Source organism: Megascapheus bottae, chromosome 16 (assembly GCF_031878675.1).
Source record: "Megascapheus bottae isolate mThoBot1 chromosome 16, mThoBot2.hap1, whole genome shotgun sequence".
In the NCBI taxonomy this organism is placed as follows: Eukaryota; Metazoa; Chordata; class Mammalia; order Rodentia; family Geomyidae; genus Megascapheus; species Megascapheus bottae.
This window is the reverse complement of record NC_143524.1, coordinates 43233566-43438434: the sequence shown is the minus strand read 5'-3', so window position 1 is coordinate 43438434 and position 204869 is coordinate 43233566. Positions and strand designations below refer to the sequence as shown.

The window sequence follows — 204869 nt, the reverse complement described above, 5'->3', positions numbered from 1 at the left end:
GACCTGGGCACTGTCTCAGCTTCTTTTGCTCAAGGCTAGCACCCTACCACTTGAGCCATGCCACCTGTTTTTTTTCTGTTTATGTGGTACTGAGGAATTGAACCCAGGACTTCATGCATGTTAGGCAAACACTCTACCACTAAGCCACATTCCCAACCCAGTAGGGGGTCATTTTGTGGCCCAACACTAACAGGAAATGGCTGTTCTGATGGTGCCATATTGGTGCTAGGATCTATGGCTGCTGACAATCTACCTTTCTGTGCATGTCCCCAACTGCATGCTCACGTGTCCCTCCTCCGTATTTGAACAAAGGGGAACACCACCCCAATACAAACACTAGGGCCTGTGCTGCCTCAACTCTGAGTCTGCTGTCTGTCCCCAGCCAGCCTAGCACTCCCTTGAGTCCTGGAGGCACGCACATCTTGCTGGAGGAGAGGAATCCAGACTCAGACACTGGCTGTGATGAGCTCCTAGATGCCAGGCCCCAGGGCTCCAGGCAGAATCATAACTGAGAGAGAAAATCACAGCGAGGGTGGAGAGGTGAGCAGGTGCTGTCTTCCTGCAGGCAAAGGAGATGGACACTCGTGGTAGAAGCAGCTGTGCAGGGGAAAGCACAGAGAAGGGCGAGGTGACCGTGGAAAGGTGGAGCAGTGGAGGGGGTAGGAGCGCCAGCCTGCAGAGCTGCCTTCACTCTCGACCAGCTTGTCAGCAAAAGAGTGACTCAGACATGCATTCTAGAAAGTTCTGTTGGACAGCAGAGCAGGGACTACGAGCATACTCTGTCAGATAATACTGTCTGTAGGATAAGGAGGAGAGGACTCAGCAGTGGAGGTGTAGAGAGAAGACTGGGATGGCCCCTGAAAGTTGGGGCCCCTCTGGTGGCTTGCCAGTCCCACTCTCTACCACACCTGGGTGCTGGGAGAAGAAAGATAAATGCTGCCCACCCATTATGCAGCTAAGAGGCTCAGAGAACTTAAGTAATCAACGTTAGGGTCTGAGTCCTGCCTGCCTGCCTCCCTCTAGAGGCCCTTCTTCTGGGCCAGAAGGGAACTCAATTTCTACAGGACCATCATGGGGTGTCCAGGTGACAAGCAGATTGGCTGCACCCTGGAGAAGGTGTGTGTGTGTGTGTGTGTTGGGGGGCAGGGAAGAAAGGGGAAATGCCTTTTAGCTTGTGCTTCAGTGCATGGCCACCAGGTGGCACTCCACACTTGCAATCCTCCCCTCCCCTGAGGTCAGAGAAGGGCTCCTGGGGGAGTGTGGTCCACCCATATGTCACCCTGTCATACTCACACGGTGGCATGCCCACACCGACACACGGCCTCCCATGCTCACACAGATTCTTCTCCGCAGACGCTGCAGCCCACACGGTGCCAGCAGCTCCCACCTCTGAGCAGGACCAAGGTCTCTGAGGTCTACCTGAGGAGATCCCATGGTCCTTGCAAGTGTCTTCCCGCTAGGTGGCCTTCCCTGTGGAAAGCAGGGCCAGCCTGTGGTCAGGTGTGGTATGAGAGGGCACAGCAAGCCCTGCTCACATGCTCGAGTTGCGGGAGAAGCAGAGCAGGAACAGGGGAATACAGGAGTGTTTTTAGGTTTTAGGAGGGAGGACAGGTGGGACAGGCGATGAAGACATGGTAAACAGACCAGGAAAACAGTCTGGAGGAGGGAAGGATGGAGAGCTGTGCTTGAGTCAGGGTAAGCAGGGCTTGAGGTGAAGGTGGGGTATGGATATAAAGAGGAGACGTGAGCTCAGGAGAACAGGTGGCCATGAGTCAGAGCAAGCTGAGAGATGCTATTTTCACAGCCTCTTGTCAGAGCGCAGGTCTGGGGAACTGATGGCGGGAGGGGCACTGAGCAGGAGCTGGATCCCTTGGGGAAGCAGCACAGCCATTGCTCTCAAGGTCGGGCTCTAGGCAGCACCTGGGGAGAACAGTGGAGGGGGAGGCAGCTTTGTGACAGGTGTGGGGAGGACTGGGGATGTCGGGGAGGCCTTGCCTGACAGAAGTTCACACTTCGTCATTCATTCCTGAAACAGAGCAAGAGTTGTCACTGCACATTGGCACCCACACTTCTCGGATCTCTTCACAATCCTTCCAGGGCTTTTCTGTCTCTTCTAGTAGCATGAGCTTTAGGATTCCTCACCGATCTTCATTTTCCTGTTCTGGAAATGAGGAACCCCACTGAAGGCCTTTAGGATATAGAAGGGTGTTGGGAGGGAGGGTGCCCCATTCCGGGGAGCTGTGTATCTGCATATGAACAGCATAGCCAGGTTGTTTTAGGAGGTAATACCCGGATGAATACATACAGGAAACAGAATTCGCTGATGTTAGAGGTAGATGGGTCAGGAAAAAGAACAGGTGGGTGATGGCCAAGATGGCTGCCTCTTTTAGTCCCTATATCATCCCAGCAGAACCTATAGATCTCTGGGATTCTAGGTAGCATCATGGTGGGAAGTAAAGTGAAACACTGGGTTGGAAAGAGAACACTTGAATCACCCATGAGATTAAACAATCATAGTCTGCCCCTTGAAGGTCTGCTTTTCCAGCCTTCTGTTGAGTCTGCCTCCCTCTGGAGGGCCTGAGTCACAGTGTGGCACAGTGGCTGTTATGGTGCCTAGAACTCTGCTCCTCATCTTAAAGTCAGGACCCCAATAAAGATCAGGGCCTCCCTTGAAACACAGCATCCCTAAGGGAAACACAGCCACAGGTCAAAAGCATACGGACTAGGGCTGGGAGTCTGGCCTAGTGGTAGAGAGCTTGACTAGCATGCACAAAGCTCTGGGTTTGAGTCCTCGGTACCACACACACAGAAAAGGCCAGAACTGGCCATGTGGCTCATGTGGTAGAGCCTTGAGAAGCCCAAGGACCGCACTCAGGCCCAGTCCAGTTCTAGCCCCAGGACTGGCAGAAAGAAGGAAAGAAAGAAAGGAAGGAAGAAGGAAAGAAAGGAAGGAAAGCAAGCAAGCAAGCAAGCAAGCAAGCAAGCAAGAAAGAAAGAAAGAAAGAAAGAAAGAAAGAAAGAAAGAAAGAAAGAAAGAAAGAGAAAGAAAGAAAGGAAAGAAAGGAAAGAAAGAAAGGAAAGGAAGAAAGAGGAAAAAAAGTGCCAGGTGCGGTGTTCACACTTCTAAGGTAGCTCACACCTCTAATCCTAGCTGCTCGGGAGGCTGAAATCTGAGAATGTTCAAAGCCAACCCAGGCACTAGAGAACATGAAATCACTAGAAAATGGGAATGATAATCCACACCATCTAAGGCGGACTTGCTAGAACAGATGGGCTCTGAATTTAAAATAAATGCTTTAAGTTTATTTAAGGAGGTAAGACAAAATAATGGCAACATGAGGTAAGAACAACAAATCACTTTTTTTTTTTTAAAGAAACAAGCAGAATCATCAGGTATGAAAAAATAGTTGGAGTAAAGAAGGAGCAAAGCTGAGATGAGCAAGGTGGGTTCTGTGGGGAAAGAGGGTAGGTAGTAAACGTGGACAATCAGATTGACAAAGGCAGTAAGAAAGGAATCAAGAAACAGAACATACAAAACCAGGCTTGGTGGGACAGGCCTATAATCAGAGCCCTTAGGAGGCAGAGGCTGGAAGATAATGAAGTTCATCTAGACCAGACTATGCAGCAAATTCTAGGCCAGCCTAGACTACATAGTGAGACCAGGTTTCAAAATGAGAATGAGAGAAATCAAAAGTGTAAGGCGAAACATATTATGAAAGATAGAAATAGAGATGATAACATTTGCATCATAAACACCCCAGACGAGGAAGGGGGGAATAGAGCTATCTATTCCAATAGACAACCTTGACTGAAAAAACTGAAGGAGGAAGTAAGACTGAGTTTAAGCCCTTGTACTCAAAAACATAAAAGTTTTCAAAGTGGACATGAATATACAGATAAAACATTTAAGATTAAAAGGATCAGAGGGGCTGGGAATGTGGCTTAATGGTAGAGTGCTTGACTAGCATGCATAAGCCCTGGGTTCAGTACAAAAAAAAAAAAGCTGAAAGTGGCACTGTGGCTCAAGTAATAGAGTGCTAGCCTTGCGCAAAAGAAGTTCAGAGACAGTGCCCAGGCCCTGAGTTCAAGCCCCAGGACTGGCAAAAATAAAACAAATAAATAAATGGATTCAGCAAATGTCCATTTGGAGACAGATATATTATTTCACAAATTTAAGAAGCCCCTTCACTGAAACATCTGAAACCATGTACTGAAATTAATCTTCCCTCCTTTAAATTGTTCCTTTTTTCCTTTGCTTTACCATTTGAGCCACAGTGCCATTTCTGGATTTTTTTTTTTTTTGAGTAGTTTATTGCAGATAAGAGTCTCATGGTGTTTTCTTCCCAGCTTGGCTTTGAACTGTGATCCTCAAATCTCAGACTCCTGAATAGCTAGGATTATAAGTGTGAAACACCAGGGCCTAGATTTAAATTATTTCTATCAGGTAATTGGCACAGTGACAGAATAGTCTGATACCACATACAGAATGTTTGAAGATTCGACCAGGATGAGACCACACAAGGACTAAAAGTTCAAAAGAATTGATATGCCACAATGTTTACTGATCACAAGATAATCCCTATGGATATTAGCAAACATTGATAAGAAATCAATTGTTATATTTTCATATATTTGAAAGTTAAAATTATATAATATTAAATTGTCCATGAGTTACAAAGAAAAGTATAAAAAATGAAATGCTTAAGTCTAGATATTTTTGAAATCTTTACTATATATCAACATTTGTAAGAAAAAAACAAATAAAATAAATGAATAAGGAGAAAAGGTGCAAGCATATTCAATACAAAACAAAAATTAGAAGTTAGAAAGTATAATAGAGGTAAAAATGTAAGTAAAATGTAATAAAAACAATAAAGAATTGCAATAGAAAATCTGGATGAAGTGAATACATTTACAGAAAATATAAATTTCTTTTTTTTTTTTTGCCAGTCCTGGGCTTGAGCTCAGGGCCTGAGCCCTGTCCTTGGACTTTCTCAAGGCTAGAGCTACCACTTGAGCCTCAGCACCACTTCTGGTTTTTTTCTAATGTGGTACTGAGGAATCAAACCCGGGTCTTCATGCATGCTAGGCAAGCACTTTAACCACTAGGCCAAACTCCCCACCAGAAAATATAAATTTCACAGAACATAAAATTTGCATAAATAGGTGTCATTTTTTTTGCCAGTCCTGGGCTTGAGCTCTGGGCCTTAGCACTGTCCTTGGACTTTCTACCACTTGAGCCATAGCACCACTTCTGGCTTTCTTTTTCTATGTATGTAGTACAGAGGAATCGAACCCGGGTCTTCATGCATGCTAGGCAAGCACTCTACCTCTAGGCCAAATTCTCGGCCCCAATAGGCATCATTTTTGTGCTGGTACTGAGACTTGCTTTCTCTTGGCTTTGTTGCTTGAAGCTGGCACTCTACCACTTGAGCCACACCTTCACTTCCAAGTTTTTGGAGATTTTTTTTTTTTTTACTTTTTTGCCTTGGCTTGCCATTCTCAAATCTCAGTCTTGTGAATATCTGGGATTACAGGTGTGAGCCATCCACTCCTGACTCACAAATATATATTAAAGGAACGACATTATAAAAACTTACTCTTCTTAGGGCTGGGAGTTTGGCCTAGTGGTAGAGTGCTTGCCTAGCATGCATGAGGACCAGGGCTCGATTCCTCGGTACCACATACATAGAAAAAAACCAGAAATGGTGCTGTGGTTCAAGTGGTAGAGTTCTAGCCCTGAGAAAGCCCAAGGAAAGTGTCCAGGCCCTTAGTTCAAGACCCAGGACTGGCAAAAAAAAAAAAAGTTACTCTTCTCCATAAACTCCTTTTCCACACAGTGAACAAATGAGTTCACTAACTTTTAAAAGTGATTAGTTTCTAATCCATATAGATTATTCCAGACAGAAGTAAAGCTGGCAACTCATTTTATGGAACTAATCTGCTCTTGATTAAAAAAATAGAATGCAAGATTAGCTCAGTTTCACCTATGAACTTTGGTTCAAACTCATGTATGAAATACTAGTTCAATCAGATCCAGCTGAGTGTTTTAAAATGAATCATATCAGATGGAAATTTCCCCCAAGGAAATGCAGTATTTCTTTTTCCTCAGAAAACCTATCAATGTAACTCACCATATTGATAGACTTGCTGAACAAAATCGTATGATTATTTCAATTGATGTGGAAATAGCACTTGATACAGTTGATAGCTATGGATAAAGATTTCAGCAAATTGGGATTAGATGGTGAATTAATTTAGAAAACATAATATTCCAAACATCTTTAGCAAGCGTTTTAGTTAGTGTATTCCCCTTGTGAACGAAAACAAAAGCTATCATCACCACTGTTTAGCCTATGAAGAGGACCTGGCCAATGTTCAACATGAAATGAAAAGAAATAAGAAACATTTTGAAAGAAACATATGAGACTGAATTTTTCATGGATGATGTAATCATCTAAATAGAAAGCAAAAAGAATCAGCAGACCAGCTGTTAGAAATAAAGAAGTGTATTGATACTACTGGAAATGTGATAAAAAATTAATAGTGTTTTTCTTTGGCAGTAAGAATGAATTTTTTTTTTTTGCCAGTCCTGGACTTCAGCTCAGGGCATGAGCACTGTCCTTGGGCTTTCTCAAAGTCAGAGCTCTACCACTTGAGCCACAGCACCACTGCTGGCTTTTTTCTATGTATGTGGGACTGACGAACTGAACCTGGGTCATCGTGCATACTAGGCAAGCACTTTACAGCTAGACCAAACTCCCGGTCCCAGTAAGAATGAATTTTAAAAGTATAACTTAAAAATGGGGGTTAGGATTATAACTTGGTGGTAGAGCAGTTGCCTAGTATAAGTGAGCTTCCAGAGTCCCTCCCCACCTTTTTTTTTTTAAACGGAAGTATGCTGTTCATAATAGCAACAGACACCTGAAGCAGCTGGGCATGGGAGGCTTACATCTGTAATTCTAGCTACTGAGAAGACAGAGATCTGAAGATCATGGTTCAAAGCCAGCCCGGGCAAGAAAGTCCATGAGATTCTTTTTTTTCTTTTTTCTTTTTTGTCTGTCATGGGGCTTGAACTCTGGGCCTAGGCACTGTTCCTGAGCTCTTCAGTGCAAAGCTAGCGCTCTACCACTTGAGCCACAGTGCCACTTCTGGTTTCCTGGTGGTTAATTGAAGATAAGAGTCTCGCGGACTTTCATGCCTGGGTTGGCTTTATACTGAAATCCTCAGATCTCAGCCCCCTGAATAGCTAGGATTACAGGCGTGAGCCACCGGTGCCTAGCTCCTGTGAGATTCTTATGTCCAATTAACCACAGAAAACATGACGTAATGCTGTGGCTCAAGTGGTAGAGCACTAGCTTTAAGATACAGCTCAGAGACAGCTCCCAGACCCTGAGTTCAAGCTCTATAACCATTTTTTAAGGCAAAAACTATAAAACCTTTCAGAAATTAACATGCCAGAGTCCACATGCTATCTTCAGGTAAAAATCTGAAACTCTAGTAAGAAACATAGAGATTAAATGAATAATGGAGACTTATGCTGTGCTCTGGATGGAATAAATTAATATTATTAAAAGTTCATTTTCAGCCGGGTGTTGGTGGCTCATGCCTGTAATCCTAGCTGAAGCTCACAAAGGCAACCCAGGCAGGAAAATCAGTGTGACTACTATATCCATCAAACTTAAAAAAAAATAAAATAAAAGTGGAGCTGAGATTCAAGTGATAGAGCATTAGCCTTGAGCACAAAAGCTCAGGGACAGTGCCCACGTCCAGAATTCAAGTCCCAAGATAAGAAGAAGAAGAAAAAAAAAGCTAATCTCCAAATCATCTAGCTATTTCACATAATTGTGGAATCACTCAATCCCTTTAGCCATTCAATACATTTCTATGAAATATACTTAGAAAAAGAGTAAGTCTGTCAATAGCAAAATAAAAAGCAGAAGAGGGATATACTTTGTAATGGTTCTCTTCAAATAATTATGCCAAAGGCTTTAAGTTTCACATGCATGTTATGTATACGATGCATCTTGATCATCGCAGCTTCCGTCTACCCCACCTCATCTATCTCTTCATATTTCCCGGTTCAGTGTTCAAGTGTGCACATTGAATAGTAAGGTGGTGCCCACACCATTCCTCTTTCTTTCTTTCCTTCTTTTTTTTTTTTTTTGCCAGTTCCAGGGCTTGAACTCAGGGCCTGAGCACTGTCCTTGGGCTTTCTCAAGGCTAGAGCTCTACCACCTGAGCCACAGCACCATTCCCAGCTTTTTTCTATGTATGTGGTACCGAGGGATTGAACCTGGGTCTTTGTGCATGCTAGGCAAGCACTCTACCACTAGGCCAAACTCCCTGCCTCCCCACCATTCTGCTTTCTATTCACCACCCCCAACACACACCTTTTAGGCTCACCTTGTAGTCATGCTTCAGTTTCCTGCTATTCATTTTGTTGAACTACTTATTACTTATTCAAAGGGGCTACACTGGGGCCTCTTACTCTTATGTAATACAAGATAAATTACCCAACCAATGAACCGAATAAACAGCTCAGCGATGAGGATACACAGAAATTAAAAGTTCACAATACAAGTCAGATCACAGGAAGAGGAGGTGTGGCTCAAGTGATAGAGTACCAGATTTGAACAACAACAACAACAACAAAAGAAAGCCATGTGAGTACCAGCACCATAAAAAAAAATTAAACAAATAAATAAATAGTTGGAACACAATCTAGGGGAAAAATTTTTAAAATCTCACTTATGATAAGAATAAAAAGAAAACTGGGGTCTGGGAGTGTGGCCTAGTGGTGGAGTGCTTGCCTCCCATGCATGAAGCCCTAGATTCGATTTCTTCGTACCACATGGACAGAAAAAGCCAGAAGTGGTGCTGTGGCTCAAGTGGTAGATTTCTAGTCTTGAGAAAGCTCAAGAACAGTACCTAGGCCCTGAGTTCAAGCCCCATGACTGGCAAAAAGAAAAAGAGAAAAGAATACTGGAGTTGACATCATATATATACAGGTAGAAGCCAGGTGAACGATAAAAATATAAGAACAACAGAAAGATAGTAGACTGACTTGGAATGCATGGAAGACAAGCCATAAGAAAAACAATCTGCAAATTCAATTACACTGAAATTGTGGGTATTTGTTGAGTGATATCTACCATGGATACAGTTACTAGAGAGATAATAGAATGGAAGTAGTTATTTGTAATGTTTAAAGCTGACAGGTGCTAATATCTGGAGTCCATAAGAAATCCTTGCTAACTGACAAGAAAACAGCAACCTCAATAGGAAAAAAAGTAGGAGAAATCTTTAGACTAAGCTATTTATAGAAAAGGAAACTGAAAGGCTTTGGAAAAGCTGCTCAAACTCATTAGTTTCTAGAGAAACAGAAGTAGGGATGAATGTGTATCAAACTGTAGAAACTAACATGGAAAATGATGTCAACTGTTGGCTAGAATGTGAGAAACCGGAATTTTGACACTGTTCATGGGAATGTGGGAAGCCTCATTGGACATCAAAGTGTGTTGTGTGTGTGTGTGTGTGTGTGTGTGTGTGTGTGTGTGTGTGTACTCCATGGTCCATAGAACCACTGTTGGGTGTTTATAAATGCAGCCCTGTGGAGCACGCCAATTATTCTAGCTACTCAGGAGGCTGAGATCTGGGGATGACAGTTTGAAATAATCCCAAGCACACAAATCCAGGAGACTATTATCTCCGATTAACCAGCTTTTGCTTTTTGCTTCTGGCTTTTTAGCTAGAAGTGGAGGTATGGCTAAGTGGTAGAGCATCAGCCTTAAGCAAGATAGCTAAGGAACAGTATCTACGCCCTGAGTTCAAGTTCCCGTATCAGCAGCAAAATCATCATCATCATTCTCCTCAGGAAACTGAGATGTAAGAATTGCAGTTCAAAGCCAGCCCAGGCAGGAGATTCATCTCCAATAAACCACCAGAAAACCAGAAGTAGTGCTGTGGCTCAAGCGATAGAGCACTAGCCTTGAGCTGAAACACTCAGGGACAGCACCCAGACCAAGAGTTCAAGCCCCATGACTGACAAAAAAAAAAACCAATAACAACAACAACAAAAACCAGGCTGAGTGGAGCTTGGAGGTGCCAAAGCCAAAGTAGATATATAAGGAGAAATGTGAAGACTCCCTTAGCCCAGATTGCTGCCCAAACCCCTTCCCCTGAAGCAGCTTCAGGTCTGGCTCAAGTAGAAGAGAAATGCTGGGCCTTGAAGAAACCATGCCTCAAGCAGAGCTCTTGAGAGCTACTGCCCAAGTCTTGGCTCAGCTCCAAGTGTGGTATGAGTTGATGAGGGCCATTATGGAAATTAGAAGTTAGGTTGGGCCAGGGTAGATGGACTGGAGCTTTTGGAGAAAGAGCTTTCAGAAAGAAAAGGCAGGACGGGGGAGAAGCATGTAAGTTTCTCAGTGTGCTCCCAACAGCCTCAGCCAGCTTCCAGAACTCTCACCACCCACCTAGGCATCACCAAAGATGTCTGGAGCCAGGATCATGACAACGGTTTCAGGGAGGAAGGAAGGAGTGGCTGGAACTGCGCCAAGCAAAAAAAAAAAAAAATATATATATATATATATATATATATATATATATATGCCAACTTAGGGCACTTTCCTGTGTTTATCCCATTTATTACCAGCAATTCCTTTATATAGATATGGAAACAGTAGCTCTGAGAGGTCATGTGACCTACCTAGGGCCACATAGCTAGGGATTGGTAGAGCCTGCATTCAAACTCCAGAGCTGAGTCTCTCCTCTACCCCAAAGTCCATGCCCAGTTCCATGCCCACTCTTTAACAACTCCTAAGACCAGAGAGGTTAGCTGGTCCTTGGGCTGGGGAACATGTTCAAGTGAGGGTATCTGTAGCGGCTGCATACAAGTGTGAACCAGACAAGAGACACACAAACTGCCAGGCACTTCCTTGTTTCCCCCCTCCTCCTCCCCCTCTCCTTCCCCCTCCCCTTCCCCCTCCCCTCCCCCTCCCCTCCCCTTCTCCTCTTCTTCTTCTTCTTCTTCTTCTTCTTCTTCTTCTTCTTCTTCTTCTTCTTCTTCTTCTTCTTCTTCTTCTTCTTCTTTTCTTTTTCCCAGTCATGGGGCTTGAACTCTGGGCCTGGGCGCTGTCCTTGAGCTTTTCAGCTCAAGGATAGTGCTTGTCTACATTGAGCCACAGCCCCACTTCTGGTTTTCTGGTGTTTTATTGGAGATAAGAGACACAGACTTCCATGCGCTGGCTGGCTTTGAACCATGATCCTCAGATCTCAGCCTCCTGAGTAGCTAGAATTACAGGTGTGCACCACCAGCGCTTGGCTTCCTTGTTTATTCTTAATATTGCTTGGAGTAAAAGATTTTTAAAACTGCTTAGATGAAAGGGCAGGTCAGATTGTCCTGTTATTAGCAAGGGAAATTGAGGCCCAGCTGTACTCCAGAGTCTTCCTCAGAGCAACTGGAGCTAAAGGAACATCTTCAGGGTCAAGGTTGGTTGGGGAAATTGAGGCCCAGGAAGAAGCAGGAACTTCCAAAACCATACAAAGATCCAGACAGAGCAAAAGTGGGTGCCAGCCTGACTCACAATTCCTGTTCTCTGTCCCATACTGGCAGTTTTTGTTCTCTGAAGTCACCACTCAGGAATGGAAAACTAAAATGACATTTCCCCAATTCCCCTACAGCTTGGGTTTCACGTGTAACTGAAGATCTGTAAGAAGGTGCCCTGATCAGGTATGGATGGAAAAAAAAAAAAAACACTGGTGACTGCCTGCAGGGAGAATCATCCAGAAGAATTAAAGTGTTTGGTAATTCACACCTGTAGTCCTACTTACTCTGGAGGCTGAGATCTGAGGATTATGGTTCCAAGCCAGCCCAGGCAGAAATGTCCTTGAGACTCTTATCTCTAGCTACCTAACAAAAGGCCTAAGTAGAGGTGTGGCTTAAGGTAGATCACTAGCCTTGAGAAAAAAAAGCTAGAAGACAGCACTCAGGCCCTGAGTTCAAGCCCAGTACTCACATACCAAAAATGTCTGAATGTTTCAGAGATATCCATGGAGGAGTTTCTAATACTTAACACTTCATATAGGTGCCAAATTACAGTTGGCAGGATTGTGATGTCATTTCTACTGAATAATTTCTATGGTCTGACTGGCCACAGCATCCCTATTTGTTTGTTTTGGCTATGTAGCTATACTAAGCCCGGATTCTTTTACTTAAACTTGTACGCCTAGATGACTAAGAATCCTGAGGGATGTGATTCTCTCAAAGCAGACCCCATTGGTGGTAAATGCTTGCCTTCTTCCATACAACCATACAACCTGAGTGCCTTGACGGGGAGACTGTCTTGTTTATTTCTATATCCTCACAAACCCATACAGAATATAAGAATCATATTTATCAAAACGAATTCCAGGAAATGAAAATAAGAGGCTTTTTCTTTCTTGTTGCTTTTGTTTTCTTTTTGTCTGGCTTGTTTATCTGTCTTTGGGAGGGTAGGGAGAGTACAGAAATGTAGGAACAAAAGGTAAGCAAATGCAGCAGTGGTACTCATTAGAACACTGTGTTGAAAATGAACTATATGACTTGTGGGTGGGGACAGGAGGGACAAACTGGGAGAGAGGGAAGGAAGGAGTGACATTGTCCACAAAGAAATGTATTCATTATCTGACTTATAAAACTGCAACCCCCGTACATCACCTTTACAATAAACTAAAAAGAAGAATATAAGACAGTATGCAATCAGCAAAAAACAACACTGAATGCTTAAATGAAATCTTAGTCTGTGTTATTAAAAATTCAATGAGAGTGATTGTATCTCCTGTGAAAGCCGAGCTGACCTACATATCTGCAGGAATATCTCAGTGGTAATTGTGGTCACGCAAGACTCACCTCACTCAACAGAAGGTAATAGTCTGCTCCTCAGAGCCATGTCTGCCTGATGAACTGTCAGCCTCCCATCAAAAGATATCACGTTCACAGTAGACTCATGCCAGCATGACCTGCCTTGAGATCCGGTCATCATAAACTAGCTTCCCACATGCCAACAGAATTCCAGTGCCAAATGATTTTCACCATGATTAGGGAACATAGAAGCGAGACAGAGGAAACTGATCACATTACATTACAATGTCGTCAAATTCATTCTTGAAATATCACCCATGGAAAATTCCACCTTCACTGCTCCTGCCCTTTGTGAACCTGTGATTTCATATCCCTGAGTTTTCCTAGTGACCCACAAATGCCCTATTTTTTATTCATTCTTGTTCAGAGAATAGTTTTCCATGACAGTCTTCTCAATCGTTGACGTGCTTCAAACAGGCCCTCTTGAGGGCTGGCCCAGAGGCCTCCCAAGAAAGTATGTGGGTGTAGCTAGGCGCTGCTACTCAGGAGGCTGAGATCTGAGAATCATGGTTCAAAGCCAGCCTGGAGAGTAAAGTTGGTGAGGTTCTTATCGACGCTAAACTACAAAAAGGAACTGGAAGTGGAGCTGTGGCTTAAGTGGCGGTGTGCTAGCTTTGAGCATAAAAGCTCATGGACAGAGTTCAAGCCTCAGGACCAGCAGAAAGAAATGAAAAGGAAAATAAGGAAGGGAGAAGGGGACGGAGGGAAGGAAGGAGGGAGGGAAGGAAGGAAGGAGGGAGGAAGGGAGGGAAAGACAAAGAGAATGGTTGGACTGGGCAGCCTCGTGCTTTATTCCTTCCATTACCACCTGCTTGCCCAGAACCCTTCAGTTTTAGACAACTGGGAGGACTGCTCACCTTATTAGGCCCTGGGGCCCGCGCAGACTTCAGCAGATACATGTGTGCGAAGGGCATCTGCAAAGTGTTTTTCTCCCTACAAATAAATGGTATGAGCCTAGTGAGAGGAAATGCCTTTCCCCTAGGTTTCTCCGTTTCTGTGTGTTATGCTCGGGGCTGTAGTAGCCATTCTGTGACTTTGAGGAGAGAGAAAAAAAAAAAAAAAACACGCCGAAGATAGTAGAAAATAGAGAAAAAGTAGATTCTCTAGGGGCAACTCTATCCTGAAAACACTTGCCTCGGAAGCTATGGTTATGAGAGTAATAAAATACAACACCTGCTCATAACTTCCACTCCCAGGCAAGGGTACCCGCTAGAAAGAAGCAGAGCTGGGCAGAAGCCAATGTCCATCCTGGCATTTTTACCTCACTACTAAATGGCAGGACAGAGGCAAGTATAAACTCTGGAGCAAGCCACTCATCTAGGACAGTACTTCTCAAAGTGTGTTTTGTCTTCTCTGAGAGCCTCTTTGCACAAAGGAATCCATGCACTGAGGGCTTTGGGAGACAGGTCCTGCAATCCTCCTGCCAGTACTTATTCAACTTGGGAGGCCTTGTGCGAAGGAAATCTTACTTATCTTGGATTAACTCCAAGTTTCTCTAAATCATTTCAGTGTAGCATGTGGGGGGTCATTTTTGGGTGCCTGAACCTCTTAAGGTCTTCTTGATGTTCCATGGAACCCAGTTTAGGCGCTGAGCTAAAACGGTGATCTAAAAGGGAGCTCTCTGCTCTCAACACATTGTCTGCATAGGAGACCCCTGTCTTGATTTGCTGTTATCTGATGTGGTGATTAAGAGCCCTTCCCCCACCCCTTACAATGTCCAGTTGGGGGTAATCAGCTGTGTTAGCAGCTCGGTTTGGAGAAAGGAAGAGAAAGAGAAGATGGAGAAATGAGGAAGAGGAAGAGGAAAAAGGAAGGGGGAGGAGGAAAAGGAAGAGGAAGAGGAAGACTTCCGAAGGGGAGAGGGAAGAAAAGGGTCCCTTTGAATACAGGAGCGAATGCTTGCTTTGGAAACAGAGCAGAATTCTGGGGCCAGAGTGTCTGAGTAAGGGAGATAGGACATGGGGAAGAAGGAAGCCAGCATGGGATGGAACGGTTGCACTCACTGTGGGGCACTGAGAAAAGGAGAGGGCACCACAGGAGGCAAAGGCTGCTCAGCCTAAGGCCGGGGACACACGGGGCCAGGCGGCCTGGGGTACAGCTCGTGTCCTCCCCAGGCAGCAGTGTTCTAGGCAGTGAGGAAGCAGGGTTGCCTAGTGAGTGGCTTGGGGCAACAAGAACTAGGCAGGGCGTGAAATGGATGGGAAGCAGAGCCCTGAAGGCAGGGCAGGCAGCTGCTCCGAGCAGGCAGACTTCACCAGCCCAGCTCCCAGCTGTAGACTCTGGTTGATTTATCTCCTGTCTTCCTATTGGCAGGACCTTCTTGAGGTCAGGTCTGAGCACATTCTGTCCATGAGCTTATCCATAAGCTTCCAAAGCAGATCCTCATCCTCCGCAAAGGCCTGTTGAGTATTGTGGAACAAATGAATCAGAGAGAGAGAGAGAGAGAGAGAGAGAGAGACAGACAGACAGACAGACAGACAGACAGACAGACAGGGAGAGAGAGCGCCTCTCTAGCGTCTGCAGGGGATCTGAAGGGCATGCATGCTTCCCAAGCCTCCATTGTACACTCTAGGGGTTTGCCAGGCAGTTCACTTCCTCCAGCTCACTTACCTTTTTTACCTGTCTTTTGAAGCCTGTTTAGAAGGTTCCCACAGAGCCCTTCTGAGCAGGGCCCCATCTCCCAATTCTGCCTCCCACCTGGCATTAAGTACCCACAGAGAGGCTGAATGGCTGGCTCTAAGTCTCCCTCAGGGCACCAAGAGCCAATCTGATCCTTTGTAGCCACACAAGGGTAGGTTTATTAACACCAGTTCTAGCCTGGCCTCCACTTGGAATTCTCACCCTGGTGGCTACTCCCTGCCTCCTGTGTGTTCTCATTCAAGAACATTTCCTTCCCCACAATGAATCACTCAGCAAGCATGGCTCACATTTAGTGACTTCATGAAAGGAGAGGTATGGAGGCACGCCATACGAGACGGGCCAGTGCATTGACATCCCATCCAAGGCTTCGATTCATGTGGTTTTCTGTTCTCTTAAGTCTACATTCCCTGCTCAGCTCTCTTGTGTGTATAGACATAAAATGAAAGCTTTTCCCACCTGACAACTATTATCGAGGTTCTGGTTCTACAAAGTTGCAAATCTAAGCTCAGGAATGAATGTCACCCTTAACAACATAAAGGACATCGGGATGTGCTGATTCTAGGCACTACTTTCACCTGCATGCCTGCCTGCACAGATGGTCAAGTTCAGGTGAGAAGATCGGGACAGTCTTCCCCATTCTTATGCCCAGGGAAGAACTTTTATTGGACTAGATTGACCTAGCCTCTGGATCTTGGCTTTCAGTCATATGCAATTTTAATTCATATTAGGAAGGAAAACTAAGCACAGCTTGTGGGTAGATAGGAAGACTAGCAGTCCTTCGCAGTGGTACCCCAAGACTATAGTACCTCTCTCACTCTCTGTCACCACATTATTTGTCCAGATCTCAGTGATTTTTGACTTTCTGCAACTCACTCAGATCTGCAGACATCATATCAACTGCCCTAGATTACAGCATTACTCCAAACGTCCTCATGACACACATAGGTGTCAGAAGGATTGTGAGCCCTTCAGTAACTCAGGAACCTGCTACATATGGGAAGGTTTGGGGGGTTTTCGTTTTCGTTTTTGCCATTGCTGGGGCTTGAACTCAGGGTGTGGGCATTGTCCCTGATCTTCTTTTGCTCAAGACTCGCACTCTACCATTTGAGCCACAGCTCCTCTTCTGGCTTTTTCTGTGTCTGTGGTACTGTGGAATCAAAGCCAGAGCTTTGTGCATGCTAGGCAAGCACTCTACCACTAAGCCATGTTCCCAGCCCCCTATGTGAAAGCTTTAGGGAAGTCCGGGACTGAAACATACCATGACATCCCTTTCTAAGGTAAAGAACAAAATTATTTCACTTTATTGTGAAATATGTGTGTCAGATTTTGGAAACAGCATATGCTATCTGGAGAATATTACCCTTCATGCATTTACTGAGTAGTCTGAAGTCTGATGATTTCAAGGACCTGGCGGAGGAGAGGGCTCTGTATCCGGACCAGGTTGCAAGACAAGCTGCTCCATCACTCTGCTACTGTGTTGGCAGTAGCCATGGAGATCGTGATGCTCTGCAGAGGCTGTGGCAAGTCCGGGTGGAGACACACCACACAGACATCCAGCTTGGCCAGGCCTTCTGCATCTGAGTAATATGCATTCAGAGAGCAACTTCTGATGTACTCCTGGGCCCTTGCACCATCTGACTGCTGGGTAGGCAATAAGTAATTATGACACCTGTGCTGCCCACCATGAGCTGGGTATTGTTAGAGCCATCAAATTGTGATAAGGTCCAGGAGGCCCAGTGGCAGTCTATCACATGAGCGAAACAACATTTCCAGACCCGAAGCTTAAATGTATTGTTACACAAGCAGGTGGCTCAGATCTCCTCTTGTGTTAATCTGTCACACTGATGCCTCTCCTAGGGCTCACACGTAAAGCCAATGGAGTCTCTGAGAATGTTCCAGAAATATCTAGGCCCAGGTCATGGATGGATGGACACCACAGTAAGCTGGGGAGGGAAGAAAATGAACTGTGGCCATACTATAGACCCAGGCAAGATAGAAGTAGAAGTAAAAGCTCCCAACGTGCCCGGCTAGAAGACCAGGGAAGAAATATGTGGGTGACCTGTGTGGATACTGAGCCTGGTGGATGCGAGGACTTCTCTGTGGATGTCAGCTAGCCCTGGTCCTTAGCTACTCCAGTGCTTGAGCAGTGGGCCATGAGTGTGGAGGGTACAATATCAGAAATGGGAATTAGGCACTGGCCCCATAGCATGGCTTATATTCACTCTGAATATTCAGATTATTAATAGAGCTCTCATGTAGCTCTCTCTCTCTCTCTCTCTCTCTCTCTCTCTCTCTCTCTCTCTCTCTCTCTCTCTCACATACACACACACACACACACACACACACACACACACACATGCATATGCACATGTGCATACCTGCACTATCTGGTTTTTGTGCCTCTCCTGGGACTTGAACTCAGGGCTTCATGCTGGTTCTCTACTACTTGAGCTATGTCTCCAGTCCAGCATTTTGCTGATTAATTGGAGATGGAGTCTCATGAACTTTTCTGCATGGGCTGTTGTTGTTTTTAAATTTAGGTTGTTGAGATGTACATAAGTCAGGCAATGAGTACATTTCTTTTTGAACGATGTCACCCCTTCCCTCGCTCTCTCCCACCTCCACGCACAAGTTGCATAGTTCATTTTCCACATAGTGTGCAGGAACATGTTCTGCATGGCTGGTCCAGCTTCTGCGTAGCTAGGATTACAGGCATGAGCCACCAGACCACTTCTAACTTGGAAGAAAGAGCTGATTCTTCTTTGCAGAAACTTCTGCTGGCCATGGATATGGCTGGCCTTCTTTGTCTGAAGCACCTCTGCCTGCCAGCATCCACAAAGAGCTGTGGGTGCTTCTGGTGTCCTGGGGCAGAATGCTAGCCTCTGAGGACTGTGTTTTATGAAGAGGCTGTGACAGTGGGCTCATTCCCCACCAGATCCACTGGTTCTACTGTGGAATGTCATCAGAAAGATCTAGGGAAGGGGCTAGCCTGGAGGTGACAGGTTGTGGGGGCAAGGTGCTATCCCACAATCCTGGTGGATATGGAGCCAATGGCTGTATGGAAGACTCGAGCAGCAATCGAGAGGCTCAGGAACCATAAAGTCTAAGGACTGGATGCTCCAACCCTCATCTCAGTGACCCGCTTGCACAATTGGTGCTTTATGTTTCGTTCACTACAGGTTCAGATAGGGGGAGAGGTCCTCATTCTCAGGAAGAGGGGAGCTTTTCTTCTGAGGGTTCCTCTGGACTTGAGCTACAGATCAGTGGTTCAGCGGCCATCATGGACTTACACTGCTGGCAAGGACTACGCAGCTCTGATTTAAGGTCAATGCTGATACTTCCTGGGGGCAGGAAGGAAGAAGTGGACAATTTCAGGGATTCTTGATGCTTCTGTGCTCCTAATGACATGAATGGGCCACTAAGGCACCCATGGCCTTCAGAGGAAGGCGCTAAGGGCTCAGGGTAAAGGGCAAGGAGTTAGACGAGCTGAAGTGCTAGCCAAGGGTGAAGGAAGCTCAAGTAAGCAGTGGCTAGGAAAATGCTAGGGTGTCGGTGTCAGAAACAAATCAACATGCACTGAAAGACCAGTTCTGGCCTCCAGATGTAGCTCAGTGGCGGATGGGCCTAGCACACCAAACGTTGATACCTGTTGGGTACATCATAGCACACCAAATGTTGCCTGGTGCCCTGGATTCCACCCCTAGCACAACAACAAAACTGAAGAAGAATAAAGATAAAGAGGAGTGCCAGGCACTGGTAGCTCACACCTGGAACCCTACCTAAGAAGGAGGCTGAGATCTTCAAATAACCACCGAAAAGCCGGAGGTGGAGCTGTGGCTCAAATGGTAGAACACTAGTGCCTTGAGGAAAAAAGCTCAGGGTTGGAACTTGGGCCCTGAGTGCAAGTCCCAGGACTGGCACAAAAATAAGAGGGGGAGGTGAGTGTTCTCCAGCACATCTTACCCTTGTCCATGGTTAGATGAGAGTGGGTCTTGGTGGGGAAATGCATGTTTTACACAGCTGGCAGGGGTGGGGATGTGGGGGGAAGGGGGAAGGAGAGGGAATGGGAAATGGTGCCTTCTTTATGGGAGGGAATCGGCGACTGGTAGCAGAATTACACATACGTTTACCCACTGGTAAGACTCTGTCCCACATAAACACTGCCAAAAATCTGGATCGACACTGTGTTTGTGAAAGACCCAGAAGACCGTCCCTGTGGCTGAGAGAGCGGCCCTTCTTTGTGGCAGCCCTGGGGACAGGCTTGGAATCTGGACAAAACACTGAATGATAAATATATTTCTCACTAATGTGTGTCGAGCGCCTGCTGTGGGCCTGGTAGCTCACACGCATCAGTCCCTTTAAACTCTCCTATTTGTATCCACGATCTTGAATACAGAAACTCTCAGAATGGACCAGAAAAATATAACCTCAAATGGCAACCATTCTTTATGCAAGAAAGTCTTTATGTGCCACAGAGTTGCTTTTCAGAATTAAATATATATATATATAGTCAAAATTATGTAGGCACATGGTTAGAAAAGAAAGAAAAAGCACCAAGCCAGCAGAGGAAAGCATGTGATGTATAATTTTATCAACAATCCCTAGTTTTGCACCTCCCTGCTCTCAGTCTAGTCTCCAAGGGCAACCAGCCCTGTTATGTCTTTAAGGCTTTGCTTCTACATGGTAAAATAATGTCTGTGTGACTGTGGATTCATCAAGTTTAGATATTATGTATTAGCTTCCAGCTATAGGTTAGACCAAGACCTCTTCCAAAGCAAAAACTACTTCTTACTTCTCTTTAGAGACCTAGGACCTAGCCTTAGGACTGGTGGGAGAGATTGTTAAACAAATATTTGTTAAGGAGGGAATACCCAGCAGAAAGAAAAGCAGGAACAAAAAGCTAAAGGCTCCTTTTGTCAAGACAGGACTCTGACTTTATTCAGGGAGGCTGGGTCCTCAACTAAAATGATTTACCTCCCACAGTCCTGCAGCAAATACAGACCAGGTGATCAGGCTCTAGCCAGAGACACAGTCGCTGGGTGTAGCCCCAGGGAAAGCCTTTTAAAGGAAGTCAGAGGCAGTTGGCAAATAATTTGGTCTTTTTAGTTCCTCAGCATTCTTCCTGACTGGATCAACGTTGTGATTTCTGGAGGCTTAGCAGCCATTTTGTAATCATATTCTAAAGAAGGAAAGCAACACAATAGAGAACTCAATTTCTCAAGACATTATTCAATTCTATACCAGCTCTGGACTGCATATCTCTTGACATGCTGAGACCAATTATGTCTTTGTTTCAGGGGTTTAAAAACAAGCTTTCACCGAGGTACACCTTCCTAACAGAGCGACAGAAAAAGAATGGCCAAAAGTTGTTCGTTGTTGATGTACAAAGGAGGATTTATGATGTCATTCTCTCTCTGCTTTACTTCTAAAATTTTCCATGACTAAAATTTTCCATAATAAAAAGTATAAAAAGAGCTTTCATTATACCATTCTATTTTTATTTATTTCTAAAAAATTTCCACAATAAAAGGTTTGAAAGAATGATGGAAATAAACAATACAAGCCAGGCAACCGTGGCTCATGCCTTTAATCCTAACGACTCAGGTAGCTGAGATCTGAGGATTTCAGTTCCAAACCAACCATGGTAAGGAAAACCATGAGGCTTTATATCTCCAAATAATCACACACAAAAAAGCTGGGAATAAAGCCATGATTCAAGAGGTAGAGTGCTAGCCTTAAGCACAAAAGATTAGCACACTCACACACATACAAAGGAAAGAAAGAAAAAAAAATAGAAAAAAGGGGGAGGGGAAATTTAATTAATTGGAATCTAAGAGCAGAGGCTTGATTCTCTGCTGAGGTCAAATCTAAGCTCTTCTTGGCCGCGCCTCACACCCTGTCAGCCCAATTCTGACTGCCAACCAGATCTGCTGTAAGTGAAAATCACAGCACTGAGAATGCTAGAGGTGTGCCCCGCCCCCATTTTCCTGGGCTTCTCTGAAGCTCCAGTGGGATATGCCCATGGCAGTTCTCAAGCACGCGTGCATGAGCCCTGACTGTGGAAGGAAAGTGGAGCTGTGGCTCCAGGGGTAGAGTGCCACACTGCAGGAGACAACACTTCATCAGGAATGGAAACCAGCAGACAAACTGCCCCCATTTCCATCCTGCAGGTAAAGAATTCTACGGTGCACTCATTGCCACAGAACCAAACTTAGGGGCCTGCCACAGTGGCTTAAACTTGCAAACTACTCAGAAAGCTGGGTTGGGAGGTCACTACTGTTCAAATCCATCACAGGCAAGAAGTTCCTGAGACTCCCCTGCAACTCAACCAGTTAAAAAGCACGAGATGAGTGGGAATGTGACTTAGTGGTAGAGTGCTTGCCTAGCATGCATGAAGTCTCAGTACCACGTAAAAAGAAAAGGTCAAAAGTGGCACTTAGGCTCAAGTGATAGAGTGCTAGCCTTGAGTAGAAGAAGCTCGGGGACAGTACCCAGGCCCTAGGACTGGCAAAAAAAAAAAGAAAGGAAAAAGAAAAGTACTGTCTCCAAAAAGAGCTGGATGGGAGGTACTGGTGGTTCATGCTTGTAATCCTAGCTGTTCAGGAGACTAGAAATCACTGAAGCCAGCTCAGGCAGCAACAACTATGAGAATCTTATCTCCAGTTAACCAAGAAAATCCAGAAGTGGAGCTGTGGCTCAAAGTGGCAGAGCACTAACCCTGTACACAAAAGCTCAGGGATGGCACCCCACCCAGGCTAAGTTCAAGCACCAGGACTAGTGCATGCACCTACACGCAGACACACACACACACACACACACACACACACACACACACACACACTCACTCACTGGACGTTGTGGCACACAGCTATCATCCTAGTTACTTGTGAAACAGAAATATGAAGATCACAGTCCAGGCTGGCATGGACAAAAAGTGAGAACTTATTAGAAAAACAAAAGCAAGAAAGGATTGGGACATGGATCAAATGTTAGAGCACCTGCCTAGGCAAACCCCAGATCACCAAAACAAAAAACCAGCTCAAGATCCCTATCCTGTGCTGATTTCCCCTTCTTCTCTGGGTCCAAGAAATCCAGTTTCTGGTTGGGAGTTTGGCCTAGTGGTAGAATGCTTGCCTCGCATGCACAAAGACCTGGGTACGACATACATAGAAAAAGCCGGAAGTGGTGCTGTGGCTCAAGTGGTAGAGTTCTAGTCTTGAAAAAGCCCAAGGACAAAGCACAGGCCCTGAGTTCAAGCCTGAGGACTAGCAAAAAAAAAAAAAAAATCTAGTTTCTGCAGTGACGAATGAACGAATCCTAGCTTACTTAGAACATTTTCAATTTAACTCTCAAAGTCCTAGGAACTCCTCCATCCCTCAGCAGTGAGCCGATCATCCCACCAGTCCCCCTGGCACTCTGAAATCATCCCTCAAGTCAACTTCTTGTCTCAGGCTAGTTTTGAAAGAGAACTTGAGCAAGTACTATCTTTTTAGGCTTCAACAGATTACCTGCTGGTCTGAGATGTGTCTCTAATCAGCTGACAAAGAGCAGCAGGCTACCAGCATCCATACTGCCTCAGACAGTGAAAAGCACAGTTGCTAGTCATGGCTATCCGGTGGTTTTGGCTTGTGTGATGACTGTACGGGAGGAGACATGTTTGTGAGCTCACTCATAGACAGACAGTGGAGCTTCGCACCACTGTCTCTTGGAATGAATGCTTATAGTCTGGGTTAATATATTATCTGATTTGAATCTAGAGTGATTTCTTTTTATTTGAATTAAGGCCCAGCTAAGCCAATTTTCCCTAGAGGCTCCAAGAGACATTTCTGGACCAGTGATTTTTTTTTTTTTCTCCTTTAATAGCGAACTCATGCCCCCTACAGGATAAATAATGTATATGCCAGAGCTGGGACCCTTTGGGTAACTTTTCCTGAATCTATGCAACATTTCTTCTTCCTTTTTCTAGGAGAAAAAAAAAATTAATTTTCAGATTGTCCACTACCGTAACAATTTCTTTTGTTTGTGTTAAAGCCCAGCCTACTGAGGTTAATGTGGTATGAACTGGAAGATTGGGAGTAGGAAATGTAAGAAGGTTCTGGAACTCAATGGCTACTTCCACTTGTTTGTTTCTAGAAGACTGATCTATATATAGCATGGAAGACAAATGAGTTTGATGTTGAAGATTCTTTGGAATTAATTACACCTCCTCTGTGAAGTTGTAGAAAATATAACTGTAATGTCTCAACCTCTGTGGATTTTCTATTTTGATTGGTTTCAAGAGACCACTGAGAGCTTATATAAGTCTAAGATAAAGGAACTCCATATCTCCCCAGAGGAAAAAATGAACATATCAAGACTCACCACCAATCTTGAAACATGTCAGCACTTTATGAAAAGCCTTTCAGGTCGTGAGAACAATAAAAGACAACCTTCTAAGTAACAGAAAACCATGTTTACAAAGAGTCTTGAGCTGTAAATTACACTCTGTCTTTGTTAGTAATTAAATAGATTAAAAAATTAAACTGAAAAATGATGACTCTTACAACAGTTTTCCACCTTAGAAATAACTTCTGAGGGAGAAAAAGCCACTAAAATTGATTGTGAAACTTTGGGTAAGAGGTAAATTTCACATTTTTATAAAAATAAAACTAAATAGTGTATATATATATATATAAGAAACCTAGAAAAAATAAACTAGGTTAATACAAATTTAAACATTATTTTTGCTTTCAAATCTAAGCCCTTTTTTCAAAATGTTTTTGGCTGTGATAAGAAATAAATCTAATCTTAGCTTAATGGCTTCAAGGTTCCTGCTGAGTTTGAAAATAAATATGCAGATCAGACCCAGGAATATACAAATTCATATCAGGTCAAAAATTGGTAGTCATAAAGATTTTAAGAGATCTTCTAATCAAGGTCTAAAGAACTCTATTCCAGCTATCCCTCGGTACATGTTGTTGGTTTCAGAATCCACCTTGGATACCAAATACCATGAATGCTCACATCTGGAATAGTAGTATTTGCATGCACTTCTTGCTTCAAGTCACCTCTAAATGACTTACACAACCTAACACAACCAGGCACCAGAGGCTCACTCCTATAATCCTATTCAGGAGGCTGAGATCTGAGGATCCCATTCCAATCCAGCATGGGCAGAAAAGTCCCTGTGAGACTCTTCTCTCTAATTGACCTCTCAAAAACTAGAAGTGGTGCTGTGGCTCAAAGTAGTAGAGTGTTAGCCTTGAGTAAAAGAACTCAAGGACAGAGGCCAGATTCTAAGTTCAAGCCCTACTACAGAAGAAGAAGAAGAAGAAGAAGAAGAAGAAGAAGAAGAAGAAGAAGAAGAAGAAGAAGAAGAAGAAAAAGAAGAAGGAGGAGGAGGAGGAGGAAGAAGACCTAGTACAATGTAAATGTTGTATAAATAACAATACTCTGTATTGCTTAATGATACAAGAAAACAGTCTATGCATGTTCAGCATAGACACAACCCCTCCCCATATTGTGTGTGTGTATGTGTGTGTGTGTCTGTCTGTCTATGTTCAGTCTCTCCCTTTTTCCTTTTCTTCTAAATGTTTTTATGCTGCTACTTGCTAGATCTGCAGATTCAGATGGCCAACTATGTTCTGCAAAGCAAATATAAGAAGCCCTTGAGCAGCCAGACACCTGTGATCCACATCTACAATCCTCTACTCAGAAGGCTGAGATCTGAGGACCATGGGTCAAAGTCTACCTACTCCATGAGATTCTCATCTCCAATTAACTACCAAAAAGCCAGACATAGAGCTGTGACTCAAGTGATAGAGTAGTAGCCTTGAACAAGTAAGTGTCAAGGACAGCACCTAGGCCCCCAGTTCAAGTCCCAATACTGGCACCAAAAAAAAAAAAAAGAAAGAAAGAAAAGGAAGGAAGGAAGAGAGGGGGGAAAGGAGGGAGGGAGGAAAGAAGGAGCCCTTGCACCAGGCTGTCAGGTGCCCTGTGCTCTGTCTCAGCCAGGTTGTTTCCTCTCAAATCCGTGGATCTGTGGATTCTGGGACTTCCTTCCGCTGCGCTGGCACAGGACACCCTTACTCTGCTTATAAATGATCAAACACAAAGAGATTCAGTATAGTTTTCCTTTGTATTCTCCTAATTGTAACCAAGTTCTCGCTTTTCTTTTCCAAAATCCTCTTTTTCTAAAGCAGTTTGTCCTTGGTTTCATTATCTGGAGGTTCTATGGGTAAATGACCACAGCACTTGTGTTGCTCTACAACTTCATCTTAGTCAGCTCAGTGGTGCTCTTCCCTTAGCTTAATGATCACCTCTGTCACAGGTCTCAGGAAAGAAGGTAATGGCCTGCATGAAATACACATCCACAGTGGAGGACTTTTAGGTCTCTGTTCAGGAAGGCCAGGGTAAAAATGCACAGTGCTCCCCCTGGTGGCACTATTGGCTTACTGCAGAAATGCCAATGAGCAAACCCAGGGCTGGGTACATTCCGGTGAAGATACCAAGCTTTCAAGACTCCAGACAAGGGCTGAGAACTTCACTCTCTTGACTCAGAAGAACATTTTTTTTGTCAGTTGTGGGGCTTGAACTCAGGGCCTGAGTGCTGTCTCTGAGTCTCGTTGTGCTCAGTAGCACTCTACACTTGAGCCACTTCTTGGTTTTGAAGAGTTAATTGGAGATAGGATAGACTTTTCTGCCCTGGCTGGCTTTGAACTGCCATCTTCAGATCTCAGCCTCCCAAGTAGCTAGGATTACAGGCATGAGCCAACAGTGCCTGGCTTCAGAAGAACATTTTTTAACTTGCATATGAAGCATCTCTGTGAGTAGCTCTGTTACTCTCTACCATAGTCAAGCATATCCCTGAATATTTATCATTTTCTATGGAAATACTCGCAACAAATTAGTTGGCTTAATTCCAAGAGAGAAAATGTTGGCTTCTGCTGAGTTAGCATCTGGTACTGTAATTAACTCAGCCTTCCCCGTGGCACAGGCTGAGGTGTGGCTTCTGCTCTGCGGGTGTACTTACTAGGGTTTGATTCAAGCAACTTTTACCCTGGTACACTACTGTCCTCTAAATGGTGGTTTTATTGGACAACAACCTTACTCAAATCCTGACTCTATGTGTGTGCCCTGAGAATGCTCGTGCTGAGGAAGAGAGGATTTGGGGTATGAATGTTTATCATGTTTTAATTGGGGATCTGCCCGCTCACAGGCAAGAAGTAATTGTGGTTTGCATTCAAAAGAATGCAAAAACATTTCTTCTAGACAAAGGACAGTGAACAATCTACAGGGTGCTCACAAAAACATCGGATTATAAGGATTAAACATTGTGAGGTGACTGTCCTAGATATTAATAGCCTATACATCTGGCATTTATGCTGGCAGAATAAGAGTGCTAGAAGGTGACTGACAAAGCTGGATCAAGTTATACATTACATTTTTCTAAGTATGGGTTGGATTCCCTCAAGTCCCCCCCACACACTACAAAGAGCATTGCTGTAATTGCAGAGTTGGTATGCCACCTTACTTGATTTATAAGTGAGGCTTCTCATTGATGTTGTTTGTGTTGGTACTGGGACTTTGACTGGGGCTTGGGTACTATCCTTATGCCTTTTTTTGGCCAGTCCTGAGGTTTGAACTCAGGGTCTGAGCACTGTCCTTGTGCTTTCTGCAGGCTAGCTCCACCACTTGAGCCACAGTACCACTTCCAGCTTTTCCTGGGTATGTGGTACCGAGGAATTAAACCCAGGGCTTCATACATGCTAGGGAGATACTCTACCACTAGGCCAAACTCCCAGGCCTCCTTGTGCCCTTTTCTTTTCTTTTTTTTTTTTTTAATAGGTCATGGGGCTTGAACTCCGGGCCTGAGCTCTTCAGCTCAAGGCTGCTGCCCTACCTCTGAGCCTGGGCATTGTCCCTGAGCATTTCAACTCAAGGCTACCACCCTACCCCTTGAGCACAGCCCCACTTCCCAATTCCTAGTGGTTAATTGGAGATAAGAGTCTCATGGACTTTAGTGCTAGGGTTGGCTTGAACAGTGATCCTCAGATCTCAGCCTCTTGAGTGCTAGGATTACAGGTGTGAGCCACTACTCCCAGCTGCCTTGTGCCTTTTTGATCAAGGCTAGCTCTCTGCCACTTGAACCACAGCTCCATTTCTAGCTTCTTGGTGGTTACTTGGAGAAAATAGGGTCCTGCCCTGCTGGCTGGCTTTAAGTTATGATCCTCAGATCTTCATCTCCTGAGTAGCTAAGATTACAAGTTTGAGCCACCAACACTTGGCTAAGTGAGGCATTTTTAGCTTTGACTGGGATCCCATTGTTTCACACTGCCTGGTTCATAGGCTGATAGACTTCAGGCAGGCAGTGACTCACCTTTTGGTGACTTCTCTGGGATCAACATCAGCGGAAGATAAAGTACCTGTTCAGGCCATTCTTGCCTGCATTTGCTGCTTTCCTAGGGAAAAGATTACTTGAGCATTCAGTTTGCATAGCAAATCAGCATGGTGGCTCACAACTCATTCTAACTACTCGGAAGGTTAAGATCTGAGGATTGCTGTTAGAAGCCAGAAAAGTTCATGAAACTCTTATCCCCATTTAACCAAGAAAAAAAATAAGGCAGAAGTAGAACTGTGGCTCAAGTAGTATCATCCTTGAGCAAAAAAGCTGCTTAGAGCATTCAGGCCCTGAGTTCAAGCCCCTGTACTGAATTACATACACGAAAAGAGATCATTTGCTTTGTTTTGTTTCACAAGTAAACAAACTTCAATCTTTTTCTTCACCTTTTGCTCTTGTGAACTTCATTCTTCAAGAAACCTGGCTATGGGCTGAGAAGGGGTCTTGAGACCATTGTGCCCAGGTTGGCTGACCATGGGCCTACCCATCACAGCTACAGAGTAGCTAGGGCTACAGATGCATGCCACCAACGCTCAGCTTGCTTCTGGTTTTGCTTGTGGTGTCTTTTGACACTGAGAAGTTTGAATGTTGAATTCTCACTTAATTTGTTCACATTATAAAAGGAAAACTTTTGGCTTATAAAAGCACCTGCCTATGGCATATCAAACCTGAATGTTTGCCAAGCGCTGGTGGCTCACACCTATAGTCCTCGCTACTTAGGAGACTGGAATTTGACGATCATGGTTCAAAGCCAACCTAGGCAGGAAAGTCTGTGAGACTCTTACCTCCAATCTGGAAGAAGAGCTGTGGCTCAAGTGGTAGAGGGTTTTAGACTTCAGCACAGAAGCTCAGGGACAGTGTCTAGGCCTGGAGTTTAAGCCCCAGGACTAGCAAAAGCAAAAACCGAATGTTTAAGCTGAACCTGATGTCACCAGTCTGTAAATAGCAGCTATGTAGAAGACTTAAGTATGAGGATCAAAATTTGTGGGCAGCTCAAAGAAAAACTTGAGACCCTATCTGAAAAGTAACTGAAAGGTTAGAGGGACTAGGCCTTAGCTTGAGACACAGAAGTCCTGACTAGCAAGGCAAGATTTCAAACCCTCATATAGCCTCCCCAAAATCTTTGATTTCATCACAACTGTTCCTTTTCTGCTAAAGTGGATAAATATTCATAAACGTTTAATCACCTCTGCATGCTAGATGGTACATCACCCTGACAATTTAAAAGAAAAAGAACTATTTCCCGAGCCAGGCACTAGTAGCTCACACCTGTAATCCTAGCTGCTCAGGAGGTTGAAATCTGAGGATCAAGGTTGAAAGTTAGCCTAGGTAGGAAACTCCATGAGACTGTAACCTCCAATTAACCACCAAGAAGCTGGAAGTAAAAGTGTAGGTCAGGTAGTAGAATGCCAACCTTGAGTGGGAAAGTAAAGAGACAGTGCCTGGGTCCTACATTCAAGTACTAATATCTGCACAAAAATAAAGACTTCTCAATCCACAGGGTATTTTTTTAAACACATTTCTTCCTTCAGGCACCTGGGAAGGTTCCTTTGAAGTTGGAGACAGCCTCATGACCTGCTTTGATCAATGAAATGTGTCCAAAGCAATAGTGTCACCTCTGAGCAGAGTGATAAGATTCAGTGATCTGAGCAGTTTTTTACATTCCCAGTCCCTGCTGGGTAACTGTCTTGCAGCCTCCAGCATCCTGAGTCCCTGATCGGAGATTTAGAGAGATCAAAATTAGTCATGGTGAAGGAATAAACTTTATTTTTCATTTTCCTACTCTGATGTTAAATATTCTCCTGCATTTACATAATAGTTTCAGAGGTTTCTTTTTTATGTTTAGGTCTTTCATTCCTTTGATATTACTTTTGTGTATAATGCACTGAAAGCAGAATGATAACAGGGCTGGGATTGTGGCTTAGGGAATGAAGCCCTGGATTTGATTCCTCAGTTCCACATAAACAGAAAAAGCTGGAAGTGGTATTGTGCCTCAGGTGGTAGTGTGCTAGCCTTGAGCAAAAAGAAGCCCAGGAACAGTGCCCAGTTCCTGCTTTCAAGACCCAGGACTGGAAAAGAAAAAGAAAAGAGAATGATAACAAATTTAAATGTCTACTTGGCTATTTATTTAGTGATTCTAGAATCAGGTAACATTCTATTATATGAAACAGAATAGGTGTTCTAATCTCAGCAGAAGGATTTGTCTTTTAGGCAAGAAAGAACTGAAGAAAGCAGTAATTAAAAAGAAAATGGTTGCTTCAAAGTTACTTTTTTTTATTATTACTATTTATTTGCTTGTTTGTTTTTGTGTGTGCCCGTCTTGGGGCTTGAACCCAGGGCTTGGGAGCTGTCCCTGAGCTTTTTTGCTCAAAGCTAGCACTCTGCCACTTGGACCACAGCTCTACTTATAGCTTTTGGGTGGTTATTTGGATATGAGTCTCCCAGACTTTTCTGTCCAGGTAGGCTTTGAACTATAATCCTCAGATCTCAGCCTCCTGAGTTAGCTAGGATTACAGGCATAAGTCACTGGCTCTCAACAATTGCTTGCAGTAGTGTATGGAGAGGAATTTATCTAGGACCTTGCATTTATGGCTCAATCAGTCCTACAAGGATGCCTGTGAGAAATGTACATCATGAACCTTCTTGGCTGTAAAAATGGATGCACGGCATTGGATCTAATGCCTTAGGAACATTTCTTGAGCAAGTAAAACAACTTACCTTGGTATTTAGTCACATAAAAGCAATGTATGATGATAAATGGTTCATTTCTTCATATTATAAAATTCATCACAAATTGCAGTTTTAAGACTTCTACGACTGACAGTACACGCAAATATTGCTTTTTAATCAGAGCAAAGTATCAAGAGATCAAGAACTTAGTTCACATGGTAAATTTTCGGGCATGCTGAAAACTTTGCAGTCAAAAGCTGTAGTTTCCTCCTGTGAGAACAGCAGAACTAAAATAACACCCCCCATACACACACCCTGACATCCCTCCCCAACACCCCAAGACACAAACTCCACATGAGGGATCCCAGCTCAGAAGCAGGAAAAGGACACCAGCCAGCAGCAGAAATTCAGGACCATTTTGCCTTCCTGCAGATCAAGAGGAGAAGGAATTTCCACACAAGGTGTCTCAAGATATGGCCTCCCAAACTTTCAGAGCTTTCATGGTTAGGAAAGCAGATTCTAGGGGCTCAGTACAACTAGTTATCATCTGCTCTTGTGTTCCCAGCATTCCAGAAACACCAGGGAGGGAGGCTGGTGAGGGTACTCATCCTCTGTTCCCCTGCTCCCCAGTTCTGGGGCTTGAACTCTCAGGGCCTGGGCACTGTCCCTGAGCTTCTTTTGCTCAAGGCTAGCACTCTACCACTTGAGCCACAGCACCATTTTTGGCTTTTTGTGTTTATGTGGTACTGAGGAATTGAACCCAGGGCTTCACGCATGCTAGGCGAGCACCCTACCACTAAGCCACATTCCCAGCCAGATATTTACTTTCGATTCTTGAACTTAAGATCACTTTGAGTTGAGTGAGATAAAGAATCCCTCAGCCCCTCTTCCAGTTCTTCTTCTTTTTTTTTTTTTTTTTTTTTTGCCAGTCCCAGTGCTTGAACTCAGGGCCTAGACACTGTCCTTGAGCTTTCTCAAAGCTAGCACTCTACCACTTAAGCCACAACACCAGACTGGCTTTTCTGTCTATGTGGCACCAAGGAATCAAACCCAGGGCTTCATGCATGCTAGGTGAGCACTCTACCACTAGGTCAAACTCCAGGCCCTGAAGTTTATCTTTTATAGTAACATCTATATTATCTAGAGCTGGGAGGATCTGGCTGCCCTACCTGGGGTTCTCAGCTTGCTGGAAGTTGGACCATTTGGCCCATCTGATTGTCAGCATCTTTCTGCTGGACTATCTTTCAGAGTACCAACTTTTTATTACGCTTGGTCCAAAGTCCTAATTCCTCTATGTAAAGACTCAAAGTTGCTCTGTAATCACTCTCTGCTGTTCCATTTCTATCCTCAAAAGATTTTTTCATGTTTCCAAGCATGAAATTCATTTGGTCTAAATTTACTGAATACTAAGTCCTTTTGCAGAGCCATTTCTGGTTAGTCCCCTAGTCTTTTAATAAAACTTAATTCACTTCAGCAACATAGATGGAATCCTGATTTAGGCTAGGCATATGCAGACCCTGAGTACAGGCAAGTGGAAAGACAAATCGAGCCATATAATGTACAAGTGTGTGATCAGATAGATGACTAAGTTGTGGACAAGATTCTCCATGAAAAAAAATTTAATGAAAAAAAAAATGTTTTCAGGAGCTATGGGTTCATGCCTGAAATCCTAGCTGCTCAGGAAGTGGAGATCCGAGAATAGTGATTCAAATTAAGCCCAGGCAGAAAAGTCATTGAGATTCTTATTTCCAATTAACCAGAAAAAAAAAAGCCAGAATTGGTTCAAGTGGTAGCACAACAGCTCTGAGGAAAAAGCTAAGGGACAGCACCCAGACACACCCAGCCCTGATACAGGCACACGCAAATGTGTGTGTGTGTGTGTGTGTGTGTGTGTGTGTGTGTGTGTGTGTGTGTGCGTAAAGAGAGACAGATAGACAGACAGACAGACAGAGAGTTTGCTGTCACTCAAATGAGAAAACTGAGACGCAGATTGCTCAGGTAAGTTGTTCAAAGTCATCAAGCTAGAGATGCTTGAACTGATTGCCCCTGAGTTGGTCTGACTCCAAAGCTATGGCCTGGCGCATGGTACAGTGTGTACTTTCCCCTAAAATTATTAAGGACAGCTTTACCTTTGGAAGTGATACTTAAACTAGATCCCAAAAGACAATTACAGGGCCATGCAGGAAGCCCTGAGTTCAATTCCTTGGTACCACATACATAGAAAAAGCCAGAAGTGGTGTTGTGGCTCAGGTGGTAAAGTGCTAGCCTTGAGAAATTCAAGGACAGTGCTCAGGCCCTGAGTTCAAGCCCACAGACAGGCAAAAAAATTACAAGTCAGGTGTCAGTGGCTCATACCTGTAATCCTAGCTTCTCAGAAGGCTAAGATATAAGGATTGAAGTTTGAAGCCAGCCCAAGCAGGAAAGCCTGTGAGACTCTTTGATTAACCAGCAAAAACCAGAGTGAAGATATGGTTCAAAAGGTAGAGCAGGCCGGGAGTTTGGCCTAGTGATACAGTGCTTGCCTAGCATGCACGAAGACCCGGGTTCGATTCCTCGGTACCACATGCATAGGAAAAAAGCCAGAAATGGCAGAAATGGTGCTGAGGCTTAAGTGGTAGAGTTCTAACCTTGAGAAAGTCCAAGGACATTGCTCAGGCCCTGAGCTCAAGCCCAGGACTGGCAAAAAAAAAAAAAAAGGTAGAGCACTAGCTTTGAGCAATAAAAGCTCAAGGACAAAATCCAGGCACTGAGTTCAGGTACACACACACACCCACACACAATATTTAAAGTACTGAAATTGATGGTATACTAGCTTAAATGAAATATATTATGTGGTCATAGTAGGAGAGATACCTCTATCCACAAGGAATGATGGGCATAAAGGCAGGAGAGCTGAAAATCAGGTCAAGAGATCTTATTCCTGGTGGCACTTCTTATCCATCACCTTACCTGATGTTCTGGACTATTCCTGATATGCCTCCTCCGAGGTGTGTATACATACTCTGCTTTCATAAACTTCGCCCTCACCCTCCTCCATTCTCCATGATGACCTCACTGTGCATATAGCCTACCATGTGGCTTTGAGTAGGAAATGTCTCCTCTTCTTTATCTTCTTCTATATTTGTACATCTTCCAGATGCCTACTCTGAGATTGGAGATGGGTCTCCAATTCTGGCCCAGACTTAGCCAAGCTGTTGAAATGGCTGTCTTGTTTGCTGAGAGTTTCAGTAGCACTACCATGGAAACAACTGAGATTATTGTTCATTCTTTGGGGATCTTCAAGAATAATTCTATTGTAATTTTTATTAGTGGATTTTTTTTTTGCCAGTCCTGGGCTTGAGCTCAGGGTCTGAGCATTGTCCTTGGACTTTATTTTGCTCAAGGCTAGCACTCTACCACTTGAGCCTCAGCGCCACTTCCGGCTTTTTTTCTATGTATGTGGTACTGAGGAATCGAACCCCGGTCTTCATGCATGCTAGGCAAGCCCTCTACCACTAGGCCAAACTCCCAGCCCTATTAGTGGATTTTTATAGTGACTTTGTGTTATACCTCCTATCTGGGAATAAACACTTCCTCTTCACAAGAATATTTGGAGAATGCTCTGATGTCAACATCCAAACAGGTTTTAATGACAGAATTCCACCACCAGGAATAAATGTAATAACTATATTTTTCTTCACAGATGGCTAAGTAAATTGGCCAAAGTGTACACTACCCCACCAGCTGTAATAAAATCTGATGAGAGTGTCTCTATAAACTGACAACCTCCAGTGTTGAGAAACTGAAGCACTCTTTTCAGGTGATAATGGGAGGCCTTGTGATGCAAGGTGTGTGAATTTTGGTAGAATTCTTAAGCTCTGTTACGGTAATCCCTGGGATAGGCCACTAGAGCTGTTCTATGGAAATTGTTGAAATTTTCTGGGTATTTTACTTCATTCTTTGTTTCCATTGAGCCTCTGCCTTTTCCCATTCAGTTTTGGTGTGTGTGTGTGTGTGTGTAGCTTAAACTCAGGTCTCTGAGCTTCTTTTACCACTTGAATCAGAGCTCCACTTCTAGCCTTTTTTTGAGGGGGTAGTTTCTTGGAGAGAAGAGTCTCACAGACGTTTCTGTCTGGGCTGGTTTTGAATCATAAACCTTAGCTCTCTGCCTACTGAATAGTTAGGATTACAGATATGAGCCACAGGCACCCAGCCCACTCAATTTGTAATTGTGTGTCTGGGTTCAGTTCTTCTGTTAACTGCTGGCGCCTCTCTATCCATTTTGATACAGTTTTCATAGTGATCATCAAACACATCTCAAGCCGCCGTCCAGCAGAATTTACCACCTGGAGGAAAGGAAGAGAGTCCTTTGTTTGCTGAGGAGCCAGCACTTGCTGGAGGCTGTCTGGGGCCCACAGCATGGACTTGTTGCTCAGCGTGAGATTTCACATACATCAACCCCAGGGCTCACCTCACCTACTACACACTGAGAAACAGTCTCATTACACTTTGCATATTGGAAAAAGGAGCTAAGCTTTGTGACTCTGTGTGTGTGTGTGTGTGTGTGTGTGTGTATGTATGCCAGTACTGGGACTTGTATTCAGGGCATGGTCCTGTCCCTTAGCTTTTTCACTCAAGGCCGACACTCTACTGCTTGAGCTATACCTCTACTTCTGGTTTTTGAGTGATTACTCAGAGATGAGAATCTCATGGGCTTTCTACCTGGGCTGGCTTTGAACATCAATCCTCTTAACTTCCTAACTAGCTAGAATTATAAGCATGGGCTACTGGGGCCAACGACCAGCAGACTTGTAGCTCCAATTAGCCAGCAGAAAGCAGAAAGACCCTGAGTTCAAGGCTCAGTACTGGTAAAAGGAGAGAGGGAGAAGGAGAGGGAGAGGGAGCGGGAAAGAGAGAGGGAGAGGGAGGGAGGGAAAGAGAGGGAGGGAGGGAGAGAGAGAGAGAGAAAGAGAGAGGGGGGGAGGGAGGAGAAGGAAGAGTAGAGAGAAGAGAGGAAAGGAGAGGACAGGAGAGGAGAGGAGAAGAGAAGAGAAGAGAAGAGAAGAGAAGAGAAGAGAAGAGAAGAGAAGAGAGAAGAGGAGCTAGAAGTGTAGCTCCAGTGATAGAGCACCTGCCTAGCTAGCAAGGGCAATGCCCTGAGTTCAACCTGACTAAAATACATACATACATACATACATACATACATACATACATACATACATACATACGTACATACATGAGTAGAAAGAAGCTGGGTGCCTGTGGCTCGTGCCTGTAAACCTAGTTACTCAGGAGGCTGAGATCTGAGGATTGTGGCTCAAAGCCAGCCAGGGTAGGAAAGCCCTTGAGATTCATCTCCAATTAAGCATCTAAAAAAAACTGGAAGTAGAGGTATGTACGGCTCAAGTGGTAGAGCATTAGCCTTTAGCAAAAAAGCTCAAAGAAAGCACCCAAGGCCCTGAGGACCAGTAGAATAAACAAACAAACAAATAAATAAATAAATAAATAAATTTACCTCGAATAGTGTAGGCAAGTTGGAAATAGCAATCAAAATAAGGCAGGAATACTATATTAATATTAGATAAAGTCAACTTCAGAGCAAAGAAAATTACTAAACACATAGTAAAACACTCTATAATACAGCTAGCTAATATTCTTTAACAATCACAACAGTGGCAATAAGAAAAACACAACAGGGGCCGGGAGTTTGGCCTAGTGGTTAAAGTGCTTGCTTAGCATGCATGAAGACCCGGGTTCGATTCCTCGGTACCACATACATAGAAAAAAGCCGGAAGTGGTGCTGAGGCTCAAGTGGTAGAGCTCTAGCCTTGAGAAAGTCCAAGGACAGTGCTCAGGCCCTGTGCTCAAGCCCAGGACTGGCAAAAAAAAAAAAAAGAAAAAAAGAAAAACACAACAACAACAACAAAAAAAACCAGTCTGACAAAGTGCAACAGCCCAGAGGATGCTCAGGAGTCAAAGCAATTAAATGGGTACATTATCTTAATCCTTCCAGATCAGATGAATTTAGGAACTGAATCAACTGTGGATTTCAGTCTACAACATTATATCAATAGAGGCTTATTCCATATGAATACATGGCCATAACTGAAGGTGCTCATAATGGAAAAATTTTCCAGAGAATCCATGGCTTCCTTCACTATTCAGTTGTTTTTTTTTTTTTTCTATAAATCAAAAACTAGTCTAAGCCAGGCACTGGTGGCTCACACCTGTAATCCTAGCTGCTCAGGAGGCTGAGATATGAGGATCATTGTTTTTCAGCCTTGGTAGGAAAGTCCATGAAATTTTTTCTTTCTTATTTATTTATTGTGATTATGGGGCTTGAATTCAGACGCCTGGGCACTGTTTGCTGAGCTTTTTTTTTTTTTTTTTGCCAGTCCTGGGCTATGAACTCAGGGCCTAAGCATTGTCCTTGGGCTTTCTCAAGCTCTACCACTTGAGCCACGGCACCGCTTCCGGCTTTTCTCTATGTATGTGGTACCAAGGAATTGAACCTGAGTCCTCATGCATGCTAGGCAAGCACTCTACCACTAGGCCAAACTCTTGGCCCTCCTGAGCTCTTTTTGCTCGAGGCTAGTGCTCTACTACTTTGAGCCACAGCTCTAATTCTGGAGCTAAGAGTCTCACAGGGACTTTTCTGCCTGAGCTAGCTTCAAATCATGGTCCTTAGATCCCAGTCTCCGAGTAGCTAGGATTACAGGCATGAGCCACCTGTGCTCAGCCCATGTGATTCTTATCTCCAATTAACCACCAAAAAGCCAGAAGTAGAGCTGTGGCTCAAATGGTAGAGTACCTGCCTTGAGCAAAAAACTTGGGGACAACACCTAGGCCCCAGTTCAAGCCTCTGGATGGTGCACACACATACACAAAACTGACTAGTTTAGAAATTAAATTAGTGAATTTTAAAAACCAAATGGTATCTCAGGAACATTAAAGAACATTTTTAATTTTCTTGATTCTTAGGCTTCAGTTTCAGCCCGGAACTAAACCACTAGTTCTCTGGGGTTTCCAGTTCTCTGCCTCACTCAAAAGTAATGGGGAAAAAAGATAAGGAAACAAACTCTTTATTATCTACTCATTTATCCACTCATGCACCTGCCTTCCCTTTTACTGACACTTTTAGAAACCCTGATTAATACAGTCATGATATATCAAATCAAAGATATTTCAGAAAAGGAAAATCATAGGTCTACTCCATTTAGGAATATGAATACATCTAACTGCTTGATATGTTATCAAATCTCACTCAAAAGTATGCAAGAAAGCAATCACTTCATTGCTTGATTGAATTTAATCCAGATATGGAAAACTAGCTTAATATTAGAAAACTCACAAATGTAAGTCATTATAATAAGAGGTTAATAGAGAAAAATACAATGTCCCTTAGGCAGAACAATCCTTCATAAAAATACAACTCTAAATCATGGTAAGTATTTATGGGTAAATAAGAATAGAAAAATATGCAAACAAAGAGTAGATATTTTTTTTAAACACCCAGAGAAGCTTCATTCTAAATGGAGACATGAAGGAAGCATTTTCTCTGGAATCAGGAAAGGCAGACAAGAAAGCCCACGTTACTCTTTTATTAATATGATATTGGATATTGTATCCAGTCCAATATAACAAAGAGAAAGGATATTAAGGTCAAGGTATTGGAACAGAGGACATAAAATATCATTGCTTCTGAATAACAAACCCAAACAAATAGACTGATATATTATTAAAAGTATTATGCTGTTCAGAGTCAGAAGATTATAAAAGTCAGATATATTTCTATATATCACAGCAACCAGCTAGAAAATTAATTTTTTAAGCACAGGTATATCAGAGAATATCAAGTCCCCAGGATCTGATAAACCTACCAGCAGATTTTTTTAAGACCTCTGAGAAAAAAATTATAAACATGCAATTCTCCATAAGCTGATCTACAAGTTTGATGTGATGCCAATATATACCCCAACAGTTTCCATAGAACCTGATAAGACACTGGTTAAAATATATCTGGATGCCAGGCCCAGAGGTTCATGCCTGTAATCCTAGCTACTCAGGAGGCTAAGATCTGGGTATTGTAGTTTGAATCCAGCAAAGACAGGAAAGTCCATGAGACTCTGTTTTCGTTTTGTTAGTCATGGGGCTTGAACTTAGTCCCTGGGCACTGTTCCTGAACTTTTTTGCTCAAGGCTAATGCTCTACCACTTTGAGCCACAGAACTACTTTCAGTTTCTGGTGGTTCATTGTAGGTAAGAGTCTCATGGACTTTTCTGGCTGGGCTGGCTTTGAACTGTGATCCTCAGATCCCAGTCTCCTCAACTAGGATTGCAGGTGTGAGCCACCAGCCCCCAGCCCCCATGAAACTCGTCTCCAATTAACCACCCCCAAAAAAGCTGGGAGTGGAGCTGTGGCTCAAGTGGTAGAGCACTTGAGCACAAAAGCTCAGGGAAAGAACCCAGACCCAAGTTCAAGCTCCAGGACCAACACACACACACACACACACACACACACACACACACACACACACACACACACACACACACACACACACACAATGTTATGTGGAAGAATAAAGGATCAGGATTAGCTAGGACATTCCCGAAGCTGAAAGAAGGGAAAGATGATGCAGATTCCCAGAGGATTTTCTAACCCTCCCCTCAGCTCACCTCCTAGGACCCCCTTGGGTAGCCTAAAAGATTGTAGACAATTCCCCAAAATTGTTGGAAATGTCTTGGGATATTGAAGTGCCACATAACATAGGAAGGACACCAACTCAAAAGGAACTCAGCGAGGCAAAGTTCACTTCGGTAGAAGGATGTGCTACTAGCAGGCAGCCAAGTAAGCAAGTGCACTGGGTAGGCAGGTCACCTAGGTTTTACTCCTATTGCCCTTTCTTCTGACTGGTGAGAATATGGGTTCACAGTCTTACACAATTGGCTAGTTTGAAAGGGTTAAAAGTTTGCTCAAGCAATCAACCCAAACCAGGAAAACTGCCCAAAACAGAAACCCAGAAAAACAGTTCTTACTCAGCTGAGCCACACCTACAGCCCTAGGGGGGGAAAAATTTGTTGGCTTGAACTCAGGGCCTGAACACAATCCTTGAGCTTCTGAATCACAGGCACCACTTCCAGCTTTTCAGTTTATGTGGTACTAAGGAATCAAACTCAAGGCTTCAGGCTCTCTAGGCAAGCACTATACCACAAAGCTACATTCTCAGCCCAACCCTAGAAAAATTTTATGATAATATGCAGCTTAACTAAAATGCCTTCTTATCAGAGAGAGCTACCTTTGGAATGGTGATGCTTATGTCAACCAATCACTTTGACAGAAAAAAAAAAAGATCTTAATCCCTACACATTGAAGCCAGGATGCAGATAAGACTGAGGTCTTCACTTATCACATGACTCCCATAAGCTCCCATTGTCACCAACAGACTAGGGTGGCATTATGTTCACCCTGTGAATAATGTCAGCCCCAAACGAGTATCCAATAGCCTTGTGCCACATCCCCAGTGTTGTATGTTTTCTCTTCAAGGGCATAGTCACTTAGCAAGAGACTAAAAGCTTTCCAGGAGGAGACTTGAAGGGAAGTTTGTAGTACATACTTATGGTCACATGGCAGGGTCCTCCCTTAAGTGAATCCAGCCTTCCTCTCCATCAACATGCTGAAGGCCTATGAATTGGCTTAGTTTTGTAACTAGACATGACACAATAAACTCTCACTGTGGTGACCTGAGTCAGGATTCTGATTTCAAAGTATGTAGACAAAGCCACACCTTTGCAGATTGCCCATCTGCTCACTCTCAAGAATCTCATCACCAATTAGTTCTTCCCACAGATCTCTGAAAGCGAAACATGTTAACTAGCCCTTCTGTGCCCGAAACTTATTATGGTAATTTTTCACTCATCTTGGTGGCCAAAGTTGAGCAAGCACCTGGCATCTCTAACCCTAGAATTCAGTTATTTTCACTGAAATCAGAAGGCCCAGGTCTCATCCCATGACCATCTGTGGCATTGCTTTTCAGGGGCACCCATTACCTGGTTATAGCTTAATGTGAGTAAAGCCTCTTTTCTATCAAAGTGGGTTGCTAAAAAGGTTCTTGTATTGACCTTGTGGCTTGGCATTTGTTGATTATTCTGCTAAGACAATACCAACAAGTATAGAAGGGTAAATTCTTTGGCATAAACAAAGGATTTTTGAGGGCTGGGAATGTGGCTTAGTGGTAGAGTGCTTTCCTAGCATGCATTCTGAAGCCCTGGGTTCAATTCCTCAGTACCGCATAAGCAGGGAAAGCTGGAGATGGTACTGTGGCTCCAGTGGTAAAGTGCACACCTTGAGCAAGAGAGGCTCAGGGACAGTGCCCAAGCCCTGAGTTCAAGCCCCAGGTCTAGGGAAAAAAAAAAAGAGGATTTGAAATGCAAGGGTTTTTTTTTGTCTTAACTGGATCTTCCAAAAATGGAGGAGGAAGACACACCTCAGATTGCTCAAGAAAGTAGCAGAGGATGTGAGCTTTCAGATTACTTATGTACTGTTAATTTTTATCACAAGGTTGGTTTTGTTTTGTTTTTGCAGGTCCTGCGGCTTAAACTTGGGGCCTGGGTGCTGTCCCTGAACCTTTGTATGTTTTTATAGACAAGGAGTCCACTCTGTTGTCTGGTACTTTTTTTATTCAAAGATTTTATTAACACTGATTTTTTTACATCATAGTTCAAATGTCATGTTTAACAAACAAGGGAATCTCTATATGCAATCACTGGCACATAGATTTTTGAACATAATTAAAATTAAGCTGAGAGTTTATATGTCATAAATACATATCGATCTATATAACATTATGTCTATAGAGTATTCATCCCATCATAGGTTTTTACATCTATATAGTTTTGTTTATATGTCCAAGACCATGTCAATAACCTTGGGTACATGAATATTGAGTCATCGCTCTTGTACTGTTTGGATCTAATGTCCACATATCAAGGAGACCATGGTCCTTTTGTTCATTTGGTCATTGCTTATCTTGCTCAACATGATTTGCTTTAGTTCCTAGCACGTGCCATTATTTTACCTTTTCTCTTGTTTGGTACTTTTGAGGCTTTAATTGGCTTGTAAGGTTGTTGATTCTCTGTGTGTCTCTCTCTGTCTCTGTCTCTCTCTCTGTCTCTCCCTGTCTCTGTCTCTCCCTGTCCCTCTCCCTGTCCCTCTCTCTCTCTCTCTCTTTCTCTCTCTCTCTCTCTCTCTCTCTCTCTCTCTCTCTCTCTCTCTCTCTCTCTCTCTCTCTCTCTCTCTCCCTCTCTTTCTCTCGCTCTCTCGCTCTCTCTCTCTCTCTCGTAAGTCCTAGGGCTTGAACTCAGGGCCTGAGCACTGTCCTTGGGCTTTCTCAAGTCTAGAGCTCCAACACTTGAACCACAGCACCACGTCTGGCTTTTTCTGTGTATGTGATACCAAGGAATCGAACCTGGGTCTTCATGCATGCTAGGCAAGCACTCTACCACTAGGCCAAACTCTGGGGTCCCTGAACCTCTTTGTGCTTAAGACTAGCACCCCACCATTGAACCATAGTGCTACTAGTGTTTTTTTTTTTCTGCATAGTTTATTGGAGAGAAGAATCTCACAGACTTTTCAGCCTAGGCTGGCTTCAAACCGTGAACCTCAGATCTCAGCCTCCTGAGTAGCTAGGATTACAGGCATGTGCTACCCGCACCAGGCTATCCATGGGACTCTTATCTCCAATTAGCCACCATGGCCAATCATGGATCCATGGAGCTGTGACTCAAGTGGTAGAGTGCTAGCTGTGAACCCAAATGATCAGACTCAGTGCCGAGCTTCTGAGTTCAAACCGCAAGACCAATGCATATGCACACGCACATGCAAACAGGATCTCATGGACTTTCCTACCTGAACTGGCTTCAAATGATCCTCGGATGGCAGTCTTCTGCATAGCTAGGATTACAGGTATGAGCCTGTATTCTAGCAGGTGGTGGCTGGCTACCATCTTTAGCAGGCTGGATATCACTGAATGAGTCTATAATCCAAAGGGAACAGTGACTGTGCCAGGGTCTGTTAATGGTTGCTTTATGTAAATGCATTCTACCCTCTTTAACCTAGCCAATTATGAGCAGATTGGGAACCCGAGCTCAGCCAATTGGAGCATGGAGGCAGGGCCTGCTGTGTTAGGGATAAAAAGGAACCAACTAGCTTACTCTGTGTGCTTGTCAGTCAGATTTTTGGCTTGTGGCACACCCGTCTGCAGAAGTAAAGATTGCCTTTCTGAGGGTTTTTTGAGTTGATGTTCTTATTCCTAATATCCCAAGCCATTTCTGACATTAAGGTTTTAATAAATAAAACACCCTTTGAGCCTTCCCCCAAGCAAGCCCTGGCAGGAAAGTCTATGATCCTCTTACCTCCAATTTACCTGCAAGAAGACCTAAAAGAGGAGCTGTTGCTCAAGCAGTAGAGTGCTAGCCTTGAACACAAAAACTTTTGGACAGTACCCAGGCCCTGAGTTCAAGCCCCATTCCCATCAGATGTCTTAGGAATAAGGTGGGAAAGTCATCTTCATGTGGCCTGAAACCATTAACTGCGCAGATCATCCAGTCCCTTTTGTTCTAAATTCATATGCACCAGATAAACTTCTGATTATAATGTGGTTGCTTGGTATCCTGTCTCAGGGTAAAAGTGCTCTGATCAGAGAACACGTGTGTTCCAGTGAGAATTAATAAGCTAGCACCTATTGGTAGTTTTTGTTGTTTGGTTTTGAAACAGAAACTCACCCTTACAGCCCAGGCTGGCCTTGAACTCCTGAGTGCTCTTTGTGGGCTCCACAGGGCCTGGCCACTGGTCTATAATTACAACATTCTCTGCGAGATCGGTGAACAAGGGAGTGTTTGCATAGGAAAGATGATTCTGGATTTCTGAACTTCCCTGGCAGAGGGAAATGACCTCTATCAAAAACTGAACTGTGTTTCTAAGCTTGCAAGTCAAGAGCAAGGTGTTCATATATTTGCCAAATTTCTAATTTAAATCTCTCAAGTGTTTTGTCTTGGAACAAAGCGTCTGCCAGAGTTACTGGCTTCATTAGTTTTATTTGAGGGCTAAATGAGAAGAATCGTGTATAGAATTTTCAGACTGTTGTGCAGAATAAAAGGACTTAAGTTATTTATATACATTAGGGAGTTGCAGATACTAGGTATAGTCATGTCGTTTCCCATGACAACCAATTAGTATGCAGTACTTTGGTATGCAAGTTCCTAGCATAGGAAATAATGCTAAATTTTTGATGGCCTATGATATTTTTAAGGAGTCTTTGCACACAACCTTATAAAGTCACTCTTTTCTTTTTATGACATGAAATCTTGAACATGATGACTCCAAATAGAAATCCTCTATGGCTGTAGTCTTGCGAATATTCTTAATTTCTCTAACCAGGTCTTCAAAATGGTCTCATGTATGTTGATTCTGGGGTCTGAACTCAAGCCTAGGTGCTGTCCCTGAACATTTATTTTACTCAAGGCTATAACTCTACCACTTGAGCCATGGCTCTACTTATAGATTTTTTGGTAGTTTAGTGGAGATAAGAGTCTCACAGACTTTCCTGCCCTGGCTGGCTTCAAAGGACCATCCTCAGAACTCAGCTTTTTGTCTAGCTAGATTACAGGCATGAGCCCCAGTGCCTAGCTAACAATTTTCCTAGCATCTGGGATATACAGAATCTTAAATAAGTCTTTATTTTTAAATAAGATACTATTAGCCAGAACTTACTGGATAATACATGTAGAATCTAGGAATTAATAACTTGAATACAAGGGCCAGGAGTTTGGTCTACTGGAAGAGTGCTTGCCTAACATGCATGAAAACCTGAGTTCCTTGGTCCCATCCATAGGAAATGCCGGAAGTGCTCAAGTGGTAGAGTGCTAGCCCAAGGACAGTGCTCAGGCCCTGAGCTCAAAGCCCAGGACTGGCAAAAAATAAAAAGAAAAAAAGAAAAGGGAACTCAAGAAACTAATCCCCGCCAAACCCAGTAAACCATTCACTAAATGGGCAAGGGAACTAAAGAGAGACTTATCAGAAGAAGAGATTAAAATGGAGAAAAGCATATGAGAAAATGTTCATCATCTATGGTCATAAAGGAAATGCAAATAAAAACAACCCTAAGATACCACTTTACCCCAACAAGAATGGCCAAGATTTTGAACTCAGACAATGACAGTTGCTGGAGGGGTTGTGGAGAAAAAGGAACTCTACTACACTGCTGGTGGGAATGCAGACTAGTTCAGCCACTCTGGAAAGCAGTGTGGAGGTTTCTTAAAGAACTGAAAATAGACCTTCCCTGTGATCCCGCCATACCACTTCTGGGCATCTATCCTAAACATCATGACCCAAGATATGATAAGGACACCTGCTCAGCTATGTTCATCTCTGCACTATTCACAATAGCCAGGCAATGGAAACAATCCAGATGCCCTACTGCAGATGAATAGATAAAGAAAATGTGGTATATATACACAATGGAATTCTACATAGCCAATAGACAAGATAAAATAATGGCATTCACAGGGAAATGGATGAATCTAGAGCAAATCATGTTGAATGAGACAAGTCAAGACCTAAGGAACAAAAGGCACATGGTATCCTTAATATGTGGCTATTAAATCCAAAGAGTACAAGAGCAAGGACTCAATAAATACATACCCAAAGCTATGGACATGGTAATGGAAATATAAACATAACTATATAGACAAAAAAACCTATGACTCTATAATCATAATGTTTTATTTCATAAATTGATATGTTTCTATGACATACAAACCGTTAGCCTAATTTTGATTAAGTTCTAAAGACTAAGACCCAGAGAATGTAATTAGAGATTCCCTCCTTGAACAATTGTTTGTTAAACTTGTCATTTAAAATATGATATAAACATAAGCCATATAATTAATGATTGTTGTTCTTAAGGTACTATGTTATCTCTCATCACTTTTACTGTCCCTTGGTTATCTCATATTGTTATACTATCTCACTTTGTTACCTGATATATTGGACATATTTGAACTTGGTTATCTGAAATTGGATAGGGAACCAGGGAAAACAAGATGAGGGGTGGGGGAGGGGGGAAGGGAAATGGGGACCATGACATGTGAAAGGGTATCAATGTGTGGGAATGAATGCACCATTTATCTGGCAAATATCATGTAACCCTTCTATTAATTACAATAAAAATATATTTTAAAAAAAACCTATGACTCTATAGACATAATGTTTTATTTCATAAATTAATATGTTTCTATGACATACAAACCCTTAGCCTAATTTTGATTAAGTTCTAAATACTAAGTCCCAGGGCCAGGAGTTTGGCCTAGTGGTTAAAGTGCTTGCCTAGCATACATGAAGACCCGGGTTCGATTCCTTGGTACCACATATATAGAAAAATCTGGAAGTGGTGCTGAGGCTCAAGTGGTAGAGCTCTAGCCTTGAGAAAGTCCAAGGAAAGTGCTAAGACCCTGAGCTCAAGCCCAGAACTGGCAAAAAAAAAAAAGTTTCAGATAAATACTAAGTCCCAGTGATTGTAAATAGAGATTCCCTCCTTGAACACTTGTTTGTTAAACTTGTCATTTAAAATATGATGTAAATATCAACATTAATAAATTCTTTAATAAAAAAAGAAAAGGAAGGAAGGAGAAAGAGAAAGAACTTGAATATGAAATATTGGAAGAAAATATGTCACTTCTATATTATTTAGCATATTAACTATCACCTAAATTCTGTTGTTTTTTTTTTAATCTTTCCTGAAATTTCCTGCAAACCCATGTAGTCCTTTTGCCCTCAATCCCAGCATAGGCAAAAAACATTGTTATTCTGGGACTTCTTTCAGAAGCAGACTACAAAGCTCAAGTGCAAGTAGTTAATTTAGCTATGGGTTTCTCTTTTTGTTTTGTTGCCCAGGCTGCCTTCAAATGCACAATTCTCCTTCCTCAGCCACCTGAGCTACTAGGATTATAAGTATACACCACCATGCCTGGCTTGTAAATTGGGAGATATAGGATCCACCTCCCAGAGAGATAGGAAAGAGACATACAGGAGGAGAGATGGCCAATAAAATGTTTGTTTTTAAGTCAACTGCCAAGAGAGCAACTAAATTCTAATCCCACAGGAAAATTCTGGTAAAAAATACAAAACAGACTTAGGTATTGGTGGCTCATACCTGTAATCCTATCTATTCAAGAGTTTGAGATCTGAACATTGTGGTTCAAAGGCAGCTGGAAACTCCACGACACTTATCTACAATTAACCAGCAAAAACTATAAGTTGCCAGGCATTGTTGTCTCATGCCTATAATCCTAGCTACTCAGAAGGCTGAGCTCTGAGGATCATGGTTCAAAACCATGGAAGAAGGACTGGAAGAAGTCCAGTCCTTGAGACTCTATCTCCAATAAACTGCACTGAAAAAGCCAGATGTGGCTCAAGTGGTAGAGTGCTATCCTTGAGCACAGATAAGCTCTGTCCCTGAGCCTAGGCCCTGATAAAAACAACAGGCATGCCCTTTCTTTTCCAGCCTCCACCTCAGACCCTGAAGCCGACATGATGTTGATGCCCAAGAAGAACCGGATTGCCATTTATGAACTCCTTTTTAGGGAGCGGGTTATGGTGGCCAAGAAGGATGTCCACATGCCCAAGCACCCAGAGCTAGCAGACAAGAATGTGCCCAACATTCAAGTCATGAAGGCCATGCAGTCTCTCAAGCCTCGAGGCAATGTGAAGGAACTTGTTTGCCTGGAGGCACTTTTATTGGTACCTAACCAATGAAAGCATTCAGTATCTCTGCAATTACCTCCACCTGCCTCCTGAGATTGTGCCTGCTATCTTGTGTGCAGCCGACCTGCGACTGGCAGGCCTTGGCCCAGAGGTCTGGAGCGTGAGTGGCCTGCAAGAGGTGAAGCTGACAGAGACACCTACAGATGGAGTGTTGTACTCACTGGAGCTGACAAGAAAGCCGAGGTTGGGGCTGGGTTAGCAACTGAATTCCAGTTTAGAGATAGATTTGGTCGTGGATGTGGACAGCCCCCCCAGTAAAGATGGAGAGGATTATTTTGTGTTGAATAAACTTGTAGCCAGAAACAACAACAACAAAAGTAGAGCTGTGGCTCAAGTGATAGAGCTTCAGCCTTGAGTGAAAAAATTAAGGGACAGTGCCCAGACTCTAACTGACTTTTTAAATGTTAATAAGGGATAAAAAGTATCATGAACTTTCCTATGCAGGCTGACTTTGAACCAAAACCCTCAGATCTCTGTCTCCTGAGTAGCAAAGGCTATAGGTATCAGTTTCTAGTTAATGGTTTGCTATTGGTTAAATGTGGCCTGTATCATAGTTCACTATCTCTTTTTCCTCTCTCTTTTGTTTTTGTTTTTTAAACTAAGTGAATGTTTCTAGTCATAATACTAGGTATTGTCCAAGTTGGTATTTCTAGCTGATATGAAGTAGTGCCTTGAGTGAATTTCTCATAACTTACCTTGTCTACCCAGCTAAGCAGACTGCCTCAGATTAAGCACCTGCTCATAAACACTTTGCAGTGCACTGTGTGCATCTTTTTTTTTTTTTTGCAGTCCTGGGGCCTGCACTCAGGGCCTGGGCACTGTCCCGGAGCTTCTTTTGCTCAAGGTTAGCTCTCTATCACTTGAATCACAGCATCACTTCCAGACTTTTCTGTTTATGTGGTAATGAGGACTTGAACTCAGGGCTTCATGCATGCTAGCTAGGCAAGCACTCTACCACTAAGCCACATTCCCAGTCCTGTGACTTGAATCAGGGCCGAGGCACAGTCCCTGGGCTTTCTCAAAGCTAGTGCTCTACTACTTGAGCCATAGCACCACTTCTGGCTTTTTCTGTGTATATGGTACCGAAGAAACGGACCGAGGGTTTTCTAGGCAAGCAATCCACCACTAGGCCACATGTCTCGATGCCCTGCATCTTCTCTTTTGACAGAGGTGAGCGTTTTCCTTGGATCCAAGCCCAGGAGGAAAGCAGTGGGCAATAGAGGACATGAGATCTTTGTTTCAAGGCATGCTGCCAGACTGTCATTCAGAACAGCAGTACCAGTGTGCTTTGCAACTGCAGTGTATGAGTGCCCCCGTGCTGCTGTGTTCCCACCAACACTGAGCTATCTAAAAGCTGTCAAATTTTTGCCAATTTCTAGGGCAAGAATGATCTCTTACTTAATTTCACCCACACAGTTACACACAGCCATGCTGCAGCTGGAGTTCTGGGCTCTCAACCTCTTCCTGTCTCAGCTGTTTAATTCCATTCATGTATTGCTGGCATTTCAAAGGCATTCCCTCTTCTTCACTTTTGCCAGGATCTAGAGGCAAAAAAACTTGCCCTTTCACCACTGTAACCACTTCCTTGGTTATTTCTTGCTGTCCAGATTCCACCCCATCCAATATATTCTGTCTGTACCAAACAAATAACACAGAAGCCCAGCCTCAGAAGCAAAATGAATAATGGTGGAAATTTCTAACCTAAAACTCTAGTTCAGGGATGAGATTCCCTCTCTATGAGAGATCTTTTCATGTAAGAAAATGTCCCTCAATTAAGGCAATCAGGAATCTCTTCACCAGATGATGAAATGTTATCATTCTTGGGAGGCACATTGGCTCACACATGCAATCACAGCTAGTTGGGAGACAGAGGTATGAGGATCACAGTTCTAGGCCAGCCTGGACAAACATTATCAAGATCCCATTTCAACGAGTAAGGGAGAGTGTTATGTACCTTGAATCCTAGTACTTAGGAGGCATAGGTAGAAGGATTGGGATTTCCGGCTAGTTCCAGACAAAAAAACAGAGAGCTTAAGAAAATAATAATAACAACAACTAAAGCAAAAGAAGTCTGGGGACCAGGGGTATGTCCTAGTGGAAGAGTACATGCCAAGCATGCATGTAGCCCTGGTTTCAATTCCAGAAGTGGTGCTGTAGCTCAAGTGGTAGAGCACTTGCCTTGAGAAGCTCAAGGACAATACCCAGGCCTTAAGTTCAAGCTCTAAGACTGGCAAAAAAAGACTGGGGACATGGTTTAGCTGTTAAAATGCTTGCTTAGCAAGCATAAGACCTTGAATTCATACCTCACTACCACCAAAATAACTGATAATTTATATATGAGTCTTCACAGAGAATTTTTTGTCAGTCCTAGGGCTTAAACTCATGGCCTGGACACTGTCCCTGAGCTTCTTTTTTACTCAAGGCTATTGTTCTACCCCTTGAACCACAGTACCCCTTCTGACTTTTTCTGCTTATGTGGTACTGAGGAATCAAACCCAAGGCTTCATACATGCTAGGCAAGCACTAAGCCACATTCCCAGACACACAGGGGAATTTCTAAAATGTGATTATCACATTCTGAGAAAAAGAAAACCAGAAGTTATGAAAGAATTGAGAATAAATTGGTTTGAAATCCACTCTAATTTATTAATTTATTTGTTGGAGTTTACTCTTAAATCGAGGGCATAAAAATCATTAACAGATGCCTGCTTCTCTTGAGTTTTCAAACTTGCATTGTATTACTTAGCACTCTTAAATTAAGTGTTATGAAAACCAACTCAGGCTAATTAAGCTTTAAAGAAAAGAATTGGGGGGGGGGAATACATTACAAAACTTCCAAGATACAGCCAAGCACCTGTGGCTCACACCTGTAATCCTAGATACTCAGAAGGCTAAGATCTGAGGATTGAGGTTCAAAGCCAGCCCGGGCACTAAAGACTGTGAGACTCTTATCTCCAATTAACCAGAAAACTGGAAGTGGTGCTGTGGCTCAAGTGGTAGAGCACTAGCCTTGAGCTGAAGAGCTCAAGGACAATGCATAGGTCCAGAGTTTAAGCCCTGTGACTGACAAAAATAAAAATATAATATTATATATATATATATATGGAAACTTGATGCCGATGCCTTAGCTCTATAATCCTAAACCACTTAGGAGGTTGAGATACGAAGACTAAAGTTCAAAGTCAGCCAAAGCCAAAAAGCAAAAAGCTGTAAATGGAACTATGTCTCAAGTGGTAGAGTGCTAGCCTTGAGAAAGAAAAATTGCTCAGGAATAGTTTCTAGGTCCTGAGTTGAAGCACTAGGACCAGCACACAGACACACAGACACACACACACACACACACACACACACACACACATACACACAGAGTGATCTTTTCTAATAAGGAATTTAAAATTGGCTCACTAATTGCATCAAATGTACCACTATAGTGTTATTCATAGTAAGGGTAAACTGAGTGTGAGATTTATAGAAATTTTGTACTAACCTCTCCATTTTTTTATAAATCTAAAACTATTCTTAAAAAACAACCTATTTTTAAAAGACTGCATTATTATTCCCTTCAGCATTAGCATGTTTTTCTAGCATTAGGCATTAGTGCTGTTTCTAGTTTTCCATGGTTAAAAATAACATTCCATGACTATCCATTACAGAGACCTTTTGAGTAAATTCAGAACCAGAGTCAGCTTCAGATAGAACCAAAAAGCAGATAACATTTCGATGTAGTCAAAAAGTCATCAAGTGGGGCCAGGAGTTTGGCCTAGTGGTAGAGTGCCTGCCTAGCATGCACAAAGACCCGGGTTCGATTCCTCAGTACCACATACATAGAAAAAGCCAGAAGTGGTGTGGTGGCTTAGGGTAGAACACTAGCCTTGAGGAAAGCCCAAGGACAGTGCTCAGGCCCTGAGCTCAAGCCCAGGACTGGCAAAAAAAATAAAAAAGTCATCGAGTTTGTATCTCTCCTAAACCCTGAACAAGTTTTCTTCCTTCTCAGTCTTTTTTTTTTCCTCATTATTTCAAGATACTTTATTTTCAAAACAGGTCCCTCAGCAGTGAGGGGCACTCTTTATAACATGTTGAAAAAGTGAGTAAAAATCCATAGAAAACAAATACGAAAATAGTTTCCATAGGAACACAGAAAACTGGCCCCATCGCCTAGTCTTTTGCTATTGCTGCATCTGTGCAAGCCTTATTCTTACAAAGACGTTCCCGTCTCACTCTTTAACCTATCTCCCTGGGGCTGCCAGCACTTAATGCTACCAGTGCCATTCCAGTCTCTGTCTCTAGTCTCAAGATTAAATCCTGACCTGAGCAAAGTACTCCTTGAGCCTGTGAACATTCAACATGCATCTATGATGTGACAAGTAGCAGAGTCCAAGAACAAGAGCTCCCTTGCTGGGCTTAGTGACATACCGCTCGAATCCCAGCCCTTAAGAGGCTGAGGCAGTAGGGTCTCATTTCAAGGAGAACCTGATCTACATAGTAAGGTCCTGTCTCAAAGATCAAGGGAGGAAGAAAATAATAGGAGCTATCTGTGCAAATATCCAGTCATAGTCATACACACGTATCTATTTGTGGATATTTGAATGTAAAGGTTGATATTCTAAAAAGCAAAATCAGCTTGATGTTGGCGTCTCACATCTGTAATCCTAGCCACTCAGGATGATTGCAGTTCAAAGCCAGCCCAAGTAGGAAAGTCCATGAGATTCTTATCCCCAATTAACCAACCAAAAAGCTGGAAATGGGGCTGTAGCTCAAGTGGTTGAGAGCTAGCCTTGAGCACGAAAGCTCAGGGATAGCACCCAGTTCCTGAATGCAAGTCCCAGTATTGGCACACAAAAAAAGAAAAGTGAAGTCAATTTTATCCTGTGTGTGAGACTCTTTTCTTCAGATAGTTTTACTCTTCCTTAGTATCAAGGCAATGTCTAGAATCTAAATAAACCAGCATGTTTTGGCTCAGAAGTTATCAAAAAGGGAAGTCATGTTCACTAATCAACACCATACAGCCAGAGACTATGCTAATTTATTAAAGTTGTGTTAAGCAAAATTAAATCAATGTGTCCAGCGAGTATCAGAACATGACTAAATCTTAAGAGGTATCAGCAAATGATGTTTCCCTCTTTTTCTAAATGAAGTGCTTTGGGAAAGATGCCAGTGGTAGGCATATTCTATTTTCTGTTCTGGAATATGAGAGTAGATGGAAAAAAAGATAGATTATTTCAGCCTGGCTGGTGTGGTTTAGACTGCATCAATCTTTTTTTTTTTTTTTTTTTTTGCCAGTCCTGGGCTTGAGCTCAGGGCCTGAGCACTGTCCTTGGACTTTTTCTCAAGGCTAGAGCTCTACCACTTGAGCCTCAGCACCACTTCCGGCTTTTTTCTATGTATGTGGTACCGAGGAATCGAACCCGGGTCTTCATGCATGCTAGGCAAGCACTTTAACCACTAGGCCAAACTCCCGGCCCCATGTATCAATCTCTTATTTCCAATTAATCACTCAACAAACAGACGTGGAGCTGTGGCTCAAGTGGTAGAGAGCTAGCCTTGAACAAAAAAGCTCAGGGTCAGCACCCAGGCCCTGAGTTCAAGCCCTACCACGGAGGAAAGAAAGAAAGAAAGAAGGAAAGAAAGAAAGAAAGAAAGAAAGAAAGAAAGAAAGAAAGAAAGAAAGAAAGAAAGAAAGAAAGAAAGAAAGAGACAATGCAATAATATAAAGCTCAAAACCCACAGTAAAGAAACCCACACTGGGGGTGTGGCCTAATGATAGTGTCCTCGCCTAGCATGCACAGAGCTCTGGGTTTGATTCCCTGGAACAACATACACAGAAAAAGCCAGAAGTTGTGCTGTGGTTCATGTGGTAGAGCACTAGCCTTGAGCAAAAAGCGTCCAAGGTCAGTGCCCAGGCCCTGAGTTCAAGCCTCCAAACCAGCAAAGTTAAAAAAGAAGAGGAAGAGGAAAAAGAAAAAGAGGAAGAAGGAGGAAGAAGAAAGAAGAAAGAAAAAGAAATGGAAGGTCTGCCCATAGCATACTGCCTCTCCTGCCCCACCGGACCATGTTAGTGGATCCGTCTAGAATGACACCTTACTATGGAGAAGCCCAAAATAAACTCAGAGTCCCAGACAGATCTGTGTGGCTCATTCCTAAAAATAAACAAGTAATTATTACCAGACATCTGATAGATAGACAAGAGTGACAGACAAGATACTGTGAAAAGAACAGCCAGCTCCTAGGAACTAAATCTCTAATTCATAAAGTAACAAGTCAATAGGAGAAGGATAAATAGAAAATACAAGAAAAAGATTAGCAACATGAGGGAAATAGAAACTATAAATGGAAGCAGGATGCTGTGGCTCACGCCTGCAATCCCAGTTGTTCACGAGGTATGGGTAGGAGGATTTCAGTCTGACACTGGGTGAACAAAAATGCAAGATCCTATCTAAAAAGTAAACAAACGTGAAAAGGCCTAGACACCTGGCTGAAGTGGTAGAATGCCTGCCTATCAAGTGAAAGGCCCTAGGTCAAATCCTAGTATTGCAAAGAATCTTAGTAAGGGTAGAGAAAACTTGGACCAGGGATATGATACACTCTTGACTCCTCCCCTAGGCAGCAGGGAAGTGCTCAGTTCTCAAAGGGACCTGAGAGGATCCTAGAAATGACCTGCTTTCTATTGGTTGATGAGTGACCCCCTAGCAGTCAGAGGAACTTCTAGGTCCCAGGATCTGACTCTGATACTTCTCTGCTGGAAGAAGAGCTAAGATTACACCTCTTGAAGTTAAAAAAAATTCATACTGATCCTGGAACAGCTTGTCATTCAAGAAAGGACCCAGGCGGGGGTGGGGGGGTAGGGGGCAGGAGTTTGGCCTAGTGGTAGAGTGCTTGCCTAGCATGCATGAAGACCTGGGTTTGATTCCTCGGTACCACATTCAGAGAAAAAAGCCGGAATTGGTGCTGTGGCTCAAGTGGTGAAGCTCTACCCTTGAGAAAGCCCAAGGACTGTGTTCAGGCTCTGAGTTCAAGGCCCAGGACTGGCAAAAAAAAAAAAAAAAAAAAAAAAGGACCCGGAGCAAAGCTAACAGTCACTAAGGCCAGCCAAAAATAAGAGCTATGAGTGACCAGATGAATGCCAGAGAGAGGAACCATGGCCACAGTGCATCAGAACTAGGCAAGTGCATTAAAACCATGACTTCAGAGAGATACTAAATAGGATAAAGGCTTCACTGCAGGATCTTACAAGGTGGTGACAAAGTGCCCAGTAGCTTTCTCTTGGTCAGTCTCCTGCATATAAATTTTAGAAGTAGGCTTGAGAAGGAAAAACACAATTTTAGAAAGCTACGTATCACACATGGAAAATATGTATAAAATTAAGAGGCTGCTTATAGAAGGAAGAGGGGCTTTACAACTTTATAGATAAGGATGGCACTGCAGAAGATGGGAAAATGTTCATACAAGAAGAAAAGTTGAGTGCTAGTCGTTTAAATCTGTAAGCTTAGCTATTCACAAGGCTGAGATCTGAGGATTGAGGTTTGGATTTTGTTTTGGTTTGTTTGTCAGTTGTAGGGCTTGAACTCAGAGCCTAGCTACTGTCCCTAAGCCTCTCTGTGCTTAAGGCTAATACTCTACAACTTGTGCCACAGCACCTTTCCGCTTTTTTTGAGTAGTTTATTGGAGATAAGAGTCTCACAGACTTTCCTGCCTGGGCTAGCTTTGAACTGCAGTCCTCAGATCTCAGCCTTCTGAGTAGCTAGAATTACAGCACCCAGCTGAAGATTAAAAACAAAACCCACAGAGCATGAGCACCTAAAATCAAGCCCTGGAACCAGCACACACACAGGCACACACATGTGCATGCACACCCACACACACACACACACCCCACAGGAAAAGGAAAAATATTAGTAGATTCTACCAAGTAGGAAGGAAATCTACTGCATTAGAAGAAGAGAATGGTCCAATCTTAATAGTGGAAACAAAATGCCCCAACCCAGTTAATTTGTATTTTTTATCCTCCCAAAGAATGGGCCACAGAGAGGAGGGAGCCCTACATTGTCTGAGAAACTGAGAGACAGTCTGTACCAGGGTAGCTAGGCCCAGTGAGCCAAGAAAGAGCAAAGTCAGTTAAGGTAAAAGAGGCAGACAGCATTATCAGAGAACTGTAGATTATGATAGAAATGTCACGAAGGTAAAAATAGACTCTTCTTCACAAGCAGATAAAGAATTAAAGAGTTATGTAAAACTGGTGAGGGAAGGAAAAGAAAAAGTAAAGGATGTGAAAGTTTATCTAAGTTTAATGGTGTCAGGAGTTTGTTGGCCATATCTGACTCTGAAGGATCTCTGATGATTCCTGCTTGTTTCACTACAAACTATGTTATAACAATAATGCTGTCCTCACCAGTCAGATGGGATCTGCAGAGGTGGGAGGAAGAGAAGACCTAGGGAAGGAAGAGGGAAATAAAAAAGTAACAGGTCATCAGAGATGCAAACAATAAATTCTATAAGCAGACAGCTCTGGTTCTCACTAAAACAGTAACTGGTATATATCTATAACAATGGATGAAAGGAAAGGACTTTGGAAGTATTTTGTTTTGTCTTGTAGATTTGTGGTGGGGGGGTAGGTCTTGGGACTTGAACTCAGGGCCTGGGTGCTGTTCCTGAGCTTTTGTGTTCAAGGCTAGTGCTCTACCACTTGAGTCACAGCTTTATTTTCAAGTTTTTGTTGCTTAACTGGAGATAAGAATTTCATGGATTTTCCTGCCCAGTCTGGCTTTAAACCACGATCCTCAGATCTCAGCCTCCTTAGTAGCTAGGATTGTAGGCATGAGCGAGCACCTGGCTCTTGTGGGTTTTTTGTTTTAGTTTGGTTTGGTTTTTTGTTTTTTGTTTTTTTTGCCAGTCCTGGGCTTAAGCTCAGGGCCTGAGCACTGCCCTTGGACTTTCTGAAGGCTAGAGCTCTACCACTTGAGCCTCAGCACCACTTCCAGCTTTTTTTCTATGTATGTGGTACCGAGGAATCGAACCCGGGTCTTCATGCAGGCTAGGCAAGCACTCTGCCACTAGGCCAAACTCCTGGCCCGCTCTTGTGTTTTTTAAGGATCAAAGTACAGGGACAAAATAGCCCAGTTATTTGAGAAATGAGTAATTTGAGATCTCACAGAGAAAAGAATACCTGGTACAAGTATGATGGTGACAGGTTGGGGCTAGTGTGCCTGCTCAGGATAACAAGAGGGCACTTCTGATAGCCTGTTGGCCAACTTTTCTACACAGGTTCAAAGAAGCACTTTGGCTGGGTACTCCACTGAAGACATCTCTGCCCAGCTCCCCAGGTGATCAGGATTTTAGCTCCTGGAGCCTTTTCTCCAAAATTCCAAATCCATCATTCCTGAAGCTTTTCCCATTGCTCCTCTATGATTATTCCCATGACCTGCATTCTTAAGTTCCTTGATATTCTTTTCTCTAATGAAATCATCATCCATTCTACCCCCAAATGTTCCTTTCCATGGGATTCTTCTATCCTAGACTTCATAGTAACCTCAGTCCCATCACAAATCCATTGTAAGCATCCCATTCTCTCTCATTACAGAGTCAGCCTGAGGAAAGCAAATGTACAAATGCTTTACTGGGGTAGAAGCAAGAGTGCAGGCAGGCAAGAGGAGCTGGAACAGCGACACCTCGTGTGCCTTACTGTGCATGCAGTGTCTTCATGACAACAGCCAGCTAGGCTACTCCCAGAACCCGGCCTGAGAGGCAGATGGAACCACTGTGTCCAAACACAACCCAGCAGGGAGAGGAAAGAGGCCATCTATCTGGTTCCCCTGCCAGCTCCCATTTCTTCTAGCATTGATCAGAAGCATTCTCATGGAGCTTATATAATTTACAGGGCATGCACTTGACCACTCTGGAAAGTCACTGGGGAATTCAGAGCTCCATGGCTCCCATCAGATCAGAGTTGGTTCTAGATCATGACAGACATTGAACCTCTTCCTCAACCCCAAAGCCAAGTTGAGACAACCAGACAGCATAATGAAACCACTTCAGAAGACAACCTAGCCAGAAAATGGAGCAAGTGTCTCTGGCTCCAAGAGAAGGGAGTATGGGTGGATCAGGCACATCTGGAACTTGGCTCATAATCCTAAATATCCAGGAGGCTGAAATCCGAGGGCCACCATTTGAAGCCATCCCAGACAGACAAATTTGGAAGATTCTTGTCTCCAATTAGCCAGCAAAAAGCTGAAAGAAAGGCTGTTGCTCAAGTGGTAGAGCACTACTTTTGAGTGGATACTGGGTTTAGGCCCTGAGTTCTAGCCCCCATACCAGCATACACAAAAAAGAAGGAGGATGGGCTGGGAATGTGGCTTAGTGGTAGAGTGCTTGCCTGGCATGCACAAAGCCCTGAGTTCGATTCCTCAGCAAGTACTACATGAACAGAAAAGGCTGGAAGTGGTGCTGTGTCTCTAGTGGTAGAGCACTAGCCTTGAGCAAAGAAAGGCTCAAAGACAGAGCCCAGGACGGATCAAGCCACAGGACCATTTAAAAAAAAGAGAAGGAGGAGGTGGTAGAGAAGGAAGAAGAGGAGGAGAAGGAAAAGGAGGAAGAGGAAAAAAAGAAACTTGATGTGGGGGAAGGCTACTGGAAACAGGAAAACTATAAGTAGGTCATTGAGAGACATATTAGGGACAGTTTTTCTACCATTTTGGAGCTATCCAGAGCTACTTATTCTGGCTCCTTAGGAGTGAAAATCCATCCCATCCCATCCAGTACCACAGTAGTCATGTGTGCCTAGGGGAACTGCAAAGATCAGCATGTCACCAAAGCTTGAAAGACAATAGGTCATGCTAGTCATTAAACCATTCTTGTTTAACCTTTTGACAGATGTAAAATCGTAATAGTGCTTGAAAAAGGACTGTAGATTATCACAAATATAATCGGGTAGGGCAGTGAATGCAATTATAACTGTAACTGTGGATATGGTATCCTTATTGGGGCTAATCAATATAGCCCCTGGCGTCTGGAAAATGTTTTCTTTTCAACTCAAAAGCAAACTGCCTCTGTGTGGTGTGACAGCTGTATTTCTTCACCAATTTATATCTAAACTACGTCAATCTCCTGCTTTCTGGCATAATGTAGCCAGAAGGATCCTCGATTATTTTGAGAGCCCACAGAACATCATGCTGGCTCATTATATTGATGAGATTATGCTAATTGGTAAACAGGAAATATCAAGTAGCCTAGATGCTTTGTGGATATTTGTATTCACAAGGATGGAAGATCTAGTGAAAAACCAGGAACCTGACACATAGGTAAGTGACTAGGGATTCAAGGACTGGAGTTTGTTGAAATATAGCTTTTAAACTGGGAATGAGCCAGGCACCAGTGGCTCACACCTGTAATCCTAGCTACTCAGGAGGCTGAGATGTGAGGATAATGGTTCGAAGCCAGCCCAGGCAGGAAAGTCTATGAGACTCTTATTTCCAATAAACCACTCAGAAAAGGCCAGAAGTGGTGCTGTGGCTCAAGTGGTAGAGTGCTAACCTTGAGCACAAAAAGGCTTAGGGACAATACCCAGGGCCCTGAGCTCAAGTCCCAGGACTAGACAAAAAAAAAAAGACTCTGCATAATGGCTCATGCCTATAGTCCCAGTTATTCAGGAGGCAGAGATCAGAAAGATATGAGATTCAAAGCCAACGTGGAACGAAAAGTTAGCAAAATTTTATCTCAATAAATTCGGTGTGGTTGAGTATCTGTGCTCCCAGCTGTGAGGTAGGCCATAGGTATGAGGTTAGCAGGCTGAGGTGAAATACCCTGAGTTCAAACACCAATTCCACAGAAGGGGTCGAGGGGGGGGAGGAGAGGTGACGAGGAAGGGAGAGCTTTTAAAATGAGATATAGAACCGGATGCGGTTGCTCACGCCTGTAATCCTAGATACTCAGGAGGCTAAGATCTGAGGATTGCAGTTCAAAGCTAGCCCAGGCACTAAAGTCTGTGAGACTCTTATCTCCAATTTACCACTAGAAAACTTGAAGTGGCTAATGGTGAAGGACGGTAGCCTTGAGTTGAAGAGCTTAGGGACAGTGCCCAGGCCCAGAGTTCAAGCCCCACAACCAACCAAAAAAAGAAAGAGAGAGAGAGAAATGAAAAAACAGGCTGGGCACTGATGGCTGAGACCTATAATTCAAACCATTCAAGAGGTTGAGATATGAGGCTTGTGGTTCAAAGCGTAGCCTGGACAGAAAAGTCTGGAGACTCATTTCCAATTAACAAGCAACAAGCCAGAAGTGGAGCTGTGGTTCAAGTGGTAGAATGCCATCCATGAGCAAAAAATTCTAACACTCAGACCCTGAACTCAAGCCCCAGTATCAACACACAACACACACACACACACACACACTAAAATCAAATAAGACCCAAAATGAAATATGCCTTGCCTGACCTTGAATGGTCTACTATGAAGAAAGTACTAGGCCCACTTGGTTTTGGGAATTCACATTACATTTGAACATAATGAACCAAACCTATTTACTAAGCAAACTATAAGGCTTGCCATTTTGAGTGGGGGCACAAAGCAAGAAAAGATCACATCAGGTCTAAGTTGTTCAAGTTTCCCGGCCAACTTAGTTCTTTACACCCTGCAAACCTCATTGTATGGGAAGTATCTGGAGCAGACAGACATTGTATGAGGGCCTTACCTAGTGCCAAGTACAGAATCACTGTGTAGACCCTTAGTGGCCTGGAGTGAAACCATGTCCACTTCTGCTGGCCATCTTCATTTAAAGGGAATAGAACATGCTGTGTTTATAGAGTTTCCATAGCAAAACAAGTAGTGATGAGGGGCTGGGAGTTTGGCCTAGTGGTTAAAGTGCTTACCTAGCATGCACGAAGGCCCGGGTTCGATTCCTTGGTACCACATACATAGAAAATAAGCCAGAAGTGGTGCTGAGGCTCAAGTGGTAGAGCTCTAACCTTGAGAAAGTCCAAGGACAGTGCTCAGGCCCTGAGCTCAAGCCCAGGACTGGCAAAAAAAAAAAAAAAAAAAAGTAGTGATGAAGCAATTAGACTTGAGCCTGGTCCAGGATGATTTTGCAATCACAAAAAAGGGACAGCCACATGGCTAAAATCATACCAAAGCTGAGATGTGATGCCAGACACCACCGACTCTGGCACAGTCACTTCTCACACAAGGAGATCCCTTTGGATTTTAGACTCATTCTGTGTTATCCAGCCTGTTAAAGATGGTAACCCGCCACCTCCTGCTAGAATACTGGGATTAGCCAGTGCTGGTGGCTCACACCTGTAATCCTAGTTATTCAGAGGGCTGAGATCTGAGGATCATGATCTGAAATTCAGTCCAGGCAGAAGGTCTATGAATTCTGTGTGTCTGTGTGTGGGTACGCGAGTGTGTGCGTGCATGTGCACACGCACATGCGTGCTCGAGTGCTAATCCTGGGGCTTGAACTCAGGGCCTGGGCACTGAGTCTAATTTGTGCTCACAGCTAGTCTCTACCACATGAGCCACAGTTATACAGCTCCACTTTTGGCTTTTTTGTTAGCTAATTGGAGAAGAGTCCCATTAGCTGGGCACCTGGTGACTCATGCCTATAATCTTAGCTACTCAGGAGGCTGAGATCTGAGGATTGAAGTTCAAAGCCAGTCCAGGCACAAGAGTCGGTGAGATTCTTATCCCCAATTAACCACCAGAAAACCTGAAGTGGCACTGTGGCTTAAGGGCTAGGGTGGTTATCTTGAGCTGAAGAGGTCAGGGTCAGTACCCAGGCCCAGAGTTCAAGTTCTACAACCGACAAAAAAGAAGAAAGAAAGAAAGAAAGAAAGAAAGAAAGAAAGAAAGAAAGAAAGAAAGAAAGAAAGAAAGAAAGAAAGAGGAAAGGAAAGGAAAGAAAAGAAAAGAAAAAGAGAGAAATACTCAGATTTCAGCCTTTTGAGTAGCTTGGATTACAGGCATGAGCCAATGGTGCCTGACTTCCATGAGGCTCAGGGCCTGAGCACTGTCCTCAGGCTTTCTCAAGGGTAGAGCTCTACCACTTGAGTCATAGTACCACTTGCAGCTTTTTCTATGTATGGGGTACCAAGGAATCAAACCCGAGTTTTCATGCATGCTAGGCAAACACTCTACACTCTCCCGATCCTCCATGAGACCTTAATCCCCAGTTAACCACCAAAAAGCCAGCCTTGAGCGAAGAAGTTAAGAGACATTACCCAGGCTGTGAATTTAAGTCATCACTGGCAGGCGGACATGCACGCAGGCATGCAGGCAAGCGCACACACACACACACACACACACACACACACACACACACACACACACACACACGCACACACATACGGCATGTGCACACAAGAGAATATTACTGAAGCAAGTTACAACCCTACTGGTTGTAAGGAATCCCCAAATGAGCACTGCTATTATCTTTCTCCTCTCCCATATTTCATCTCATCTAGTTTCCTGCCTGATAGGGTGACTTAGACCTCCATCCCCCAGAGGTCTGGGCTTTTCCTGGTCATCTTGCCCTTGTCAGGAGGTGGCTGCTGCACCCTCATCCACACTTATTAGGTGTGGAAGCACCATGAGATACAAAGAGGCCCAGATTCCAGGCCGCCCCCTCACTGTACTCACTGTGGCAGCAACCCTAGATCATTACAATAATTATGGTCAGTCACCCCTGACAGTGTAGTTGTCTGTGCCTGCAGCTTCCCAAGTATTAGGAGCTCAGTGAACAGACTGCTGCTGCAGATTCAGATTGTAGAGGCTTATTGTGCCCCCTAGTGGAACGTTTTCTTCCTGGAACCAGGACCCCCAAATCCCACAGTCTAAGGCTAAGAAGATGAGTTCTTATTTGATAGTTATGGGGGGATTGTAAGAGGGACCATATCCTTCCTTTCTTCCTACCCTTCTTTCCTTCTTCCCTCCTTCCTGCCTTCCTACCCTCTCCCTCCCACACTCCCCACTGCAGATGAAATCTAGGCTATGATACAAGTTCTTTATCACTATGCTACATTCACAACAGAGGAAATGTATGTGTGCATGCATGAGTGCATGCATGAGTGAGGCCATGAGGTCCTAAGTTCAAGAGTAACAACTCTTACTCCAAAATTGGATAGCATAAAACAACAATAATTATTTTGCTTGTGACTCTACAATCAGGTGATATTTGATGGTGATAGTTCACAGAGTAGAGCTGGTGGCCTTACCAGGATGGTAGGTGACTCATTCAGGAGGCAAGTGCGAGCTGAGTGCCACCTAGGAGTTCAACTGGGGCTGTGAGCCAAGGATCTCAGCCCTTCTCCCTGTGGGCCTTCCAATGGACCTGCGTCCACGTCCTCATGGTATAGTGCCTAGATTCGTTGAAAAGCATTTCCACATACAGAAAGTGGAAGCTACCAATCTTTTCAGACTTAGCCCTGGACATTGGCAAGTGTTAGATCCTAAGAGATGGCTTTTTGTTGGCTATTTTGGAAATGGATTCTCCCAGACTTTATTGCCCAGGCTGGCATGACCAGATCTCTCTCTCTCTCTCTCTCTCTCTCTCTCTCTCTCTCTCTCTCTCTCTCTCTCTCTCTCTCCCTCCCTCCCTCCCTCCCTCCCTCCCTCCCCCCCCCCCTCTCTCTCTTCTCTCTCTCTCTCTCTCTCTCTCTCTCTCTCTCTCTCTCTCTCTCTCTCTCTCTCTCTCTCTCTCTCTCTCTCTCGGTTTGAACTCGGGGAATGGGGGACTGCCCCTGAGCTCTTTTGCTCAAGGTTAGTGTTCTACTACTTTAAGCCACAGCTCTACTTCTGATTTTTGAGTGGTTAATTGGAGATAAGCGTCTCATGGGGATTTTTCTGCCCAGGGTGGCTTCAAATCACCATCCTCAGTTCTCAGCCTCCTAAGTAAGTAGGATTACAGGCATGAGCCACCAGTGCCCAGCTCTAGTCATAATTTCAAGAACTAGGATCTCACAAATATTCAATAAATGAGGCTGAATATTATTGAAAGTTAGTAAGCTTTAAAGCTGGGTAATCCAAGCACTGAAGGCTCATGCCTATAATCCTAGCTACTCAGGAGGATCAGATCTGAAGGTCAAAGTTTGAAGCCAGATCAGACAGAAAACTGTCCCTGAGACTCTTGCCTCTAATTAATCAGGAAAAAGCCAGAAGTGGAACTGTGGTTCAAGTGGTAGAGAGCCAGCCTTCAGTGAAAAAGCTAAGGAAAGCATCCAGGCCCTGAATTAAATCCCCAGGATCCCCAGGATCACAAAAGAAAATCTATAAAAGACAATGCCTGCATAAAAACCCAGAACAGAAACTGTAGTGAAATTTTTGATTTTTTTTTCTTGATATTTGAGCAGCAGGTGTCAGTGTTTCTACTTGAGAGAAAAAGAATGTCCCAGTCTGGTCCGGGAGTTTGGCCTAGTGGTAGAGTGCTTGCCTAGCATGCACAAAGACCAGGGTTCAATTCCTCAGTACTACCTACCCAGAAAAAAGCAAGAAGTGGTGCTGTCCTAAAGCTCTAACCTTGACAAAGCCCAAGGACAGTGCTCAGGCCCTGAGTTCGAGCTCCAGGATTGGCAAAAATAACGATAAAAAATAAAAGTCTTTCTGCCTCCGATGCCATATAATTCATATAGAAATTATAAAGATTGGGGCCGGGAGTTTGGCCTAGTGGTAGAGTGCTTGCCTAGCATGCACGAAGACCTGGGTTCGATTCCTCGGTACCACATACATAGCAAAAAGCTGGAAGTGGTTCTGAGTCTCAAGTGGTGGAGTGCTAGCCTTGAGAAAGTCCAAGGACAGTGCTCAGGCCCTGAGCCCAAGCCAAGGACTGGCAAAAAAAGAGAAATTATAAAGATTGCTTGCTTCTGCAATGAATTGAGAGGTAATGTATGCATATGGAATAAACTTCAAGTACACCTGTGCAATTATAGGTACTCAGGAGTCTGAGATCTGAAGATTGCTGTTTGAAGCCACGAGGGGTAAAAGTCTGTGGGAAGCTGTGGCTCAAGTGGTATAGCACTAGCCTTAAGCAAAAAAAAGCTAAGCAACAGTGCTCAGGCCCTGAGTTCGGCATATGACCCCTTATACTCTCCCCTCACGTGCCAAACGTGGAGGAGTGGCTCAAGTAGTAAAGGGCCAGCCTTGAGTGAAAAAGCCGAGTGAGATCATGAAGCCTGAGTTCAAACCCCAATACCAGCAATCAATCAATCTACTTCATTGTTTAGCTGTCCCCTAATGAATTTAACAACCTCCTACTAATGGACACTTAGTCTCCCGATGAGGGTATTCTACATTAGACTTCCACATACATTGCCAGTGTATTTTCCTTCATAAACTTGTCATAAAGTGTTTTAGATAGACAGAGAGATAGATAGATACCAATACATAAATATAATATATACAGTGTATTTTTCCCGATATAAGAGGTCGATGATATTACATAGAGAATTATGGATACTTGGTCTAAGTAACACCATCTTGTCCTTATCGCCATCTTGGCATCTTAATAAAGAGAGACTTTTAGACGTGATATACTTTGAATCGCAAATGTGTCATATGTTGTTTAGCTCCAAGAAAGTCTCACTCCAGAGAATTCTTGCCCCGAGCCCCCATTTTTTCCACCTAGCTTGCTTTTCTTCTGCAAACACCTTTTGTTTTGGTCAGTTGTGGGACTTGAACTCTGGGCCTGGGTACTGTCCCTGAGCTCTTTGGCTCAAGACTACCGCTCTACACCTTGATCCACAGCACCACTTCTAGTGGTTTAGTTTTCTAGTAGTTAATTGGTGATAAGGACTGGCTTTGAACTGGGATCCTCAGATCTCAGCCTCCTAAGTAGCTAAGATTACAGTGCAAGCCACCAGCTTTTTTTTTCAATAAACAAAAGCAAATATTATACTCAGATCCAGCTCTGCCTGAAAGCCAAAGCTCACATCCCTTCTCCTAGATAATAAAGTACAATAATAATTGAATAGCAATTTACTGAAGAAATATTAAGAATATCCTTTTGTTCAAGACATGCTTCTAGGTGCTACTGATATGAAAGTGAAAACAGAGTCTCGTCTCATAAGTCACCTCGTCCTGAGGAAAGACAACACATAAATACTGAGTAATTCGGGTGGTCCTAAGTGCTGTAAAGAAAAATTTAGATTCTTCAACCAAAAGACAGTTGTGTGGGACAAGAAAAAGTGTTCCTATTTCAGATGTATTTTAGAAATCTTTCAGAAAAGTCATTCCAGGTGATATGAGAAATGGACTTACAGAAATAAGCATATTTCCTAACAGGCCACTTATGAAAATCTGGTTCAACTTACTCAAGCCAGAATGTTATGTGTAGGACTGAGAACTTCTGTATATCAATTGAACTGCAGTGCAAATGTGGGAATTAAAACTTTTGCTGTTGAAAAACAATTTAGTATCTTATTCTTTTTTTAGTGGGGGCCAGTTATAGGGTTTGAACTCTGGGCGTGGGTGCTGTCCCTGAGCTCTTCAGCTCTACCACTCTGAGTCAGAGCACCACTAGTATCTTTTTGGTTTTTTTTTGATCAAAACAGTGTGTACTAAATCTGCCAAGAAGGCGTGGCAGGGATTAATTTTGCGTCTTTACGGAATAGGGCTGAGAATGTGGCTTAGTGGTAGAGTGCTTGCCTAATATCCATGAAGCCCTGGGTTCAATTCCTCAGTATCACATAAACAAAAAGGCCAGAAATGGTGCTGCGACTCAAAGTGGTAGAGTGCTGGCCTTGAGGAAAAGCAGCTCAGGAACAGTACCCAGGCCCTGAGTTCAAGCCCGAGGACTGGCTAAATAAATAGATGGATGGATAGATGGATGGATAGATGGATGGATAGATAGATAGATAGATAGATAGATGATAGATAGATAGATAGAAAAGCAAACTAACTAAGGAAGCAGGTTCTAGTACTTGAATGTAAATCAGCACGTTCCGGCTGAGCCTTTTCCTTCTTGCCACGCCCCTCCTTCTGAACTCTATTTCCCAACATACCCCGGGCTCCCCTCAGGTCGTGGTCATTATGATGCAGTCCCTCTGTTTGCTGGGAAATGTAGTTCATTTGTTCTCCAGCTGCGGGAAGATCTAGGGTTGCGGACTACCACTCCCGTGAGGTAGTGCGCAGTCCCACCCTATTCGCGGCGTCTTCGAACGCGCCGCGGCAGCCATGTTAGTCGTGGCCAGCACAGGGGCCGGCACCAGGGGGTAATCGAGGCTGCTGTCAGGATGCTGGCATCCCAGGTGTTGAGGAGGACGGCGCCGGCGCCGCGGCTCCTCCTCCGGCTCTTTAGGTCCCCGTCGCTCCATAGCCTTGGCGCTGCCTCCTGCCGGAGCGTAACCACCGGAGACTGCGGGGAGCCCCGGTGGCTGAGAGCGGCCGCGGGGGGGCGCCCTTTCACGGTGTCAGCTTTGCTCCCCGGACTCGAGGCACCCTCCGCGGGGCCCCTGGGAGGACGCTCGGAGACCCAGTGTCTGGCTGCCGCCACGTGGGGACGCCTTCCTAACTCCGAAGAAACACGCACGGGACAGGACAGCTCGAATGGGGTCCCTTGCAGAGCTACATTGGGCTTGTGGGCCCTGGCCATGGCACTGGTGGTTGATTGCTACACCAAGAATCCAACCAACAAGGGTGAATATGGGGCCAGTCTGGGTTCAGGGAGGGGTGTGGTGGCAAGAATTGCCCTGACAGCTCTTCGGAGGGCGAACGGGGGCGTATAAATTTAGGCTCGCAGGAACTCAGCCTTGGAGCCGAGACTCAGGCACCAGTTGGCAGGGCCCAGGTTGTTGCACCTGAGCGTTCTCGACTGCGTTGAATAACTGCTCATTCTAGGTCAGTCTCTCTTCTTTGGAAATCAGTTTGTCCAACTGAACAATAGCGACTTTGGGCTGCATGTCTAATTGCAGTCGGGTCCTATTATACCTGGCCTGTTCATCTTTAAAGAGGTCTTCAGAAAGTTACAGATGACTTTCAAGGGTAGCCACTACAAACTTTCAGATGACTTCTGTAGGTACAGAGAAGGCTTCCAGTGGCCTGAGAAAGGAGTAGACTTGCTTCATGCTTTGGCTTGATCTCTTCCTCCTCTCTTGGCTTCAGTTTCTCCACTTAGTGAAATTTCTCAATAGTCTTACAAAACTGTTATTTTGCCCACCAGGGTCTGTTTAACAGTCTCTTAAGGTTTTTGCTGTTACTGATCTAGTTTCAGGCTTAAGCTGAAACTTATGCCATTTGGAAAAGTTGGCAAGAGAAGGAAGTTGAATGCCAGGAGGCCTGGAGCAACGGGATAGGAGTGTACTGTAGGTAGCACACCCAGGTGGGCACCTCAGCTGAGTAGGAGCTGGGAAAAGTGAGCCGGAAGGCCAGCTTTGTGGCCCTCATGAGCCCAGCCACTCGGGTCCTCCGTTGTTCTTAAGGAACATACTAAGGCATTGTGTCCAGGAATTTCGTGTGCCTTAAGCTCCCAGACTTTTGAGCAAGATTGTTTTATACAGCAGGATGTGGCCAGCTGTAAAGGAAGAGCTTGAGTTGGGGAGTGAGGATGCTGGGGCTCTAGTTTTAGTCTTAACTCCTCATTGGTCCTCACTTTCCTTTCTATACTTTTTAATTTATTTTTGTGTCAATGCTGGACTTGAACTCAGGCTTCTTGTGTGCTCAGATTTTTCACACCTTTGTGTTGGTTAATTCGAGATAAGAATCTTGAGAAGGGGCTGGGAAGGTGGTTTAGTGGTACAGTATTTGCCTAGCATGCATGAAGCCCCTGGGTTCGATTCTTCAGTACCACATAAACAGAAAAAGCCAAAAATGGTGCTGTGGCTCAAGTGGTAGAGTGCTCAGGGACAGTGCCCAGGCCCTGAGTTCAAGCCCCAGTACTGGCAAAAAAAAAAAAAAAAAGATCATTTCATGTTGTTGTTTTGCCAAGCTGGCCTCAAACCCTAGTCTTCAGATCTCAACCTCCTGAGTAAGTAGGGTTATAGGCGTGAGCCACCAGTGCCTAACTGAAGTGAGAATATTGAAATGGACTCTGTGGATGCTTCTAGCTTATGCTTTCTGGGATTCTACAATTCTCAGCATTTTGGAGATACCCTTGGTATGCTTAGTTTGGGACCAGGTATGTGAGAAGTCTTCACTTAACACAAAGTCAGCCAAGGAAAGGTTCAGGCTGTTAGGCATGCAGAGCTAGGAACTAGTGCCAAGTGTAGTTGGAGTATCAGTGAGTCAACTGGATCAAGAAAGCCTGCCTAGGGTATTGGAGGCCTTTGGAGAATGAGGAAATGAATTTGAAGTGTTGGTGTGTGTGTATGTGTGTGTGTGTTTATGTTTATGTGTGTATGTGAGTGAGTGCATATTATGTGCCAGTACTGAGGCTTGAACTTAAGCCCTGGTCACTTTCCCTTAGCTTTTCCACTCAATGCTGACGCTCTGTCACTTGTTTTTTGAGTTGTTAAATGAAGATAGGAGCCGCAAGGACTTTCCTGTCCAGGCTGGCTCTGAACTGACATCCTCAGATCTCAGCCTGCCAAGTAGCTAGAATTACAGACATTAGCCACTGATACCAGCCTGAACTTGACTTCTGAAGGATGAAAAGACACAATTGTGAGTCCCATGACAGCAGATTATGTGTTTTACTCATATTACCAGAAAGTTACCTATGATACCAAGAAGTTTTCCCTCAGAGCTACACATCATTTGCTCACCAGGGTCTAGAACTTAGTAAGTATTTAGAAATGTTAGATTGTATTCCTATGAATTCAGTCTTGTGTGTGTAGCAGAGTGACCTGCTTGGGTGGAGGAGGAAGTCTGTGGAACAGATTGCGATGGGCCTTTTGGCATTCTGGAGGCAATAGAGTTGCCACAGATTTATAAGCAAGGATTGTCCAGAGGCTGGTGAGTTTGGGGGAATTGGACAAGGGTGTCCAGAGTGTTATCTAAGGAGTTCCTAAGGCTCCAGACTGGATATTTTGTAGCTTGTGAATTTCAGCAAGGCCCACTTACTAAAATAGTAATGACCCAAATCATGATCATAACCTACTCCTCTGACTTGCCCTTGCTTCTACCCATTGACCAGGGTTTCGAACTGAGTACCTTAAAGTGGTGGTGGAACTGGACCCTTTAGCAGTCAGGAGGCCTTGGTTTTAACCTCAACTCTTTCCTTACCCTGTGTCCTTATAGAAGCTGCTTTTCCCCCCCCTCATAGTGAGAGAATGGATAAAGCCATCTTAAAGGAGGTCGTTCTGCCATCTGGAGGCTGGCTGAGCATAATCAGGTGTGTTCTTGGAGGATGAGCAGGTTTGATAAGCAGGTAGGGCTTAACACTGAAGCCTAGCCAGGAGTTGAAGGCACCAATGTTGTAAAGAACTGCTTTATAGGCATAAGACAGGTGTTCAGATATGGAAACAGGGGTTCTGCAGCTTAAATGACTCCTCCGCTCCCTCCTCCTTTTCCCCCTCCTCTTCACCCCCCCCACTTCCTTCTTTTCCAGTTCTAGTGCTTGAATTCAGGGCCTGGAGCATTTTCCTTGAGCTTCTTTTGCTCAAGGTTAGCACTCTACCACTTGAGCCACAGTGCCTCTTCTGGGTTTTTCTGTTTATGCGGTACATGAGGAATCAAGCATGCTAGGCAAGCACTCTACCACTAAGCCACAGTCCCAGCCTTACATGAGTTTCTGAGCTTTGTTAGTGTTGGGATTGGAGGTTGGGTCTCCTCTCCAGTGCCTCCTCTCATTTTCCTGGGTGAGTATGAAGAAGGAGGAAGAATTATCTAGGCAGGGCACTATAAGAGTCAGATCAGTGTTCCACACTAATCAGAACTAGATTGAGCACAGTGGGGTGTGTTGGTGTTTGAAAGAATCTTGCCTCTATTTTTTCTGATAGGCAGTTTGTTTCTCATGGCCACAAGGTGGTGCCAGTGACCACTGCGTTTCTTTGGGTCTGTGTTGTGTTTGTTTGTTTGCTAGTCTTGGGGCTTGAACTCTGACTTGAACTCCCCAAGCTTCTTTTGCTCCAGGCTAGCACTCTACCACTTGAACCACAGAACCACTTCTATCTTTTTCTCTTGATGTGGTAGTAAGGAATTGAACCCAAGGCTTTGTGCATGCTAGGCAAGCATTGTACCACTAAGCCACATCCCAGTGAGGTCTGTGATTCTTCACACCTAGGAGTTTGCAGACTTTTCAACCATTGTTTTATCACCTTGGCATCCTTGTGAGACCAGTAGGACAAGAGCTTATCTTCTCTGCTTTATAGTGTAGAGTTGTGGTTGAGCAGGAGGGACTGCTACTCCTTTGTGGTGAGGATTTGAAAGAGTGGGTTGGAGCTGGATCTCCATGTTGCCTAGTTGAGGCTCTGTCTCCATTCTTGAGACCCACAATACCATCTTCCCTTGTGACCTGTGACCTCAGATTTAGTACTAGGCCAGGCACTAGTGGCTCACACCTATATAAGCATAGCTACTCAGGAGGCTGAGATATAAGAATCCCAGTCAGGAGATTCCCAAAGACTCATCTCTAATTAATGGACCAAAAGGCCAGAAGTGGAGTTGTGGCACAAGTGGTAGAGCTTTGAGCATATTTGTGCTGTAGAGAATGGCGATTTGGTACTGATTAGGAAGGGCTGGACATGGACACTCATTGGGAAGAGCTGGTTAGCCTTCTGTGGCATGATTTTGCTTGTTAAAGCCCCTATTTTTAAAGTGCTTCCACCTACAGAGAGCAGTCCCTGTCTTGGTGGGCCCATCAAGCAGCTCTGAGGATTGGGTCCTGACAGGGGTCTGACCAGTGCCCACTCTCTCTTCAGATGCAGCCCTGATGGAAGCTGCCCGAGCCAACAATGTACAAGAAGTTACCAGGTGAGTGTCAGTGACCTTGTTCTTCCCCCCCCCCACCCCACCCCACCCTGCGCCCCAAGAAGGGCTAAGCCAGGTAAGCCCCCTTTTCTTCTGTGGTGACTCTATCTAGAGGAAATCATCACCTAGTACTGAAACAGTCCCCTTTGCCTTTCCTGTTGTCACAGAGTCACCTGGGCTTCTTTGGCCCAGGTCACCTTTGGAAGCAGCCTCCAAATATCCAAGGGATACCAGCTAAGTGTTCTGGAGACCCCTTCCATATTCTCTGGGTCCTCTGAGTCTTCCAATTTGTTCTTAACCTTTGTGGAAGTGACCCTGTGTTATTCTTACTGTCTGAGTGGGGTTGCAGGTAGGCTCTGCTGGAGGCGCTTTGGGAGTTAAGAAGAACTAGAAGAGACCTTTGGGCCAGAAGGGTATTTGTGCTAGATAGGCCTGCCTCCAGGGCTGAGGCACTCCTGCTGAGCCTATAGAGGGCAGACTTACTTCTCTAAAATCATTGGCTCATCCATTCCCCTTGGACTTCTGGAGGATGAGTTTGAGACTGGTTATTGAGTAGAGACAGGATTTATCTGGGCTTAGCCTTGTGCCAGGGCCAGGGCAGAGGCTGTCTAGGATCGATACTAATACTAGGACCAGCACACGATTAGTTAGAGGTTGTTGGTTAGAGAAACTGTTGACTCACTCTGGGCTTCACCATGGCCTTTTTGGTCCCTTTCAGTAAGTCTAGGTAGCCATAGAACACCCTCCTACTCTGCTCTGCCTACACTTCCACACTTCTCATCCTTCTCTCTTCTGTGCCCTCCCCCTCCCTCTCCATCTCCCTCCCTCCCTCCATACCCACGCCCGGGCTTGAACTCAGGCCCTTGTGCTCTTACTGAGGATTTTTGCTCAAAGCCAGAACTCTAGCGCTTGAGACATGCCTCCAGTTGCATTTTTCTATTGGATAATTAGAGATAAGAGTCTCAAATTTGTCCGCCTGGGCTGATTTTGAACCTCAGTCCTCAGAACTCTGGCTTCTGAGTATCTAAGGATAACAGGGATGAGCCACTAATGCTGTGCTTGCAGTGTTTTGTTTTGAGACAATGTTTCATTTTGTAGCTAAGGCTGTCCTCAAACTCATATATGTAATTCCTTCTTAGCTCAAAGTCACAAGCTTTGCTTGAGGCTGAGTGCTGGGGTTTCAGGTATGCACTACCACATAGCATCACATGCACATTTTATTTATTTTTTTTTTCAGCTAGCCACATTTAATTTTAAGGAAAAAAAAGAAGAAATTGCAACAGCCAGATATGTTTCTGAGAACATCCTTTGGGAGATAATTCTTCTCACCTTTCCTATAAACATCATTCTCCTTCACTTCTTCCCTCTCTCTCCATCCATCGAAAAAGGCCTTTCCATATATTTCACATGCACATTTTAGACAGGAAGTCAGATCTGGAGTGGTTATCTGTGTACTTTGTGCCACAGACCCTTGGTGCTCTTTCTTATTCCAGCTGCCTGAACATACAAGAAAAGTGTTGAAAGACATCCGCAGCTCCACCAAGACTTACTGCTTTGATTCCCTTTCATTTTATCTGCAACATTATTATTGATTCTCAAGGGTGCTTTTGAGTATTAATGTTCAAGGCTTAGTTTTTAATAAACCACTTTTGGAAGTATGGGCTGGGAGTTATTTTGTAGCCAAATAAATAAGATGGAGCAATAGTTTAATAAACATGCGATGATGCATCTTAAAAACCAAGCACAGATGTCATCTTCTTTTTATAAGAGCCATTCATAACTGCAGGCTGTGTGTGGCATCTTCATCCCCCAGAAACAGATGAGCCTCTCTTTATTTCATTAAAGGAGCATTGGGGCAGGAGTATGGGGTTAGAAACTGGCCCATGCTAATGTTAGAATCACCTGTCAGAACTGCCAAGGGCTGCCCTCACCACCTAGGCCATTGCCTCTGCCATGTAGATGGCATGCTTTCAGGAAAGTACTGTGAATCAACCTTGCCAACATCTGGAGAGATGATCTTTAACCCTAATCCACTGAAATATTCCCCACCCACCCCCATGTGGCGCACGCGCGCATATGTGTGCGTGTGTGTGTGTGTGTGTGTGTGTGTGTGTGTGTGTGTGTTTTAATTTTAGCTCTTTCAAATATAGAGTTGGAGCCAGGCCTGTGGCCTAGTGGTAGAGTGCTTGCCTAGCATGCATGTAGCCCTGGGTTCTATTCCTCAATACCATGTACACAAAAAAGCAGGAAGTGGTGCAGTGGCTCAAGTAGAGCTCTATCCTTGAGAAAGCCCAAGGAGAGGGTCCAGGCCCTGAGTTCAAGCCCCAGTACTGGAGAGAGGGAGGAGGGAGGGAAGGAAGGAGAGAGAGAGAGAGAGAGAGAGGAGGGGGAAAGGAGGAGGGTAAACAAATGTAGAGTTTTTACATTTTGTTTTGTGTTTAAGATGAATGGTGGCCAGGAGTTTGATCTGGTGGTAGAGTGCTTGCCTAGTGTGCACAAAGATCCAGGTTCGATTCCTTGGTACCACATCCACAGAATAAAACAGAAGTGGTGCTGTTGCTCAAGTGGTAGAGCTCTAGCTTTGAAAAAGCCCAAGGACAGTGCTCAGGCCCTGATTTGAAGCCCCAGGAGTGGGGGGGAGGGAGGAAGATGGATGCTCATTATGTCTGGCCTTAAACTTGCCATGTGGCCAAGGCTGGACTTGAATTTGAGATCCTCCCAAGTGCTGGTATTAGAGACATGTGCCACCGTGCGCATCAAATTCATGTTTTTCTAGTGGCCATTAAACACACACACACACACACACACACACACACACACATATGACTCAAAGAATTGCTGCAAGCATTTCACTCTTGCTGGTGTGGGTAATGTCTGTGGGAGCTTTTCGTGTGTGCTTCCAGTCTCAAGCCTACTTTTTTCCTGCCTCCTCTGGTCCCCCAATCCTTTAGTCAAGATGACTCCATCAGAATTGCCCAGTGGAGTAGCACAGATCCTGTTTTCAATCCCTCTCAGAGCAAGGGACAAGCAAAGCAGAGATAGTATTGTAGGCTGGCTGCTAGACCTGGGGAACATGTTGAGGTTGCTGCAGTGATATGTGTGCAGGCTGTGGAGAAAGAGCCAAGCCAGCAACACAGGCTCATTCTACCCTGGTTAAGGGGTTTTGGAAACTTCCTGTAAGCAGTGGGGAGATGGGCTTTTGAGCAGGGGAATAACCCAGCTAGGTATGAAGGATGGACTAAATGGAGAAAGAGCCCAAGGCAGGTCTGCCAAGAGATGCAAAGTGAGGAAGGACTTATCTAAATCATTTCATGCTTATGAAAGAATGAGTGGTCTCTTCTGGGCATTGCAGATGTTGTGTCTGTGTTGGGGGATAGCTGCAGGAAGTAACCTGGGCTCTAGTCACAAGGAAACAGACATATAATCCACTAGTTACAGTTCTTGTTCCTGAGTTCAAGCCCTAGTTCCAGCACCAAAATGAAAACAAACAAAAAGTTCTGTGGACAGAATGAGGTTCTGAAGGAGGGTGATGGAGAGCCTAACTATCCTCACTAGAGGGACTTTCTGTTCCTTACACTGCACAGTGTCGTTCATGCTGTTTTCCTCTGTCCTGCCCAATAGTAAGGTAGAATCCTGATTTTAATTTTTATTTATTCATTTTGCAAGCCATGGGGCTTGAACTTGGCCTGGGCATTGTTCCTGAGCTCTTCAGCTCAAGGCTACCAACCTACCCCTTGAGCCACAGCCCTGTTTCCCATTTTCTAGTGGTTAATTGGAGATGAGAATCTCATAAACTTTATTGCCCCGGCTGGCTTTGAACTGAGATCCTCAGATCTCAGCCTCCTGAGTAGCTAGGACTACAGGTGTGAGCCACCATGCCCAGCTAATTTCTTTTTCTTTTTTTGTGTGAGCTGGTCCTGGAGCTTGAACTATAGACCTCAGTACTTTCTCATCTCAAAGCTAGTGCTCTATCACAGCTCTCCATCCAGCTTTTTTGGTGATTAATTGGAGATAAGTGTCTCAGGACTTTTCTGTCCAAACTGGCTTCAAGCCATGATCCTCAGATCTTGGCCTCCTTAGTAGTGGGGATTACAGGTGTGAGCCATGGGTATCTGGGTAGTCTTAATTTTTTTCTTCTTCTCGGTTTACACAGTATTTACATGGTTGGTTTGCCATGTATATGGTCAATGATGATAGCATTTGGAATAAAATTCAAACCTAGTGAATAATGTATTCAACCCTTGCCATTTTGAGCTTTTTGCTGGTTTGTCTCTTCCCCAACTTCTGTCCCCAGCCCCAGAGCCTTAGGAGAACTCAGAACAGGAAAGGTCAAATGTGTGTCAGGCTCTTGTGCTTAGAGAGAACTGCTTCATCCTCCTCTTTGGGGATGTCCTGGAATCTGCAGGCTCTGGATATAGAAACACCTGACTACACACCCACGCACACATAAACATGTGCCCTTGGTACTCTGCTCATCACTCTTTACTTAAATCCTGTAGCCTTCAAAGTTCAGCCCAGTGCTGCCTCTCAGGAAGGACTTTCTTGATTTCTTCCAGCTGGATATGATCTCTTCTTTTGCTGCCTCTGACTCCAGTCCTCCCTTCTGGTGTGAGAAGGTGGGAGGGTTGCCTAGGAGCCATGGCATATCAGCTGTAGCAAGATAAAAGGCTTCTGGAAAAGGAATTGCAGGTTAGAAAGACAGGGCAAGGGTAGGATACAGTTAGTTCATACAGGAGAACCAGTTATCAGCCCGCTCACCCATTCAGGATGAGATTGAGAATCATTGCAGAGCAGGAGAGCATCAAGCCAGCAGCTTTGTATAGTGGCCTGATGGTGGACTCTGTTTACTTACAATATGCTCTGGCTAACTGGGAGGTGAGGTGACCAAAAGGCAAGGGCAGGGTCTGCCACTTGCCACACATTATTTATATTAAGAAGTCTTTGGAGCCAGTTGCTGGTAGCTAATACCTGTAATCCTGTAACAAAGAGGCTGGGCTGAAATCAGAGGATCCGGGTTTGAAGTAAGCTGGGGCAGGAAAGTCTGTGAGAACACTCTTATCTTCAATAAACTACTCAGAAAAAGCCAGAAGTAGCACTCTGGCTCTTGAGCTCTAGCCTTGAGTACAAAATGGCTCAGAGACAGTGCCCAGGCTCTGAGTTCAAGCTCCAGGACAGACCAGAACAAACAAACAACCCTCCCCCCTCCCCCCCCCCCCCCCCGCCGCAAAAAAGAGAAGTCTTTAGCCAAGTATAGTGGTTCAAACCTCTCCTCCCGGCTACAGTCAAAGCACTAAAGGTACTGTGGCATATGTGCCTGCCATAGGAAAGTTGTCAGGAAGTATAAACAGGATCACAGCTCAGGCTAACTTGAGCATAAATCTAGATCCTATCCCAAAAAGGGCTGGTGGAATGGCCCAAGTGGTAGCATGCCTGCCTCAAAAGTGTGAGACCCTCAATTCAAACCCTAGTACTGAGCCAAAAAAATAAAAGAGCTTAAATCATTGCATCGGTGTCTCCCTCTCCAAGGTAGAGAGAAAATGTGATTTTATCTGATCTTATCCTGTTCTCCATCACAACATAAAACCATTACATGTACTAAAGGGAGCAGTGCAGTCTTTGTTTCCATGCTCTTCCTGGCTTTACCCGTGGAGGCTCCAACTCTTTCCTCCCTTTCCCTGTGTGACAGTCATTTCCTCCTCCTCCCTGAGGCAATTACACCTTGTAAGCTTATCCAGCTCTGGCGTTTCAGAAGTGGGAGTACCCCCCCACACCTGTTGGCAATGTGAGCAGGTGGCCCTAGGTTTAACCCAAACCTGAGCCTGGCTTTTTGGACTGTGAAACTGCTCACCTGAAACAGAGGGCATGGGGAAGACTGAAACACATCTGCCTAGGAGCAGGTTGAGCCATGACTGTCAGATGGGAGAGTGAGGCCTCCTGTTCTCCAGTGAAGATCACGTTCCCTGAAGGTTCAGCTACTGAAAGTATACACTTCTGCCATTTCCCTTTTCTTTCGGAGGTGGGCCCAGTTTAGTCATTCATCAGTCCAAGGGGGCTCTTAAGTGATGGTGGTTTCAGTCTTGGACCTGTACCAACTGCCTTTCTTTCCACAGATGTTCATTTGACCAACATTTACTTGCCATAGGCTGGGTACCATGATTGATTCAGGGGATATCTGATCAGGAGTGATTCTTGCCTTCATGAGTCTGGGTAGCCTGTGGCAGCAATGTGATATTTGCTGAATACAGGAGTTCAGGGGCTACAAGAACTCAGAAGCAGTTTTTTAGTAGTATAGGGAATGTTTCCAAGGAAATGACTCCTGGTCAGAGTCTTAAAATATCAGTGGGCTCAGCAAATAGGGGGAGGGCTTCCCAGGCAGAAGGGATAGCATGATGACTGTGGAGGAAGAAATGCTGTGTTTGATGTGTCTGGACCACAGTCTGAGGTAGGTAGGGTCATAAGGGCATTGACAGGCTATCCCTCAGTTGCCCAACTCTGTTCTCTGTACATATTCTTAACGTGAATTCAAGGATAGGAGGGTGGTTAGCAATGAGGAAGGCAACTGCTGCTTTAGAGGAACTTTAGAGTAGCTAGGATTACAGATATGAGCCACCGTGCCCTGCTTTTTTTTTTTTTTTTGGTGCTAGTCCTAAGGCTTGATTAGTTCAGCTCATAGAGTTTTCTGCCCAAACTGGATTGCAGGCATGAGCCACTGCTTTTTTTCCCGCCTGACAGTGTTAGATCAAACCCAGGGCCTTGCACATGTTAGCAAGCATTCTGAGATCCTCAGATCTCAGCCTCCTGAGTAGCTAGTATTGCAGGCATGAGCCACCACGCCTGACTCCAAATCTTTTTTTTTGAGGCATGCTATCCCAGGATGGCCTCCTACCTCAGCTTTCCAGGTGGAAATATTATACTCATGCAACACCTTACCTGGATTGTGAAATCAATATTTTTTGTGTGTGAAATCAATTTTAAACATGCTTAAGTTAACATGATGGGAGATACTCAAGTTGACACTAGGCAGTTGAAAATACAGATCTTTTATTCTTCCTACTGTATGTACCATGCTGCCTCCCCCAAAACAGTCTTGATTATCAATTAGATTCTTTTGGGTTTTAGTTCAGTTTTTAGAAAATAACTTTATACCAGCTCAAACTGGTTTAGAAAAAAATCTAATTTGGTTTACAGTTCAGGAAAGAAGAATAGGTTGGACTTCGTTGAGGACTAAACATATTTATTCTACTTTTGCATTGATGGCTTGCTTAGTTCTTGTCCCCAGATGCCCCAGCTTGAGGCATTTGCTGTTCATGTGCCAAGATTGAGGTGTCCAGAATGTGCTTAGCTCCAGCATAGGTGAATGTTCTACACATTGATCCAGGGATTTTATCTAATTAACAAAAGCCCTGCCTGGTAAATACATTTGGCTGTCTCCAGGCCTCAAGAGAGGCTGTCTGTTTATCGATTGTTGTATCATTTTGGCTGGATGGGAAGATATTAATGGTGGCATCAGAGCAACCAAAACATGGTTTCCTTAATCAGTATGTATGTAAATGTCCTTGTGGCTTGCAGTGGATTGAAACAAAACCTTTATGCTAGACCAGGAGTCAAGGCCTGTAATTTGACTTTTATAGTTTGAGCTTCCTAAAATTATTACAATTCTTTGCTAGAGGGTAACCCATAGGTTTTTTAAATGCTAGGGTATTGAAGGCATGTTATAGAAAGAGTTTTAGAATTAGAAGACCTGGATTCTATTTTTGTCATAGTTAGTAACCGGCTATAAGACCACATTAATATGTGGTCTGCAAATAACATGGTTCACTTCACAGATGATGAAGCAGGGGTGAAGATTACAGGAGTTGGGGTTGTTCAAGTGATTCTCCCAAATCTCCCCACTACTTCATGAGGGAGCTGTGAAGGTGAAGTGGAAGGGAAGCTTGCCTCATTCATACCCCCTCTTACAACAACAACAACAATAATAATAGTAATAATAATAATTCTCCTCCACCTCCTCCTTTTCCTCCCCTTCCTCCTCTTCCTCTTCTTTTGGCCAGTCCTGGGGCTTTAACTCAGGGCCTGAGCACTGACCTTGGGCTTTCTCAAGGCTAGTGCTCTACCACTTGAGCCACAGCACCACTTCCGCCTTTTTCTGTGTATATGGTACCAAGGAATTGAATCCAGGGCTTCATGCGTGCTAGGCAAGCACTCTACCAATAGGCCATGCTCTCAGCCCTCCAATTCTTAGGAACTGGCCAAATGGAGCTGTTTCTGCCTGGGTTATTGAGAGACCTCAAGCTTTCTAAAGTATCTAATCCAGACTCCTCCTGTATCCACAGCTCTGCTCACCACCCTGCCCCTAGTCCCCACAAGCAGAGCCTTGCCATCCCAGAAATTCATTTTGTTTAGTGTTGGTTTAGTTCAAGCATATCTTACTCTTTGCTGTCTGTGAGCACTCCCAGCCTACCAGTTCTACTGTCTGTCCAGATGTTGGTCATGCTTTGTTGCCCACCTCAAGCCCCAGTTCTTCCAAAAAGCTCACACTTACTAATAACTGTTGTTTATTAATATCTATCCATTCCATGGGAGGCAGACTACTAGATGCTGTGTATGTGTGATCCTTATTCCTATCCCATAGGGTTGGGGAACATTTGCCAGATGCTTACTTATAATCCAGGTTGCCTTAGCATTCCTATCATACAGAGCTTCCCAGGTGATCAATGGTAGAGTTGTAGTTTAAACCAAGACTCACACAGGGACCACAGTTCTTTGTTTTCTTATTGTGGTTCACTGTTTGTTGCTTATCAGAATTTCCACAGAATTTTAGAGCTGAGTCATCCAGTATCTTGGTTAGTAACCTTGGTTAGTGGCCTTTTTCTCTCCAGTTGCTTCATGCCTGTATCCCATCCAGGCTGAGACCTGTCACAGCAGGTTGGATGGCATCTCCTCCCACCTCCACCATAGTAAGTCACATGTGGCAGGCTGCAGGCTGGCCCACTGATTGATTGGTAGATTGAAAACCTTGTTTATTCTCCAAAGCTTGCCCAGCAGGAGAGCACAGCCCTAGGCAGCATCTGGGCAGGCAAACTGGTCTCTAGGAGTTTCCATTCATGTAGACAGGAGGCCCAGCCTGGCTGCATAAGAATCTCTGATGTTGGGCCCAGGCTTCCATCTCAATGCCCTTTTGTGTAGGGGATAGCACCCAGGCCTCCTGGGGAAAACTGTTTGACCAGCCTTTGCAGATGGACTGTGAGCCTGGACTGGCTATAAAGCACTTAAGAAAGGCCCTTGGAATTCGTGATGGCTCAGAATCCAGCAGGTGGGGTAGGATCCTTCTCAGGGCAGATGGGGGACAGTCAAAGCCCCTACTTGGGTCAAATAGGGTCCTAGGCACTTTTTCTCCAGCATCATTCCCTGGCCTGTCCAGCATTCTCTAAAGGTCAGCTTCCAGCCCTCTTTGGTTCTTCTGGGTAGGAGCTGCTTTCTTCCTTGAAGGATAAATAGATTTTGATTGACCATCGATTGGTTCGTTGATTGATTGTGCTGGTCCTGGGGCTTAAACCTATTCAGTGCCTTACTGCTCTCATTGAGTGTTTTTACTCACGAATGGTGTTCCACCATTTGAGCTACATTTCCAGTCCAGCTTTTTTTTTTTTTTTTTTTTTTTTTTACTGGTTAATTAGAAATAGCGAGTCAAGGACTTTTTCTACCCAGACTGGCTTTGAACTGTTAACTCAGGTCTCAATATTCTAGGCTTTTAGTTACAAGTGACTGACATCTGACTGTTTTGGAATATAACTAAAAATCAGAAAATTCACCCTTTTCAATCATATAATTAAGTGAATTTTAGTATGTTATTAAGATTGTGCAACCAGTATTGTTTTCTAACTCCAAAACAGTTCACCATACCATAAATAAAAACCTGTCCCATTCGGAGTCACTCCCTACCCTCTTCCTACCCCAGTCCCTGGTAAATGGGAATCTACTTCCTACCCGTATGGATTTGTCCATTCTAGATATTTCCCATGAATGAAATCATACAATCTGTGGTGTTTTGTTTTGTGTCACTACTGGGGCTTGAACTCAGGGTTTGGGCACTGTCCCTTAGCTTTTTCAATCAATGATGGTGCTCTGTCAATTGAGCCACAGCTTTACTTGGGGCTTCCCCTCTCCCCCACATACAAACACTTACATACTTTTCTTCATTGGCTGGCTTCAAACTGAGATCCTCAGATCTTAGCCTGTTGAGTAGCTAGGATTATAGATGTGACCTATTGGCATCTGGCAAGTGTCTATGTGTCCATTTTTCAAGATTCAATCTTACTATTGGGTGTTATCTGTACTTCCTGCCTTTTTATAGCTAAACAGATTTTTCTGGGCAGTGGGAATAAAGTAAGTAATGGTACCTCATAATGAATAGAAAAGGACTTAGTAATGAATTCTGAAGTTATACATGTGAAGCATCTGGTATAGCACTCGACACATGGTAACCTGTCATTGCTTGTTAGCGCCTTCTGGAATTCCCCTCACTTAGTCCCAGTTGTTTTTTTTACAGCTATTCAACTGTTTTACAACTACTCCTGTTCAAATCTTCAAATATCAGAGAGCATGCTCCAAGCTACATAAATCTGTACCTTGTGGTTACAAGTCTCCTTATCCTTATTTTCTAATGAAAGGGGGACAGCATTTTGTTGTTCTCTGAATTCCAGTGTGGCCTAGCCAAGATTGTGAGAGACAAGGCAGATATCACCTTGTTAGAGATTTTATGTGTCTATTAATACAGTCTGAGCTTGCATTAGCTTTCTTGGCAGCTGTATCACATTCCTAGAACCTGTTCAAAACTTGCAAGTCAGGCCAACCTACTGAGAAGTAGGGCTGCTTATATTTTGAGAACTTGGATAGGATTTGTTTGCCATGCTTGTTTTAAGCCAAATGTAAAGCCACTTGAAGGCATCATTTTACAATGTGAATATGAAGATGGGGGTGGCAGTATGGAGTCTGCTCTGGAGAAGGGATGAGTTGGGCCTTTCTCGATTTTGTGTGTGTGTTTGTGCACACATGTGCGTATACATTCATATATATGTGTACAATGTGTGTGTGTGTGCACATGCATGCATTTGCCAGTACTGGGGCTTGAACTCAGTATCTGGGCACTGTCCTTTAGCTTTTTTACTCAAGGCTGGCATTCTACCACTTGAGTCACAGCTCCACTGCTGGCTTTTTGGTGGTCAATTGGAGATGAGTCCCATAGACTTTCCTGCCCAGGCTGGCTTTGAACTGCAATCCTCAAATCTCAGCCTTTGGTCTAGCTAGGATTTACAAGCATGAGTCACCCATTAGTTCCCAGCTAGGTCTCTTCTACGGGAGAAGATTGTCAAGAGGCAGAACTAATGGGAGAGTGTCTCCATTCTGCAGATGGTTTTCTTCCCTCTTAAGGCTTTTCCTTTATCATTTTGGTCCCCAGTGCTGTCCTATGCTAATTTTGGAAAATAAGAGAGAAGTTGGATATGTGCTTTGGGAGTGGTGAGGTACCGTAGTATATAGACTCTGTGGTCTCAAACTGCTACTTTCTGGTCATGTAATCTAAAGTGAGATGTGGGTTTCTTGTCTAACTCTCAGGATCAAATAAGATCATAAATGTCAAGTGCCTGGGGCAGAGCAGGCAGCTTAAGAAATGTGAGCACTTGGAACTCCATCATTTAGCCATTTTGCTAGACATAGGTCAGCATTGCTGCTCTTCTCATTGGACCTTTTCAGACATCAGAGTACCCATGATGTTTGCCATTATTTGGGTATTTCTTTGTCATATTTCCCCTGCCTCAGCTCAGACTGAGAGATCTCTATTGAGAAAGCTTCATCATCCGGTCCATCATAGTACCTTCAATATCGAGCACAAAGAATGACATAAAAAAAGGTTACTTGAATTTAGTTGATCAGTAAAGGGCAGTCTAGGGTATGGCAGCCTATGGCAGGCTAGATTACTGAAGGAGGGGCTAGATTAATAGATTGGCTTTATCTAGTCTGTTCCTTCCTGAAAATCTCTGTGGGGTTCTCGAGTTTGGTAGTGGTGCCCCAAGTACCAGCCCAGTTTGAAAACTTTGAACTACTGCAACTTGTTGATATAATGTGACAAGCTTCCTGGCAACCAGTTAGTTGTCCAGCTTCCCCTGCTGGAGTCCAGAGTCATGCTATAGGTCCAGTAGGTGGCGCCCATGGCCCTTTCCCACTCTTTAGTTGCCTAGACTTAGCCTCTTTTCACCAATCACCACTGCAGCTACTGACTCTATGGGACATGAATGTGGCACTGGGCAGATAAGGACTCCCCCTCATCTGGGCTGGATCCACCCTTCTGTGTGGCTTTGAACCAGGGCATATGTGCCTAGGGAAACATGTTTTTCCTAGTGATCCCAGATTATTAGAAGAATCCATACTTCTGCTCACCTTTCTGACATAGCTCTGCTTCCAGGAAGTAATCCCTAAGTGTTTGTACTCATAGTATCTCTCCCTTGGTCCCCCTCCTTACTTGTACTTTAGATGTTTGTCAAGTATATTACTGGCTGGTGAATGGGTTCAAGGAAAGAACTGCAGAACCCATCAAACACCCTGCTCAGAACCCTAGAGTGGTCATTAGGAAGAGTTTGCAGAATTAATAGTTTAGAAAGACAGGAAAGAAAAGGCACCTCAAAAAGTTTTATCCAAGCTGGGCATGGTGGCTCATGCTTACAATCCTAGCTACTCAGGAGGCTGAGATCTGAGGATCACCGTTCAAAGCCAGCCAGGGCACTCAGTCCATGAGGCTCTTTTCTCCAATTAACCACCAGAAAACTGGAAGTGGCACTGTGGCTGAAGGGATAGGGTGGTAGCCTTGAGCTGAAGAGCTCCAGGACAGCTCCCAGGCCCAGAGTTCAAGTCCCATGACCAACTCCCTCTCCCCCCCCAAAATAAAAAAGTTTTATCCAAATTGAAATGGATTTATTCTACAAATTAGTCTTACAACAACCATAAGAAGCCTGAGGAACTGTTCTAGTGATACAAAATACCATGCAGTGTTAGGTACTGACTGATATTGACCCTAGCTTGTGTTTGGATCATGATGGGCAAAGAATTGCTGTAAAGGGTGTCAGGAAGATAGAAGTAGCATATTAAATAAAATTGATTTTGATAGGAGGTTGGTTCCAGGATCTCATATGGATATCAAAATACACAGAAATTAGTTTCTTTTCCTTTTTTTTTTCTTTTTTTATGCAGGTCCCGGGGCTTGAACTTAGGGTTCTGTCCCTGAGTCTTTCTGTTCAAGGCTAGCACTCTACAACTTGAGCCACAGCTCCACTCCTGGCATTCTAGTTAGTTAATTGGAGTCTTAAGAATTCTTTTTGGTGATTAATTGATGATAAAAGAATTCTTACTGGGCTGGGAGTTTGGCCTAGTGGTAGAGTGCTTGCCTAGTATGCACAAAGGCCCAGGTTCGATTCCTCGGTACCACATACATAGAAAAAAGCCGGAGTGGTGCTGAGGCTCAAGTGGTAGAAAAAAGTCCAAGGACAGTGCTCAGGCCCTGAGCTCAAGCCCAGGACTGGCAAAAAAAAAAAACAAAGAGAGAGAGAGAGAGGGAGAGAGAATTCTTACCTTCTGGCTTTGAGCAGCAGATTCCCAGATCTCAGCCGCCTAGGTAGCTAGGATTAGAGGTATGAACCACCAGTATTCTCTATAAAGTTTATATGTTTCTTGTATAAAGTAGCCTGGTATTTCCATAAAACACACCTTCACCATCCCAAATACTTTAAAATGATCTTTAAATTAGTTATACATAAATGTTGTATATACATAGTTGTTACACTATGTTGTTTAAGGAATGACAACAAAAAGTCTCTGTAGCCAAGATTGCAGTTCAAAGCCAGCCTGGGCAGAAAAGACCCCCGTCGGGGCCAGGAGTTTGGCCTAGTGGTAGAGTGCTTGCCTAGCATGCACGAAGACCTGGGTTCAATTCCTCAGTACCACATACATAGAAAAAAGCCAGAAGTGGTCCTGTGGCTCAAGTGGTAGAGCCCTAGCCTTGAGAAAATCCAGGGACAATGCTCAGGCCCTGAGCTCAAGCCCTGGACTGGAAAAAAAAAAAAAAAGACCCCCATCAGAATCTTAATGTCTAATAAACTACAAAGAAAAGCCAGAAGTGACACTGTGGCTGAAGGGGTAGAGTGCCAGCCTACCTCACTACCTCAGGGACAATGCCCAGGCCCTGAGTTCAAGCTCTAGGACTGGCAAAACAAACAAAAGAGCTAGCTCGGCTGGGCATGGTGGTTCACACTTGCAATTCTAGCTACTCAGGAGCCTGAGATCTGAGGATCAAGGTTCAAAGTCAGCCTGGGCACAAAAGAACCTGAGACTCTTATCTCCAGTTAACCTCTAGAAAATGGGAAGTGGGGCTTGCCTCAAGGATAAGGCTGTAGCCTTGAGCTGAAGAGCTCAAGGACAGCGCCCAGGTCCAGAGTTCAAGCCCTATGACCCCCCTATCCCTCCCCCCCCAAAAAAGAAAGAAAGCTAGCTCCTGCAAAAAATTGTCCATGAGTTTATCTCCACTTAACCACCAGAAAGTTAGAAATGGAGCTGTGGCTCAAAGTAATAGAGTACTAGTCTTGAGCACAAAAGCTTAGGGACTGTGCCCAGGCCCTGAGTTCAAGCCCCAGTATTTGCAAAAAGAAGAAGGAAGAGGAGGAGGAGGAGGACAGGAGGAAGAGTTAGGAGATGTCTTTGTATAGAGTAAATTAAAATTTTTTTTTCCTGAGTATTTTTGCAGTTGGTTGAAACTATAGAGGCAGAATGCAAGAATACAGTGTTAAGCATTCTAAATGTAATAATCATTTGGCTCTATAAGAATAAGTTCTTGTGTAATGTTTGGGAGGAAAATATTTGATACGATTCCTCACATGGGCCAAGATGAACAGAATAGGATAGATAGGATAGGATAGGATAGATAGGAAAGCAAATGATTTGAAATATAAAGCGGATTCAAATGATGTATGAAGAATATGTATGTTACTTAGTAGCTTCTCTGTAAAGTTAAGATGATTTCAAGAGGGCCGGGAGTTTGGCCTAGTGGTTAAAGTGCTTGCCTAGCATGCATGAATACCCAGGTTCGATTCCTTGGTACCACATACATAGAAAAAAAGCCGGAAGTGGTACTGAAGCTCAAGTGGTAGAGCTCTAGTCTTGAGAAAGTCCAAGGACAGTGCTCAGGCCCTGAGCTCAAGCCCAGGACTGGCAAAAACAAAACAAAACAAAACAAAAAAAAACCAAAAAAAGATGATTTCAAGATAAGATTTAAAAAATGGTCATCTATGCACTTTAATGTGTGCTCAGTTTCCATAAAGGAGATGGGACAGTGAACATTCACCCAGGGACCGGCTGGGAATGTGGCCTACGGATAGAGTACTTGCCTAGCATTCATGAAGCCCTGGGTTTGATTCCTCGGTACCACACAAACAGAAAAAGCCAGAAGTGGTGCTGTGGTTCAAGTGGTAGAGTGCTAGTCTTGAACAAAACGTGTCCAAAGACAGTACCCAGACCTTGAGTTCAAGCCCCAGGACTGATATTTAAAAAAAAAAAAAAGAACATTCACCCAGCACTGGGCTTAATTCATTTAGTCCAGAAAGTGTTTAGGGAGTTGTGATTCAGCTCCTCTTGTGTGCCTATAATAATATATATAATAACATATTATTGTAATATATGGTATATAATTTCATACTGTATGGTACAATGTATAAATATTAATATATCAACATAAGTTAAATTATAATACTAGTAACTAACATTTGGAAAACATAAGTGATTTTACGTACATTATTTCCATTAGCCATCATAGCATTCTTTTTAGGTGGGTCTGGCCTGCTCATAAGAGAGGCTGGCACGACTTGCCAGGGCCATACAACCTGTCTTTCACAGAGATGAAGGCCAGTTCTTGTCTGGATCAAAAGGGAAGCTTTCTTTCGAAGCCTGCACCTATGTATATGTGTATGTATAAAGGAAGAATTAAACTGATTGATTCTTCAAGTCATACTGTAAGTTGAGATTTTAAAACTTTGTGTTAGAAAATAACCAGTTGTGAAATGTTGCAGACGCATTGCACCTAATTTGTTATAGATGCTGTGTACATCCCAGTCACTCTTCTCCCTTACTGCCTGCCCACCTTACTTAGGTGACAGCATAACAGTGTTGGCAGTTATCTCACTATGATGAGGATCTATAGAGGGAGATTTCTAGAAATGGGTCTTGAGCTCAGAGGGTTAGTTGCAGATAGGTCTTGATTCTTAGAAGAGAATGCTTAGTTCAAGTAGTGTATACAAAAAGCCAAAGGGAACTTGTGTTTTTGCAGACCTAAGCACCTGGCCTGAAAGTCTGAAAGTCTGCTCAAGCTGGGATCCCACAGCAGCCTTTGCGGCCTCCTAGTCTTACCCCTTCGCTCTGCCCCCTCCCCCCTACATCCCTGGCTGGCTGGGGAGATAAGGCACAGATGGAGAAGGCTGCCTGGGGATGCTAGCCCCAGGCGCCTTGCCTCTGCAGAGACTGCTAGCCTGATGCTGTTATTACTGTAAACAGGGCCTTCTGGGCGGTTCCAGCCAGTGTCCTGTTGCCTAGATAGTGATCACGATTGGGCCTGCATGGCTCAATGCTTCCAGGCCTCTGATGCAGGTGGGACTGGGCTCCCTGCTTTTCAGCCTTTCCCCATATGCAGCTGAGGGGCCAGTTCCTGTGAAGGATCCGGAAATCAGTTGGAACAAAGCATGATTGAAGTTCACTGGCCGCTTTGTATTGATTGGTCATAAAGAAAGGAAGAAGAGTCTGGTAGTACCTCCTCCTCCAAGAAGTCAGAATAACTTACAATTGCAGCTCTTTCCCTCCCTTCTGAAAATAGTAAGCTTGAAGAGTTGTCCTTTGGAAGTCTTGCTGAGAACCACATATCTATCTACTAGTAATTCATTTATCAATTTTCATTTTGATACTACATACAATTAAAATTAAAAGGTTCTCTTAGTACCTGCTTAGGCCTATGTCTACAAATGTCTCCAACTTGACTGAAAAACTTCCACATACACACAGGATCCTAGCTCTTTAAAAGACAGACCGATATGGAATATTGCTGAGGGGCCAGAAGCATGGCCTAGTGGCAGAGTGCTTGCCTAACATGCACCAAGCCCTGGGTTTGATTCCTCGGTACCACATATACAGAAAATGCCAGAAGTGATGCTGTGGCTCAAGTAGTAGAGCTCTAGCCTTGAGAAAGCCCAAGGACAGTGCCCAGGCCCCAAGTTCAAGCCCCAGGACTAGCAAAAAAAAAAAATTGCTGAGGGATTGGTGAAGGCATTCATTCAGGCTTGAGCCCTCCCTTGTGCTAGCCATGATGCCATGATGGCCAGGCACTGGGAGCAGAGGCGGTCCTCATTTCTAAAGGGACATGCTGATAGGGAGAGGGGGCGAGGGGCAAGCGAGCTATATGACCACTCTGTCCTTCCAGATTAGCACAAGGGGTCCTGGAGGCAACAGTTCATCTTAGAGAAATTGTAAAAACAGGAAAGTATTTTTTTCTAAAAATGTTTAAGAAAAAAAGAATAATAGTATGGTCATTATAATAAGAACAACAGAATTTCAACCAATGTGGCAGCAAAGTATTCTGGGCAGAAAGTGAAAGTTTAAGTGCCTCAGATTTCCTTTTCTTGATCAGTTGTCATAACTTATCTTGTCTCTGGTCTTTGGCCTGCTCTGTTCTCCTGAATCCCAGTGGAGGGGAAGGGACTGGTTTTTGTTGTTACTGTTTTAGAGTATATGTGTGCTCTGTTCACTAGGGCTTGAAGATAGGTCTTCATTCTCCACCTGTCTCCCCCCCGCCCCAGCTCTCTTTCTCTTTCTCTCTGTTTTTGTTGGTTGTGGTGGGACTTGAACTCTGGGCCTGGCTATTGTCCCTGAGCTCTTCAGCCCAAGGCTAGTGCTCTACCACCTGAGTCACTGCCCTGGCTGGCTTTGAACCGTGATCCTAAGACCTCAGCCTCCTCAGTAGCTAGGACTACAGGCATGAGCCACCAACAACTGACTAATCTTCATTCTCTTGAGGTGTCTTCCCCTGAAAGCTGGCACTCTCCCACTTGAGCTGTACCTCTACTTCTGGCTTTTTGCTAGTTAATTGGAGATAAATCTCATGAATTTTTTCTTAGTGCTGGCTTCATACCTGTCTTCAGATCTGAGCCTCCAGAGTACCAAGGATTACACATGTTGGTCTTTTCCTTTGGTTTGTTCTTCTATGAAAACTTCAACTTTTAGGCTAGGGGCCTTTTCTTGTTCTTTCACTAGCCTTGTTTGTGACGTTAGTGCATTTCTCAGGCACTTGCCATTTTATAATTTCTAGCAGATCTTTGATGTATTATCCTAGTTTACTTTGTCCCATTAAAATGAGGCAAAAGCTAATAGAAAATGACTATTATAATACAGACTCTTTTAATTACACAGTGCTTTATCTCATACCAAATATTTTTATGTGTTTTATCTCATTATTCCTTCATAGTTCTCACTCAGTAAATGGCAGAGCCTATATTTGAACTGAAGTCTTTTCTACCCCATGTCTGCCTAAGTGTTTGGCAAGAGCTGAGATTTAGTCCTGGACTTCTGCTATAGTCTGTCTTGGATTACCCTTGGACCATCTCCAGTTAGTATCACCTACCACCTGCTCTACTAAGCCAGTTCAGTAGGGAAGGCCCTTCTACAGGTCTAGAGTGAACCACCACCACCTGGCCTCTTAGGGTTTTATTGTTTTTCGTTTTGCCAGTCTAGGAGCTTCAACTCAGGGCCTGGGCACTGTCCTTGAGCTTTCTGAAGGCTAGCACTCTACCACTTGAGCCACAGCACCAATTCTGGCTTTTTAAAAAAATTGTAATTAATAGAGAGGTTACAGTTATATTCGCCAGATAGTAGGTGCATTACTTCACACACAATGATACCCCTTCTCGTGTTTTTGTCCCCATTCCCTCCCGATTCCGGCTTTTTCTTTGTGTGTGGTATCAAGGAACTGAACCCAGGGCTTCATGCATGCTAGACAAGCACTCTACCACTAGGCCACACTCCTGGCCCCCTCTTGTTTTTTTTTGAAATAAGATATCTCTGTGTAACCAGGCTTGCCTGCAGGGCCCACCCTCTCCCCAACTCCATACTAGCTCCTGTTCTCTGAGTGGCAACCTGCATTAAGCATTATACTCATCATCTCAGGGATGATGGAATCCTAACCTTTCTAGAGCCACATGGCTCTGTCAGAAGCATTGCTCTTTTTAAAAGAGATTAATTTACTTTCCACATTTTGTCCATTGGTGAGAATCACCAGGGAGTGCAAGGGTGACTTCTTCTGGCTCCAGAGACCCTTTCAGCCACTCTCAGCAGGCAATCACCCCCTAGCTGGCTCAGGACTTTGAAATGACTGCCTGCTGAGCATTCACTTGCAAAACAACAAAATGAAGCAAGGAGACCTAGCTTGTGAAATCTTAACTTTTGGGGCTGCCCTGCACCAAGGGAAAGTAGGGGAGGGACCTACCTAGACCCACAAGAGGAAAAGTTTGATATGGCACTTGTCAACTAAGCTCTGTTCTTGATTTACTAGGCAGGTACACCTACTCCTGACAGTTTTGTGTGCTTTCTCTCATACCTTCCTCTAGGGAGTGACAGAATCTGGGCATCAGGTTCCTTGGAGTTTTTTCTATTTCATGCAGTCTCATAAAGCTGTAAAGAATGATAGTCATTCAAGAGACTGGGCAGGGCCTGAAAGCTCTCACTGGAGTCTCATTGGAGGACATTATGGTTTGCATTCATAAATGCCCACACAGATGGTAGAGTCCTCTCCCTGTATTTTCCATTTTGTTGCAGTCTAAAACTCATGTAAAGCTGACAGAATGTGAGACTTAGTGGATCTGTGAAGAGACTGAAGCTTAGTGAGATGGTTCACCTCCTTAGGTCGTTAGAGTAGTAGGTTACAGGGTTTGATAACTCAAGGCTCCAGGCTCCTGACTGGGCCCTGAATGCTTTCATTTAAATAGTAAGTTGAAAGGAACTGACTCTTAACAGTCCTTTCTCCTAAAAGAAAAACCTGTACTGTACCAAAAAGATTACCCCAGTATAAACATGCTTACAAGAAGATCAAAATTGTTATGATCACAAATTAAGATAGTAATATGACATCTTTTAATACCCCCATTAGAGAGGTGCCTTATCTCTAATTACTCACCAAAAAGCAGGAAGTAGGGCTGTGGTTCAAGTGGTGAAGCACTAGCCTTGAGCAAAAAAACCTCAAGAACATGAAAGGGTATCAATGTTTGTGAAGTTATGCACCTTCTATCTGGTGAATATAATGTAACCCTTCTATTAATCACAATAAAAAAAAAAAAACTCAAGAACAGCACCCAGCCCCAGAACCCATGCAAAAAAGAAAAAGAAGTTGGGTGTTCCTGTGGGTTAATGGATGATCTTCTTATCCTAGCTACTTAGGAGGCTGAGGTCTGAGGATCCAAGTTCCAAGCCAGCCCAAACAGAAAAGTTTGTGAAAGTCTTATCTTTAGTTAACCAGCATAGAGCTAGAAGTGGGGGTATGGCTCAAGTGGTAGAGTACCAGCTGTTAGTGAAAAAGCTAAAAGAAAGCACCTAGGACCTGAGTTCATGCCCCAATACTGGAACCACACACAAACTCAGCACCAGCAAATAAAGAAAAAAAAAATAGGCTGCTGAATATATGTGGTGATACTCAAGTATAGTCACAGTCAGGAAGGTAATGCAAGAGGATTTTGAGGTTAAGTGTAGCCTAGGCTTAATAGACTGCCTCAAACACACACATGCACACACACACACACACACACACACACACACACAAACACTAAAGTAAACAACAAAACAAGGTGGCTACTACTGAGTGTTGGCAAGCAAATGGGTATACAGAAATTCCCCTGTCCTATAATGGGAAAGTCAGTGAATAGCCATCCTAGAATGGGCCCTGAAACTGCTTAGCCCTGTCATGCATACCATCTGACCTGGATATCCTTTTCCTGGAATGTACCTGGCAGAGAGGAGATGCTCAAAAGGTTAGATAGGAAACATGTGAGAAGATGTCCTAAACATTGGGTTTGGTGGCTGGGGAATGGTGCTGCCGAGGCGAATAGCTCTGGGAGAATAGCAAGGAAAAATGTAATACATTATATTGGTCTTTGTTGTGATTTTGCCCCTCCCCCACTATCCCCTTTTAGATCCAGCCTGCTTAAGCTATTAGGTTAATTTTGTAATTCTTTTACCTCAAAAATTTGAATAATAGCTTGACTGCTTTTGGTGAAAGGCTAGGAAAGGATGGCAAAGAGGTTTCCTATTACTAACTTCTTTTACACAGTAGTGGATAATTAGAATATGGGTTGAGGATTTTGAAACTCTTTCAGTGACTCCCCAAAAAGGTTGCTGGAATAGCTCATGTCTTAGATGCAGAATTTGTAGCCTCCTTGCCAAACACCTATCAATGCTTTAGACGGAAATTGTGTTCTAGGGCTTCTTAAGGGCTTTAAAACCCTGGATATTATGTAAAATAAATGTGTGTACTGGGCACTGGAGTTTGGCCTAGTGGTAGAGTACTTGCGTAGCATGCACAAAGACCCAGGTTCTATTCCTCGATACCACATACATTAAAAAAAAAAAAGCTGGAAGTGGTGCTGAGACTCAAGTGGTAGAGCTCTAGCCTTGAGAAAGTCCAAGAACAGTGCTCAGGCCCTGAGCTCAAGCCCAGCACTGGCAAAAAAAAGTGTGCTCCAATGTATTTTTTTGCTCTTACTATATTTTTAAATATAATGAGTTTTTAAAAGGGTTCAGTTCTAAAAGATTGTAAGTGCAATATATCTTGGTTCATGTCATTGTTCTCTGTCTTCTTTCCCCACCCATCTCATCCCTACCCTCAAGTTACATAGTTCAATTTTTATATAGTACACAATTGAACATAAAGACTATATTTGCTAACCTTTCCTCTCATATCCTTTTCTTTTTTTTTTTTTTTTTTTTTTTTGGCCAATCCTGGGCTTGAGCTCAGGGCCTAACCACTGTCCTTGGACTTTTTCAAGGCTAGAGCTCTACTACTTGAGCCTCAGCACCACTTCCAGCTTTTTTCTATGTATGTGGTACCAAGGAATTGAACCTGAGTCTTCATGCATGCTAGACAAGCACTCTACCGCTAGGCCAAACTCCCAGCCTCATATCCTTTTTTGTACAGAATTTGATCATGTTCCCAAAGAGTCCACAGCTCAAAACAGTTTGTGCTTCTGCCTTCCCTCGTCTGGTTTGAGGCCCTGTGCTAGTTGTGCATATATGAGCAGTTGTCTGCTTCTCTACGAACTGTCACCCAGATGGATCTTCCTGGGGGTCACTGGATGTTTCTTCCCTGCCTCACTGTCATTTCCTGTTCCCTTTGCTTTTACTGGTGCCCTTCCTACTTCCTAAACTTCTAAGCACACACAATTCATTCAATCAGAAACTTCTGGGCCGGGAGTTTGGCCTAGTGGTTAAAGTGCTTGCCTAGCATGCACGAAGACCCGGGTTCGATTCCTCGGTACCACATATATAGAAAAAAAAAAAAGCCAGAAGTGGTGCTGAGGCTCAAGTGGTAGCCTTGAGAAAGTCCAAGGACAGTGCTCAGGCCCTGAGCTCAAGCCCAGGACTGGCAAAAAAAAAAAAAAAAAAAGAAACTTCTGATTTTCCGGAGCCTGTTCTGATTTGCTGCTGGACCAACCATCAAAAAAGTGAGCTTTCTCAAGGGTTGTGCTCTAACACTTGAGTCATAGCACTACTTGGGGCTTTTTCTGTGTATGTAGTACCAAGAAATTGAACCCAGGGCTTCGTGCATGCTATGCAAGTACTCCACCGCTAGGCCACACTCAACATCTCTTCATCCAGATTCTTAAGCTTTTGAGCCACAGTATCACATGGTTTATGTGAAAAGAGATTTTTATCTCACAGAAAATTGTCCCCGCATCTGTGACCAGGGGGAAAAAAAAAAAGGTTTTACTCATGAAAAGGTTTTACTGTTATGTAGTAAGGAGGCTCTGGGAAGAAATCTTCCACTTTAGAAGTCAGGTGAAGAGTTTCCTGAATCCTCCCCCCAAATTTCCTCACAGTTCACCATACCTCTTGCAGGACCTTATATACACCTGGTTTTTCCTCAGTGTGAAGAGATGTTCTAAGTCTGTCTCAAACACTTTTTCCTTACCCCTATTATGGGACTAACTCCTCTTGATCATTGCCTCCTCAAAGAGACCTTGCTGCTTCCCTTGTTCATCTGCATCCTGTTGTGAGACCTCATGAGTTGTATATTGCTATGCTGTATTTCCCCCTTAAACTGCCACAGCACTTATCTCAGTCACTGACTGCATCAACAGAGTGATCAAAGATACTGGAATTGGCCATTCAGTTTTCAAAGGTCTGTTTTCAGACTTGTCTAGCCTTCATGTTTGTCAACTGTCATTTCTTCTATGGTTATTTCTACTTATAAGTCTATGATAGGCCATATACTAAGTATATTCCTTTGTCTCTTTTCAGACTGTTGTCAGAAGGTGCAGATGTCAATGCAAGGCACAAACTTGGCTGGACAGCACTGATGGTAGCGGCCATCAGCCGTAATGACGGGTAAGAATCTCTTCCATCCAGGGCTTCCATAGCCAGCTACAGGCTGTGTCCCCTTGCCATCTTTGCATGATTCTTGCTGTATTCTCCAGAGATAGGGAGATGGTTTCAGGTAAGGTGCTCTACCTTGCAAGCTACATTGGCCTGTGTAGTAGATGTGAGGAAAGGAGATATGGCTTTAAATTCCAGCCTCATCATTCATGGCTTTGAGGCCATCGTTGTAGCAACCAAATGTTTGAAAGCCTGTTGTTAATAGTTAAGTGTATGTGTTATTCTATTCTTGTCCATGGTCCTTGTGGTGAAGTCTACAGTCACTCTTCCCAGTGACTCCACTAAGGATGTTTACAAAATTTGGAGGTAATGGTAGAAACTAGGAGAGGTGGGAACTTTCCTTTCTTCCCATTGGAGGCTGTGTTCTTTTCCTTATTCTCCATTCTCTGAGTTGTAGATATTGGGTAATGAACAAAAGTTGTTTACCTTGTGTCAGAAGTTACCACAGCCACCCCACAAAATAAGTATTGTTATGCTCATTTTACAGCTGAGAAAAATTCAGTTTTGGTTGCCTAAAATCAGACAGGTCTTAGAACTTGGCCTGACTATATATCTTACTGCTACTTCCTGATCCCATATCCCAGGCCAGGGCTGGATACTGCCATTCCATCCCAGTGTGTTCTACCCCAGAGTCTGTATCATTCTGAGGGCAGCAGGAAGCAATGAAGGGTACATTGATTCTAGCTATGATTAAGTACAAATAAAGTACTTTCTTTCAAAGAAAGATGGGGCACTTAAGTAATACTGCTGGAATTGATCGTTGGAAATCCCATTTTATTTCTTTGATCAAGCATTTTTATCTGCAGTAAGGATTTTATCTGCAGTACTGGTTACTTTGGAAATGTGGAAGGGTTCTGAATGTGGAGGACAGTCATGAAACTGCATTTTAGAGTAGTGCAGGAAGTGGTCTGCTTCAAATTGGCTAGGAGACTTAGCAGCTGTCCTCAATAGGTTTACATGTGCTCTTTTATCATGAACTTGTTTTCAGTCACTCAATTTTTTTTGCTATCATTAACTCCAAGCACTTATTCTTAGGTCTGTTATTGTTTTATCTATATTGAGGCTTGATACTCAGGACCTTGTACTCTTGCTCAATTTTCTTATTCATGGCTGGTACTCTACCACTTTCACCATGTTCTAGTCTAGCATTTGCTGGTTTACTGGAGTCTCTTGGACTTTTGTACCTGAGCTGGCTTCAATCTGCAATCTTCTAGGTTTCAGTCTCTTGAAATGCTAGGATTTCAAGTGTGAGCCACCTGCACCAGGCCCAAGCACTTAATCTGATCTTTTGATCATTGAGGTGCCAGGAGTTTGGCCTAGTGGTAGAGTGCTTGCCTAGCATGAACAAAGACCCAGTTTCAATTCCTTGGTACCACATACATAGAAAAAAGCTAGAGCTGTAGCCTTGAGAAAACCCAAGGGAAAAAAAAAAAGAATACAAGTTACACTGGGGAGTAGTACTGTGGTTCAAGGTGGAAGAGGACTAGTATTGAGCTGAAGGGTTCAAGCCCCACAGCATACCAAAAAAAAAAAAAAAAAAGTTTAGCCTGGCGAGGTGGCTCACACCTGTAATCCTAGCTACTCAGGAGGCTGAGATCTGAGGATTGCCCTTCCAAGCCAGCCCAGGCACTAAAGCCCATGAGACTCCAATTAACCATCAGAAAACTGGAAGTGGCGCTGTGGCTAAAGGGAATAAGGCGATAGCCTTGAGCTAAAGAACTCAAGGACAATGCCCAGGCCCAGAGTTCAATTCCCACAACCGACAAAAAAAAAAAAAAAAGATCACTGATTTGGGCTGGAAAGATGGCTTAATGGTAGAGGGCAAGCTTTTTGCCTAGCATGCATAAAGTCCTGGGTTCAATTCCTCAGAACCACATAAACAGAAAAAGCCAGAAGTGGTGCTATGACTCAAGTGGTAGAGTGTTAACCTTAGGCGAAAGAAGCTCAGGAGCAGTGCCAGGTCCTGAATTTATGCCCTAGGACTGGCAAAATAAATAAATAAATTTTAAAAAAGAAAAAGATGTGATCTGCATTGGTTATAGCTTGATGGTAAAGCAATTAAGCAAGGTCTTGGTTTAAACCCTTACTACCGCACAAATACACAAGATTGACACAAACAAGCCTTATGGTTCAGAGTCTGTATTTGGTTTTGATTTTGACCATTAGTTGAATTTCAGAATTTCTTAGACACCTGTTGCACTATGGAAGATTGGTTCCTTATTTCGCCAAGTTACATTAGTGGTGCAAAGAGACATTTTCCATATATGCATATGGTGTGCTCCATCAACTTCACCCTCCTTATCTTTCCTCCACGCCCCCTTTTTTTGCCAGTCTTGGGGCTTGAACTCAGGGCCTGGGCACTGATCTTGAGCTTTCTCAAGGCTGGTACTCTACCACTTGAGTCACTTCCAGCTTTTATGTGTATGTGGTAACCTAGGGCTTCATGTATGCTAGGCAAGCACTCTGCCACTAGGCCAAACTCCTGGCCCCCGCTCTTTTTTTGTGCATATGTGTGTGCTGCTACTGGGGCTTGAACTCAGAGAGCCAAACCTCCACTTCCAGTACTTTGCTGGTTATTTGGAAATATAGACAACATTTGCCTGCCCAGGTTGGCTTTCACCCACATTTCTCAGATCTTAGCCTCTTGATAGCTAGGCATGAACCCACCAGTACCTGGTTTCCTTCCCTACTTTTAAAAACCATCTCAACTGGCCAGGAGTTTGGCCTAGTGGTTATAGTGCTTGCCTAGCATGCACGAAGACCCGGGTTCGATTCCTTGGTACCACATATATAGAAAAAGCCAGAAGTGGTGCTGAGGCTCAAGTGGTAGAGTTCTAGCCTTGAGAAAGTCCAAGGACAGTGCTCAGGCCCTGAGCTCAAGCCCAGGACTGGTTAAAAAAAAAAAAAACCCATCTCAACTAATTTCATTGTCCTGTTTGCATAAGCTTGATCATTGATCCTCCCCTTCCCGCTGATACCTAGCCCCTGAACAGAGCCTGCTTTACTTTTGTCATTTGTTGTTGTTTTGAGTGTATATTAATTGCATCAAGGAGAAATTGCTTGTTTCTTCAAATATTTAGTAAATATTTGTTCTGAGCTAGACTTTATGCTAGTTTTTGGAGAATCAGAGACTTTGGAAGGCTTGTAGTCTAATATGGGAAAGGAATGGAAGTACAGAGTCACAGTGTAGTGCATGGTCAGTGATGTCAAGGCAGAATGGACAGGGTGTTAGTGAAGCAGAGTAGGTGAGGACTCCCATCTGGCAGCAGAATAGATTCTCTGTTCTTTTAGAAAGCAAATAAAAACATATGTGCTGCAGGTTATAAATGGTGAGTTTAATTCTTGATGACTTTGCCAGACATCTTTGTATATCTAAAAACACACACATGCTTATTCACCACTGATACTCCATGCTACCCACCAATATCCTTCCCTATGTGCAGATATTTTCAGTGGGCAGTGGTGAAGGAAATTGTGTTCCTTTCTACATGATATATTTTCAGAGTCCAGACTAAGTAAGAATTAGCACTATTCTTAAGAATACTGTCAGTTAATGATCAGATAGCTACTAGATGTGCTTTTGGGGATACTTTTCTCTGAATCTAATAGGTTGTTGGTTTAACTGATTACTTTGTCTTTAAGGTTATTAACAAGTAAGTGATGTTTGTTGAGCAAAGAGTGTTGGCTCCTGTTTGTTTCCTAGGACTAATTACTGGTTTTTATTTTTTAAGTATTCATTTTGTGACTTCTGCTTCCTACAAATATCTAAGAACAAATTTTTATTGAAAATGGTACTTGGCCAGGTATGGTTGTGCATGCTTATAAAATGCAGCACACAAGAGGCTGAGAAAGAATTGGGACTTTGAGGCCAGCCTAGGCTATCTAATGAGAACCTGTCTCAAAAGGTTGCTCATTGGTGGTTCACATCTATAACCCTAGGAACTAAGGAGGCTGAGTTCTGAGAGTCATGGTTAAAACGAGAGCCAATCCAGGAAGGGAAATCTGAGATTCTGATCTCCAGTAACCACCAAAAAGCTGGAAGTGAAGCTATAGTTCAAGTGGCAGAGTGCTAGCCTTGAGGGAAACAAAAAAAAAAGAAAAGTTAAGGACAATGCCCAGGTCCTAAGTTCAAGTCCCAATATTGGCACTCCCCCACCCCCACCCCCAAAATAGCACACTCTTGAGTTGGATTTTTTTTTGGGGGGGGTGGGGCGGTCATAGGGCTCAAACTCTGGCCTGGGTGCTGTCACTGAGCTCTTCAGCTCAAGACTATCACCCTCCCTTGAGCCAAGCCCCACTTCCTGTTTTCTAGTGGTTAATTAGAGGTAGGAGTCTCAGGTACTTTTGTGCCCAGGCTAGCTTTGAACTGTGATCCTCAGATCTCAGCCTCCTAAGTAGGATTACAGGTGTGAACCACTGCCCGCTGGATTTTTTTTTTTTATATCACAAATCCTTTTGTGATCTTACTGTTTAGCAGGTTCTGTTTATCAGTGATTAAAAAAAAAAGAAAGAAAGAAGGATATTGGCCTGGGTAAGTTGGACTCATTGGAAAGGTGCTATGTGAGTAGTCTTGAAGGATTATCATGTCAATGTCAGCAGATTCTCCATTGTTTTTCTTTATGCTGCATCTTACTTAACAAATCAGTCTCTGAATCCTGCTGTCACAGTGACCAGGCCTAAAATCCCCTTCCTTTGTATTGGGTTGTATTGGGATTGAATGAAGAGAAAGTAGAAGGAAACACCTGTTGATTCAAGGCTGAATCACCCTTGGGCAGCATCTTATCTTGAGAGATACAAAATACAATATTCTTAATCTTTAAAGAATGTAACTTTTTATAGTTGTATTTCTGTATGTATTTATTAACTCATTTTTTTCCTTTATTGCTCTGCATTAAGTATACAGGCAAATTCATCTCTACACATGTTAAAACTATTCCAATCAATTTGCCCCCTCTCCCAGCTTAAAAAAAAATAAGTAGCATTATTTAGTTTCGAATAGGAAATACAGTTCCATAGTAGTAGTAAGTCTTTAAAATATGCATCACAATTTATAATTTACTCCTTGTTTTCCTCTTCCTTTCTTTTCTTTTTTTGTAATACTAGAGTTTCAATGTAGTTCTTACTAGGCAGGAACTCTGCCACTGAGCTACACCTCCTTAAACCCTTTTTTTTTTTTTTTTTTTTTTTTTTGCCAGTCCTGGGCTTGAGCTCAGGGCTTGAGCACTGTCCTTGGACTTTCTCAAGGCTAGAGCTCTACCACTTGAGCCTCAGCAACACTTCTGGCTTTTTTCTATGTGTGTGGTACCAAGGAATTGAACCTGGGTCTTCGTGCATGCTAGGCAAGCACTCTACCACTAGGCCAAACTCCCGGCCCCTTTAAACCCTTTTTTGAGCAGGTTAATTTGGTTCTTTATGCCAGTACTAGGATTTGAATTCAAGACCCTGTACTCATAACTGGTGCTTTGCCATTTAAGCCATCATCACCTCTGCTTCGAGCTTCTGATGTACATGCCTCTGTGTGTGTGTGTGTGTGTGTGTGTGTGGTGTGGTGTGCTCAGATGTTAGCAAGTAGTTAGGATTGTAGACTTGCGCCAAAGCACCCAGCTTTTCCTGTTTGTTTTTGAGGTACGTTTTCGCTTCTCTCCATGCATACACCTGGCCTGTGATCTGCCTATGTTAAACTTCTTTTGGTAGCAAGGATGATAGGTGGGATAATATAGGATAACACCTATTGGTTAAGAAAAGGAGTCTCAAGGGCCAGGAGTCTGGCCTAGTAGTAGAGTGCTGGCCTAGCATGCACGAAGACCTGGGTTTGATTCCTTGGTACCAAATACACAGAAAAAGCCTGAAGTGGTGCTGTGGCTCAAGTGGGAGAGTGCTAGCCTTGAGTTAGCCCAAGGACAGTGCTCAGGCCCTAAGTTCAAGCCTCCCTCCCCCCCCAAAAAAAAGAGTCTCAAACCTTTCTTCCTAGGCTGACCTCAAATCTTGACCGTCACTATTTTAGCTTCTCAAATGGCTAAGATTATATACATGTGAATCACCAGTGCCTGGTTTACTCCCTTATTTCTAAAAGCAGTTTGAAGTGTTTTAAACTAAATACAAATATAAATAATGTAGAGGCAAGTTGAAACTGGATCAAGATCAGAAATATTGGTAAAAGGAAAGCATAATTACATCAGGATTGAACCAGATGTTTTCTTTCCTGAAAGTAGGCTCATTGGTTTTGTAAAATAATAAGAGACTGGAAAAGAGAGGAATGAGAATAATTCTGATTAGAATGTGATATATGCGGGGCCGGGAGTTTGGTCTAGTGGTAGAGTGTTTGCCTAGCATGTTCAAAGACCCAGGTTTGATTCCTCAGTACCACATTCATAGAAAAAAAGCTAGAAGTGGTGCTGTAAAGTTAGAGCTCTAAGTTTGAGAAAGCACAGTGCTCAGGTCCTAAGTTCAAGGCCCAGGACTGGCAAAATAAGTAAGTAAATAAATAAATAAAATGTGATATATGCATGTGCAAAACAACCCTGGTGAAATCAATAAAATGTGATACATGCATGTGTAAAGCAACCCTGGTGAAACCCCATAGTTAATTATAATTAATACATATTAAAAGAATGGCAGATGGAGCCGGGAGTTTGGCCTAGTGGTTAAAGTGCTTGCCTAGCATGCATGAAGACCCGGGTTCGATTCCTCAGTACCACATACATAGAAAAAAAAGCCGGAAGTGGTGCTGAGGCCCAAGTGGTAGAGCTCTAGCCTTGAGAAAGTCCAAGGACAGTGCTCAGGCCCTTAGCTCAAGCCCAGGACTGGCAAAAAAAAAAAAAAAAAAAAAAGAATGGCAGATGAATAAAACAGGCTCTTGTTGGGAGGAAGGGATAGAGAGGATAAATTAGGTCAAGGGGCTTTATTTGCACATATAAAATAAAACAATACAATTTACTAGTGATGAGTTTGATGTGGTACATTATATGCATATATGAAAATATCACAATAAAGCTCTCCTTATACAACTAATATAGGATTATAAATCATGTAATAACAAGGAAGGCATCAGTTACCTGAATTCCAACTAGTTATTAATTATTGTATATTTCCGTTTGTGTTATGATTTTTTTTTTCCAGTCCTGGGCTTGAGCTAAGGGCCTGAGTACTGTCTTTGGACTTTCTCAAGGCTAGAGCTCTACCATTTGAGCCTCAGCACCACTTCTGGCTTTTTTCTATGTATGTGGTTCTGAGGAATCCAACTCAGGTCTTTTTGCATGCTAGGCAAGCACTCTACCACTAGGCCAAACTCCTGGCCCTGTTTTATGATTTTATGTAAATAGTGCTATAAATTAGTCTATAAACTTGATAATTAGTGGTCAAATTTTAACCTAGATTGATATTTCCTGATAAGCAAGGCAAAGAGATAGTTTTGGCCCTGATGTTCTTTATATAATTACACTATGCATCCACCAAGCATTTTTTTTTTTAACTATCTTGAGTTGTATGCTAATATGCTAAGCCATTGGGGGAGTTCAGAGAATAAGTAGTCACAGTCTTTGCCTTAAGAAGCTTACTTCTAATATTTGAGTAATGTGTTAGGCATTGTCTTCACTATCTATTCTACCCAAGATTTACCAGCTTTCTACTAGGATGGTCATTTGGCCAATACTAGTAACAGCTTGGGTATAGTATTGACTCAAGCAGCAGTCATTGGGGTCTGGCCTGTTTTACCAGTGAGCCCTTATAAGCCTCATGCCACAAGGCTCTTGTTTAGCCTGAGTCTGAGTGCCTCATTCTATGGTACACTCTGACCTAGCCTAGCTAAAGGCTAAGCCATGGGGTCCCAGGATGATCACTGTGATTTAGCACAGACTTCCCTGGCTAGTACAAATATATGGAGCCTTTAGCTAAATTCAATTAGTCTTTCTTTAAGAAGGAAAAGAAATCCAATTTTACCAAACATGGACAGACGGTGGAAAGCACTTTGATGTTACAACCTCTCAGTGATGCTTTACTTAGTCACAAGTTCATAAGCGAGAAGGCTTAATTATTTGGGAAAACACAAGATTAAAGCTGGACACAATGACTGGGTATCCATTCTCGGGCAACTTGATTCGAACCCATGCACTCAGTTCGTGTGTGGTGCGAACTTTGATGTGTGCTATGACAAGCTGAAAGTCATGACCCCCTTGGGGAAGCTCCTTCAGAGAGCATTTGCAGGATGTGTAGGCGGAGAGGCAGGGTCTGCCAGCACTGTTTGCTCAACTTTGATGTCCAAACAGCCACAGGCCCCACTATTTGCTCTTTCACTGAGGGATGGGTTGTGGGCCTCCTACCTTTCCCAGTGGACAATAGCCAGCAGTGGAGTGTGACGACTGTTGACCATTCCAGGAGCCTGGTGGACCAGAACAGGCCTTTGGGAGGTGCAGAGCCTGGGAGGCCAAAAGCTGTTTCTAGGACAGCCATTTCTCCAGATGTAGCTTTCCTTAAAGTCCTGGTGATGGTTAGGTGCATGCAGTGGAGATAAAAATAGCCTAATGTGCACTTACCAAGTACTATTCCCCCTGTTCAGTAACCCTAAAGTATTTATATTACAGACATGTGTTTTGACAGGTTATTTTTTTTTGAGGAATTAGAAATTATAAGGACCTAAATCATACTACTTCTCTTCCATACTGCTATTCCCTGATGACAGAGCATATGTCATCATGCTCTATCTGATGACAGAGTATATGTGCAGGGAATAGCAGTATGCAAGAGAAATGGAAAGTACTTTGACAGTTTTTCATAAAGATGAAGCATATACTTATGCAGCCAAGCAATGTTAGCTCCATGAACATACAGATATTTATAGCAGTTTTGTTCATAATTGCCCCAAATTGGCAATAACCCAAGTATTATGAGCTAGCAAGTAAACTGCTAGTTGGTAGTAATTATGGTATATCCATACAATGGAATAATAGTCAGCAGTGAAAAAAAGAACAAACTACTCATACATGGATGGGTCTCAAAGGCCTTATACTCATTTAAACCCAACACAAAAGTCTGTCTACTCTATGCCCCTCATGTTATTCTGGCAGTACTCCAGGGACAGAATTCAGGTTAATGGTTGTGATTGGAAGTAGAAAAGAGATCTAAAGGGATCTTTGGGGCAATAAAGCTATTTTCTGTCTTGATTATGGTGTTTGGTTGCATGATGTATAATGATCAAGTTATATATCTTTAAAAAATGTTTTGGCTGGGAATGTAGCTTAGTGGTAGACTGCTTGCCTAGTACACATAAAGGCCTGGATTCAGTTCCTCAGTACCACATAAACAGAAAAGGCTGGTTCAAGTGATAGAGCACTAGCCTTGAACAAAGAAAAAGAAGCTCAGGGACAGTGCCCAAGCCCTGACTTCAAACCCAGGACTGCCCCCCCCCCCCAAAAAAAAGTTTTCTTGGTACTGGGGCTTAAACTCTCTCCCTTTAGCTTTTACCTCAGGACTGGTATTCTACTAGTTGCACCACTCCTTCACTTCAGCTTTTTGGTGGCTAATTGGAATAAGAGTCTCAGGGACTTTCCTACCTGGGCTGGCTTTGAATTGTAATCTTTAGATTTCTGCCTCCTGAGTAACTTGGATTTACAGGTGTAAGACACTGACACCCAGCAAATGACACATCTTAAAAGGGATGAATTTTGTTGTGTATAAATGATATTTTGATAAACTGATTTTTTTACTGATTTTTTTACAATTTTTCAAAAAGCTATCCTTTAATTTTCATTATTAATTAAAACCATTAGCATACTGAGAACTCATGTGTCAGTTTCTAAATTAATTTGTATTAAAGGTCACTAAGAATGTTTAAACTCTTAGTGGTATCACATCAGAAAGTACTGTATATGGGGCCAAGAGTTTGGCCTAGCAGTAGAGTGCTTGCACAAAACCCTGAGTTCAATTCCTTGATGATCACATAACAGAAAAAGCTGCCATACTGTGGCTCAAGTGGTAAAGCACTGGCCTTGAGAAAGCTCAGGGACAGTAGTGCTAGGCCCTGAGTTCAAACCCCAGGACTGGCAAAAAAACAAAACAAAACAAAAGTACATGTGTTTCATTCTTTAATAGAAAATGAAAATTTATAGATTCACACTATCAGTGATATATTGAAATATTTTCACTAATGATACTGATATATACTGATGCATACTAATATATCAGTATAGAATAATGATAAATAGCAAACTGGTCTTTTATGAGCTCTCAAAGTATATAAGTGTTCACTGTACCAAGGAGAAAGTCTGGGATACCAGACTGGGACTTTGCCTTTCCCCTACTATGCTTGGATTCCTTACCCCTAGGCTGCTGACAGGGAAACCCCTATGTAGATAAATACATACTTCAGGAAGTCAGATCCTAAAAGAAGACCAAGGTATGGGGGCAGTTAGGTTTAAATTTACTTGAGCTTACTAGTTGCATTCATAGCTCCTTCCTCAGAGGATATAGAGCATGCAGGCAAAGCACAAAGCACTAGCGGAACTGTTTGAAATTCCCCACGAGAGTCTGCCTCCCTCCTCCTGCCTTTGCTCTGGAGTGCATTTCATCAGCATCGGAAGAACTGGTTCCCGGCACTGCCTTCCCTGCTTGGCCAGGATCCCTGAGGAACTGAGCTAATGAGTGGATAACACGCATTTGCCAAGGCCTTCCTGGATGTGGTACCTGGGCTTTGTTAATTCTAAAATGCTGCCATCCTTGCCTGAAGAGCATTTAATTCTTTCTCACAGCATTTATTTTTAGCATTTTCTATTTTCTCTCTACCTTACCAAGCTGGCATTAAACCACCCTTGAGCAACTGGAAGCCCTAGCCAGATGGTTGTTCTGTAGGACAAATCCTTTGTCTTTGGGTGCTGCAGCTCCACAGGTGGTTTTGGTGCCCAGAGCCAGTGCTGCCCTTTTAGCTAGACCTGTGGCAGCCTCCCCAAGAGGCTCTCCTTTACTGCTAGCCATCCAGAGACATAGTATATTGGTCAGGTCCTCCTTCGTTTGTTGCTTGAATGTGGACACTTGAAGGAATTTGTCTAGGATGCTACATTAAGACATAGAGCCACTACCCAAGGTCCTCATTATTGGCCTGGCTGATCTCCTGGCTGTAATTGACTGGGTGCCTTTTGTGTACCAGACTTGTGTCATGTTTTTGGCTGCTATAATCCTGAGGGTAATCCAAAAGGGAAGGCCTTAACTATTCCTTTTTACAGATAGGGAAGAGATGCCCAGGGTCATCCACTTAATGAAAGAGGATTTGAAGCTGGAACCCTCAACCCAAAACTCATGTCTTTTTGCTGGACTTCACTGCCTATTGAGGGAAGGGAAGTGAGCATGGCTATGGAAGGGCCAAAGGGATACAGGAACTAGAAATCAGGTCAGTTAATTCTATCTGCTTGCCTGCCTATCTCCCTTCCCTCTCTCCTTTCCCCTTCTCTTCTTTCCTACCTCCTTCATCTTCCTTGCTTCCTTTTCTTCTTAATTTTTTTTAAATTTATTTTTTGAGACATATTGTGTAGTCTAGTTTCAAACTGAGATCCTCTTGTCTCTGCCTCCCAAGTAGCTGAGACTACAGCATGCGTCCCACATGATATCTGGTTTCAATTCAGGCTTTCTTCCTTCTTAAAATTTATTTTTTTTAGCTGGGTACCAATGGCTCATGCCTGCACTCCTAGATACTCAAGAAGCCAAGATTTGAGGATCATAGTTTGAAGCCAGCCCAGGCAGTAAAGTCTATGAGACTCTTTGTCTCCAATAAATAACAAAAAATCTAGAAGTAAAGCTGTGGCTCAAGTGTTAGAATGCTAGCCTGGAGCAAAAGAACTTCAGGAGACAGCACCCAGGTCCTGAGTTCAAGCCCCAGGAACAGCACACATACACACACACGTGCAATTAAGGCTAGGATTTGTTGGGTGCCAGTGGCTCACGTCTGTAATCCTAGCTACTCAGGAGGCTGAGATCTGAGGATCGTGGTTCAAAACCACCCTGGGCATGAAAAGTCTATTAGACTTTTATCTCCAGTTAACCACCAGAAAACCAGAAGTGGCACTGTGACTCAAGTGGTAGAGCGCCCACCTTGAGATGAATAGTTCAGGGACAACACCCAGGCCCAGAGTTCAAGCCCCACGCCCCCCCCACCCCCGACACACACAAACCTCTAGGATTCTATCCATTGGGACATTCTTTCACTTTTCTGTTATTGTCCTCTCTGCCATCTAACAGGAGATGATAAACAGATGACCTCAAAGGGCTGTAGTGAGGTTTCAATGTACAGATACATGTGAAGCATTTAGAACAGTGCTTGGCATATAGCAAACACTTGATGCATGTTTCACTGCTCTTATTACTATGGATATTACTGCTAATTGTGGGTTGCCTCTTTGATAAAGGTGACAGAGTTACCTGTCTCATCAGTGACTCAGAAGTAGTAAGGCTTTGGAGATTCTTTTTTATTCCTTTTTTTTTTTTTAAGCTACACATCTGGGCCTAAAACATGGGACTCCTAAGCATGATGTGGCTGGCTGGCTTTTGTCCCAGGTGGCCATCTGCCCAATTTAGAACAGTGCCCAGTATTTCCCAGCAAGGAAGGTTGGGTGAGGGTTCTGCCTAAGTGCCTGGCATGCCAGCATCATGCCCCCAGAAAAGTGTACAGGGCTTGATGTCTCGTACTGCTGCTGCTATGGCTGATTATCTCTGAGTAACAAAGAATCATTTCTAATCCCATTTGCAATCGTCTTTCATGATAATCCTGTTTTGTAGTAATGATATTCCAATTCCAACATGCACCCGTTTCTAGTTTGGCAGATGCATGCTTCAACCTCAGGCAACCCAAGACATTGCTCCCTCGAAAGTAGTGCCAGCTCATTTGCCTAACAAGACAGTTTCAGGGAACACCCACCTTCACTCCAGTGTTCTGCCCCATCCTTGGGCTCTGTGTTCATCTTTGTCCTCTTAGAGAATGTTGACTGAGGAAGAAGAACATTCAGTGTTCATCCAGTTTAACCCCTGGGACACGCCACACACCTAGCTATTCCCCCCCCCCCTCTCTCTCTCTGTCCCTCCCTCCCTCCCTCCCCCCTTTCCCCACCTTCTCTCCCTCTCTCCCCCCCCACCCCCACTCTCACCCTCTCTTAGTCCAAAACTAGGACTCAAACCTCAAACTTTGTATCTTCAGTATTATCTGACACTTTTGCTCATTGGCTACCGTTCTTTCAACTGAGCCACACCTCCAACCCCATAGGTATTTATATTTAGGGACTGTGGTAGGATCTATATTTGTATCTTTTTTCTTTTTTTTTGGTTGGTGCTCCCCTTGGAACTCAGGGACTTATGCTTGCTAGACAAGTGCTTAACCATGTAAGCCATACTGCTAGCCCTTTTTAGTTAATGTTACATTACAAGACATCTTCTAAACAGCTATGCCATAAGCTGCTTATTTTGATGGAGTTGCCAGGCTGGTGGGACTGTGGTCTAGTAGGTACAGTGAATACATTTTGAGTTTCATCCAGGTATTTGGCTGTCTCGTGACATTTATATGAATAAAGTATGTGGGGAATAATATAGCTAGACCAATAAACGTTGAGTGCCCTGACTTGTTGTTTATGTAGGATTGAACATCAGACTGGAGAAGAGACTCAAGTAGTGAGCCATGGGCTCTTTTCTGTTTAGTAATTATATCACTGATTTTATTGAGGTCATTGATAGATGCCAACCAAATCAGCAGACCAAGCGATGTTTCAAGACATGTGTTAGGTGAAAGAACTGGAGACTAAAGCATTATCTCCATGAGTTATAACAGTGATATTAAATCATGATTTTAAAATGTTTGTAAAAAAGTTTTTAATTTTTTAAAAATTGACAGTGATGAGTATGTAGATCAAAATCTATAGAATCTTGGTTATAATACTTAGTGTTCAGAAGTCCATTCTAGGAACTGCTTTGAGTTAAAGCTTAGTTATCAGTTTCCTTATCTGCAAAATAGGACTAATAATAACATCTACCTCAGCAAAATGTGCTTAACTGCTTAAGCTATGCCCTGTATACATCCTAATTACACAGTATAAGTAGCCAGAACGGTTTTTATTCTTTTTCTCATCATTGTGATTTTTACCCATTCTGAGAGTTAAACCAGCCCTGATATATATTTTGATGACTCATTTGCCCCTAAAGAGCCTACAGGCTAGACCTACAGTATAGTAAGAAGCCCTAACCATCAGCAGGACCACAGGTTTAGTGACCTCATAGTATAAGCCATAGATTGAAAGCCAGGGAAGCAGAATCAAAATTAAGCATATTTACATGTGAAATTGGGATTATCTTGGAGAGCTGTGGTGAATGAACTTGGCTCCTTAGCTGTCTACTTAATATATTATGCTTTCCTTAGCCCAAATTGTGTCACTTTTGTCTAGGTCTACCACTGATTTTGTCCCTTGTCCATCTCAAAGATGCCTTCTTTTATATCAGCTGGTTGCTGTGACCTGCTTTGTTTTAATGGCCCTCTGAGAATACCACTGTCCTGGCATATTATGGGGCCTATGAGATAGAAGAATGATGAACAGTCAGACAAACTGGAACTAATGTGTCTTTGGGGAACATTCACCAGCTTGGATCTTGTGCTTAATGTGTGTATTTGGATAACTTAGGTTATCTTGCTGAGCCTTAGTTTACCCATTTATAAAATGGGACTGTATCTCACTACAAGTAGAAATAATGAATGTAAAGTGTCTAACACACTGCTGATTTATTCTTATTATGGATGATTACTTGATTACTGCCTTTAAAGTAAGCAAATTAGTATCATCATTTGAGGAAAGGAGAGCATATTTTTTGTATAAGTAGTATACATGCTACCTTACCTTATTTTCTAAGAGAAGATAACTTTAAGAAATGTTGTTCTTGCCCTTCGTTCCCCAGCACCTGCCCCATGCCACAGGCCAATTCCTTTGTTCAGGCCACCCAGTCTTCCTGATCAGCCGCTATGCCAGGTTACTGAATGTGCCACAGTTCCGTTGGCTTTCTAGCAAAGCTCTTCAGCTGTGACCTCTTGGTTTCTTTCTTCCTGTCATTGAGGTGTGCACTGGATTGAGAATAGGTCATTCTTTGTCTTCTCTGGCCCCTTATATTCAGCACAGTGACCCTGTGCTTTAACTGTGGGGATGTAGGGGAGGAGTTGGAGTTCGTTTGTGTGAGGATGACCTGGAGCTGGGATCACTGCCCTCTTTGCTTGACCAACTCCAGCTGCTTGCCAGCCGTCTTTGACACGTGCCTGGCTCTGCACCAGCCTCAGCTCACACCACGGGCTTCCCCACTCTTCCCTGAACAATATGGGGACCCCAAGCCCCTGCGGCCACCAAGAGCAGAAAGCCTACCATCAATCAATAAAACTGCTCTCCCATGAGTTGGGATGTGAAAGCAAGAGCTCATTGAGATCAGTGTAGCAAGCCTTCCAACATGCACTCCCACTTCTAATCTAATTACAGCCTGATAAGCAAATTAATTGGCTGTGGCTCTAGAGAGAAATCCTGGATCCCAAGAGCTGCCACTCAGGGACCACCCTCCTGTTCATGTCCTGTCACCTAGGAAGAGCCTGGTGCTCAAGAGACACTGATAGCCTAATTTGGACTTTCAGGTGAGAGAATATCAGGCAAAGCGGAGGCAGTTTTCTTCCACCTTTCTCTCCTACTTTTCATCAAATAAAATAATTTTATGCCGAGCCTGGTGGCTCACATGTGTAGTCCTAGCTACTCAGGAGGCTATCTGAGAATCACAGTTCAAAGCCAGCCTGGACACCAAAGAACATGAGATTCTTCTCTCCAATTAACTGATAGAAAATGATAAGTGGGGCTGTGACTCAAGGGGTGGGATGGTAGCCTTGAGCTGAAGAGCTCTGGAAGGGACAGTGCCCAGGCCCAGAGTTCAAGCCCCATTATGAGTGACAAAACAAAAAAAATTCATCTGGGCTGGGAGTTTGGGCTAGTGGTTAACGTGCTTGCCTAGCATGCACAAAAACCCAGGTTCGATTCCTTGGTACCACATATGTGGAAAAAGCCGGAAGTGGTGCTGAGGCTCAAGTGGTAGAGTTCTAGCCTTGAGAAAGTCCAAGGACAGTGCTCAGGCCCTGAGCTCAAGCCCAGGACTGGCCAAAAAAAAAAAAAAAATCATGTGTCTTTCATTCATGTATTCATGCATTTATTCAGAAAGCATGTGTTGACTTCTCACTGTGATCCAGGTCTTGAGGAAGTTGCTAAGAAATAAAGTGGAGAGGCATGATCCCATACCATAGTGGAAAAATAAGTTTAAAACAAAACAAAACAACAACAACAACAAAAAACGGGCAGTCATGCTGTATAACCAAGGGTCACCTGTCATGGGATGAGTACTAGATACTGGACAGACAGAGGAAGGGGAGGGACCCATGCTGGGAATCAGAGGACTTATGGTGTAAGTGAAGAGCACCAAAAGTAAAAGCATTAACCATTTGGAGCCCAGACAGCAGTAGCAATTAATCTTTGGCCTTTGAAGTACTTCAGAGAGTTGTTTTCACTGGATCCTTAACTCCTCAGCCCCCAAGATCTGTAGTAAACTCTGGAGTTCTATAATTAAGGAGGCTCAGAATAATCCTTTGAATAATGGTCAAGGAAGGGGATAAAGAACCAGTCAGCTTTGTTTCCCCTCACCCAAATACTTGAGGAGAAAGCCCTTTTTGCTTTAATTTTTCTTGATTATGATTTTTTTCAAATTAGTTTATATCATAAGGATTTTAGGAAGGGTTTTCATTATCTTTTTTGATGAGTCTAGCTCACTTTTTGACTGGGTTGACCTCAAAATATGATCAATCCTCTCATCTCCAAGTCCTTAGTCTTTGGGTCTACAGATACAGGCCTGACAAGTCAGCCTGGTTTTTTTTGGCGGGGGGGGGGGGGGGGGGGGAGGGAAATCATGTATCTATGTTGCTGTATGTATAGCCAGCCTTTGGTTTCTGACTGCTGCATTGTAGTGTGTGGTTACCACACTTAATTTATTCTCTGCCCCCTCCCACAGTGGTAGATGTTTGTTTCCTTGCTGCAAAATACTGTCATATAGTCTTTTGTATTGCCATTTATGTACCTGTGTAAGAATTTCCCTGGAAAATTTTCTCTAATCAATGAGATTTTTGTCCTATTTTGGTGTCCTCCAGCAGTTGACTCTTCATATCCTTACCACATTTCTCTGTGAAACAAAGTGTTCCTAGCAACAATTATTACCTGACAGTCACTACAAGGAAATAAAAAACAATATAGCACACCTCACATACTAGAGACATTCTCTGCTTCTTCACTATAATAAGGGAAGTAGGGTATCAAGAGATTCTCTACTTTTGAAGTTGGCATTGGAGGGCATATCTTTCCATGGGCCACCAGCAGCAGGATCCTGAGCTAGCCGAAAGAGTTGCTAATATTCTGAAGTCTTTTGCCCAGTGCATGCATGCCTGTGGAATAGTTCCTGTAAATGGAGATGTTTTCTGAACTTGTTGTGGTACATGCCTGTGATCCCAGCACTTGGGAAACTGAGGCAGAAGGATCATGACTTTGAAGACAAATTGGGCTATGTGGATCATTCCAGGATAGTCTAGAATACAAGGACTTTGTCTCTAAACTAAAACCTAAAAAGCTCATGTTGAGTTAGTCACAGAGTGCTCTAGCTATATCTGGGTTAGCTTCTCCAAGAAGACCCTGATAGCTTTAGTGTTCTGAGTTAGGAGTTTTTAAAGAATATGATGTCTGATGAAGGAAAAAAAAATTGTCAGCTGTCTGGCAAGATTTTGGGTGCCCCTGTTGGCCACTGAGTGCCATGATTGCTTTAATCTTGTCTACATCCTGCTATTGAAGCTGCTCTTTTTTTTTTTTTTTTTTTGAGTTTTATTTAAAATGAAGGGAATCTTTTCTGAGTTGTAGGATGAGTCACTCTTCTTGGATTGCTTACCCTGTCTAGCCTCCAAGTGAAGGCTATTGCCTGTCGAATTGCCCATTTCCTTTGATTGGGTTAGCAGCCCTAGGGCTGATCCTAGTCACTCTCCTTTCTCCATCCTGCCAGACCACTGTCTGCCCTCCAGGGCCAAGGGCAGTATACATGGTTACTTGGACACGTCTTGCAGCCTGCAAATTGGACAGATGGAATCAATACTCATGAACCTGGAGAGGCCCAGGTAGCACAGTTAGTGACACTAGCTGCCTGGAGGGACAGCCTGCCATGGGAGGGGGTGTGATTGAATGGTGATTGGACACAGCAGCTAAGGATTAACCAAATTATGTCCCTTTGAGTTTAGGTAGACAACCTCTTCTTATTTGGACATAGACTTGTGCAGAATATAGAAAAGCTGCTTTAGCACAGGGCTATACCAGCATGTATCCTAGGAGCAGTCACATATAGACCTGGCCCCCACCACGACCCAGACTCATGTTATTAATATTAGTATGATAATATGGACAAATGGAACCAAGCTGGTAGATGTGGAGTTGTAATTATGTAGCAGGCACTATGTTTTACATTCTTCCCTTATAACATACTAGGGAAGTCTCATACTATATATATCGTTCTGGTAAGGAAATGAGGCCACAGTTTCTAGTAACTTGTCCTAGATTATATCATCATCGAATGATGTAGCTTTGATTTGACTCAAGTTCTCTATGCTGAGCTTGAGCTCTTTTGCTTGAGACCAGCACTCTACGACTTGAACCACAGCTTCTCTTCTGGCTTTGTTGTTGTTGTTATTTGGAAGAAAGCATCTCATGGACCTTACTGCTCAAAAATCTAAGCTGGTTTCAAACCATGATCCTTAGATCTCAGAGTCCTGAGTAAGTAGGATTACAAGCAGGAGATACTAGTACCCTACTCATAACTCAGGGGTTTTTTTGTTTTTGTTTTTACCATTCCTGGGGCTTGAACTCAAGACCTGAGCACTGTCCTTGGGCTTTCTCAAGGCTAGAGCTCTACCACTTGAGCCACAGCACAACTTCCAGCTTTTTCTGTGTATGTGGTACCAAGGAATTGAACTTGGGTCTTTGTGCATGCCACTAGGCCAAACTCCTAGCCCTTATAACCCAGTTTTGAGAGACAAAATGCCCTATATAGCTCAGGCTGGCATATAATTCACTGGTGTAGCCCAGGCTGGCTTTGGCTTAAGATTGTTCCCTTTCACTTTCCCAAGTTTGGGATTTCTGGAGTATACTACCATGTCTAGCTCTTCTGTATATTTCACATAACCTGTCTTCAAGTTCAAAGACTCTTTATACTCTATATCAGTTCTTCCAGTTGTGCTCTTTCTTGCGTTTCTCATTATATTCATTATATTTTCCAATTCTAGCATTTTTTTGATATTGTTCATTTTTAGCAGTATGGAGTTTGAACTTAGGGTCCTCTTTTCCTTGAGCCATGCTTCCAGCTAGTACTTATTTTTTTGTTGGTTGTGGGACTTGAACTCTGTGCCTGGGCACTGCCCCTGAGCTCCTCAGCTCAAGGCTACTGCCCTACCCCTTGGCCTGAGTATTGTCCCTGAGCTCTTCAACTCAAAGCTACCGCCCTATCCCTTGAGCCACAGTGCCACTTCTGGTTTTCTGGAGATAAGAGTCTCACGAACTTTTTCGTGCCTAGGCTGGCTTTGAACCATGATCCTCAGATCTCAGCCTCCTAAGTAGCTAGGATTACAGGCATGAGCCATGGCACCCAGCTCCAGACAGTATTTTTTAAAATAATTTCTATATCAGCTAAATTTCTTGCTTTGGTCATTCTTTGTTTTCTTGATTTCATTGAATAGTTTTGGGCAAAAAGCAAATAAAGAGGAAAACAGAGTAGTTTCTCTTTACTTTCTTGACCTTCACTGAGCCCCCTTAAAGCAAATATTTAAAATTCTTTGTTAGGCAGGTCATGGATCTCCATTTCTTTAGTGTTGATTACTGGTCCTTAATTCTGTTCATTTGAAGGGGTCAAATTTCCCTGATTCTTCTCGATCTTCATGGCTGTGCATTTTAAAATGTAAATACTTAAACTTTCACCATACAGCTCTTTCAAAGATTCAGAGTAGGTCATCTTATGTGGTCCATGGGTGGGAAGTCTTTGGGCAAGATAGTCTGGTGCCTGAGTCGATAATTTGGTAGGCTGGGTACTTGAGTTTCTTGGTGGTGTGCTAGAGTAAGGCACAGCTTGGGTTCTTGTGAGCTAGCCTGATGCCAAAGTCATTACAGAACACTGGAGCTAGCTTGGTCCTAGATTAGAACAAAAGATGGTGTCTCAAATGTTGGGGCCAATTGATCTTGGGACCAGTCTAAATCTAAAATGCAGAGACCAAGTAACAGGACAAACAAAGAACCTCCCTGAGAGGCGAGTAACTAATACGGGCTCAAGGCTTTATTGGGGGACTGACTGGCCTAGCTGCTTTAAGCAGGATGGAGGCAGCAGCCATGGACAGGGCTGAGTGGAATTTAAACAAAATTTTAGGAGATAGTTACACAGGTCATTTTACGTGGACTATGGGAATTCATGGGGTAGAGTCAGTTCTGAGAAGAATATATTGCGAAGGTGTTATGTGGGCTACAGAAATTGGGGGGGAAGAGTCTCATTCCTAGAAGAGAGTGTAAGACTGTTGAAAATGGGGCAGGAATTTTCATGTCACACCAGGAAAATAATACAGCACTTGGGAAATAGAAACTTAAACAGGAACACAGGGTGGGGATTTAATCAGCAATCTAACTTTGAGACCTTAGACTCCTTTTTAAGGTGTTTTCACAGTGATAAAAGTTTGCTCTGGTTTTTTCTAGGCAGGCAGAGGCCAAGGCTTGCTGACATCCTGCTGAGAAACCTTTGTTGACCTCCTTTTTTCAGCTACTGTGCATGTCATTTCTCACACAATAACTTGTATCATACTTTGCTATAATTTTATACTTAATTGTTTCCTTACTGGCAGACTGTCAGTATGGACCCTGGCATCTAGAGTAGTGACTAGAACATAGTAAGCATGTAATATGACATTGTTGAATGAAGATTTTACATTTTCTACTTGTGTAAACTGGACCATGTGACACTTCTGTCTCTGATTGCTTCCAGTGTGGTACAGGTCCTGCTTGCTGCTGGGGCTGATCCAAACCTTGGAGATGATTTCAGCAGTGTCTACAAGACGGCCAAAGAGCAGGGAATCCATTCTTTGGAAGGTAAGCACGGGCTACCCAGGTGCTCCAGAGCTCTTGTCCGGTGCTTGCTATCAGCTTTGCTGGATACCAGTGCTATCAACAGCACTCGAAACAGATGCCCTTCACAGTCATTCTGGCTTTATATTATATTTCTTTAAACCTGTTAGGGAAAGAAACAGAAGCCTGAATTCATGACCAAATTGGGGTAAGACACATTTCAACTGTTGTTCTCCTGTAAGTGCCTCAGCCAGGGGAGCCTCCGACGAGTGGGCAGTGGAGCTTCAGTGAAATAATAATTAGGGCAACTGCATGGAATGTGGATTTGCCCCTCCTGCGTCCTGCAGACTCACCCTGTCCTAGAACTGAGAAACAGCCTGCTGGTTTCCTCTGCCTTGAAAGTTCCTAAATGATACTCTGAATGCTGTTTTTTTCAGTGTGTCTTCTTATATCTGAGACAGGCCCTTCATCTTACTGTGTGATCCAGGACAAAGTATTTTGATGTCTGTGCTAGAAAATGTGTTTGTCATTAGTGCCTCTTGGAAGACATGTGATCATTGTGACTTCAGAAGAGATTGTGTACAGGGCCCCGCATCTGTCTAGGAAGTCACCTGTGGAAGTCAAAGTGTGTTGCCTTTAATAATTGTTCATTACAATGTGAAGTTAAGAAGAGCTCGAGTTCTTTTGGCTGTAGACAGAAATGAATATTTTTCTATTTGGCTTTTTGCTTTTACAGAATGTCTCTACTTCCTGTCTATTTTCCTGAATCACTACGAGCACAGCAGAGCAGCTGGGCAGTGTCTGCTTTAGGGTTGACATTGCAGTCTGGAAGACAGACAGCATTGCTGACTGCCTGAGAGTTCCAACTGGACCATGGGAGAGATTAAGTAGAATGGAACAATGTACCCAGCCCTCAAGAATTTTCAGTGAGGCTAGACTGAAAACTAGGACATGGAGGTCCTTAGGGAAGATATCTTTATTATGCAAGGAGAAAATTCCTCAAATCAGTGCCCTGAGGGAAATGGAGATCACTGCTTAGCACTGCTGCCAACGTCAAGTGTAGTTGCCTTCTCCCTGCTTCTCCATCTTTCTAAACATGATTCTTTTGTTGAGGCTCCATTATAAAAGCTAGATCCTCCATAAAGGGCTTCCTGCCTTGGACAATATTAACAGTCTGCCCTCAGCTCCTCTGAGCGTTCCCTAAATCTTGACTGCTTTTATGGCTATTTGATCTCTGGCCTACCTGTATGTCTTTTCTCTCCCCAGCTGACAGTTCCACATTCAGGCATGACCTATGCCTCTCTGGATTCCCCATTGAGCGAGGAATGCTCAGAAAAAGAGGTTCCTGAGGACCAAATTTGCCCTGAATTTTCTACCTAATAATGTAGTAACACAGCTTCTGGGCTTGCCCTCTCCTCACTCAAATACCACATCCCCACCCAGCTCTGTCTTCTCTTCAGGTCTTCTCACCTGAAAGCTCAGAGATGCAAGACCTGGAAGGAGGGAGAGGATTCTTGCGTTCCTCTTTCTGCTGTCACGATCCTAGCAGGGCTTGAAAGATACTTTTGGATTTTGCAGAGTCCCAGAGTTATGAAGCTGTCTAGTTCAACTTGTGCTCTCTGGTTCAACTTTTGTAGTTTTGTGTTCCAATGTTTCTTTCCAGGTTGATATTCATATTCATCATTCTAGATCAGTATGCAACTGACCCTGGCAAGAACCAGACTGTTGACATTTTAAGGTTTGTGGGCTACTTGTTTTCAGCTTAGCCATTTGAGGTAGAAAGAACCACAGATAGTACACAACCAAATGGACATGGATACATTTCAATAAAACTTTACTACCTGTGCAGCAGACTGGGTTAGACCCTTCAGTTTACCACTCCTTTTGCAAGTAAATTGTATTCTGTTTATTTGTTTATCTTTTTAACTCATGCCAACCAGTCTACGCTCTAGGTAGATTAGGTAGAAAAAAATGACAAAAATAGCCAGGTACCAGTAGCTAACCCCTGTAATCCTAGCTACTTAAGGGGGTGAGATCTGAGGATTGCAATTCACAGCCAGCCTGGGCAGAAAAAGTCTGTGAGATTCTTATCTCCAATGAACCATTACAGAACCGGAAGTGGTGCTGTAGCACAAGTGGTAGAATGCTAGCCTTGAGCTGAAGAGCTCAGGGACAACATCCAGGCCCAGAGTTCAAGCCCCAAAACCAACCAAAAAAACCCCAACCAAACAAACAAAAAAATGACAATAATAATGGAAAAGGGCCAGGCACAGTGGCTTACGCCTGTCATCCTAGCTACTTCAGGAGGCTGAGATTTGAGGATCATGGTTCAAAGCCAGCCTGGGTACTAAAGACCACGAGACTCTTTTTTTTTTTTTTTTTTTTTTGCCAGTCATGGGCTTGAGCTCAGGGCATGAGCACTGTCTTTGGATTTTCTCAAGGTTAGAGCTCTACCACTTGAGCCTCAGCACCATTTCTAGCTTTTTTCTATGTATGTGGTACCGAGGAATCGAACCCGGGTCTTCGTGCATGCTAGTCAAGCACTCTACCACTAGGCCAAACTCCCGGCCCAGACCATGAGACTCTTATCTCCAATTAATCACTAGAAAATGGGAAGCTGAAGCACTCAGGGATAGCGCCCAGGCCCAGAGTTCAAGCCCCATGACTAATAATAATAATAATAATAATAATAATAATAATGGAAAAGGGGGTTCTTTCTGAAATAAAGATTAAAAATTATTATGTATCTCCTTTCTTTCTTCCTTTCTTTCAGACCAGTACTGAGGTTAAACTCAGAATTTCAAATATGGCTTTTTTTTTTTTTTTGCCAGTCATGGGGACTGAACTCAGGGCCTGAGCACTGTCCTTGGGCTTTCTCAAGGCTAGAGCTCTACTTGAGCCTCAACACCTCTTCCAGCTTTTTTCTATGTATGTGGTACGGAGGAATCAAACCCAGGTCTTTGTGCATGCTAAGCAAGCACTCTACCACTAGGCCAAACTCCCGGTCCTCATCAAATATGGCATTTTATCACTTGAACTACATTGGCTTTTTGCTAGTTAGTTGGAGATAAGTGTCTCCAGATTTATCTGCCCAGACTGGCTTCTACCCAAGATCCTCAGATCTCAGCTTCCTGAATAGCTAGGGTTACAGGTGTAAGCTACTGATACCTGACCAAAGTCAGGACATTCAGGGCTTGAACTCCAGACCTCCTATTTTAGCTTGGATTTTTTTTTTAATTATTTATTTATTTATTTATTGCCCAGGGCTGGTGCTCTACTTGAGCTATGCCTCCAGCCTCCCAATAACCTTTTCAGAAAGGAAATTAGGTAATCCTGTTACCTTAGTCTCTTATTCCTTGGAAATTCACACTGATGTCTAGTAGTTTCCTGTTTCAGAACCATAGTAAAAACAAAAACATTATAGGCTTGAGATGTTGCTCAGTTGGTAGTAGTGTATTTTCCTGTCATGCCTAAAGCCCTGCCAAAGATTAAAAAAAAAAAAAATGAAGGAAAGAATTTAGAATTTTGTCAGGAAGCATTAAACTCAACTACTTGTAATTTGCAAGGTTTATGTTTTGTTTTGTTTTTTTTTTTTTTTTTTTTTTTTCTGTGGGGTTGGACTCTGGGCCTGGGCACTGTCCCTGAGCTCTTCTGCTCAAGGCTACTGCCCTACCCCTTGAGCCACAGTACTACTTCCAGTTTTCTAGTGGTTAATTACAAATGTGTCTCATGGAGGGCTGGGAGTTTGGTCTAGTGGTAGAGTGCTAGCCTAGCATGCACGAAGACCCAGGTTCGATTCCTCAGTACCACATATATAGAAAAAGCCGGAGTGGTGCTGTGGCTCAAGTGGTACAGTTCTGGCCTTAAGAAAGTACAAGGCCAGTGCTCACCCCAGGGCTGGCAAAAAAAATAAGAAAAAAAGAAGTCTCACAGACTTCAGTGCCTGGGCTGGCTTTGAACTGTGATCCTCAGATCTCAGCCTCCTGAGTACTAGGAATACTGGCGTGAGCCACCGTGCCCAGCTAAGGTCTATGTCTTTGTACTTTTTTGTTTCCAAACTACCTTCATCTGACAGTTTTTCTAGCAGCTCATCTTTCCAAGGCATATCAATTTGGATGTGCTCTGTGCTCTACCTTCTATGATAACAGTCCTTAAGAAATGTCAGGGCTCTTGTTTCTTCTTTTTTGTTTTGTTTTATTTTGTTTTGTCTGCCTGTCCATTATGGGGCTTGAACTCTGGGCCTGGCCACTGTCCCTGAGCTTTTCAACTCAAGAAATGCAAGGATCCTATGGTTCTCTTTTCTTTTGAATGGTCTGATTTTTGTTTTTTAAATGGAAGTTACCTAACTTATGGGAATGGGCCAGAAGGATAGAGCAGAATAAAAGGTGTGTCTCCCTTCCCCAGAGTGGAAAAACCACAAGATCTGGACAGCTGTATGGTTCTTCATTATCAAAGCATAGAGTTAGTGGCAGAGCCAGAGCTTACTAAATTTCTAATTGATGTTTCTGTGAAACTCAGCCTATTTTCAGTACTGATAAAAAATGATAAATTGTAGTTTGTGACCTTGGCAAGACCTCTCTACCCCCAGTAGTATATCCCTTGTTTATGTCAGTCAGTATTGTAAAGATGAAAAGATAAAATATGTAATATGTGAATTGTAGTGCTCTACAGTTGTCATTACTAGTACAATTTTTTATTTGTAATTCAGCATACTTTTACTGAGTGTTGGGCACTCTGCCAGATGGTAGGAATATGTAATGAATATTCATAACATATAATGGAATGACTATGAATGTATTTGAATATAAATATTATATATATGGACCTTAGAGGGGTCATGTGGCACAAATCGGGAATTAGGAGTCACCAGAATTTGGTCATAGTTAAAAGAATGGCAAATAAAATGTCCAAAATTGCCCATGGGAAGGATTTAAAGTAAGGAAACAGGAGAACAAATTCCTCCTTAAGAGATACCAGCACTTGGTGTATAAGGAGGAAAAAATAAAGTATCCCAAATGCTTTGTCTCTGTTCTATGTGTTTAAAATAGGCACAACCTAAGAAGGGTCTTTGCCCTCCTCTTTGAGGATCTGCCACATAGTGGCTATCACTTGGGAAGCCCTTTTGTCTTGGTTATGTGCACTGCTCCTTAGCAGAGAACCTGTTCAGCCTGGTATGATAGACTTGTACCCTCTTGTCAGGGTTGATATTTCTGGGTAGAGGCAGGTCTGCTAGTACAAGTGACTCAAGAGTACTAGGTATAGAAATTTTCCTGGCCTAACTGTTCTTTCCATTCTTTACAGCCCTCCCAGTAGGATCTTTGAAGGCTCAGTTGGTGTCCTGTAGAAATAGATAAGGCTTCCCTGCCTGGGAGCTGTGGTTCAGCTAAGTTCTGTCATTATGTAATCTTTAGCAGGTGCCAAAGTCTTTATCTTTCAGCCTTGTCTGTAACATGAGGACAACCGTATTACCTTAGAGTCGTTAGAATTATTGGAGATAATGTGTATATAAATTGTAGTGGCAGTTAATGAAGTTTCTCGGACGTGGGTTTTTAGCTCAGTGTAACACAGGAAGCCTGATAAGGTTGTAGTGAAGTGTGTGTGTGTGTGTGTGTGTGTGTGTGTGTGTGTGAGAGAGAGAGAGAGAGAGAGAGAGAGAGAGAGAGAGAGAGAGAGAGAGAGAGAGGGCTTGAACTCTGGGTCTGGGCCCTGTTCCTGAGCTCTTCAGCTCAAGGCTACTGCTCTACCCCTGAGCCACAGCCCCACTTCCTATTTTCTAGTGACTAATTGGAGATAAGAGTCTCACATTCTTTAATGCCCAGGCTAGCTTTGAACTGTGATCCTCAGATTTCAGCTTCCTGAGTAGCTAGGATTACAGGTGTGAGGCACTGTGCCCCATGGTAGTGAACTCTTTACTAACAAAGTACTGATACACTAGATGTCTGCTCATCGGGGATTCTGTAAAAAAGATTGCTCTAGGTCATGGATTATGTGTTCTCTTGCCAGCTAGCTGTTGTGTGACTTCTAAGGTTCTAAAAGCTCTCAGCTCTACATCGGAGCAAGTAATACATTTAGAGGAAGTATAATTTCAGCTGGCCTTTTTGAGTTGATAAAGGAAAAGTGAAAAGGACACTGAGTATTGGTGGCTTACACCGCTAATCCTAGCTATTCGGAAAGCTAACTTCTGAGGATCATGATTCCAAGCCAGCCTAGACAGAAAAATTTGTGAGACCCTTATCTCCAGTTAGTCACCAAAAAGCTTAGTGAACCTATGGCTTAGTTGGTAGATTAATAGCCTGGAGGGGGGAAAAAGAATCCTCATGAAATATACCCAGGCCCTGAGTTCAAGCCCAGAACTGGAATGGAACACACCAAAAAGATACACTAAGCAGGGAGACATAGCTTGAGGAGAAGGACACAGACGTGACAGGTAGAGACTGTAGCCTGCCAGTTCATTCCCTATTTTTGACCACATTCCCTTCAGTGCCTTGAGCCCATCCATGCCCACTCCAAGAGAGTTCCACTTGTGGCTGGCTGATGGGTGGTGGGCCCTAATCCTCAGGTAGAGGATGCAGTAAATTAGTGGTAACAGTAAACAAGTCACCTAGCCTGGGATGCCGCTGGCTGCTTGTAAGTAACTGTTATAAACATTGAATGTCTAGGGCTGTCAGAAATGCAAGCGAGCATTCTGAGTGCCTCTCATATGTACAATTAAAACGATAAAACACGGCAGAAACATGGCCAGCACTGATTATAAATCAGCTTCTCTTCTGAGCTCCGAGTGGCAGCTGAATAAAGATGAGTTGTGCTGAAGCTAGGTTGGCATAAGCTCTTTCTGAGTTAAGAGGGGTGGCTTGCCAGGCTGAGCCTGCCCAGACTGAGTCTACCTACCTACAGATCTCCTTACCACAGTTCCAGGGCCGCAGGTCCTGGCCTGCCCCAGCTGACCTCCCCATCTCTTGTCTTCAGATGGGGGACAGGACGGTGCAAGCTGGCGCATCACAAAACAGTGGACAAGTGCCCTGGAGTTCAGGAGGTGGCTAGGAGTCCCCGTTGGCGGTAATGGAACTGCTCTCTGTACTGTAATAGTGCTCCCCAACCCCAGGCCCTGCTAGGAGTGGTCTCATCTGACTAACTCATCCACTCCATATTAAGTTAACCACCCAGGGTATAAGTTAACCACTGTGTGCCCAGACCTACCCAGGTACAATAGAGAGAATGTCTGCCTTGAGAGCACAAACAGGTGTGGGTACTGAGGCTCCCAAGGGAAATAAGACTCTCTTAGAGAGCTTATGAACACACAGATTCCTGGCCCTTTCTGTAGGTTTGGGGTAAACCTGAGGCTTTTGCATCTCTAGTAGTCTCCTATTCTTTGAGCCTCACAGTCCAGACTACAGGTGTTAATCTGCAGTCTTGTGCTTTGCTTAAAAGTGTTCTGAGAATTTTTGCTTCCTTAGAGAAGAGACATTCTTGCAACTTTTAGCTTGACTCATAGAGTGTGCTTAAGCCATGTGATGGGTTTGCAGAGCCTTTAGGAGCTGTTTTCTAGACTTCTCAGAGTCTCTATCTCCTGATTTGTAAAATAAAAATTATTGGGGAAGTTAAAGATGATATTTATTTTTCACCTAAAACTTAGAACATAGAAGGAATTACATTAACATAAACCTCTGTTTTGTGTCATAATTGCCCCTATTATTATACTCATATATTGTCATTTAGAATATCTGACACAGCCTCCCAAAAGCTTTTCCACACTAACAAACTTATCCTCAAAGAACCCACTATTAACTGAAGTCTGAGGACTGACTAACTGTATGACCTTCAGCAGTTTATTCTTTTCTGTGTGCTGCTGTTCTGTAGTGAATGACATTTCCTATGTCTAGGCTTTGATCAATTGAATAGCACGCACAGTAGTGTATACCTGTAATCCCAATACTCAAGAGACTAGAGATGATACTGAGATAATAACAGTGATAGCTACAGCAGTACAGCCCTGTGATATAGGCACTAAAGAACACGGAGGCAGAGCAATGATGTCAAATGCCAACAAGACCATTTCTTGTTCTTGTATAGAACCAGCAACCTTATTAGCCTGCCTGTGCCCTCACTGAGTCTGTTGAGAGCCTCTGGCTTGTCCAAAGGCTTGGAAATCTGCCAGGCTAAAAGCTCTTTAGTCATGTTCTTTTTAATAATGTCCCTGCCTCTTCCTGATCTGTGCCTAGGCCTGCCCAGAGTCTCATTGCACCACCAGGGCCAGAAGTGATTGTGCCATGTCTCAACACTGCCAGCCCCCATAGAGTCACCAAGATAGACAATGCATTGTCACTTCATCAGGCATTTTGGGCAACTTGAAGGTGAAATGTATATACCAGTTAGCTTGTTTCTATCCTTTTTTTCAGCTCTCCAAATCTACATGTCTTTCTCTCCTAGGAGAGGGGGATAGACTAGTTGACATGTTTTATTAAAAAGAATAAATTTGATGCATTTATAAAAATAAGAAAAAGTATGATGGGGTGGCAAAGAACTAGTCTTGTGATTTTTAACTGATTTACATATTTTGTGTATAAATATTTTTTCATCATAAGTTCCAAATCGGGGATGGGTCCCACACACCACACAAAATATATTAGAGACATTTATATGGATAGCAGGAAGGGAGACAGAGGGCTGAAATTTTCCAGGCACCCAGTGATTGATGGGGGCTGAGGCTCCCCCTGACGCTTTATTGAGTTTCCGATGATTATCTCTCACTGAGACATTTTTTACAGATGACGGTCGAGCTGTCACAATGGACCATGGGGGAAAAAAACCCAACAATAATAACACTTTAATCTTTTTACTGCACTGCTCCCTAGTATCTCAGATTCATCTTCCCTGACGCACGCAGTTCATTATTCTGCCCCTCCCTAGATGGGAAATAAAGGAAAATAAATATATATGTAGACACACTTACCCACGTACATGCACACACACACACGGAGTATATAAAAGAGACCACCTCAGAACCAGAGAGGGGCAGAATTTATTGTTCTTTTTGCAAGTGTTGAGGTTTATTAGTAGAGATGCTTGGTTGGCTTGGAATTGGCTATTAATTACAGCATTTTGTATTTGTTTTTTATTGCGAGTTTTTAACATCTTGAAGGAAAGGCAGAGAAGAAGCAAGCAGGTGCAGAGATGGGGAGCCCTGATGGACCAAGTTGAATCAACCATGTAGCATAGCGCTAAGAGGGAGAGATGGCTGGCTTCTTCCTCTTGCTGCCAGTTTGTCCCAAGAACTGAAAGAATACTTACTGCTTTGATTAGGGCAGGGGCAGTGTGAGAACAGGCTAATAATTAGCGAAATCAAAGCAGTCCAGTTAGCTCTGAGCATATCAGCTATTCTGAGAGTTAGAAGAGGCGGGAACTTGAAGTTGTACAGCAGAGTTTAGATGATCTGTAAACAACAGATTAACAGATTTCTAAGAGTGGGCCTTATCTGTTAAATTTGCTGATGTGAAAGTGAGACGTGGGCTCTGGAAAGCCTTACCTTTCTCTGGGTCAAAAAAGAGTCCTGGGCCAAAGAAGATTCCATGTAGACTGTTAGGGGCATATACAATGTCAACAATCTGTCTTCAAGCTCCTTGCCAAATTTCTTGATCTCTCCTTCCTTTTCATGGGGTGAAAGAAGATAGGTTTCGAGTCCCCTGCAGGAAGTCTATTCTACTTTCTAGTAGAGTAAGTGATGTCCCTGTCTCTCTTAAATTCTCAAACCTTTTCTGAGTTCTGCCTTGTATAAGCTCCTGCACTGCACTAGTGTGGAGTGAGCAGCATCCTGTTCCTGAGAAGAAAAATTCTTGTGCATGGACAGAGGGCATAGTACCATTTTCAAGTGAGGACTGGTCCTCCAGGCACAGGCCAGGCCTTTGCTCTACAGAGGATGAAGAGATCTAGAAGATGCAGTATCTGTCCTTCAGGAGCCTTAGTTTGTGCTTGGAGAGACAAGCTTAATATCAATTCACTAAAAAAAAAGTATTTATGGACCATGTTCCCTGTTCACAAATATATACAAGAAACAAGTACAGACTACTATATGAGAATAAATGTCAAGCTGGCACCAGTGGCTTATGACAATAATCCTAGCTACTCAGGAGGCTGAGTTCTGAGCATCATGGTTCAAAGCCAGCCCTGAAAGGAAAGTCTATGAGACTCTTATCTCCAGTTAACCACCAGAAAACCAGAAGTGGAGCTGTGGCTCAAAGTGGTAGAGCACATGTCTTGAGTGAAAAGGCTAAGGGGCCAGGCCAAGTTCAAGCCCCATGACCAACAACGACAGAAGTCAGCCAGGTGCTGGGGCTCATGCCTGTAATCCTAGCTAGTCACAAGGGTGAAATTGGGAGGATCACAGTATAAGGGTCATGTAGACAACAAACTAAAAAACCCCATTGCAACAAATAAAGCAGTGGTGTATACTTGTCATCATAGCCATATGGGAGACATAAATAGGATCATGGTCCAGGCTGGCCCAAGGGAAAAAAAAATGAGACCTTACTGAAAAATAATGAAAGCAAAGGGGCAAGGTGCTTAGCCCAAATAGTAGAGATCTGCCTAGCAAATGAAAGGCCCTGAATTCAAACTCCCAATACCACACACACACAACAAGGTCAATTAATTTGATGAAAATTGGATTTACTGGAATGTAATGAAGAAAAGGAAAATCATGAAACCAGCCAGTATAAGTCCCAACGTGTGAATAAACTAAGTAAAATAAGAAGTTGAGCAGACCATTCACTCATTGGATGCTAGTATGACTTTTAACAAGCTACATCCTAATTCTTCATTTATTAAATAGGAATGATATGTGACAACCTACTGTAGTTCTTATGAGGAAAATAGTATCGTTTCTGACACATAGTAAAGTGTTCAATAAGCCATTATTTTTCTGCCACCTTAAGAGTTATATATTTTGCTACCTGAGTATTAGAGTAAGGAAGAACACTCCGTGTTGGGAGTTTTAGCCTTTAGGACTTACCTTTGTCCCTCCACTTAATATGAAATGGGCCCCACCATTCTCTAGTATTGGTGTTAGAAGGGATTCTAGCTACGATTAGGATGGCATCAGGAAGAGCAAAGAATACAATATAAACATGATGTCATTTATTGAATCCTTACTACATGCCAGGCCACTTACACTTCAAAATAAAACAGCTTCACTGAGATTTAATTCACTATTAAAGAATATAGTCTGCTGCATAATGTTTTATTTCATAAATTAATATGTATCTATGATATACAAACCCTTAGCCTAATTTTGATTACGTTCTAAAAACTAAGTGCCAGTGATTGTATATAGAGATTCCCTTCTTGAACACTTGTTTGTTAAACATATCATTTGAAATATGATGTAAAAATCAATGTTAATAAATTCTTCAATAAAAAAAAAGAAAAAAGAATATAGTCTTCTGGACACTGGTGGCTCACACCTGTAATCCTAGCCACTCAGGAGGCTGAGATCTGAGGATTGAAGTTCAAAGCCAGCCCCGACACTAAAGTCTGTGAGACTCTTATCCCCAGTTAATCCCAGAAAACTGAAAGTGGTGCTGTGGCTCAAGTGGTAGAGTGCTAGCCTTAAACTGAAGAGCTCAGGGACAACGCCCAGGCCCAGAGTTCAAGCCCTATCACTCACCAAAAAAAAAAAAAAAAAAGCCCATCCAGATCCTTTGTTCCTTTGTCCATCATTTAATTGGGTTTGTTTTGGAATCTTGTAAGGTGGGTGATATTATCTCAGTTTTGCAGATAAAGAAATGAATTTCAGAAATGTTAAATGTTCTGACTACAATCACAGGTCTTGCTTCCCAGTCTGAAGCTTCCTACCTCCAAACCCTTTCTAATCATTACCAGAGTCCCGTTACAGGACCACCCTTTACCAGTAGAAAGGAACAGGGAGGAAAGGAGTAGATCTTCTGCCTTAAGAAGTTGACCATGGGCCAGGAATGTTGCCTGCTCGTGGAGTGCTTGCCTAGCATGCATGAAGACCCGGGTTCGATTCCTCGGTATCACATACACAGAAAAGGCCAGGAGTGGTGATGTTGCTCAAGTGGTAAAATGCTAGCCTTGAGAAAGCCCAAGGACTTGCAAAAAAAAAAAAATGGTTCTAGGTAAATTGTTGAAAAGCTACCAGGTGGTATGTGGGTATATCTCAGGTAACAGGATAAGGAGAATAAATTCATTTCAAAAAAATTGACATTTCCTTAGAATCAGAAATTAGAGGGTCACAGTTTGAGACCAACCCAAGTAAGAAATCACTGAGACCCTTTTCATTCAATAAAAATGGGATTTCCGGGGCCGGAAGTTTGGCCTAGTGGTTGAGTGCTTGCCTAGCATGCACGAAGACCCGGGTTCGATTCCTCGGTACCACATACATAGAAAAAAGCCATAAGTGGTGCTGAGGCTCAAGTGGTAGAGCTCTAGCCTTGAGAAAGTCCAAGAACAGTGCTCAGGCCCTGAGCTCAAGCCCAGGACTGGCAAAAAAAAAAAAAAGGGGGATTTCCTACCCAGGAAATTAAAAATAGGCTAGCACAAATGTGAGACCCTACTGGAAAAATAACAAAAGCAAAAATATTTTCAAGAATAGGCAGGATTTGGAGGAACACATTCCAGGCTGCTGAAGGCAGTGAAGGACTTGCCTTCTCCAGTGTTGAGAGCTGGAAGTTCCCCCTTAAAGCACCTCTAAGATGGAGGCAGCGCTGGACACTGCTTTCCCTAGCACTAGGATGCTGTCTCAGGTTATAGAGGACCCTTGTTTCTCTCTTAGAGTATGTGTTCCTCAAAAGAAAATTAATTGTATACATTCCATGCTGAAGGTCTTCATACCTTTTCTGAATTGAATGCTGGAAGGATGGAACTAATGAGATGAATGTACTTATCCAAGTTGAATCTGGTAGATTGGAGACTACTACTGCCCCCACACACTCAGATGGCCATCTGAGGGCTGGCAAGAGGGACAGGAGCTCTGAATCTAACCATACTGCTAATGCCTCACTCAGCTGAATACTTTGGCTAGAGGATCATCGGATCCTTGAGGTGGAAGAGCTTAAGATCCCAGAGGCTTCTTCCTGGGAGATATCATCATCGTTATTGAGACTTGGTTATTTCTATGTATCCCAGGCTGGCCTCAAACTCACTATGTAGACCTGCTGGTCTCAAACTTTCCATCCTCCTGCCTCAGCTTCCCAAGTACAGAGATTTACAGGCAGGTATACATCACCATGGTCCACCTCCTGGAAACATTTCATTAAGACTAAACTTAGTCCTGAGCTTTAGGTTAGATCATCTAGTCTTGAGTTCCATGAGGCTTGAGCCCTGGGGCATTGGCAGGCTATAGTATGGAAAGCAAAGAAGGGACCTAGAGTGGCCTACAATCTAATCCTAGTCTACAACTGAGTTGGAACAGCTACCTAATCTCTTTAATCTCTTCCCTGCATGGGTTGTCAGGTAGGTTAGAAGATAGTTACCTTGAAGTATAGTGTTGTTTTTTTGGTTTTTTGTCAGTTGTGGGGCTTGAACTCAGGTGCTGTCCCTGAGCTTTTTTTTTTTACTCACTTTGAGCCACAGTGCCACTTCCAGTTTTCTGGTGGTTAATTGGAGATAAGAGTGTCATAGTCTCTCCATCTACCCTGACTTCAAACCACCATCCTCAAGTCTCAGTCTCCTGAGAAGCTAGGATTACAAGTGTGAGCCACCCACTCCTGGTAGAAGCAGTGTCTTAGACTGTAAAATTTTGCTCAAATATTAAAGGTTATTGTCATGATTGTCTTACCAGCTATAGGGGTGCCCTCTCATTGACACAGACAAATGTCTTAGAAGGCAAGGGCACTACTGGACAATCTAGCATATTTTAAAAGGCAGCTGAGAGTGAGCAAGAGGCTGAGCCTGAGGGAGAAGGACTCATCATTTGGCTGACCTTTCCCTTGCACAAGCAAGCAGAGAATAAAGTGCTTATTCTCTGGGGATAACCCATTTTACATCTTATACTTTGCTTTAAAATCTTCCCTATTAAGGAGTGAGGTGATTAGGATATATATGGAAATTCCACAATGAAAGCCTCCTTGTACAGCTAATATATGCTACTAAAAGTTTTCCCTTAAGAGTCTCAGCAATTTGAGGACAGAAACCACAGCTGGGTCCCAAGTACCTAACCCACAGGAGAAAGCATGACTTAAATGTTCGTAGTGATTTTTTTTTAATCTTTTATCAGAACCTGGTAATTGGCAGAGCTAAGAGTCACACTATGTAACCCCTTTCCCTTGAATAGATTTCTCATTATGGGAGATAGTAGATTTTGTGGATTGAGTGCCCATAAAGGGCATCAAGGACTTGCTTTCCACCACCACTGACTCCTTAGTCCTGGTCAGTCTGAGGAGGCTGCAGGGTATACTTTTGTCTTGACACAAGCTTCCAGATTAACTTTGGATAATGCATCCAGGATAGATTCTAAACATCAGAGACAGAGATAGGGACAGAACAGATGGAATGGTGGCTTTCACTCCTCCTGTGACCCAGGGATATAAGGTCACCTGCAGAGAAGAGAATTGGCTGGCTAGGAGAGGAAGTCTGTGTAGGTCTGTCTCCCTCTCTGCTAGAGACAGACTAGAAGATGTCTTCGTTGGGAAAGAGTTGCTTCATTGATTGAAGACAAGCTGTAAACAGAGGCCTCAGAAGACCACCTTGGTGGCCAGCCGAGACAGGTTTAAAGGAATCCCTCCAGCTTCCATGGGCTTACTTACTCTTCTCTAGTGATGGTGGGGTATATGTTTCAAAACCTTCAGTCTCATTTTGTGGCCTGTGAAGAGAACTTAATGAGCAGAGTCTTCGGCAGTCAGGATGATGTAAGGAAAGAGCTGAATGCTGAGAGCATGAAGTAGACCCTAGGTCTCTACTACTGCTAGTGTCATTTCCTGAACTCCAGTGCCCTCTAGAAAATGGCGGCTTGAGCTTACACCTCAGAGAAAAAGGAAGTGAAAGTGCATCATAGATTGTAACATACCACTCAATTTCCAGTGCCCTTCAGAACTTTATTATTGCAGGAGTTTAACAAGACTTTGGTGAAAGAAAGCTGCAAATAAGAAACTGCTGAGTGCTGGCAAGTGAAATTGTTCAGAAGCTTCAGACCTGCATCCTCATGCTCCCTGTGCCTTTCTGAGAGAAAAAGGATATATTGAGATTCTGGGGGTGCAGAATATTTTCAGTTACAGCTAAAGGAATTTAGCTGAAACAGGTGAAGTGGGCAAGATAACACGGTAAATGAAGACTGGGATTCAAATATAAATAATCTGGCTGTAATAAAGCAATGATAATTTTTTTCTTTTTTTTTTCCAGTGACATTCCTGGCCATGTCCCTGAGCTTGTTCGTTCATTTCCAGCTTTTTGGTTAACTAAAAATAAGAATCTCACAGACTTTCTTGCCTGAGCTGATTTTAAACTGCAGTCTTCAGATCTCAACATCCTATTTAGCTCGAATTACAAGTGTAATCCACCAACATCCCAACAAAATAAAAGAAACTTTTAGAGCATCATGTTGGCCCTCAAAAAGTTCTGGACTTCAGGGCTGGAAGTTGGTCTTAGTGATAGAGTGCTTGCCTAGCATGCACGAAGACCCAGGTTCGATTCCTCAGTACCATATACGTAGTGGAAGTGGTGCTGTGGCTCAAGTGGTAGAGTGCTAGTCTTGAGAAAGCCCAAGTATAGTGTTCCCTGAGTTCAAGCCACAGGACTGGCAAAAAAAGAAATAGAAATAAAAAATTAAAAAATAAAAAGTTCTGGACTTCAGAGCATTTTATTTTATTTATTTGGGTCATGGGGCTTGAACTTAGCCTGGCACTGTCTCTGAGCTCTTCAGCTCAAGGCTACCATCCTACCCTTGAACCAAGCCCTACTTCCTGTTTTCTAGAGGAGATAAGAGTCTCAGGTCCTTTTGTGCCTGGGCTGGCTTTGAACCTTGATCCTTAGATCTCAACCTCCTGAGTAGCTAGGGTTACAGGCATGAGCCACCACACAAGCTTTGAGAGCATTTTAGATTTCTGCTTTGGGATTAATGGCAGTCAACCTGTGATGATTTGTTGATTCACAAGTGTTTGTCCAGGCACTGTGGTGTACTATGGGGTACAAGTGTGAAGAAGATAGTCATATTGCCTGTCTTTGTTGGGTTCTTGGTGTGGTGAGAAAGCAGAGTCTCAAACAAGTATGGCAATAGAATGTAATAAATTCTGTAATTGGAAAGGCCCAAGCCACCAGAGAAGCTCTCAGGAGCAAAAACTATTTCCAGCTTAGGACAAATCACTAGAGGAAGTAACTGAAGGTGTCCAGAGGACAGAAAGATGTCACAGGTTGTAAAATAGCATTGTCAAAAGCTCTGAGGAAAGAAGAGAACATGAGTATTCGCCAGGGATAGATGAGCCCTCAAGATGGGGTGCCAAACCTTTCATGGATATTCCTCCTTAGCTGGGCTGTGACACTGGTACCTGTGCTGACATATGAGCCAAATCAGTCCGTAGCTAGTGTTGTTTAAGTTCATCATCTCCATTTTATTGTAAGCACCCTCTATAGTTCTATCATTGTATTTGTGAAAGCATATTGCAATTAGTCTCCTCAGTGGTGTGATTCTTGTATTAGACAGTTAACTTTGTAAAGTTGGGATCTGTGTCTTAGTCATTATTTTATCTCCAGAAGCTTCCACTATTCATTGGTGCTCATTAAACGTTGTTTGTTGAATGAATGATATGTTTTCCTAGTAAAATAGATTATACCCTTCTTGCTTTCTTGAGTCAACTATCACTTTTCCTCAGGTTCATCATTATATCCAGCAGTTAATGTCCAATGTGGCAGTTCAGTGATGCCCTTAGGGCCTTTGAGGTGTTGTGCTCTGAATTCCTTTTTCAGCTCTTCATTGACCTGTTCTTTTTCCTCCCTGCCGGGCCAGTGTTTGATTGTCATCAATCTACTTGATTCTAAAGTATCCTCTACTGCCTTCTTGTATCCTTCTCTGGCATGATTTGCTAAGATTATTTGTGACTAAGAGTAATCTCTGATTAAGTCCTAATGGGCTCTTCTGGATAAAGTATAGATGCCACTACACATGGGACTTGTATACTAGCTGCTTTCCGTTCTTTCCAGAAAAGGGCAGGAGCAAAGTTGGTTCTATACATTAACCAGGTAGTATGGACTGGTTTCTACTCACTCACTCACGTTTATCTGGGTGCTAGTAATGACCTCAAGCCATTTTTCTGGTAAGGGCAAGATCTATACAAATACCAAGCAGGAAAAAAAGGAACCTGGAATCACAATGTCTGGGTCCTTCTTTCTCTGGGTTCCAATACCCTCGGCAAATGAGTATGACAACATGATATGGAAGAATGGGGATTCATAATAGACCTGAGTGCTGACCCTCTCCCAACCACTTGTATTTTGAGGTATTGCCCAGTTGTGCTTTGAGCTTCTGAGCTCAAGCAATTCTTCTAGCTCAGCCTCCCAAGTAACTAGGGCTACAAGTAGGTACTGCTATGCCCTGCTTGTTTCTTAGACTTACTAACTGCATGACCTCTGAGCTTCAGTTTCCTCACCTATGAAATGGGCAATACCTGCTGTGTTGGATAGTTGTATGACAGGATCATGCTTGGCACAGAGGAGGTCAGTAGAGGGAATTGATTAGTATTAGGTAGAGGCATGATAATCTCCCAGCACTTATAATTCTAGGTGTGGTGTTCAATATTACAGGAGAGGGACATGCACTGATTCCACTCAGAGAGCACTTGGAAAATAATGGCTTCAGAATTGTCCCATGCTTTTAACTACCTAGGCAAAACCACCTCTTGCCTGGGCATACTCCTTTATCCCAGAAGAAGTGAAGAGGAGTCTGCCTTTTGCAAGTTTTGTGTTATGGGCTAGGGAAGGAGCCAAATTCTCAGAAAGGAGGATAGAACAGTTACCCAGATAATTTCTCCATGCGGCAGAAAGGAATCGTGTTACCAAGGCAGAACAGAAACCACTTTGTGTTATTTTATCTCCTATGGGAGAGCATGAGAGGTGTGTAAGCTTGTGGCTCATCATCCATTCTTGAACTGCTCAACATGACAAGCATACAGCAGAACATTCTGGGTGAACAGAAATGTATGTGACCATCCAACCCAAAGATTTTAGTTACTTTATATCAAATGGGAAATAGAGACTCAGAGTGAACCTAGGTGGATTTTGTTTTGTTTTTGTTTATGTCAGTACTAGGGCTTGAACTCAGGGCTTACGCGCTGTCCCTTAGCTTTTTTGCTCAAGGCTAGTGCGTTGCTACTTGAGCCACAACTCCACTTCCAGCTTCTTGGTAGTTAATTGGAGATAAGAGTCTCAGGAACTTTCCCACCCAGGCTGGCTGCAAACTGCAATCCTCTAGCTCAGATTACAGGTATGTCACTGGTGCCCAGTTTCGGTGAGCCTAGGATTTTTTTTTTTGGGGGGGGGGGGTTGCCTTTTCTTGTCTTTTTGGTTCTGTGCCCATATAAAATTCTTGTTCTTACCTTTCAAAAAATGTTTACCAATATTTATTGAGGGTTTAAAAAAAAGGGAGGATCGCAGGGGCTGGGGATATAGTAGTTGAACATTTAACTAGCATGTACAGGGCACTAGGTTCAAGTCTTAGCACCATTTTTTTTACTGCATAGTCAGTAAATACCAGTTTGTTTGTTTGTTTGATTGATTGATTGATTGATTGATTTAAGGAAAACATACATAGGGAAGCTAAAGGACATATATCAAAATATTAAAGTATTTTATGCTGCTACAATATTAGAACCTTTTCTTCATAGCTCTTTCATTTTTTTACTTGCTTTTATAAAACGATTTAAATGTTAAGTTGCTTACTAGCTGATTAACAATCAGAGCAAAGGGGTATGTTGCCCTTCTACTGAGTACAGTCTCTGTGCCTGCCTCACCCTTCCCCTTCTTTGTATTCCTGTATTGCTACTTGTTACCCTGCCATACTCCCATCTGCTGGGATCTGCCCACGCTGAACTCATCTCTCTTTTGACATTCTTTATTAACCCATTATACCCTAACATAGCATTTATTTCAAACAGTGCTCTAAATATCTGCTTAGTGCCTGCCTCCCTCATCGGATTAGGTCAGGAACCATAGTGGATTCATTTCATGTCCCCAAGATCCATGTTAGACTCCTAACACATATTAGATGTCAGTACCCATTTGTAGAACTAACTGGCCTCCACCTGCCCAGTACAGATGGCCAGGCATATGGCATAGATGGTATTTATAGTTGAGTAAGTAGGTACATAGATAAGAGAATTAATCAAAACATCAAGAGAGGCCGGCATGGTGATGCACACATATAATACCAGCAGTCAGGAGGCTGAGGGAAGGAGATAGTACAGACCAGGCTGGCCTTGACTACGTAGTGAAACTGTCTCAGAAAGAAAAGCAAAGGAAGTAGCCCAAGTGGTAGAGCTCTTCAGCTCAAGGACACTGCCCAAGCCCAGAGTTCAAGCCCCTCGAATGATTTTTTTTTAAAGAAAGAAAGAAAAGAAAGGAGAGGAATAAGTGAAGGAAGGAGATAGATAAAGGTGCATGAACTTGTTTATAATGGAAGGTTTTATGTTCTTGTTCCTCTACAGTCTTGGTCACCCGGGAGGATGATTTCAACAACCGGCTAAACAACCGAGCTAGTTTCAAGGGTTGCACAGCCCTGCACTACGCTGTCTTGGCTGATGACTTCCGCACTGTCAAAGAACTGCTTGATGGAGGTGAGAGCTGGATAAAGAAGGGGCTGCCTGGGGTTGGCATGGAAATGACATGCTTCCCAAGTGCTTGTTACTCTATTTGAGCTACATTCTAAGACTGACATGTGTGTAATTTGCTTCCATGTGTGTGATACTGCATACTACCCTGCCTGCCTGCATAAGCTGTGAGAGTTGCCTTGATGGTTGTTCTACCCCAAAGTGCCTCTTTCCCCCATCACCTGCACAGCAGCGTCAGGGAACAGGGGGAATTTGTACAAATCCCTACCATCCCAGGATAAAGATGTCCTCCTGAATCCCAATCCCACTGCAGTTTCTCCTAGGCCCTTCCATTACTGTGTGTCATGCTCTCCTCTTCTCTGTCATTACAGTCCAGACAACATGAGACTGGCTTTGCTTACCCAGTAGTCTTCTCCCTAACTTAACTCTTGAGTTCTCTGAAGTCAAGAACCATGTGTGAAAATGTTTAGGTGTCCACAAAGTACCAGCATAGGACTTGTTGGTACATACTCAATAAATACTTGATGAATAATGAATAACCAAAGGGACAGTAGTCCTGGATATATCTGCTACTCAGTTACCTGTCAATTACTTTCAGACCCACCTTCTAGGCACTGCTACTTTCCCTACCCCAGTTCAGCCTCTCCAAGAAGCTTCAGAGGCAAGTTTGTCAGCACGTGTGAGGCCAGGCCCTTTAATGAGTATATGGCATAGGACTGTCTGTGCACATTTGTCTTGCCAGTTCCTGAGGGCTATATAGACCCTTACTTGGAGATGGAATCTCTAAGAGCTAGAAAGTTTCTTCAAGCTCCTATGGGCCACAGTGATGATTACAGGTGGATAGCATTCCCTCCAATTCTCCCAGAAACAGAGGGGTCCTGCTTTTCCTCCCCCAGGTAGTCCATTCCATTTTACTTCAGACCTAACTGGTAGAGCCATCTTTTTATATAAACTGTGATCTAGCTAGGCCACTGGTGGCTCACACTTGGCTACTCAGACTGAGATCTGAGTGAGGACCAAGGTTCAAAGTTAGCCCAAAGCAGAAAAATCTGAGCGACTCTTATCTCCAATAAACCAACAAAAACCTTGATGGGGCACTAGAGACTCAAGCCTGTAATGCTGGCTATTCAGGAAGCTGAGATCTGAGGATCACTGTTCACAGCCAGCCCAGACAGGAAAGGTATGAGATTCTTATCTCCAATTAACCACCAGAAAACCAGGAGTAGTGCTGTGGCTCAAAGTGGCAGAGCACTAGACTCAAGTAAAAGAATTCAGGGACAGTACCCAGGCCCCAAGTTCAAGCCCCATGACTCCCCCACCCCACCCCCCCAAAAAAAACCAAAAAACTAGAAGCAGGTTGGGAGTTTGGCCTAGTGGTAGAGTGCTTGCCTAGCATGCACGAAGACCCAGCTTCGATTACTCAATACCACATACATAGAAAAAAGCTGGAAGTGGTGCTGTGGCTTAAGTGGTAGAGCACTAGCCTTGAGAAAAGGATAATGTTCAGGTCCTGAGTTCAAGTCCCAAGACTGGCAAAAAAAAAAAAAAAACCTAGAAGGAGAAATGTAGTAAAGGTAAATAGTAGAACACTAGTTCTGAACAACAACAACAAAAGCCAGAGCACTGGTAGCTCACCCCTATAATCCTAGCTACTCAGGAGGCTGAGCTCTAAGGATCACAGTTCAAAGCCAGCCCGGGCAGGAAAGAAAACCAGAAGTGTTACAGTGGCTCAAAGTGGTAGAGTGCTAGCCCTGAGAAAAAAGGCTCAGAAACAGTACCCAGGCCCCAAGTTCAACTCAATGATAGACCAAAAAAAACAAAAACAGTAGGGCCTGCAACTGGCACAAAAAAATTAATGTGTTGTGATCTTTGTAACTGTCACTTTTTGAAAGATTTTCTTCACAGAAAGTTCTTTCTAGCCCAGAGCCTTTGCCTCCCACATCCAACATCCTAGATCATCTGTGACTGGATAGACTTCCTAGGAACTTCCAATTCTGCCACCTCCTAACCAATCCACAGCCACACCAACTTTAAACCTGGGCCTAACCCATATGCAAGTCTGCCCCAAAACATGCCTTGGTCTGAGGCACATTTATAACATACATCATGGGGTTTCTCTCTGCCATGCCTTAAAATCAAAACTCCCAGCCATTGTCTCCTGGTTTATTTCCCTGCCTCCCCCAACCCCCAGAAAGAGAGTTCTGTCTACTAGGAGCCCCTCATGCCTGCCTTCCAGATCGAACACCTTTGAAATGAAGAGGAGAGGGTCTTTTATGAAGTTCCCCCACCCTTACCCCCCAGGCCAAGGCTGCTCTTTTGAGCCATTCCAGGGGCATGGTTCCTGCCTGGTGACTTGGAACGGATGCGCTGCACCCCCACCTTTGCCTTTCTCACACCTGCCTTTTTAGCCAACATCCATTTATACCCCCCACCCTAGCCTCCCAACCCCAAGGGCCAAAACCATTAACCCACTTGTTTCGCTCGTCCAGATCTAAACAAGTGGCCATCACTCAGGCCCTGCAGGCTTGCCAACTTCTGACCTCTCTCCCCTCCTTGACCTCCCTTGGTCTGCCTGTGTGTGTGAGCAACCAACCGAGAGGCAGGACCCTGTGCTCCTGTCCTAGGGGCTGTTGCTTGTAACATTTCTAATCTTTTCACCTCAGCTGACCCTTCACCAAAGGGTCTGCCTTCCTGCCCAACAGCTTTCTTTCTTTTAATTACTTTTTTATTATTAAGGTATTGATTGTATAACGGAATTACCATTTCAGAAGTCAGGTAATGAATTCATGTCTTTTTGGACAATGTTACCTCTTTCTTTGCTTTCCAGCAATCTCCACCTCCCGTCCCTGCCCACAGGTTGTATAGTTCATCAGCCTGCCCTTTCATCAACCTGTCCTGGCATCAGCTTTGTTGTAGCAACTTAGAAGAAAGTTATCTCTGCAAGAAACAAGTTAGGGCCTGGGCACAAAGGCCATCCTGTGTTCACAAGGTCCATGCAAATCCCTTTTCAGAATCACTTAGTCCACAAGGATTTAGGTGCTAGGATCTGAGTGGGTAAGAGCTAGATATGGGGTAGGCTGCTGCCGTCTGGCATCAAATCTCTATTTAAACTGAGAGAAGGCTGACATTAGGCTCAAATTAGCAGACAACATTAGGCTGATAATGTGGATGTCTTCTATCCCATAGGAGGCAGCAAAAAGAAATAGAGTCAGACCCACCTGGGTTTCAGTCCCAGCTCCTCACTGGTTGGGTTGACTTGGAAATGTTACCTCAGCACTCACAACCCTCAATTTTCTTGTATGTAAAAGGACACCTACTATGAAGGTCAGGCCCCAACAACAGGGATAACATGAGGATATAATAGTAACACATATAAAAGCAGGTACATAGTAGGTGCCCCATGATAGGTGGATATTATTATGACTTCAACATAGAAGTCAGATTTTCATCCTGGCAGTTCTCTCTATCTATAGCATTTCCATGCTGTCTAGAATGCCCTCATATTCCCTCTTTCCTCATCTTAATCCTTAGATTCATCAAAGCCTTCCTCCACCAAGCATTTTCTTCTCGAATGGTCTACTGATACTTCCTCCTCCATACTTGTACAGTACTGGACCATACCTTAGCATAGACTGTTTAAGGTTACTGGTTGGTTTAGATTCAGGAGGCCCCCACACATAGCAAAAATAGCACAGCTTTTAAAGTCCGACAGTCCTGGCTTTAAAGTACAGCTTTATTATGTGACTGGGAAAACCACTCTCCATCTCAGGGCATTCTAAAGGTTCTAGCAACTTTGACCCAGAGAGTCTCAGTCAGTCAGAGGAGAAAAGCCATGATAGAGGGGGAGTAGGTGCTCTGTCAGGGAGCTGGTCCAAGAATTCTAGGAACATAGAGGTAGAAAAGGGAGGTAGAACCAGAGGAAGTTTGGTAGACACTCTCCAGAAGGGTTTTGAGTTAGCTAGTGTCAATTATCTACCATCACCTTCTATAGGAAAGTATGTAGGCTGGACCAGGAGTCTGGCTTAGTATTAGAGTACTTGCCTAACATGCACGAAGACCTTGGCTCAATTCCTCAGTACCACATACACAGGAAAAAACTGAAAGTGGTGCTGTGGCTCAAGCACAAGAAGTAGTAGTGTGGCTCAAGAGGTAGGGCAGTGGCCTTGAGCTAAAGAGCTCAGGGACAGCACCCAGGCCCAGAGTCAAAGCCCCACAACTGGGGGGGAAAAAAAGAATTCTAACCATCTTGACCTTTTAAACTGCTTTGAGAGTTGCTGTAATGTAACACCCAAATCCCCTAATCATCCTGATAATTGTGTCCAACCAGTGTTTCTACCTTCCTGTTCTTTCTGCTGCTCATGCCCCTCTAATCCCCAGTTCTCATGCCACCTTCCTTTTCTACCATTTTTCCTGTAGAGCTCTTAGAACTTAAGTCTTTTTTGTTGCTGTTATTTCTAACTTCTTTTCTGCAATGCCCTGTACATCATTTACTACATTTTTAGATGTGATGATAGCTCACAAAGCTTCTACAAGTTTTCTCTTGGAACATAAGGTATCTTTGCTTCCGGAAGCCCACCTATTCTTAATATCCTAATGCATCTGGCCTTGTGGGGGCCTCCACATACGCTAACTAATGACCTCTTCTACCCTTAGTCCCAGTGCTGCTTCCTTTTCCTCACCTCACTGAGCTTCCTGAAACCTGATAGCACTTTCCCTGGGGCCTCCCTCTGCTTCTTTTCTAACTACTTGCATGACTCTCTGGAACCCCTTCATAGCTCAGTTGTCAGTGTTAACCAACCAGTGTGAATGGAGTCCTTGAATTTCCCCCAGACTGCCTGAGGCAAGTAGCCTTTCCAGTACTGACATCCCCCTTCAGCAGCACTAGGACCCAACACTTTGAGTTCCATCTCTTGTTTCACTTCACTGTCTGTCCATCTGCCTGTACTACCAGATGTTGAGCAGTCAGCTTTCTTTGCCTCAGGCTGTCTGCACTGAAACTTTACACAGTGATTCTCAGCAATGCAAAGAACAGGAAGCAATACTCAGCCAAGGATCATCATCTGCAACCAAGAAATCCTCCTCCTTTAGGCAAACCCCTTCACCTCCTCCATCAAATAAAAAAGTTTATGCTTGCCTAGCATGCACGAGGCCCTGGGTTCAATTCCTCAGTACCACATACACAGAAAAAGCCAGAAATAATGCTATGGCTCAAGAGGTAGAGTGCTAGCCTTGAGCAAAAAAGGCTCAGAGATAGTGCCCAGGGCTTGACAGTTCAAGCTCCAGGACTGGCAAAAAAAAAAAAAAAAAAAGGGGGAAAAAAATTTTTAGGTACTGCATTTCAAGGACTTCTTCCAACCCCAAGCATCTTGTATAGTCCCTGGGCAAGTCTTTTCCTTCATTTATCAAGCACTATGTTATACTTTTCTTCATTCTGACAAAATAACCTTAAAGGATTTGTTTTTTTTGCTTGTGTTTTCAGAGGTTTCAGCTCATCATGGTAGGGAACTCTTGGCAGAGCAAGGCCATTTACATCATGGAAGCCAGGAACCAAAGAATATGCCTGTGCTAGCTACTGTTGTCTTTTTTCCACTTTTGCTTTTTCTGAACCCCCAGTGGGACTGAGTCTCCTTACCTTAACTTAATCCTCTCTGGGACTGTCCTCATAGACTAATCCATTGGTGTACATTACCTATCTCTTAGGTGTTTCTCTGTCTAATCCAATGTTAAGATTAGTCATCATACTTGTTATGGATCTGTCACAGGCCTTGCCCTAAGTACCAAGGAAATGAACATGTCTGTGCTCTTAAGAAATTCATGGTCCTGGGCTGGGAGTTTGGCCTAGTGGTAGAGTGCCTGCCTAGCATGCATGAAGACCCAGGTTTGATTCCTCGGTACCACATACTTAGGAAAGCCAGAAGTGGTGCTGTGGTTCAAGTGGTAGAGGACTAGCCTTGAGAAAGCCCAAGGACAGTGCTCAGGCCCTGAGTTCAAGCCCCAGGACTGGTAAAAAGAGAGAGTGGGGGGAGGGAGAGGGAGAAAGGAAAAGAAAAGAAAGCTAAAAGAAATTCATAGTCCTTACCTTTATAATATAACAAAAGAAAGATGGGGGAGAAGAGTTCATATTACAATGGCAAACCAGACATTTAACAATTACTCTTTGGTATGACTTAATTGAGACCTATAGTGCCAGATATCACTTGTCTGTCAAAGGGCTTGAACTCAGCTTGGATGCTTTCCCTGGGCTCTTTTGCTCAAGACCAATACTCTGTTTCTTGGAGCCACAGCTTCACTTCTGTTTTTCTGGTGACTAACTGAAGATAATATCTCATGGAATCGGGAGTTTGACCTAGTGGTAGAGTGCTTGCCTAGCATACACAAAGATATGGGTTCAATTCCTCAGTTCCACATACACAGAAAAAGCCACAAGTGGTGTTGTAGCTCAAGTGTTAGAACTCTATCCTTGAAAAGGTCCCTTAATGGCTAAAATCCTCCTGGGAATAAGAACTGGTGCTTATTCTACTTCCCCAGCTTGTGATCTTTCCCAAATCTCTGTTGATATTAGTAGGTAAGTCTTACCATTGTCTACCCATACTAATTATATTGTTCTCAGTTCAGGCCCCACATTTAAGAAACACCCTTGAAGTCCTATTTTTCATTACACTCTGTATTCATATATTCTGAAAGTGCTGTCAGTTGCCCTTCTAAAGTAATCTACCCTGTTTTTGCCATCTCCATCACAGTAGCTCCCATTTTAGGCCACCATTATTTCTCCTGGACCATCCCAGCTTCCTGGCTATCATCACAATTCCTGTTTTTATTTCTTTTAATCCATCCTTCAAAAAATATTGCCATAGTGATACTTTTAAATCATAAATCATGCCATATTCTTACATAAAACCCTCTTTTGGCTTGCTATTGAAACCACAACAAAAGGAGAAGGAGGAGAGTCAGGAAAGGATCCTTACCTAAGCCTAGAAGGCCCTGTATCACCTAGACCTCTGGAACTTCATGTCTTTTCACTCTTCCCCGCATCACTCTTTTCCAATAATCCTGGTCCTCCGTTGTCCTCAAACATTCTGAACTCTTCCCATCTTGGGACATTTTCATTCTCTCTCAGGGATTAGAATGTACTGTCTTTTGGAATAGCCACTTCATCATTCAGGTCTCAATTTGAAAGTCTTCTCCCTAGAGAGATACTCTCCCTGAGTAGCTCTCCTGCCACTTCCTGTCACATTACCCTATTTTTAACTTTCTTCATAGCACTTTTTGCCTGTAAAATGATGACAATTATTTGTTTATATCTTTATCATCTCTCCTCCCATAGCAGGTGAGGTCTTATGGGTATAGAGCCCTTGTCTCTACTTACTGATGATGTATGCACAGCTTCTAGGAAAGCAATTCACAGTAGCACATGGCAGGTGATTATGGAAGGTAGCTGTTGACAGATCAAGGAACTTTCAGAAGCTTGTCAAGATGGGTAGCAGGCAGTTGGATAAATGGGTCTAAGGTTCAGAGAAAAAGGATATAAGTTGAATATTTGATGGTTGTCAGTATCTTAAGGATGGCTGAGGTCAACTAAGACTGTGTAATCCCTGAAAAGTTGTCTAGGTAAAGAGACCCAAGGGCCCCAATGATGCATGCGTATGCAGAGGAGCCATGCAAGGGATTCCTGGAAAAACCTAGAGTCAAGAAACAGAAGGAATTAGGGTGGATTGCTTAAGGCAAAGTTTCAGGCACTGTTTATAAAAGAGTTCTCTATTGTTGGTGGTGGCCGTAGTGTTTGAATTTGTAGTCACAATAAAAATAAGCTAAATATGAATTATTACAAAAGTGAAATTTCATGGGTTAGAAGTGTGGCTCAAGTGGCAGAGTACTTAGAAGCTTTGTTCTAGTATCACAAAAGAGGAAGTGAGGGAAAATAAGTGAAACTCATCTTTCCTTTTTTTTTTTTTTTTTTTTTTTTTGCTGATACCAGAGCATGAACTTAGGATTTCCTTGGCTTTTTTGCTCAAGGCTAACATTCTGCCTCTTGAGCCACATGTCCACTTCCAGCTTTTGCTTATAATTGAAGAAGGTAAGAGTGTCTCATGAGGTTGACTTTTTTTTTTAACCAGTCCTGGCTTGAACTCAGGGCCTGAGCACTGTCCTTAGGCTTTCTTAAGGCTAGAGCTCTACTACTTGAGCCATAACACCCCTTACGGCTTTTTCTATGTATGTGGTACTGAGAAATCAATCCTGGGTCTTCGTGCATGCTAAGCAAGCACTAATACTGGGCCAAACTCCTGGTCCAATGAGGTTGACTTCTAAAAGAGTCTCAGATCTCAGCCTCAATGCAGCTAGAATTACAGGCATGAACCACCAGCACCAGCCAAGCCCACATTTGTCTTTAGGTTCCATAGACAAAAGTTTTTCTGGGGGCTGGGAGTTTGGCCTAGTGGTAGAGTACTTGCCTAACATGCACAAAGATCTGGGTTCAATTCTTCAGTCCCACATATATAGGAAAAGCTAGAAGTGGTGCTGTGGCTCAGTAGTAGAACACTAGCCTTGAAGAAAGCCCAAGGACAGTTCTCAGGCCCTGAGTTCAGTCCCCAGGAACTTATTTTAGGCTGGGAATGTGGCTTAGTGGTAGAGTGCTTGCCTAGCATGCATGAAGCCCTATGAAGCCTTAGTACCACATAAACAGAAAAGGCTGGAAGTGACACTGAGGCTCAAGTGGTAGAGTGCTAGCCTTGAGCAAAAGAAACTCAAGGACAGTACCCAGGCCCTGAATTCAAGCCCCATGACTGGAAAAAAACAATAACAACAACAAAAAAAGCTATATAAATCCCTATAAAAGTTTATGAAAGCTGGGTGCCAGTGGCTTAAGCCTGTAATCCTAGCTACTCAGGAGGCTGAGATCGGAGGATATGGTTTGAAGTCAGCCCAGGCAGGAAACTCCATAAGACTCATATCTCCAATAAACTACTCAAAAAAGCTAAGTGGTACTGTGGTTCAAGTGGTAAAGCACTTACCTTGAGCATAAAGCAGCTCAGGGATAGCACCCAGGCCCAGAGTTCTAGCCCCAGGACCAACAAAAATGAAGTTTATGGATACCCCCAGTTGGTGTATTTATCTCATCAATGACAGGTATTTCACAGAGCCTGTGTTAAGCATCACTGCTCCACTGGTGTTCTGCACAGAAAAGGGCCACAAATAAGCAGCCCATAAACCTTTGCCCTCAAGTTCTGTGGGTAGAGAGTCCAGGGCACATTTGGTCATACGAAATGACAGAGAGGCTGTAGGCTTCAGGGTCTATGATCTGCCCCAGCTCTATCACCATCTCACCCTGTAGTTCAGAGTCCTTCTCTTGCCTTCACCTCTTCATCTGTAAAATGAAGAGATCATGTTGATGATTGGATTCTAAAAACACTTGGTTCTAACAGTGCAACCAACTGGAGGATGGCTGAGGAGGAAGTTGCTAATGGGCACAAGGATGTTTTGGAAGAGTATGAAAAAAATCTGTGAGTGGATTGTTGACTATAAACAGTACTCAGCGTATGCTAGAATAATTGTATACTTTAAATAAGTGAACAAACATCATATATAATTACATCTCAGCAATGTTATTAAAAGAACAAAATTCTCTTCATCAGTCAAAACCAGCAAATATAACCAGGCACCACTGGCTCACACCTGTAATCCTAGCTACTCAGGAGGCTGAGATCTGAGGATCAAGACTCAAGGCCAGCTTGGACATGAAAGTCCTTGAGATTCTTGTCTCCAGTTAACCACCAGAAAACCAGAAGTGGCACTGTGGCTCAATTGGTAGAGTGCTAGCCTTGAGCTGAAGAGCTCAGGGACAACACCCAGGCCCAGAGTTCAAGCTCCACAACTGACCAAAAAAAAAAAAAAAAAAGAAAACAGCAGGGCTGAGAGTTTGGCCTAGTGGTAGAGTGCTTGCCTAGCATGCACAAAGACCTAGATTCGATTCCTCAGTACCACATACATAGAAAAAAGCCGGAAGTGGTGCTGAGGCTTAAGTGATAGAGCTCTAGCCTTGAGAAAGTCCAACAGTGCTCAGGCCCTGAGCTCAATCCTAGGACTGGCAAAAAAAAAAATAAAATAAAACCAGCAAATATGGGAGAACCAACAGGGCATCACTGGCCCCCTACTGTAGTAGATAACTTACCTCTCTATATGCTCTTCCTTGCCCTTACAAGTCTTTACATTGATTTCCTATTATTATTTTAACATATGTTTGTTGAATTTCCCATCCATGCAAAGCTTAAAGTTTAACAAAGAGCTGGGAGTTTGGCCTAGTGATATAGTTCTTGCCTAGCATGCACTGATTCCTTAGTATCACATATACAGAAAAAATCGGAAGTGGTGCTGTGACTCAAGTGGTAGAGCTCTAGTCTTTTTTTTTGCCAGTCCTGGGCTTGAGCTCAGGGCCTGAGCCCTGTCCTTGGACTTTCTCAAGGCTAGAGCTCTACCACTTGAGCCTCAGCACCACTTCCAGCTTTTTTTCTATGTATGTGGTAGCGAGGAATTGAACCCGGGTCTTCATGCATGCTAGGCAAGCACTTTAACCACTAGGGCAAACTCCCGGCCCTAGAGCTCTAGTCTTAAGAAAGCCCAAGAACAGTACTCAGGCCCTGAGTTCAAGCCCCAGGAGTGGCAAAAAAAAAAAAAAGTTTATAGAACCAATAGGCAAATAGTGACTGAATTATTAGCTAATAATACAAATATATTAAGGGAAAGTAGATGCTACAAAATGAGAGCCTAGTATAGTCTGAAGGGCCTACAGAGCATCTTCCCTGAGCAAATGACATTTATGCTGAGATCAGAATTGTAGATGTTAACCTATCATTTAGCTTGAGTCCTGTGGAGGGCAGATAGTCAGTCAAAGGGTACCAGCACTCTAGTGGCTACTTTGGGGAATTAAGGTGTTCTATGTGATTGATCAGACTCAAAATGCTCTCTGTGGCTCTGTATCCTACCTTTAGCCCTTTACTAAGCTCAGAACAAGGAAATGCCCCTGCTCACCCCTAGGGAAAGTTTATTTCTGCTATCTCTGTTTCTGTGGACAGAGGCATCACTACAGGGCTGACCTGGAGATGAGTGCCTGGTCACCAGAGCCCAGACTCTCCAGAGCCACCTGCCATCCAGGCGCTCACATTTCATCAAGGCTTTAATAGGCTCCAAGCAGTCCTCAGATGAGCCTGGCTGGCATCCGGCATGAGCTCATCACCGCCAGTAGTGGCAGCTGGCAGCCAAGGTTCCCCTGGGTGAGGGAGAGGTCAACATGGGCTGGACCAGGTCTGCTCTGAGTCCCATGTTCTCCTCCACCTGCACAGTACCTGGAAACAGCTGAGTTTCCAGGGACTCCCAAGGCATGGCCAACTGCCCTATGCTAGCTTCCATGGCATGTACTATTAGGAAGAATAGACAGGAATAGGGCCACACTGTGCTTGAAGAAGGGAGAATAGCATATTGAAAGTTAGTGCTGTGAAGTGCCAACAGAAGGGCCCATCAAGGATCAGACTGGGAGGTGAGAATGAGTAGCCTAACAGTATCCTGGGAAGAACATAAGCAGGGATGTTTTCTGTGGGATTGGACCATGCACTCTTTCCTAAAATACATGTTGGAAATGAATTTTTTTAATGGTATATAAAGGAAGGAGTTGCTACTTCCAAAACTCTTGAGAGGACTGAGATTAGTGGTAGAGTGCTTACCTAGCATGCATGAAGCCCTGGATTCAACTCCTCAGTATTACATAAACAGAAAAGGCCAGAAACGGCACTGTGGCTCAAATGATAGAGTGCTAGTCTTGAGCAAAAGAAGCTCAGAGACAGTGCCCAGGCCCTGAATTTAAGCCTCGGGACTAGCAAAAAATGAGGAGGGGGAGGAAGAGGAGGAGGAACAGGAAGAGGAGGAGGAGAAAAGCTAAAATCTTCAGGGACCCCATTGAAGTAGCAGAACCCTGTATGGTAGGTAAAAAGCACTGACTGGGCATCAGAAACCTGGTACATAATCAGATCCTAACACTATCTTGTCAGGCAGGCAAGGTCTTCCCTCTCACTAAACCTAAGTTTTCCTATACATAAAATATGATTGTAATGAAAACTCATGATTTACCTAACAGCAAGTTGAAATATACATTATTCAACTATTAATTATTTTTCTGCTACAGAACACCACCTTCCCTATCCTTAGAGCATCCTGGATAATCTGTTACCCTCACAACACACAATTCTAGGATTCCTTGATTAATGTACTTGTCCAGTGATTTCAAAGTTGGTTCTGTAGTTACTTATGTTCCAAGCACCTTGCACTGTCCTTAACATATAATATGCTCAGTTAATACTTATTGAATAAGTTATTTCATAAATGGACATCAGGTACTATTGAGAATTTAAAAAAATGATGCATAGAGAAAGCACTCTGGGAACAGCATTGGACTGTAGATAACAAGACTTTAAGTGAAACATAAGAGCCAGAATGAATAGTAAGTATACTGGGTAATGAGGCAGGGAAGCCAGTGTTGGCCTGTGGATAGCTTCATGGACATGTCAGGCTCAGGACAGAGGAGTGCAAATAGCATATTTTTAGTGAAACAGCAACAGAATGAGCTTTGCTCTTGCTGTTTAATTAGAGATTTGAGGAAATTGTCCACCTCCTGGATTCTGGAGGTTTGGATGTGGAAAGCCTTGAGGATTACACAGAAGACATCTTTTTGTAGTCACAGTAATTATAAAGTGATTATCAATTGTTGGTGTATTCGTGACCCCATGGTGATTTTTTTAACTTTAAAAAGGCACACGTTAAAATTTTCTAGAAGTGTCAGGGGTTATAGATAGAAAAGAAAGTCTCCTCCCATCCCTGTTGCTCCTCAAAAGCAACTTTTCTCATGTGTCCTTTTATTGCGGTGGTAACAAGTAACTACAGTGACTTAAAGCAACATGGATTTATGATGGTACAATTCCAGAAATCTGTTTGGAGTACATCTTAGTGTGTTGGAACCAAGGCCTCTTCAGAGCTACCTTCATTTGTGGAGACTAGAGAGAACTGCTCTCTTGCCTTTACCAGCTTCTTGATGCTGCTGTCCGTATCTTGTAGCCAGCCTTCCTCTCATTTCATCATCTTAATCCTGTTTGTTTTACATTCCTTCTTCCTTCATAATGAAGGAGAAACTTTGTTACATTGGAGCCATCTAGAAACCCACAGTACTATTCATTCCCATTGAATCAACTGATAACCTTAATTCTAGGTGCAATCTTGGTTCCCCCTCCACATGCCCTAACATATTCACAGGTTCCCAGTGGACCATCTTCAGGAAAGACCATATTCTGCCTGCAGAGGCCATACTGTGCCTTCCACACTCTTAAGAGTGTACATACTAAATTTTTATTTCTGTTTAGGATAGTTGATATACACAGTACAAGATTGAAACCAGTTTTCACTACAACTCTAATCAAAGCCTAGTTTTTCCATTTGTAATCAATTAGCAGTCTATTGAAGAGACACTTTTAATGCTATACAAATACCCTAATCATTGAAGTATCCCCCCAGTAAACTTAGCATCTCTGAAGGTTCTTACATGAACCATCTTCAAATAATTGTAGCAAAATGAATGCTTTACATATTCTCTTAACTCCACATTAGTCAGCATATGCCGTAGCAAGTGTTTTAATGTTCTGTAACTCATTACCATCTTAAATTATATTTATGCTAAAATTGTCTCAAATTTGGCCAGTGGCATGCCCTAATCTTTTTTTCTTTTCACTTCTCTTTTCTTTTAGCAGCATTTTCTTATTTTTACACATTTCATTATTGCATGCCCCTTCTTCCACATTGAAAATGTAGGTTAAAAACAGTATCTGTAGATCTGTCTATTCAAGCAGTCCTATAATATATCTAAAAAGGCAACATTCAGTCCTGTTGTCCCCATACTACCATAGGAAATAAAATGACTAAAAATAGCTGAGGTCAGGATTTGTGATGCATGCCCTGTTCCATCCATAGCTGAGGGTGTATATAGTCAAGTTCTAGGTTCATAAGTTACTAGGACTTATTTTCTTTTCCTTCGGTGTTTGTTTTATTCATCTGAAATGTAACATTCAGGTTTAGGTGTTTTCTCTCTTACCTATCTTTATTAATTTAATTTTGTTGTTTGAATATAGAGAACATTAACTTATTTCCAGAAGTTAAAGCTATATTATATCCTTAGAGAAGTGAAACTCCTTCCTATTTCTCTTTCATGATCCTCTCTCATGAGCTAGACTATTGTTTTTTGTGGGTTTTTTTAGGTTTTGGTTTTTTTTTTTTGCTAGTCCTGGACTTGAACTCAGGGCCTGAGCACTGTCCTTGGACTTTCTCAAGGCTATAGAGCTCTACCACTTGAGCCTCAACACCACTTCTGGCTTTTTTCTATGTATGTGGTACCAAGGAATTGATCCCAAGGATCTTCCTTGGAGGTCAGCCTAGGCAAATGTTAATGAAACCCCATCTCAGCCAATAAAGCTGAGGCAGTAACACAGGCCTTTCATTCCAGCCCTATGGGAAGCCAGCCCAGGCAAAAATGTAAGACAAGACAAGAAAGAAAAGGAAAGAGGGAAAGAGAGAGAGGGGGGGAGGGAGCGGTGGGGGGAGGGGGAGAGGGAGAGAAAGGATAGAAAGGAAGGAAGGGTGTGGTGGAGGAGAGAAGGGGAAGAGGAGAAAGCAAGAAGGAAAGAAAGAAAAAAGGAGGAGGCAGAAGAAGGAAGGAAAAGAGAAAAAAAGAAAAAGTGGGTCAGGTGCTAATGGCTCACACCTATAATCCTAGCTACACTGGAGGCTAAGATTGAAGGATTATAGTTCACAGCCAGTTCTGGCAGAAAATTTTGTAAGACTCTGATCTCCAGCTAACCAACAAGAAGCCACAGTGAATGTGTAACTCAAGTGATAAAGTGCCAGACGTGAGCAAAAAATCCAAGCATAGCACAGGGTCCTGAGTTCAAGCGTCAGCACTAATACAAGAGGGAGGGGTGCTCAAGTGGTAGAGGACCTGCCTAGCAAGTTCAAGGCCTTTCATTCAAATCTCACTATCAGCAAAACAAATTCTCTTTCTTATTCTGCCTTTCTTTCAATATGCAAGGTAGCATAATAAGTGTACTCTTTTGTGGTTTATTTTCCTTATTTAGCAATATTTCCTAGAAAGAATTTCATATTAGTTGTAGAGATCTACTTTCTTTTATAGCTGCATAATTCTCTGCACCTGTACAATACTTGGATACTACAACTCTTTGTTTATTGCAATTTTGAATAGTGCTGCCATATATAACCTCTCTGCATCTATATTTCTGTAGTATTAGAGGTATGTCTGTAATAAAATTCTAGAAATGGCATTGCTGAATGAGAGGGTAAATGTGTGTGTACTTTGGTAATCTCCTGCCAGTTCCTCTTCATGAAATTGTGCCATTTTACATTCCCATGAGATTCTCAGACAGTGTACTATCATCCAAGTAGTTTGTCCTGCAGTCTTAACTCTGCAACAAAACTTGGCAAGGCCTTTGGAATTCATTAGAAAAACTCCTCTTGAGAAAAATAGGATTACAGGAGGGGATGAGGGGAGGAAAAGCGTGGAAAAAAAAACATAGGAAGAGGTATTAATGTTCAAGAAGTAATGTACCCTCTACCTGATGAATGTAACTATAGCCCCTCTATATATCATCCCAACAATAAAATACAATTTAAAAAAAAAAAAAAGAAAGAAAAATAGGATCACTAGCATCAGCAAGGAGCTCTGAGCCAAAATGGTATTTGTGGTCTCTGTGTGTTCGTGGCCTATTCTCTATCCTCGCTTCTCATCTCCCTATCCCCCTCCTGCTTTTAGTTTCAGTGGTGGTTACTTGGTGACTGGTTGGGCATAAAGGAAGGAACATAGTAGTAGAACAGTTCTCACTGACAGCAGCTTATTTTTGTTTGTATGTGTATGTACAAATAAGTGCTGGTCCTGGGGCTTGAACTTATGAGCCTGGACTCTGTACCTAAACTTTCATGCTCAAGGCTAACACTTTACTACTTTGAGCCACCCTTCATTTCTAGCATTTTGGTTGTTAATTGGAAATTTCTCATGGTATTTCCTGACTAGGTAGGCTTCAAACTAGGATCCTCAGATCATGAAACTTGAATAATAGCTCATGAGTAGCTAGAATTACAGGTATGTGGCACCAACACCTTGACTAGCTTTTGTTTTTAGAATTTTTGTTTGTTTGTTCATTTTTTGTTTTTTTAAAAAGGCAACAGTTAGGGCCAGGAGTTCGACCTAGTGATAGAGTGCTTGCCTAGCATGCACAAAGACCCAAATTTGATTCCTCAGTACCATGTACATAGAAAAATCCAGAAGTGGTGCTCAAGTGGTCGAGCTCAAGCCCCAGGACTGGCAATAAATAAACAAATATTGTAAAAAGTCAACAGTTTGTGAGAAAGGTGAGTAACTCCTTCACCTTTGAGGGGGAGGCTGAAAGTAAAACATCCACAAATAAATGTTTACTGTTCCCAGAACCACAGCCTGTAAGATTGGACATTATAATAAAAATATTCCTCCCACACTCTGATTCTCTTATTATTGAGAAGTGCAAGTAATAAAAATATTCTACCAGGTACTATTTCTGCACTTATAAATAAGGTTGCCTTATCTTCCTGAAGTTTCAAGTATTCTTCATTCTAATGCAGGCTCCCCTGCTGCTCTGCTGCTTCTCCCCCTAGCTGATGGGCAGACATAGCTCAGGAGTAGACATGTGAGTAGAAGCACAGACCATCTCTTGATAATCTACTTCTCTGGTATGGGCATTAGGCTGGGATTGGCCAGCAGACGCTTAAACATCTGGTGAGTTCAGTCCTTTGGGGTAGTTGGTGTTTTATAGACAACCCACCAAGATTGATTGGCCTCCTAACTGAATTAGCCAGATGTGTGGGCATTGTGTGCTCTGTCCTTTGTGCCCCTCAATGTTGTTAGATGGAAGCAGACATGAAATTAGCATGTTTGAAGATATGTTTTTAGCACATGAACAAAAGCTGCCGCCTTCTGCAGACTGTGGCTCTGTCCCAGACGTCAGCAGTATAATTATGACTTCTAAATTCAGCCCAGACCCGAGGCTAGGCTGCTTAGGTCTCATCTGTCATTTGGGAGAGGGGGAGGGGAAGTTGTAGAAGCTTTGGGACACAAGATAGTGTAGTCCACTTTGAACTCTACTTTATCTAGAGCCTCCCCCTTCCACTGCCAATTGTTCCCATCTGCCTTCTAGTCACAGAGTCCTCTGCCACCTTTGGGGTAGTCTGTGCAGGATTGTGGGAAAGAGGAGGAATGGGGCTAATCTCCTACAAACCCACAATTTCCAGGAAATGCACAAGATAAAAATGAGCTAAGGGTCCTCTCAGTACTATGTGACAAAGTATTATCCATAAATGAATAGATTTGCCTTGAGCCAAATCCTTAGAGGACATTTTGCTGTGCCTTTCCTTACCTGACTGTTTTTGAAGCATATTTGAGCACTCATTCCTGTGTCTTCCATACTCCTCCTTCTCTAATCACATGGCCTGCATATTTTCCTTAAAACAAAGCAGGCATTTTCATGTGTCATTAGCTCAGCTGTAACATCTCATCCCCAGCCCTCCTCATACTGTATCATACTCATTGTCTACTGAATGGCATCATCATCTACCATCTCCAAGAAGTATCATAAGTAAGTCCAATGACAACTCCCTCACTTTCTACTAAGCCCCTATCTGCCTAAGAACTTCCTTTCAAGTCCATCCTCTCCTGCCCCCACTTACCTTAGCTCAGGCTTCATCATTCACTGGCCTTCTTGTTGGTTTCCTTACCTCCCAGATCTCCTTCAAACCTACCTCTATCCAACAAAACTATCATTCTCCTGCCTTAAAACTTTCAGCAATTCCTCAGGCCTACAGGATAAGCTCAGATATCCCCCTCAGTATGCAGGCCCTCTGCTTGCTAAGAAAATGAATACTAAGTTCTTGTCCCAGGGAGTTAAATATTATTATATAAGTTCAGAATTGGTTACACCGAATGTGATTTTTCCCTACAATTATTATTACTAAGCATTCCTTCCTGTGGTTGGTGTCACTTATGTGTCTGTGAAGAGATGGTAAGTGCAGGTAGCCGGGTCCTACACATTCTCAGCACACAGGGAGAGGAGAAAAACTGGCCAGGGTTATTGGCTACAGAATTAGTGGAATGGATGGAGAGCATGTCTGAGGAAGAGACACATGTAGACCTTTTATTCTCATCTTTAAAGGGTATAAATCTTTTAGCTTCCTAGAATAATTGAGGGGAAAGAATGTGATGTGATTTTCCTTCCTGTGGGCAAACCAAAAGTTACCTAGGAGATATATAAAGGAGCTGGATTTTGAAGGCTAAACAGGAGCCTCATAGGTGAAGAAGAAGGGAAAGTCAGTGTCTAAGGACAGGTTTGGAGGCAGGAAAGACTCTCTGCTAGGGAATGAGCAGCTCATGACAGACCTCATCTCTTAAACCCACTGTTTATAGGCCTCTTCCTGTTGGGCCCAGCTGATTCTGTTCTCAATCCTGAAGCAACCATCATCCCCCCTTCTTTTGTGGAGATAATATGGGGGATGACTCATGAGGGACTGCATATGGAGGGAGACATCTGTGCTTGCCTCATGGACACTAGGAGTTGCTGAGGGTTTTTTGTTTGTTTTGTTGGTCATGGGGTTTGAACTCTGGGCCTGGGTCTTGTCCCTAAGCACTTCAGCTCAAGGCTACTGCCCTACCCCTTAGGCCACAGCCCCACTTCCAATTTTCTAGTGGTTAATTGGAGATAAGAGTGTCATGGACTTTAGTGCCCTGGCTGGCTTTGAACTGAGATCTTCAGATCTCAGCCTCCTGAGTAGCTAGGATTACAGATGTGAACCTCCGCGCCCTCCCAGCTAAGTTGCTGGGGAACAACAGTTTTGCAGGAAAAAGATAGGATTGAAGGAGATTCAGGAGGTAGGGAGATGAACAAGTAGGTTCACATTCTGTTGTGTAGATTGGTTGAGTGAATAAGTAAATCGAGGTTCTTCCCACTGAACTTTTCTTTAGGCTTAATAGGAACTGGCTGAGTATCTGCAGCTTATGCCAAGAATAGATTTTGTCTCATCACCTAATGCCCAGCTGTACAGAGACATGTTCTCTCCCACCCAGTAACAAACTGCCTGGAACTCTTTCCTGGCTCATATTTACAAGAGAATGTGATAAATTCCGTATTGATCCCTCCTGCTCCACTGTAAATTTTGCAAAAGATGATTAAATAGAGCAATAGAGTCTGCAGGCATTGTGGCTCAATATGTTGTGGACTGGTGTATCGACCTCCTCCATCCAAAGGCAGCTAGCGCCTATCCCTGCTGCCCCCGACCAGTAATTAAAATCCTGTGAGACTGGGATTTAAAATCCAATCATATCTCTGAATCAAGCTTTCTAGTCTCCCCATGTGACGAGTGCAATAAGGTAACGGCAGGAGCATGTTTATGTCTGTGCTGAAGCAGTCCCCATAGGGTGGGTAAGAAATGGAGAGTTGGGTAGCCCTGCTGGCTAAATCACTTCACCCTGACACCACAGCCACTTGTAAGACAATCTGTAGGTACATAAACAAGTGCTAGCCAAAGACCAAAACTTGAGCTATAAGAGCAAAATTCCATGTACAAAAATTCTGTCTCACTTTGCAGATCCCCATAGCCCATATAATTGGTTTAAGAAAGTGATTTGGCTTTGATTAGCTAATTGGGGCTCGTAGCAAACCAAATATATGTACGAATTTTCTCAAGAACTTTGACTAAACTACAGATAGTCTTCTTATGCTGAGACCTGTGTTCAAAGCATATGTTACTGTTGAAATAAATGTATGCATCTCCCTCACACATCATAAGCCCCCTAAGAGCAAAACAGTGTCATACTTTCCTTTATATACCAAGGACCTAGTACTGTACCAGACACATAGGAGACTCTCAGCAGGTATCTTTGAATGAATAAGTAAAAAGCTTCTCTCTCAGGCCAGAAGTTTGGCTTAGTGGTAGAGTGCTTGCCTATCATGTAGGAAGACCCAGGTTCAATTCCTCAGTACCACATACACAGAAAAGGCCAGAAGTGGTATTGTGGCAAAAAGCCTCTCTCTCTCTCTCTCTCTCTCTCTCTCTCTCTCTCTCTCTCTCTCTCTCTCTCTCTCTCTCTCTCTCTCTCTCTCTCTCTCTCTTTCTCTCTCTTTCTCTCTCTCTCTTCCTCCCTCCCTCCCTCCCTCTCCCTCCTTCTCTCTCTCCTTCCCTTTTGCCCTCCCTCCTCTCTCCTTTCCTCTCTGGGGTGTGTCAGCCTAGGCTCTTTCCCTTAGCTTTTTCATTCAAGGCTGGTGCCCTGTCACTTGAGCTACAACTTCACTTCCAGGTTTTTTATAGTTAACTGGAGGCAAAGTCCATGAGAAAGTCTCACAGATTTTTCTGCCCAGGCTGTGGCTTCAAACCATATTCCTCAGATCTCAGCCCCTTAAGAAGCCAGGATTATAGGCATCAGCCACTGTTGCCCAGAGAAACTGATCCAGTCATTGGTGGGCAGGGTGGGGAGGGTGTGAAGAGACTTGTATAAAGAATGTGTCCATAGTAAACCTACCAAATAGCCATCCTATCTGCCCCTTCAGAATTTTAGTACTTCCAAGGCTAGAGAATTCAGCTATTCCCAGGCTCAGGCTCAAAAAGTCAGCTACCACTATCTGCTTCCAAAGTCTTTACTAATAAGACATTGGTTGCTATAAAATCTTTTCCCTATTCTGCATGATGGCTTTTCAAGCCTGAAAATTGCTGGTTTGTTCACCTGCACTAATTTTTTTCCACCTAAATGAACAACTTCTTTCTCACTTGGCTACTAAATCCTTTCCTATCCCAGTTGCATTTCCCATAATAATCTTTACTTTGTCTCTCTTCCAAAACTTATGACTTCCCCTTTATCTCCCATTAATTTTCATCCCATTTATATTAGCTTTTAGTGTCAGTCTTCCATCAGGTGTATTTGGTCTCTTCCCCTCCTAATTACATTTGTACATTTGATGTGCAGGCTATCCCTGTGATGTCCCATATTAGAAATAAACACACTGAACATGACCAAGCCTGTTTACTTCCACCAGAAACTTTCAGCACACCTCTGATCCATCAGTGGTTCCACCCCCTTGGGTCTGGTTTGTCCATAAGTCACTTACTGACTTTCCATGAGCTACTGGCATCTAGCCCACATGTCTTCACTGTGACCCCAGAGTTGCACTGAGACATCCCATCATATGTCTTCTTTTGCCCTAACTGAACCTGATTATTTAATGAGTAATCCCAATAAAGAAAGGAAGCTGTCATCACCAGTTCCCTTTCTAAGCATTCAGAAAACATCCTTTGTTAATAATGTCTGATTCTAGGGAATCTGAAAAGTTTGTAATAAAATGAGTACAGTAGCACCTCAAAAGAGGAAATGACCAAATGACCTATAGACTAGGATAGTGCGCAAAAGCTCAGGGGGCAGAAGTGTAGCTGGCTTCATTAAACTCAGGGTCTCAGTGGTAGAGTAGTCTAATACTTCTAGTCTGTGTCAGGGAGGTGAAAGCTCTTGGTAAGGGGATCACTGCTGTCAGTAGATTTTTTTTCAAATATTTTAATTGTAATTAAGAGAAGGGTTACATTATATTCACCAGATAGAAGGTGCATTACTTCACAAACATTGATACCCTTTCTCATGTCTTGGTCCCCATTTCCCTCTCCCACCCCATACCCCTCCATCTTGTTTTCCCCCCTTCCCTATCCTATTTCAAATAAACATATATACAACATATCAGATAACAAGGTAAAATACTGTAACCATGTGAGATAACCAAGGGATAGCAAAAGAGATGAGAGATAACATAGTACATTAAGGACAACAATTACTCATTATATGGCTTTTGTTTCTATATCCTTTCATTTAGCGTCATACTGTATGGCCTTATGTATCTAGGTTTTGCTCAACTGTAAATCTCTGCTAGGAGAGCCCAAGGTTTCTATTGATTAGGACAAATGAGGGAAACCATTGAGCCTATGTTCCTTTGAGTCTGGCTTACTTCACTTAATAGATTTCTAACAACAACCCTGGGTTCCAGCTCTTTGCTACTGTCACTCCCAGACTGTCCCAGCTTTCCCTTCCCTGAGCTTCTCCACTTCTTTGGTCTTTGATTGACTGATTGACTGATTCATTAATTCATTCATTTTTATAGTGCTGAGAATGGAACTCAACATTTATGCCAAATCAATACTATCACTGAGTCATATACCTGCCTTTTTTTTTGCCAGTCCTGGGGCTTGAACTCAGGGCCTGGACACTGTCCTTGGACACTTTTTGCTCAAGGCTAGCACTCTCTTCCATTTGAGCCACAGTGCCACTTCTGGCTTTTTCTGAGTATATGATACCATTGAATCAAACCCAAGGCTTTGTGCATGCTAAACGAGCACTCTACCACTAAGCTACACCTTTTTGTTTTGTTTTGTTTTGTTTTGCTTCACCTACATCTTCTTAGCCAAGGCCATGGTTTTCTAGTCCCCAGCTACTCCACGTGGAGGTGAGGTCATCGTGCCCATCTCCTTGCCCTTAACTCCTTGCACTTAAAACTTGACATTGTCATTGTTTCTATCCCTTCTCTCTCCTACCAGTCTGGGTCCTGCCAGAGAGCAAGACTAAGACGCTTCCCTGTGTGCCCAGTTCCCCAGCCCACAGACAGTATGCTATGGGTTTTAATGGAATGGCTGAGTACAACTATGAGTCTCTCTGTTCTGTGATGGGAATGAGCCCATCTGGGACTTCTGAATGCCCTTCCAGAAAAACAGTTACCTGCTTCCTAGATAGCGACCTCTGAGTAGGAGGTGAGGGACACCTGATTTGGGCCCTTTCTACAAAGCCATCTATTCTCAATGTATTTTGAAAAACTTCCCTGCCTTAGCCTTGGAACATCTGAACACACTGGGAAATAAAAGATTATTTTTCTCACTTTTATAGTTATCAGGCCTTTGATAGCACTATATGTTGGAGAAAGCAGTCTAGGCTTCTTTTTAAAAAAATTCAAGGGGCCAGGAGTTTGGCCTAGTGGTTAAAGTGCTTGCCTAACATGCATGAAGGCCCGGGTTTGATTCCTTGGTACCACATACATAGAAAAAAGCCGGAAGTGGTGCTGAGGCTCAAGTGGTAGAGCTCTAACCTTGAGAAAGTCCAAGGACAGTGCTCAGGCCCTGAGCTAAAGCCCAGGACTGGCAAAAAAAAAAAAAAATCAAAACTTATATGGAAAAGAATCATATCATAAAATCCCAGCTTTAAATTCTATCTTAACTGTTTATCTTCTATATGACTATGCAAATTATTTCAGGTCTCTGAGCCCCTATTTTCTTTTTATATGGTAAATAATTCAGATACTGTAGATAAAAACCTTGCACTCAACAAATGTTAGCTTGTCTTCATTCTCCTAATTCTTCGGCCAGACATAGGTCATCTGTAAATGGAAAAAAAAACAATATCTTACAATTTTCTTCACCAAATTGTTAAGAATAAAATCATGGGTATAGTCAGCAAAAGTACAACATGTAATAAGTGCCTAGTAAATGTTGGTTACAAGTGTGCATTCCTCTAAGTGCCCGTCTATGTATGTGCTTGTATTGAACATGGTCAGTAGCATGGTTGGCACAAGCTAAGGATTCCACAGGAGACAAAACTCTATTCCTTCTTCTGCTGTTTTTCTGCCGTGCCATGAGCTTGTCTCTTCTCTTCTTTAGCATCTGTGAATAGAGGATCGTCTGACTTGCAAATCTATATACACTCGCTTAAAAGGCTAACCTGAGACTTATAGACCAGAACTTGAGGCCAAAGGCCAGGGGGAATGTGTAGGAGACCAGTAAGAACCCAGAAGGGGCAGTATTGGTCACTGGTTTTGGAAGGTCACTGGTTTTGGAAGGATCAGACCATTCAGCAACAATGGAGAATGATTGGGACAGGGAAGGAGCACAACTTCTCTGATGTGGCTATCTTCTCTCTCAGTTTTTTCCTTGATGGAGAGTTTATTACCAGAAAGAATAGACCGGTTCATGTTGACATCTCTGATCATATAAAAGATTTCACTGATATTCAGCAAAACCTTCTAGTTGGAGGTAGTAAACAGACTGTCAAAATAATGAAAACCAAGGTGAAGATGACAGAGGAGCTAGCAGTAAAAGCAGCAGAAGTGTGAATGTGAAAGCTCTTTAAAAACTCATTGTATACCTATAAAGTTTTCTGATTTTTTATTTTATCATTAGGTAGTTGTACAAAGGGGTTTCATTTCTAGAACTCAAGTTATTGTGCAATGCATTTTGGTCAATGGTCGTTCCTTCAATCATTCACCCCATCTTTCCCTTTAAGTTACATAGTTTTATTTTTATACAGTGCACATTGAAGAGCTCACCTTTGAGCTCTTTTCCATTTGAAGCATATACAATTATCTCAAATAAAGACAAGCACTGTTCTGGAGAAGAGCAGTGGACTTCCTAGGTTCCAGTGGGCCATGCCTTCTCACCAGCTCCCTTCCCAATGTGAGTTGAGATTCCAGCCAGCCACAGTGGTACCAACCAGCCTCAGCCCCATGACCACCCAACCCTGCCCTACTTTTCTGGCCGATCCCTATTGACAGATCCCCCAGAATCTGAAGGAATTCAAGACAAATGGTTAAGAGGATGGAGTTAATAAAATTTGAAAAATTGAGGCCTGTCACTCCACTAAACTTTTTTCAATACCACTGACAGAAACATATTTCCCCAATGAGTGACCTTCCACAGCTGTAGCAGGCAGGCGCAGCCGCAGCAGTGCTGCCAGGAAGCCAGGCTGCTATTTATCAAATATTATAAGCTAGGACAACTAATCTGAAGCTGGAGAGGAGGGAGGGGTTCCATACCACACTGCCTGGGGTGCTCCAGGTGTTTGCCCTGGCCCCAGACAGCCAGTGGGAGGTGACGGATGGCCTGCGATTAGCATCCCCACCTCCGTACAGCTCTCTCACTTGTCCCAGAGGCCTGGCCCTCTCAGCCAGCTGCTTGGCCCGAAGGGGCCCTGGGTGGGAGGCAAAGGGAGGTCAGACTAGGGCGCAGGCCATCCTGATGCCCCCGGAGAGGGCAACCGGGTGAGGCCCAATGTGGTTATTTATTGGAGTGTAATGGTTTGTGGCCGTTGGTCGTGGAGGTGAAATCGATCAGTGGTAGAAGTCAGGTTCTATCAATTATTACAGCAATTAGTCAAGTCACAGTGAGGGTGTTCGGCTGGGGGAGTAATATTAGATGGACATTATCCATGGTGCCCTGCCTCAGCCGTCCTTAAGTGGGGGCAGACTACTGCCCTAAGGCTATAGAACCTTGGGGACCCCCAGCCAACTTCACCCTGTGAGCTGCATGACCTGAGAGCCTCCTGGGCTGAACCCAAGCCCAACAATGCTATAAAAGGAAGCCCCTTCTCTGGCTGGCCCAGGTGCAGAAATGTCCTACCTGTCCCCATCCCATCCTTTATGAGAAGTGACATGACTCCTGCTAGAAATTACTCAGTGGCCAATGTTTATAGCACACATTTTTCATTCTGTAAGCAAATATAGATCACTGACAGCACTTGTTTGAAGCAGCTAATCTTACCCTCTGTTCTTTCTTCCCCTGTCGACTTCTCTCACCTTCTACCCCCCACACCCCATTTTTCTCTCCTCCTGAGTATTTCTCCTCGTTTCTTTCTGATGTTTTCTTACCTCTATAGAAGTCTCCCTGATAGCACCTTTTACATAGCACCTGTCTACTAGCAGTGCTCTTCTTGAAACTACCTGAGAAAGGAAAGGCCTTGTTACCACTTTATGGCTTCCTCTGTGCCAGCTGGGCTGAGGAGATTTGTGAGGAAGCAAGATACTCTCTTGCACTGGCCTCTTTGCCCTTACATACCCAAGTGTCTAACACCCAAAATAGGTTTGGGCTACGAAGGCCATACCAGATAAATAAGCCTCTGAGTGTTCTCTTTCTTTCTCAACCCCCACATGCACCCCCCAGTGCTGTCTGTCCCTCTATCACACAGATCATCCTTGGCTTGTGTCATGGCTGTGTCCTTATTAGTTCCTGAAGAGCTGGCATTGTGCTCTGCTCCAGCTCTAGGGAGACTTTAACCCTAAAGACAGAAATAGACTGCAAAAGAGATTGAAGCAGTGGTCACAGAAGGTAGGAAGAGACCCAAAAAATGGAAGTAGTTTTACAGAACTCTAAGGAGAGAGTAGCCACAGTATCATTTGTCACAGAGTAGTCAGTAAGTATAAAAATGAAAACTTCATTGGCCTTGCTGGTCCCCATCCACACACAGAAAGCCCTGTGATATTTAGTACCCAGTAAGATCTGAAAGAATGAGGCTCCAACTGGGCCTCTGAATTTGTGTGGACAAGCAACATAGATATGTGTGTGCCAATCTTCGGGCTTGAATTCATGGTCTGGGAACTGTCCTTGAACTTTTTTTGCTCAAGACTAGCACTTTGCCACTTGAGCCACAGCTCCACTTGTGGCTTTTTTGGTGCTCAGGGCCAGCACCCAGGCCCAGAGTTCAAGCCTCATGACTGACAAAAAAAATTTTTTTTAAAGAAAAGAAAAAAGAAAAAAGAATCTCTTAGACTTTCCTGCCCAGGCTGGCTTTAAACTGCAATCCTCAGATCTCAACCTCAGTAACTAGGATTACAACCATAAGCTACTGTTGCCCAGCCATTGAGCTTTTGAATTTTTTTAAAGACCCTGTAACTTGTCAGCAAAGTAAACATTTATTGAACATTTTTCTGTGCTGTCTGTGTATACGTGCTCAATTCTTAGTATAAACTTTCTGGGCCAGGAGGGGTCTAGTGGTAAAGTGCTTGCTGAGCATGCACAAAGCCCTGTGTTCAATTCCTCAGTATCACATACACAGAAGAGGCCTGAAGTGGTGCTGTGGCTCAAGTGGTAGAGTGCTAGCCTTGAGGAAGCTCAAGTACAAGGCCCAGGCACTGGGTTGAAGCCCCAGGACTTACAAATAAATAAATAAATAAATAAGGGCCAGGAGTTTGGCCTAGTGGTTAAAGTGCTTGCCTAGCATGCACAAAGACCCAGGTTCGATTCCTCGGTACCACATACAGAAAAAAGCCGGAAGTGGTGCTGAGGCTCAAGTGGTAGAGCTCTAGCCTTGAGAAAGTCCAAGGACAGTGCTCAGGCCCTGAGCTCAAGCTCAGGAATGGCCAAAAAACAAATAAATAAATAAATAAATATCTTCTTTCACCAAAAAGAAAAATTTCTTTTAGAGGTCAGGAATGATCCTGACCTCCAGTGATCCTTAGCACACACAAAAAAAAGCTTTATGTGGTATTATGTGGTTATGAATATCTTGATAATATTAATATGTAATATATAAATATTTTATACTAATTTTGGTAGAAAATAGTATTATAGCCAGGAGGGAGTGGCTCCTGCCCATAATCTTAGCTACTCAGAAGGGTAAGATCTGAGAATCCAGGTTCAAAGCCATCTTGGGCAACAGCAAAAAGCCAGAACTGGAGGCATGGCCCAAGAACCATTTTTCCAGACAGATAACTAGACAAGAGCTCCAGAGTTCCAGTGGTATACACAGGAAGTGGGAGAGGGAGGGCAGGAAAGAGAGAAAAAAAAGAAAATAGGATCATGTATGAGAAACATTTGAATTGTTATTCCTACTCTATGCTTCTTTCTCCTTCTTCTATACCATTTGAATTTATCAAGTTGACAGGTTTGTTTATTTTTAAGCAGAGACTTTGTGTGTGTGTGTGTGTGTGTGTGTGTGTGTGTGTGTGTGTGTGTGTGTGTGAGTCGTGGGGCTTCTAATTGGCCTGGGTGCTGTTTCTGAGCTCTTTAGCTCAAGGCTACTGCCCTACCTCTGGGTCTGGGCACTGTCCCTGAGCTCTTAAGCTCAAGGCTATCTCCCTACCCCTTGAGCCATAGCTCCATTTCTGGTTTTCCAGTGGTTAATTGGAGATGAGACTCTCACAGACTTTAATGCCCAGGCTAGATTTGAACCTCAGCCCTCAGATCTCAGCTTCCTGAGTAGCTAGTATTATAGGCATGAGCCACTGCTGCCCCACAAAACAACTGATTTTTGTATGCTGCTACTTTGCCAAAAAGTGTTTATCAGATCTGATTATTTTAACCTCTTCTTTTCCTTATACTCAAAGTTCTCAAAGTCATTCTTTTTTTTTTTTTTTTTTTTTTTTTTTTTTTTTTTTTGCTAGTCGTGGGGCTTTAACTCAGGGCCTGAGCTTTTCTCAAGGTTAGCACTCTGCCACTTGAGCCACTTCACCACTTCCAGCTTTTTCTATGTATGTGGTACTGAGGAATCGAACCCGGGTTTTCATGCATGCTAGGCAAGCACTCTACCACTAGGCTAAACTCCTGGCCCTCAAAGTCATTCTTATGGCAGAGACTTAACCCTCCTTACTTACAGATACTTCCATGAGGAGAAGAAAAGTTCAAGCCTTGATGTTCCATTCAATATATGTACACAGCTCAGCTTTCTTAGGTTTCCCCCTTTCTGTCTTAAAGTGTGCTCAGTAGGGTGTTTCTCCTTCTTTCCCCCTCCTCCCTCCCACTGATGCTCTCCTAGGTGGCTTTCCATAAACTCTTGTCCCATTACTACTATCCAAATCATCAGAATCATTGTGTCTGTACTCTACAATTGAGCAAGAATGTACAGTATTTGGGGTTTTAAGTTGTGTTTACTCAACATATCTTTTTTTTTTTTTTTTTTTTTTTTGCCAGTCTTGGGCCTTGAACACAGTGCCTGAACATTGTCCTTGGGCTTTCTCAAGGTTAGGGCCTACCACTTGAAGCCCAAGCACCACTTCTGGCTTTTTCCTTTTTTCTTTTTTTTTTTTTTTTTTTCTGGTCCTAGGGCTTGAACTCAGTACCTGGACATTGTCCTTAAGCATTCTCAGGGATAGCACTCACTCAACCATTTGAGCCAAAGCACCACTTCTGGCTTTTTGTGTGTGTATGTGGAATCCAGGGCTTAGTGCATGCTAGGCAAAACTCTTGGCCCCTGTCCCTTTTTTTTTTTTGTCATTCCTGGAGCTTGAACTCAGTTTCTGAGGACTATCCTTGGATTTTCTCAAGGCTAGCGCTCTTCCACTTGAGCACCACTTCAAGCTTTTTCTAAGTATGTGGTATGGAGGAATTGAACCCAGTTCTTCATGCATGATAGGCAAGCACTCTGTCACGATGCCAAACTCCTGGCCCTTGGCCCTTTTTTTTTTTTTTTTTTTTTTTTGCCAGTCCTGGGCTTGAGCTCAGGGCTTGAACACTATCCTTGAACTTTCTCAAGGCTAGAGCTCTACCACTTGAGCCTCAGCACCACTTCTGGCTTTTTTTTTTCCTATGTATGTGGGACCAAGGAATCGAACCAGGGTCTTCGTGCATGCTAGGCAAGCACTCTACCACTAGGCCAAACTCCCAGCCCCGTAATAAAAAAGTTTTGTTTTGTTTTGTGAGTCATGAGGCTTGAAGTCTCTGCCTGGGCGATGTCCTTGAGCTTTTCAGCTCAAGACTGCTGCCCTACCCCCTTGAGCCACAGCCCCACTCCTTTTTTTAAATAAATACTTTTAATTATTATTATAAAGATGATGTACAGAGTACACAGTTCAGAGTACATTTGTTTTTGGACAATGTCATCCCTTCCTCACTCCTAGTTTTTCCCTTTCTTTCCCACTCACAAGTTGAATAGTTTCTTTTTAACATAATATCTAGGGAGTACCACTGTTGTATTTGTTGACCCTTTGTCCATCTATCTGTGCTCCCCTTTACTTTCCCCCAAATAGATAAATGAACAAACAAGATAAAAAGATAAGAAAGCAAAAGACAACAAAGGAAAAAAATTCTTATTTCCATTTCCTGAAGACTTTTTCTGTTTTGTTTTGTCAGTCATGGCATTGAACTCTGGGCCTGGGTGCTTGCTGTCCCTGAGCGCTTCAGCTCAAGGTTACCACCTACCCCTTGAGCCACAGCACCACTTCTGGTTTTCTAATGCTTAACTGGAGATAAGAGTCTCACAGACTTTAGAGTCCAGGCTGGCTTTGACCCTCTGTCCTCAGATCTTAGCCTCCTGAGTAGCTACGATTACAGGTGTGAACCACCAAGTCTGCCACTAGGCCAAACGTTAGGCCCTCCTAGAGAATTTTTGGGGGTTTTTGGTGAGTCATGGAGTTTGAATTCAGTCAGGGTACTATCCCTGAGCTCTTCAGCTCAAAGCTATAGCCCTACCCTTGAAACAAGCCCCACTTCCCATTTTCTAGAGGTTAGTTAGAGGTAAGAGTCTCAGGTCCTTTTGTGTCTGGGCTGGCTTTGAACCTTGATCCTCAGATGTCAGCCTCCTGAGTAGCTAGGATTACAGGCATTAGCCACTGCTACCAGCTGGAGATTGTTTTGATAAATATTATTTTATATAATCAGAGACACATAGGCATTGCACATTCCCGTTTTTCCCTTAAAAATATCTCCTTTGGTCTCACTATGTGTGAATTTTGGCCCATTTTTGAGTTGAGAGATAATCCCAGTCTTTTCTACATGTGACTATCTATGTAGTTACCCAGTACTATTCATTGAAGACACTTCTTTTTCAACATGTTTTTGGCCCCATTGTTAAAAATCAGATGACTGTTGCTGTATGGATTTATTTTTAGGACTTCTATTCTGTTCCATTGTTTTTGTATCTTTTTTTGTGCTAATACCTTGATATTTTTGTTACTATGGCTCTGCAGTATAATTTGAAGTCTACTGTGATACCTCTACAACACTGCTCATTTTTTCTCAGGATTGCCTTTGCTATCTTAAGTCTTTTATGCTTTGTGTGAATTTTAGGATTGATTTTTCTGATTTCACAAAGAATTGGGATTTTGGTGAGGATCACTTTGAGTCTGTAGATAGCTTTCTGTAATAACTGCCATTTTCACAATATTGTTTCTGCATGAACATGGAAGATCTTTCCATCTTCCTGAGTCATCTTCAACTTCTTTCTCCAGTATTTTATAGTTTTTATTGTAGAAGTTTTTTACCTCCTAAATTCATTCCTGGGTTAGTTGGTTTTTTTGTTTTTGATGCTTTTGTGAATAGATTGTATTCTTGATTTCTCAGCCTGCTTACTTTTGGTATATAGAAAAACTATTGCTAGTGAGGTAGATAGGTAGTTTTATAATTGGTCCTAGGGCTTGAGCTCAGGGCCTGGGAAAAGTCCTGAACTTTTTTGCTCAAGGTTAGTATTCTACCACTTGAGCCACATTTACACTTCCAGGTTTTGGTGGTTAAACTGAAAATAGTCTCACAGACTTTCTTGCCTTGACTGGCTTGGAACTGTGATCCTTAGATCCTCCTGAGTAGCAAGGATTACAGGCATGAGCCACTGGTGTCCCACAAAACAACTGATTTTTATATGTTAATTTTGTATGCTGCTACTTTGCCAAAAGTGTTATCAGATCTAAATGTGTGTGTGTGTGTGTGTGTGTGTGTGTGTGTGTATGTGTGTATCATGGGGTTTGAATTGGCCTGGACCTGGATGCTCTCCCTGAGCTCTTCAGCTCAAGGCTACCACCCTACCCTTAAGCTCAGCCTCACTTCCTGTTTTCTAGAGGGTAATTGGAGATAAGAGTTTCAAGTCCTTTTGTGCCCGTACTGACCATACTGACTTTGAACCTTGATCCTCAGATCTCAGCCTTCTGAACAGCTAGGATTACAGGCGTGAGCCACCTCACCGCTCTGGCTAAGGATTGTTTTAACCTCTTCTTTTCCTTATATTCAAAGTTCTCAAAGTCATAGGAACTAATGGTTAGAATATGTTTCCCACCCCCTTCTCAAGGACTATCACTGGCAGGAAATACCTGTATATAGGAGAACTTGAATGGTTGGTCATGGGGCTTGAACTCTGGACCTGGGCACTGTCCCTGAGCTCTTCAGCTCAAGACTGGCTGGCCCTCTGCCACTTGAGCCATAGCACCACTTCTGGTTTTCTAGTGGTTAATAGGAGATGAGAATCTCACAGTCTTTTGTTCCCTAGGCTGGCTTTGAACCGTGATCCTCAGATCGTGATCTCAGATCGCAGCCTCCTGAGTAGCTAGGATTACAGGTGTGAGCCACTGGTGCCTGGCTAAGACTTATTCTTACAGCTATTTGGGATAATCTTTGCTATATAGAAAGGAACCCTTGTTTTTTGTTTTATGGATTTTGTGTTTTTTTGCCAGTCCTGGGGCTTGAACTCGGGACCTGAGCACTGTCCTTGGGCTTTTTCAAGGCTAGTGCTCTATCACAGCACCACTTTACTTCTGGCTTTTTTCTGTGTATGTGGTACTGAGAAATGGAACCCAGGGCTTCATGCATGCTAGGCAAACACTCTACCGCTAGGCCACGCTCTGGGCCCTAAAGGAACCCTTTTACATAGCTTTACTAATGAATACTTATCTGTATGCAGATGTGTTGGACGTATACGTGAGCTTGTGTTTGATATACGTTAGGCATTTTTGTTGGCATGTTCAATTATGTGCATTTTATATTGCAACATGTCTCTGTGTGTGTGTGTGTGTACGTGTCTCTACATGGGAAAGTATATATGCACATGTGAAAATCCCCAATACCTTGTCCTCCATCACAGAGGACAAATAGTCCTCCTTTCAGAGTAGGTTAACATATTTTTCTTTCCATTCTGCCATCTCCTAAGTTTCTGAGGCTGCTCCTGAAATCCACTTGAGCATTTGCCTTTCTTCTCTTTCTTCTCCTGCTAGGAGCTAACCCTGTGCAGAGGAATGAAATGGGACATACTCCCTTGGATTATGCCCGAGAAGGGGAGGTAATGAAGCTTCTGAAGACATCTGAGTCAAAGGTAAGTCTTAGACAAAGGAGGAAGTAAGCTCATGGCCTTTCCAAGAATCAGTTATTTTATTTAAAAAAAAAAAAAGCGCGGGCACTGGTGGCTCACACCTGTAATCCTAGCTATTCTGGAGGCTAAGATCTGAGGATCGAGGTTCACAGCCAGCCCTGGCACAAAAGTCCTAAAGTCCATGAGACTCTTATCTCCAATAAACTGCCAGAAAACTGAAAATGGTGCTGTGGCTCAAGTGGTAAGGGCAATAACCTTGAGCTGAAGAGCTCAGGGACAGTGCCAAGGCCCAGAGTTCAAACTCCACAACCGACAAAAAAAATTTTTTTTTTCTGGTACCAGGGTTTGAAATGAAGGCCTAGTGCATGCTCAGCTTGTACTTATTATTGCTTCCACAAATTAACCTTCAAATTCAGTTTTGAGGTTATGGCTTCCATTTTTTTCAGAGGAGGGAAATAAGCCAGATGAAATCTTGAGTTCAGATATTCCCCAGGCCTCATGTACCTGCAGCTTCATCAAGCCTCGTTTCCCATCATCTTTCTCAGAACCAGACCTTCATTCTTCCCCTCCACACATACTCCAGAGCCTGGTACAGCATCTGAGCCAAAATTATCTCCATCTTAATTTGATCTTCACTTCTAAACTTCTGGATTTCCTGAAAGCAGTACTATACTGCTCCTCCCCAACTGAGCAGAATCCAAGAACTAGAATCACAAATCATAGACCGACCTGGCAGGCATCTGAGAAGTCATCAGGTATAGTGATGGGAAGTCATAGGGAAATCATAAACAAATCAGAAGAAAATTGAGCAGTCCAAACAAGACCCTTTTCTTCTAAGAGGGCATGGTAGTGGACATGAGTTTTAAGTCTCTGAAATCCAAATAATCTGACTTGCTTTAGTGCTGAGTAAACTAGAATCAGGGATTCTAGTGAGTTCCACAAGGTCATTAAGTAGGTTTGATGGCAGAACTGGGCCTGGCTTTTGACCCTCAGTCTTATGCACTTGGGGTCTCTTGCTCATAAATTGGCTGATGTACCTTAAGAGAATTCAGTATGACAGGTCCCACCGAGTGGCAAATATTTTCTCCGACTTGAACCAGAATACTTGGCTCACTGAACTAAGAGGCTAGAGTTCTGATCTCAACTGTACCACTCACTGCTGTGTGACCTTGAGTTACCACTGCCCTCATTGAAGCTCTTTATAGTAACATTGAACTAAATGGCTTTTTTGGTTTTGTTTGGTTTGGTGTTTTGGTTTTTGTTTTGTTGTTTTGTTTTGTCAGTCCTAGGTCTTGAACTCAGGGCCAAGGCTCTGTCCTTGAGGGTTTTTGTTACTCAAGACTAGCCCTAATGACTACAGACACAGCACCACTTGCTGCTTTTTTCTGTGTATGTGGTACTGAGGAATTGAACCCAAGATTTGTGCATGCAAAGGCAAGCACTCTATCACTAGGCCACACTCCCAGCCCACTAAATGGTTTTTAAGATCCAGTGTGTGATTGTGTGGTAGATTATGCTGCTTTGCCTACTCAAATTTTCAAGAAATTATTTTTGACTTGTGCTGTGTGTCCATCATTGTTAGGGTCAGAGAGTTGGCTCTGCTCATAAGCACTTAGGATTCCTGACTGGCAGTGCTGCCACCATCCCTAAGAATGTGCTTGCCAAAGGGAAAAGACTTCTCTCCTTAAATATACCATCAAAGGCTCAGCATAGAAGCTGAGCCTTGTTTTAGCTCGTACATTCAACATCTTCTCTCAGCTAGTATTCTATCACTTGAGCCATACCTCCACTTCCAGCATTTTTTTATTTTATTTATTTATTTTTTTTGGCCAATCCTGGGTTTGAGCTTAGGGCTTGAGCACTGTCCTTGGACTTTCTCAAGGCTAGAGCTCTACCACTTGAGCCTCTTGGATTTGTCACTGGGGTTGGCTTTGAACCTTGATCCTCCTATCTCTGTCTCCTGAGTAACTAGAATTGTAGACATGAGTAACCTGGGCCTAGCAGTTGAACACTTTACTTCTCACAGCTCTAGCTCATTAGCTAGAACCAGTCCCATGATCCCATCCATCACAAAGGCCAGAACCATGTAATTTGTTGTCCTATTATTTATTGTGATAAAGGGAGTTAGAAAAGGTTGCTAGTTTTTCACAGCCCTTCCATAGGGAAGCAAGGAGGTACCAGAAGGAATTACTAAGTTCTAAGAGTCAGTGCTTTCCTTCCTTCTCCCCAAAGAGCAGCCCTGTATCTTGCTCAGGGTCTCTTGTACCTGGAAGAAATTCCTGGAAGTTTTGAACTGCCTCAGGGACTACCACTGACTAGTGCTGGACTTGGTTCAGAATTCCCATAGTTTGTCAGGTAGTATACCATAGGGCCAGTGTAGGTAAAGGGGTTAGAGCTGCTAGAGGACAATAAACAAAAATTGGCTGCCCAAGGGAGATGACTTGATGTACTCACATTGCTGAGGCTTATATGAAGAGTGAACAAGGATAGCTGGTATCCTGTGCAAGCCTGACCCTTCTGGAGCTCTGAGAGCAACAGCACATTCTAGGTAGTCTTGACCTCTTAGAATCTGTTGAAGAGGGCAGTAGGGAAGCAAGAGGAACTGTGATATGAGAAAAAGCTGAAGGCAATAGGGTATCTGGCAAAGAGAGGACTCACTTAGGCTTAGTAATAGCTCTGGGTAAGGGGATGGGTACCTGCAGATAAGTACCTGCAGATGGGTACCTACAAGATAAGGCTCATTCTTGGGGCGGCAACTCAGGGAGGGGTTCCCTATAAGAAATAACATTTCACCCATTATCACCTGTGCTCTAGATCCCTTCTGCCAATTGGAGACTTCTGATGGTCCAGGTGTCCCCTGAGCATTTGTCTCCAGTTCATTGTTCTGCTCCTATTCACCATCCTTAGCTCTCCCTGGTTCTTTCTAGCAGCTGGCAGCATCTACTTCTCCCATTTTTTCTGTCTGTGTTGCTGATGATGGTGGTTTCCCACTAAGCTGCACAACCTCTTAAAGGCAGACCCCTGGAGGGAGAACACTGTTTTATATCTGGGTTCTCTCTCCATCTGCCACTTAGCACAAAGCAGCTGCCCACCTTGAAGTTCAGTTCATGCGTTTTTAACCATGACTCAGTCTTGGAGAGCCCCAAGGCTCCAGCCTCAGGCCTTCCTCTCTCCACTGTGTCTAGACATTAGTTCCTTCTGCTCTGATCGTATCTGTCTTGCCTTAACTGCCCACATGCACCTCCTCCTGCCCAGCTCAGCCCTCCTCTTCCTTGACCTTCAATTCTCTAGTCAAATTACGTTTATTGTAGAAAATTTGTGAGTATCACCATATGTAATACATCGAGATTTAGAAATAGAAAAAAGTAAGATGAGGAAAATTAAATGATACAGTATTTATGAATGAGATCTGTGTGCCAGGTTCTGGGATAGATGAAAGGAAAAAGCATGAGCTCACAATCTGATGGTGAGATGGGTAAATTTATCAGGATGCCACTTACCAGGGAAGGCTTCCTGGAAGAGATGTCAACTGAACCCACTCTCAAGTAAAAGCACTATTTAACCCACTCAAGTAAAAATATTCTAGTCTTAAATCCTCAGTGCCTAGACATATCACTACTAATGTTTTTATTTATGTAATAGTAAATACTACTAATTTTGTGCCTCTAGGCACTGTGCCAGATGCTCTAAGACATTTTTTTAATTTTATAACCAGTCCATGAAGTAGCTCTGAATACCTGTGTCTTACAGATAGGAATATTGAAGCAGCAAAAAAGTAGATGACTCACAGGAAATCAGGCTGTTATGTGAGTGTCTATTAGATGTCCTCTTGTTGTCACCTCTGGACCATATCCACTATCCTTAGGACAGTGACAGGGCTTAGAAGTACTCTCCAGCCAAATTCCATATGGTGTTTTATCCTCACTTATCAAGCATGTATAGTTTCTGGTTGAACCTACAAAAAAATTGCTTTTTGTTTTCTATTTAGTATTATTGGTGATTTCCCCATAACCTTTTAAAAGTTATCCATACGGTTTGACGTGCAGTACAAACAGTAAAATGCCTGCCTAACAAGAAGGAGGCCCAAACCTCAGCTTGAACCCTATTAAAGCAAAATATATTCATAAGCCTATTTTTTTTGTTTCATTCTGCCTCTTAAAATGTCATTCTAAAAGTCTTGTCACCTGAAGTGGTCTAAAGTTACCAAGAGTCATCCTTCACTGTAGATGTGTGGGTGATCTTAGTATTCCCTGAGCCTAAGCACCTCTAGCCTCCCCCAAAAGATCCAGATGTGGAAGAGGCCTAGCCATTGCCCTGAGCTTGCCATCAACTAGGGGTGGGATAGGCTTTATGAGCTCTGCTATCTGAGTGCTGGCTGGTGCCTTAGGAGGGCGCCATTCAAAGCTGATGGGGCTCTAGGGTTGCAGGTCTCGCCTACCTTCTAGAAGAATCAGCAGGTCTAGATTTGTAGAGGGGGTTGCTTGGGTCTCCCCTTAAATGATTTCAATACATGAAGACTTTAATTCTTTTTTTTTGGCCAGTCCTGGGCTTGAGCTCAGGGCCTAAGCACTGTCCTTGGACTTTCTCAAGACTAGAGCTCTACCACTTGAGCCTCAGCACCACTTCCGGCTTTTTTCTATGTATGTGGTACCAAGGAATCAAACCCAGTCTTCCTGCATGCTAGTCAAGCACTCTACCACTAGGCCAAACTCCCGGCCCCAAGAGTTTAATTCTTAATGCCTAGACCCTTTTTGTGCCCTAACTAAGAGATGAAAGAGAAGTAGAAATATATTTCTGTACACATGATAGCAGATAAAACTAAAATATGGAGAGCTATCCCATGATGAATATTCAGCTGAGGGGGACGCTCGCGTGCCAGCTCGCATCTCCTCTTTCAATGCTCACTCCACCGAGACTCAGGAGGAATTTATTGCTCATTTTAATCACATCCAGAGAATGAATTGGCAGGAATATTAGGCAGATAAGTCTATCCTATATATTTTATTTGCATATGCTGGTGACAGCCTCACAAGCACGTTTTCTATATCTATATTTTTTCATTTGCTTCAGGGTAGCTGGGGATGTGGTGCTCCCTTGGGCCTGCATTCCTGGCTCAGCGCCTGGGTGCTCCCAGCGGTGCTGAGCTTAGTAAAGGCTTGAAGGAAGGAGGAAAAAGGTTCTTCCTCCTAGCCTTCTTCTCCCTGTGTGCCCACCTATACATCCCAGGTACCTGCTTGTCTGATTCTGTCTGGCTGTGTGGCTTAACATAATGGGCAAGTCACTGTGCTAAGCACTTTATTGGAACTTTAAGGGGGAAAAAAAGCCCCACTTGTTGAAATATAGTTGTATAAGGTACACATCCCAGAAATATCCAACTTTCACTGCCAGATACTTGATCAAGAAACTATTAGAAGCTTATATCTGCTCTTTTAGCCACTGCCCCATTCCCCAAGGGGAAACAATATCTAATTTTTAACTTCCTTTTTTGTATAATTTCAGACATTATATAGTGAGTTCCTATAAACTTCACATTTTGCACACTTTATTACTTAAGATATATAAGTAGTATAAATATAGGGCTTTTTTTGAGGGGGGACAGTGATGGAAAAAGAATCCAGGTCTTCATGCAATGTGCTCTGCCACTGAGCGACATCCACACACAGTTTGATAACCTCAGTACAATCATCAAAGACATGGAAGTAATGTTAATAATAAATAATCTATAGATATTATGTAGACTTTACCAACTGTCCCAATAATAGGAGAAAATATCAGAACCAGGTTTTCTCTCTATGGCCATGCTTATTATGCTCCTTTATCTGGACCAGTCCTCCCAGACTTGTCTTGTGGCCTCAGCATTTGAACAAACTGGTCATTTTGTAGAATACCCCCCAATTTGGGTTCATCAACTCAGGTTATGTATGTCTGACAACATCCTCTAGTGTTTATTTCTAGTAAACTTATGTAGCCCTATACTAGAAGCAGGGATGGGAATTTTATATTTAAGGCCTAACAAATGCAAAGCCGTGAGTTCAAACCTCAATACTGGTGAGGGGGGGACAGAATTTTGTGTGTTTTAGCTCTCATATACCTGAATATATTGACTCACTGAAGGTGGGAATGGCTTTTATTTCATCCACAGAAGGAGAGTAGGGTTCCCAGGGGTAGCCTATGTGGCCTGGTATTCTCCTTCTTGCTCAGTACAGTTTGATAAGTTTACTTCATCTCTACAACAGGGATGGTAACACTGTCAATGTCATAGAGCTGCAAGCATCAGAACAGTAATCAGGAAAGATCCATCATAGGATGTTGAAAGTAGTGAGTGCCAGTTTGAGCAGTGTTAAAAGCCTCTTCCCTACAAAATAACTTGATAATTGAAAATGGGGAAGACAGTAGTAGAGAAATTTGATAGACACCATTCTAATCAACAATCTAGGATTTAAATTAGTATCAATAGTTATAGAATAAATCAGTATCATAGGCCTGTTATACAGTGAAAAGTATATGAACTCATTTCCTCACTATAGCCACTCCTTGGTCCTCTCAACCATCTGTCTTGTCTCTGGGTTAATCTAGCAGTTTGCAAAAGTAGAACATGTTTTTCCATGGTAAAAACACAGCTCTAAGGCTAGGTGTACACATTTAATCCCAGGTACTTGGGAAGCTGAAATAGAAGGATCACTGTTAAAAGCTGCCTGGGCAAAAATAAGTACAAAACCCTATCGAGGCTGGGAGTTTGGCCTTAGTGGTAGAGTGCTTGCCAAACATGCAGGAAGACTGGGGTTCAATTCTTCAATACCACATAGAAAAGGCCAGAAGTAGTGCTGTGGCTCAAGTGGTAGGGTTCTAGCCTTGAGAAAACCCAAGCACAGTGCTCAGGCTCTGAGCTCAAGCCCAGGACTGGCAAAAAAAAAAAAAAAAAAAAAAAAAAAAAAAAACCTGCTTTAGCAACAAAAGGAAGGACTAGAAGAAGAGAAGGAATTCCAAAGGTTGATCTTGTTGTTACCAAGTCCAATAAGGGTACTTTGTAGGCAGCCCTCCTCTATGGTACCATGCACTTTAGTGCTAGTTCAAGCAGCTTTTATGTCCATTGGGCACACCTCATCCCAGTCTCATGTTCCCATCTGCTTGCATCCACCAGGGTCCTTTGTTTACATCCTTGTTATCCTGTTCCAAGCTCAGTAGAGGTCTTGACTGATTTGTGAGTTGATTTGTGTGGATCAGGGACCTGAGTGACTGTGAGGAACTTAACCTCCCCTGAGATGCAACTGCAGGCTTGGCCATTCTCCCAACCCATTCTGCCTACTCACTAGCCTTCTATTGCCAGCTTCCTGTTTTGTCTGTCCTGTGAGAGATGCCCAATAGTTAGAATGCCTTCCATACCCCATCTCCCCTAAACCATCCCCCACAGAGCTACTCAGCTCAGCCACTCACATCTGAATGGAACGAGCCTAACACAGCTCGGCCTTAGCCTCACAACCCTTTCCTGTAAATGCACTCACAGCCAGGAGGGGTGCCATATTAAATCAAGACTGATGGAAACCAGCGGCTGTGATTATCTAGCCAAGATGCAACATGGGAAACTGGTGGCTGCCAGCTCCAGGTGAGAGCTTCTGGAATTAATTGTACATGGCTTTTATTAAGAGAACGGTAACTCCCACTCTTGTTCTCCTGGCTGCCTCTTCATCCAGTGCCCTCTGCTTCAAGCTGACTTACTTGCTTTGTCTTTTCCTCTAGATAGTAGAAGCCTTGAACTCAGTTCTTTTAGTCTTCCTCCCATCTCCTCAAAGAGCTAAGAACAGCCATAGGGATCCCTTCTCCCTACTTCCCAAACAGAAATCAAGCACTTTTCTTCTTTAATTTCTCGCACTGACCAACCTTTCACAGACTGATCTTTAAAAAGAAGTTTGTTCCTGCCTAGCATAGAATTTGAGTTTGATGCCTAGCACTGCAGCAACAACAAAAAGGTGATTTATGAGGCCAGGAGTTTGGCCTAGTGGTAGAGTACTTGCCTAGTATGCACAAAGACCCAGGTTCGATTCCTCAGTACCACATACATAGGAAAAAAAAAAAAAAAGCTAGAAGCGGTGCTGTGGCTCAAGTGGTAGAGCCTTGAGAAAGCCCAAGGACAATGTTCAGGCGTTGAGTTCAAACCCCAGGACTGGGGTGGGGGGAGGAGTGATTTATTCAATAAACTTGTTCAGATAAACTCTGCTAAGCATTGGGAAAGAATATGAATTTTAAGCAATAAACCTTTTTTTCTGGTCTAACCTTAGTGTCTTATATGTACCAAAGAAGGCAAATATACTTTCAGAGGCTAGGTGCAGGTATTTGGTCCTTTAGACTTAAGATAATTAAGATGTTCTCAGAGATTTAGGCCATAGTTTGGACCTTTCCATTAGGAACCATGCTCAGAAAGCTCCTAAAAAAAAAAACAGCTAGTTCATGGTGCATCCTTTCCTCCAGACTTGCTTCTATAGTAATTGAAGACTATTTCCCCTTGCCTAAGAAATGAATAGGGATACTAAGACAGCCTCAAACCATGATACTGAAGAATTACAGGAAGTAGTGTTTCCCTGAGAAGACTTAGACTATGACGGTCATTCCCTAGTCAACAATAAAAAAGAAACTCTTGGTAGACTTTGGCTGGTACAAAGGGAAAAAGTTATATTGTTCTTTGAGGCCCACAGACCAATTGACGCAAAGCCCTTCAAGGCAGAATTCTCCAGCATTTAAGCAGGAGTTAAGTTGCCTAAACCAGTAGAAGTTTCTCCAAAAGCCAGACAACATTGAGACTGCACCTGTAGACCTGGCTTCCTCCAGGAAAGAGCCTAAAGAGCTGCTTCCAAGGCAGTAGACATCCAAGTGAACTTGGCTCCTGGCTTCCAATGGAGTTAGAGCAACTCCTGGCTTTGGTTTTTGTTTGTTTGATTGGGGTTTTTTGTTGTTGTTGTTGTTTTTCTACATGTGATTGAAATAATTAAAAGGAACATGGTAATGGGAGAAAAAAAAATCATCAGGCACTGGTGGCTCAACTGAGAGCTGAGGTTTGTGGTTCAAAGCCAACCCAAGCATGAAAGTCCATAAGACTCAACCACCAGAAAAACCGGAAGTGGCACTGTGGCTCAAAGTGATAGAATGTTAGCCTTGAGCTTTGAAAAGCTCAGGGCCAGCACCCAGGCCCAGAATTCAAGCCCCATGACTGAAAAAAAAAAAAAGAAAAGAAAGAAAAAGAAAAAAACACACACACTTGCTAGAAATAACATTTATCAGGACCTTCCTAAAAGCCAGGTTATTGTGGCAGCCTCTGAGTCACTCAGACCATCACTTCTTATACATACACATGTTTGCTAAGTGCCAGGCCATCTCCACAGCATCCCTTCTCCTCTCCCCGTTTCCCCCCCCCCCCGCCTACCCCAAGGCTCCTGCAGGTATGAGCACCAGCCTGGCACCACAGTGAAATAAGTTTCCAATGTCAGCTAGCTAGTAGACAGACAGGGTGAGGTATGTCTGGAGAGAAACTTTTCTTCTTCTTTACAACAGGTGAGTAAAGGTGAATCATCTCAGGTGACTATAAAAAATTATAAATGATAAAGTGCTGAACACAGTCTGGTACATCAGTAAGCTAACATACCCAGTAAACTTTGGCAAGACAGCTTATCTGGACCAGCCCAACTGTAAGCCAGCCCTGTCCCAGCCAGAGTGCACATCTTCTCATCAGAGCTTTTCAGCCCAGTGGGCCAGAGGGTTGAGCAGGCTGCTGGGCAGGGAGGAGGAAGCAGAGATATATGGCTGGAGTCGGCAGAGCTAGGTGATATATGTGGCGCCTGAGGGAGCTCCACAGTGACACTCTGGATTCCAGCCGCAAGCGTCACTCCATTGGGATTGGCGCCGAATTATTGCTCCATATGAAACCCAGGACTGATGGGAGCTTTCAGTTACAGACAGATAGCAACAGCCAAAATTGGATTGTTTGCTATTTATTTTTTTTAACTTCTGTCAAGGTCACTACCATAACAGGAAAACACTGTCCAAGCAGCAGGTATTTTTCATCCACTCTGCCCACAAGAGCAATCTGCAACCACAACTTTTGTGACAGTACCTTACCTTGACAGCTCTCTTTCTGGAAAGATGTCTATGTCACAGGGATTTCAGGGAAAGGAATGCACTGAAGACTGGTCTGTCTTTCCCAGTCCAAGATTCACCTCCTCCATCGTCCCCCCCCACACACACACAGCTTCTAGCTTCTACAAATGCTTTACTCCCAGCTCTCCCTATCAAGCACTGAAAGTCCTCCATCTCTTACATGCCTTCTGTTTTCCCAGAACATACCCTAAAACATTCCACATTCGTATATCTTCCCTTCTCTACTTTTGTGCCACCCCAACTAACTGTCAGTCCTGTCATTAAATTGTTTTACAAACACAGATGGTGCCACTGTGCCAGGACCTGTGCTGGTTGATGCTTGTCCTCCACCAGCCTATGATGGAGGCAGAGGACAGACTCAGCAAACTAGAAAAGTAGTAGTCCTAGTACAAGGAACAGCCCTAGAGTTGTGCATTTATGCTGTGGGGCCATGAGGATAGTGGTTGGCTGTCTATGGACAGGCTGTACCTCACCAGCTGCTTCCAGACATGGAGCTCCCTTGAGGTCAGAGTCTAGCTCTTCTCCCTGTGCATGATCAAGACAGATGGGGGAAGAGGGAGAACTGAACCCTAGTGCCCCAAACTTGTGTTTCTCCTGAGTTGTTGGGAAATAGGATAAAACTAGCATCCAGTTGGACCCAGGGTTCCTGAGCCATCTATTTTCTCTTCCTTCAGTACATGGAGAAGCAGCGGAAGCGTGATGCGGAGGAGCGGCGCCGTTTCCCCCTGGAGCAGCGACTGAAGGAGCACATCATTGGCCAAGAGAGTGCCATTGCCACTGTAGGGGCTGGTGAGTACACAGGCGCTAGCCAGGGGGGAAAGGGCAGGCCAACTATGCTGTGCTTCAATGAGGTACACTTCCTGCTGCTCCTAAACCAGAGAAACACAAGAGTTAACATTTGTTTAATGCCATCTATATGTCAGGCATTTGTTAGAAGCTCTTTGCCCATCTCATTTTAGTCCTTGTAGCAACCCTGCAAAGTTGGTACTGTTAAATGCCCATTTTGCAGATTGGAAAGTGGAGATACAGTACTAAAATAATTTAACAGCACTTTCTTTGCTTATAGTTGAACTCATCATTGCCTCACCTAGGGTGTATTATTTGAGATCCAAAGAGAGATGGAAACTTAGTTTGTCACTAATAACATGGCAGCTAAGCTAGAATAGAATTTGTTTTTATATGCAACTCCAGGACTCCCCTACATGTTCAGAATGGCTTGTCAGCAACTGGTCTCATCATAGAAAAAGCATCCCAAACAACTGTGGTGTGTCATCTTCCCACCCTTGAGCCTCTTTTTCCCATACTTAGGCCCCTTTAACCCAGATGGTGTAACCCTAATCACATGTACCTCCTGCTTGAGCAAAGCCCTCTGGACAGACATAGACAGCTAGGTTTTGCCACACCTTATTGTCTGGTTGGGTGCCTCACTTAAAGGTGGTTTTAGAAACATGTGGCAGAGGATAGAGTTAAGCAGACAAAACAGGTGCTTTGTCAAGGCAATGGTTCTCAAAATATGATCTCTGGATCAGCATCATTGGCCTCCTCCGAGAACATGAGAAATCAGATCTCAGGCCTCACCCACACTTGTGGAATCAAACACTAGATTCTGTGTTTAACAGGCCTTTCAGGCAATTTGCACTCAGCTGGAATTTTAAACCTACTGCCCTGAGAAGTCTTGGCCAGTCCTACTGATGTGGCTTACTGTTCTCTCCAAGCATCTAGTGCTTTTCTACATGCAGCCTTGCAACTGCCAACAACTCAGCAGATTCTGCTTGTGAAGAAAAGAATCTACTCTACAAGCTAGGTGCAGTGGCTCACACCTGGTACCACATACATAAAGCCAGAAATTGTGCTGTGGCTCAAGTGGTAGAGCACTTTTCTTGAGAAATCCCAAGGACAGTGCTCAGGCCCTGAGTTCAAGCCCCAGGCTGGCTAAAAACAAAACAAAAAACCACAAGTGGAGCCAGGAGCATGGCCTAATGGTAGAGTACTCACCTACCTAACATGCACAAAGCCCTGGGTTCAATTCCTTGGTACTACATACACAGAAAAAGCTAGAAGTGGTGCTGTGGCTCAAGTGGTAGAACACTAGCCTTGAGCAAAAAGTATCCAAGGACAGTGCCCAGGCCCAGTGTAGAAGCCCCAGAACTGGCCCCCAAAAATGCTGCAAGTAAAGCAGTGGCTCAAGTAGTGGCATGCTAGCCTTGAGCACAAAACCTTAGAAACAGCACCCAGCCTGAAATTCAAGCCCCAGGGTGGCACAAAAAAAAAAAAAAAAAAAAAAATACGTTCTTTTCTGTCATGCCACACAGCATGATTACAAGCTTGACGTATTAGTCACCGCAGTAGGTTGGGTCCACTCTTCTCTGTCACTTGGTGCTGAATCCCAGTCCCCTGCTTATCTATTTTCCATTTTTGCCTCCATTTGCAAGATTTTAACTGTATCTTCTTGCATATAGGATCACGCTGATAACATCCTAAACATATTTGTTTCCTATAGCCAGCTCCCAGAGCCTTCTGAACCCTAGACAGCTACATAAGCCTAGGCAAAGTCTATGGTACTGGCTGGGTCAGAACTTGTAGTGGGCATTCAGCACCTCAGAACCAAAGCAGGTACAGGAGAGTGCATTTAGAGGCTAGGCCAGGCCTACTTGGGTCCTCTGGGCTAGTGTCACATATGTGCTAAGGACTGGCTGGGTGGGGATATAGCCTGGCACCCCATGGGTACCATGAGGATGGGCAGCCAGAGAAGTGCTACAGAATGAATTGATTTGATAAATGGCCATTTATTACCCTCACGAATTGGCTGAAACCAATTTCGGTCACATCAACCCTTGGTAAGTGCTGGGATATTGATTTGTGCAAAGTAATACAGTGAATTTATCAGTGTGATCCCCAGCTGCAGGGCCTCTAGCAAGGCTGGTTCACAGTTACTGCTGTACAAATGGAGGAGATAAAGTACCAGTCCTGCAGCCCAGACCCCCATGGCCTCTCTGGTCTTCTAGGGTCAGAGAAGCCAAAACAGGTCCAGCCTGCCTATCAAAACCAAAGCTTGGAAAGAGAGGTTCCCCTTCCACAACCCAGACCTGAGAGCCCCACACCTCTGAGCCCTTTCAACCTCTTCAGAAGGCAGCCAACTGTATGGTCAACAGACCAGATCAAGTTCCCTCGTTGTTCCACTTAAGTCCTTCTCAAATCTGGCCTTTCCTCTCTGATCCAGAACATTACCCTAGCTCAGGACATCGGTCACTCACCATGAAGTGTTTCCTGATCTTTCTGACTCGTTCAGCTAGAATCAGTTCTCCTTGTTAGCCAGCATGACACAATTCCACTGCCCTATTGAAACTGTTGAGTGGCCCTGGCTACTTTCACATGGCATTTGGGGTGCTCTGTTTCTGCAGACCTAATTTGCATTGTACTCTCCCGCCAGCGTTCATTAAGCTTCTCCCGTCTACATGGATGTTCATCTCCTCTGCACTTGACCCTCACCATCTCCCACACACTAGCTAGTTTCTTCTTGGGCTAACTCAGTTCAGCAACAATGGATTGTGGGCTCCTTGAGGGCTAGGTGCTGTGATTTAATTGTGTTTTCACAATTTCTGGCATCATACTTTGCTCAAAGTAGATGTATATGGTTTGTCAATTCGTTTATGTGAGTTGCCCTTATCTGTCACTCTGATATGCTTTGAGGAAAGAGGAGAAGCTACTGCCCCTGCCCTCTAGTAGCTCCCAACCATATTACTTGACCTTTGACCTATAGGGAGCGCAGGCCATTCCCCAGGAGCTTTCCCTGAGCATCGGTTTAACTTGCACAAACCTGGTAGTTTTCTTGGGCCATTAACTAGTCAGGGACATGGGCCAGACAGCCATTCTACCCAGTCCCTCCCAGTTGACCTCCAGAAGCCTCTGCCTTCCCTTGGGCAAGTAACCCTCACATGCCCTTCTACCACAGGGCCTGCTGTATGGAGTCTTAGCATAGCCACTGTAGTGCAGTAGGGTTCCTGCTTTACTTCCCTGGCTGCTCTACATCTGCCTGTGCCCTTCCTTTGAGTCAAGATGTCTGATGAGAATTATATTCTGCTCACCTCTGCATTACAGAACTTCTCGCAGCTCCACAGAGACCTGCCCTTTCTATTGATGTTTTCATGGCCCAGGCTGCTCTACCCTTCTATTGTGTCTCTTTTATCAGTATACTGAAGACCCAGGTCTTCCCCAGGTGCCCTGGATTCATAGCTCTTTCCCTGGGCTTCCAGTGAACACCTTTGGCTTTGGTACTGTTCTTGCTATATGGTATCTGCTGCAACTTTCACCCTCATAGGTCAGGAACCACCCTGTCTCAGCTTTATTTCACAGGGGTGAGCATACAAGTCTATAAAAGTTGTTTAATTCAAGAGAGTGATGACACTGATAGACATAGTGATTCTCAACCAAGGAAGTCTCTCTGATGAATTGGTTCCCCAAGGAGATACCACAGTGTAGGGCAATCTTGTTTCCAGGTTAGGTTAAGAAACCTCCCACACTAGATCATTAGAACTTACCAGAAAGGATGAGTGAGTCACCACCAGACTTAAGCAGCCTCAGAATCATGACCTGCCTGGGGTAGAAAGAGGCAGCTGCTTCCTCCTTGACTTTTCACACACTGGGGCCTTCCTAGAAGTCCTGAACTCTTCCAATCAACCTGGCAGTGTCCCTACTTGTGCCTCATCCTCCAGCCCACATGGCCCTCCCATCTCATTTGGAACCCACCATTTTTTTTTTTTTTTTTTTTTTTTTTGGTGAGTCATGGGGCTTGAATTCTGGGCCTGGGTGCTGTCCCCAAGGGGTACTGCCCTACCCCTTGAGCCACAGCCCCACTTCCCATTTTCTAGTGGTTAATTAGAGATAAGAATCTCACGTGCTTTAGTGCCAGGCTGGCTTTGAACTGAAATCTTCAGATCTCAGCCTCCTTAGTAGCTAGGATTACAGGTGTTAGCCACCACGCCTGGCTGGAGACCACCATTCTTATGGCAGCATTTACTCACAGGCACAAGCAGGTAAACCTCTTTGACCTGGCAGGAACTTGTTGGCTGAACAAATGCACAAGGCTTCTTGGAGAAGATTCAGTAAGATAGAAGGCTTCTGAAGCATGACAAGTCCTCTGGGTTTCCCTATAAAATGGGAGATGGTGAATCTATCCTTAACCCACTTGATTCCATGCACACTAAAAATTCATTAAGTCAGTGAGCATTAAACCAGTGCTGGACTAGTCTCAGGGCTCCCTGAGGAATTAGGATGGCCACAACAAGTTGTGGATATATCTTCCTCCTAGATATGAAGGTACAAAACAAACAAAAGAAACTCCCTTCTTACATAGAACCCCTGTGTCTGTGTTGAATGGAGATATAATTATTGTAAAGATAAATGAAGATAAGTGAGTTATCTCTAAAACTAACCAAACATAACCTGGATATGGTGGTACATACTATAATCCCAGCGTTTGGAAGGCTGAGGCACAAGATAGCTCAAAGTCTATATAGAGAGATTTAGTATCTAAAAGAAAATAAAATTCTCTGCACATCACCTTTACAGTAAAAAAAAAATAGATTAAAAAAATACATATTTTATCCTAAGGCTGTGGAGATCAGAGGATCACAGTTCTTAGCCAGCCTGGGCAAAAAGTTAGTCATGTCAGTCAATAAGTTGGGCATTGTGATTGGTGATCCAGGATACATAGGAGGCTGGCTCTATTGTTGGCCTTGGGACCCCCCCCCAAAAAAAAAGTGAGCCTGCCTAGCAATTATAAGACCCTGAATTCAGACCCCAGTAAGGAGGAAGGGAACTTCCATCTATGACTTTTTTTTTTTTTTTGTCAGTCATAGGGCTTGAACTCTGGGCCTAGGCACTGCCCCTGAGCTCTTTAGCTCAAGGCTAGTGCTCTACCACTTAAGCAACAGCACCACTGCTTCTTCCCATTTTCTGGTGGTTAACTGGAGATAAGTCTCATGGACTTTTGTGCCCAGGCTGGCTTTGAATCCTCAAAATGTCAGCCTTCTAAGTAGCTAGGATTACAGGCGTGAGCCACTGGTGCCCAGCTCTACAACTTTTTTTTTTTTTTTTGAAAACTGGGTATGTAAAGTTTATTTTAAAATACATTTTTGTTTTGAAATATATGCACGAGGGAAGAATATTTTCATTACTTATTGTCATTCCATTTTACAGGTTACAAAATGCTTTGATGACCTTTAACTCATTTCCCTTTATGTGGGCCTGACGAAGTGTGTATATTCCTATTTCTTTCCATTTGGCAATTGAGGAAACTAGCTCTAAGGGAATAGATACTTTATTCAAAGTCAGTCAACTAGTGACAGAGTCAGGTCTCCAAGATAGCCTAACTCCTACCATGGCCCACCTCCAGACCAGTTTGAAAATGAACATGTCCTGGAAAATACAGGCCTATGAATTAATAGAGTAGATGTACTGAGGTAGAATGAATCCTAAGTTTCCACAGGTGAGTTTTCAGATGGTGCTATTATAACAGGATTAGCCAGCCAGAAACATAGGGGAAGCAGATGAGCCTAGTCAGAACAGGCCAGAGAGTGCATCCAGAGAGCCCTGACAGCATTTGGAGCCTACAAGCAGTGGTAAGGAAGGACAGGATTAAGGGACAAGCTTCCTAGCTTCCTCATACATATTTTCTCTTCTATAAAATTGGAATCAAGTGTTCTTTCTTACTTATCTCTTATGGTCCTAATGAGGCTGATGGGAAATTATATCTAGAGAGGATCTCTATGGACTGTACAGTGCTGATAGAGTAAGTTGCATGTTTGCTGGCCCTCATATTGAGAATCAGCCCTTACAGCCACCTGTCTCAGCCTCTACCCTGGCTTAACAGGACCTTCTAGGCACCCAGACATTGGTCCTCAGCTATCCTGTCAGCCACACTCCCTGGAGCTCACTTTCTTTCCCCAGTCCTTCCGAGCTGCTTCCATTTTTCATTCTGTCGGATTCCATCTGCTTGGTCGTTTTTCTCTTCAGATATTATTAGAAATATCCAGAGTTGTAATTGTTTCATGGTTGGCAGTTCACCTATTTCATGGGGGCCTTGATCAAACCAACCCAGACTCATGCCCTGAGTCCAGCAGAATTGACCAGAGACAGCTGTGCAGTGGAGTCTGCTTGGCATTATAATAAAGAGTTCTCTCCCAGGTGCATTGTTAGAAAAGGAGGGAAAGATGGCCCCAGGCGTAATTCAATTCCACATTTTCCATGGTGTTTTTTGTATTACACAGCCCGGTAATGTGCAGTTCTCAACAGGCTGGGATGCTACCCCAAAAGAAAAGCCAAGATCAGATCACATATGGAGCTGGGCAACAGTGGCTCATGCTTACCATCTTAGCTACTCAGGAGCCTGAGATCTGAGGATCAAGGTTGGAAGCCAGCCCAGACAGAATAATCATGAGACTCTTATCCCAAAATAAGCAAACACCTACCATAGAAACATAGGATAGAGCACCGTTGTGATCAAAAGGGCTAAGATGAAAGCATACAGCTCAGAGTTCAAGCCCTAACACTGGCACCAGGTTTGGGGGTGGGTGGAAATTCATGCAAGTGATGATATGCTAGAGATCCCTGTTCCCAGAGTGATGCTGGGTGCATGTCTTCCCAAGTGCTCCATGAAGCCTGAACTCAGCTCACACTCAACTTCTTTCCAACCTAGACTGTAAATTTAGCTAACTTGTGGAATATTGTAGCTTCTTTCAGGAGATTCTTCTCCCTGCTCCAACTCACATACATATGTTTTCACAGCATCCACAAAAGCCTAGTTTTTGTCATTTTAATACCTACATGTCCCCCCAAATATGCTCAGCCTCAGCTGCCTTGTTTGTCAGGACCCCTTCAAACAGGCTTGAGCTTTTCTCACTTAATTCTCATTTTTCAATTATCTACGAAGTAAACGAGTTCCCCTCATAGCTAGCCCTTCCAGATACCCTTGGGTTAGTTACATGGAAATCAGGATCCTAGCCTGCGGAAGGAGGAGACTGCATGTTTTCCCAAGCTTCTTCATACATTTAGGGAATATCCGGACTGGCAGATTGGCTGCTCTTATGTCCATGTGGTTGCAGTTTTCATCTGGTTCTAGACAGTAGAAACAGAGACAGAGGTGAGAAAGGCGCAGGCCTTTCTAATGTGATCATACCTACCACCCCTCAAATAGTTAGCAGATTTTGCACCTCTGTCCTACTGGCCATCTGTCCCAAATCCATCTTAGCTTCCATGATCTATCATTTTCCAAAGAGCCTTCCCTGGCCTCTATAGCTGCTTCTGGGTTTTTTTTGTTGTTTTGTTTTGTTTCTTTTTTTTTTTTGCCAGTCCTGGGGCTTGAACTTAGTGTCTGGGCACTGTTCCTGAGCTTCTTTTGCTCAAGAGTAACACTCTACCACTTGCCACAGTACTACTTCCAGTTTTTTTGTTTATGTGGTACTGAGGAATCGAACCCAGGGCTTCATGCATGCTAAGTAAACACTCTACCACTAAACCACCAGTCCTCAGCTGCTTCTTGGAAACCCACTCCCACATTGTAGTGTTGAGGAGCTATCTCCTTAAGACTAGCAGACACATCCTAAGACTATCAAGTCTTTCTCCATTGAATAAATCTCCAGGCCTTGTCCTCTCACAGATGTCCCTTGGCTAATTTCCCCTGACACTCTGGGGACCAGACCAGACATGTAGTTACATCTGCAGACAGGCCTTGACATTGCACAGTGCTCTTCTGTCCTTTTCCTGCTCCTGACCACCATATTTCTATTAATGCAACCCATATGGTTATTTACTTGCTAAGGAAACAGTATGTGAGCCAGGTCATGCCTATAATCCTAACTACTCAGTTGGCTGAGATGTGAGGGTTGCAGTTCGAAGCCAGCCCAGCAGAAAAGGCTCTAAGATTCTTATCTCCAATTAACCAACAGAAAATCAGAAGTAGTGTTATGGCTCAAAATGATATATCTTAGCACAAAGAGGCTCCGGGACCGTGTCCAGGTCCTGAGTACAAGCCCCATGACCAACAAAAAAACAAAGTTACCTTTAGAAAAGGTAACTCTACAGTTTTTTGTGTGTGACTTGGTCATCTGTTTCCTCAGTTTTCCTGTTCAGTATAATGGAACTGAGAATACTTTCCCCTCAAGGTGTTTGGGTGGGTATTGAGTAAGTACATTGTTGGTAGATTTTCCAATTAAATCTAGCATACAACATGTTCAGTATGTGATGTTTCTGGTTCTGTCTCACTTGAGCAAAGCCTCTTAAGTATAACTCTCTTACTTCATAGTTGAGCGTGGAGTTTCCTAGCCTTAAATGACGCCTCTTGAATTTACTACACCTCTTGAAGAAGAACAGTTAGGGCCTTTTACAGCAAAATTGAACCCCAGAGAAACCTAGTACAGTTCCCCTCTTTATACCCTACCCCCACTGGAGGCCATGGTTAGCAGAGATGGGACTTACCCCTTCCGTGCCCAAGCTTCACACTACCTTTGATTGTCTTCCAGAAAATGCATTTAGGTATTTCCATTTCCTAATCCAGACAGCAGGCCAGACTTGGTTTTCCTAAATGGGAAGGAGCACAAAGTACACACCAGAGATCCCCAAGACCTGCCATAGGCTTCTTTCTCTCCACACACATAGTGAGTGGAGGGGGGTAAATAGCCAGAGCTAAAGTTTCTCTCCAATTCTCCTTCACCAATCCTCCACCCCCTTCACCTCCATTCACCATCCACCCGCCTTTCAGTTTCCCTGGCAACGCTGAGTGCTCATCCTGGAAAACTTTATCCGAAATCTGCTCTGGGCAGCTTTCCAAATCCATGCTAACCTGATTAGGTGTCTCTAGGGGCCTTGCCAACTAATCAGATTAGGCAGCACTAATGGTAGTGAGGACTTTGAGTGGGCGCAGAGCAGTAAAACATATTGTATACTTAGTGATAATTATCCTGCCTTTTGTGTCATTGATTTATCTGCCTCCCTCCCTGTCCCCCTGTGTTGTCTGTTTGGCCATAGCAATCCGGAGGAAAGAGAATGGCTGGTACGATGAAGAACACCCTCTGGTCTTCCTCTTCTTGGGATCATCCGGAATTGGTAATTGGCAGCAATCAGCCAGTGGGGAAGGAGAGCTGGGGGAGTGCCTCGCCTGGTGAGCCTGACATCCCCAGCTGCTGTGGGCCAGAGGTCACCACCCACCTCCACTTCAGCTCCAGAAGCAAACTGCCTCCTACTTGCCTAGTCACCAAGAAAGGCAACTGAACAAGAGAAGCTGTGGTGTGAGAGCTAATTTACCTGGAGGAACTGATTTTCAGGACCTGTTAGCCCAGGTCCAGGTGTTCTGCACTCCCAAGTCTGCCCTTTGAGAACAATTGAAACACCTTCACTGCCCAGTATACCAGCTGTATCAGGGCCTCATTTTAGGAAGCTAAGGAAAGCCTCAGTGACAAGCACTGTGCCAAGTGCACAATAGAACTGGTCACAGTAAAGAGTGTTTTTCTAACCAGTTTGGCCATGTTCTCTGAGGCATTCTCTTCCTCTCATTCTCCATCCTCATAGACTCCCGTCTCTTCCATTCTCACCTACCACCATTGGCTTAATGGGGATCTTCATGTTTAGCTGCCTCCTGTAACACCTTCATGGACCTAGCTCTCCTTCAGATGTCAAATCCTAACAAGTTACCAGCCTTTGACTATGCTACTGTATATACCACACAGTGACTTGCAGGGACTTTTACCATCATTCTAAATTACCACTGGTACTGTCATTGCTTTTTTTCTTTTTTTGCCAGTCCTGGGGCTTGAACTCAGGGCCTGAGCACTGTCCTTGGGCTTTCTCAATGCTAGAGCTCTACCACTTGAGCCATGGCACCATTTCTAGTTTTTTTTTTCTATGTATATGGTACTGAGGAATGAAACCTGGGTCTTCTTACATGTTAAGCAAGCACTCTTTACCACTAGGCCAATGTCCCAGCCCTGTTATTCCTTCTTTATGTCACAAAGAAAGACTTAATAGCCAGTGGAAGTTACTCTCAATTGATATTTGAGACAGTCTCCCTATTCATTCCAACCTGGCCTCAAACTCAACAATCTCCCTGCCTCTACCTTCCAAGTGCTGCAATTACTAGTGCATACCACCACACCTGGCCAGAAGGTACTCATCCCTCCCAGCCCCTATTTGGCAGTTCCAGTGCCTGGCTTCATGTCAAGGCCTGGCTGATCAGAGAATTGAGAGAAATGTAAGGAAATGAGACCAGAAATCAGGGCACTCCCAGGAAGAGCCTGAGCCTCAAAAGATCAGCTGGCTATGAGTTGTAAGATGCTAATACCGAGAAAAGACCTCAGTCCCTTCACATGCACACACATGAATTCAGATACAGGGCTGACTTTGATTCAGCTCCCAGCTTCACTGTTCATTCCCCATGTGATTCTGGGAGAGTATCTGAAACTCAGCATTCCATCCATAAAATATATGCCTTCCGGGGCTTGGAGTTTGGCCTAGTGGTAGAGTACTTGCCTAGCATACACGAAGACCTGGGTTCGATTCCTCATTACCTCATACATAGAAAAAAGCTGGAAGTTGTGCTGAGGCTCAAGTGATAGAGCTCTAGCCTTGAGATAGTCCAATGACAGTGCTCAGGCCCTGAGCTCAAGCCCAGGACTGGCAAAAAAAACAAACTAAAAAAAGCAATGACAGTACCAGTGGTCATTTGGAATGATGGTAAAAGTCCTGCAAGTCACTATGTGGTATATATAGTAGCATAGTCAAAGGTTGGTAACTTGTTAGGATTTGACATCTGAAGGAGAGCTAGGTCCATGTAGGTGTTACAAGAGACAGCTTAACCTCAAAATCCCCATTAAGACAATGGTGGTAGGTAAGACAACGGTGGTAGGACTGGCAAAAAAAAAAAAAAAAAAGTGCACACACACACATAGCTAGTATTCTTTCATTCTGGCAGATAGTCTTCTAGTCCTAACCCACTTCTCCCTTCTTTCTTATTAGGAAAAACAGAATTGGCCAAGCAGACAGCCAAATATATGCACAAAGATGCCAAAAAGGTAAGAGCTAAGACCAAAGCCTACTTTCAAGCCATAGAGGGAGACCTTGCTATGGTCTGGCATCAAAATCCCAGGCTCTCTGAATACGAAAAATGGTCTCTGACCTAGAAAGTGACTTCAGCTTTTGCTACCTATCATTCCAGGCATTTAGGCATGTTATCGAACCTTTTTGTGCCTTAGTGTCTGTATCTATGCAGAATAATCACCCTCGGCTTGCCTAACTCTTGGAGTTCTTAGGAGAATCCAATGTGATTTGTCCACACTACACTTGCTCTGTGCCAAGCACTGTGCTAACTGCACTAACCATGAAAGCAGCCTTAACTGAAGGCTGCTTCACAGTGAAGGCTTAGAGCCTTTACTATACAGCCTTCCCTAGGGCTCAGGCAGAACAGCTGTCCAGAGCAGGCAGGACCATGAATCTATCAGGAAAAAAAACAAGTACAGGGAATACCTGTTACTTCTCTCTATCATGCCTGAGCTTTTAAACCTAGTATCTTGTGCCTTCTGTTTAGGCTGTTTGTAGTAATCCTGTGGCTCAGAGCCCTGTATTCTTCCAGAAAAGGACCACCCCATCCCATTGTTTACACTTCTTTTTCCAAGGGCCTTTCAGTTGGACTCTAAGCTAATAGCACTGCCTTAGAAACAGAGATAAGCCAAATACCTTCTTACTGGCCTTCTCAGTATAGCTACTAAAGTCCCCTTCCCTACCAGCTGACGGAGAACCTCAATGTACTTGCCTAATTTCTGTCGGAAGCCTCCCAAAACCTCACAATGGAGTACCATGGAGTTGCTTAGGCCTCCGTGGGTCTAGTGATCCAGACACACACTGCTGGTCTCCTGTTCTGCTTGTGGCCGCCCTCAGCCCTTGCCACTTCCCCAAGAGCCTAGCAACCACAGAAATAAGGAAGCTGAGCTTCTTCCTTCTTAAGAACTAGAAGAAGCTTCTCAAGCCTCCCAGACTGTGCCAGGACTTTGCTCTGCCCTAGCCAAATGCAGAGCAGACCCACTAAGCAGGCAGGCAGGCAGGCAAAAAGCAGTGCACAGCATGCTAATGTGTGCTCCAACCAAATAGCGAATAACGTTTGGAAGACAATTCATCAGGTTGGCAGCGATTGAAACAATTAGCACTCTGCAAAGGGCCATAAACTAGCAAGACTATTAGGGAAGATGCAGTTACGGGCAGGAACCACCTGATTAGGGATGAAGAATTCGGATTGGTTTAATTTTAATACTGTCAGAAAGGTTAATATTTAATTACAAATTATAATCTCCTTATCCGAGCTGTCTTAATATGTCTTCATCCACTGTAGAAGTAGAAGGAAAATATCTGCTGACTTGCTGGTGTGGAAAGGAGAGGGACTTGGGAAAAGACTGATGATGCAAGTGTTTTTTTTTTAGTTGGGAGACATTTCCCTAGGGCAGGGGTCCCACAGGCAGAATGATGGCATCCTTTCTCCAAGCCTCACCCAGAAGGAAGGAGCACTATCACCTGCCCTCACCTTCTGTTGGAGACAGCAAGCTGTCCTGGGCAAAAATCTCTGGAGCTAGCCACTTCTTGGCTCAGATTCTATTTCTGCTTTTTCCTGGCCCAGACAGGCATGTGCCTCAGAAATCTCAGCTCTCTTGCCATGGTAAAGCAATATAGTTCTGCAATGGGGGTTATCGTAGAGACCATAGCACTCAATGAGTACCAACTCCGTCGACCTGTGCTATTCTTCACTTCACAGCAGTGCAGATTCTGTTCTTACAGATTTTGTGAGGTGTAGCAACAGGGCTCACCTTGACCCACTTTGAAAATGAAGAAACTGAAGCCCTATAGTATAGTCTTGTCTAAGCCACTTTTTTTTTTTTTCCAAGTCCTGGGGCTTGGACTCAGGGTCCAAGAACTGTCCTTGAGCTTTCTCAAGGCTAGCACTCCATCACTAGGCCATACTGTCAGCCCTCAGCTCACTTTTTAGAGACAAAGTAAAATCGAAATCCAACTCATGGGGCTGGGAGTTTGGCCTAATGGAGTTTGGCCTAGTGGTAGAGTACTTGTCTAACATTCACAAAGACCTGGTTCAATTCCTTGGTACTGCATACATAGAAAAAGCCGGAAGTGGTGCTGTGGCTCAAGTGGTAGAGCATTAGGCTTTATGAAAGCCTAAAGACAGTGCTCAGGCCCTACGTTCAAGCCCTAGGACTGGCAAAAAATAAAAATAAAAATCCAAATCCTCTCTCAATGCCATTGTTTACAGCTGCTCAAAGAGGCTACATTGCTGGGCTGAGAGTTTGGCCTAGTGGTAGAGTGCTTGCCTAGCATGCACAAAGACCCGGGTTCGATTCCTCAGTACCATATACACAGAAAAAAGCCAGAAGTGGTGCTGAGGCTCAAGTGGTAAAGCTCTAGCCTTAAAAAAGTCCAAGGACAGTGCTCAGGCCCTGAGCTCAAGCCCAGGACTGGCAAAAAAAAAAAAAAAAAAAAAAGAGGCTACATTGCAAATTTGTCAGTTTGTCCATTTCACATAGAGAGATGGGAGGCATGATAGTCCCCCCTACACACACACATACACACACACACACACACACACACACACCTCCAAAAAGTAAAAATACAGTTTTAAATCATGGATGAGTCCTCTGTAAAGCATCTAGTTTTATAAGGCCTGTGGACCAACTCGCTGCAGAATATGTTTAAAAGGTAATTTTGGCCCGCTTTGAGCCCTTCAGTATCTCCTAGACTGTGAGCTGTGTAAATTTGTGTATGTGATACTTCAGGGCTCAAGGAGTGTGATCCTTAGTTTCCTCATTTGTAAAGAGATTGATACCTCCAGACCGCCCACAGGGCATTAAACAATGCCACAATATTTTAAATCCGATCTACTTAGGAGATATTTTTTTCTCTCATTCTCTATACCATTTTTCACAAAATGAACAGTTTTGTTAACATCACTAATAGACTTAATGATCCTTGAGGGCTAGAGGTATGCTCAATAGTAGAGCATGTGCCCAGCACATTCAAGACCCCAAGTTCAAACCCACAGTACTGAAGAGTGGGGGAGGGTGGTAAGGGAAATAGTCCTTGAAAAGAAGCTTAATGTTATTATATGATGTCCTTATGAGGTAGGCTAGCCCGAAAGACTTGCAGCTACAGTGGTAGTGCCATCTCTGCCCTATTCTGTAGGATTAGCATTGGCCTCTGTTTACGTTTTCCTTGTTTTTATACTGGTGCCCATCCCTATGGATTGTTAGGAAGGCTAAGTGACGTTAATGACATAAAATGTTAAGCACCAATCTTAGCATGTAATAGGTAATTTCATTTTCTATTCCTGTAGTTGTCATTAGCTCACTTTGTAAATACACAATGATTCCAGTGCAGAAAACCAAGCCCAAAGCTGTCCAGATCTAACCCATGATCTTCCTGCCTCATCCTCCTCATTGATTCCTGGCCTGGGCCACCACGGTTGGAAAGTTATCCAAGTCTATGGTGCAAGTCTTCAGAAGAACTGGGGTGGAAAACCAAGTCACATGCTATCAATAAGCTCTAGAGTCTATATTTGTTATATACTTGGAGTCTGATAATTAAGCCTGCATGACATCATAATCTATGACTTAGTGTCTCATCTATAAACTGAGAATAATAGTACTTACCTCACAGACTTGTATTTGATCTAAGCTTTTAAAAATATTTTAATTGTTTAATTGTTATTATAAAGGTGATATACAGAAGAGTTACAGTTACATAAGTCAGGTAAAAAGTATATTTCTGTTTGGACAGAGTCATCCCTTACCTTGTTCTCTCCCAGTTTTTTGTTCTTTTGTTTGGGGAAGTGGGTTTTGTTTTTGCCAGTTTTGGGGCTTGAACTCAGGGTCTGAGCACTGTCCCTGAGCTTCTTTTGCTCAAGGCTAGCACTCTACCACTTGAGCCAGTACTAGGGCTTGAACTCAGAGCCTGAGCACCATCCCTGGGACTTTTTTTGCCAGTCTTGAGCCTTGAACTCAGGGCCTGAGCACTGTCCTTGGACTTTCTCAAGGTTAGAGCTCTACCACTTGAGCCTCAGCACCACTTCCAGCTTTTTTCTATGTATGTGGTATTGAGGAATTGAACCCTGGTCTTCGTGCATGCTAGGCAAGCACTCTACCACTAGGCCAAACTCCTGGCCTCCTTAGGCTTTTTCTCAAGACTAGAGCTCTACCACTTGAGCCAAAGCACCACTCCCAGCTTTTTTTCTATGTATGTGATACTGAGGAATCAAACCTGGGTCTTCATACATGCTAGGCAAGGACTCTACCACTAGCCATGCTCCAGCCCCCCAGCTTTTTCTATTTATGTAATACTGAGAAATTTGCTTCATACATGCAAAGCAAGCACTCTACCACTAAGCCATATTCCCAGCCCCTCTCCAACTTTTGATCTAAGGTTTTTATAGAAGGGGTGAGGAGCCTTTTCTCTGTCAAGGGCCATATGAATATTTCTAACATCATTTACAAGCCATACGAAATTATTAATATAGACATATGACCAGAAGTAACTTGCAAGAAGTATACACATCTAACTCATCATGTACTAAAGGATGTCATTATTTATTTATTTATTTATGCCAGTCCTGGTTTGAACTCAGGGCCAGAGCACTGTCCTTGGGCCTTCTCAAGGCTAGTGCTCTACCACTTGAGCCACAGCACCACTTCTGGCTTTTTCTGTGTATGTGGTACCGAGGAATCAAACCTGGGTCTTTGTTCATGCTAGTTGAGCACTCTACCACTAGGCCAAACTCCCAGCTGCACTCCATACTTTTCATGCCCATCTTTTATACTGTTGCAGAAGCCTAGGTGTCTCATGGCTGAGCTGTGGAAGGATTCTCTAGAAATGCTGGTGGAGGCCCCATGCACTGATAGCAGTGCATTCCATCATGTGACCACTTTAATCTAAGTCCTTTCTCACCTCTTGGGTTAGATCTCTCCACATTCCCCAAGAGCGTGGTGTTGCCAGGAAATATAGACAGCATGCTCAAAGCTACACAGGCAGTGGCAGAATTGAGACTGAAAGTCAAGCTCCCTGGCTCCCTGCCCAAGCTCTTCCTACTTGCCTACCTCGGGTACAGAGTGACAGGACAGAAAACTAAAAGTACATGTCTGAGTGCCTTTTGATACAGCCCTACATTTCATACATAAATGTATGCCTTCCTCGGAGGGTCTTAGTGACATGTAATACACAGCTCTTGGGAGCAACAGGATTCAGCAAAGTATCTCTCAGTTGGTAGCATGTGCCAAATAAGAGGAAACCCAGGCTGCTGGATAGGCAGGGCACCTGTGAATACCTTCATAGTCCTGAAACTAACTCTCTATGACAAGGAAGGCGCATTAGCATGTCACTTCCCTGGAAATCACCCTAAAACCCAGTGGGGAAGAGAGGAGAGGGCCACATTATAAATAAATCTTTAACTAAAATTTAAGTGGAAGGAAGAAACCAAATAAATAAGCAAGCAAAGCACAGGGATGTTTGTCCCGCACAGACTGGCAAAGTTGAGGGCACTTGCCAAGTCCTCACTGCTATCTACAATGCTAGTGCTGACTTTGCCCATGATTGCCACCTCTCAGGATAAGATGCTTTATGAACAAGAACCAAGTAGTTCATGGTTGTACCCTGGCACACACAGAAAGCTCTCAAAAAGTGTGGAGTGATCTGACCAGTAAAAGGCTGCCTGAAGGATGGAATACCTGAATCAGATACAGAAGAGCAGATATAATTTACTTCATTACAGTTGAGAATGAGGGAATTTATGGGGGGAGTAGATGAGTGGGCGGAAAAGAAGCAAGGACCAGGAAAAATGTATCATGAGATTTGATATAAGATTGATGTGGCCCAAAGGCCTTGGCAGGAATAGTGAGGTGTTCTGTTTTGTGTCCTTTCTTTATCTCGTACCTCCACACACACTTGTACCCTGCTTGTTTCTAAACAGGGCTTCATCCGACTGGACATGTCTGAGTTCCAGGAGCGACACGAGGTAAGAGACTATTCTCAGGAATTATGGTGTTAAGCTCCTATCAACATAACCACCTTAGTGTTCTGTAGGACTTGGGATTCTGATAATTGCAGTAGCCCTGAGATTTGTCCTGGGAGGAGAAGGAAGAACCCAGAGTCATGCAGCAGGGTTTCTGACATGCGTTGCATAGAATTTACTCTGGAGTCTAGATGAAGAATAGCTGTCTGCCTTCCCATGAAGAAATGGCAGGATTTCTGCACACCAAGAAGGAAACAGCCAGAGTCCCTTTGATACTGGCAGGCTTCATGGCTTATAAAGCCATCTCTGTATAGAAATACTTTCCTAGTATATTTCCTTTCTTCCGCAAGGTGGCCAAGTTTATCGGATCTCCACCAGGCTACATCGGCCATGAGGAGGGTGGCCAGCTGACCAAGAAGTTGAAGCAGTGCCCCAATGCTGTAGTGCTCTTTGATGAAGTGGACAAGGCCCACCCTGATGTGCTCACCATCATGCTGCAGCTGTTTGATGAGGTAAAGCCTGGGCCACACTGGAAGGAAGGACACATGATCTTTCCATGGCTTCTTACTCCCCACCTCCATGTGTGCACTCAGTCACCTGGGGGCTGTACTGTGCTGGCTGGTCCTTCAGAGCTCACACATGCAGCTCTTGAGGTACTCTGAGGATCAAGTACACAGCTATGGAGCCACATCCAACCCTACCCTTGAGCTTCTGTTTAGGAGACATGATCATAGCTTTGAACTTTATATGCCGTACACTTCTAAGAAATGTATCTATAGGCCAGGAATTTGGCCTAGTGGTAGAGTGCTTGCCTAGCATGTATGACCACCCAGGTTTGATTCCTCGGTACCACATATATAGAAAAAAGCCAGAAATGTTGCTGTGGCTCAAGTGGTAGAGCTCTAGCCTTGAAAAAACCCAAGGACAGTCAGTGCTCAAGCCCTGAGCCCAAGCCCAGTCCTGGCAAAAAAAAAAAAAAAGAAGAAGAAAGAAAAGGAAAAAAGAAATGTAAGAAGTGTACTAAATTGTCCAAAATCCCACTAAAGGAATGAGATAGTTACTGCTCCCATCTAACATGTGGACACTTAAGTTAAATGAAGCAAGAGTAGTAATTCGCATGTGGTAACATAGCTGAGAAGGCAAAATTGAGGATTCTAACCCAAGGAGCTCTTTCTAGAGCCCATAGCTTAAATGATTGCCACATAACAAGGGCCAAAGAGCAAGGCCAGTCTACAAAGAAGCACACAAAATGAGCAAACTAAAGAGTCTTCAGGTGACGAGACCTGGTCTAAAGTAGGGTTGTGATCTGGAGAGAGCTCTTAGAAGATTGCCTATTAGGGCTGGGAATGTAACTTAATATAGAGTGCTTGCCTAGCACGCATAAAGCCCTGGATTCAATTCCTCAGTACCACATAAAGGCCAAAGGTAGTACTGGTAGAGTGTTACCCTTGAGCAAAAGAAGTTCAAGGACGGCCAGGAGTTTGGCCTAATGGTAGATTGCTTGCCTAGCATGCACGAAGACCCGGGTTCAATTCCTCAGTACCACATACATAGAAAAAAGCTGGAAATGGTGCTGAGGCTCAAGTGGTAGAGCTTTAGCCTTGAGAAAGTCCAAGGACAGTGCTCAGGCCCTGAGCTTAAGCCCAGGACTGGCAAAAAAAAAAAAAAAAAGTTCAGGGACATTGCCCAGGCCCTGAGTTCAAGCCCCCAGGACTGGCCAAAAAAAAAAAGATACATATATATATGAAATATATATTTATTATATGATTACCTGTGAGAAGAAGGAGGAGCCAGATATGAACAAGTGATTCTGAGTGGACTAATTAGTGTCTGGACAACTGCTGCCATCTGCTGAGGCAGGTATCATGGGCAGCCGATTGGTAAGGAAGGAGGCCCTGAGGTTTGGGATTGCTCAAAGTTACTGATGGAGATGCTTGAGTTGCATCCATTTATGGTGTCTGAAAGAAGCATCTGACTGAAAGTCACAGTTCAATTCAAGAAGGTAAATAGAGGTGTGGTTCAAGCGGGAGAGAGCTAGCCTTGAGCAAAAAGGACAATTCCCAAGCCTGAGTTCAGACCCCAGTACTAGCACTGTGTACAAGAGACAGTTACATGTGCAAAGGAAGGATTGCTTGGCACTAATCAGGGAATGTTTGAAGAAGAAATCCTACAGAGGTGAAGACAATACTCAGCTAATTTACTTATTCACGGGCACTGTGTCGAGCAGAGGGTCCACGGACAAAACAAACACAGCCCTGCCTTTACCTCACAGATGAATGGAGAAGACCAGCAGCTAGAAAGTAGTTCCATCTTCTGGAGTAGCTACTGTAACTCAGACATGAAGCAATGCATTCCCATGCATGAAGTCCCTGGGCCCTGACCTCACCACACACAGCACAGAGGCTGGGTTACTTCCAAGCAATTCCAAGAGCCCAAGAAGCACTAAGAAAAGACAGGCTCTTGGGAGCCCCCCATCTCCTTTCCCTTTATTCATACATAAGGAAGTATGGAAGTGAGGAAGTAGCCCCCTACCCTAGATGTCTACACTTATCACTGGTGGAAGGAGGGAGAGGGACATGTTAATTGCCAAGGAAACTAGGAAAGAGAGACAGGCACTCAAAGTCATCCTTTGGGTCAGTTGTGCACTGCACCTGCTCCCCTCATCCACCTGGGACTCATCCTGCAGCCCAGTTATGAGCAGAGCTTTGATCTTGTAGAATGAAATTGCTGCTAAGTTATTGCTCTGGCCAAGATGACAGTGTGTGAACTCAGTCCTTGGGGATCACAGTGTGGACTCACACTGTGTCATATGCCCATGCCTGGGCATATCACACAGGCACCCAGACAAGGCCCCAAATTAGACCTGCTCCAGTGAGTTCTGTCATGGGAGAGCATGTAAGCAGGGGTGAGAGTGGAGAGCTGGGGCCAAAAGCTCAAGGTATCTACTTGCACCCTGCCTCCCCTTTTATCACTTCAAGGCAGGGAGAGACTGGGGCTAGAGGCACTGGTAAAGCAGGGCTAGAAAACATGCCCAGTGCCCAGTAGCTACTCTCCCTCCTTGCCCACCCGTGAGGCAGAGCTGGGTTTGTCAATGCATGGTCTGTCGATGGCAGGGCTGACCCAGAGTCAGGCCCATGCCAGCCAGGAAGGAGGAGGTCTGAGAGGATGGTAAGAGACTGAATGCGGCCCAGATAGGGCAATAATTCTCAGTGGTATACAGAGTATGTTCTCTGGCTCTGCCCATGTCCCAGGCAACCCAGCAAGGTTCTCTCTTTTACCCTCCCAAAGTCTGCAAAGGATACAGACTGAATTTAGCCCAATTCTGAGAAAATATTGGGCATAAGGCACCACTAGGATGCCCTCTGTAGCCTGGTACAGCGGGAAGGGTATGACTCTGGGACCAGTCAGAGACCTGAACAAAGCACTAGTTTCTTTGTGAAGGGCATAAGTGCATGTATCTCTGAGGTGCCTGTTAAGGATTCAGACCCTCAGCAGGTTAGTGTTAGGCACCTCTCTATACCCAATCCTGTGTCAGATCAGTGATGGGCATCCCCAGCCTCTGCCCTGGAGAAGCTCCCTTCTAGTAGATAGGGTACATGGAAAGCACAGGCAGAGCACTGCCCTGATGGCAGAAGTGTCCTGCTTAGCACTTTCTGTTGTAGTGTATTCAGTACCACTGGATAGCAGTAATTCAAGATTTGCTGACTATTCAAGGCTCCATACACTTTTTTTTTTTGCCAGTCCTGGGCTTAAGTATGTGGTACCAAGTACTTGAACCCGGGTCTTTGTGCATGCTAGGCAAACACTCTATCACTAGGCTAAACTCCTGGCAAGGCTCTATACTCTTGACCCCATTGATTCCAGTCCTGGGGCTTGAACTCAGGGCCTAGGTACTATCCCTGAGCTGCTTCTTCTTTTTTTTTTTTTTTTTTTTTGCCAGTCCTGGGCTTGGGCTCAGGGCCTGAGCACTGTCCTTGGACTTTCTCAAGGCTAGAGCTCTACCACTTGAGCCTCAGCACCACTTCCGGCTCTTTTCTATGTATGTGGTACCAAGGAATCGAACCGGGTCTTCGTGCATGCTAGGCAAGCACTATAACCACTAGGCCAAACTCCCGGCCCCCCTGAGCTTCTTTTGCTCAAGGCTAGCCATTCTACCACTTGAGCCACAACTCTCCTTCTGTTGTTGTTGTTTTGTTTTTTTTGGGGGGGGGGTAGTTTATTGCTTGGGCTGGCTTTAAACCATGATCCTCATATCTCAGCCTCCTGAGTAGCTAGGGTTACAAACAGGAGCTACCAGCACCTAGCCAAAATGTTATACTTGTATAATTCTTCTGTCTTTTCCCTCTGCTATGTGTTCCCTTTCTCCTTGGTGTTCCTGTCCACACTGTAGGTAGATGCCTTTTCCTGGGTCTTGTCTAGAAAGGAGTAAACATTCCAAGGAAACTTCCCTAGTTCTGGTTCAAGGAAGAACCTGACTTCATCCCTGTCAGAATAGATAATGGCTTCAAGCTACAGTTTATTCCATGTCATCTGCTGAAGTAATAACCGCTCTGGCCATTAGCACCATACTTCCTGAAGCTCTTTTACCAGTGCAAGCACATCTGGTCCTCAGAATCACCCTCTAATGCATTCTCCCTCTGAGCTACTGCAGAAAACAGCTTTCCTTCATCATCATTGGCATTGCACATTACTTGGGTCTCACTTCCCCTCTAGATTAGAACTGTGAAGAAGGCTTAAGTGATAACCACTACCCAACCTAGAGTCCCACCTGGTGTGAGCCTTCAAGACAGTGTCTTGGATAAGGCCTCAGCCTGTCCTTTGGACACCAGATCATGTGTACCCTGAGATAGTACCAAGTACAGGTGCTGTCCTCATGTGGAGGCCTCTGTCAGTGGAATTGTTGTATCCAGGATGCATCCTGTGCCCAGGGGCAACAGTATAGAAGAAGGATTTGGGGATTTGTCCTGAAAGATATGTATACCACCTGTGCTGAGCCTGCCTACCCACAGCTCCCTGATGTGCCATCCCCGATGTTTGTCAGGGCCGGCTGACAGATGGGAAGGGGAAGACCATCGACTGTAAGGATGCCATCTTCATCATGACTTCCAATGTGGCCAGTGAGGAGATTGCACAGCATGCACTACAGCTGAGGCAAGAAGCTTTGGAGTTGAGCCGTAACCGCATTGCTGAGAACCTTGGTAAGGTATATGACCTGAGCTGAGCTGTCTTGATATGTGATTGGGCCACCAGCACTCCTGAGGGCAGAGATGTCATTAGTGTCTTGAGCCCATGTGAGGTCCTAGAGCAGATGCTAGGCACCATACCATAGAGCGAGGGAACAGCCAAATGTTCCCCGCTTCGCAGGAAGAGAGTACATATCCTTTGCACAGACCTGCTGGATGACAGAGCCACCCAAGTTTCTCCTAAGAGACTCTGAGGGCATGGAAGGTCAGAAACTAGATGGAAATTGCCTATCTTTTGAGCAGGGGGCTGACTTCCTATGTATATGGGCCGAGGAAAATGGATCACATAGAAGCTATGTCTGCCCCCTTTCTGCTCAGAATGAGCCCTTGCAGCCTTTTTCCTGCCAGGTTTGACTCTTCTCCCTATGAACCCCAGCACCTGGCTGAGGAACTCCAGGTTTGTGACACATAGAGAGCTGAAAGGACCCAGTAGTAAAGGAGTTAAGAAGCCAAGGCCCAGAGAACCTTAGATCCCAACAGGACTGGAGCTCAGGCTTTCTCTATGGGTGGAGTAAAGCCATAGGCACAGCTTCTGGTGCATGAAGAAAGCAGTTCACGGTTCCTTCTCTGCAGGGGATGTCCAAATGAGTGACAAGATCACCATCTCAAAGAACTTCAAGGAGAATGTGATCCGCCCCATCCTAAAAGTAAGAGTCTTTCTTGCTGAGAACTTAGCCATTAGGATCCGGCAGTTTCCCTCCTTACCTCCCCACTCACTGAGCCCACCTCACCCTAATCTGGCCTTGCAGGCACACTTCCGGAGAGATGAGTTTCTAGGGAGGATCAATGAGATCGTCTACTTCCTCCCCTTCTGCCACTCAGAGCTCATCCAGCTAGTCAACAAGGAACTGAACTTCTGGGCCAAGAGAGTAAGAAGGGACTGCCTATGGGTAGGGCTGGGGCACATGTCCACCAGAATTCTGGATTGGAAACGATCCTTCAAAAAGGTGGACCCCCCCCCTCCCCACCATGAGGTTGGGGACACTGCCCCAGCAGCTCATAGGCCCAGGCCTCAGGCCAGTATGGTAAGAGATGGAACATGCACTGGGCCCCATGCAAACAGGCTTCTCTCTAACCTGTCTTAGGCCAAGCAGAGGCACAACATCACATTGCTGTGGGACCGTGAGGTGGCCGACGTGTTAGTTGACGGCTACAATGTACACTATGGCGCCCGCTCCATCAAACACGAGGTGAGCAGAAACTGGAGAAGTGAGACACCTCTCTATCCCTTTGGCTAGTGCCCTGAAGCCCAATTCCTCAGCTCTCACTCTGCCTTCTTAAAATCTGGGTGCTGAAACTGTCTCCCTTTTCAGAATCAAAAATACAAGGTGGTCAGCTAAAAAAGCACTGTATGGAAAGTAACCCAAGTGTGATCCCTGCCTGGAATGAGAACTGGGCTAGAAACCTCAGAAATGAACATTGTAGAGCCTTTAGCCTCATCCTGCAGGCTCGGTACCATTAACACCACATTGCAGATAAAACCAAGGGTCGGAGCAGCAAGTGACAGGCTCAGGCCGTCAGCGACGAGCATGTCATTCATCTTCCATCCCCTGCAGGTCGAGCGCCGTGTGGTCAACCAGCTGGCAGCAGCCTATGAACAGGACCTGCTACCAGGGGGCAGCACCTTGCGCATCACTGTGGAAGACTCGGACAAGCAGCTACTCAAGAGCCCGGGAATGCCCTCACCCCAGGCCGAGAAGCGACTACCCAAGCTGCGGCTGGAGATCATCGATAAGGACAGCAAGACCCGCAAACTAGACATCCGGGCACCACTCCACCCTGAGAAGGTGTGCTATACCATCTAGCTTCCACCTGCCTGTGTGTGCCCTGAACACCCAATAAAGGCCCCTCGCTGTGGCATGGCAACTGACCTCCCTTCCCCTGTGCCTCTCCCTAAGCCTTGCTACCCTCCTCACAGCCCCAGCAGAACAGGTCTCACCTCTCCTATCATGGTTGTGGGTCCACTGGTTAGCAGCCCCAGTCTCCAGGTGAGAAGCTACCTCCTGTCTCTCCAGGCAAGAAACAGCAAGGTCCCTGAATCCACTAGAACTTTGCCATGTTCCCAGATGCTCTGTACAGCAGCTAGGATGAGATCCAACTGGAAGAAGACAGGGAACCAGCCCAGGATATACCATCCTCCGCTGGTGCTCGTGTAGTGTAGGACCCAGGATGTCCTGGGCGTGGGGGAGTGGAATGCAGAGCTCTCCCATTTTATTGTCTTCAGTTACCTCTTTTCTGTACCCTAGCATTCTGAGGCAAAGGAGCCCACAGAACTCCAGCCCTGAGATGAGGCAAACATAGAGCACATACCTGTGCTGCCCAACTAGGTTGTTATCTCATGCTGCTGTTTCTAGACAGCAGTCCCACAAGATGCTGTAAGCTCAACTTCCAGGAGCTGTCAGGCTGGGGTGGGGTGTGGGGGGAGGGGGGTCAGTAGATCAGGATTGGTACAGCCATCAAGCTGCCTCAGTCCTGTCTTAGTCCAGCTAAGGGAGCCACTTTACACAGTCTATGTTAGTGGGTTTGGACAGCATGGTCCATGAGGAAGGCAGGACACAGTAAGGCCTGGTGCAGTTACCTCACCTAACCACTCCATTCACCACTCTATGGTGTTAGCTAGTCTTTCAGAAAGCAGTGCATGGTAGGGGGCGGAGGGGAACCCGTGCCTTGTGTGA

The 204869-nt window shown here is 43.7% G+C and overlaps 1 protein-coding gene and 2 pseudogenes across 2 annotated transcripts; 2 read left to right on the top strand and 1 right to left on the bottom strand.

Moving 5' to 3' along the window:
* Window positions 1-34106: 34106 nt before the first annotated feature.
* On the bottom strand, window positions 34107-34559 carry LOC150053460 (T-cell ecto-ADP-ribosyltransferase 2-like; annotated as a pseudogene).
* A 12597-nt stretch (window positions 34560-47156) lies between these two features.
* Window positions 47157-47682, top strand: LOC150053459 (small ribosomal subunit protein eS10 pseudogene; annotated as a pseudogene).
* An 18740-nt stretch (window positions 47683-66422) lies between these two features.
* Clpb (ClpB family mitochondrial disaggregase) lies at window positions 66423-204064 on the top strand. 2 transcript variants are annotated; one of them, XM_090348371.1, is made up of 17 exons: window positions 66423-66997; window positions 71158-71209; window positions 94787-94873; window positions 116000-116103; window positions 123046-123135; window positions 135723-135851; window positions 168668-168765; window positions 179583-179697; window positions 188932-189009; window positions 190915-190970; window positions 196910-196954; window positions 197302-197463; window positions 201993-202149; window positions 202768-202841; window positions 202944-203063; window positions 203280-203384; window positions 203751-204064. In XM_090348371.1, exons 1-17 carry the CDS (start codon window positions 66595-66597, stop codon window positions 203997-203999), a joined length of 2124 nt encoding a protein of 707 aa, XP_090204497.1. In that variant the 5' UTR covers window positions 66423-66594; the 3' UTR covers window positions 204000-204064. The 2 variants fall into 2 exon arrangements, with proteins under 2 accessions (XP_090204497.1, XP_090204498.1); XM_090348372.1 differs by lacking the exon at window positions 123046-123135.
* Window positions 204065-204869: the final 805 nt, after the last annotated feature.

Bases quoted from the DNA above. Each gene is read 5' to 3' on its own strand.
- Clpb (XM_090348371.1), top strand. From the start codon at position 66,595: ATGCTGGCATCCCAGGTGTTGAGGAGGACGGCGCCGGCGCCGCGGCTC. The intron at 168,766-179,582 runs GTAAGTCTTAGA...CTCTTCCTTCAG, and splicing joins TGAAGACATCTGAGTCAAAG to TACATGGAGAAGCAGCGGAA. The intron at 190,971-196,909 runs GTAAGAGCTAAG...GTTTCTAAACAG, and splicing joins TGCACAAAGATGCCAAAAAG to GGCTTCATCCGACTGGACAT.